Consider the following 288358-nt stretch of genomic DNA (forward strand, 5'->3'; position numbering starts at 1 on the left):
CCTTACTTATATCCATCTTATTCATTAAAGGCCAGTTAAAATTTCAATAAATTCAGCTCTCAGAAGAACTTTCATTGGAGTCCTCCAACAAAACAAAAACAAAAAACAAAACTGTAAGAAGCCTTACTTAGATGTGTGGAGATATTCCCAAAATGCATTTTGTCTGAGAATTGTAAAAATCCTTATTGAACTAGAAACAATTACCTAATACTCAAAAATTCTTTGGGATGGCACAAAAGACTTTGAGAAAACTTGATCTATGTAGTAGGTCTTTGTTGGATATTCAGTAAAATCGAGTAAGAAATAGAAAAATTAAGAAAGTGGTAATTTATAGAAGAAGGGAAAGATGAATTTGTGAAATGACCTAACTAAAAAAAATGATTGTATGATATAAACAACTGACACATATTGAAACTCTTAGTACAATAAAAGAAAACAAGACAAGTTGATGCCACACAAACATTAGATGTCTTGCTGAATTTTTAGAAGGGTCTACTAAGAAGGGATTCTGAAAATAAATGATAACAAATGGAAGAATTTCAAAGCACCAATCAATATCAAACCTGCATTTTCACAGAGGAAGTTGTTTTTCTCCCATGGAAATTGTCACCTAGTCTATCTGTGGATTGCCAAATGCACTCTGGTCTGGAAATCGCAACTCTCTCCCCCTTCCCCCAATTTCTAAAGATATGTGACTGAGTTTCTTAGAGCAGATTGTAACATAGAATTTTCAAATATTTCAATTGTTTCTGTGTAATACAGAAAAATCTCAATGGATGTTCCTGTACAGTACAACAGTTTTGTTTAATATTTTATTCCTGATAAGAACAGAAAAACAGATTCCATGAAAAAAAATGGCCATTGCAATTTTAAATGAAAGATGAGAACTGATAAAAACAAATTTATAGCCAAAAAGGGCAGCTAAATGGCTAGTAAATAGAGCACTCAGAATGGGATCAGGAGTTTCATCTCCATGATTTCAAATCCAACTTAAGGCAATTACTAGCTCTGTTACCATGGTCAAGATTCTAAACTTGTTGTATTGGTTTCCTACTGTATAAAATGAATTGGGGAAGGAAATGCCATTCTATAGCTTTGCAAAGAACACTTCTAAGAGGCTCACAAAGAGTTATGACTAAAAATGAATAATCATCCAATATGTGACATTCACCACCATTTCTATGCATCTCATTTCTCGTCTTTCAACCCTTTTTTCCCCCAGAAATCTCAAAGATAAAGCAAATTAAACCTAGTAGCAAGAAAATTGGAGATAACAGGCCATTCCAATAATCCACTGAGCCCTCAAAGAAATGTCTTAAGAAGCCTTATCTGAATGAATGGAGCAATACCTAATATGAGCCCCATGGAACAATCTTGGCTGAGAATTGTCAGAATTCTTTTTGAAGCATGAACAATAATCTAATAATCAATGATTCTAAGGTCTGTAGACATAAAGGGTAGCTACTTGACTAGTAAATAGAGTTAGCTAGTTGACTGGTAAATACAGCTTGGAATTAGGAAAACTTATCTCCATGATTTCAAGTCTGACCTCAGGCAAATACTAAAACAGGTGCCTGTTTGACCCTGGGCAAGTTCCTGAACCCCCCACCCTTTTTTTTTTTGTCAGTTTACTTTTCTGGAAAATGAGTTCTAAAAGGAAATGGCAAACCACTCCAGTACTATTGTCAGAAAACCCCCAAATAGATAACAAAGAGTTGGTCATTTCTGAAAGGAATGAACAATAGTAGACATAAAGTACACTACCACTTCTGTACATCTTATTATTTATTACATCTTATTACTTATTTTGTCAATCTTTCCAGATAAAAGATAAAGAGGATTACACTTAGCAGAAAGAGAATTAGAGACAACAGTAATCCATATAAATGAATTGCTCCTATTGCTTCTAAATGTGAGAATGAGTACTTGCAATCATCTTATTGGTCAAGGAAGGCCAGTTAAAATCTCAATAAATTCACCTCTCAACTGAACTGGAGCCCCTTATGATTCCCAAAGAAATGTTCTAGAAGTCTTGCCTGCAACAATGAAGATATACCTAAAATGCACAAGATCAAGCATTTGTACTTAAGAATTATCAGAACTTTCGTGGGAGCATGAACAATGATCTTTTTTTTTTTTTTTAATAGGCTGAGGTTAAGTGACTTGCCCAGGGTCACAGAGCTAGGAAGTGTTAAGTGTCTGAGACCACATTTGAACTCGGGACCTCCTGAATTCAAGGCTGGTGCTCTATCCATTGCGCCACCTAGCTGCCCCACATGAACAATGATCTAATAATAGTTCTCAGGTCTATAGAAATGAAAGGAAGCGAAATAACTGTTAAGTCTCAATTTCCTTGGCATTAAAATAGGGGATAATAGTTTCTACTTTGCAGAATTATTGTGAAAATCAAATATGTGAAGCACCCATCATACAGAAAATATTATCTTTAAAAAGCCAGGCAACTTTATATTTGATACTGGAGGGAATAGGGAGCCACTGAAGTTTACTGAATTTTGATATCCAAGTGGAAGATAGACTGGTGAGTGACTTGAGGCAAGGAAACAAACTATCAGGCAAGTGCAGTAGTACAGATATGAGTTGATGAGAACCTGCATCCAATTGATAGAATTCTCAGAGGAGAGAAGAAAGTATAAATGAGAGATGTTGTAAAAGTAAATTTGGTAGAACTTGACAACAGATGGGGAGAAAGAGAGAGAGAGACAGAGAGACAGAGACAGAGAGAGAGAGAGAGAGAGAGAGAGAGAGAGAGAGACAGACAGACAGACAGACAGACAGAGACAGACAGACAGAGACAGACAGACAGAGACAGAGACAGAGAGACAAAGAGAGAAACAGAGACAGAGAGACAGAGAGAGAGACAGAGACAGAGACAGAGAGAGTTGGAAGTTAACTCCTCAGTTGCGAAATTGGGTGATAGATAATGGCAGTATCCTTTATAGTCATAGGGAGCTCAATTTATGAAAGAATTTATTTAGGAAATAGCAGAACACATCCTTTGATTTCTTTTGAATCCAAAAATGAAATGGTAAGAAAATATTGTAATGAATCACTAGCAGGTGAAGATGATCTAGAAGAATAGGGACATAGTATACCATCAAGATTGTCTCATATTCCTTTGACTTGCTACGTATGGCAAGATAAGGCAAACTGTTACAAATGGAGTTGCATCCTTATTGCAAGTGACGTTAGAGGAATAAAAAAGGAAAATAAAATGTATCTCCCACAATATAAGTATGGCTATTGTTTCCATCTTAGTAACATCTCTCATGTACAGAGGAGATTCCCTTATACCTTCAGAATTAAGTATAAAATCCAATTTTACTTTTAAACACTTTCATAACCTAGGCCCTTCCTACTTTTTATAACTTATTTCCCCTTCCCACCACTCAAACTCTTGATTCAATGGAACTGGTTTCCTTACTTTTCCTTGAGCAAGACACTTCCTGATACCAATATTTTCATTGGCAGTTCCCCAAGCCTGGAGTTCAAGTTTAAGTTCAAAAGTGGGAAGGGAACAAGTTATGAAAGGTTTTAAAATCCAAACAGGAAGACAGCTAATTGGCACAGTGAAAAGTGCTGGAAGTGGAATCAAGAGAAACCTAAGTTCAAATTCAGCCTCAGATTCTTATTAACTCTGACAAGTTACTTGACAAGAAGCTTTACCCTTTATCTATTTTTAGTCCCTTAATTTATCTCATACATATCTTGTTTGTGGCAGGTAGGTGACAAAGCTGATAGAGTGTCTGGCCTAAAATTAGGAAGACTAATCCTCATGAGTTCAAATCTTTCCTCAGACACTTACTAGCTGTGTGACTGTAGACAAGTGACTTAACCTTGTTTGCCTCAGTTCCTCTTGCAATAAAAAGTAGCTGGAGAAGAAAATGGCAGACCATTCCAGTGTTTTTGCTTAGACCCAAATGGGGTCACAAAGAGTCAAATATGACTGAACAACAACAAATATCTTATTTACACATTGTTGTTTGCATATTTTCTCCCCTATTAGATTCTTAGCTCCTTAAAACAATGGACTAGTTTGGTTTTTTTGTCTTTCTTAGTACAGTGCTGACATACAATAGGTGCTTAATAAATGCTTGTTGACTTGATTTGATTCAGTGAGCAGGCTGATAATTGGAAGAGACTGAAGGAAGAAAAAAGGATGGTTTTTTTCAGAATAAGAGTTGTGGCAACTAGGATTCTGCAAAGAGGTGCCATGAAAGATGAGACTGGTCATCTTGCCTAAGAAATAAATGAACTAAATGACAATGTTGTGAAACTAGAACTGACTTGAGGAGAAACTAAAGTTTGGAGACAGAATAAAAACTCTACCTTCCTATCCTCCACCTTTAAAAAGTAGGAAGCCCCAGGTCAAGATCATAAATTTTGGACTATCTAGAAGGGGGATAAGACTACCCATCTCCCATAGCCTTGCTCCAATAAAAAAATGAAATTTACACCACAGCAAATAATGATCAGGCAGCTAGAGTGGCCTAGTGCCAGATTCTGAATCAGGAAGACCTGAGTGCAAATCTAACCTCAACATTTACTAGCTATTAGACTAGGCAAGTATTACACTAGACAAAGCATTTACAATATAATACTAGGCAAGTCATTTAACTTTGTTTGCTTCAATTTTCTCATTTGTAAAAATAAGCCAGAGATGGAAACAGCACACCACTCCAAGTATCTTTGCCAAGAAAACTCCAAATGGAAGAGATGATCATGACTGAAACAAGTGAACAACAAAAACACAATATTAATAACGATCAAGAAATCCAGTGAAAAACTACAATAAATTAATTCTTTCTCCCCAGAACCACATACACACAAATTATCCAGAAGCTCTCAGGCAATATGAAAAGAATTAATCAATAAAACCAACACAGATAGGCGTAAAAAGCCCCAAAGAGTTTAGAAGCCCAGGGATGCTCAGAAAATATAAAGACAGTAATGAAAACCCTGAGGAGAACCAACATCAGAGTAACAGTTACAACTTAAACCAAAACAATGCAGTCCCAAGGGTTCCAAGGTTCCTCGAATGCCAAATAGTGTACTGAAAATTCAGTGTTCTAAATCCTATACATTCAGTGAGGCCTAAGCCCAGAAGGAATCCAGGAATACAGGCTGATCATCCCACCAGTGTCCAATATGGGGTAGAGCCTACCCTAGCACAAAGCCCTAATTCAGGAACTAAAAGTGGAAAAGATAAGCAAATCCCCCCAAATTGAAATAGGACACCGAAACCAATGATTTTACAAGAAAGCAAGAAATATTAGAATAAAATCATTAGAAAAAAAGTCAAAAAATATGTGATATAGAAAATAGATCAATAGGAGATCGTTCTAGAATCACTTGACTTCCTGAAAATGTATAAATATGTATGTATATATGACACACTCATATATACCAACAGGTATACACACACAAATATTGACACTATAATTCAAGAAATCTCAAATGAAATAGCTCAGAATTATTAGATTTTGTTTAATTATTTTTCAATTATGTCTGAAGATTTGTGAACCTTTGGGGGGTTTTCTTGGCAACAATACTGGAATGGTGTGCCTTCACCCCCCCCCCCCAGATCATTTTACAGATGAGGGGAAAAGTTGTGACTTGCCCAGGGTCACACAACTAGTAATGTCTGAGGCTGCATTTGAACTTAGACTTCCTGATTATAGGCCTGGCACTCTATCCATTACACCACTTACTTGCCCCCTGAACTAGTAGAACCAAAAAAGAAAGTAAAGATTAAAAAAAAAGCTTCCTGAGAGGATCACTGAAAGGAAAAATTCCATAACCAAAATTTAAAGTCCTTGTATCAAAGAAAAATTATAAGTATCCAGAAAAAAGTCATATAAGCAACTACAACTCATTGTCAGATTCACAAAAGACCTATCAGTATCACCTATAAATGAGAGGAAATGTCAGAATACAACATTTTAAAAGATAAAAAATATAAAATTATAATAAAATATAATGTACTCTGCAAAGTTGAATATAAGTTTATAGGATGTCAGGGAAGGATGTATCTTTTTTTAATTAAAGGTTTTTATTTTCAAAACATATGCATAGATAATTTTCAACATTAACCTCTGTAACACCTTGTGTTCCAAATTTTTCCCTCCCTTACCCTCATCCCCTCCCCTAGATAGCAAGTAATCCAATATATGTTAAATATGTGCAATTCTTCTATACATATTTCCATAATTTCACAAGAAAAATAAGATCAAAGAGGAAAACAATGAGAAAAAATAAAATGCAAGCAAACAACAAAAAAGTAAAAATTCTATGTTGTGATCCACACTTAGTTCCCACAATCTTCTCTTTGGGTGCAGATGGCTCTCTTCATCACAAGACCACTGGAATTAGCCTGTATCACCTTGCTGTTGAAAAGAGTCATATCCATCAGAATTGATCATCATATAATCTTGCTATTGCTTTGTACAATGTTTTCCTGGTTCTACTTGCTTCGCTCAGCATAAGTTCTTTGATCTTATTTTTCTTGTGAGATTATGGAAATATGTATAGAAAAATTGCACATATTTAACATATATTGGATTACTTGCTATCTAGGGGAGGGGATGAGGGTAAGGGAGGGAAAAATTTGGAACACAAGGTGTTACAGAGGTGAATGTTGAAAATTATCTATGCATATGTTTTGAAAATAAAAACCTTTAATTAAAAAAAGATACATCCTAGAAGTAAGTGCAAGGGATAATGTTGTAAAAAATTACCCATGCATATGTACTGTCAAAAAAATGTTATAATTATAAAATAAAATTAAAATTAAAAAAAATTTAAAAAAAAAGATACATCCTTCCCTGACATCCTATAAACTTATATTCAACTTTGCAGAGTACATTATATTTTATTATAATTTTATATTTTTTATCTTTTAAAATGTTGTATTCTGACATTTCCTCAGGTACCTCAGTAAGTCTCTTCAGGCCTCTCTGAAATCACCCTGCTGATCGTTTTTTATAGAACAATCATATTTCATAACATTCATATACTATAAATTATTCAATCATTCCCCAACTGAAGGGCATCCACTCAGTTTCCAGTTCCTTGCCACTACAAAAAAAGGCTGCTACAAACATTTTTGCATACCTGAGTCCTTTTTCCTTTTTTATGATCTCTTTGGGATACAGACCCAATAGTGATACAGCTGGATCAAAGGGTATGTACAATTTGATAGCCCTTTGGTCCTGGTTCCATATTGCTCTCCAAAATGGTTGGATCAGTTCACAACTCCACAAACAATGTATTAATGTTCCAGTTTTCCCACATCCCCTCCAATATTCATCATTATCTTATCATCTTAGCCAATCTGAGAGGTGTGTAGTGGTACCTCAAAGTTGTGGAAGGATGTATCTTAAAATAGATAGATGACTTTCAAACATTTCTGATGAAAAGGCCACAGTTGAGTAAGAACTTGGCAATGCAAATACAAGAATCCAGAGAAATTCAGACAAATAAATATATCCAGACAATTGGGAAAATTTATATGATTGTATTCTTCCAAAAATCTAATGAGGAAAAGAAATAACTATATCTTCAGTCATATAATGTCTTGTAAACCAGGGCTTCTTAAACTTTTTCCCCTAGAAACTCCTTTTTACCTGAAAAATTTTTACTCAACTTTGGATATATAAGCATATAAAATAGATTTTCAAATTAAACATTTACTTATGATAAATCCTAAAGAAATTTATTTTGAAAACAATTCTTTGGTATATAAATGTATACATATAAAATTTGCCATTTTAAAAGATGAAAGCAAGTTTGCAATATGCTAATAAGATAGATGTGGTTAGTTATTTTTACAAAAAGAATTAAATCTCAGTGGAATATTTGATACTATAGGACATAGAGCATCTTGAATGTTTTTCAGAGTTGATTGATATTTTGATTTTATAATTATCAGTAGTAAGAATTGCACTTTACATTAAAAATACAGTACAAATTGGCAGAAATATGTTTAGAGACATTTCAGAAATTTTGGGAAATTCTGTCCTAAACTCAAGCCAAAACTCATTTAATGATTTTTTTTTTGGTAAACTCAAGTTTTAAAGTTTTGTTGCTTGATAACTCAACAAATTCTTCTTGAACATAGATTTTTAGAGCCAAAATCTGAAGGGATTTATTTCTGAAATTGTATCTTCAGGCACTTCAGATGATCAGTTATAACTCTTACAATTAAATCTTTGGGAAGGTTATTTTTAATTATAAAATCACCTGAAGCTGTAAGCATCTCTTAAGAAACATTTTCTATCCTATTCTTCCATATTAAATTTTTTAATAAATCTTTCAATTTTATCTTTTAAAATGAATGTTAAAAAATTTTCATGTTTAAATCATTGAATTTTTCAAAAATATTGGGCAAATAACACAGTTTTTAAAACCATAAGTCATTATGAAAAAATTAACAATCAGATTTCTTCTCAGTCAAAAATATAATAATTTCATCTTTCAATTCCAACAATCTGCTTAAATTTCACCCTTTGCATATAACAATTAGCTTTTATAATCAGAGTCCATATCTTTGCAAAGGTTTGAAAACAACTGATTGTTGAAGAGAAGGCTTTTAAGGAAGTTAATGATTTTGATAGTACTGAGAAGTACATCTAATTCTGGAGATTTTTTTTTTTTATCTACAAGTGTCTCCTGATGGATCATGCAGTGAGTGAAAGTGAAATATTCGTTGCCACCAGCTTTAATTTTTGCTACAAATCCAACATTATAGCCCAACATCATCTATACAGACTCCATTCAATTTTTCCACTGTAAACTTCATTTGTGAAAAACTCATTGATTTTAAGATATATATCTTCCCCTCCTTTGTGCCCTTACAAAAGGTGACAAAGCAATAATTCTTTATATATGCTTTCTTCATAAACATGTCTTACATAAAGTAACAATTGTGTTATGTTAGAAATATCAGTTGTTTCATCTGACTGAATTGCAAACTTTGGGCTTGTCCTTAAGCCCAGTAATTAAGTTGCTAAAATTGGTCATTACTAATTTCAGAAGTTCTTTTAGAAACAGTATCATTTGATAAAGGAGTTTTATGAATTTCATCCCTATACTTTTTCTCATAAACTATTTCTGACATTTTAATAGCAGCAAGGAACACAAGATTTTCTATCATATAAGATTAGTTTTTGCAATTAAATAAGAAATTTCACAAGATACAAATACATACTTTTATTTACAATAACAAATTTCTCAAAACATTATTTTTCTTTATTTGAAGATTTTAAAAATTGTTCAAAATATTATTTTGCTTTATTGTAGTGTGTTGCATGCTTGGTATTAAGATGTCATTTTAATTTGGCAGGCTAAAGTTAAACAGTTTTTCCCCACACCAGCATCAGTATTAGAAATAAATCTATATTGCAGAAATTATTTGACATATTTTCTTTTTCTTGTCAATTTATGCTGCCTTTCCTTTGCCCTACTCTATATCAACAACAACCTGATAGCAAAGAATTTGCTGCATTGTCATTTGGTATTTTTTAACTTCTTCTGAACAATGGGGAATGGCTGGATAAATTGAGTATTTGAATAGAATCTATTATTGTATCATAAGAAATATTATACAAGAGATGATCTTTAGAGAATTTGGGGCAGTGACCTGATGATTATGAAGTGAACAGAAGCAAGAGAATAATTCACACAAGGATAGCAAAGCTTTTAAGAGCAACACTTTGAAAGATTTAAGTACCCTGATCATTGTAATGACAAGAATCTCCAGAGAACCTATGGAGAACCTGTGATAAAATAATGTATCTAACCCATCACAGGGAAATGATGAACAAAAGATACAGAAAGAAGCATACATACTTGGATGTGGTCATTCTATGGATCTGATTTACTTGACAATGTTTACTTGCTACAAGGATTTTGTTTTTCTTTCAATCTTTCAGCTTCAGTGAACTTCATGAGGGCACCTGAAAAAAGAAGGGATAGCAGGTCCTACAATTTCAGTTATAAATTGCTTGTGAAGAGAACTGTACGGTTCTGCACACATATATTGTATTTAGGAAATACTTTAACATGTTTAACATGTATGTGACTACCTGCCATCTAGGGGAGGGGGTGGAGGGAGGGATGGGAAAAGTTGTAACAGAAGTGAGTACAAGGAACAATGGTGTAAAAATTACCTATGATTTTGTTCTGTCAATAAAAAGCCATAATAAATAAATAAATAAATAAATAAATAAATAAATAAATTGCTTGTGAGTTGGTCTGGCCATATGTATCTTATGAATATGTAACCCTATGAATACTGACATTATACTTTATACTTTTATATACTTATTATGCTTTAAATCTATGACTACCTACCCTTTCCCCAAGAAATCTCAAAAAAAAAAAAAAAAGGGATTATACATCTTTGAAATTAATGTTGCCTTTCCTTTTGCCCTACTCTATATCATCAATTATGCTAAGACTGGCATTGTTCAGTTCCTTCAACAAGTATATCCAAATGAATGTACATGTATAATCAAAAAAAATGTTGTTTAAACATGTAACTGGGGGAAATTTTTTTAAACCCACCAGTATATCTACTTAATGGATAAGAATCTTGTATTTAGAGTGCCAATAATCAAACTAAGGCTTATTGATAATTTTAAATGATACAATTCTTATTACACCCTATCACCTTTTCTATTATTCTACTACTATCTCTGTAGATTCCACCACCAGAAAGAGTCTTCACAGGTAAATATTCCCTTAACACTCCAAAGGGTTCAAAGCCTGTCAGTTACCCTCAATCTAGAGTAGCACATCTGTCAAGAAAGTTTTATTGGGATGTGGCTTTTGTGCATGCTACAGTTTCTTGGAGATACAAATGAGAGTTGGGTGACAGAATGAGAACAATATGTTACAATGGCCATGAAGGCTGAAGCAGGCTCTGTGGAGCACTTAGAGCTTGATTAGACATCGATAACACCAAAGTCATCTATTTCATCCTGGACCATCATGAGTCATCTTTATTTTTGGCCTGCCAGTGGGAGACTGAGACTGAGAACTCTGTTTAACTATGACTCACTTAAATCTCTCTCTCTCTCTCTCTCTCTCTCTCTCTCTCTCTCTCTCTCTCTCTCTCTCTCTCTCTCTCTCTCTCTCTCTATATATATATATATATATATATATATATATATATATATATATATATATATATATATATATATATGAAGACAACACTCATCATCCACTATTTTATTCTAGCATTGTGATGTCATCAGTCCTCTTTGAAAAGGAAGGACAAATAGCAATCTCTGCCAAAGCGAAAGAGTACCCTCCTCAAGACTGAGAGCAATTTTTTCATAGTTTTCCATGGCCAAAGAATTCATCATCAAGTATCTAGCCCACTGGTAATGAACCTCTCCCACTTAACCAGACTATTTCTTGGAAGAACTCCTGACCAAGTCTCCTAGAGAGAATTTCTGAACCAAGATATTTGGAAGAAAAGGATTCACTTATTCAAAGCAGCTAAAATAGTAGCAAGGGATAGAGGTACAAAGGGGAGGGACAACCTGGACTTTTCCCTCCAGTACTACTGGAATAACTACAGTTATTCAGACTGCACTTGTAATGGAAGAAAGGATGACTCTGGAACAGTTCCAAGTATATTTCTCTTCCAGAGGAGACTCAACATCAACATTGGGGAGCCTGAGTTGTATGTTGGTGATAGCTATCAAAGGGAGATGGACATTTCCATAATTATTTGAGCTCCTCTCTTATATTTTACCAATGAAATAGACTATCTTGTACTTTATACACACACACACACACACACACACACACACACACACACACATATATATATATGAATGTTATCATATACACATACATAGATGTGTATGTATGTATGTATATTTAACTCACAGAAACTGTGGGTCCACCCACAATAGTAGAGCTATATTCTGATATACCTAGAAGAGATACTGGATGAGTAAAAATAAGCCAGACTCTGAGGTTCCTAAAGAAACTGTGTGAGAGGGGCAGCTAGGTTGAGCAGTGGATAGAACACCAGCCCTGAAGTCAGGAGTTCATTCAGACACTTAACACTTCCTGGCTGTGTGACCCTGGGCAAATCACTTAACCCCAATTGCCTCCACAAAAGAGAGAGAGAGAGAGAGAGAGAGAGAGAGAGAGAGAGAGAGAGAGAGAGAGAGAGAGAGAGAGAGAGAGAGAAGAGAAGAAGAAGAAGAAGAAGAAGAAGAAGAAGAAGAAGAAGAAGAAGAAGAAGAAGAAGAAGAAGAAGAAGAAGAAGAAGAAGAAGAAGAAGAAGAAGAAGAAGAAGAAGAAGAAGAAGAAGAAGAAGAAGAAGAAGAAGAAGAAGAAGAAGAAGAAGAAGAAGAAGAAGAAGAAGAAGAAGAAGAAGAAGAAGGAAGGGGAGGGGAGGGGAGGGGAGGGGAGGGGAGGGGAGGGAGAGAGACATGCAATAGAACTATCATCGTTTCTTAACTTAGTCTGAGATTTCCTGAGCTTTTTTGGATGCCATGTCACATTGGTATCTCATGCTAAGCCTGCAGTCCACTAAGATCTCACAATCTTTTTCAGATGAAATGCTCAATAGTCTTTCTTTACTTTTGAGGCTGAAAAAATAGATTGCATATTTATCCCTATTAAATTTCATTCCATTGAATTTGGCTCAATGTGCTACCGTATCATCCAAGATGATAGCTAACTTTCTCTAGTTTAAGTAATCTACAAATTTGATGAGTATGTGACCTATGACTTTATCCAGCTCATTGATAAAAAATTTTAACCGCACCAGACCAAGAATAAAGCCCTGGGGCATCCACTAAAGAATGCCTTTCAAACTGATTTCGATCTATTAAGAGGTATTCTTGGATATAATTATTTGGCCAATTCTAAATGGACCTAATCAGTCCATCATCAGGTTCACATATTTTCATCTTTGCCAAAAATTATTATGAGAAAATATAATATTGAATAAAAATGGAATAGTGTATATTCTACCTACATAACATATCTCAGATATTCTCCCTTCTCTCTACTCACTCAGCCACTGCTTTAATTCAGGCCTTAGATCTTTGCAATGCTTTCTATACAGTATATCTATCCTACCACAAGCCTCTCTCCTTTTCTAACCATCTATCACAAATCAACCAAAATTATTCAGATCTGATTATATCACCTTTTATTAAAAAATGCTAATAGTTCCTTATTATATCTAGCATCAAATATAGACACTTGTTTAGCATGTGAAACTTTTTACCATATGGCCACTTTTTGCTTTCTTCTTATGCATTTGCTTTCTTCTTATGCATTTCCCTCCTTTGAATGCTCTGCAATCTAGCACTATGGGACTATTTATGGTTCTTTACTTAAGATGCTCCATCTCCTGCTCCACTTTTCTACTGGCAATTTGCAACACTCTATATCTAATCTCTGCCTTCTGAAATTTTTGGTTTCTTTCATAACTCAATTCAAGTGGCATGAGACTTCTTTTGATCCCTCTAGTTGATAGATCACCTCCTCCAAGGTTTTCTTATATTTGATTTATATATGTCTCGTATAGACCCATCTATATATCTACATTTCTTCATTAAAATATAAGCCTTGAGAGCAAAAGTATTTTACTCCTTTTTAAAATCTGTGTGACTGGCACACATTAAGTGCTTAATATGTTTTTGGTTGATTAATTGATATTTATCCAGATATAGGGATTAAAAAGTTATGACCCAATCTTATGACGGGAACACCATCTAACTTTTTTTTTTAATTGAGTGGAGTAGTTGCTGATGAAAGAACCATTAATTTGTTCTTATTATGGAAACAATCTCACCACTGTATCCTAGCAATCTGGAGCCTATATGACTTGAACCAGAAGAGATGAGCCCTGAATAGTGATAGGGAAAAATTCCCTCTAGAGACTATGAGCCCAATAGCTACCAGAGTTTCTTCTGAGTCCACCAGTGACCAGTGATCATCTGAACAACTGGTCCACTAGAGTCTATGAGTCCTGCAGGGAGTATATGCTCAGCTGTCACCACAGTACCAGAAGAGATACCACACCCAGTGAGGAGCAAGCATCATAAGAGCATTTAAATGATATTTTGAAAAAACAGTACTGGTCTTGCAATGTCTGAAATCTTAGTTGCCCTTTCATATATGTACCCTGGCCACAGGTTTTCCCCCACAGATATTTCCCTTTTGGGATAGTTAGGTGGTACATTGAATAGAATGAACCTGGAGTCAAAAAGAATCCTCTTCCCAAGTTCAAATCTAGTCTATGTGCTACTAACTGTGTGACCCTAAACAAATGAATTAACCCTGTTTGCCTCAATTTCTTCATCTGTAAAATGAGCTGGAGAAGGAAATGGCAAGCTACTCCATTATATTTGCCAAGAAAATTCCACATGGGCTTTCAAAGAGTGGGGCTTCACTGAAAAATAACTGAACTACAAAACTTTTGTCATGTGGTTCATTTGCTCCCTGAAAAAAATGTGCATTTGTGGGAGTTTGTCCTAGGCTTATGGAGAAAATTTTCTACTACTATTTTATTTAATACTTTTACCTTAATGTCTTCCAGATGACTAGACAGAGTAAACATATTGGTAAGGGATTGTGAACCGTACATCTAAGTTAATGTGGTCCGACAGAATTCCTTGAACCCTTCTCAGGTGTAATTATTTTAAGGATTCCAAATGTGAAGTAGTGCTACAAGCATTACAGATATTTATTTATGTAGTGTAAAATCTTATCTTTTAAAAAATTCTCCATTTATTCTAAGTTCTTAGTCTTCATTTTTTACTTTAGGATCGGGTTGGCTAAGACTTCTCAATTTCAAAAATAAACTTTATTTTAACAAATTATATAGTTTTTTGTTTCTCAAATTTTCATTATTTCATTTGAGTTTGAGGTCTATGTGCTAATTTTCTAGTTTTTAAAATTATATATTCAGTTCATTAGTCCTCTATTTTTCACCTTGGGTGTACACTATTCCCTCTTGCTATTCCACCAAGTTGTATTTGTGTGTTGGATCCCCAGAAGGTGGCTGCTTCTTGTAGACTTTAAAGTACTTTGTGCATCTGAACTCCTTTAAAATGTATTTATTTTTGTTAGATTTTTTCCTATTTACAAGTAAAAAAAAAGTTTAGAAATCATTTTTTTCAAATTTTGAGTTCCAAATTCTTTTTATCCTTCTCCCATCTCTCCCATTTTTGGGAAAGCAAGTTATGCTTCTCCAATCATTTGCACTGGGGGAAGGGGGAAGAGATTGATGAGTGTTTTGTAATTGCATTCATATACTCCTTTGGATTTGTCTTGGTAGACTCCCACATTTATATTGTCTGTAGTTATTTTTTTTTTATTTTGCTGAAGCAAATGGGGTTAAGTGACTTGCCCAGGGTTTCACAGCTAGGAAGTATTAAGTATCTGAGACCCAATTTAAACTCAGGTCCTCCTGACTTCAAGACTGGTGCACCACCTAGTTGCCCCATCTATAGTTATTTTAAATGGAATTTCTCTATCTCTTGCTCTACTGGATTTTGTTGGTAGTATATAGAAATGCTCATGTTTTTGTGGGTTTATTTTGCATGCTATAATTTTTTTGAAGTTGTTCAATTTTTAAGTTGATTTTCCAGGGTCCTATAAGTATACCATCATATCATCTGGAAGATTATTTCCTCATTGCTTGTTTTTATTCCCTCAATTTTTTTTTCTTGCCCAATTCCTCTACCATATCTAGTATAATATTGGATAATAGTAATGATAATGGACATCCTTGCTTTACTCCTATTCTTACAAAAAAAAAAAAAAAAAAAAGGATTCTAGCTTATTACTGTTACATACAATGCTTGCTTTTGGTTTTAGATAGATACTATTAATCATTTTATGAAAGGTTGCATTGATTATCACTTTTAGTATTTCTAAAGGAATGGGTGTTTTATTTGGTCAAAAGTGTTTTCTGTATTGATTGATATAATGATATGATTTTATTATTGATGTGGTTAATTGTGCTTTTAGTTTTCCTAATGTTGAACCAGCCCTGCTTTCCTGGTGTAAATCTGACCTGGTCATTAAAATATGATCTTTATGATATACTGCTATACTCCCTTGTAGTATTTTATTTAAAAATTTTATGTCAATGTCCTTTAAGGACATTAGTCTATACTTTCTTTTGTTTTTCTTTCCCTTGCTTACATATCAAAACCATATTTGCGTCATAAAATAAATTTGATAGGACTTCTTCACCTATTTTTTTTCAAATAGCTTATATAGTTTTGGGATTGATTGTTCCTTAAATGTTTTATAGAATATACTTATGAATCCTCCTGGTCCTAAAATTTTTTTCTTAGATTGGCAATTTACATTTTTGTAAATATTCACCTATTTCACTTGCATTGTTAGATTTATTGGCAAGTAATTGGGCAAAACAATTTCTAATACTTTCTTTAATTTCATCTTCATTAGTAGTGTTTACCCTTTTTATTTTTGATACTGATGATTTGGTTTCCTTCCTTTATTAATCAAGTTAACTAATGATTTATTTGTCTTTTCATAAAATGAGCTGCTAATTTTATTGGTTCAATTTTTTAATCTTTCAATTTTATTAATATGTCTTTTGATTTTCAGGAGTTACATCTCAGTGTTTAATTTGAAATTTGAAATTTATTTTTCTAGTTTTAAAAGTTGCACACCCAATTTATTTATGATTTGTTCTTTCTTTTATTGATGCATATATTTGGAATTGTAAATTTTCTTCAAAGTAGTCCTTTAGCTACATTCCACAAATTTTGGCATATTGTCTCATTGCTGTCATTCATTTTAATAAAATTGATCATTTCTATGACATGGTTTTTGACCCAGTATTTCTTTCGGATTTAGTTTCCAATTAGTTTTTAATCTATGCTTCCATATGCCTTTACTAAAAGTAATTTTTGTTGCATTATGATCTGAAAAGAGAGAATTTCATATTTCAGCTTTTCTACATTTGGTTGTGAGATTTTTATGCCCTACTATATGGCCAAATTTTACAAAGATGACATATACAACTAAGAAAAAATATACTTTTTTTTCCTATTCTCATTCAGTTTTCTCCAGAGTTCTATCGTATCTAATTTTTCTAAGACTCTATGCATCTCCTTGACTTCTTTCTCACTTATTTTATGTTTAGATTTATCTAGCTCTGATAGAGGAAAGTTGAGATTCCCTCATTAGAATAATTTTACTGTCTATTCTTTCCTATAATTTATTTAACTTTTCTTCAAAGCATTTGGATTGTGTCATTTGGTGAATATATGTTTAGTATTGATGTTACTTTGATGTCTTTGATTCCTTTTAACAAGATAGTTTCCCTGATTCAGCCTGTTAATTAGTTCTATTTTTGCTTTTGCTTTATCTGAGATCATGATTGTTTCTTTGTTGTTCAATCATTCTAGTCATGTCTGACTTTTTATGACTCCTCATGACTTCTAACCTTGTCTTTTTCACGTCAGCTAAAGCATAATAGATTCTGCTCTAGTCCCCCCCCCTTTTTTTTTAAACTCTTTGTCTCTCTGTTTCAAGTGTATTTCTTGTAAACATATTGTTGGGTTCCAGTTTCTGGTCTATTATGCTATCTGCTTCCATTTTACAGGTAAGTTCACCCTATTCATGTTTACTTTACCAACTTTGCATTTTCCTCCATCCTATTTTCTTGTTGGTCTTTTTATCCTGCTCCTTCTCTAAAGTCTGCTTGTTTCTGATCTCTGCCTTCTTTTATCTGTTCTCTCTTTTATCACTTCCTGTTATCTTTTATCCCCCCTTCTCTTCCTTCCTTTTTGGATAAGTTAGATTTATGTTACCAATTGTTTATACACACACACACACACACACACACACACACACACACACACATATATTTACATATACATATTTTCCCATTTTGAACAAATTTAGGTGTGAATGAGGTTCAAGCATCCCTATTTCCCCTTCCCCCTTCCACTATAAAAATTTCCTAGTAAATCTCTTTTACATGAGATAATTTCCCCCATTCTTCACCTCTCTTTCCCTTTCTTCCTAGACATTCTTGTCTATCCATTAAGAAAAAAAATTGTCCTAATACAATCATCTCACTCTCTTTTTTGTAAAACCTAACTGTCCTAATAATAAAAAGGATCTTAAAATACATGTATTATTTTCCCATCTAGAAAGGTTAACAGTTAACCTTGTAAACAATAACTTTTATAGTTTCTCTTTCATGTTTACTTGTTAATGTTTGAGTGTTGTACTTGAAAATCAAATTTTCTATTTATTTCTAGGCTTTTCTTTATTTCAATAAATATCATTTTTTCCCTTGAAGAATTAAACTTAATTTTGCTAGGTGGATTATAATAGTAGCTCTTTTGCCTTCCAGAATATCCTACTACAAGGCCTACATTACATACATGTGAGAGCTGTTAAATCTTGTGTAATACTGATTGGCTCCATGGTCTATCTAAAACATTTTCTCTTTGATAGGGGAACTTTGGAATTTTAAGATTTCTGGGAGTTTTCATTCTGGGATTTCTTTCAGTAGATTTTTTCCAGTTTCTATTTTACCCTCTGGTTTAAGGTTATTTAGGGCAACTTCCCTTCATAATTTCTTGAAATATGGTATATAGGTTCTTTTTTTTTTTTTGATCATGGCTTTCATGTAGTCATTTGATTTAATTCTTAATATATCTCTCAATTTTTTTTAGGTTGTCACATTTTCTTCTACTTTTCATTCTTTTGTTATTGTTTCTTAGTGTCTTATGCAGTCATTAGTTTCCAGTTGTCCAGTTCTAATTTTTAAGAAATTTTCTTCAGTGAGATTTTGTATCTCTTTTTCCATGTGGCAAAAATTTAAGGTGTCATTTTATTATTTTTTTTGTGCTTCTTTTACTAAGTTGTTAATGTCTTTTCACAATTTTCTTCCTTTGCTTTCATTTCTTTATTTAATTTTTCCTCTACCATTTTTATTTGACTTTGAAAATAATTTTTTGGCTCTTTGATTTTATTAACAAAAATTTTTGTTGGGTTTATTGTCCAATTCACATTTTCTTTGAGGCTTTGCTTGTAGATGTTTTTGCTTTATTGGCTTCTTCTCAATTTGTGTCTTGATCTTCCTTATCACCATAGTGATTTTTTATAGCCAGGTTCTTTATTATTTATTCATTTTTTCCACACTGTTTCTTGATTTGGAACTTTATGCTAATTTTGGCTCCATTTCTGGCATGGGAGTGGGGTATGGGAGGAACTCTGAAACTTCAGGTTTTTTCACACTGCTGTATTCAGAGCTTGTTGGGGGTGGGGGAGAAGAAAGAGGGAGTGTATGAAAGTTTTTGGTGCTTCCCAAGAAGTGTGAACTGAATTGTGGCTGTTACTCAGAAAGGGCCTTTGATCCCTTAGGATTGCAAGACACTGTTCCTCTGATTTCTGAACCCATAGAGGGGAAAAAAAAAAAAGGGAAAGAATGAGAGTGCTCTCTTAGTTCTCCTATTAATGTCCTTGTCAGGCTCCTTTGGTTAATCATCACCTGAACTCTTGTGTTCTAGATAGTATATGCCCCAAGGTTCTTTATTGATTCCTCTTTACTTTATTCTGATGATCTATCTCATCATTCAAACATGGGTTTAATTATAATTTACATGTAAAATGACTTTTATTTATGTTTCTAGTAGTGGAGCAACTAGGTGGTACAGTGGAAAGAACACTGGAGTGGGAAAGACCTTAATTTAGATCTTCCTTTATATACTTAGTTGCACGACCCTGAGAATAAAAAGGGGGAGGAGATGCAGCAATTGAGGACATAGCACCTACTTTGGTGTAAATATCAATTGAATTAACATCTATAAAGAACACTGCAAATCTTATATTGCTGTAAAAATGCTAGTATTTTATTGGGCAGTGCAGTGAATAGAGCACTGAGGAATAGGTTAGGTTCACAGGACAAGATAGTGAATTAATATAGCAATCTAGTGTCTGACAAACCCAAAGATCCCAACTTTTAGGATAAGAATTCATTATTTGACAAAAACTGCTAGGAAGGGGCAGCTAGGTGGCGCAGGGGATAGAGCACCAGCCTTAAATTCAGGAGGACCTGAGTTCAAATCTGATCTTAGACACTTAACACTTCCTAGCTGTGTGACCCTGGGCAAGTCACTTAACCCCAGCCTAAAAAAACAAAAAACAAACAAACCAACAAAAAAAAAAAAACTGCTGGGAAAACTGGAAATTAGTATGGCAGAAACTAGGCATGGGCCCACACTTAACACCACATACTAAGATAAGATCAAAATGGGTCCATGGTTTAGGCATAAAGAACGAGATTATAAATAGATTAGAGGAACATAGGATAGTTTACCTCTCAGACTTGTGGAGGAGGAAGGAATTTGTGAGCAAAGGAAAACTAGAGATCATTATTGATCACAAAATAGAAAATTTTGATTACATTAAATTAGAAAGCTTTTGTACAAACAAAACTAATGCAAACAAGATTAGAAGGGAAATAACAAATTGGGAAAACATTTTTTACAGTTAAAGGTTCTGATAAAGGCCTCATCTCCAAAATATACAGAGAATTGACTAATTTATAAGAAATCAAGCCATTCTCTAATTGATAAATGGTCAAAGGATATGAACAGACAATTTTCAGATGATGAAATTGAAACTATTTCTACTCATATGAAAGAGTGTTCCAAATCACTACTGATCAGAGAAATGCAAATTAAGACAACTCTGAGATATCATTACACACCTGTCAGATTGGCTAAGATGACAGGAACAAATAATGATGAATGTTGGAGGGGCTGTGGGAAAACTGGGACACTGATGCATTGTTGGTGGGGTTGTGAAAGAATCCAACCATTCTGGAGAACAATCTGGAATTATGCCCCAAAAGTTATCAAACTGTGCATACCCTTTGATCCAACAGTGCTATTACTGGGCTTATATCCCAAGGAAATACTAAAGAAGGGAAAGGGACCTGTATGTCCCAAAATGTTTGTGGCAGTCCTTTTTGTAGTGGCTAGAAACTGGAAAATGAATGGATGCCCCTCAATTGGGGAATGGTTGGGTAAATTATGGTATATGAATGTTACACAATATTATTGTTCTGTAAGAAATAACCAGCAGGATGAATACAGAAAGGCTTGGAGAGACTTACATGAACTGATGCTGAGTGAAATGAGCAGAACTAGGAGAACATTGTACACTACAACAACAATACTGTATGAGGATGTATTCTGATGGAAGTGGATATCTTCAACATAGAGAAGATCTAATCCAGTTCCAATTGATCAAAGATGGACAGAATCAACTACACCCAGACAAGGAACACTAGGAAATGAGTGTAAACTGTTTGCATTTTTTGTTTTTCTTCCCAGGTTACTTTTACTTTCCAAATCCAATTCTTCCTTTACAACAGCAACAACAACAAAAAAAAAATTCGGCTCTACACACATATATTGTATCTAGGATATATTATAACATATTTAATATGTATGGGAATACCTGCCATCTAGAGAAAGGGGTGGAGGGAAGGAGGGGAAAATTCAAAACAGAAGGGAGTGCAAGGGATAATGTTGTTAAAAAAAAAAATGACCTATGCATATGTACTGTCAAAAAAATGTTATAATTATAAAATTAATTTTTAAAAAAGTTGAAATAAAAAGAAAAAAAATAGCGCACTGAGTCTGGAATTAAGAAGATTCAAATTCAAAGCTGACTTGACACTAGCTATATCTCCCTAGAAGAATAATGCCTGATTTCAACTCAGAATCACCCATAAGACACACACAAAATGCTCCAAGTTTGGAACTGTCACTTCTCAAGATTAAAGAGGAGCTGAAGGATGCCAAGAATTGGAGGTCTGGAAATTATTCTTAAATTTACCTGGGCAAGCATAACCCACTTTTTTCTAAATTAGTATTGGGGGGAGGGAGAAATGTCATTCCTCATCTCTGACAAAAACAGCTATTTTTGCTTAAACTACATGAAGGCAATCCTATTACTTATGGCTCCCTTTCCCTTCAATCCCATTCCTTGTCATCCCTTTTCCCTAGTTTTAGAATTTTATGTAACTTATTAAATCCATTTCTTCCTTTTATCTAGTTATCTAATACTTCCTTTCCTCATTAGTTATATAGCTAAGTAAAATCTCCTTCAACATTTCCATTTTTCTAAAATAAATTTCCTTCCCTCATTTTCTACTCTAGACTTATCCTTTGATTCATTGCCCTTATATTCTTTTCAGTTTCTGTATTATTCATAAAACTAAAACTTCTAAGGCACTTATTTTGAGTTCCCTCTTCTAAATGTTATTGCCTTACAGATTTTGTCCTCCACCTCACACTTCTCCTCTCTCCTCATTGTGCTTATTCCTTCCTAGAAGTAACAATTCCTATAGAGGGTAGAAAGTAGTACTGCCCTAGGATAGGAATTTTTTGTATCCCCGAGTGTCTAGTTCATTAATACCTCTTGACCCCAAGTTAATTTTCCACTATGTATCATGAGTTATCTCTGGGTCCATGCTTTCCCACCACTCAGCTATCCAGACTGAGAGTCCCAATTCCCATTTTCCTGAATCATGAAGCATGTACACGGAGGCACACTGTTTCAGATCACTTTTAAGCACCAAATCGTTGTGCTTAGTTAGCAATGCCAAATATTTATTGATTATGCCCATTGTAAAGTCCCCAACTCCTACTCTAGAATAGTCCTCATGGGAGTATTTTTCAGTGTGATCCCCTCTCTCTATTCATATACTGAATTGAGAATTTCCTTCTCCCCATTTGTTTCAATCCTGTTTATCATTTACTCATTCTCTTGTAGGCCACTTTCTTCCTAAGACTATGGGAAGCTCTTTTCTCACTGGTAATCACCAATTTCATTAGGATACATCTTTTATCTTCTTTTCCCCCCTTTTATGTCCCTTTCTATTCTGCAGTTTAATCTCACAAAAATCATTATCTTGATTATAGGCAATTTGTTGTGAAGTTTAGTCCATGGTGTTTCAGACCCCTTCTTCCACTATCACTTCTATTTCATTTTGCTCCTTATGTATTGTCAGAAAAAAAAATTTATCTTTATAGTCATTCTGTTGGTGTTTTTAACATTGCACATGTCTTTGTAGTTTTTTCTTCTTTTCCCTGTAGGCAATTTATTTTGTTAATTGGTCTTTCTTGGTTGCTGTATATACCTTTCTTATATTTTGTTGTCTGGAGTGCTGGCAAAATAGTTCACATAGATCTGGTTTTCTCTGTAGAAATTCTTTAAATCACTCTTTTAATTTGATATCTAACCTTTCTCCATTGATGATTAGGCTCAGATATGTAGGGTATGTATATCACTTTGAGTTATATCTAAAATTTCTTTACTTTTTGTAACAAATTCTATTTCTTTCTGGTGGATGTAGAATAGTGTTGTGCTAGTCATATTTTCTTTCCTTGCTAGTTGAAGGTTTTTTTTCGTGGTCCTTTTCACAATATGCATTGTTGTGTCTTCGTAATTTGCAGCATTGGCGGTTGCTTTTTTGTTGTTGTCCTGTAATACAAGGACTCAGTTAACATTGGGTTTTCTGTGTTTAGAGGTATTTCTTACATTATGATATTCAGGTTTTTTGATTTGTGTTCATCTGGAAATTGCTAATTCTTAAGTTGTCTCTATGTATGTTGACTGAGATAACTATGTTTTGCTTATATAGAAATATTTCTTTTAATGTTAATGCTTCTTGCTTTTCCCATGTTGTCTTTCACTTCTGTATATTTGCAATTCCTAATCAATTCTTCTCTCTTTTGTATCTTTAAATTTACCACTGTGAATTTATTTCTCTATTATGTTTTTTTTTTTGTTTTGTTTTTTCTCTACAAGCCATAAAATCTTTTCTTACAGTTCTAATGTCTCTTTTGAACTACTTAAGAACATCCTGCTCTCTTGGAAATCAACAGAGTTCTCTCTCCCATAAGATATTGATTCATTTTCTTTTGCAGTACTTATTGGTCTAGTGTCAATGATCTGGAAACTATTTCCCTTTACATTAATAAGTTCTTTCTTTCTGGTTTATGTCAAGTTTTTTTAACTGAGCTTTCTTCCTCCTGAGACCTTTGAAAATTCCAGTCTGGTTTTCCCCTTATATTCTTTTCTTGCTCACTTTCCAAGTCCTTCTTTGATAGCAAATCTCAATGCTGTCCAACAAAAACTATCTCGGTTTCCTCCCTTTAAAGGTAATTCACTTTTCACCACATTCAATGTTCTGCACCAAAGATTTTGTGAGAGAATAGAACTGGGCTTAGTTGGATGCCAGTCCCCTTTCCTTCAGATCTAGTGGAGCCTTTGCACTACCAATCCTGACCCAATATCCTCTGTTTCTTATTTCTTATTTTTCTGGTTGAATCAATGCTATATATAGCATGCTTCCATCACAGAGCAGAGTAAGTTTCCACTTCCCTGTACCTTCATCTCCTTTGCATATAATGGGTTGGGACAGAGTTGAGATCTATTGCTCATTGCTTCAGAATAATGGGATATAGCCAAAGTTTTACTGTCAAAAACTGTGGTAGCAGCAAGACAAATGCCAAGTAGATCCCAATGCAAAAACCTTTAAAATCTGTTGTGCAGTTCTGTTAGAGCATAAGAGTTGGTAGAGAAAAGGGTGTTGAGTGTGTAAAAGGTTAGGGAATAGCACTTTCTGATGTTTGACATAATAGGTTATCATTTTATTAGGGCTCCAGTGTTATAGGCTATGGAGACAGCTTTAATTATTTTATCTCTAGCATATAATTCTTACTTAGGAGAGGTTTAAGGGGTTTTGAGTATTAACGTAAATGTCTCCACCAGCGACTCTAAAATTTTTGGCTCTGTGAAAATGTGTAAATTACTGATGTTTGCTATATTATTATGCTTTTTCACATTAATTTTCTTGAACAAGTGACACTCCTGCATCATTTGTATTTTGAAAATTCAGTTGGTATTGATCATCACCTAAGGAGATTTAAATTTATAAATGACATTTAACACATGGAAATCAGACAATAGTTTGGGATATTGGTTTTCAGAATCTATTATGAGCTTTTCCCCCTTCAACTGTCTTTTCTATAAATACATTATTGTCCCAAACTACATAAAGCTGTATAAGTAGCAAAAATTTAAAAATGAAGATCACAAAAAGGACATATACATATGATACATTTTTACCCTGTATACAGTATTATCTCCTTTTTGAATTGCCCAACAGTAAAATTATAGTAGACCAACAACAGTATGAGGAAAAAAAACCCACAAAAGTTTTTTAAAAGATTTAGATTAATGGCGTAGCTTTTCCAAAAATAAATATTTTCATTTACAATTATACAACATTTTTTTTTTAGCAGTCTTGGTGATAAAAAAAAATCATTTTAATTCCCTGGCACTTAGGCAAGCAACATTTGATTGTCACAACTTACAATTTTGAGATGCTAAAAATAGTATACGGATCAGTGACATTTCTCCATTGCAACAATTGATCCTAGTTCAGTTTTTACAATTTAGTGCATTTCAATACCACATTCATAATTAACCTACCAATTAAACAAATCCTTCTGCAAGACAAAGTTAATAAAGAAATTAATAAGTCAAACATATTTTTAAAACCAAAATCTGAGTGATTTAGACCCTTACATGATTGAAGAACTGAACCCTGATTTGTAAGGTATCTGATTAATCTTGTTCCTATTCCTCATTGATTTTCATTTTTGAGGTCTCAATTCCAAAGTGTTCAATATTTTGTTCCTGCTACCTGAGCAGTTGGTAAGACTCATATCCCTTTTCTTTCCAAATTGTGCAGAGAAAAAAAAAAGTGATCTAAATTCTTTCATCTTCTTTCCAATAACTGAAAGTTTATAGTAGTGAAATTTTTTTTAAAAAATAAAAAGTATATTCTTACAAATGTATAGTTATAGAGAAGTACTTAACATAGGATTTTAGGAACAAAAATGGCATTTTTTTTACCCCTTTGAGTCATTATGACAGTTTTAATAGATGAAATTATGATTTATGTCTCATATATAATCTGCCTATAATTAAAGTCATAGGGCTGAGAACTTCAACATTATATCCTTTTCTAGGTCTGAAATGTCACAAGCTAAGGGATGATTTCTACATCATTTTATTGAAGATGAAGCATGCAATACATCCAAATATTTGCCACTATGATAAAGGTGAGAGAAGGGAATGGAAAATGCTAACACCTGTTCCTAAAATCCTTCAAAACAAGATCTAATTCACATGGCAATATTTGTACCTAACTTCACACATTCTTATTAATACTAATTGGGTGCATATCACAGAAAACCTTCCCCTGAAAATGTTTTAGTTATTTTTGGAAATCCAGAAAATGGATTTATATAGCAAGCTGGGCAGTTTGTATGAAACCTAGCTGAGTTGAAGAGAATAAACTTTTACTGGTTTCAACTGGAAACACAAGAATATATATTTTTTAATTATTAGCTTATCAATCCTTCAATATAATTGGCAAGAATATGACCTAAGTATAGACTTGTAATATCTCTTGCACTTTGGTATTGTTATATAACTTTTCATATATTTTTGCCATATCTTCCAACTAGATTACAAGCATTTTAAAGGAAAAGTCCATGCTTTTCTTTCTCTCTACTCAAATACCTTGTACAGTGCCTAGCACAAAGCAGGGAAGATCTTATTAAATACATAACTGATAGTCATTTAATTTTTCACACTAGCACTGTTGGCTTTATTTGTTTTGAGGCTTTCTCGAGGTTATCTTTCAGGAAAAGAGAGGCTTAAAAAGATAGCATTCTCAATCTTCTAAAAGTTCTTTCCTATGGAAACATTCTTTTTCCTGTAACAGTTAAGCTTATATTCCCACAAAATCTCTTCATTCACATATAATGCCTCCAGTTCTTGCTAATTATATATGCAGCCAACAACAAAACAAATTGTACAGAGAATTAAAACAAAATTTACATTTGCTTGTAGTATCAACAACAAAAATATATTGTTTCACTGGGTAACTTGGAAAGCCTCTGAAATTCATCTGGGGTAAATCCAAATGGAACAGTCTTCAAATGCTACCACAAACAGAGTACACAATAATGTTATGACACCATTGTGTAAATATAATTTCCATACACTTCAGAATGATATAGTGAGAAAGACATTGGGTTAAGACTTTGGCAAACTAGGATTTGAATTTGGTTTTGTGACTCACTTGTTATGTGGCTGTGGGTGGGTATTTCACCTTCCTGGACCTTAGTTTCCTTACCTGTTGAATATGGATTTGGACAAAATTATGTCTATGACAATAGCATTGTATAACTGTGACCTTGTGAAGGTTAAAAAAATAAAGGTAGGGAGAGAGAACTGCAGCAAAGGCCATAGGAAACCGTTGCAATGAGCTAGAGAAAAATAAAGGACAAACAGGCCTGTGTTCTCTGAACTAGAACATATGTAAGCCACAGTGGCTAAACAATGTATAAACATCAAGAATTACATTGCTTAGAAGTGACTGTTAAGTAAACTCAAGGATAACAGTCTGAATTTCAGAACACTGCTTTTTAGCCAGGGCAGTAGGTATCTAGTTTAGCTATAGATGATAATATAAGTAAATTACTGATACTTAGAAAAGCATTTGTGCTCTGACCATCAGAGAGGATGCCTGGACCTGGAGTGGAAGCTCAGAGGTTTTTCAGATTAAAGTCCTGATTCTTACCTGAAACACTGAGCACAAAATTATGGAAGATCTAGAGAAAGCCTCTTGTAGAATAGGGGTTCTTAACCTTTTTTGTGTCATGGATCTCTTCTCAGAATATTTTTAGTGTACAAAATAAAATGAAATACATAAGATTACAAAGGAAACTAATTCTATTAAAATAGTTATCAAGATTTAAAAAAATATTCATCAATCCTAGGTTAAGAACTTTTGTTCTAGATACAGAAGTACAAACTAAATCTTCATATAAACACCACCATTAACAACTGAAGCATTAGGAGGAGAAATACAAAGAAATCATGAAAAGCAAAGAAGCAAGTTATTGAAGCTGCCCCATTATCCTAACAATGATTAAGTATGTTTTAAAATTATACAAAATAAACTCTGAAAACCCATGGATGAAAAGTAAAGACTAAAAAAAAAAATAGTTCGTGATACTGTTTATTATTGCTTTTAAAGGGCTTGGTAGTCCAAGGTACAAGCCATGTTTTATTAAATAAGAAGAAAATAGTGTAAGATATAAAAATCTATGCCCATTGTTTCAATTCAAGATCCTAATCTTCATTATTCATTTACCAAATCAATATCAATTAACACAGTATTTTAATTTAAAAGGGAAAAGAAAACATCTATCTGGGAAATAAGAAATACCAGTCAAATAGAAAAAATACCATGTTTCTTTCTCTGCATGGTTATCTTTTTTTTTTTAAACTTTCCAGGTATGACTATTTAGAAGGGTAGAATTAGCAAATAATATAAAGATCTTAAGTACATTCACACAGAAACAGTGTATCATGAAAAGAAAATCTAAAAAATTGAAAGTAGTCTCAATTTATTCACAGTACTATATTGCCAGTTTAATTGAGAAAGTAAAAAGAGAATAAGATAGAGGAGCAGAGAAGAAAAAGAGTTAATTTTTTACCCTTCACCTCAACAATAAATTTGTTCAAAAAACCCCACAGTTTGTGAATAAGATTAAAATATAGTTGGTAAGCAACCTTTACTTTACCTGCCTCCTTCCATTGAAGTTACCAAGAAAATATAAATAGGTTTAATATCTTCTTCATAAAGAAAATATATGACCTCACTAACATCTTCCTAACACACAGCATTGGCCAATACATAATTGCTTTATCAATTTGTTTTAATTTCCCCCATCCCTCTACCTTCTGCTTTCCCATAAAATTCAATCCATTTTGAATTCTGGTTTGAAAATATCAAAAGAAACACCCATTTTTTTCCTTAGAAGGTGATAGAGAATATTAATAATATCTAAGGTGGAACTAGAAAGGTGACTAAAAAATATAAGGAAAAAAAAAGATAAATAAAAGTAGTACTGGTAACTTAGTGCTTAATTGAGGAGGAATGGATTGGCTGGAATAATAAAATACATTTATTCTGAAATAATCTCTTCCCTTGCCACCCCCATCAGATTTCATATTTTAGGGCTGGATGGTAAAATAAATAACTCCAATGAGAAAAAGTTTACCTAAGGAAATAAAATCTTTGCCTAATGACACAAATTAAAGTAAATACTTTGGAGAAATAATATAAGTTGAGATTATACAGGAAAAAAAATTAAATATTTCATATTTATCCTTCAACACCAATTAGGACATTAAGAATTCTAATTTTTTTGCAATTGAGAAAAAGGTTTAACTTGGGTTAAGACACGATTGCTTCAATTCTACAAAGCAACTTGCATCTATCATTCACAGTATATTAATGAGTAACCTACCTAAATACAATGAGGGGCTGTCTCATGAAACATAACATGTCATAATAGTTTGAGGCATGAGTAAAGGAAAAGAATAAACAAAAAAGCCAAATTCTTTGTCTTCTGTTCTTAGCAATAAATCAAAATTCATCAATATTTTCATTTGTTTCATATGTTAAGAGTAAAAACCTTGAAAAACCCCAACAGTCTTCAGTATCTCCATTTACCTATGACAGTATTCAATAGTAATATAATTACTTAAAGGGTATACTACAGATTTGATATAAAGAATGAAGAATGACTCTATTGCACATAATAAAAAAATCTCTGTAGATGTGTTATTCTTTAGATTGTACAATAGAGAGGAAAAGTAATTAAGCTGCTTTATGATGCTTGTTAATTGATAAAGGAAATCCATGCAATGTAACTACTCCTAGGTAGAGGAAAATGGAATTCTAGTAGTAACAGACAGATAAATGAAAAAAGGGCTGCAAAACTACTGAGTAAATAATTCTCTTTTTAGAGATGTAGTTACCAGGGTACCTTGCTTCAAAAACACCCTATCTATGGCATAAGCATTTAGAAAATGCATTTCTGCATTTAGAAAATGGGGCAAATAGCTCTAGAAAATAAAGGCATTAAACTAAGACAAGTGGAAAGAAAGAAAAACTCTACTCAGTTTCAATCCATTAATATGTGCTTATCACTAGGAGAGATATGTCTTCATAGGTGCCTTCCACAGGACAGAAGCTACCAGATACTGCCTGAAAATCAGAGCAGAAGATGCCAGGTACTTTCTATTCCCATAATCCTTTATTCAAAACTTCACTGAAGGGATAGCTGTTGATTCATTTAAAGAGGTACTTTTTTCCCTCTGGGGAAAAGCTTATTGAGGATCAAAGGAAGAAGAGAGAGCAGGAAAACTTGTTGGAATGCCATGTCACCATGCCCTCCCCAATCCCCCGGTTTCCTTTTCTTTTTCTTGATTTAAATAACTACATTAGCTTTAAGAGAAAGCAACCAACAAGCTTTCTCCTTTATAAGCAAAGCTTTTTAAAAAACACATATTTGTGAGATTAGTCATTTGGAGAATTCAAATCCCCCTGACAATCACCCTTTCCCAACAACAAAGCAAAATATTACCAGTTTTTTAAGCCCACTTTTTCTTCCAAAGTTTGAATTACACTGAGATCCTTACATTGTGAACACAGGTAGAAAGTTGATGATCTTCTTCTGTCAATCTTTTCAATTTCTTTACTCTTGGCTCAAATTTTATTTATTAATATTAGTCACCAGTTAATAAGAAAAAAGATAGTTTCTAAGTGGGTTTTTTTTTCTGTTGTTTTGTTTTTAATTAAGTTAATTTGATACCACACCATCTGGTTACACATGTTCAATCTGTAGCGATTAATTATTCCTTTTTCTTGAATTCTTGGTTTCCATAGCTAGAACCTTTTTCTATTTCAGTTACTCCTATCAGTCTACGGACTCCAAAGGAAGCTAAAAAAAAAAAAAAAGTAAAGAAACAAATTAGATTATTTTGTCCCATATTATCAAATTCTCACGTATGTTAATAAGATGACAAACTCATTCATTAGTGACTAGAAAACAATTCCTGGACTTAGGCCTATAATTTTCACCTGTTAATAGAATGGGCATAATAATACTTGTTAAAAGAATGGGCAAAATAGAAAGATCATGGACCAGAAATATATGGTCCAGTAGAACTGCCAGACAAATTAATTAATAGTTTTCATTGCTAACCAAATTTAGTAAAGAGTCCCCAGATATTTCCCTCAGTGCCTCCTTTTTTAGCTTCCTGTTCCTGTTTTTAGATGAAAGTAAACTGCATGGAGCTAGAAAAAGAGCTGAGAGAACCAGAGAGAAACCAAACAAGTTATTTTATTTATCAACTTGGTTTATGATATGGGAAAGACATTAAGATTGATTATCCCAGGTATGCATATCTTTCATAAGGGAACAAAGAAAAATTTAGTATGGTGCTGCTTGATTTCTAGATTATTACTCCAACCCTATTAAGTAACTGGGTTAAAATAGAAAAACAACAAATCCAGAAACTTCCAAATTTTTAAAAATTTTCAAAGGATTTATATTTGAATACACACACACACACACACACCCCTCATCTTTTACTTTTTCAATGTTCAAGCACTACCATAGAATGTCTACTTCCAATAAGAGATTTATGACAAGCTCTGAATAACAACCTGAAGTCATTTCCAACTAATTATCTTCTGACCCATATTTTTCCTTCTCATTTTTTATTACCTGCTCCAATAAATCCTAGGAATGTAAGTATCAGAAGGGGTGATCCACTTGCAAAAACATCAAATGCAAAACTGAAGAGAGGAGATAGAAGGATAGTTGCCCATCCAAGGAAATTCAGGAGAGTCCATGGTCTTCTGATGGGTTTAATCTGCTCCCCTGGAAACATACCTTTCTGTTTGTATAGTTCTTGTAAAGCATCCTACAAGTTAAGAAATAAATAGGATTCTTTTAAAAAACAATCCTTGTAAATCTGACTGCAAACTATAGAGAAAGAAAAATGATTCATTCAAAGTGAAATTCTGATTTTAATAAAATAAGCATTTAAAAAACGCCTATAACACAAATTCTAGCTTGAAACACTAGTTTGAAGTGTTTTATACTAAGTGTTTTATACTAAGTATAAAAATACTTAGTTACCAGGAGAAGAAATTTTGATTCCTATAGGTAGATAAATAACAGCTGCTATTTTTATATTATTTGACTATTATAAATATTCACATATTTTTATTATATATGAGGTAGTTGAATTTTTTTTAAAATCCAGATAAAATGTTTGAGAAGAAAAGTATATAAAAGATGGTATCCTGGAATGACATATCCAACATGACAAAGTAATGAGAATGAAAAATGCTCGTTGTGAATATTTTCCCTATGGCAATTATGTTGTAAATCTTCACAATAGAGTGATAACTCAATCATGTATAAAAATCCTATGAACAACCTTCCTCCCAACCCCCCCAAACACAAACCACACTTTCAACAACATATCCTCATTTCTGTCTACCTTGGATGAAAGCAGTAAGCTTCCTTTTCTATCCTTTCTTTCTGACTTCCACACTATTTTTAAACAAAGTTTTATGTATGAATAGTAGTAGCCACCAACATTTATCACATGCTTTAAGGCTTTTAAGGCAAAATGCTTTATAAATATTATGTCATTTGTTCCCCACCATAACCCTGGGAGGAGGTGGGTGCTATTATTATCTCTATTTTGCTGATGAGGAAACTGAGGCACATAGAGTTAAGTGTTTGCTCAGGGTCACACAGCTAGTATCTAAGGTCAAATTTGAACTTTGGTCTTTGAAAACCTCACCTCTGGGATTTTCAGTGCAGTGCTGCTCTGACTCAAATGCCCAACTGATTCTGAAATATTTTAAGCCCCCTTTCTTCCAATAAATAAAAAATTACTCATCTGTATATGACATTAATACATGTCAATTTGGGGCATCCTCAAGTACCCTAACTTTCATTCCCATCTCACAGTACCACTATACTTTCCTCCTTTCCTCCATTAACCAAAACCCAATCCGATTTTCTTCATTCCCAACTCTGAAAGCAAGCATTAAATTACAAGTCAGAAGAACCTGGATTCTAGTCCCACCTCTGAAAACACTTACCTGTATGACCTTGGGCAAAATATTTACCATCTTTTGGCCTCAATTTCTTCATTTGTAAAATAAGGAGAGAAATTAAATCATTCTAATGACTTTATAATTCTAAGACCTATGACTAAATCTGCCTAAACTCTCTAAAATATATGTATATCTGAAAAAGGTTTAAAGTCTTAAGCCTGTCACCAGGAGCTCAGCTGAACCTTTGCCAGTATATTAGATCCTGCTGTATCCTCTGTAGGCATATTTTTTGAGAATCTAGGGTCACCTCTAGTAAGGCACTACAGAAGGGCTTTTATGGAGACTGGAATGTAAAGTGGGATGCTTTATAATTAAGAGTAAACAATAAAAAGAACAGCCCATGTGTTCCACTGATTTTTACAAACTAGGATAAGATTTATAGGAGAATATGGATAAGAGTTATAGAGGATAAAAGAGTGGAGACATTTGCAACATGGAAGATGTATTCAAATCAATTAACTTTCAAAGTATCACTAGTATCAGAGTCCTAAGTTAAAAGGATGAAGTTGTAACAGAGGATGAGAGAAGAGAGAGAGAAATGAATTATTTTCTAGTTTTTAAAATAAAAGAGGGCTTTCCAAATTCCCTCAAATGACACTGTTACTTCAGAAGAGCTAATCTTGATGCCATAGTAAAGCAGGATTGAAGACTTGAGTCCCAGTTTGAAGACTAGAACTATATCCATGATAAATCAGAAAGAATAATTTGATTATGAGACAGTATTCCTATATCTCCTAGGAAAAGACCAACATTTCAATTGTTTACCTTTTAAAATCAATCTCTTCCTAGACATTCTCTTTAAAAGACTTTTACTCTTGGAAAAAAAAAAATTCTTTACCTTCTCCTGATAAAGTTTATGAAGCCATTTTGCTGCTTCCTTTTCATCTTGTGGGATATCTTCCAGAGGAAATCTCCTGGTTTGTTAGAAAGTTAAAAACAAAGTGAATCTTCCCCACCTATAATTCCTTAGAACTTATGTGTGTACTATATAGAACAGAAAGTATGGAAACTAAATTGGGATTTAAATATGTGTATATGTCTGTCATAGGCTAAAGCTATTTGATAAGAGGAAATAATTAATAGCAAATTCATTAAATTCTGTCTATAGCTTCATTATAAGGAATAATTAACTTTTTTGGCATAAGTATACGCGTCTATCTATTTAAAGATCAAGAGAAAATGATTCAGTAATTGATTCAGTGGTACAATGAATAAAGTGCTGGGCCTGGAGTCAGGAGGACCTGAATTTAAATATGGTCTGAGATACTTATTAGCTGTGTAACCCTGCACATGTAACTTGAACCCTTTTTGCCTCCGTTTTTCTCATCTGTAAAATGAGTTGGAAAATGAAATGGCAAATCACTCAAGTACCTTTGCCAAAAATACTTCAAAATGGAGTCATGAAGAGTTGCATATGACTGAATAACAGCAGAAAACAGATTAATTAATAAAAATTTTAAAATCTAAGATGTTCTATGATATATCTTGTTAGGTTCTTACTAAGTGCTGAGATAATGAGATATTAGTTTCTTACTAAGTGCTAAGTCGGTACTTGACAATTTTCTAGTTCTGGCCTTTTCTGGTAGTTTGACTTGTGAATTCCTGCAGAGAGCCACGTCAAGCCTGGTCTAAAGCAGAGACTGACTTTTTTCCTCCCGAGCTGCCCTCTTTATCCTCCCAGAGAATGGGCATGGGATAATGCAAGGACTTCTGGGAAGAACCACTTCAACCAATGAGCTTGCTCCTCCCAAGCACGCAAGCTCTTCCCCAGGAATTCACAAGTCAAACTCCCAGGAAAGGCCGGAACTAGAAAATTGTCAAGTTCCCACTTAGCACTTAGTAAGAAACTAATATCTCACATCTCATTAGCACTTAGAAAGAACCTAACAATATCTAAATAAATTTAGCATAGTTACCAGTTTCCAAGAAAAAAAATGGAAAATTAGGGTTAATTTTCAATTAGCCCTAACAAAGAGGTGACTATGGGTTGTCTCTATGTTAATCATCGAGATGAGAGGCCAGGTTTATTTTATATAAAGTTCACAAGATCCCAGTAATAATGGAATTTGAGGAACATTCTGGACATTTTTCTTGGCCAAATCTCTAGTTTTGTCATCCAGAAAGATGTTCCTTCACCATGTTGATGGTGAAGATAAAAAACTGAGAAATTTGGCCCAGAAGAGATAACCCAAAGTACTAGTTTAAAATAGAAGCAGTATATAGGCATCACACCTAGCAGGCTCTTGGATACCATTCTGAAAGTGTTTTGTGAGCCTTAAAAACACAAAAGGAATGGGAGGTGTTATTCCACTCCTTCTTTTTGCTTATTCACCTTGTAAATACAAACTGACTGTGGTGGAGGCTATCAAGAAGAAGACAATGAATACTGAAGAAACTAAAGAGTTTAAAAATTGTTGATTGCTGGGAAGGAAGTTTTCCATTGTCGCAGGGAATTTTCTTGAGTGTTTTTGTGGGTTCCTTACCATTCCTTTCTATCTTTTTGTATTGAAAATAAAACCTTTTTCTATTTCTGTTCTTTTGGCCTTAGGGCTTGTAGAAGTTCTCAGCTGGTTAAGGAGGGCAAAATTAAGCAAATACTGATATATTTATCCCAGGTGGGAGTATAAGCCAAAATCTTAGGAGAGACACTTCCTAGTCAGGCTTGATCTTCAGAATATATTTAGGGAATTATAGTTCATAGTATCATACATTTAAGAGATGGAATAGAGCTTAATTCATCTAGTCCATCTCTTTCACTTTATAGATGACACAATTAAGGCCCAGGTTAAGCAAGTTTACTAAGGTCACAAACGTTTTAACAGAGCTAGAATTTGAACCAATGTACCCAACTTCAAATCAAGCCAAAATTTCCAAATTAATTTCTTGAAAGAGACCTGGGTTTCAAATCAGAAGACCTGGTTTAAATTCTGGCTCTGGGCAGAGAACTAGAATTCTTAGACCCTCAGTTTCTTCATTTATAAGATGCGGGGCTTAATTCAATCAATAAGCAATTATTAAGCACCTATCTTATGCCAGGCTTTGCACTAAGCATACAAAGGCAAAATATATACAAAAGGGATACTGAGACAAAAACAGAATAGTCCCTCAAAAGAATGTACAATTTATCTAAGAGAAATATATAATATGCCTGTACTAAAAAAAAAAGTATACATAAAAGATGATATTTTGAAAGCTAGCCACTAGCATCAGGAAAGTCTTCATGTACAAAGTGGTGTTCATGGTGAACCTTGGAGGAAACTAAGAATCCTGAGGTATGGAGGTCAGGAGGCAGTGTGTTTTCCAGGATTTGGGGAGTCAGTGCCGAGACACTGAGATGGAAGATGGAATGCCATGAGGAATAATTTATTTGGACTGCAGAGTAAATGGAAAGGAGAAATGGTTGATATGTAACATCCATTCTATCTATGATGAAAACAAGACATTTTACTTTTGCATTGCCCTACTTGTCCTTTTCCCACCTTAAACTGCCTCCTTCCTTTTCATGCCACTTCCCTTTGAGGAGAAACTACAGGTATCTCCTTCTTCCTTTGTCCAGTGGTTATAAAAGTGCAAACTTCTGAATGGACTGTGAATTCTATGGGAACTGTGAGCACATGCATTTCTCTTGCAATAAACCTAGTGTGCCGTGAGCTGCGATTGGCCATTGACGCTTTTCAGCAGCTTTATTAAAATTGAACAGCTCCAGCAGATGGCGGCAGCAGAGAAGCAGAGAAGCAGCACACCAAGTGGCAGAGCCATTGGCCTGGAAGTGCTTCCTCCTCCTGCACCCAGCTGAGAATCCTCAGAAAATTGCACCTTTTCCTGTACATGTGAGGGTCTGTGGCAGAAAATGATTCTGTAATTTAAATTTCCCTTGTTATTTACTAATACATTATGCCCTAATTATTCTGCAAAATTCTGCAAAAAATAAAGCCTAAACTCAACAATAATGTGCTAATGACCTATTAGTACTGGAGATTTGGTGTCAGAAGATTGAAAACATTGGTTTAAATGATAGTGAATAAATGTTTTACTCTCATTTGAGACACAAAATGAGTGTGTCTCATTTTTCTATACCGTCTAATATTATAGCCAAAAAAATGGACTGGGTACAAAAATATATGATTCTGTGACCAGAGTCTACTTTTCTCAAACACAATGAAAACTTGAAAAAACCTAAGAATTTCCAAAATTGTATCTATAAAAGTTTTTTTTTTTTTAATAAGCAAATAATTAAAGAAAAAAAGATTTTCCATGCTTGTTAGTTTGAATTTCATCTCTACCTATTACAAAGTCTAAAGAGCAGTCAGGTCTGACATTGACCAGGTAATTTTTATAAGCCAAATTAGATGGCCAATGACCAAAATAAATACTTTTAATACTTAATACCTGGTAATGATTCTATATAGTTTGAATCGAAGTCTTAGAACAAGGTAGTAATTTTATCAATGTAATTCCTATAGGAAAGTCCATTACAAATTTAAGGAGAGAGAAAAAAAAATCCATAATTTTTTATTTTATTTTCATGGGATCATTTCTATAAACTATAGATTTTATCTAGAAGAATGCAGATTTTATCAGTACTATCCTTCCAATGCCTAAAATGAATTTGAGTGGTACAAAAATGCTGGATAGGAAGTGAAAAATTAAAGGATTTGACCAGTAATCAGTATAAAAATTTAGCACTTCTTCCACAGGTAAGCATAGCTTTAATTCCACAATTAGGTACACATTATGTTATCCCATAAATGAAATACTATTCAGCATCACTAAAGTGAACACATACATATTCTATTTTTGTAGAAGCTAAGTACTCAACCAGAGAATTGTCTACTACATCTAGTAGACAAAACTTGAATTAATAATAAGAAATTGAGTTAAATAGCATTTTGCTGCAGATGGAGGCTATTTTGTAGGTAAAAAGAGATGTCAGTATTTCTCAGTTGAAAAAAATCATAAGTCTATAGATGTTTAGGTTAGCAACAAGTGATGAGAAATACAGACAATTCATTTTTTTAGATAAGGCTATTTTGGTACTTGTATGACCTGTGATTTTAAGTTAAAAATAAATAAAAGATTTAACTATCAATTTGAGGATTTTAGATAAAGGCTAAAAAGACCTTTCAAAGGACTTTGGAATCTTACTCTGAAGTCTTGACTATTTGAGTTTGCAAGAGATATATATATTAAAAAATATTGGCAGCATGGAAACTCCATCAATGAATGAAAAATCTTCATCTAAATTAAGAATCTCTCCTTTTTCTTAAAAATGTGTTATGAAAAGGGATAGATGAGTCACTATGCTGAATTTCAAACTCTGTGACCTGACACAACCACCACTAACAAGATTATCTTAAAAGGAAAAAAAAAAAAAGTGATTCTTTCTTATTTAGCAGCTATTGAAGATTATTTAAGGAAATGAAATTCCAAAAATCACTACCAGACTATTGCGTAATGCTTAATTAAGAATTCCAAGGAAATCCTATAGCATTATAAAATCTATTCTGTCTGGTATAATGCTTCAGTTCCATAGATTAAAAATCCTTATGGTGATATATTTGACACATGATAGCCTACAACAGAGATTAATTTTAGGAATATTAAGGAAAAAGGGAGCAAGATCCCAGATTGAAATATAAAGAGAGCACTGGTGGGTACATGGTGATATAATTAAATAGGCTAATTCACTAAGGTCAGAGAATTTTTCTTTCTATAGTATAATCTTTGTTTTATGTTTTTTGCCTTCCCAGTGTATAAATATATGAAGTAAATGTTAAAAAGTTTTGGTTGGTGTGAGGCAGAAGGGGAAGTAAACTGAGGTGAGATAGGAGATTAGGGATCTACACAGGTTTCAGGAAAGAGAACTGATTTAATTCTGTGGTAAGGATTAGAGGATCAAATGGCAAACACATATGAAGTGGGAATTAGAAAATATGGGGCATTTGGGCAGCACAAAGTACAAGAGATAACAAAGAAAGGCCAGTAAACACACACCAGATTTCCAGTTTGGTCTCTAAAGAGAATGCTGGAGAGATATTAAATACCTCAGTATTTTTCTAAGTGGCTCTTCTTCATCTCCTACTTTTTTTGCATCCAGCCATTGACAAAGTAGGCTGGTATAAATCCTGACAGCTAGGATAAAGGAGTAGAACTTCTAAGAAAATGGAGAAGGGAATGGAAAGACAGGTGTGGTGGGAGGGAAGAAGAAAGGCTTACTAATCAGCCTGCAAAGCCTGAGAAACTCATGCCCATATTTTGCTCACCTCACACACATATCTGCTTCATACTTCTTTCCATAAAGGATCCCTAGTAATGATGGATTCTTGTTTCCTCTGAAATTAAGTGTTACATCATAGACTGCTGCAACTGTAGTTAGAAAGAAGCATCGAGTAAAAAAATTGTAAGACAGCTAGAACACTGGCTTTCACCTTTAAATGAATCTTAAATAATTCTACAGAAAAAGTCAAAAGTAAAACAAACAAATCCAAACATTTAATTAATACCCATTGTGGGGGTTATTTTCTTTTTAACTGACTAACACTTTTTTTCACACAAATTATTTCATGTTAACCCTGACGCCTGACAGGCAGCAAAGCAAAATGAATAGAGAACAAGCACTAGAGTGGGAAAGCCGTGGTTCTATTCCTGCCTATGTATGAGAGGCTGGGCAGGTCACCTGACCTTTCAGTGCTCTTGATAGGTGATTTTAAGACTCTAAGCTGCAGAGAAGGTGCACACCTGCTTTGATAGAGAAAGTTTTTCATTGAAAGCTGCCTCTACTAATGTAGTAACTATGTCTAATGCCAATCCCAAAACCTGGCAAGGAAATGGCACTGTTGCTTAATGATCATATAAAAATGGCAAGCCTGAAAACCGTGTATAACCTAAAGAAATCAACCAACAGGAATTTGTCCTTACCTGTTCCCCTGAGACACTGGACTGCAGTGGTAAAGCCTTTGGTTCTGGGCAACAAATGATATTTAAGTTTGGGTAATCCTTTAGACTCAGCCACTTCCATACTAATTCGATGCTTTGTCTCTGTAAATCGAGTTCCTTCACAATACAAGAGAAACTGAGACAGAATACAAAAAATAAATTCAGTAAACATAATTCAAAAAATAACATTTCCTAAACACAGTCTTCCTAATTTGATATTTAAAAATGATTAGAAACTAATTTAAATTATTGGGAAACTTAAAAATGTATCTAAAATTATTAGAAATTTATCATTTTAAAAGATGGTAAAGGCAAGGGGACTCATCTAAACTCTCCCCCAAGCCCTTTCAAATTCCTTTAAATAATGACTCTAAACAAATTTTAGAACATCAGAATCCACAAAAAGATGAAGTGGAATAATTTTCCAATCAAAGACAACATGGAGGTCAGCAGTAAATATCTAGTGCACCAGGATAGGAATCCAGCATAGTCTCAGTGCAGTCTGAGCTAGGAAACCAGAAGCAGATCTTGGGGCTTCTGAATCAACAGCAGCACTAGCAGTTTCCAGACCTCTCAGCTAGAGACATCAAAGATGATTTGGAAGATCAGCAGAAAACATTTGTCTCTCTGGAGTAAAAAGCCTTGGGAAACGAGCAAACCAGGTCAGCAGCAGAGGTGGTAGTGGCAGCAGCAATTGCCAGAAGTCTCAATTCACAGTTGGTATTTGGGTGAAACTGGTCAGAAAGAGGAAGGACTTTATAGTCCTTTAGCACAATAGAACTTATGGAGCGGAGGATCCTGTTAGGATTCTTACAAGGTGCTAAGTCACTGGAATGGATAAGAGACAATAATTATCTAATTTAGCATGGTTGATCTGATCCTACAAGGAGATGTTATGTATGGGCCAGAACTTGAGAAAAGTTAATATACTTGGTTCACACCTTTAAAGGAGTTCAAATCTTTAAAGGAGTTTACACATTTACGATCATTGGTCCACACATGAGAGTCACACCTATAAGAGAGCATACTTTTAAGGAGTACCCACAAGCCCATTCTCTTGGAGGATGTAAGAAGCCAGGATTCAGGGGGGAAGGTCAGAGTCTGGATCAAGTCTAACGGAGAACTTCAAGGAAGCTCAAAGAGATTCAGAGAGTGAGGATTTCAGTGGGGAGATTCGCAAGTTCAGGAGATTCACAAGTCTAAAGGAAAAGCCTGCTCATGGACTTCTGGGAGATTCAGAACTAGGATGGACTTCCGGGAGATTCACAAGGCAGAAGCCCACAATCCCACTCTTGGAGGCAGAGTCTGATTCATTCCCACATCCACCTTCGTGCTGGCTGGAGACATTTGGACAAGAGCTCTCAGGAGCCAACAAGAGAGATAGGCCTCTACAGAAAACTAGCTGAGCCCCAAGTGAAGGAGACAAAACTTGAAGGAGAAAACAAAGGATCTGGACTTTAGCCCCTGGCTGCATTTTGGGATTATTGAACTGAACTAAAACCAATGCTGCTTCCAGAAGCTCCTCAAGAAATCTCCAAGAAAATGGTTGACAATTTAGAGAAAAAGAATATCAGAGGATCCTCCTCACAGTTCCAGGGCAGAAAAAAAGTTTTTGTGGTCACAGAAACACACTTTTCTCTTTGGATCATAACACCTTGGAAGAATTAAGAAGTTACACATCCTTAGAAAAACCTTTAAAAACAGCTGCATAACACCCCTAAATCTTGGGACATTATATATCCTCAACCCTAGAAACAGAGCTCTACTAACAAAGTTACAAGTCAAGTAAGAGTCTAGGAAAATAAGTAAACAACAGAAAAAGATTCTGACCATAGAAAATTATTATCATGACAAAATAGACCAAAACTCACTCTCTCTCTTTTTTCTTTTTTTCTCCCTCCCTCCCTCCCTCTCCCTCTCCCTCCCTCCCTCCCTCCCTCCCTCCTCTCTCTCTCTCTCTCTCTCTCTCTCTCTCTCTCTCTCTCTCACACACACACACACACACACACACACACACACACACACACACACACACACACAGAAGAAGATAGCAAAGTCAAAGCTTCTATATCCAAAGCCTCCAGGAAAATTAAGATTTGGTCATGGAAGAGCTCAAAAAAGGATTCTTGAAAATCAAGTTAGAGAGGTAGAGGGAAACTTGGGAAGAGAAATGAGAGTGATGTAAAAAGGCAATAACAAAAGGCTACTGAGGGAAAGAATGCCTTAAAAAAGCAAAATTGGTCACATGGAAAAGGATATACAAAAGCTCACTGAGGGAAATAATTCCTTAATAATTACAAGTAGGCAAATGGAAGCTAATGACTTTGTGAGAAATCAAAAACCAAAAGAATGGAAAAATGGAAAACAATGTGAAAAGTGGAAAAACAATTCACCTAGAAAATATCTTCAGGAGGGATAATTTTAAAATTATTGGTCTACCTGAAAGCCATGAATAAAAAAAGAGCCTACACATCATCTTGCAAGAAATTATCAAGGAAAACTGTCCTGATATTCTAGAAAGAGGATAAAAATAGAAATTGATCACTTTTTAAAAGAGAACCCAAAATGAAAACTCCCAAGAATATTACAGCCAAATTTAAGTTGTCCCAAGTCAAGGAGAAAAATTGTAAGCATCCAGAAAGAAACAATTCAAGTACAGTGAAGCCACAGTCAGGATTTAGCAACTTCTACATTAAAAGACTTTAAGGAATATATAATACTCCAGAAGGCGAATGAGTTAAGATTACAATCAAGAATCAACTATGCAGCAAAACTGAGAATAATCCTTCAGGGGAAAAGATGGAAATTTAAGAGAATTTTCATGCATTTCTGATGAAAAGACTAGAGCTGAATAGAAATTTTGATTTTCAAATGCAGGAAAAGGAGATAATCAGGAAAAGATGATCAGGGAAAAAAAATCAGAATATAAAGGACTTAATAAGGTTTATCTGTTTTCATTCCTACATGGGAAGATGGCATTTATAACTCATAAGAACTTTCTCTTTAGAAGGAGCATACATAGGAGACAGGTGAGAGTTGAATATGAAAAGACAATATCTAAACATAAATAAACAACTAAATAAAATTATGGGTGAGAGAGGAAAGTCCTGGAAGAAAGGGAAAGAGAAAGTAGAATGGTTTAAATCATCCGCCATAAAAGAAGCAAAAAAAAGCATTTACAATGGAGGGGAAAAGGAATGGAGCGGTATCGATGGGGCAACTCTGAAACTGTCCTCTTTGAAATTGCCCTTTTTGACTTTGGGGATGAGCCCTGAAGCTCTCCTGAGAGGGCAGTTAAGTTGGTTTCATTAAGATTGGACCAGGACCACTCCCTACTTATCTCAAATTTAAGTGGTCTCATTTAGCTGGAGATCTGGACCTGATATCTCTATTGAGCTGAAAATTGGCTCAGGACCACTCTCAGTAAGTGGTCTCATTCAATAGGAAATTTAGGCCTGGGGCCAGTAACAACATTGAAGGAATTTCATTCAATTGAAACTTCTGCCTCTCAGATTTCCTATTAAAGGGCAATTTGTGGCTCATTTCTTTGCAGAGGCCTAAAAGCAGGAATCATGCCATGCCAAGGGACCTCTCTTTGGCATAGCTGCCTGCCAGGACCCTTGCCCGCTGTGAAGACATTCTCTTCTCAGTATTAACCCCTCTTTATCTCTCTGCCAGGATTTCTCTGCTAGGACCTTGCCACAGAAGTCAGTCTCCTAGCAAAAGCTGACTTCTCTGTGTCAATAAACTTCCTTTTGCCAGTGTAATATTTTGAGTTTGTGAATTCTTTCACCTTGGACATAACTCTCTGCACTGCTACTAACCTCATCAGTATGAGTGAATCTTATTTTCATTAGAACTGGCTCAAAGAGGAAATAACATATTCTTTCAATATGTGTATAGAAATCAATCTTACCTTTCAAGAAAATATGAGGGGAAGGATATATGAGAAGGAGAAGAATATGATAGAAGAGAGGGTATACAAAGAAGTGGTCAGAAGCAAAACACTTTTGAAGAGGAACAAAGTGAAAAAGGAGAGAGAATAAAGAGGCGGGAAATACAGTTAGCAACAATGATTGTGCAAAGAATTTTTAAGCAAGTTTCTCTGGTGAAGGCCTATTTTCTTAAATATATAGGAAACTGAGGCATTCAAGAAGAGGCACATTTCCTCTCTAAGGAAAAGGAAAGTTCTCACCTCTTTCTATCCTTTCACATGCCTAGGGCTAGCTCTATACCAAATTCAGGGCACAAGCTAAGCAGGAAAAACCTGGGTATCCTAATAGTTGGACAGCATTGTCCAAAGTTATACAAGACCTTTTATTATGAAGGGTCTTTAGAATGTCATTGTCTAGTTTTTACTCTTTAAACTCTGAAACATTATAGTTTTCAAAACCTTTAAATAAAATTAAAGGCAAACAACCATTTCTTTAGTTTCTTCAGTGAGCTTTACTTGCTTACCACAGACATACAATTACCTTTTAAGATATATATGAAAAGGTATATATTTTACTTTTTCATTTATGATAGGAATTTTGTGTTTGTTACAGAATATTGAGTAACAAATAATGAAAGTATATTTTTTCATAAATTTGCTTTTAAATGATATTTATAGATGATTTACACAACATAAAAGCTAAGATACTAAACTTATTACAAATTATTAAGATTCTATTTTCTTTTTTAAAAAAAATTTAAAATTAATTTTACAGTACATATACTTGAGTAATTTTTTTTTAAACAACATTATCCCTTGTATTCATTTTTCCAAATTTTCCCCTTCATCCTTCCACTCCCTCCCTTAGATGACAGGCAATTCCATACATATTAAATGTGTTACAGTATAACCTAGATACAATATATGTGTGTAAATCCAATTTTCTTGTTGCACGGTAAGAATTGGATTCCGAAGGTATAAGTAACCTGGATAGAAAGACAGTAGTACAAACAGTTTACATTCAATTCCCAGTATTCTTTCTCTGGGTGTAGTTGTTTCACTGATCGACTGGAAGTGGAAGATTCTATTTTCTAACTAAAAAATTTCCTTCTGCAAGAACTTACCCACATGTATTCAGGATAATCAGACAAACGTTTTAATCCTTCAATAACAGTATCCCTGTCTTCTTCCCATTTTCTCTTGCAGAATACAATCTCGAGAAAATACCATGTCCAGCCAATAAGGGGCACATAAAGCAGTTCTTTCTTAGCCAGGACTTTAGAGCTCTAGAGAGAGAAAAGCAGACAAATGTACATCCATAATTTACTTTTTCACTTATAGTAGGACTTTTAGGTTTCTTATACAAATAACAATAAATTTTATAGTATAATGAAATGAAGTTATATTCTTTTATAAATTTTTCTTTTAAATGACATTTGTAGATTATTTTTACTTCATAAAAAAGCTAAGAAAACTTTTAACAAATTATTTTAAGACTGTTTTCTAACTAAAAAAAATTGCCCCCTACAAGCATTTACCTACCTGTTCTCAGGATAGTCAGATAAACATTTTAATCCTTTAATTAGTTAAAAAAAAAAAAATGTTCCATGTTTAACTAGGGAGAGATTCAGGTAAGAGAATAGAATATTTGATCTGGAATAGAAGACTTTTGTTCCCATGCTAGTTTCTCCAAAAATTTGCTTATATAAAACAAAAAAAAATATATTTTTTTATGCCTCAGTTTCTTCATCTGCAAAATGAGGATAACACTATATTGGCCTGAATAGGGATCCTTTTAGACCAAGAATTCTTAACCTGGATTCCGCAAACTTGTTTTTTAAAATATTTTTATAACTTAATTTCAATATAATTGAATTTGTAATTCTATGTCTTTAAATTTATAGTTTTGAAAACATATTTCTGAGGAGTCTATTAGGTTCAGCAGACTACAAAAGGGTCCATAGCACACACACACAAAAGCAAAGAATACTAGTTACAGTAGATGTTTCATCATGCTATAGACCATGATTGACCATTTAGTAGCTAATGGTAACCCTGGCAAAGCAATAAGCTGCCAGCATGACCTCTGTACAGCTTGGCAGAATTCTTATGAGAAATAAGAGTTGTGACCAGACACTATTATACATTGCAATCAGTCTGCTTTCAAATTTTTCAAAGATATCACCAAATCCATTAGTTCCTGAGTCCTTAACCTTTTAGAGCAAACTCAAAACTTCGGAGAATTTTTTTTTTTAATTTGCTTCTTCATAACAAAGAATTTGGAGAACTCTTAATTAAAATTTAAACTTGAAAATAATCTAATAATATAAGATGCTAATATTTCAGATGTGTCATATTGATGTGAAGTGGAAAAATGAATAAGGATTACAGAAGAAGCCTAAATTCTATTGCAATAAATTAGAAACATTCTTTTGCCAGTATATCTTTTGTCCAGATATCTACCCTTCCTTCAACTCATATGCCCATCTAATGATAACTGGGCACCTCTATTTTATTAAGATAAGGATCATTAATGTAATGTGTAATGTACTTCAACTTCCCTTCCTATGCAATCAAAAATGTTATCAATCTTTAGCCATTTTCTTTCCCTTCTCTTCCATCTTGGAAAATAGCTGATTCTTCTGTTTGCCAAGGCTAATTTCTTCACCTATATCTTTAATTGCATAGCTAACTACTCTGCTCCAAGATGCTGCTCCATCAGCGTACCTGAGGAACTACACAGAGGAACTTAGATTTAGTGCAAATAGGTAGTTTAAAGTAATTGACATGTGGGAACACCCATATGATTCAGACATTTTGTTCAAAAATGTATTTAATGAGAACTTACTTGTTCTAGACCCTGTTAAGTTCTAAGGGTACAAAGTAAGACAAAAACAGTCACTCCTCTCAAGAAACTCACATTCTAATGGAAAGCACAACATGCAAATTACTAAATATATACAAAACATGCCTAGGTGATGCAATTCATACAGTGCCGGATGTGAAGCCAGGGAAGACTCATCTTTGTGCACTTCAAATCTGGCCTCAGACACAAGCTATGTAACCCTGGGAGGGTTTCCCCATTTATAAAATGAACTGAAGAAAATGTTAAACCATACTAATATCTGCCATGAAAATCCTAAGTAGGGTCGCAAAGAGTTGGACAAACTGAAAATGATTGAACAACAAATACATTATATACAGAATAGATGCAAGATAATTTCAGAGGGTAAGGAACTAGTAGTAATTGGAGGAATTAGGAAAGGCCTCCCAAAGAAGATGGGCTTTTAAGCTTATTTTTAAAGGAAGCCAGAGAAACTAAGAGATCAAGGTGAGAAAGTGTTCCAGTTATGGAGGATAGTCCATGGAGTTGGAAAATGAATTGTCATCTAAAATTAACAGTAAAAAAGGCAATGAAGTTGGATTATAGCATATGTGGAGGCTAGTAAAGTTTAACAAGAATAGAAAAGTTAAATTGCTGCTTGTATAAATTCCTATAATATATACATATAAAAAAACAACAACAAAGAATAGAAAAGTTAGAACAGAGTCAGGTTATAAAGAACTTTATAATTTAACATGGAGGTAATCAAAAACCATGTGAGAAGGAGAGTGACATGGTCAATTTAAATCACTGACAGAGACAATTGGAGTGGAAAGCAACCTCAAGAAGGGAAATCAATCAGAAGAATATTTATAGCCTATATGAGAAGTGAGAAGTGTTGGGCTAAGGCAGTAGCTAGTAACAAATAATAACAAACTTTGCCAAACCTTAAAGGCAGAAAGTGTTGCCATGTTTTGTCTTTGTATCCCTAAGGACTAGCATGTTGTTAACTTTTGTTTTCAAAGAGGACCAAAATGACATCACTATGTTAGAATCTAGTTACAATGTATCCAACTGTGGCTGAGCTCAGAATGCTCTGCCACAGACCGAACACAAAAAGTCCATAGAAACATTTGGGGTGGTTTCTCTAATTCTGCATATTTCATGTTTCCTTTGGGCTAATTCAATTCTTCTTTGCTCAAAGAGCATGACACTTTCTCTGATGAGGGCACTCCATGCTAGGTAGTCTTTGCCAGTGTCTTCCATGTCATACAACAGATTCTAGAGTTTTTAAAGAGATACATGGAAAGGGTCCTTATATTGCTTTTTTTTTTGACAATTTGCCTTTTGGGAATTCTCCATAATACTTTTTTTGACAAGGATATGTCTGGCTTTTGAACAATGTGGCCAGCCTAATGGAGTTGTGCTCTCTAGCTTAGAGTTGGAATGTTTGAAGTTTAGTTTGAAAAAAGACCTCAATGTCTGGTATCTTATCCTGCGAGGTAATCTTCAGAATCTTCCTAAAACAATTCAAATGAAAGTGATTCAGTTTCCTGGCGTGGTGTTGGTAGACTGTCCAGGTTTCTTAGGCATACAAGAATGAGGTAGACCTTCAGTCTAATAACTCTCTTCTCCCACACTTTTCTTCAGTCTTCCAAACATTGAGCTAGCACTGACAGTGTGAAAATAATAATAATAAGATTGTCATCAACATGGACATTCCTGGAAAGTATATTACCAAAGTAAGTGAACTTATCCCCAACATTCAAAACTTCACCACTTATTGTAATTGATGGTTACACACATGGATGGTGTGGCGTAGGCTGGATGGAAGACCTGAGTTTTCTTGGAGTTAATTGTTAAGCCAAAATTAGCATAAGCAGAAAAGAATTGATCCATACTTTGTTCTATCTCTGCTTCAGAGGCTGCATTAAGTACACAATGACCTATAAACAAAAAGTCATGCACCAACACTCCCTCTACTTTGGTTTTGGCTTGAAGCCTTTTCAAACTGAAGAATTTACAATTGAATTTACAACTAAGTGCGGTAGCTGACTTTGATTCCATGTTTGTCCTCATCAAAATCATTTGACAATATGGCTGAAAACACCATGCTTAAAAAAGCATGGGAGCAAGCACACAGCCTTGTTTTACACCATTGGAGACTGAGAAAGCTCAAGAGCACTGTCCAGAACCTGGGCAATCATGAAACTGACATACTACATTTATGAATTTTTCTTGGGCAACCGAACTTTGACAATTTTCCACAAGTCCTCATGACAGACAGTATCAAAGGCCTTGCTTGGTCAGATCTACAAATGTATATAGACCTCTGTTCTGCTGCTGGAATTTTTCCAGTAAACACCATATTGATTATTCCTCAGCACCTTCTGAAATCACACTGGCTTTATAAATGACCTTTTTCTAAGTGAACGATAAGGATTATGGCAATAATTTTTCCAGCAATGACTAAGAGAGAGAGAGAGACATGCCTATGATTGTCACAAGACAATCCATTATTCTCTTTACCTTTATAAAAATGGACAAAGAAGCATCCTTGAGCTCTTGGGATATAACTTCTTACCATATAAGCTGGGAAATTTCAGTCAGCTTTTATATGAGCAATGTAAATCTCAGCTGGAATAGAATCTACATGTGGTATTATACTGCATGAAAGCAGCCTAATGGCATTCAAAAGTCTCTTCTTCAGTTGGAACTTTCATCTAGGGACTGACTAATTTCAAATTGAGATAAATGGTCAATAGCTTCAGCATTGATTGATAACTGTCTGTTGAGAACACTAGGGAAGTACTCAGCCTATCTCACTAGAACCTATGTCCTTATCACTTATCAGTGTGGCGCCATCAGCACTGAGGAATTGAGATGTATGGTCTTTGGCCCATAAATAGCCTTCAGTGCCTCATAGAACATCCAGTACTTTAGATTTTTACTATCAGCATAGAACTGAATTTCATCTGTCTTTTTACTGAGCCAAGAATCCCGCATCAGTTTAAGTTTCAATTGTACTTTACTTTTTATGGAATTGAATGCTACCTTCTTAGAGATGATTGAACTATCCTGCTGGTACAGCCTATGGAATCCTCATTTTTCATTTAGCAGCTTTTGAATCTTCCCATCATTTTCATCAAACCAGTCTTGATATTAGTGAGTATTCTGACCCAGATTGAGCTAATGCAGTGCTGTATACCAAATCTCTGGAAACTCCTTTTCTGCTCCATTGTTGCAAATTATTTGTTGGCTCAACTTACTCTCCTAGTTGGCAACAAAAGTTCCCTCTCAGAGAAGCACTTTAATCTGTTGACATTAATTCTTCTATTAGTCTTTTTGTCTTGGGGCTACCACTTGTGTTGAATGTGAATATTCAGACAGGAGAGAATAGGTCTATGATCAGTCCAGCACTTTGCACCACACATTGCCTTGGTCACTCTTACATTCTGCCTGTCTCTTCTCCTTACAATCACATAGTCTTTTAAATGCGATGCATTCCGAGTTTTATTGAATTTAGGTAAACAGAATACAGTATTGGTGATGAGAAGGTCATGAAATGCACAAATCTTCAATAGTAAATTATCCTTACTGTTGCTATTTCCAACTCCATTGCTCCCAAGGATTCCTGACATGTCAGATAGTCTGAGTCTACTCTAGCATTAAAGTCACCTAGAATTATAAGCTTGTCCTTTTTGGGAACATTGATGATAAGGATCTCTATGTCTTCATAAGAACTGAGCAGAGTACTTTGCATACAATAGGCTTTTAATAAATACTTGTTAAATTGAATTGAATTGTTTTCCTTTATGTACTAGGCTCCTTTTAGATGAATCTTGGGGGAAGATTCCTTTTCATCTGTATTAAATGGGATTCATCTGTATTGAATTGGATGAAGTACTTCTTAGTATTGAGATTAGGCCTGAGTTACATGATCCCTATACCCAGTTTCAGAAAGTCACATGATCCCAATTCCCAGGCCTTGAACCCTGGGTTACAGGAAGTGATGTAACCTGTGGGAGGTAGACAATACTGATGGCCATTGGTCAAGGATAGTTACTTCCTTTTAGTCTATCCAATGGAAAGGCTTGGATCTTTTCCTATTTAACCAGGTGTTTTACTTCAAGCTGGTCGGGATCAGGAGTAGATGGCTCCCAGGTATGTCTGGGCCTCTCCCTGCAGGGATAAAATAAATGCTTTCTCTTTGTACCTGAAGATGTCTCTGGTTAGTTAATTTGGGAAAGGGTAATTAAAAATTACCTTTTTCTCTACTCTATAGATCTTGGTTTATTTCTGGAACTGCTTCAATTGTCAGTTGTGTCTGATTCTTTGTGATCCCATTTGGGGTTTCACAGCAGAGATATTAGCTGGCATTTTTTTCTGTCCTCTTATTTGCCATTTCCTTCTCCAGCTCATTTTAGAGATGAGGAAACTGAGGCAAACAGAATTAAGTGACTTGCTTAATTAAGGTCAAACAGCTAGTAAGTATCTGAGGCTGAATCTGAATTAGGTCTTACTGACTGCAAGCCCACTGCTCTATCCATTGGACCACTAGGTTCCCATTTGAAGAATTATACATTTTAATTATGCTGATCTCTACGACAATTATTCATTGTTTTGTATTTTCAAATTTCTTCCTCTAATCTATCTCCTTTTCTTCTAACTTATACATCTGTTCTCTCCATTCTAACATAACTCTTTCCTTTGATTCCACTACCCTTTCAAGCTACCTTGAATATCTTTGTTTCAGAATCAAAGATGTTCTTATTTTTAATTTTTTTTTAAATTTTCAATAGTATTTTATTTTCCAAATGCATGTAAAGATATTTTTCAACATTCGTTTTTGTAAGATTGTGTTCCAGATGTTTCTTCTTTCATCTCTTGCCTACCCCCATTGCTGCAAGACAGCAAGCAATCTAATATAGATTAAATGTGTGCAATTCTTTCAAACATATTTTCATATTTGTCATGTTGTACAGGAAAAATCAGAACAAAAGAAAAAAATTATGAGAAACAAACAAAGGTGAAAATACTAAGCTACTATCCACATTCAGTCTCTATAGTTCTCTTTCTGGATGCAGATGGCATTTTCCATACTAAGTAAGTCTATTGAAAACACCTTGAATCACCACTTTTTTGAGAAGAGCCAAATCCATCACAATTGATTGTCACATAATCTTGTTACTATGTAGCACTTCCCGTAGCATCAGTTCATGTAAATCTTTCCAGGCTTTCTTGAAATCAGCCTGCTCATCATTTCTTTATTCTTTATTCACTATTTCTGAACAATAATATTCCGTTATTCATATATCATAACTTATTCAGCCATCTGTAACGTGCTCTCCTGGCAGTTACAATTACTAGTCTGTCCTAGACCCACCAGAGTACCTTTGACCATTGTCCTTTGCAGTGTGAACTCTACCCGGCTCGCCTCCTCTGAGGCCTTCAAAGGTCTCTGGCCACGACCTCTTGAATCTATAGCTTAATAACTGGTAGCGCACTCAAGAACAGCCACGTGTAATCTTAAAAGCCTTTATTATACCTACTCACATAATGCCTTAACTGATGCCCTGACTTGTTGGTTCCCGAGTGAACACCTGGTCAGAAGACCCATGTGTTCACTACTAAAACCCTTACCTCTTTTGGCTATCCATCTTGGCTTGGCCACCCAGGCTGGGAAGCCAGGGTGAAGAAGGCCAGATTAAAGAGGACCGCCTGCTGCCTGCAGTGGGCTTACATAGGGCCTGTGAGGTCACACACACAGCCAATCAGCGAGAGAGTCACCCATGACGAAGCTATCTCAATATGGCCAGGATCCCGCCCAAGGGCAGTCCTAATATCCACAGAAATTACTTCCGGGCCTCAATCTCCCGATGCGCTGTGGCACCCATTTAAAGGGCCCTTACAGCCATCCCCAGCTGAAAGATATCCACTTGGTTTCCAGAACCAAAAATGTTCTGATGCAATTTGTGCTTGCTGTGTGCTGAATAAACATACTTCCTCATCAATTGCAATTTGGATTTCTGGTACTTTTGGTGTGCCAAACCTCCATTTTCATCCTCCTTACCCACTCTGCAACATATGATATTATCTTTCTCTGTACTCTCTAGTCATCTCACTCTTTTTTATTTGACTCTCCTTCCTTGGTCTTCCCCTAAATCCTACTTGTCTGGCTTATTAGCTGACATTTTTTTCTGTTCTCTGTCTTATTTCCTTTTTCAACATTCTATCATCTCTTTACAAATCAACCCACAGAGGAAACTAAGTGGCACAGTGGGTAGGGAACTGGTTCTGGAGTAAGATGGACCTGAATTCAAAACTTCTCATTCTTCAGAGTTAGGAATCATTTGAATTTGTCACATTCAGTTCTATATTAAATTGATGTGTAGAAGTCTTTCCTTACTAGAAGATTAGCTCCCTGAAAACAAATACTGATCTTATCTCACCACTAAGCACAGTGATTTGCACAATGAGCACTTAATAAATGCTGACTTAAAAGCAGATCTTTGCTATAATGGTTTTTTTTTATTTCAATAAGTAGTTCAGTGATTTTAGATATTATCTGTCACTCAGAAGGGATAGAATCTCAGTCCCATACAAAGATGATTATCCCTTGATCTTACATATTCACATATATACCATTCTCTGTTCAAATTCTGGAAACCTCCTATCTTTTATTGGCTTTTCACTTCTCTGTCTATCTCCTTTACAGAAGCCTACTCTTTGTCTGCATTGTACCACAAGTTCCAAAGCCCTGACCTTTTAATTCTCTCCCAGGCCATCTCCCCTACACTAGCCACTCTCTCCTCCTCTCCCCATCTTGATTTGATGAACTAATTTAACTATACTGTTCTCTTCTCTTGAATACCTGTTAGGTTCTTACTGAGAGAGAGATATGAGATAATAGATTCTTACTAAGTGCTAAGGCGGTACTTAACAATTCTCTAGTTCCGGCCTTTACTGGGAGTTTTACCCCTTTGAACTTCTGGGGAGGAGCTTGCATGCTTAGGAGGAGCAAGTTCATTGGTTGAAGTATTTTTTCCCAGAAGCCCCTGAGTTATTCCACGCCCATTCTCTGGGATGATAAAAGAAGCAACCTTGAGCAAGGGTGGGGAGTCACTACTCTAGGTCAGAATTGGCGGCCACAGCAGATCTCCTCCCAGAGAGCAATCAGCAATCTCAGGAGACAACAGAACTTTACAAATACCTAGTACTCTTATCATGTAGTTAGTTGATTACATCCAGTCAAACCTCAACCTTGAAGGTTTATCACCTTTGTGCCTACATATGCTACTGAACAAAGGCTGAGAAAAATCATACAAACATTCTATTTTGGTACAGAACATCAAATGGGCCTTCACTATTGTCCCTCCCTTGTCAACTCACTATTCCATTCTCCACAGCTGTTCTTCCAAATCTTTCCATCTCTCCTTAAGCCTCTTCTGTCTTCCCCTAACCTTCCCTGCCACCACCATTTACATTCTCACTCCCCACCACTGAGACCTTTGCCTCATACTTTATAGAAAAAAGAGGTCATTCACCATCAAATCTGTCTTCTCCCTTTTTCTTCATTGCTTGTAAGATGACTTTCTTCTCCTTTTCTGTGATGAAATGGTCTTATTCCCTAATGCAGCTAACCTCATTCCCTCCTTCAACAGACTGCCTCCAGTCATACCTGTTCTTTCACTTATTTTCAGTCTCTCTCTTCTGGCTACTTCCTATTACTATAAACAAGTCTACATCTCCCCTATTTTGAAAAAGTCCTCATTTGATCCTTCCATCCTTTCTAACTATGTCCCCATTTTCTTCTGCCTTTTGCAGCTAAACGCCTCAAAAAGCCATCTACAATAAATGCCTCCATTAACCCCTGACAATCTGGCTTCTGGACTTATCATTCCACTGAAACTGTTCTTTGCAAAGTTACCAATAATATCTTAGTGGCCAACTGCAATAACTTCTCAATTTTCCTTGATCGCTCTTAAACCACTGACACTTATTGATCATTCTCTTTTCTTCAATATTCTCTTCTTTCTAGATTTTTGGGACACCACTCATTCTCAGTGTTGCTGAGCTTTCCTCCAAATCATGTCATCTTATCTGTAGGGGTCCTTCAAAACTGTATTGTGGACTCAAGATTATCTGCAAGTTCCTCAGGATTATATAGCCTAGAAATCATCCTAGACACCCCACTGTCTCTTACTCCCACATATCTGGGCTGTAGCCAAGACTTAGTGACTTCTTTCACTTTTGCTAAAGCTCTCAAATATGCTCCCTTTTCTCCACCATTCTAGTGCAGGCCCTTATCACCTCACACCAATGTCTTCTGTTAGTCTGCCTGCCTAAAGTCTCTCCCTACTTTACTCTCCACAAAATCCATTCAGCCATCAAAGTTATTTTCCTAAGCAAAAATCTGATCACATCAATTACCCCCACCTAATAAACCCTAATGGCTTCTATTACCTCCAGGAGAAAATAAAAAATGTTTTGTTTAACATTCAAAGTTCTTTATAACAAAGCATCCCCACACCTGCACACACATGCACGTACACACACACACACACACACACACACACACACACACACACACTCTCTGTACCTGCCCAGCCTTCTTATATCTTAGTCTCCACCATGAATTCTTCTAGCCAGTGACATTGGCCTCCTACCTAATTCCCAAACAAGACACTATCTCAGCTCTAGCCATTCTCTCAATGCCTAGAATGCTTTTTCTCCTTTACATTGACTACTGACTTCCCTGGCTTCTTTAAAGTCTCCTACCTTTGTAGGAAACTTTTTCTAACTCCTCTTAATTCTACTGTAGTCCCTCTGTTAATTATTTCCTGCTTATCCTATATCTGGCATACTTTGTATATATTAATTTGCACATTCTCTTCCCATTAGATTATAAACTCCTTGATCATTTTACACAGTAACAAGACTATACAATGATCAATTTTGATGGACACAGCTCTCTTTAACAATGAGCTGATTCAAACAAGTTCCAATTGTTCAGAAATGAAGAGAGTCATCTACATCCAGAGAGAGGACTGTGGGAACTGAATGTTAAACACAACATAACATTCTCACTCTCTCTGTTGTTATTTGCTTGCATTTTGCTTTCTTTCTCAGGTTTTTTTTCCCTTCTTGATTTGATTTTTTTTTTTGTGCAGCAAGAGAACTGTATAAATATGAATACATATATTGGATTTAACATATTTAACATGTATTGGCCTACCTGCCATCTAGGGGATGGGGTGAGGAGAAGGAGGGGAAAATTTGGAATAGAATGTTTTGCAAGGGTCAATGCTGGAAAAATTACCCATGCATATGTTTTATAAATAAAAAACTTTAATTTAAAAAAAAAGGATTATAAATTCCTTGAAAGCAGGAATTGTCTTTTCCCTCTTTTTGTACTCCCAATACTTAGCATAGTATCAGAAAATTAGTGTAATCAATACTATATTAAATTCAATAATATATGTCTGCTTTCTATCTCCTGGGAATACGAGGAAAAAGTCTTAAACCTAAAGTATGCTTAGAATAATGATATATTCAATTCAATGTAGAGACAGTTATATACATGAACAGAGTAGTGGATTTAAAATTTTAAAGATGTGAGCTCGAATTCTGCCTGTAACTTATTCAAGATATTTACTAGTTGGGCAATTCACAAACCTTAAAGTGCTATAAATGCTAGCTGTTATTATCAATCACATGCTTGCTTTGGAAATAAACATTAAAGGAGAAAACTTTTAAAATTATGACAACTTCTCAGAAGCAGACATTTAAACTATTTATTGCTCATTTTCATTAAACTATTTTTTAACATTTTTCCGGGTTCAATTTTCAAACTACTTACCCCCAACACACCAAATCGTTCACACATGGTCCAGCCACATAGGAAGTCAATTTCAAAGTTGTGATTAAGGATGATGACCACATGCTCTTTTCCAAACTTGGCCACTGTTTCCTGATCTGTGAATAAAGTACATTCTGTGCCTGACCACCATTCCAGAAGCATAACTAACTCTAGAAAACATAAAGGAAAGAAGGATCATTAATATAATCATAGTTGAACCACACAGAGTCTTTGCACTTTACCTCTTTACACTATCAAGAGAGCAGATATCTCTTTGGAGCAAGGCTTTTTAACTTTTTTTCTTTTAAGATAAATCCCATCCCCACCCCACTTTTGTAGTTTAATGAAACCCTTTTCAGAATGTTTTTAAATGCAGAAAATAAAATACATAAAATTACAAAGGAAACCAATTATATTGAAAGACAGTTATCAAAACAAAAAAAGTTCATAGACCCAATTTAAGAAGACCCATTTTACCTATCATGTTCTAGAATTCTAGGCTTTTCAATTTTCTTATCAAAAGACTTATAAAACATAATAAAAGTAATAACAAAAATCACATATGATATTTATAAAGCTTCTGACAAGACACATGTACTTCTATTTAAAAAAATAAAAATTAAATGACAACACATGAGATCAATGAACTGTTTCTTTATATTTTAAATAGTATATGTCTAAAACCAAGAGCCAGCATTATATGTAATGTGAATTAACTAGAGACATAGATCAGGGATTGCCACCACAATGATTTAATATCATGTTAAAAGTGTGATGACATTATGACCAGCAATTCAAGATACAGCATAATCAAAGAGGACATATTCTAGAGAGAAAATTAATTGAAACAACTAATAATTTAAGCAAAGTCACAAGACATGAAATAAATACATATAAATCATTAGCATTTCTATATTATTATCAACAAGAGAAATTCTATTTACAATATCCACAGAATACATATAATACTTGAGAGTTTACCTAACAAGACACAAAATATCTTACAGATAAACAGACCAAAACATCTGGAGAAATATTGGTTACTCATGGGTAGAATGATCACATTGTAATAAAAATGACAATACTATCTAAATTAATTCATTATTCAGTCAAATAAATAAACATTTATTAAGAGTCTATTGGGGCAGGTAGGTGGCACAGTGGCTAGAGCACCAGCCCTGAAGTCGGGAGGACCTGAGTCTGGTCTCAGACACTTAACACTTTCCTGGCTGTGTGACCTTGGGCAAGTCACTTAACTATTGCCTTAGCCCAAAACAAAACAAAACCAAAAAAAACCCTATTGTGTGACAGACACCATTAAGAAAGGCAAAAAAACAAAAAAGCTCCAAAGGAACTCATAGTCCACCATAGGAAAAGAACAAGCAAACAACTATATGTAAAATATAAACATGATAAAGCAGAGCTCATTATCTCAGAGGGAAAGTACTAAGATTAAGGAAGACTAGGGTATAAGGGACTGATAGCCAGTCAAACTGCCCACAGTTGGGAGATGAAGTATCAACAAGGAAGCCAGTCTCACTACATCACAGAGCTGTTGGGGGAGAAGGGGAAGGACTAAGTTGTAAGAAGTTTAGTTAAGATTATGAAGAGCTTTTAAAAGCCAAATAGAAAATTTTATATTTGATATTGGAAATAACAGAGAGCCACTCGAATTTATTCAATTAAAGAGTAACACATCAGACCATTGCTTTAGGAAAGTAATTTTATAGTTGAATGAAGGAAGGAGTGGAATGGGGAGAGACTTGAGAAAGGGAAACCACCTGGGATTCATACAAAGAAAGAAAAAATAAGCATTTATATTAACAAATTTGTAGAATAAAAAGTGGAACTGTTAGATAAACATTGATTAAGTATGTAGAGTTGTTTTTTTTTAGCACTGCAAAAAGGCAATGATTATGATCAAAGGAAAGGAAGGTCCTTATTGTGAAACAGGCTGAACAAAAATAAAAGATACAACAGTTGATAGTACATATTTTCCTGTCAGTTTTTAGGGAACACTAGATTTAGGGATCATATGAAAAAAGGTGATATTCCAATCACTGTGTAGAAATAGCATCAGAAATCTGACTCTCACTTTGTCTCTGTCCTGAAGTGAAAAATAAAGTTATGTCACAGGAAGCCTTACCTAATCCCTGTTAATTCTAGTGATTTCTGTCTTTTAGTTATTTCCTATTTATCTTGGTTAGCTTCTTTTGCATAGATTTATTTGCATGTCTCCCTCATTAGACTATAAGTTCTTTGAAGAGATGAATTAATATGTCTCTTTTTATAACTCTAGCACTTAGTACAGAGCCTTGGTACATGGTAGGCATTTAATAAATGTTTACTGATTTGATCAATTAAAATGTCCCTAGTTCCTCCATGCTCCCCAGAATAGTAGCTATAATTGGGAGAGGTGAGCAATAACCATTTAATGCCACTAACCAAAAGGCAGTAAAAGATATATACAATTAGGAAAAAAAATGTGTATTAAAATTGAAAGAAAACAAGACTGATGGTACACTGATATTCTTAAGAATTTAAAAGAACAAAGGGAAGGTTTTCTGAGTAGAGATCTTCTATGACAATTCATGTAAAAACAAAGAACACTACAAGATAAGAAGGCACAAATAATAATACTGTCACAACAGTATTACCAACACAATAAATTCACAAATTTAGTGAATCTCAATACACCACAGAATCAAATACAAAAGGCCATAGAAGAGAAAAAGTGATGATCTACATTGCAAAACATTTTCCATCTCTGATATATGCACTACTGGAAACTTTACTGGCCTGAGCTAACATTATTGTCATACATTATATTATTCTCAAGGTAAATTGCAATCATAATGATTTTATGTCTAAGCTAAAGGAGTGTTTAGGTCATAATTTATCGTATATTGGATTACTTTCTGTCTAGCAGAGGTGAGTGGGGGAAGAGAGGGAGAAAAATCTGAAATACAAAGTTTTGTGGGCATGAATGTTGAAAACTTTCTTTGCATGCATTTTGAAAATAAAAAACATTTTGAAAAAACAAACAAACAAACAAGATTAAGTTATGAGTTCCCAGGAACTTTCTGCCAGCAAAGGCTGGAGGAGTACAAGCCTTAGTCAAGAAAGAACTCTATTCTATCTCCAGTTATAAGAAAACTTTAGGAGTTGGCTAAAAGAGAGACAAAAGGGTTGCTGTTGATTACAGTCCAAGGGCAGACAGATAGTGAGAACTCTGCTGGGAACTAAGATCTAACCAGGGCAAATGCTGTTAAATACTTCAGCAACTAATCTATCTCAGTATTCATATAAAGTGCAATACAATGTACAAATTACACAAAATGAATCTGTGATGAAATAATATATATTAGAATGTTCTTTTTCCCCTCATGGATATTTTTCCCAACAAAGTTATTCCCTGGCCTTGATTATCCCAGGGAGTTAAGACAAACTTGCCTCCCTTAATTCAGCTACCTCATAGCTTTTGGCTATAATGTAGGCATAAAAAGGCCCAGCCATGAGGAAACTTGACAATGTCCCAAGATCTTACACCAAATCCTGCCCTGCTGATCAGATGCTTTCCATGTGGAGGCCAGGGAAGTTGTATCTAAGTTAAGTTTTACAATTTAAGTTTTAAGTTTAAGTATTACAGTATAACTAAATGAACCTCCTTTTGTTAGCTTTTAAATGACTGACAAGAATCTCATTTTGTTCCAATACCAAATTGAAAATAATAGAATACTGGCCTGAGTCAGCTATGCTTATTACAAGAGTGGTCATAAGGTATTTGTATGTATGGCAACATGTCACTGTTGGACAGATATAGAACATTCTCATTTAATTTTGACATATGACATATTTGATAGGGTAATATTTGAAGCAAACATATTATTCATCACCTTCAAAACTGAAAACATATATATATATATATATATATATATATAAAAACATGTGGGCCAGGTATATTTGTATATCATCTGATGCTGGTAACTAAGTAATGGAAATGAGCATATATACTGTATTGGCTTAAAGGCATTTCAAAAATAGAGATGAGATACTAGTATAGGATGCTTGGGTGTCATTTAATTAGAGGTCTTTTTGAGGAATGTCCATCTCAGAAAATGAAGTTTATTCTTTTGTCTCTCGGTGTATGTTAACTGTTCTATTCAAATCATAGCAGCTTGTTTTTATAATACAGGGTTGCATGCTTGCTGCATGGCCATGTGTGTTTACTCCCTAGTCAATCCATAAACCAACAGAGAATATCTGCTCTCAAAGTAGCTGAACAAAACAGGAGAGTTACAGAAGCAATCTGGCCTTATAATAATAGAGATTCCAGAAATGTGGAAACATAAGGAAAAATCACAGACCTAGAAAATTAAAGAAGGATAATTAAAATTAGTTGGAGCTGTAGAAACAATAAGGAAAGGAGAAACCGATTCTTGTAGAAAACAGAAGTATGGGCAGCAAAGTAGTACATTAAAGATGAGGTAACATCTACAATGATAGTTCTTAATTTCTTTTAGTTCTTAACAGGACCTTGAACATACAGACATGGAAGAAATCTCTAGAAATATTCAAAGTTAGGAAATTTTTGAGAGATTTTCTTTGAAGTTATTTGATAAAAAGATAAATATTAGATTATGTAGGAATATGCTCCTCATAGGAGCAAGCTATATAGATCTGAAAGACCCTAGAAATGAACAGAGCTACAGCTAAGATTAGAGTAACAGCATCACTGTCAACTAGATATTGTGAACCTTAAAAAACTATGTACCTTTTTTTCCTTCACATCCCTTCAACAAAAATACCATAAAACTTCTTCTTCTCTCTTATACATCTCCTATCACTCATATGACTTCTCCATCTTTTCCCTCATCCCAATCTCACATGAAGTAGCCATATTCCTTATCAAGGTAAACTCCTCTTATTTGCATAAGTGATCTCATTCCTTCCTATGTCCTTTAATAGACTCTTTTGGCATCCCCACTCTATCACTTTATTTTCTTTTTTTTTTTAAGTTTCTTTTTTATTTTAATGGTATATTCTTTTGTAATTACAAACAAAGATGGTTTTCAACATTTATTTTTATAAGATTCTTAAGATCTTGAGTTCCAATTTTTCCCCTTCCTCCCTCACCTTCCCTTCCCCAAGCAAATTCATATAGGTTATATAGGTACAATCAGTTTTAAACATACTCCCATATGAATACTATTGGAAAAAGAAAATCAAAAGGGAAAAACCACCACAAAAAAAAAAAAACAAACATAAACAAAAGGTAAAAATACTATGTTTCAATCCACTTTCAATCTCCGTAGCTCTGTCTCTAGATGTGGATAACATTTTCCATCCAAAGTCTTTTGGAATTATCTTGGATCACTGTATTGCTGAGAAGGGCTAAATTTATCATAGATGATCATCACAAAATCTTGCTATTACTATGTATGATGTTTTTCTGGTTCTGCTCACTTTTATCAGCATCAGTTTCAGGCTTTTCTGAAATCAGCCTGCTCAACATTTCTTATAAAACAATAATATTCTTACATTCATATATCATAATTTATTCAGCCATTACCCAATTGATAGGTTTCCATTCAATTTCTAATTCCTTGCTACCACAAAAAGAATTGCTACAAACATTTCGGCACATGTGGGTCCCCATTCCCTCTTTTATGATCTCTTTGGAATACAATCCAGTAGTGATGGCACTGCTAGTCTAGCACTTATTTTCAATTTCTGTTTATTGATTCATTCTCTATTTTTCCATGAACATGCCCATGTTTTCCCTATTCTGAAAAAAATCTTCACTTGATCCTTCCATCCCCAATAACTATTGTCCTATATCTCTTCTGTCATTTATGGCTAAACTCAAAAAAAAAAAAAAAAGCTGTTTACAGTAAGAACATTAATTCATTCTCCTCTCTCTTTTTAATCCCTAAAAACCAGCTTTCAATCTTATCTTTCCACCAAAATCTCCAAGAATATGTGTTGAGAAGTAAGGTATTTTCTAATATCTTCCTAGAGCTAGGTTATAAAGGGTTTTGAATGCCAATACTTTTTGATCCAGTGCTGTTCCATTAACCATACTCTGGCTTTGGGAATTTTCTTTGGTCATCCCCTACACCTGGAGTTCTCTCCCTGCTCATCTCCACCTGCTGCTCTCTCCCTACTCAGGCCACCACCCTCCACCCCACGTTTTCTTTAAATTCCAACTAAAAATTCCATCTTCTACAGGAAGCCTTTTACTCCCTCTTAACTTTACTATCATCCATCTGTAAATAATTTCCTACTTATCCTATAAGATTGTGTGTGCCCATGCGTGTGCATGTGTGCGCCTATGTATTTGTTTACTATATCCTTCATTAGACAGTTAATTCTTTGAGGGAAAGGACTATCTTTTGTTTGGTTTTGTATCCTCAATGCTTAACACAGTGTTAAGCACATAGTAGGTGTTTAATAAATATGGAACAGTTTACTTATTGTTATAATCTATTAATCTGATTTTTCAACATTCTCTTTCTCCCTATCATCTAAATGTTGAATAACATATATTGTTTTAAATTAAAAAGAATTGAAATTTTTTTATTAATTTTGAAACACCTCATGCCACAATTGGCTAGGAGGCAATAAGAAGAATAAAAAATCCTGTCCTAATCATTTATTCCTTTCAGTTTTTTCAATCCACTCCCATTACTTCTTATCCCAAGCTATATTTCTTAATTCCACAAGCTTTCAATCTTTCATAATTCAGTTACAAAAATTATCTCCCTTGTCCAGATGTCTTTCTTAACTAGAAAAGAAATGGTGATTCTCAAATTAAACTCCAGTAACTCCCTCTTTAATCATCACTCCCCCAAAATACAATAAAACATATAATACTACATTTTACAAACTAGATCAGCAGGAAATCCTTTGAAATCCTCATGTACAGTTTTTTGTTCAGTCATGTCTGACTCTTCATGATACTCTTTGGAGTTTTATTAGCAAAGATACTGAAGTAGTTTGCCATTCCAGCTCATTTTACAGAAGTGAAGCAAACAGGATTAAGTAACTTGCCCAGGATAACACAGCCAATAAGTGTTTGTGACCAGATCTGAATTTTAAAAAGAGTCTTCCTTATCCCAGGTCCAGTATTCTATCCACTGAATCAACTCGCTGCCATAGGATGGGTATATAGAGCTTATATGATAATGATAATGATTACAGCCTTAATACTGTATATTAAGTCATACAAAATCTAAGCTATCTATTCACTATAGTCACAAAAGGCACACTACCATAAATGGCTAGAACAATTTTATAAGGAGATTAGCTTTCTTCTGAAAATCTTATACCTATATTCTGTGGGTGAGGAGTTCAGAAAGAGATAATGCTACAACCAGAACTATCATTTCATTTAATAAAAACCATAGTTATCCACATAAGATTGATAGGATCCACAAATTAAATGATTTCCAAGACCAATCCAGAAGTCATATTGTAAGAGTTTTACCACCTATTAATAAAAGATTCTGTACATTCAAACAAGGAATATATTGCTGTGCAATAAACATTTAAGCTCCTACTATATGCAGTATGTTGCACAAAATCCAGATTTTTTTTGAATTTTAATTTTCAGTTCCAATTCTCTCCTTCCATAGCCCTTCCCACACCCATTAAGAAGGCAAAAATGATACCCATTATGATATATAAAGTTATGAAAAACATATTTCCATATCAGCTATGTTGAAAAAAAAAAGCAAGAAAGATAAAGTTTAAAATATGCTTTAATTTGCACTGAAAATTTTTAAGTTCTCTAGAAGTGAGTAGAATTTTTCATCATTAGTTATTTATAATTGCCTTGGCTCACTGTACAGTATTGATCAGAGTAGTTAAGTCTTTCATAGTTCATTATTGTAACAATGTGTTATTATAGTGTCCAATGTTCTCCTGATTCTGCTTCTTTCATGTTGCAACAGTTCACATAAATATTCCTAGATTTTTCTGAAACATTTCTTATAGCAAAATAGTATTTCATCACAATCATACATCATAATTTGTTCAACCATTTCCCAGTTGATGGGCATTCTCTAAATTTCCAACTCAATGACACCAGAAAAAGAACTGCTATAAATATTTTGGTATGCATTTTTTTTCCTCCTTTAATCTCTTTAGGAAACAAACATAGAATTAGTAGTGCTTGGTCAAAGAGTATGCACATTTTTATAGTCCTCTGAGCATAGTTCCAAATTGTTCTCTAATTTGTTTGGACCAGTTTACAATTCTACCAATATGTTCACATATGATTGTTGAGCCACTATGAGTGACTTTTAAAAGATCATGGAAAATATGAGATAACACAAAATTTAATACCTCAATTTTCAAAAGAAGGAAGACAACAAAATCTAAAAAACAAGACCAATAGAATTGACTCCAATTTCTGGAAAAATTATAGAAACAGATCATTAAAGAGATGACTAGTGAACATCTAAAAATAAGTGGATAGTCAGTATGGCATCATCAAGAATAAATCCACTCTTATTACCTTTTTTGAAAGGATTGCTAAATTGATCTTCTACTGAGCTGCCAAAGTGATCTTCCTAACACATTCAGGATCAAATATAAAGTCCTCTGGCATTCAAAGACCTTTATATGCTATTCCATGCTCTCTCCTTCCAATCTTCTTATATCTCACATCTTTTCATATATTTTTTGATCCAGTGATTATGACTACCTAGCTATTTCATGAATAAGATACTCCGTGATCTCTTGGTTGTGGATATTTTCACTATGCCTGCTGCCTGCAAAATTCTCCATCTTTATCTCTGCCTATTGACTCCCCTGGCCTATTTCAAGTCTTGGTTTAAGTTCCCCTTTGCAAGAAGCCTTTCTCAGTCCATCCGCCTTACTCTCAGCATTTCCTTCTGAAATAATTTTGAATTTATCTTATATTTGTCCTGTTTGTAAGCAGCTGTTTACATGTTGTCTTCTCCATTACTTTAATTTAAATAAATTAGATTGATAAAAGGTATATTTTGCTTTTTTTCTGTATGCCCAGTGCAGTGCCCAGCACATAGCAGATGCTTTAATAAATGTTTATTGACTATCTTAAGATTCGTTGATATCACATTATTAGAAGTTAAAAAAAAAAAAAAGGAAAAGACTCATATATGTACAAAAATATTTATGGTAAAACATTTTTATTGTTATTTCAGAAATGAACCAAAAACAAAGTAATTATCCACTAACTAGGGAAAGGCTAAACAATTTATGTTACAGGAATACAAGGAAATATTGTGATATAAAAAGGACCCAATTTAGAGAAAATTTTTAGGCTTTATATGAAGTACGTAAGATTGAAGTGAACAGAACCAGAACAACTTAATTTCTACAATGACTAACTACAACATTATTAAGATAAACAACCTTGAAATGACCAGAACTTTGATTAGCACAATGGCTCCAGAAAACTAATGATAAAGCATACTTTCCACATTTTGGTGGAAAGGTAAAGGTATAGAATGAAATATACATTTCCAGTTAGTTTTCATGATACCATGGGTTTTCTCAGCAAAGAAAGATACTAGGGTGGTTTCCTCCTCCACATCATTTTACAGATAAGGAAACTGAGGCAAAAAAAAAAAAAAAGGTTAAGCAGGATCACAAAACCAGTAAGTTTCCAGTTATGCATATTATAATGCAAATTTGTTTTGCTTGGCTATATTTTTATCATAAAGGAGGACTTTTGTTTGGGAAAAGGCAACAAACATTTATTAAAGGCTTATTACATTATTACCAGGCATTCTGCTAAGCATTTTATAAATATTACTTCATTTGATCTCATAATGACACTAAGTAACTTTCCAGGTATTTCACAGAATCAATAAATATCTGAGTTTGAACTTGAATCTTCCTGATTTCAGACCCAGCATTCTATCCATTGCACTCTCTAGCTGCTTCTGGGGAAGTTGAGGCAGAATAGGTTGTAATAATACTGAAGCAAAAAAAAATGAAGCAAGGTAAATTTCAATGAAATGTTTAAAAATTCATACACAACTCAGAAAGCAGTTCAAGGGGGACATAAATAAGCAGGTTCATGTTGGTAATATCACATTAAATTTCAAGCTGTAGCTAGTATATGCATGATTTCATGTACGATATTTTCTGACCTTCTTTGTATAAATATTCATGGTTTTGATAATTTTCTTATTCATAATGAAATGTTTATTAATTTCTGAATAAAGTTATAAACATTATTCTCATCAAATCTGGAGGTGGCATAGAGTTTAAAGGGAGATAGCTAATATACTGAACAATAAAAACCCCCAGATTTTGCTGATTTTATTAGGATTAAATTTTATAGTAATAAATGTATAGTGTTACAATTGGGATTCCAAAAATCAAATTCACAAGTATAAAATGGAGAAGGTATAGCTAGACGGTTTGCCTGACATATATCTATAGATTTTAGTGGATTGCGAGCCCAACATGAATGAGCCTGTAACAGTGTGACATGGAAGTCAAAAAAGTTAATGAAATCTTGGACTGCAATGAGAGGCAGAGTTTCCAGTAATAAGAAAGTGATCATATCTCACTGTACTTTGCCCTAGTCAGAGACTTCATCTGAAGTCTATTCTTTTGTGTTCCCTTCTAGGAACAACATTTTACAAAACACACTAAATAAGCTAGATAGTGTCCAGAGAAGGCTAGCTATGATGGTGATAGCATCATTAAGATGACAGACTTAGGGATGAAGGGGACCTCAGAAGGAAGCAACTTCAAAGGTCATCTAGTCCAACCCTTTTGTTTTCACAGATGAGGAAACTGAGGTCCAGAGAGGTTAAATGATTGAAAATATCTCATGGTAAATTTATATGAAAAACAGAATTTGAATCCAAAGCCAGTTTTTCACTATCTATAAGTTGTTAACATAGGATAGGTAAACTTAAAAATATTTTTAATAACTACGTCAATATAACTGGTTTCCTTTGTAATCCCATGTATTTTATTTTACATATTCAAAAACATTCTGAGAAGGGATCCAGAGGCTTCACCAGACTACCAATGAGATCCAGTTCACAAAAAAGATTAAGAATTTTTCCACTACACCATATTTTTCAAGGATGTGCCACATAAGATATAGCTAAGGAACTGACTTAAGGAGTAGTTCAATCTGAAGAAGAAAAGACTGTAGAGATGCAGGAAAAAGGATGATTAAAACTACTGGAAAGATTTTTATGTGTAAGAGGAATTAGGTTTGTTCTTTTGGGTTCCAAAGAACAAAAATTAGAAGCAATAGATGAAAGTTGCAAAGAGGCAAATTTAGGCTTGATGTAAAGAAAAATTTGCTCTCTAAAACTGGAATGGATTGTCTTGAGATAATATAATCTTCCTCCTCTCTGGAGGTCTTCAGGCAAACAATAGGATATATATACACTTGTCAGATCTTTTAGCCACAGGTCTGAAGTTTTTTTTTCCAGTTTCTTAATTCTTTATGACTTAATTCATTAATTCTTAATGACTTAAATACAGATGGCAGAGACTGTGATGGGGATTCAGTCACAGATGTTTAAATAAAATAATATATAGCAGTGGGGCCCAATTAAAAGTTGATAGTTTAAAATTGCTAGTAGACTTAGAACAATTTCCTGACTTTGAATGACAGAAGTCAGAAATTCAGACAAGGCAGCCTAAATGAAACTGCACTTATAACAAACTTGGGAACTAGAAAGAGCAGAAGAGTATATGGGAGAATGGATGAAGGAGAGATCAGTGAAGTAGGTAATTATAATTCCAAAATGTTACAGAGGATGACAGGATGATGCTAATACAGGGGTGATAGGCAGAGAGAACAAAGGAACCAGACAGTCAGAATGATCGTGAACAGTTTGAACAATATGAAGGAGGTTGTATAAGAGGTGAAAGGATAAGAAATTGTGGTCAAGAGGATTCTGATGTTCAGGATCTTGGGAAAAAAAAAGGAGAGTTTTTGCGTGAAAGTAAATAAAGATCTAGTGTGTGACCATGCTTACAAGATGCTAAAGCAGAATGAGATGGTGATGTAAAATTATAGATTAAGAAATTGAGAGGGCAAGATTGCTAGTGTGGCTGCTGAAGAGATTATGGAAGGGGACTAGACATGGATGTCATTGAGAAAAGAGAGAAAGTGTTCTGGTTGCAAGTCTATGGTGGATAGAAAGACAAATAGGATGTTATAAACCAAATTTTAAAGGAATAAAGTGACCTCTTGAGCTGCAGAATGCATTTTACCAATTTACAATACTCAGTAACTAAACTCTACAAATCCATTGGACATTTCTACTGGCTACAGTTTTATAGCTTCTGCTTTATAAAAATACATTCAACATTATAAATTTTGTTCACGTGATCTCAGCATGCTGAGGGCCATAAGATGGTTTATTTGCAGTTGTAATCGACCAGTTATATTAGTTCTAAAATGTCTAGCTCTTCCACAATTCACCAGAAAAAAAAAAAATACTCACGGCTCCATAGTGAGTAGGAAAGGCGACAATTTACTTTTCTGTAAAATTGCTTGTTGATAGGCCAGAGGAGAAGGGTAAACAGCTGGATGAAGTTAATGATTAGCCCGCTTACAACAAAGACAAACCCAATGAGCAGGTGTACAACAAACTGAGTCTTCAAAAATGCAAGTAGGCCCATGGTAATCACTTAGTAGTGGGTGCAAGGTCCTTCACTTAGCACAGATGTCCTGAAAAGAAGAGAAAAATGTTTAAGTGTTGTTCTCCAGGGAAAATACAATGATGACAACAATGATAGATAACTACTAAGGACTACTAATGTTAGTAGCTCACATTTATACAGAATGATTACTAACATTTTAAAGAACATTTTAGTTCATTCACAAAGCACTTTCCTCACAGCAGCCTATTTTACATTTGAGGAAACAAGTTCAAAGAAGTTAAACAAAAATGAAATAAGCTATGAAGAGCAAAGAAATTAAGCAATTATACACATGATTATGACTTATAAATCACAGCTGGACTAGAACCCAGGTCTTCTTATACTATTAGGACTCTTTCAGTTGAAAGGCTAATGTGTAAACAATGAAAAAATTCAAATGGTTCCCATTTACTGCCTCAACTTACAATGATTCTGGATCAGCAGGTTCCTTTAAAAATTTATTATAGACTCAATCAATTAATTATCTTTTACAACTACTTCTGAGACTGAACATATAGCTTAGTGGGTAGAGTTGATCTTTGAGCCAGGAAGATGGTTCATATCCTGCCTCTGCTACATACTGAATGAGTGATGTTGAGCAAGTCATTTGGAGGGTATTAAAACACTAATACTTTAAGCTGAAGAGAAGGTGTTGACTTATATTGGTAGAGGAAATTAGGACACCAATTAAATCTAGGCCTTATGCCTACTCCCTGCAGCTTCCTGCATTTAAAGACTTTTAATGATTAAAGATTTCTGTCAGTTATTTCTTCTCCGAAGTTTGGCTTCTGAGCTCATCACTCAAATGAAACTGCTGTCTCCAAAGTTACTAACAATCTCTTAATTACTTCTATCCTCATCTTCCTTTTCTTCTCTGTAGCTTCAGATATTATTACCTTCTCCTCTTGAGTGCTCCCTTCTCTCTAGATTTATATGACAATGCTCCCTCCAGATTTTTCTCCTTCCTATCTGACTACTCATTTTCAGGTTTTTGTGATGGTCTTCATTTGGGCCATATTCACTGTTCATGAGTGCTCCCAAGCCTCAGTCCTAGGGTTCTCTATGTTATTTTATTTAATGAGCTTATAAGCTTCTACGATTCAATTATCATCTCTAAGCAGATACTCAGAATGATATGTCCAGCTCTAACCATTTTCAACTCCAGGCTCACATCTCCAAACTATCTATTGGAGATCTTTGTCCCACAGACATCTTAAACTCAACTTATCCAAAACTGAACTCATTATCTTTACCCCTAAACTCTCCCTTCTTCTTAGCTTCCCTATTACTATGGAATATATTAATCAATCAAGAATAAGGCTAGAACATATAGTTCTCAGTATCATCTTCACAGAGTTGACAGTTGGATTCATAAAAGTAGGTGAGCTTACCAAGCAAAATAGTATAGAGGGAAAATAGAAGAGGACTTAGGACAGAGTTAACTGGTGCTTATAGTTAATGGGTGCTACCTGAATGAAGATCCATTAAAAGAAACGGAAGAGTGATCAGAGAGGTAGAAAGAGTATCAAAAGAGAACAGTGTCCTGAAAAACTTAAGAGAGAGAAAATAATATGACAGTAACTTGTTAGGATTCTTACAAGGTGATAAGTCACTGGAATGGATAGAGACAATAATTATCTAATTTAGCATGGTTCAGTATGATTAATCTGATCTTACAAGGAGATGTTATGGGCCAGAACTTGAAACAAGATACTAAGCAGAACTGAGGAAACAAACAATGGTTAAATCTAATTTAGCATTGATTTAATCCTACAACAAATAATGATTTCCTAGTGATGAAATGATTGGTGTGAAGCATATAATCAAGAAACTCTCAGGGCCAGGGAGGACTTCACGAGATTCAGAGTCAAGATTCATTCCAACTTCTATCTTTGTGCTGGCTGGAGACATTGGGAGGACGAGAGGTTGAAACTGGTTGGAGAGATTCAGAGGGAGCTCTTGGAACCAAGGAGAGAAATAGACCTCTATTAAAGCTAACCAGGCCCAGGAAAAGATTCAGGATTTTGAAGGACACAATAAAGGATTTGGACTTTAACTCCTGGCTGCATTTGGGATTATTGAACTGAACTGAAACTAAGGCAGCCTCCAGAAGCTCCCCAAGAAATCTGCTCACAGAGAACAATTATATAATTTAGAGAAGAGAACATTACAGTAACTGACCATGTCAAAAGCTATAGTAGTCAAAAAGGAAGAAGGTTGAGGGAAAAGCCATTAAAATTGGCAATAAAGAAACTGTTCAAAACTTTGGAGAGAATAGTTTCAAATGAAGGAAGGTGGAAATCAGACTGTAGAGAATAAAGAAGAGAAGGAAAGGAAAGGATGTAGATTGTAGATAAACTTCTCATGTTGTTTAGTCACAAAAGGAAAAAAGAAATATGGAATGATAGCTAGTGGAGCTTGATAAATTAGGTCAGGTTTTTTTTTGTTTGAGAATGTGGGAGAAATGGGCATAGTTGTAGGTAATAAGGAAGCAGCCAGTAAAAAGACAATGAGAAGGTAAATAAGAAACTAGGGCAATCTGCTGGAGAAGATCAGATGGAAAGAGATCACTTATGCATATACAAATATATGGAATTCCCTTTCTAGCAAGGGAAAGGACCATCTCTTCAAGTAATTCAAAGGAAAAGGAGATTGCTGAGTGACTGTGCTGGATGAGAATCAGGAACTGACAATGAAAGATGAAAGTCATACCTGCATTTGGTCCTGGCTTAAGAAAAGGTTTGTCCAGTGGTGAAGAGAATGTCTGAAATGCATCAGGTTCTGGCCCTAACATTTCCCACATTCTGGAATCCATCCAAACTAACCTTCTCTCTGTTCCTCACATATAACATTCCATCTGTTTTTGCACTAGTCATCCTAAATACTTAAATAAAAAAAAATAATAAAAAATAAAAAAAATCACTCCCCCTTCACCTCCAACTCATATAACCCCTCCCTTCCTTCAAAAGGCATTTCAAGAACCATTTTCTACAAAATCCTTTCCAGGTCTCTCCTTCCCAAACCACTTTGTATTTATATTCCTTGTATTTATTGGGTATATACTCTTATCTTTCCCACTAGAATGTAAGCTCCTATTGAGTTCAGAATCTATATTCTCACTAAAAGATGATAAGCACTTAATAACTTAATAAATGCTTGTTGATTGATGATTCTAACCACTATTCACTGGAAATTCTTTAGATTAGCTATGTATTTCTAAAAATATGGCACCCAAAATGCAACATATGACTTCCTTTGTTCTGGATAACATGCTTCTCAAAGAAGTCTAAGAATTAACTTTGCTGGCTATCACATTGACTACTGAATTCACAAGTTTAATATCCTTTTCAAATGAAATGCTAACTTTAATTAATTGATTGATTGATTTTTTTACCCTAACCTACAGGATTTCACAATTCTCTCTATTGAATTTTCCCCCCCACTGGTTAGGTTCTTTTAGTAAAACAATGAACAGATATAGCATGTATGTAACTAGTAGAATCCCTTGAATATATGTAATTAACATACTTTTTATAGCTTTTTATTTACAAGATATATGCATGGGTAATTTTTCAGCATTGACAATTGCAAAACCTTTTGTTCAATTTTTCCCCTTCTTTCCCCCACCCCCTCCCCAAATGGCAGGTAGACCAATACATGTTAAATATGTTAAAGTATATATAATTAACATACTTTAATAACAGTTTAAAATGTTTTTATTTTTGTAGCCTTTATCCCTTCCTTAAGGAAGCTAAAAACATTAAACCTAACAAATGGTTTCTTACAGTTGACAAGATAATATCCCATTAATAGCCTTATAATTAAGTTTCCACACATATACCCTGCTTTTAGCTGACAGATTTGTACTTGATCCAGTGATATCACAAATCTCAAAAGGTGCTTCTCTGGAATAGATCTTTGAGCCTAATTTTCTCAAAGTGGTTCTGGATCAGCTGTAGCAAACTGGAAGGTATCATCCATCTCTTTCCTTACTTTATCATCAATTTCTTTTAATTCTTCAGGACTGGCAAAGTTGTTGTTCACTGTGTTATCCTTGAGAAGCATAAGAGTGTCACTCTTACTCCTTAATTCCTAAATTTCTTCCCTACTATTGAAAGCTGAACCCAGGGAGCTACATACTATATCTATAATAATGATATAGTCTATTATTCCATCAGCCTGAGCCCTTTCCTGATCAGCAGTAGGCAGCTGCAAATTCTGCTGATAGACACACAGAACATCCATATCATATCATGTATGCTTATTTTTTTTAAGTAGTCATTGCTGGCTGTAGATATGTTCCCATTCCATATTGATTATTTTCACAAATAAAAATACAAAGCTGGCATATTGTAAGCTTCAAGTATCATTCCTTTATTAGTGGCACAATCTCTGTACAAAGTTAAGCAGACCTTATCTGTTTCCATGTAATTGCAAGCCAGGACAATACCAGTGCCTAGAGCTACCTGAGTTCCAACAAAGCCACTGCCACCATTAGAAGTTCTTGGTGTGTATATGCTCCTTTTCTTTTAGCATAATAATCTCTTTGTTCTGAAAACTTTGCCAGAAATTCTCTAATGGGAGGTCCACAAGTAAAAGCAAAACCAGGAGTCAATAGGCTGTTGCACATGATCTGAAGAATTTATATCAACCTTACAGTCCTACACAAGCTTCCTGATCATCATACAAGTGGCAGAAACCATGGTTGATTTTTTGTTCTATAGGACTTGAGGTTTTCCTTTCTAGTGACAACTGCTGTGTCAAAAGAGGCCTTTTTCAAGTCAATAAAATTCACATGTTAATAATATCAAAGGAAGCATCATTTGCAGTTACATTCTTACAATGGGTTTCTAGTGGCATTCACTGTAACAGTGGACACCATAGGAAGTATCTACTTCAGGGAATAGCAGCCCAAATGGAGATTCTGGAAGACATAGTATCCTAACTCTCCTTTGGAAGCCTGAAGCTAATGTGTTTTTCCTCAGGAGGGAGAATGGAAAGAGAGAGAATCCTTTCCTTTGAGATGGACAGAATTTAATATTATGCATTGACTACGTCAAGAATTTTTAGATTCTCATTCTGTCATCCATTAGCTCCTATCACCCATAAATTTGTGAAGATTGTGAACCATTAAGATGCTACAATAACCAATAACCAAAGTCTGAGATTTTGTATGTGTGTGCTTGCATCTGGCCATAAAGGAGAATGAATAAAATAAGGGAGAATGGCTGAAAAAAACAAAGGAACAATAATTTCCATTATTTTTTAGTAATTAATTCATGATTCATACATTGATGTAACTACACATTAATGTAAACCAGACACTGACTCAATTCTGAGAGGGTCTGAAGCACAACCTAAGTTCTAAGGGCTGCACAAAATCTGACCTTAGGAAGGTGGGACTATGACAGCATCAACAGCCAGGGGCAATCAGCAAAATTTTATGATTCTATTTTTATTTTTTGGTTTCATCACTCACAGACCATAATTTTCAATAATTGGACCATAATGTTAAAAATTTCATCATTACATAATTAAATGCTCAGATCTTATATCTTTTTAAAAATAAATTTTAATTGATGTTATGTTTTTCACATCATCATGGTTATATCTTTCCCATATTACTTCCAGGTAGCCATTCCACAATATGATTTTTTTGGCATGTAGTTCTTTTCATTTCTATCATTGTAATCACTTTGCATATTGTTTTCTTGGTTCTGCTTACTTCACTATGTATCAGTTCGTGTATATCTTTCCATGTTTCTGGGGATTTATCACACTCATCATTTCATACAATAATATTTCATTACATTTATATATCAAATTTGCTTAGCCATTCTCTAATTGATGGGCCTCTACTTATTTTCCAATTCTTTGAAATTTGTCTTATAACAGCACTTGATGTCCTGTTATAAATATTTTGGTGTATGTAGAGACTTTCTTTCTAGTAGTGGCTTCATTAGTGTATATAGGCTCATTACATTACAGAATCTCTGGGTCAAATATGGACATTTTAGTCACTTTATATGCATAATTCCAAATTACTTTCCAAAATGGTCCTAGCTCCATCAACAATGTACTGTTGTGCCTATCATTCCACAACTCCTCCATTAATTAATGACCTTTCTTTTGCCATCTGTGCAAATTTGTAGAATGTGAGGTGAAACTTTAAGGTTTTTTTGATTTTCATTTCTATTATTATTATTAATGATTTGGAGCATTATTTCATGAGGTTGTGAATTTTTTGCAATTCTTGTTTTGAAAAGTGTTTCTTCATATCCTTTGACTACTAATCTATTGGAGAGCAGTAGTTAGTCATACATACACATTTTATTTATTGTTGTTGTTGTCTTTTATTTGTTGTTATCTTGAATATGAAACCTTCAGAAAAGTTCATTACAAAGATCCCCCCATTCTTCCATCTCCTTCTTATCCTAGATGTATTAATTTTGTCATGAAACCAGTTGTCTATTTTATCTTTTGTAATTACCTCATATTTTTTAAAATTTCATTATGACTATGAGTGGTATATAATCTCGTTCTCTCCTAATTTGTTTTTATATAATTATCTGGAAAATTAAGTCCATGTATCCATTTAGAATGTATTGTGGGATATAGTGTAAGGTATTGGGCTAAGTAATTTTTCTAATACTTTAGACTTATTCTAAAAGCAGGACACTTGTTGATCTAATTAAATTCTATATAGAACACAAAACTAAACATTTCCAAACTTCTTGAGATAACACATTGTATTATAAATAGCTATAACCACTATTATCTTCTTTAGGAAGAAAAAATAATTTCTCCTTGGCTATTGGCTATGCTCTTTTCTAAACAAATGAATCAAAATGTGCCAATTTCATAAGAAAGCAAAATTTAATTTTTTTGTCAGTTATTAAGATGAAAAAATGAATGGGAAAGAAGCTAAGTCATCTAAAGCTATACTAAAAATACTAAAAAAATCATGTAAACTTTAAAAGAGAAAAAAAGATGGAATAAATACCAGTGTATGAATTCTATTTTTTAAAAGATTTTTCAAAAAAAGAAGATGAAGAAACCTGAAAGACATTGTTTTAGCCAACAAATGAGCCACTGACCTCTTATACAAGATGCTGAGAAAGGTAACTTTTTACTTATCTTTGTTCTTCACTGTACATATCGCATTTGTTGCGGAACTTGCTTCTACTTAACCTTTCGCAACTCTTCCTGAACCATATGTTCAATGAGCCATAGTGGGAAGCATCTTGGAGCAAAGGCTAAAGAGACCTTGGATTCTACATCTGACCTTGCCACTAACAAGCTGAGTGACCCTGAACAGATAGGTGGTGAAAGTGGATAGAAAGGGGGGAAAGGAAAGGTAGAATGGGATAAATTATTTCACACAAAAGAGGTGCAGTAAAGTTTTTACAGTGGATTGGAAGATAAAGAATGTGGAGGAAGCACTTGATTCTCATTCTCATAGGAATTGGCTCAAAGAGGGAATAATATACACACTTAATTGAGTACAAAAATCTATCTTACCCTTTAAGAAAGTAAGATGGGAAAGGGACAAGAGGAAAAGATAACTGAAAGAGAGGAAAGAAGATGGGGAATAGTAGTCAGAAACAAAATACTTTCGAGGATGTAGATAAGGTGAAAGGAGAGAAAGTAAGATAAACAAGGGAGAAAATAGAATGGAGGAAAATACACAGTAATAACAACTGTGGAAAAAATTTACAACAAGTTCTTTGATAAAGGCCTCATTTCTTAAATATAGAGAACTGAGTCCAATTTATCAAAATAAAAACCATTGCCCAATTGATAAATGGTCAAAGGATATAAATAGGAAGCTTTGAGACCAAGTGATCTAAGCAATGTATATAATCATATGAAAAAAATATTCTAAGTCACGATTGGAGTGACTTAGAATTAATTAATTAAAATTAAAATTAAAATAACTCTGAGATATGATCTCGCACCTATAAGATTGGTGAATGACAGAAAATGAAAATGACAAATGTTGGAAGGCATGTGGCCTTCCAACTGTGACACTAATGCACTGTGGTGAAATTGTGAACTGACTCAACTATTATGGAGAGCATTTTAGAACTATGCTCAAAGTTCTATAAAATCATGTATATCTTTTGACCCAATAATACCACACTGCTAGATCTGTACCCAAACAAGATACAAAATAACTAATAAAGAAATATATTTTTGCATGACTTATAAGCAAGAGAGTCTTTATCATATTATCTTCTCAATGTGGGGAGAAGACAGAAGAAAGAAAAAAATTTGGAACACAAGATTTTTTAAAAAAAGTTTAAAAATTGTTTTTACATATAATGGGGAGAAATAAAATATTAATCTTTAAAAGGGGATAGAAGTACAGAATGAAGTTTATGATGTAAAATGAATTTGTTATCTATAATAGATATTCTTTAAATGTATGTTGAGTGAATATTTGAGGATCAACTCAGATGCCACCTCCTCCATGAAGCATTCATTCTTTCATCTTCTCTTCCTTTTCAAATAAAGTTTTGTTTATTTATCTGTATACAAGTGATATGACAGGTAAATGGCACAATGAAAAAGAGCTCCAGGCTTGAAGTCAGGAAGACTTGAGTTCAAAACAAACCTGCCTCAGATACTTTTTTTTTTAATAGTTTTTATTTACTAAATATATGCATGGATAATTTTACAACATTGACAATTGCCAAACTTTTTGTTCTGATTTTTTCCCTCTTCCCCCCCCAAATGGCAGGTTGACCAATACATGTTAAATATGTTAAAGTATAAATTAAATACAATACATGTATACATGTCCAAACAGTTGTTTTGCTGTACAAAAAGAATCAGACTTTGAAATAGTGTACAATTAGCCTGTGAAGGAAATAAAAAATGCAGATGGATTAAAAATAGGGGTATTGGGAATTATATGTAGTGGTTCATAGTCATCTCCCAGAGTTCTTTCACTGGATATAGCTGGTTCAGTTCATTACTGCTCTGTTGGAACTGATTTGGTTCATCTCATTGTTGAAAATGGCCACATCCATCAGAATTGATCATCATATAATATTGCTGTTGAAGTATACAATGATCTCCTGGTCCTGCTCATTTCACTCAGCATAAGTTCATGTAAGTCTCTCCAGGCCTTTCTGAAATCATCCTGTTGGTCATTTCTTACAGAACAATAATATTCCATAATGGTCATATGACAAAATTTATTCAGCCATTCTCCAATTGATGGGCATCCACTCAGTTTCCAGTTTCTGGCCACTACAAAGAGGGCTGTCACAAACATTCTTGCACATACAGGTCCCTTTCCCTTCTTTAAGATCTCTTTGGGATATAAGCTCAGTAGTAACACTGCTGGATCAAAGGGTATGCACAGTTTGGTAACTCTTTGAGCATAGTTCCAAATTGCTCTCCAGAACGGCTGGATGTATTCACAATTCCACCAACAATGAATCAGTGTCCCTGTTTTCCCACATCCCCTCCAACATTGTGTGTTATCTTTCCCTTTCATTCTAGCCAATCTGACAGGTGTGTAGTGGTATCTCAGAGTTGTCTTAATTTGCATTTCTCCGATTAATAATGATTTTGAGCATCTTTTCATATGGCTAGAAATAGTTTCAATTTCTTCATCTGAGAATTGTCTGTTCATATCCTTTGACCATTTATCAATTAGAGAATGGCTTGATTTCTTATAAATTAGAGTCAATTCTCTATATATTTTGGAAATGAGGCCTTTATTAGAACCTTTGACTGTAAAAATGTTTTCCCAGTTTATTGTTTCCCTTCTAATCTTATCTGCATTAGTTTTGTTTGTACAAAAACTTTTCAATTTGATACAATCAAAGTTTTCTACTTTGTGATCAATAATGATCTCTAGTTCTTCTTTGGGTAAATTCATTCCTCTTCCACAGGTCTGAGAGTAAACTATCCTATGTTCCTCTAATTTATTTATAATCTTATTCTTTATGAACCCATTTTGACCTCTCCTTGGTGTACGGTGTTAAGTGTGGGTCAATGCCTAGTTTCTGCCATATTAATTTCCAATTTTCCCAGCAATTTTTGTCAAACATTGAGTTCTTATCCCAAAAGCTGGGGTCCTTGGGTTTGTCAAACACTAGATTTTCAAGTTATTGATTATTTTGTCCTTTGGGCTTAACCTATTCCACTGATCAATTAGTTGTATTTCTTAGCCAATACCAAATGGTTTTGGTAACCGCTGCTTTATAATATCATTTTAGATCTGGTACAGCTACTGCCTCAGATACTTAATAGCTGTGTGATCTTGGAGAACTCACATAATCCTGTTTGCCTCAGTTGGAGAAGAAAATGGCAAACCACTCTACTATCTTTGTCAAGAAAAGTCAAAATAAAATCACAAAGAGTCAGATACAACACAAAACACTGACAGGATAGAACAATAACAACAAAGGTTTGTTTTTGTTCTTGTATTCTCTCTACCTTACTGACTATAGGTGTTAAGATACTTTTTCTTTAACTGAATAGCTCATGGTATCAAATTAATGTTTTGTATTTAAGAGTTTAACTAATGCAAGTTGATCTTTTCACATCTTCCAATAAGAAATTAAAATACAACATAGAGAAGCTATTTTTCCTCCTATGATTATAATATTAACTTCACCAAAATCCAATGTTAAAAAATAAACAGAAGGAGCTCATAGAAGTTGTCTACACACACACACACACACACACACACACACACACACACACACACACACACACACACACAGTAGAACAATAGTGTTGCTAAGTGTCATTGCTAAGAATGAAACCAGAAAACTAGGTCAGAGGAAGGAACCGATACTATGTAAAATGAACTGAGACCAACGTCAAGCACCACTCTGCTAACGAACTGGCTTATTTGTTCAGGGAACAAACACCATTTAAATTCTTTTTTTTTTTAAGTGGTTCATCTAGTTAATTCTATTATCTTTAAGAATTAATTTATCATTTTACTATAACAATCAAATGATCAAAGGGATAATTTACAAAATTCAATGAAACAATAAAAGTTATTTTGAGAAACAAAAGATCTAAAATATCAAGGAAAATAATATAAAAAAAAGGTAAAAATGGAGGAAAAGCACCTCTAGAACACAGATTATATAGCAGTGGCCATCAAAAATATATTACTAAATGTGGTATTAGTTTGGTTTTTTATAGAGTAGATCAATAGAGCAGACTACATAAGGGAGAGTAATAAATAATGAAACTCAAAACCCAGTATTTGATAATCTGGAAAATATAAAATTATTTTGGAAAGAATTCTCTATTTTAAAAATTCTAGAAAAATTAGATTAGGCTTAGATATCAACACCTTACATCATATTCCACAATACATTTTTTAAAAGATACATGACCTTTATAGTAAAGATTACTCTAAAAAAAATTAGAAGGAAGCAAATCATATAACATGATGTTCACATTTTTTTAAAACAAACAATGGATAGAGGAAACATTAAAAGACAAAGAAAGTTATCTTATTTATATAAAACTGATATTTCCCTGCACAAACAAAAGTAATGAGTGAAGATTAAGAAGGGAAAAAATTTATCAAGATACATATAAACTAACACAAACACACACACCCCAGAACCAGTCATTTCTCAATAGAGAAAGGGTATGATTGAGCAGTTCTTAAATAAACTATTACAACTATATCACTATTAATGACAGAACTGCACATAAAAACAACCTCAGGTTTTATCTCACCCTCAGAAAATTGGCAAAGATAACAAAGAAGTTAATATTCAACATTGGAGGGTTTTTGAAAAGATGGACACAATATCATGCTGTTAGTAGAAATGTGAATAAGTATAATCATTTGGAAAGCAATTTGTTACTATGCAAATAAAGTGACTAAAGGGCATGCCCATATCAGATTCCTAGAGATTCCATTACTAGGCTTATATGCCAAAGAGATCATTCATAAAAAGAAATCTCCCATATAGATAAAAAATATAGCAGCACTTTTTGTAACAGTAAAGAATTAGAAGTAAATTATTATCTTGTTTTCTTTGAGTTTGGGGAGAGGTAACTGAGCAAGTCACTAAATCCTGATTGCTTTATTTTCTTTTATTGGAACTATTATTAAATTAGTCTAACTTGAAAGAAAAATTTCAATTGAAAAATAAGGATAGCAAGAGAACATTGTACCCCAGCAAGAACAAGATTATGTGATGATTCTCATGGTTGTGGCTCTTTTCGACAATGAGGTGATTCAGGCCAGTTCCAATAGACTTGTAATGAAGAGTGCCATGTGCATCCAGAAAGAGAACTGTGGCAACTGAATGTGGATCACAACATAGCATTTTCACCTTTCATATTGTTGTTGGGTTTTTTTTCCTTTTCTCTTTTCCTTTTTGAACTGATTTTTCTTTTGCAACATAATTATGGAAATATGTATAAAAGAACTGCACATGTTTAACATATATTGGATTACTTGCTATCTAACAGAAGGGGTGGGGACAGGGAGGAAAAAAAATTTAGAACACAAGGTTTTGCAAAGGTGAATGTTGAAATCTATGCATATATTTTGAAAACAAAAAGCTAAAGAAAAGAAGTTCTAAAGCAAGAGCTCTTTTAAAAAAATAAAAGAAAAAAAAAGGTTAGAAGCCACATTGCAAATGTTTTGGAAGTGAGAAGCAGAAGCACTGGTTGTAGATAGATATTTCAAGGAGTTGAGCTGAAAAGGGGAAAAGAGATAAAAGAAAGTAACTAGCGAACAAAGTAAGATCCAGGGAGCATTTTTGAACTACGGGGGAAACTCAGGCATATTTGGAAGTGGTAGGGAAGAATCCATTGATGGGAAGTGCTTGAAGATTAGAGAGTAGGAATGATGGTTTTGTTCATATGATTTTCTGATTTTTTTTTCAAAGAAAGGTTCAATGATAGTAGGTAGAAGGGAAAGTTGAGGAGGTATCTGTGTGAGAAGTGGTGGTAGTAAGAAAATGACTATGATTGTTTTTTTATGTCACTGCCTCAAATTTAATTTAAGAGATGAAAAAGAGAGATAGGTGCAGAAGGGAAAAAAAGTAAAATGAGATAAATTATTTCACATGAAGAGGTATGACACACTTGTTACATTGGAGGAGAAAATGGAAGAGTGGTCAGTGAGCATTGTACTTGAACCTTTTTCTCATCAGAATTGGCTCAAAGAGGAGATAATATATATAATCAGTTCAATATAGAAATCTGTCCTACTCTTTAGAGAAATAAAAGGAAAGGATATTAAGTAAGGAGAGAAGAGACTGACAAGAATGCAGAATAAATAGAGGGAGGTGGTGGACAGAAGCAAAATACAAGTCAGGATGGGAAGGAAAGAGAGGACAAATAGGATGGAGGAAAATACAGTTAATAATTATAACTATGAATGTGAAGAACTCTCCCACAAAGCAAAAATGACTAGCATGATGCATCAAAAACCAGAATTCTACAATATGCTGTTTACAAGAAAAACACTTGAAGCAAAGAAGGTAAAAGACTGAAGCAGAATCTATTATGCTTTAGCTGAAGTTTAAAAGCAAAAAAAAAAGCATCACACTACTAATCTCAGACAAAGTAAAAGTAAAAATAGATGGAATCAAAAGAGATTAATAAGGAAACTATACCTTGTTAAAAGGTACCATAGACAATAAAGTAATATCAATATTAATCATATATGCACCAAGTGGTATAACATTCAAATGCTATTTTAAAGTTTTTTTATTCTAATTTATTTTTATTATTTTTTTTTAGCATCCAAATTTTAAAAGAAGTTAAGTTAGTTACATGAAGGAACAGGTAGCAAAACTATACTTGTGGGAAACCTCCACTGTCTGGTCTCAGAACTTCATAAATCCAACCAAAAAGTGAATAGGAAAGAAACTAAGGAGGTAAGTAGCAAAAGTTAGCTATGAAAGACCTTTGGAGAAAATTGAATGGAAACAGAAAAGAATATACCTCATTTTTAAAAATAGCACATGGTACCTACACAAAAATTGACCATGTAGTTGGGCATAAAACCCCCAAAATCAAATGCTGAAAGCAGAAATACTAAATATATCCCTTTTGGATTACAGTGAAATAAAAATTACATTAACAAAGAACAGTGGAAAGAGAGTTTAAAAATTAATTGGAAACTACAATTTCATTAATAGAATGACAATTGTGAGACCACATTACCAAAATTTATGGGACACAGTAGTATTTTGGGAAATTTTTATTTCTTTAAATTCTTACATCAACAAAAGAAAGAAAGGAAAAATCAATAACCTGGGAATATAACTAAAATAAACTAGAAAAAAGAACAAATTAAAAATCCCCACCTTAGCACCACACTTGAATTCTGAAAGCTAAAAGTAAGATTAATCAAACTGAAAGTGAATAAAAACACTGAGTTAACAAATAAAACTAGGATCTAGTTTTATGGGGGAAAAAAAAATCAATGACAGATAACATTTTTAATGATTAAAAAAGAAGAAAACCAAATATTCAATAACAAAAAAAAAAAGGGTAAAATCACCACCAAGAAATTAAAACAATCTTTAGGAAATATTTTGCCCATTATGTGCCAATAAATCTGACAATCTGAGAAAAATCAATGAATATTTACAAAAATATAAATAGCCAGATTACCAGATTTTCAAAAAGAATGTCTAAATAACTCCATTTTAGAAAAAGAAATTTAACACATTAAAGTCCTTAGGAAAAAATTATTAGGGTCATATTTGTTCACAAATGAATTCTACCAAACATTTAAAGAACAATTAATTCGAATGTTATATAAACTATTTGGAAAAATATTTGGAATCCTACCAAATTCCTTTTATGAAACAAATATGGTGCTGATACCAAAGCCAGGAAGAGCTAAAACAGAGAAAGAAAACTATAGACCAATTTCCTTAACAAATATAAATGTAAAAATTTTGAATAAAATACTAGTAAGACAGTTATAGCAATATATCACAAGGAGCAGATACTTTGACAAGGTATGATTTATACCAAGAATGCAGGGTTAGTTCAATATTAGAAAAATTATCAATATAAACTGATCATATCAATAATAAAACAAACAGAAATCATATGATCTAAATAGGTGCTAAAAAAAAAGTTTGACAAAATACAGCACCCATTCCTATTAAAAACACTAGAGACCATAGAAATAAAGGGAGCATTCCTTAAAATAATAAGCAGTTTATCTAAAATGATTAGCAAGCATTAACTGTAATGGAGATAAGCTAGAAACCTTCCTACAAAAATATCAATTATCACCACTAATATAGCACTAGAAATGTGGCTATAGCAATAAGAGAAGAAAAAGAAATCAAAGCAATTAGAATAGGCAATGAGGAAACAAAACCTTTACACTTTACAGATGGCATAATAGTATACTTTAGAGGATCTTAGGGAATCAACTAAAAAAAGCTACTTAAAATAATTAACTTTAGCAAAGTTGCAAGAGACAAGATAAACCTATATAAATAATCAGCATTTCTTTATATGACTAAAAAAGCCCAGCAGCAAAAGATAGAAAGAGAAATTCCATTTAAAATAATTGCAGACAATATAAAATATTTGGGAATCTAGCTGCCAAAACAAACCCAGGAGTTATATGAATACAGTGACAAAACACTTCACACAATAAAGTTAAATCTAAATAATTGGGAAAACATCCACTGCTCATGGATAAGATGAACCAATATGATAAAAATGACAATTTTGCCTAAATTAATTAACTTACTCAGTTAACATATTAATCAAACTACCAAAAATTCTCCTGAAAGAGCAAAAGTTAAATAATATCAAGGGACATCAACTGTTGCTGAGTGAAATGAGCAGAACCAGAAGATCACTGTACACTTCAACAACAATGCTGTATGAGGATGTATTCTGATGGAAGGGGAAGTCTTCAACATAAAGAAGAGCCAACTCACTTCCATTTGATCAATGATGGACAGAGGTAGCTACACCCAGAGAAGAAACACTGGGAAATGAATGTAAATTGTTAGCACTACTGTCTATCTACCCAGGTTACATGTACCTTCGGAATCTAATGCTTATTGTACAACAAGAAAATGGTATTTACACACATGTATTGTATCTAGGTTATATTGTAACACAAGTAAAATGTATGGGATAGCCTGTCATCGGGGGGAGGGAGTAGAGGAAGGGGGGGGGGATAATTTGGAAAAAGGAATATAAGGGATAATATTATAAAAAAATAAATAATAAAAAATTTTTTAAAAATCTAACCAAAAAAAAAAAAAAAAACACAGCAAGCTGCAGCAATCTAGGTGCTCAGAAAAAATGCATTCCAGCATAGCTATGCTTAATAAGATTTTACTTTCATGAATACTAAATTCATATGCACAATTAAAATGCATGGGACAACAGATACCCACATAAATAACTGACAAATGTGAAAGTGATTATCATTTTTGGTTGCTTGGGGTTCAGGGAATCATTTCAACTCCTAATTGTACCCCAGTCTGCTAAATTGTTTCCTCCAAGCTTGACTAGTTTGAATTCCTTCATATTCTACTGTCTATCATTCCATAAAAGAGAAATGCATATCTGGTGTCCATTCTATCCACATACAATCTTTGCCCTATGCTCTTGCATCACTCAATATGAAACAGATAGTATTTTGCAGAAAAAGTTTTGAAGTCATGAAAAGAATATCAACTTTGGAGTCAAAAGTTGAGGATTCAATGAATGCTGTATTTGTTATTATGTGATACTGGATTTATAATGTTATTTTTTTTGGACCTCAGGACACGATTCTGTAAAATAAAGGTGCTTGGAGTAAAAAAAAAAAAAAGAATATCAAGGGAAGCAATTTTTTTTAAAAAGTAAAAAGGAAGGTGGCCTAGCAATACTCTCAAAGTATATTATAGAGCAGTAATCATAAAAACTATATGGCATTGGTTAGGAAATAAGAGTGGTGGATGAGTGAGATATATTTGGCACACAATCTACAGCAGTAAATGGCCATAGTAACCTATTGTTTGATAAACCCAAAGACCCTGGCCTTTGGGATTAAGAACTCTGTATTTGACAAAAACTGCTGGAAAAACTGGAAAACAATAAAGCATAATCTACGTATAGACCAATATCTCATTCCATGTATCAACATAAGGTCAAAATGGATGATACCATAACAGATTTGAAGAGCAAGAAATAATCTGCCCGATCTGTAGAGAAAGGAAGAATTCCTGACCAAATAAGAAAAGTATCTGCATGTGCACAAATATTTATAACAGCCCTTTTCCTGGTGGCAAAATATTAGAAACTGAGGGAATATCCACAATTGAGGGAATGCTGAATAAATTGTGGTATATGAATGTACTGGAATACTATTGTGCAATAAAAATGATAAGGAGGCAGATTTCAGAAAAATCTGAAAAACTTTATACTAACTGACGCAAAGTGAAATGAGAAGAACCAGAAAAATATTGTACACAGTAACAGCAACATTGTGTGACCAGCAATGAATAATTTAGCTCTTCTCAACAAAATACAGTAAACAGAGACAACTACAAAGGATTCATGATGAAAAATGCAAATAATTTTTTATTTGAATTGGTCTCTGAATGTAGATCAAAGCATACTTTTTTCAATTTATTTTTTCTTTTTTTTTTCATCTATTTTTTTCTTTCACAAATGTGACTAATATGGAAATGTACATGATTTCATATATATCAGCTATATCAAATTGCTTACCATTTTAGGAAGAGAAGAGGAGAGAGGGAAAAAAAATTGGAATTCCATCTTGTAAAAATGAATGATAAAAATTCTCTACATATAATTGTAAAAAATATTTTAAATAAATAGAATAAATAAATTTAAATAAATAAAACAGCTCAATAAGCTTTATTTTATTATTATTATAGCTTCTTATTTATAAAACATATGCATGGGTAATTTTTCAACATTGACCCTTGCAAAACCTTCTTTTCCAATTTTTCCCCTCCTTTCCCCCTACCCCCTTCCCTAGATGGCAAGTAATCCAATACATGTTAAAGTATATGTTAAATACAAATATGTATCTCCAATTGATAAATGGTCAAAGGATATGAACAAACAATTCTCAGATGAAGAAATTGAAACTATTTCTAGCCATATGAAAAGATGCTCAAAATCATTATTAATCGGAGAAATGCAAATTAAGACAACTCTGAGATACCACTACACACCTGTCAGATTGACTAGAATGACAGGGAAAGATAATGCACAACGTTGAAGGGGATGTGGGAAAACAGGGACACTGATTCATTGTTGGTGGAATTGTGAATACATCCAGCCGTTCTGGAGAGCAATTTGGAACTATGCTCAAAAAGTTACCAAACTGTGCATACCCTTTGATCCAGCAGTGTTACTACTGAGCTTATATCCCAAAGAGATCTTAAAGAAGGGAAAGGGACCTGTATGTGCAAGAATGTTTGTGACAGTCCTCTTTGTAGTGGCCAGAAACTCTGGAAACTGAGTGGATGCCCATCAACTGGAGAATGGCTGAATAAATTGTGGTATATGAATATTATGGAATATTATTGTTCTGTAAGAAATGACCAACAAGATGATTTCAGAAAGGCCTGGAGAGACTTACATGAACTTATGCTGAGTGAAATGAGCAGGACCAGGAGATCATTATATACTTCAACAATACTATATGATGATCAATTCTGATGGACGTGGACATCTTCAACAATGAGATGAACCAAATCAGTTCCAATAGAGCAGTAATGAACTGAACCAGTTATGCCCAGCGAAAGAACTCTGGGAGATGACTATGAACCACTATATAGAATTCCCAATACCCCTATTTTTGTCCACCTGCATTTTTGATTTCCTTCACAGGCTAATGGTACACTATTTCAAAGTCTTTTTGTACAGCAAAATAACTGTTTGGACATTATACATATATTGTATTTAATTTAGACCTCAACATATATAACATGTATTGGTCAACCTGCCATCTGGGAGAGGGGGGAGGGAAAAGGAGGGGAAAAATTGGAACAAAAGGCTTGGCAATTGTCAGTGTTGTAAAATTACCCATGAATATATCTTGTAAATAAAAAACTATAATAATAAAAATAAAAATAAAAAATAAACTGAAAAAAAGGCTTAACCATTAAAAAAAAAAAAAAAAAATATATATACATTATCTTGCTGCACAAGAAAGATTGGATCTAGAAAGAAAGAAAGAAAAAAACCTGAGAAGGAAAACAAAAATGCAAGCAAACAATAACAGAAAGAGTAGAAATGCTATGTTGTAGTCCAGACTCATTTCCTATAGTTTTTTCTCTGGGTGTAGATGACTCTCTTCATTACTAAAAAATTGGAATTGGTTTGAATCATCTCATTGTTGAAGAGAGCCACATCCATCAGAATTGATCATCATACAGTCTTGTTGCTGTGTACAATGATCTCCTGGTTCTGCTCATTTCACTCGGCATCAATTCATGTAAGTCTCTCCAGGCATCTCTGAAATCATTGGTCATTTCTTACATGTTGTTCTTACAGAACAATATTCATATACCACAATTTATTCAGATATTCTTCAATTGATGGGCATCCACTCAGTTTCCAGTTTCTAAACACTACAAAAAGGGCTGTCACAAACATTTTTGCACATGTAGGTTCCTTTCCCTTTAAGATCTCTTTGGAATATAAACCCAGTAGTAAACTGCTGGATCAAAGGGTATATACAGTTTGATAACTTTTGCTCAATAAGCTTTAAATAAAAAATCGATAACTACTACAATTGTTAAAAGGGAGTTAAGTTGCCTTAGAAAGTTGTGAATTTCCTGTAACTAGAGGTCTTTAAGCAAAGATGGGATGATCATTTTAGGGAGTCATAAAAGGAATTCCTTTTTAGATACAGGCTAGACTAAACCTGTAATGTCCCTTCCAACTTTAAGAATTTATACATAAAGTGACACACAGCAGGAATAATGCTAGATTTGGAAACAAAAGATCTGGGTTCAAATTCTTATTCATTTTTATTACATGATCTTAATCTATAATAGTCTATAAAATAAGTGAACTTGATGAGATGAGCTCCAAATCTCTGATCCTAGAATTTTAATTCTAGTTGTTTCTTCACTCAAGGGTTCTAAACCTGGTATAAATGAGCTTTCAAAAATACATATTTTGGTAGCTATACTTTAATATAATTCGTTTCCTTTGTGTAGCTACATAGATATTTTACTTTATGTATTTTAAAACATTATTCTGAGAAGTCCCCAGGTTTCACTAGACCGTCAAAGAAATACAACACAAAAACATATTAAGAATTCCTGCTTCACATCAAATCTGTGAGGAAATACATAATTATTATATTTTATATAAAACTTTATATATAAAGAAACTGAGGCTCAAAAAGATGAAGCAATTTTTTCAAAGTCAAAGCCAGAGCTTGAACACATTATCTTCTTCAAGACCAATGCTCCTTTCACTAAACTTCTATATCAGTATATCACCTCAGGGGGAAAAAAAACGATAAAGTAACAGTGGCATATGAAAGAAAAGGTATATAAAAATGAGGGGGGAAAGAACTTTAAATGTCAGCCACAGAGCTTGAATTTTATTTTACTTTACAAAGATTGAATCATTAAACATGGGCTTCATATGAATGTAATAAATAGAAATAAAGGAGAAATGGAAGAAGAAAAAGGCAAAGGGAAAAAAGATTCATAAAAACAATAACATCAGGAAACCAACAGCTTCCACAGGAGACATTCAATAACAACAAAACTTCTAGGAAAACTGATGAACATAAGCACATAAAGATCATACTAAATCAAACTTACCAATAAAGGTAATAGACTAAAGCCATCACAAACAAAGTAGCACAGACTGCAGAAAATAAACAAGAAGAATAGCTGAGCAACATCTTTATAATCCAGAGGGAAGTGGGAAATCTGGCGGTAAGACAATATTGCTGTTTTAAAGAAGTAAAAACAGAGGACTGAGAAATGAAAGAGAGGGAAGTTATTTGTTGGAAGGACACAAGGGTCAAGTCTCCTTGAGAAGGGATTATGACAAAGGATCTAGTGGGGGTAAAATATAGAAGTGCAACTGTTGCTAAAATTCACCAAACTGCTTGAATAGTGGATATGTTAACTATTCTTCAACCAGAACCAGCTTCAAATTATAAAAATACCAGTACATGTTTAAGAGTCTCTTAATGGATTTATGTTAAGAAGTTTATAATAAATTAGGAAATATCTTCCCCCACAGACATTGCTTTATACTAACATCTTCATTCTAATCCAGTAAGAAGCTTATAGTAAGGTAGCAAGTTGCAAACAACCAGGCTCACATACTAGGCAGAATATGTATGCTATGTTATTATGCATTGTTATGTTCATAGAATTTTGTTTCCTTTCATATTCTAATGCAATGGAATCTTGGGACTTTAAAATACAGTATTCTAAAAATGCTTCTTTCCCATCTTTTAGAAATAAAATTTTAACTTGAAATAATTAAGTATTTATTTACCTAACTCTGATTCAATCTAATTCAACAAATAAAAGTACCTACTACAATGCAAAGCATTGGGATTAGAAGCCATAGGCAACAAAGATGAAAAAATGAAAGACACTGTCCTATTGGGAGCTACAAGATTGTAGATGATTTGAAGTTTCTGCATCTGAGCTGTTATTTAGTCTTGGCTTTCCTTATTGGTAGAGAGAATGGTGAGGCTATATGCTTGCTTGACTGAGGGAATCAGGAAGAAGTTTAGAGAGGAGAAGCTTTTTTTCATTTCTCCTCAGGATAAGTAAGGTTCTAGATTTTCTTTAAGGACAGCTGGTAAAGGAAAAGGAAAAAAGGCTTTAAGAAGCCACTGTTAGGGAGAGGAACAAACACCTCAAAGCTCTCTAGTCAACCTCATCTTTCACATAGGCTTGAAATGTTTAGACAGCATTCTCTCCATCAATAAAGAGTCATTTCAAAGAAACAGTTCACAAAATAATTCACGCCTGAAATATAAGGTTACATACAAATAAGTATAATATGAGATAGAAAATGACAGGAAGAAAGGAAATACTCAAAGTGTTATGGAAAAATTTGAAGAGGCATGAAGGATCAGATTCATGAAGGAGGGGTGATGAGGGAAGCCTTTAAAAAAAAAAAAAGCAATTTCTAATGAACCATCAAAGAAGATCTAAAATTATCAATGACTATTTCTCAATTAAAACAACATAATGTTCACTGTGGTAACATTCCAAATTAACCAACTCAGTCATGCAACAACAATACATGGTATTTGCAAAGACACAGAAATTTGAAGTTAGAGGGTAAAAATAATGGATAAATCTGGTTTTTCTAAATCATAATGTATAGGACATTGCTCTCTAAACTTTTTATTCATACAGCCCTATCTATAAGACATTTTTGAGCATCTTCCAAAAATACATGTTTAAATGATACATTTTTTAATGTTAAATTTATAGGGAAGGGGGCAAGAGTTTGGGAAAGAGTGAGAAAGGACATGGTTGTTCTGAGTTGGGTCTAACTTAAGCTAGACCTCTGATGGTTTAGACAGGTTCAATATTGGAATAAAATGGGACATTTATAGGTCATTTAATAATTTTTAAAAGAGCCATAGGGGCAGCTAGGTGGCGCAGTGAATAGAGCACCAGCTCCGAAGTCAGGAGGACCTGAGTTCAATTGTGACCTCAGACACTTAACACTTCCTAGCTTTGTGACCCTGGGCAAGTCACTTAATCCCAATTGTCTGGGGGTGGGGGGAGGTGGGGAGGGTGTAAGGAAGAGCCACAACAGGAGAAGGAAAGTGAATAAAGAGAGGTACAAACTTGACTTGATTCAACTGAGCAAAACTTCCTTGCCTAAACTGTTTTTTCAGACCCATCAGTTAAGAATCAGACAGTGCACTTAGAGCTCCTCATGGTTCCTTTGAACCTGGGTAACCAGGTAATGATGTCTACACCTGAACCTGAACCATCCAAGTATCTAGGATATCCTGAATATCTTTTTTGTTTTATTATTATTATATAATGTGTGTGAGTATGTATGATACAAGATGGAGGAAGGGGGAAAAGAGGGCCCAAGGCATTAGAAAATGGTAAGTACAGGAGCTATGCTAGGTAAGCAGGACACAAAGACAAAAATGGAACAATCTCTGCTCTTTAGAGACAGCCAAGGAAAACCAAATAAATATCTCCAAACCAATTATCCAGTTGAATATCAACAAATATAGAAATTATAAATAGCCTCTATTGTCTTTGTCTGTCTTTGACATAGGTTTTTATTTTGAAAGGATTAAATTATATAATAATTCAGGAAGCTATGTTTAAAATAAATATGTTTAATACAAATAAATACAGCTTCCTAAATTACTAATAGTGGTGTGGAATTTTTCCTTTCAATTTGTCCATTTTAAAATACTTACAACAAAAGAATGAAAGCTTGATTCTTAAGGTTATCTTATACTTGCCTTCACTACACCTTTTACCATTAATTTTCAGAGTTTTCCCACTAGAAAATTGTGCTGCATATAAGAGGCTCCTTGATGTCTGCCAAAATCATTGTACTAAGGCTTGAACTCATTAAAATAAAAAATTTATTTCAATTATGCTTTCAAAAAGTTAAATTTCCAAAAATTGAAAAGAAGTACTCATATTACAATGTGCAAAGTTTCCTAAAAAAAAGATTGTCAGGATACAAAAACAAGTTAAATCAATGAGATCCACATAAAAAAGGGAAAAGGATGTGCAAAAATATTTATAGCAACTCTTTTTTGTGGTGGCAAGGAACTGGAAATTGAGGGGATGTCCATCAATTGGAGAATGTTTGAATAAGTTATGGTATATAAATGTAATGGAATATTAACTATTGTGCTATAAGAAATGATGAGCAGGCTAATTTTAGAAAAACTTGGAAAGACTGACATGAATTGATGAGGAGAGAAGTGCATAGAACCAGGAGAATAGAGTTACATAGACTGTTTATGTGATAATGTGACCAACAGCATGATTATGTGATCAACTTTAATAGATTTGGCTTTTCTCAGCAATCCAGTGATCTAAGACAATTCTAATATACTTGAGAGAGAAAATGCTATCTACATCCAGAGAAATAACTATGAGACTAATGCAGATGAAAAATATTTTCACTTTGTTGTTATTTTTTTCTTTTTCATGTTTTTTCACCTTTGTTCTGATTTTTCCTTCACATTGTGACTTATATAGAAATATATTTTAAAATGATTGTACATGTATAACCTATATTTTTTTAAAATTGCTTACTATGCTAGGGAGGGAGAGGAAAAAAAGAGGGGAAGAAAAGGAAGGAGAAAGAAAAATGTGAAACTCCAAAACTTAAAAATAAATGTTGAAATCTATATGTAATTGGAAAAAAAGTACTATTGAGTTTAAAAAAATTAAAAGGGAAAAATAACTTAGACTCGGTATCATTCAAAGGTCTAAATCTCAGATAGAAAGGTTAAAATAATTCATTTTTATCCAAGACAGTCAAAAGTACATTGCTTCACTAATAATTAATGTGCAACAAGAAAATGGTATTTACACACATATATTGTATCTAGGTTATATTGTAACACATGTAAAATGTATGGGATTACCTGCCATGGCGGGGGGGGGGGGGGGAGGGAGTGGAGGGAGGGAGGGGATAATTTGGGAAAATGAATAAAATAAAAAAATAAAAATTAAAAAAAAAAATACATTGCTTCAATCTAAAAGGATATGTTCATTATTCCAGCTAAGATGCCTGCCTGAACCTCAGGCAGACTGCATTCCAACACACTTACTCCAGCAAAACCTAGCTTGTACCAAACCAAATATTGATTGAGAAATCCAATGACAATTGCTCATGACTTGAACCTCAAAACTGCAGAAGAGCCAGTAAGAAAACGGTAATAGGAAAGAAGTACACTAGCAATGTTGGCCAAATGTTCTGTGTCCAAATACAGCAATAACTAGAGGGATTTCTTCACTCTTTCCCCTACAAGGGAAGCCCCAGAGTGATCAGAAAGCAATGGAGATGGGGATTTGGGCAGCCCTGGGACACAGGGAGCAATAGTATAACTGGAAATGAGAAGCCCAGCTACAAAATCTGGGAAAATTCAGGTCCAAGGCTGTAAAATACCTAATGCCAGAAAATGCTTTGAATACCCTGAATTTCAAAAATGAAAGGGCACCTAATCCTGGGAGGTGGAAGTCAGTACAGGATCCCAGGGGATGCAGGATGAGACCAAGCAGAACCAATAATTCTGCGCAAAAGTTGAGCAAGAGTCGGTCAGTCCCAATTCAGAAACTATACTTGAAGAGATGAATGAGTCAAAGAAAACATACTACACAATAGAAAAAAAAATTTCAAATATAACCCCCCTCAAAAATAAAGAGAGTAGCTCAGCAAAAATTTCAAGGGAAAAAAGAATTTTCCATAAGGATTACATGAATACCTAGAAGAAATGGAACAAGAGACAAAAATGAATAAAACTGTTAATAAGAACGGAAAAAGAAAATAGATGGTCTTTTAAAAGAAAAAGTGATAAACTATTGCCAAGAAATAGATTCCTGAAAACCAAAGTAAACCAAAAAAGAATATGATCACTAGACAAACAAAATAATTAAAGTATATTAAGCAATCAATCAACAAGCTTTCAACTGCTATTTGTAAGTATTTGTATATTCTACTAGGTCAGTAGTACTTACTTTTTTGCTTTCAGAATCTTTTTATGCATTTAATTACTGAGAATCCTTTAAATAGCTTTTATTTTGTAGGTTACACCTATTGACATTTTCCACATTAGAAATTAAAACATCTTAGAATTATTATTAAAATAGAGACTCTTAGGGACCCCCCAAGGCTGCCCAGACCACACTCTGGGAAAAGTAGGAAAACAAACAAGAAAATATTTAGATAATTCTAGAAAGGATTGAACACTAACAACAAGAAAGATAAGGAAAAGCTTCTTACAGAAAGTGTTATCAATTTTATTTGGAGGTCAAAGAAATGATATTAAATGATTACCAGTAAGTTATTGTCTATTAAGATTAATACTATGTAATCACAGGAAATCTAGTTTACAAAAATCAATTTATAAAACCAATGTTAAATCATTCTTTAAAATAATTATTAAAAGAATTACTATATCTAGGAATAATGTTGCCAACTGAAATCTTTTCTAAGATTTTTCATTATGGAATATTTTAGCCAATAAACAACATTTAAAAGTTCCTTATTTCACTTTGTTAATAAAATACATCCTCAAGCCCTTGATGTTATTCTCCATTCATAATATACACACACTCATACCATAAATGGTCATAAGGAGTATAGATATTCCTTTTAAATCTTTGTCTATCTAGCCTCCAACTTTATCACTCAACTGTAACTGCTCTCTTCAAAATTGTGAATGATCATTTCAAAACTCTATGCAATCTGGCTTCTGACCTCATCATTTGACTGAAATAGTTCTTTCCAAGTTGCCAGTAATTTCTTAAATTGCTATATAATGACCTTTTAAAAAATAAATCCTCATCTATCTTGATTTTTCTGCATTTAATATTAGTGACCACCATCTATTCTAAATAGTCTCTCTTCTTTGAGTTTTCATAGCATTGGTGTCTGTAGGCATTTCTCTGACTTGGTCAGATCTGCTTTGACCTAATCTTTCTGAGGCTTCCCAGTGGGTAGAGTTCTGAAATTAGAATCAGAAAGACTCAAATTCAGCTTCAGATACTTATTAACTGTAACTTCAGTTAATCTCAATCTATTTCAATTTCCTCATCTATAAAATGGGAATAATAATTGTACTTACCTCTCAGAGATATTGTGAGAATCAAATGAGAAAATTTTGCAAATTTCAAAGGAGGATAAATGCTAGTTATTATTATTATTGTTTTTCTTTTATCTCATGATCTCTAAATGTAAGTATTCTCCAAGGCATTATTCTGTGCCTCTCTCTCTCTCTGAATATGTATGTATATATATATATATATATATATATATATATATGTACACACACACACACACATATATAAATACTTTCATTTGAAGATTTTTCAGCTTTCAGGGGTTATATTTCCTTCATAAAAGATCATACTACAGGTGCCTGCTAAACTTCTCTATGAATTTAGTCCACCAGTCAATGATGTACTTCTTGTTATAGTTAAAACTGTCTATGAATTTAGCTGCCAGTCAATAATATACTCCTTTTTAGTTAGTCCCCTTTTTAACTGCTAAAATCCTTATTCCTATTAAAAAAAACAACAACAACAACAACAAAAACCTTCTGAATTTGGTCCACTCTTAACAGTATAGTAAAATCTTCTTGATTTGGATCTCTATGACTACAAATTGAGACAAATTGTAACACCGGCCAGTAACACCAATATGCTTTTGGGGTATCACTCTGTATCCCATCATTTGGTGGCCAGACTCCATCATTTTGATGGCCTGGTTCAGTGAGCGTCTGAAAGCACCCCAGAATTTCAACAGTTCAACATTTGATTGTGTACCAATAACTACTTATCTAACCAATTAAATATATCATAAATAAGTACATAAGTACATGCAAGGCATTCTAAGAGGTAATATATCAGGACACAGAAGCTTTCAAATTACAGGAACTTCTAAAGGTCAGCCAATTTCTGAAAAAGGAATTTGTGGCTGATAATACTGGCTAATTTTAAAACCTCTTGTATCTTATTCTAACTTGTTAAAAGCACTCACCTAGAAAGACAGACATGTGACAGTTGTTTTATAGCCAGTTCTACTAAAGGCAGGAGACTAATAAACTCACTTTCCACATAGTCCTGTGAGTTCAATGTTCCTCACAAGTTCACACAAATACAAATATCTTTGGTTAGGTTACAGATACATTTCTTACTTTATTTTCTTTGATTGGAAACATTTTTTCTTTTTCTTCCCCTTCCCCTAATAAACAGGGAAAGGCACACTCAGAACACTTCTCTAACACTTCAAGGCAAGGCATCTAGAAATCTCTTTACAAAGTTCATTCTGACACAGATTAATAATTGGGAATGTGAGCTGTTAACTTCCTGGTAGTTCTTGCTACTTCATTGTAAGTTCAGATCACAGTACATAAACACAAACATCAATTAAAATTTATCAAAAAGCAAACAAAAATGGAACTGAGCTTATGAATTAATATCATGCTCTCAGAAGCCAGCAGTATATTGTTCTGAGAATGACTTGGTAAATATGGGACATTAGGTCATGAATGTGGGTTCTCTAAAACTTGACGAACTCAGTTAGTCTCAGTTTTTTTCTTAGATGTGAGGAAGCAAATATTAGCTGCTTATTCCTGACTATGCCTGGAGTCTTGGATTTCCTCAAAGCTTATTGGAGAAGCTATATACACTGTCTCCATTGCAGTGTCTCAGTATGGGTAAGGGTCTAGGACCCCTTCTCACCCAGATGCAGTCAGACCTGGGAGTAGGAGAGCTTACAGATATGCTCCTGTCCTAAACCTATCCCCAATATCTTCAGATCTCCCTGTCTATTGCATTGTATTAAAGTCCCAAACATGGCATCCTTATGCCAGCCATGTCAAAGGATTTCTGCCCACTGGAACCACTCTGGCTCTGGTGTTTTTCTCTCTTTATCTAACACCTTTTAACTTTACTTCCAAACCCCATAATAAACCTCTTTTATCAATCTAAAAAAAAAGTGAATTGGACAAATAATTCACTGTGACTTTTTCTAGATTTCCCAATCAGGATTCCAGCTAATGCATTTTCTAGATTTCATTTGGAGAAATTTTGTGTGTATGTGTACTGAAGCTCAGCTGTAATGCTTTCTAACACTCTACCATTTTGGTTCCATTTCCCCCTTCTATCCTTTTCCATGCATTTAAAAAATATGTTTCAACGACTCTCCTTTTTTGGGGGGGAAAAGAGAATCATAATTATTGCTAATGCTTTTTTCTTCTATATTCTGTTGGTTTCAATGAATCAAGAGAAAGAAAAAACTCATGTAACAAATTAATCTACATGTCATAGTTCCAAAAAATATACATCTTTTGTACCCTGTATTCATTACCTCTCTGTCAGAAGAAGGGTAACATGCTTATGTATACATTGTTTTATTTCACTCTGCATTATTTCATGCTACACGATATCCTCCAGTATCATCTGTTTTGTCATTTTTCATGATGAAATAATATTCCATGATAATATAATTTGTTTAGTTCTTCCCCAATTGTCTAAGAGATAATCTAAGGCACTCCTTTAGATTCTAGTTCTTTTTGTTTTCTCTCCTCCATCCTGACCACCCTATTCCCACTTTTAATCATTCAGAATAAGGAAGTTTGTTTTCCTTTTAACCTGGTATTACTCTCCTTAAAGATAGTTCAAACACTGATGAAATCAACTAATATTATCATGAAGGTTTAAGTAACTCAGGCTGGGTTCTTTCAAAGTCAAAATACAGGACCATATAATTAGATATATATGTTTATTTATATATATTTTAGGTATATTAAATATATATTAGATATATATATTTAGAGCTAGAAGGGACCTCAGAGTCCATGAAATCAAATCCTCTCATATGACAAATGATAAAATTGAAGTGCACAGAATAACTGATTTGTCCAATGACACAAAACTATCTAATACAAATACATAAAAATATAGTAATCCTATTTAGAATGACAGAGAAAATAGGAAGGACAAGTTAATATTAATATTCTGGTTAAGAAGTAATTATCGGGGTAGCTAGGTGGTACAGTGGATAGAGCACCAGACCTCAAGTCAAGAAGACCTGAGTTCAAATCTGGCCTCGGACACTTAACACTTCCTAGTTGTGGGACCCTGAACAAGTCACTTAACCCCAATTTCCTCAGCCCCCCCAAAAAAAGAATTATCAGATGTATTATATATATATATATATGTATATATAAAATGCATGCATACACATTCATACAAGCCATATTGAAAGAATTCACTTTCAAATAATAACATCATAACATACTTATCACTAAGTACTGCTGAACATAATTTTCTTTGATAACTCACCTTAGTGCTAGACATTCTTTAATGTCTGTCAACAATATAAACATCAATAATCATTTTAAATACTATAGATGTAGAAGATATAGTAACAAAATCAAATCTGTGCTGCCCATTTTAGATACCCCAGAAGTTGTTTGTTTCTCTAGTAACAGCTTGATAAGTTATTTGTCTCTATCTCATATGAGTAAAGTATATGCAGAAAAATCAAATTATTTAAGTTTTCATCCAGTTTGCATTTTAACTAAATGAGTTAACTGTGCCAGTACAGTATTTTAAAAATTAACCCAAACTTCTATCTCTTTTTTTAAAAAATCAAATATTTATTGAGCACCTATTATATGAAAGATCTGGGGGAAGGAATTCAAGGAGGAAAATAATCTTAAAACATAGGAAATTCCCATTACTTACCAAGGCACAAAATTTAGTATGGTCAACAGTAACACTTCTTACGTTTTCCAACCTTAGAGGCCTGAAAGTAAAAATAAAAATAAAAAGTACAAATGTATTTTGAATGACTGTGACAGTATGCATATATTAATAAAATAAGTCTTGGACATGACTAATTTTGAAGGTGTTTTTTTTAAATGCTAATGTATCGAGTAAACTGAAAAGTATAAATTAATATGGGTTTTTCATAAAATATAATTCCAATTATATAGTAGATATATCACAAACACAACTGTGATCAATGTTTATCTAGTGCTATCTAGGACTTTCAAAAGTACTTGCTGCTATTACAGAAAGTTATCTTACAAAGGGAAAGAAAAGCTGACTATAGAAAAGGTAGGTATGTCATCAGTGTGGAGGAACTTAGGCTCCAGTTTCCACATAACTAAAAAATATATAGTTGAATAGCAGTCAAATATTTATAGAGTCAAGCACACATTTTTGTGTATGCATATCAAAGATCAGGTTTAATTCCTTCCTTAAAATATCTTTCAAAAATGTTTCATGATTAACATCCTCACTATAGTGAAAATATAAAAATCAACAGTTTTCCCCAACATTCCTTTGCTTATTCAATGAAAGCTTCCTCAAAGAAATTACAATCTCTGGACTGGATCCTGAAGCTTGGCTTAAACAAAATAAAAGACTGTTCTCAAACATGAAGACAGCAAATGCATTCAGGAAAACAAGTTAAAGGAACCTGGCACAGCATAGGCAACAAGTCTGTGGTGGTGCAAATAATATTTTGCCTATAAAATACTTTCTTGGGGAAATAAATTATTTCTGTGAATTGTAAGTATGCAAATGAGACAGAAAGTATACCAGAGGATGTTTTGTTTCTCTTATATAGAAATAATGGGGAAAGCTTCAAGTTAGAATACCTATCTTTTAAGAATTTTATGACCTGTGAACTTCAGCTTAAATGTGTATCAAAAATAGTTCCCATAATATGTAATTCTATATAATATTATCCAAAAAAATCTCAAGCAAAATTTTCTTTATTTCCCAAAAAAATATTTCATGGTAATGATCCTTGTCCTACTTTTCGCTACTTTGAATACTTTCTAGAAGAAATTATTACTGCTTACTCTCTTCCTTCATTCACTGATCCTCTTGGAAAGAGGTTATTATAATTCATCTTTTGTTTAAAAGATAAAATTCTCATTTAAATTATTATTTTTCACTTTACTAATATCTATTTCTCAGAGTGATTCATCAAAAAGAATATACACTGAAGCATACCTAAGCTGTGATCCAGTCTAGTTTGAGAAGAGTTTGGAATTTCTGATGGAGAAATTCTTACCAATGCAGATCACTAACTGCTTAACAATTTAACAGATGGTTCCACTGAGATATTAATAATTGCTAACAGTCATAAGGCCACTCACTATTTGTTCTAAGCCTTCTTGACTCTGAAGCCACCCCTCTTTACACTGTGCAGTTTACTTCTAGAAAACTTTACTTTATGATAAGAATATTTACCATTTTAAAATATCTACAAAGTAAATACAATGTAATTTAGGGACATATTAATCATTTTGGAGGGGGAAATTTAAAAAGCCTCTTTTAAAGTGGCATTTAAGCAGAAACTTCAAAAAAGCTAGAAATTTTAAAAGACAGTATATCTCAGATAAAAAGCATAGTCTGTAGTTTGACTAAATATTCTAGTAGGTGGGCATAACTGTCTGGAAATTTTGTGATGGTTGTTGTTATTCAGTTGTTTCTATCAAGTCTGACTCTTCATGATCCCATTTGGGGTTTTAACGGCAGAGATACTGGAGTGGTTTGCAGTTTTTTTCTTCAACTCATTTTATAGATAAGGAACTGAGGCAAACAACGTTAAGTAAATTGCCCCAAGTCACACAACTAGTACAGATTTGAGGGCAAATTTGAATTTAAGAGATGTCTTCCTAACTCCAGCCCACAACTGCCACTTTGGAACTAGAATCAAAAGCCAGAGTCAGAATGCAATGGACCTAATGCTAATTATATCTTCAATATAAAATATCTTCAATATAAAATGGACCTAATGCTAATTATATCTTCAATAAAGGCATCAATGAGTCACTGTTGCACAGAGGAGCAACATGGAAAGATCTATTATTTAAGAATAATATTCTGGCAACTATGTTGAAGATGGACTGAACAGGAGAGACTTGAGTCAGAAAGACCAATTAGGAGACTATTATAATAGTGACAAGAGATGATGAGGTTTTAAGTTAGAGTTATGGCATGTGAGTATAGAGCAGGGGGCAGAAGTGAGAAATGTTAAAGAATAGACTTGGAAAATGAATTGGATATGTATGTGACACTTAGGTTGCAATCCTAGGTGATTAGATAATGGCACCCAATTAATAGAAAAGGGGAAGTTATTCAAAGAGACAGATTTGGAAATGAAAGGAAGAAATGAAAGGGTAAGATTTAGAATAAGAGTAAGTTCTGTTTTGGTCTGGGTAAGTTTGAGATGATTATGAGATGCCTAGCAAGTAACATCTGATAGGAAGCTGGTAATATGGGGCTGGAACTCAGGAGAGAAACTAGGGTTGAATACTAGCTTTAAGTGTCACCTCCACATGTACAGATAGATTGTATCTTCCTTTCTAGACCTCTCTGGGATTTATAAAATTTATAAATTTTCTTCATAACATTTTGAGGAATACAATCAATTTTTGTCATTCAAACACTACAAGAGGGGAAAGAGGAAATTTAGCTAAAGCTTCTTGGGGGGGAAATGTATTTCAAACTCAGTTTTAAAGTATTGGAAAAGAAGAGTGAGAAAAATATTGGGAAGATGAGGAGAAAATAGTCTGAATAAAGATGAGCAAGGGACCAAGTCATGCTTGCATGCTGCAAGCTAGAATTCACTATGGAGGAATAATTAGGTTGAATTTGGGACTGAAAGAGGATGAAATTATCAGCAAATTAATGAATATTAGGTCATATTTTTAAAGTCACTCTACCTCTTTTTACCTTGGTTTCCTCATCTGCTAAAATGAGGATGATAATACCTGCAAAATTATATTTCCTTATCTACCATTCTTAAGTGTTTGTATTTGGACAAAACACCAAAATGTTTTTTGGGTCTCAATTTTCCTAGTGAGAAATAGAATAGTTTGAGGGTAAGTTTATATGAGATTATGAACTTTAATTTCAGCAGTTTAAAATAAAGTACTTTCATAAATCAAGTCTCATATAGCATTTTTCTAGGAAGTTGCTAAATTTCCCCTTTCCCCTCTAATGGTGTTTGGTAATCCTAATTATAATAATAAAAATAATTAATAGTAGTTTTTTATATTATAAGTTCCAAGATAATGGGGTCTTATCTTTTATTTCTCTTATATATAGAACACCAAATATATATTAATTACACACAAGGGACACTTCTCACTTCATTAAATTCAGATGACTAACAATAGCAAAAACCATGCACTAATCTACTAGCTAAATATTTCTAATTAGCATGAATTCTTCCTCTTACAAATCAATCTCATGGTAATCTTACAATCTCCTCATAGTAAAATTACACTGACTCATTTTCCCCTAATTTTATGAGGTTTCAAAACCAATCTTGAAAACATGTTTATCCATCACCCCTTCTAGTACCAAAGAAAATTCAATTTTTAATGGGAAGGTGGAGATAAATGAAAACACTGAAAAAAATATTAGCTACAATACATAAAAATCAAATGTTGTAAGGGTGAGAAAGAAAAGAAATAGAGATGAAGAGTAAGTTAAAAGGGGGTGGAGAGAAGGGATCTCAGAATAATGAGCTCTTTCCCCTACTTTTTTTTTTGGAGCGGAATGGAGGGGGCGATACTAGATCTATGATTTCATCAGTGAGGTAAATTATATCACTGCTTTGCAACCTAAAATCTGGGCCAAAGAATTAAGAATCTTGACTAGTATTATAAAGTCCATGTGTATATATGGAAAAGTCAGAATTTAAATGGACATCAGTTATCTTGACTCTGAAAAGGGTTCTTTGTACATAGTACTGATGAGAATTAGGTAAGGGGTAACCCCTTTTGGTTCGGAGCAAGGATACATAGTTAAATGCAGTCTAGTGATGGCACAGAGTCCCCTACAAAGGAATTTGCAGGCCTGAAAGCCTAAACTGATTTTAAAAAAAAAGGGGGGGTATCATAGGGGTTTGGAAGTAAGGGTAAAGGTATAAAGACGTCAGGGCCAGAGCTGGCTCCAGCGGACAGGAACCGGAAGAATACCATGTTTGGGGCTACTGCAAAGAATGGGCTCCAGGATTCCCTTTTTTATAAAAGTTATAGTTGTGGGGGTTGGGGAAACCTGAACATATTAGAGTGAGGACTGGGACACCCAAAGTTAGCTCAGATCCGGGTGAGGGTGGGAAAACCCAGATATCATTGGAATTCAAAAGGGTGCTTTTGACTAGGATTTATGAATCAAAGGTGCTAGCTTCTTTAGCCATGGTGGGGTTGGGAATCAGAAAGGAATCTTAAAGGGACCTCAACTCACATCTGTACCAATAGCTGTTTTAAATAACTTATTAGCTCTAAATTACAAAACTTTAACTAGATTAAATTATAATTATTATACACAGTTTTTATGTTCACAGAAGTTAACTCTCTGCAAAGTACCAAAAAAAAAAAAAAAAATTTTTTTTAATCTAGTTCAAACAAAAGAACATCTTAGAAACCAATAACAATTAACAAGTATTTCTTGAGAGTCTACAGAAACTGTTCCAACTGTTAAGGGGACAGCAAAAGGTAAAAGGAAGACAATTAGTTTCCTTTAAAGAATTAGCTGGATTAATGTTTTTCAAAAATGATAATTCATAAGACTGTATAAATACTATGTTTCAAGAACATATCTATTACACAAAGTGACCTCTCTATGTTATTTGACTCCTTTAAAACTCCCTTTGCTATCACAGTTTAATGCTTCTCTTTTTCCTCCTAATAGGATTCTTTCTTCTCATTCCCTAATAATAGTTAAGAGCCTTCTAGTTCTCTCTCTCTCAAAAACCTGATTATTTCCCAGAGTTTGAACAATCATTTCTATGCCTTTTTAACTCAAGCCCCAAATTCATTTCAAGATTCTATTTTCTGTCCAAAAATTTTAAAATTTCTTAAAATATCCTGTTCCTAAATCAATCACAAGAATTTGTGATTTAAGAACCTGTTCTGTGCCTCACATTGTGCTAGGTATTAGGAATAAAGACAAAACATGAGAAAAATCCTTGTTTTTAAGGAATTTACATAATTTCAAAGAGGCAACTTGTGACATATAAACATACATAGAATAAGTATAAGCTAGATAAGAAATGGCAGTTATAGCAGTTTAGAGGAAATAAAGATACAAATCAGTCCAGGATTGAACTTTATACCTCCACCAGTTATCCTCCTAGCCATAAAACCATCTCTACTTGCTGCCATTCATCTACTTCTCCCCAACTAAACCAGTTCTTAACTCCTAACCTGAAATCTTAATCTCCATCCCCAAGTGTTCCTGAACCCATCTTCCCTTTCAAGGGAAGTTATTCTACTTTTCTTTGGAACTCCCAACCTAAGGCCCTGTGTGCTTAAATGTGTATAAACTAATACTTAGCCCACCATTTCTACTGGCTGATCCTAAATATCAGATGATGCTTCAGCTTTATAGCCCATCCAGGCAGCCATCCTGGTCATCTTACCTTTTACCTTCCTACTCCCTCTTCCCCCAACTTTCCACTTTCAATAACATCCTTTTCCTGCAGACCTATGTCTTCTATGTGCTAACAACTTCTATTAGGATGTAAATTCCTAGAAAGCTTTGTCTCTTTTTAAATCTTTGTATTCCCATAATTTAGCATAGTGTCTGGAGATATTAAAAGTTTAATAAATGCTTTTCTTTCATTCATTCAGTGAAAGGTTCTAAGAGGTAGAAATGAAAAGCAGTATCACAAAAACCCAGAAGAAGAAAGTATCCAAGGAGAATGATCAACAGTATCAAACACAGTTAAGTCAAAACTGAGAATTCAACATCAGATTGGCAATTAAAAGATTGTTGACAATTTTAGTGAAAATGTTTAAGTTGAGGCACATGATAGAGGGAAATGATATATTTACTATCCTTTTTTGTTTTTTTAACTTTATAAGCTCAAAACCTCGGAATCACTTGAATTTTTCCTTATATTTGCATGCAGTGGAAAGAACAACGAATTAAGAATCAGAAAACTTGGTTTTTAGTCTTGGCTCCATCATATACTATACATGTGACTTGAAAGAAGGTATTTATCCTTGCTTACCTCACAGAGTTGTTGGGATCAAAAGATAATATCAACTATACCAGGCTATACAAAAGCTGTTTTGTTTTTTTTAAATCAATAGTTCATCTTTGTATACAAGACAATGTAAGTACATAGAGGTACTTTGAAAGTAATTTTATCAAATGAGATTATATTTAGCATAATAACTATGAGGCATATAGTAGGCATGGTTGTAAAAATTCACATTGACTACTTCTTTTGACTCTGCTGAAGTTGTAGAAAAGTATATTAGTAACTTCTTCAAAAGAGGCATTAATTACTCTGATAATTATCATGAAGACTACAGTTACACTAGGGCTTCCCTCAGAGTTCATGGCCTAGGAATATCTTCTAAAAGATCAGATTACTTTCTTGAAAATGGAAAAGTCATTTGGATAATATCTGTGCTAGGCCAACTTCATTCAGAATTCTTCTTTAGTGAAGCTTGAGATTATCAGTTCATAAAACAAAAATAATGGTATCCCAACTAAATTCATAAAAGTCAAGCTAAGCTTACAGAAAGGTCAGAAATGCAAAAGAAAATTTAAAAATTCTATAGAAAAATAACATATTAAACAAAACAAAATAAACATATGAAACTTTAATTAAGAAGGAGATTTTGACTTAAAGGATTTTTAAAATCAGGTATTACTATGTAAGAAATTGATGACAAGGGGGAGCATGGAAACTCTTTCTCTTTCTCTCTCTCTGACTTTGAGGGGGACTGCTAATCTTCCCTGAGAGACCTGCCCCAGGGATTCAAGATAAAGTGGTTTCATTCTGTTATCTGGGTGGGACTGGTTGAGTCCTGGACTACTCCTACTTAGCCCAAGCTGAAAATTTCTATCTAACTCTATTTAGTTAGAGATTAGCCCAGAGACACTCATTCAATTTCAAGATTTTCTATTCTGATTCCAGCTTAAACTGCTCCTAGCCCCCCACCAAGAGCTGCCCCCATCTTCTAGCCAAGTTTTCAATTATAAAAGGGGGTAGCTGAGCTCAAAGTTTGGGCAGTAGAGGATCTCAAAGCAGGAATCATGACAGGCCAAGAGACTTCCCTTGTTATAGCTACCTTCGAGGGACCCTCTGCCCACTGAAAGACATCATTACTCCCTCTTTATCTCTTTCTCAACTATATTTCCCTTACAATACCTTATTCACCTCTCTGCTTAAAAACTGTATATCCCTCTGTCAGACCTTGCCATCAAGGAATTCAATCTTTCTATTCATGCATAGCAAAAGCTGACTTCCCAATGCCAATAATAAACTTTTTTTTTTTTTTTTGCCAGTCTAGCTTTTTGAGTTCATAAATTCCTTTATGAAGGATCTCTGGCCAACCAAAGGGGTTCCCACAACTCCCTGCCCTGAGCCAAACCTCATCATTTGGGGATACAACCCCGAACCTCATCATGATGGCAAAGGAAATGTTTTAAAATTGACTATATTTACTCAAATCTGAGACAACTAGACAGAAAAAATAGGAAATGCAATAACTTTGTTCTATTTGGTGATTTAAAAACTAGTGAATAAAAGACCTTTATCTGGAAAGCCTAGTGAATCAATGAATTACAAAGATTTTTTTCTACTCTTTCAGTTATTGAAGCAAATATAATAAGATCTGGAAAATACTAGAAATTGCCTTTTTCTCTAAACTATAGTTTATGCAACTTTAATTTTGCAGCAATTATTGCAGTCAGTTAAAACATTAAGACAGCAACCTCATGAATTCTGCTTTAAGAGTATGCTGAGGTAAACAAAGTGTAACTATTGATTAGATGTTTCAATTAACTGTCTCCTTTCTCAGTCATCTCCTTATTTACAATCTAGGCCTGAAGCATACTGTAAACCAAAGCTAATAGGCAAAGTCCTTAAGATTCTAATTCCAACTGTCACTGACTCACTGTAATACCTGAAAGGAGTCACTGGGCCCTTCATGGCTTCAGATTAAAATCCAGTTAACTAAAACAATGAAATATTAACAGAGGAATTGAGTAACTAGCACAATGCTTTGAAATGCAGACATATAATTACATCATAATCAAAATCACCCTCAATGCCAAACCTCTTGAGTATTCCCAGTTTACCTCTATAAGTTGGAAAGTTATACTCACTTGAAAGATGGTAGAGAGGAAAGCCTCAGATAATTTTAGAGACAACAAAGTATTATAAATTAAAGCCATTAAAAGATGTCTAACTTACCCAAGTTCTATATCTCTGCATTTTAAGAAGTGAAATGTAAATGAAGAAATCCATCGCTTAAAATGAATTTGTTACAGATAAAAGAACCAGTTGATTTGCAAAAACTATCGTTTAACAAATAAGGTTTGAGTCACTCCATCCTTTACCATATTTCCTCATAACATGTGTGTTTATGCATCTCATTAGCTATAAACTAGAAATATGATCTGGTCTAGATAGAAAGAGGAAGACAGAGAGAAAAGAGAGAAAGAGGAGAGGGGGAAAGAGAAGGGGAGGAAGAGAGGAAAAGGAAGAGGAAGGGAGGGAGGAAGGAAGGGAGGGGGAAGAGAGGAAGGAGAGGAAAAGAAAGAAGAAAAATTTTATTAAGAACTTACTATGAGCTACACAATGTGCTAAGTACTAGGGATATAAATAAAATAATACTGTCCCTATCCATAAGGAGCTTACATTCTAAAAATAAAACATAGAGAAGGGATGATATAACTATATAAAAATTTAGGAGCTACCTACATGGTAGAGATGCAATTAAAAATTAATTAAAACAATAATTTTAATAGTTAGCTAGATGGCACCAAAGTGCACAGAACACTAGTCCTGGAGTCCAGAAGAACTAAATTCAAGTCCAATCTCAGACACTGCTGTGTGGTCTTGGAAATCTCTTAACCTCTTTTTGCCTCAGTATCCTCATTTATAAAAGGGATGATAACAGCACCTACTTCTCAGAGTTTTGTGAGGATCAAATTAAATGATATTTGTAAAATCCTAGAACAATACCATGCACTGAGTAAGTACCATAATAGATGTGAATTCCTTTATATCCCCACTGCCCTTAAACCAGAATAAAAAAGTATAAAATAATTGGGGAAGGGAAAGAAGGAAACAAGCATTTATGTATATTAATAACAAAATCCAGCAGAGACAAAAAAGAAAATCTATCTTAACTAAAGAATACAGGCACAATTCATTTTATTGAGCTTAATTTTATTGTGCATCACAGATACTGCCTTTTTCACAAATTAAATTGGTAACCCTATGCTAGCAAGTCGATGGGCACCATTTTTCCAAGAGCAAGTGGTTACATTGTGTCTCTGTGTCACTTTTTGGTAATTCTCACAATATTTCAAATTATTATTATTATTATTATTATTATTATTATTATTATTATATCTATTACACTGATCTGTGAACAGTGTTCTTTGATGTTACTATTATAATTATTTTGGAATGTGATAGACAACACCCATATAAGATGGCAAATTTATCTGATAAATTTGTGTATTCTCATGCCCCACCAATTGGTATTCCCCAGTCTCCCCTCCTCATTCTCTACTCCCTGAGACACAATTATATTGACATTAGGCCATTTAATAATGCTACAATGGCTTTTAAGTATTCAAACAAAAAGAAAAGTCACCTGATGCAGCAAATATTGTTAACTAATTTTAAGGAATAGCCACAATCATCGTCTTCAATAACCACCTTTCTGATGAACAGCAGCCATCAATATTGACTTAAGATTCTCCAACATCAAAAAAAATTTCAATTCACTGAAGGCTCAGAAGATGGTTAGCTTTTTTAGCAATAAAGTATCTTTTAATTAAGGTATATATAATTTTTTTAAAGACATAGTACTATATTACACGCTTAATAGACTACTCTATAATATAAACATAATATGCACCAAAAAACTTATGTGACTTTACTGCTGTGGTCTTGAGCTGAACTCACAATATCTCCAAGGTATACCAACATATAAGTTATCTGTATTTCTACCTACCAATATGGCCTCAGAACAAAAGACATAAAGGATAACTTTAGTAACTAGAAAAATATTAATTCTTCCTGATTGGACTATGCCAACATAATTTTAATGGTGCTTATATATATTTTATATATAATATATATAGTACTATGTTAATCAAACTACCAAAAGGGTTAATTTATAAAGCTAGACAAAATAACAATATAATTCATCTGAAGGAACAAAAAGGTCAAGAATTTCCAGGGAAATATGAATAAAGGCAAGAATGAAGGAGAATTAGAAGCTTCAGATATCAGGCTATATGACATAGTAATAATCATCAAAACTGTTAAAATTTTGTTAAAAAATTTTAATTGTAAATTGTAATTGTAATTTAATTGTAATTGTAATTGTTAAAAATTAGAAAAGTTAATGGAACAGATTAGATTTTTTTTAAAAAGCCAGAAATAATCTAACATAATAGCACTGTGATTAATAAATCCAAGGAAACAATTTTTTGAACTCCTTATTTGACAAAAAAATGCTGGAAAAAATTGGAAAGCAATCTGACAAAAGTAGATTTAGATCAACATCTAACATCATATCCCACAATAAACTCCAAATAGATACATGACCTAAATGTAAAAAATAATATCATAAAAAATTAGAAGAGAAAAAATTCATGATAAGTCAACATTTATATAGAACTTACAGTCTAAGGTGCTTTACAATTATTATCTGATCCTCACTATAACTCCATAAGGTAGATGCTAACTATCCCCATTTTTAGTTGAGGAAACTGAAGCAAACAGATTAAGAGACTTACTCAGGCTCACACAGTTAGAAAGTGCTTGAAGCTAAATTTGAATTCAGGCCTTCCTACCTTCAGGGCCTCGGTTTTCACTGTAGTGCCTAGCTGCCTTTAAGTATCTTTCACAAGACTGGCTAGGAAGAGGAGTCCTACGTAAACAAGGGATAAGAGTAATCATTAAAAAAAAAAAAAAAAAAAAAAAAAAAAAAAAGCAGTTTCAATTACATAAAATTTCAAAACGTTTGAACACAAGAAATATAATTAGAAGGAAGATAATTGGGAGAGGGGAAGACTTTGCAGCAAATTTCTTTAATAAAGGTCTCATATCCAAAATTTAGAAAAAATAAAAATGATGAGGTCTAGATAAGGGGTAACTAAATGAAATTAGGTTTAATTGAGGTCTAGTGGCAGGTTCGGGATACAGGAAGTCAAATGGAGCTCCCCTGCAACCCCTTTGGATTTGATGCAAGGATACAGAGTTAAATGAGTTCTAGTGGCAGCACAGAGTCCTCTGTAAAGGAATTTACAGGCCCGAAAACCTAGATTGATAAAAAAAAGACTTATTGTAGGGTTTAGAAGCAAGACTAAAGTCTGGTTAGTAAAAGGTATTAGATAGAGAAAGAAATACATCAGAGGTCTGGTGGACAGAGAATCTGTGATGCAAAGCATGTTGCTAGCATGTTTTGACCCTCTGCCCAGAGATGATTCCAGCTTGGCTCTTTTATTTGGTTACAGGGGCCCGTGGGTGGAGTTCCAGGTTGCTTCCTCAGCAAGGGCCAGAACCCACCAGATAGGGGTTGGGAAACCTGAGCAGATCATTAGAATGGGGGCTGGGACAGCCCAAGTTAGCTCAGATCCCATGGGGGCTGGGAGCCGGATCTCTCCCTTTGGAATTCAGAAGGGTGCTTTTGACCAGGTCTTGTAAATTAAAGGTCAGCCATGGGGTTGGAGATCATAAAGGAATCTTAAAAGGGCTACTGCCCACATCAAAAATATATAAGAATAAAAGTTATTCCAGGTTAATAAATGGTCAAACAATATAAATAAACAATTCTCAAAGAAAAGCAAACTATTAACAACCATATGAAAAAATATTTCAAATCACTGGAGAATTGTAAATTAAAACTATCCTGTGGTTTTACTTTGAAAGTAGCAAAATGGCAAAAGAGGAAAATAGCAATTTCCAAAAAAAGCTGTGGAAGAAGGGAAATGCTAATATACAACAGAGGTAAGAACTGATTCAACCATTCTGGAAAACAACTTGGAAATATACTTCAGAAGTCACTAAAACGAAAATACCCTTTGACCCAGTGATACTATCATTAGGCATAAATCCCAAAACAATCAAGGACAGTGGGAAAGGTTGAAAATATTTATAGCAACTCTTTTTATAGGAGCAAAGAATTAAAAACAAAATAGGTGCCCATCAAGTATGAAATGGATGAACAATGCATGATATATAAGTGTGTTGGAATTTTGCTGTATATTAAGAAACTAAAATTAAGATAAATTAAGAAAAGCATGGAAAGACTTATACAAATTAAGGATGAAATTAGTAGAATCAGAAGAACAATTCACACAAAGATAAAAATATGAAGAAAACTATGAAAGATTTAGAATTCTAAACAAAACATTAAACAATATTAACCTTAAAAGAATGAAGATGAAATATACTTTCCAACTCTTGAGAAAAAGGTAGCATATTAAAGATGCAAACTGAAATACATATTTTCAGATAGGGTCAATGTGTTGATTTGGTTTGCCAGACTTTACATATCTGTTACAAGGGAAGGTTTCTACTGCATGAATGGGAGATAATAGGTTAGTACTTACTGAAAGAAATGCAGAAAAACTTTTTTAATGCAAAGAAGAAAACAAAAATGTTTAGAAAGGAGCAAAACTAAATTAGCCAATTTTATTACTACCTTGTTACATTAAATATATGTGTGTGTATAAAAATGTATATACCAATATATATTTGTATTCTTCTTTAAAAAAATAAACTGTACCTAAATTCATTTCCTATGCAAGCTTCTTTCTTTTTCATATAATGAAATGTAGAGATAAAGGAGAAAACTGTTTATTTCAAAATAAAATATAGGTTTGTAAATATTTCTATATAAAATACATTTTTGCAGGTAGATATTATGGTAAATTATAGTAAGTTTACAAAAATTATGTTTTAAATTATTTTAAAATTATTGCATCAACTGGCACAATTGACAAGCTTAGTCCATCTAGTCTTACTAACTTCACAATAAAAAAAAAAATTACATAAAGGAAAGAAAAAAGATTGCAGGGTCAAGGTCATAATATTAACTAAGCTTATTCATTTTACTAGAGTTTGTTCAATGCATGTAACTCCACTACCACCTCTCTTGCAGATGACTTCCCCAAATCATGAATTCAAATACTGACATATCTTCTGAGGTCCAAGTTCCCACCTTTAAACACCAATTAGATATTCACATCCAAATGTTCCAACTAATACCTTAAACTTATTATATTCAAAAATGATCTTTTTGTATTTTCCTTGAAAGCTATTCCTCACTTTTCTTCACCATTGCAACATTGTTCACATGATTTTCCATGTTCAAAACCTCTACCACCCCCTCAAATCTCTCAAAGTCATTGTTCTCTCTATTATTACTATACTAGTAGTACAGACCCTAATTACCATTAGGTAATCATTGGATTATTGGAATAATCTTTTACAAATTCTTTCTTCTACTACTTTCATCCTTATAATTTATTTCTTCATATGGTTTCTAAGATACAGTTTTTCAAAATGTATAAATCAGATCATGTCATTCCTCTGCTCAAAAATCTTCAGCAGTTCATAGCAACCTACCATATCAAACTTAAACTCTTCTGCCTGATATTTAAGACCCTTCACAATCTGGCACCACCCTACTTTTTCCAAAATTCTGCCAGCCTAGCACAGCACCTGGCAAAGAAGTAGAAATAAATATTTGCTGACTGATTGACAGTACTGCCTTTGATGAAATATACTCTACATTCTAGCCAAACTAAACTTCTACCCTTATTCTCACCGGTAAATGTGCCCTTCAGTTTCCATCTCTATGCCTTTTGTTTATTTTCTTCCTTATCCCAGGAATATTCTCTTTTTCTTATTTGCATTCCCTTCTCATGCTTTTAATTTAAATTTAAATGCCTTCTCCTAAACAAAGCCTTCCTTGATCTCCTTTTTAGTAATAGACCAACATATGCTGGCTTAAACTCAGGTAGCATTTATTTTCCAACTCTCTAATGTATTTATCATATTACTGATGGGGGTGAACCCTGAAACTATGTCCCCTTACATCTGTAAAGGAAGAGAGATTCAGGGACTCGGGTGCTCCCCTGGGAAAAACATCCCTTTCCCAGACAGGCCCTTCCCAAGTTAAGTGGCTTCATTCAATTGAAGATCTTGGTCAAATCACCCTCCATTGAAACTGAGATCTTTTGGGTATGGCCCAGATCCCCTTCAAGGAATGCCAGACTCTGGAAAGAAGCCTTCAAACTTCCAGGTAAGTGATTTTATTTAGCTGGAGATCTCTTGTCTGATGGTCCTCTATTGATTAGCCCAGATACCTCCCAGCCCCAGGCCAACATTTGCCCATAACCAGGAGTCTGTTACACACCTTTGCCAAATTCCTAATGAGGAGTATTGCCCCCTAAGAGAGCTTCTTCTTTTTTTTTTTTTAATTTTATTTATTTATAATTTTTTTCACAGTATATATGCATGAGTAATTTTTTTTTACAATATTATCCCTCGTATTCATTTTTCCAAATTATCCCCTCCCTCCCTCTACTCCCTCCCCTTGATGACAGGCAATCCCATACATTTTACATGTGTTACAATATAATCTAGATACAATATATGTGTGTAAATACCATTTTCTTGTTGCACATTAAGTATTAGATTCCTAAGATATAAGTAACCTGGGTTGATAGACAGTAGTGCTAACAATTTACATTCACTTCCCAGTGTTCCTTCTCTGGGTGTAGTTGTTTCTGTCCATCATTGATCAACTGGAAGTGAGTTGGATCTTTTGTATGTTGAAGATATCCACTTCCATCAGAATACATCTTCATACAACATTGAAGTGTACAGAGATCTTCTGGTTCTATTCATTTCACTCAGCATCAATTGATGTAAGTCTCTCCAAGCCTCTCTGTATTCCTCCTGCTGGTCATTTCTTACAGAGCAATAATATTCCATAACCTTCATGTACCATAATTTACCCAACCATTCTCCAATTGATGGACATCCATTCATCTTCCAGTTTCTAGCCACTATGAATAGAGCTGCCACAAACATTTTGGCACATACAGGTCCCTTTCCCCTCTTTAGTATTTCTTTGGGATATAAACCCAATAGTAGCAATGCTGGATCAAAGGGTATGCAACAGTTTGATAACTTTTTGGACATAGTTCCAAATTGCAGAGAGCTTCTTCTTAGTGAACAATAAACTTCCCTTTTGCCATTAAGATTTTTTGGGTTTGCAAATTCTTTCACATTGGACCTGCACTGAATCCCTACCTTAATTCTCACACCTCTTAGCACCACATCATTATTCTTTAGGGGATGGTATGGTATCACTGATAGAGAGCTATCCTCAGGCTTCATTTTTCCAGTCTCTATCCTATGTGACTCTTAAGTGTCTCTTTTAGTACCTTAGAGCTAACTTTTTATGACTATAAATTTTTAGACCAAATATCCAGATTTTCCATATCATAAGTTCTCTTTAGAAATTATATCTCAGTCTGGTTTCCTCCCTGCCACAAAACTGCAATATACATAAAATCTATTTATTTGTGTGTGTAACATATACCATCAACCATAATCTCCATGAAGACAAGGACCACTTTACCTAAATATTATCTCCTCCAGAGTCTAGAATGATGTCCCACACAGAATAATGTTTGTTTAATAAAAGCACTACCAACTCTGCTAAGTTTGGTTTATATAGAGAAATTCATTTTTTTCCCTATGTAAAAATGAAGCCTTTCATATGTTAGCTAAAATTACTTTTGCACACTCTACTGAATCATAATCATTTTTCAAAAACCTGATAATCATAACTATAAAACAAAAGTTAGCAAGTCACAGATAATACTCAAAATTTTGATTCCACTTGTAAAGAGGGGAATCTTAAATTACTTTACAACTGCATTTAGAATATGGAAAACACCTCTCCTGTTGACAGGCCTGTACTCTTAGACTGTTTGACCATACTGAGCTGAATAAAAGGAAATAAAATGATGATGTCTTGTCATAAGAATTAAAATTTTAAATTTAATATTACAGAAAATAAGATATAATGAATAGAGGACCATCAGACAAGAGATCTCCAGCTAAATAAAATCACTTACCTGGAAGTTTGAAGGCTTCTTTCCAGAGTCTGGCATTCCTTGAAGGGGATCTGGGCCATACCCAAAAGATCTCAGTTTCAATGGAGGGTGATTTGACCAAGATCTTCAATTGAATGAAGCCACTTAACTGACTCCAAAAGTGCCAAATCTGGTAAAGATAACCTAATTAAAACAACTCTAGATAGAACACTAAACCGGTAGTCAGAAATACCTGAATTCAAAACTGGCCTCAAGTATTTACTAGCATGTGACTCTGGACAAGTCATTTAAAATGAGCTAGAGATAAACAAATTAGGAGAACAAGGGATAATTTACTTATCAGATCTTTGGAGAAGGAAGAAATTTATGACCAAAGAAGAACTAGAGAATGTTATGAAAGGCAAATTGGACAGCTTTGATTACATTTAAAAGTTCTTGCACAAACAAAAACAAGATTTTAAAAGGGAAGTACAAAGCTGGGAAAAAATCTTTACAACCAGTATCTCTGATAAAGGTCTCACTTCTAAAATAAAGAATAGTGTCAAATGTATAAGAATACAAGTCATTTCTCAATTGATAAATGGTCAAAGGATATGGAGCAGACAATTTTCAGATGATGAAATTAAATACATCTATAGTTATATGAAAAAATGCTCCAAATCACTATTGATTAGAGAAATGCAAATTAAGACAACTCTGACATACCATCACACACCTCTTAGATTGGCCAAGATGACAAGAAAAGATAATGATAAATGTTGTAGAGGATGTGGGAAAACTGAGACACTAACGCATTGTTGGTGGAGTTCTAAAATGATCTAACTATTCTGGAGAAAATTTGGAACTATGCCCACCCTTTGATCCAGAAGTGCCATTACCAGGTAATCCAAGGAAATCTTAAAGAAGTGAAAAAGACCCACATGTGGAAAACTGTTTGGAGCAGATCTTTTTGTGGTGGCAAAGAATTGGAAAATGAGTAGAGCCCATCAACTGGAGGATGGCTGAACAAGTTGTGTTTATGAAGGTAATGGAATATTTTTATATTCCATTATATATAGCTGATTTTAGAAAGGCCTAAAATGATTTTAATGAACTGATGCTGAGCAAAACAAGTAGAACTAGGAATATATTATATGCAATATCAGCAAGAATGTGTGATGATCAACTATGAAATGGTTGGTTCTTCTCAGTGGTTCGGTGATCCAAAGCAATCTCAATAAACTTTGGACAGAAAATGTCATCTGCATCCAGAAAAAAAAAACTAAGGAAACTGAATGTAAATCACCACATGTTATATTCACTTTTTTCTGTTTTTTTTTTTTTAATTTCTCCCATGGTTTTTCCCTTTTGCTCTGATTTGTCTCTCCCAACATGATTCATAAAGCAATGTATATTAAAAATAATTTTTAAAAAATAAAAACTAAAATGACTTAGAGAAGGAAACAGCAATATCTTTGCCAAGAAAATTTCAAATGGAATCACAAGAGTTGGATACAACTGAAATAACTATAATAGCAACTCCCATTCCAATAATCCCGTATTCAAAGAAAATATGGGAGAGTAGGGGTGGGGGAAAAAAATAGTTCTGTTTTATTATCCAAGTTCCCAACTTCCATCAATATAAATTTTTCAAGGTTTATTCTTATTGTTTTTTTTTCTTTTTTCTTTAAGAAACAAAATACAATGAGTACTCAGCACTCTTTTTTGATAAATGAAGTCAATTAAATTAATTGAAAAGCAATTATTAAGCACTTATTATGTCAGGCACTATGCCAAATACTGGGGCGGGGAGGGGGGGGGGGGAAGCAAACTAGTCCCTGAACACAAGAAGCTTACAAATTTTCATTACTAGATCTTGTTTTTATATCACATCTTTCCCAATAAAACCATAACAGGATCAGTATCTATAAGCATTCCTCCTCTCACTCCTTCTAAGTAGATTTGGCTAATGCTCAACCATGTCAGGCTTCCTGGTTAAAGGATATAAAAAAAGGCCTGCCCACTTGCCTACCTTGAAATGACTGATATCTAGGTTTGGGAAGTCTTTGTAACACCTTGCCCTATGACAGCAAACCATTTCTATATGGAAATTCTGGGAGCAGAGGGAAATGGCAGCACCTCATCTACCAACCTAAGTGCTAATATCTTTGTAAGAGATTTCTATGCAGTAGCTAAATAAATATCCTTTTGTAAATTAATGAATGACAGTACCATAGATGAATCACAATTTGTTTAACCATTCCCTAATGGGTGGCCACTTTAACATTGTCTACATTTTAATAAGAGTCACTGGTTAGGAAAGTACTCTGCCTAGGAAATCACAGGGATGGTAAATGTAGTAATGTGTTAGGTAGTATTGATTTTTTCAGAACAAGAGGTAGGAAAAGGGGAAGGAAAGGGATCACATGTACACAAAGAGGCAAGGAATAAAGATGGCCAGAATTTAACATGGAAGATCTATGGGTATCCAGGTAAGCTGAAATCCAACCAATGAGAAGCACAGGGTCTCAGGGCAAGAGATGAAGAGTCTGGTAAGAGTTAAGTACTGAAGAAAGAAGAAAGGAAACAGTTATCAAGTGCTTATTCTATGCTAAGTACTTTGCAAATATTATCTCATTTCATCTTCACAACAAACCTGAGAGGAATGTGTTATTTGATCCTGATGTTAAGTTGGGAATACTGAGGCAAAATGTTAGGAATGGAGGATGCCAGTGCTAAAGCCAGAATATGAAACTTGTTTCCTCTCTTTTCTATCTTTAGCTTTACTCTAGGATAATAGTTTCTGGAAGGCATGGAGTTTTTATTTACAGGTCTGCCCTATTGCCCAGGTCATACATAGACTTTTTAAAATAATGAAAGATATTATAAATGACTCCAAGTAAGAGCACACATTGTTTTCTTGAAATATAGTGCTAGTTTTCTGGGAGAAAACAAAAACTACACAGAAAAAAACACCCTACACATTTCCTGACCTCCCCTGGTTTATTTTTCTTTTCTTTTATTATTCCCTAAGAGATAGTTAGAAATAGCTCAAAATTTGGACTTATAAAAGGTAAAGAATCTAAAAGCATTAAAGATAATTTCTATAGGGAGCATTATGCATTAACATTTTGGATTTTTTTTTATTTCTCTAACAATCCCACTACCTAGTAATGATTCATACAAAACAGTCCTTTAATAATGCTAGATGAGTAAGTAATAAAAATAATAAGAGCTAGCAATTATATTGTATCTACCATGTTCCAGGCACTCTATTAAGCACTTTATAAATACTATCTCAGTTGGTCCTAACAATGCTAGAAGACAGTGCTATTTTTATCCTCATTTTACAGTTGAAGATACTGAAGCAAGTACATAGTTAAAAATTTTACTATGGTCATAAAGCTAGTAAGTTTCTGTAACCAGATATGAGCTCAGCTCTTCTTGACTGCAACCCCAGCATTCTATCTACTGTGCCACTTAGACAAGTATGTTATCATAAATAGCTTACCTGCTAAATGTCAAAATGAAGTGAATAAATTTTGTAAGTAAATTAATTATGGGATAAAAGTAAAATCTGAGACCTGAGTTATTCTGGTTCCTTATGCTTAATGCCTCTTTGTGTACATGTGATTCCTTTCCTTCCCCTTTTCCTACCTCTTGTTTTGAGAAAATCAATACTACCTAATACATTACTACATTTCAGCTTAGAAATTACATGAAGTCCTATGTTTAGAATTCTTAACTGTTCTTCCTGTACTCTCTGTAACATGCTTTAAGAAGCAGTGACAATATTTATTGCATTAAGCTGTTCATTCTAAAAATTTTCACAACATACAAAGAAATGTAATTTTTAAAAAGCTATTTTCTTGCTTATTTTAAAAACAAATTAGCATTCCAGAGTAGCAAACCTAAAAATTATAGACAAAACTGGTGATCAATTTTAAAATTACTATGATTTTCTAAGAAATCAAAACACCTTCTAGGAATTAATTACTGCATCCAATTCAAATATTGTATAAAGAAATTTTGCTTCTCAGGTACACATTGATTACTTTAAACTTTTGTTTCTACCTCATAATCCAATAAGCAGGGAGTTATATAATTTTTTAATTTTTGCATTTTCAAATACTACTTCACAGTGAAAGGGCATCAAATAATTAATAATCTTCTGTTTGGTTTGTTTTTTTTTTAATCTCCTCTATTTCTTGTTTGGTTCTTAATTTTCTCTTTACACAAGTATCAGACTCTCTGCCCTCAGGGAAAAAGGAGTCCAACTGTACAGTAAACAAATCAATAATAATCAACTCACATCAAGAATGTATTTTGCTATGAGCCATCCTAGCCAAACTTGACCAATTAACTAGCCCATAAAAATGACCATGAAGGGAAGACACTGACATTTCAGTGGGTGCCATTAGAATTGTGATTAATATTAATTTCCCCAGAATGATATTTATAGCTATTTTGTAAATAATCAATATCTAAGATCATTAGGAAAAAGTATACAAAAATATTTTCAAGTAAGTTTTCAGTTTTATATGGGAATAGGCCTAAAAAATGGAGGCACAATCACTTTTTTCTTCCTAACCTCTAATCTAACCTTTTTGTATTTTTCAAATATCTTATTTGAAAAATACTAATATATCAACAGACATCAGAATTCAGATTTCCTACTCTAAGAGAGAGAAGAGTATGGTCATTCCAGCCTTTGTACCTTTAATAATGTTTTTCTTACCTAATCCCTACCCCAGTCATTACCATCACCTATCCACCTCCTAATCATCCTTCAAGAGTGGCTTGAATTCTATTTTGAATGCATGTAATCATGAGCATCATGAATGCCCAACTAATCCAACCCATAGTAATTTCCTCCCCTAACTCATAGTATACCGTCTATATTCTTTTGGCAAATAATCTGCCTTGTAGATACTGTCTTATAGCATCTACTATTACTTAACTTTTAAAGTTTGGTTCCTTTGTATATTTTCTCTTTAAGGGAAAAGGCTGATATATTTCATTTTATCCTTCACAGCCACCATAATAGAGGGCTTTGCATACAGTATTACTCAAAACATTTGCCAAGTGAATATTTTCTCTGATTTAAAATTTTTCTTTGGACTGAAGAAATGGATTAGATTAAATGTTCTCTTTCAACTCTAAAATCCTGTAATTCTGTGATACTATTTGTTCTGGGTCAAGTCTGACTTAAGTTAGTCCAATAACTGGAGATTTAGATTAGAACAAATAGAGATAGATAACTAACAGCCTAAAATTTAACAAGAAATTTACTAAACAATGCTATAGAAAGAATTCTCAGCAAGGATAGGGCAATAATTCAAGTAAATGCAGCTCCCCATGTCTCAATATGGAAAAGCATCTTCTTGGAGGCTGTACTTGGTCACAAAGGTAAATTGATTCCCATGATATTGAGATGTCTATGAAGTGTGAGAGTGACCTAAGCCTCATGAATGATCTTTTTGTGTCCTAGATAACCAGGAAGGCACATCAGTAGTTCAAGTCATAGCCTCTTAGATTAATTAAGTCTCAGAAATATCTTCCCTTCCATTTTATTCATAACTATTAATTATTTGGTTAAGATAAGCAGTTCTGTCAAAAAAAAGAACCATGGACTCAGCAGAAATGTAGACTGGATGTCTTCCAGTATATGGTGATCCTGAACCTTATTTTTAAAAATCTCCAGAGAGGAAAACAAAAACACTGCACAAAGGAGTAGCCCACTAAGCCAACAGTATTTTTATTTTAAAGCCAGTCACAATTTATAAATAAACTGTCATCAAGATTTTAGAAAATTAAAAGATCAGCATTCTCTTTTTAACAATCTTGAAGAATGCTATACTTATTAGGAATGTATCTTCAACAAATGATGTACATATAGTTTGAGAACCATATTTATATCCTTACAAAGTCAATAGTACAAGATGCAACCACTACTACAGAGTAGAAGGAAGCACTATAACCCAGTTTCCCCCTACAACTACAGCACAAAGATTTAGAAAATAAATCCAAGTCCTGATAGGAAAATCCTAAGGGGAGGAGGGGAGAGAAATCAGTTATTTTTCCAGCTCAAATAACCATGGGGAAATTGAGAAAACTTCTGAGAGTGAGTTCTAGCCAAGAGCATACCATGGGTTTGAAGCATTTCCATGCAGAAAATGGATAAGGACCAGCAGCTGTGCACTTGGACAAGCGGTAGATCAAGCACATAATGTCCTGACCTTGTACAAGGAGTAAAAACTAATGCCAACTGGCAGGTCTATTGCTCAAACTCTGGGTCACAGAACCAGTGCAGCCTTAAGAGAGGACTTGAGCTCATGAGTGCCAGTCCAAAGCAAAAGTGGTCATTAGTCTGAGTCTCCATATTAAGCAAGAAGCAAATACAAATGTAATCAGCACCTATATGACTCTAATCCTGGGAACAGAACAAAAGTCAGATCCAGACCCTATCCCACTCTAAACATGCAGCAAAATAGCCAAAGGAGGGAGCCCAGAACAAAGAGGAGCCTGTACTTCAGTTAGTCTGAACCTGCAGAGCTTTCCAATTGGTTGACAGTGTCTGAGTCCAGCAGCAGTACAGAAAAATTCCAATCAAGAAAAACCTATAACTGTGTTACCAGACCAAAACTCAGGTTAGGAAATTGCAGTGCTCAGATCAGGAAATCAGTGCTCAGACTTCCCCTTGAATCATATAACCTGGACTCATTAAAAGCTTGTAATCAACCAGAATGTACTGTCCTTAAGATCCTTGAATAAGATTACTCAATACCAAAAGAAAGCAGCAAAAAAAGCCAAGGAAATACAAAATAAGAACAAGCACAGTATAAGGAATGCCCTTCAGAAATGTGCAAAGCCTAGGTCTAAAACATATTCCAAAACAAAGAAGTAAAGCTAAAAGGAGCAAACAAAAAGAGAATTCCACAAAAAAGAGGTATCATATTTATAGGGACAACTAATACATAAACCCAGAAAAAAGAGAATAACTTTCCAAAATAGCTACAAGAAAAACTTCAAAGAAAAACACAACTTGCGCACAAAGTCAGCAAGATTTCTTGAAGAAAATGAAGAAAAAAAAAAATTTAAGAGTTTAAAAAGTATTTTATAAATTAAATGAGAATGTTGGAGGAGAGATTTCCCAAGTGAAAATTTTCATAATAAATACTAAGGGGAAAAATGGAAAAGAAATTAAAGAACTAGAGGAAAGAACAAGTAGGGAACAAGTAGGAAAATGAGAGTTATAAAATAAATTTTTGGAAAGAAAATTAACAGCTTGGCAAAAGATATAATCAAGAAAAAAAAACTTTGAAAATTAGAGTGGACCAAATAAAAGTAAATCCCTCCAAGGAAAAACTAGATATATTAAAAACAAAGTCAAAAGAGTGAAAAGAAAAAGAAGGCAATGTAAGATATCATAAAACAGAAACAACTTATCTGGGAAACAGATGAAGAAAAGATAATCTAAGAATCAATAAACTACTAGAAAGCCATGACCACAAAAAAAAAAAAAAAAAAAAAAAGCACTGGACTTTATATTTTTAAAAATAATAAAAATAAAACTGCCAAGAGTTTCTTAGAATTAAAGTTAAAAGTAAAAATTGGGGGGAGGGGAGAATCTACCAGTCATCTCCTAAAAGATGAAAACTCTAAACACTATAACCAAAACCTAGAAATTTCAGATTAAAAAAAGGAAAAAAACTGCAAACTGACAAAAAAAAAAAAAAAAAAAAAAGAATTCTTGTATCAAGAAGCCATAATTAGGATCAAGATTTAGCAGACATCACCCTAAAAGCAAAAATCTTGGAATAAAATACTGCAGAAGGCAAAATATATAATCTTACAACCAAAAATCACTTATCCAGGTCAATTCAGTATAATTCTATGGGGGTTGGGATAGGGGAAGACTGGGAGAAAAGGAAAGATATTAGAGCTGAGGAGAAAGTCTGAAATACAAACTCAGGCATCAAAACAAGTAAATAGTAGTGAGCAATCATAATGGACTAAACAAAGATAAACTGTTTACATCCTAATATGAAGAGATGATATATTTGTCCTTGAACAATTCTATCATCAAAAGGAGTTATAAAGAAAGTATAATAAGATAGAAGGCCTGGGAGTTTTATTGTTCTGATGATTTTTTTTTAAATGAAAAGGTACAGGGAAAAGAATATCTAGAGAGAGAAGTACAAGGAAAGGAGGAGGAAATTATGTCATAAAATAAGACTATACAAGTAAAAGACCATACAAACAAGTAGGAATGGATGAGCAGGAGTCATACTTGACCCTCAATTGAACCAAAGAAAAGTAGAATGTATTGTAGAAATACATTTCATTTAAAACTAAAATAGAAGGGGAAATGGTAAGAGGGGAAAAGGAGGGTAGATTAAGGAAGAAATTAAGCAAAATAAACTCTAATCACAAAAAGGAGATCATGAAGAGGGATTTAAATTAATAAGAAATAAGGGGTAAAAAAAAAAAATCTATGATTGGACTCCAGGTGAGGGAAAGAGAAAAGACACAGGAAGAATAGAAGTAAATTGTATCAAATAGGTCATGGATGCTGATCTTTCTCCTCACCTTTTTCTTTTTTATAAAGACCTGTCAGTAAACAAAGAAATAAATATATAAGAGAATAAAAATGAAGGAAATACACAATTAATGATCATAAATGTGAAAGGGATGAACTCATTCATAAAACAGAAATGACATCAAAATCAATTATGAAGTAAAATCCAACAATACATTGTTACAAGAAGCACATTTGAAACAGAAGGATATCTACAAAATAAAAATAAAGGGGGTAAAGTATTAGCTAAAGTAAAAAATGCAGAAGTATGAATCTTGATTCTTGAATCTTTTTTTTTTTAAAGGCAATAACAAAAACAAACAAGGAAACTACATTTTGTTGAAAGGTACAAGAGAAAATGAATTAATATCAAATGACAGAGTATCTAAATACTTAAAGAAAAAGTTAAATGGGTAACAAATACAGACAGTAAAACTAACACTGAATGATCCACCTATGCCATTTTCAAACCCAGATGAGTATATAACCAAAAATAAGAAGCTAAGCATCTGAAGAAAATTTCACTAGATAATGTACCACCAGAGGCAGCTAGGTGGCACAGTGAATAAAGCACCAGTTCTGAAGTCAGAAGGACTTGAGTTCAAATATGGTCTCAGACACTTTCTGAAGTCAGAAGGACTTGAGTTCAAATATGGTCTCAGACACTTAATACTGTAGCTGTGTGACTCTGGGTAAATCTCTTAATTCCAAATGCCTCAGCCAAAAAAAAAGAAAAAAAAAAGAGGAGGAGGAGGAGGAAGAGGAAGAAGAGGAGGAAGAGGAGGAGGAGGAAGAGAAAAAGAAAGGAAGGAAGGAAGGAAGGAAGGAAGGAAGGAAGGAAGGAAGGAAGGAAGGAAGGAAGGAAGGAAGGAAGGAAGGAAGGAAGGAAGGAAGGAAGGAAGGAAGGAAGGAAGGAAGGAAGGAAGGAAGGAAGGAAGGAAGGAAGGAAGGAAGGAAGGAAGGAAGGAAGGAAGGAAGGAAGGAAGGAAGGAAGGAAGGAAGGAAGGAAGGAAGGAAGGAAGGAAGGAAGGAAGGAAGGAAGGAAGGAAGGAAGGAAGGAAAGGAAGGGAAGGAAGGAAGGAAGGAAGGAAGGAAGGAAGGAAGGAAGGAAGGAAGGAAGGAAGGAAGGAAAGGAAGGAAGGAAGGAAGGAAGGAAGGAAGGAAGGAAGGAAGGAAGGAAGGAAGGAAGGAAGGAAGGAAGGAAGGAAGGAAGGAAGGAAGGAAGGAAGGAAGGAAAGGAAGGAAGGAAGGAAGGAAGGAAGGAAGAAAATGTATCACCAGCCCAAAGAGCAATTTAGAACTATGCCCAAAGGTACATAAAACTGTGCATGCCCTTTGATCCAGAAATACCAATACTGAGTCTGTAACCATAGAAATGAATAAAAATGGAAAAGAACAAACATAACAAAAAATATTTATAGAAACTCTTTTTGTCATCAATTGGGGAAAAGCTGAACAAGTTGTGGTATATGAATATAATGGAATACTATTGTGCTTTAAGAAATGATGAGCAGGCTGATTTGAGAAAAACCTGGAAAAATTTACATAAACTGTCGCTGAATAAAGTGAACAGAACCAAAATTACATTGTATACAGTAATAGCAGCATTGTGCAGTGATCAAATATGACACTTAGCTCATCTCAGCAATACAATGATCTAACTCATGATGAAAAATGCTAACCATCTGCCTGAATGCATATAGAAGCATACTACTTTCACTTTTTTGGGTTTTTTTCTCATGACTTTTCCCTTTTGTTCTGATTCTTCTTTTGTAATATGACTAATGTGGAAATATGTTTATTAGGACTAAATATGTATAATTTATATCAGATTGTTGACTTGGGGAGGAGGGAAAAGGAAAGAGGATCAAAAAAATCTGGAACTAAAAATTTTATTATAAAAGTGAATATGAAAACTATCTTTATACATAATTGGAAAAAATAATATTAGAGGCTAAAAAAAAAAAGAAAGAAAGAAAACATACTAGACTAACTTCAGGAAATATAATGAATCATTTTTCCATCCTAGGTCAGCTCATAGAGATTTGTTACACTAGAGACAAAGTATATCCAATCACAACTGTGATGATCATTCAAACACAGGAAATCAAAGAATACTGCAGCTGTATATACCAAGGCAAGAAAAGATCCCTGATGCATACTATAAAGGAGCCCAACTTTGTGCAAAAATGTAGGAAAAGGTGGCAGTTCTGTGCAAAGTGGCAGCTCTGTCACTAACTAGTGAATGCTATGTCAGAAACAGGGCAGATTAAGAAAGAGACCTGCACCCAAGTGTGGTGAATAAGGAGAAGACACTCTAGGCAGCATACTAAAGAAGAATCAAATAGACAGAAGCAGCTTCAGGAATACAGGAACAGAGGGAGTTTCAGTTCCAGCCTCTAGTCCAGTCCGAAATCTCTAACAGGATAACTAGGGCAGAAGTCCCATCCCTCCACCCCCCCCCAAAAAAAAAAAATCTGAAATTCTGTCATTCTGAACCAGAAAAGTTTTGCAATTATCTGGGTTTGATAGCCTAAGATAAAATCTGAAGTTAGGAAGTAGACTGAAACAAGGCAAAAACAAAAAGAATTTTACCATAAAAAGTTTTTTATGATGACAGTGATGCTTAAGATAACATGTAAATGAGAATGACTCCAAAACATCCAGAAGCAAAGCCTCAAAGAAAAACACAGCCAACACAACTTGAACTAGAAGCAAAAGGTTCTTTTTAAAAAGTTTTTAATAAGTGAATTTATTTATTATTTAATTAATAACATCTAATTTATTTAATAATATTTGATATTATTTAATAATGAACTAGAGCACTAGTGGAAAAATATTGGAATAGAAATGTGAGTTATAGAAAAAGGAATTGGAAATAAGACTAATAGCCTATAACAAGAAAAAAAAAAAAAAAACCCTAGGAATCTAAGAAACACATTCCCTGAAAATCAAAATGGACCAAAAAGAAGATAATAATCCCACAAAAAAATAAGAAATATAAAAATAAACTCAAAAGATTGAAAATAATAATAGAAAATATAAATTATCTCATAACAAAAACAATTCACCTAGAAGATATATCAAGAAAATATCTTTCAAGAATCATTGGAAGACCTAACCAAAAAGAACATAGGCATCATATCTAAAGAAATGATAAAATTATCCAGATCTCTTAGACTGAAAGGACAAAGAGAAAAGAGAAAAATCTGTCAGTCACAACTTGAAATATACCCCAAAAGAAAACCTACCAAAAATATTATAACACAAATCCAGAGTTTCCAAATCAAAGAAAAAAAAAAACTGTACACAGTATATGCAAAAAGAATTAAAGTACAATCAGTTCTCCTATCTTGTTTGAAAAAGGCAAATCTGTTCCAATAGGTTGATATATTAGGGAATCATTTGAGCTTAATGGATATTTTGTATTTACTTATATACAGATTTATCTGAGAGAAACAATAAACAGAAAATTATACTATTTCACAATAACTAACAAGCTGCAACCACTTCCAGAAACAAACCCCAGTTCTTTTTTCAAGGTAAAGTGCCATATTTATTGTTCATCTTCTATTGTATTAGGAATTATGTGCAAGAGAGCTGATTCATAACCAAATATTTCATTTCTACCTTACACCTTGATCCCAATCCCTATCCCTTGCATCCTAATTTTGTCCCCCATTATGGAAAGAGTCCTAGAACCAGAACCTCAGAAAGTTCTAAGTTCAAACACTACTTCAGACACTTGCAATCTATATGATCTTAGGAATGACACTTCTGTTTGCCTCCATTTCTTCAAATTGGTAAAATGAGAATCATAATAGCACTTATCTCTCTTAGGATTGTTGTGAGGATGAAATGAGATATTTATAAAAAGTATTTAGTATAGTCTCTAGTTCATAATAGTTATTATATAAATGTTTATTAATTGCCTCTCTCTCCCTTTCTCTCACCCACAGATAACATCTAAAAGAAGAGAATTCCAGCCCAAGGTCAATGAGAAACAGGGGTAGAAATGGACTCCTACTGAGCAGCTTGCCTGAGGCTGAAGACAACACCACTATTGTTGCTATATCTGTGTTTTTTATAACATAAAATGTACTACCATTTTTATTAGATCCCTATCTTTTTTTATGTCAATGACAATGTTTTTTAGTATTGTGTCCCTAGCCCTATTTTTGTCATAAAATGGTTTTATGTACTGATTTTGCATAACTTGGTGATTCTGGAACATATATATTATATAATAGTACAACTGACTGTACCAAACAGTCACACTCAAGATCACAAAAGATTTGACAACTATCACTAAAAAAGAGCAGAGATACCAAATTCCAGAAGGCAAAATGTTTATAACCACAAATTATTTACTAAAAATTCTTGGAGGGAAGAATAAAAGAAGGATGGATCTTTAATAAAACCAAGAATTCCTAATGAAAAGGCCTACGCTAAGTAGAAATTATGAAATATAAATACAGAAAATAGAGAAGGGCAAAAAAGGTTAACATGAGTGAGTAATGATAATGCTACATGTAATCACTCAAAATTCTATAATCATCCAGAGTGATGGAGACAGACTAATGATGGAGAGTATCTGGGAAGGCTTTTTTTCAATAAAAATTGAAAGAGAAAAGTAGAGTATGCTAGGGAAAATAAAGGTTGATGAAGGAAGAAGAAAATTATCTCACATATTAGAGTATATAAGTAAAAAACAAGAAAGAATGGATACAGGAAGCAGTCTCACTTGACTCACTCTCAAATGAATTAGGAGAGAATACATACACACACACACAAAGATACAAAAATATATTTCACTCAATAGAGTCACAGGAGGGAAGGAATGAAGATAGAAGAAAGACAGAATACTAGAAATATTAATCATAAGCAAAATAAACAGAGGGTCAATGGCAAAGAAAGATTTAAAAGAAAAAGAAAAAAAGAGAGAGCTTGTGATTGACTCTAAGTGAAAGAAAAAAAGGGAGGAAGAGAAACAGAATCAGATTGTATCAAACACAGAACACACGTATGGGGCATACTCCATGCTCAAACCTTCCTTTTCTTTATAAAAAGGGGCCAGGAAATAGAAGAATATAAAAGGAGAGGATGGAAGGAAATAAATAATGATCCTAACTGTATATTCATACAGAAAAGTAAAATTATTAGAAAAGCAGATAACTAAGAAAAAAAAAAAAGCTTTGTGTGTTTTTCTGATAAAGGTCTTATTTCTAAGATATAAAGGGAACTGAGTCAAATTTATAATAAGAATTATTGTCCAATTGAGTAATGGTCAAAAGACAAGAATGGGCAGTTTTTAGAGTAAGAAAGCCAAATTATCAAAAGCCATATAAAAATGATCTAAAAAACTAAAAATTAGAAAAATGAAAATTAAAATAAATAGGTTCTATTTTATACCCATCAGATTTGCTATGTTAACTAAAAAAAAGGAAAAAAAAAGAAAAAGGAAAATAACAAATGCTGGAGGGGCAGTGAGAAAACAGATGTTAGTAGAACTATGAGTTCATCCAGCAATTCCAGAAAGCAAATTGGAATTATGTCACAAAAGTAATTAAACTGCATATATCTTTTTCCTCAGTGGTACTAGTACTAAGTCTATATCCCAAAGATATTAAAGAAAAAAGGCAAGGACTCACATGCAAAAAAATATTCATAATACCTCTTTTGTGTGGCAAAGAATTGAAAGTTGAGGAGGATGTCTATCAACTAGGGAAAGACTAAACAAGTTATAGTACATTAATGCAATGAAATACTATTGTGTTATTAAAAACAATAAAGGGTATGATTTCAGAGAAATCTAGGAAGATTTGTATAAACTGATAAAAAGTGAAGTGAGCAGAATGAGGAGAACAATTTATACAATCAAAATAATGCTATAAAGACACAGTCAACTTTGAAAGGCTTAGAAACATTGATCAATATAAATTCTACCAACAATTCTAAAAGACTCATGATGGTACATGCTTCTCAACTTTGGATAAAGAAGTAACATATGGGGGGGGGGGGAAGAAGTAACATATAAAAGAGCAGATTAAATCACATTTGTATCTATATACATATATGTATGTAAAGAGAAAGACACACAGACACAGGAATGGAAGGAAGGGAAACATGCTTAATGTGTAGATTTGTTTTATTTGATTATATCTGTTTGTAACAAAAGATTTTGCTTTTCTGTTTTTTTTCAGTGGGGGTGAGGGAAAGTGAAAGGGAGAGAAGGAACAGTTTGGTTAATATTTAAAGTTTTAATTTAAAATAGTATTTTTTAAAATGAGCATCCTAATGGATTGTTGATGGAGTTGTGAACTGATCCAACTGGAGAGCAATTTGGAACAATGCCCAAAGGTATATAAAACTGTGCATATCTTTTGATCTAGCAATCTCACTATTAGATCTGTATCCTAAAGAGATCATAAAAGAGGGAAAAGGATATATATGTGCAAAAAATGTTTGTAGGAATTCTTTTGTGATGATAAGAAATTGGAAACTGAGTGGATATCTAATAGTTGGGAAAGTTGTGGTATATAAAGGTAAAGAAATATTGTTCTATAACAAACGATGAACAGACTGATTTCAGAAAAGTTTAGAAAGATTTTTATGAACTAATGCTGAGTGAAGTGAACAAAACCAGGAAAACATTGTACACAGTAACAGTAAGATTGTGTAACGATCAACAATGACAGGGTTAGCTCTTCTCAGTAATAACAGTGATCAAAGATAAATCCAATAAACTTGTAAAGGAAAATGCAATCAATATCCAGGGAAAGAATTATGAAGACTGAATGTGGACCAAAGCATGCTATTTTCAACTTTTTTTGTTTTGTTTTGTTTTTCTTTCTTGTGGTTTTTCCCTTTTATTCTTATTTTTCTTTCACAATACGACTCATATTGAAATATGTTTAAAATAACTGTACATATAAAACCTATATCAGACTTCTTGTTGTCTTGGGAAAGGAGGAACTAAGGAACGGAGGGAGAAAAAAAAATCTTACAAAAATGAATGTTCAAAACCATCTTTACACAAAATAGGAAAAATAATATACTATTAAAATAAAATAAATGAGTATCCATATTTCTAAGTTATGCATAACAACTTTATAAAAATTTAACTTTTTAAACATTAAAACCTCATAAACAAATGCAGAAAAGCAGAAATTTTGAAAATGTCTTTTATAAAACAGTACTATAAAAACCATTCGATTAAAGGCCTAAACTAATGAAAATTAACTAGAATCTCATTTGCTTCATTCTAGGGACAGGAAAAAATAATCATAAGACACATATTATAATAACTGATGACTTTTATTAAAGATAATGACAAGGAATAATGAGACAACATACCAAAATTTGGGAGATTCAGCCAATTAAGTCCTTTAGATTCAGTGTAGATCTCTAAACACCTTTATCAATAAAAGAGAAAAAGAACAGATCAATGAATTAGGCATATAATTTTTTAAAAACTAGTAATCCAAAAGAATGCTAAAAATAATAATAATAAATAATAATAATAATAAACCTAAATGTCAAAGAATAACAAAATTGAAAGCCAAAAAGTCCATTAAAAAAACTAAGAATTAGTTTTTTAATCTAGATAAACCACTAATTTGTTTGTTTGTTTTTTGCTAAGGCAATTGGAGTTAAGTGACTTGTCAAAGGCCACACATCTAGGAAGTGTTAAATGTCTGAGGCCAGATTTGAACTCAAAACCTCCTGACTTCAGGACTGGTGCTCTAACCATTGTACCACCTAACTGCCCCCCACTAGTTTGTTTTTTAAAGAAGAAAATCAAATTACCAAAAATTTCAAAATACCAAATCATCAAAAGTAAAAAAGTGAATTCACAACTGACGAGATAAATTAAAAACTATTTTGCCAAACTATCCCAATAAAACCAAGATCTTAAATAAAATGAATGAATGTTTTTTTAAAAATATAAAAGTCCTAGATCTAGAAAACAAGAAATAAAAGATTTCCACTAAGTTCAGAAAATGAAATTGAATAAGCCATAAATGAGTTTCCTCCTCAAAAAAGCCTGGATGGCTTTACAAAAAAATTCTACAAAATGCTTAAAGAATAATTAGTTCCAACATTAAATAAATTATTTGCGGAAAAAATACTAAATGAAAGGATCATGCCAAATCCCTTCTATGATCCAAAAATGTTATTGAGACTTAAACCAGAAAGTCAAAACATAGAAAACTAATTTTTAAATAAAATTTTCATAATACGGGAACTACACAACATAAAAATATATACTATGATGAGAAAGGATTTATACCAGGAATGCAATCCTGGTTTAAGTGGGAAATAATTGGCCATATGACAAAAACAATCATCATTTTACTTTGTTAATTAATGCAGAAAAGGTTTTTGACAAGATACAGCACCTATTCTTATTCTGGAAAAAACAGCAACAAATGAGAAAACATAGTAATAAACAGAGCTTCCCTTAACATGATAAGTAGTATCTATCTGAAATCAAGAACCAGCACTATATGTAATGGAAATAAAACAAATGACAATTAGTTATAACAAGGTAAATCAAGGATATCCATCATCACCATTACTATTTAATACAGTGCTAGAAATGCTGAAACTGAGGAAATAAACAAAAGCAAAAAAAGAAAACAAATGTATCCCTTTTGCCGATGACATGAGGGTTTTCTTAAAGCTCCCTGAAGAATTAACTAAAAAACTACTTATAACAACTAATAAGTTTCAAGTTATAAAATATACTCATATAAATCATCAGCATTTATGTATATTACCTATTAAAACCAACAGGAATATATAAAATTCTATTTAAAGTAACTATAGAATTTATAAAATAATTGGCAATCTACCTGTTAAGACATACACAGGAACTATATGAATACAATACAAAACGCTTTTTACACAAATAAAGGCAGATCTAAGCAATTGGAAAAATATAAATTGTTCATGGGTAGCCTGAATTAATATAACAAAAATAATAACAGGACCATAATTTATTCAGAAACAAAGCAATCAAACTACCAATAGATTACTTTGTAGAGCTAGAAAAAAATAATACTGACAACATTCATCTGGAGGAACCAAAGGTTAGGAATTTCAAGGGAATTAATAGGGGGTAAGGGGAAGGTAGGATAGAAGGGGGCTAAACAGTGCCAGACCTCAACTACAGAGCAGTAATGAAAAAAAATTGACACTGATTAAGAAATAGAAAGGTCAATCAGCAGACCAAATTAGGTACACAATATACAATACCAGACACCAAAGTCACTGAAAATTCCTTACAAGTGTCCATCTCCTTTGAACAAAAGGAATTGAATATTAACAAGAAAAAAATTGCTCTTTAAAATGTCCCAAATTATTTTCTACAATATTAAAGAAACACTAGAAGTCAAATTCTCTAAATTCTTTGGAAATTATTTTGTGTTTCCCAAAATAAATTCTACAATTTTTTCTGAGCATAAAAATACTTCACAAGATTTCCTCAAAGATAGGCCTATAAAATTGCCTTTCTGGCTGTCTGTCTAATTTTCACAGAGAGAAATAAAATCAAATATTCTTCCTTACTTTTCCTTGCTCACCTGGAAGACTCAAACATCAAATAGCTACACAACTCTCTAAATCAGTTATCAGGTGAAACAATAATTTAGCTTTGAAAAATTCATCTAGCCAGCAAGTATGCTCTCATAAAATGAACTTCCATAACTGAATAATCTGGTTCTGATCACTTCCTTTGCTCCTCTTCAACTCTCTCAACTTCCAACTACCTCTAATTGCCATCTTAAAAGATTTTTCCCCCAAGGATACAGAATCTTTAAAAATTAGTAATGTACTTTTTATTATAAGAGTACTTTATAGGGGGGATAGGTTGGAAGTGATAGAACTGCTAAAAATAGTATCAAAATTGAATAAGTGGACCAAAATAATATGTAGCCTTCACCCAACATAAATGGAATGGAAACTTTCAAACACAACAAACATGATCTAAAAGTAGCAAAATGTGGGGAATATCACTAAATGTAACCTAAAGCCACAAAAGTATTATTAGTAACCTATCAGATGTATCATTCTCACAATTCCTCTCCTTAACTTCCAACTTTTATCACCACACTCACAGATTATTTCACTTTTAAATATCAAAACTGATTTTTTAAAAGTTTTTCCTTAAACTGTGCCTAAATATGCCTCTACACACATTTTTCCTACATCTACCTAGACCAGATTTAGTCTAATCCACAAAACAGCTATCACAGCCCTACTCAATTTTCTCTTCCCTAGACTAAATATCACTAGTTCCTTCAATTAAGCTTAGTATAGGAAATCCTCAAGATCCCTTAATATCCTGGCTGCTCTATTCTGGATGACATTCCTTAAATATTACTCACAGAATTAAACATATCCTGAATAACCGAGAAGAAGAGCAAAGAACAAAGAATATTGGCACTGTTACTCTCTTTCTGGACACTCTAGCTCTTAATACTGCCGATTATACTGGATAAAAGTTTGTCAATTATTTTTTAGTAGTAGGAGAAAGGGGAGGCATTTGAATTTGCTAAACTTTATCAGAGAAAATAACAAAAACCTAATGTTTGATAATATCTTTAAAGATCAAATAGTAATACATTTGATACCACTTCTCTACTCCCACTAACAAAAATGTTGCATGTAAGATACTAACAGATTTGCCCTATTTCAGTTCTTATTATCAAAATATGATAGCCATCTCCAGAGAGAGAACTGAAAAACTCTGAGTATGGACTGAAGCATACTTTACTTTCTTTATATTGCTTATTCTTAATTGGGTTAGTTTATTGTTGTTGGCTTGGTTTTTGTTTTGTTTTGTTTGAGGGGCGGTGGTTCCTACCTGGCTAATATGGAAATATGGTCTACATGACTTCACATGCATAACTGATATTTTGCTTACCTTTTCAATATGAAGGGTAAAAAATGGAATGCCAACTTGTACACAATCAGAATATATGATTACACAATATACACAGACTACACTGAAATCCCCAAGTAGATTATTAGCATGGCACTATTCTCTAATGGAAAGACTACTGAATTTAGAACCAGAACTCTCCCTGGTCTTAGATCCATTTTTATTAGCTGTGTGACCATGGACAAGTATAAATTTCATCTTTTTCATAGTGAAATTCAATGAGTCTACAAAATGATATGGCAGCCAAATAAATCAAATAGAATTTGGGGAGAGGGAGGTAATTAGTACATTTCATTGATAAAATACATTCCCAGTAAAGAAACCCCCTATACCCATGTATATTTGTTCATTCCTCTCTCTCTCTCTACACACACACACACACACACACATATAATTAGAGTTGGCTGGAGAAAACAGATTATATGAATAATCTGTGACCAAAGTCAGACAAATATGAATCAGAGGTAGGACCTGAACTCAAAAGTCTTTCTGACTGAGGTTACCTGACTAAATTAATAAAAGCATAATGTCCAAAAATAATGAATGAAAGAATGAAGCACTCACCAAGTACCCATTAGAAGCTAAGCACAGAATACACATAGAAAAGCTAAACAATCCCTGTTCTGAAGGAGTTCCCATACTAATGGGACAATAACACATATGAAAAATTTCATGGTCCTCAGGGTACAGCAACAAAACAGGAGGTAATGCTTCTTATTTAATGTTAATTTCTGGCATTAAATTATCTGACAGTATCAAATATGTCTTTGGTGATAATGTCACTAGTATCTTTAGTGGTAAGACCTTTCCCTTCTGGGTCTCCAGTAGCTGTCACCAAAGCACTTGTAGGAGCTGTTGCCAGGCTGCATTTCCACAGGGGTTATTTCTCCACAGGAGAGTGGCTAAAGGTACTATGCTGCAAACAATGCTACTCCCAAGGCTCTTAGCTTCAGGGTCCTGGACTATATCTTCCTCAAGGTCTGAGGGGAAATGATGATTAAAATGAAAGTTTATATCACATGGCCCATACTACCTACTGCATCTCCACACAGAGTTCCCTGGTGCTTTAGCCAAGCTGGCTGTTTTGTGACCGTTGGTCAACAGTTAAGGAGTATGGCTATCTCTTCACAGGAGTTGCCTCCCTGAACAATAGCCATGAGGGCTGGGCTCAAAAAACCACAACTGGTAGAATAGAGGGTGCTGCCACTTCCAGAGATCCTGAAACCATCTGTCTATTCATGGCAACTATTCAGCAGCTATTGCTGGTAGGGGTAAAGTATGAAGAAGCAATAATCCCACCATACCTTGTCTCAATCTGGCTACATCTAAACTACTGGATTCAGTTCTGGGTCACATTAAGAAGGATACTGCTAACTACTTTGTTAGGGCATTCCCAAGAGGAGAGTGATACAGGGAGGGAAAGGTCTGGCAACAAGGACTATTTGGATGAACTGAGAATGTTTAGCCTAGTGAAGAGAATAAAGGGAACATGACATCTATGTTCAATTCTGTGAAAGGCTGTGATGTGAAAGATATTAGAATAATTCTGCTTGATCTAAATTGGGCAGAACTAGAACTAGCAGGTAGAAGTTAGAGAGAAATGTCTAGATATAAGGAAAAACTTCCTAACAATCAGAGGTGTCCAAAAAAAAGAGTTGATTCAATATGTAATGAGTTCCCTATAAGAGTATCTGGATTGTAGGATCCAAAGCTGAGAGGAATTCCTTAAAGGTCATCTAATCCAAGCAGCTAATTTTACACTTAAGGAAACTGAGACCTGGAGAGTAAAGTTCCACATGTTCTTAAGTGGCAATGCAGGTATTTGAAGCCAGTCCTTCCCATGTAAGATCAACTAATCTTTTTATTAAGTACCTACTATGTTCAAGGCCCTGTGCTAGGACCAAAAAAAAAAAAAAAAAAAAAAAAAAAGTCCATGCTCTCAAGTTTATATTCTTTAGGGGGAAACAGCCTAAACACATCTTCAAAAATACAAAATATTACAAAGTAAATAAAAGGCAATTGTGGAGGGGCAGGCACTCATAGTTGAGTTAGGGAAAGGATCTGGAAAAGCTTCATATAGATGTTTTAAAGAAAGTTGAGATTTTACAAGGCAGGAGTGAAGAGAGACTATATTTCAACTATGAGAGACAGCTTTTCACTATGGAGATAGAAGACAAACTGTTTTATCTGCAAGATAGTCAGTAAACCAGTTTAGATATGTGTGTGTGAAGGAGAATAATGCTTAATAATTTTGGAAAGGCGACCTAGAAAAAATAACAACAAAATTCACATGGAAGAATAAAAGGTTGAGAATTGCAAGGGAACTAATGAAAAAAAGTCAGAGGAAGGTGGTCTAAGTGTACCTGATCTAAAGCTATATTATATAGCAGCAGTCACCAAAACCATTTGGTATTGGCTAAGAAATAGACCAGTAGATCAGTGGAACAGATTAGATACAAAGGACAAAAAAGGGTACATTTATAGCAATCTAATCTTTGACAAACCCAAAGATACCAACATTAGGGATAAAAATTCATTATTTGGAAAAAACTGTTGGGAAAACTGGAAATTAGTATGGCAGAAATTAGATATGGATCCACACTTAACACCATATGCCAAGATAAGATCAAAATGGGTCCATGATTTAGGCATAAAGAATGAGATCATAAATAGATTAGAGGAACAGAGGATAGTCTACCTCTCAGACCTGTGGAGGAGGAAGGAATTTATGACCAGAAGAGAACTAGAGATCATTATTGATCACAAAATAGAAGATTTTGATTACATCAAACTAAAAAGTTTCTGTACAAACAGTACTAATGCAAACAAGATTAGAAGGGAAGTAACAAATTGGGAAAATATTTTTAAAGTTAAAGGTTCTGACAAAGGTCTCATTTCCAAAATATATAGAGAACTGACCCTAATTTATAAGAAATCAAACCATTCTCCAATTGATAAATGGTCAAAGGATATGAACAGACAATTCTCAGATGATGAAATTGAAACTATTTCCACTCATATGAAAGAGTGTTCCAAATCACTACTGATCAGAGAAATGCAAATTAAGACAACTCTGAGATATCATTACACACCTGTCAGATTGGCTAAGATGACAGGAATAAATAAAGATGAATGTTGGAGGGGATGTGGGAAAACTGGGACACTGATACATTGTTGGTGGAGTTGTGAAAGAATCCAGCCATTCTGGAGAGCAATTTGGAACTATGCCCAAAAAGTTATCAAACTGTGCATACCCTTTGACCCAGCATTGCTGCTATTGGGCTTATATCCCAAAGAAATACTAAAGAGCGGAAAGGGACCTGTATGTGCCAAAATGTTTGTGGCAGCTCTTTTTGTTGTAGCTAGAAACTGGAAGTTGAATGGATGTCCATCAATTGGAGAATGGTTGGGTAAACTATGGTATATGAAGGTTATGGAATATTATTGCTCTGTAAGAAATGACCAGCAGGAGGAATACAGAGAGGCTTGGAGAGACTTACATCAACTGATGCTGAGTGAAATGAACAGAACCAGAAGATCGCTGTACACTTCAATGCTGTATGAAGAGGTATTCTGATGGAAGTGGATATCTTCAACATAAAGAAGATCCAACTCACTTCCAGTTGATCAATGATGGACAGAAATAACTACACCCAGAGAAGGAACACTGGGAAGTGAATGTAAATTGTTAGCACTACTGTCTATCTACCCAGGTTACTTATACCTTCGGAATCTAATACTTAACGTGCAACAAGAAAATGGTACTTACACACATATATTGTATCTAGGTTATATTGTAACACATGTAAAATGTATGGGATTACCTGTCGTCGGGGGGAAGGAGTGGAGGGAGGGGGGGATAATTTGGAAAAAATGAATACAAGGGATAATATTATAAAAAAAAAAGATAATTGTATAAATGTTTACATATATTGAATATTGTATAGCATATATTGGATTGCTTACTATCTAGGAGAGAAGGTGGGGGGAGGAGGGGAAAATTTGGAACAAGGCTATGCAACTGTCAATGTTAAAAAAAAAATGCATGCATATTTTTTGAAAATAAAAAGTTTAAAAAAAAAAACATTCTTCCATATTGTTAAGCCTGGGAAACATTTCTAGTTTTCAGAAATCAATATTGGAAATGGAATAAATTTTATTTCAAAATAATAATAATAATAATAATAATAATTTTGGAAAGGCAATCAAATTCTGAATGGATTTAACTGACAAAAAAAGGAGCTTTTATTTGAACCTAAAAGCAATAAAGAGCCACTAGAGCTTCTTAAGCACAAAAAAGGCATGCTCAAACTTGTGCTTTAGGAATATCATTTTGGCAGCATAATGGAGTTTTAATTGGAAAAGTGAGAACCTAGAGGTGGAGAGACCAATTAGGAGGACAGCCCAGGTAAGAACCAAGAAAGATCTAAATTAAAGTGGTTGCCATGTGAGAGGAGGGATAATGATGATTATGATAGGGGTTGCAGAAATAGAATCAATAAGGTTTAGCAACATATTGGATATGTGAAAATTGGGTAAGAGTTTAGTTTCCACAGAATTATGAAACTTATATTAGAAAAATGCAGCAAAATGGAAAAAAAATTAAAACCCAAGAAATAGAATCTAAAGATTAGTAGAGCAAGGGGAAACAAAAGTTAGAGTATAGAACAAGGGAAACAAAAATTAGAGTAAAAAATGCTATAAGATGTAAGGTATGGGGACTCAAGACTCACATGTAGAGGGAAGATGTAATCAAAGATGAGGACTTAACTCATGAGAAAGGAAGATGTAATTAGGGGTGGAGACTCCCAAGGAGGAATTAGATGCTTCAGTTAGTCTGTAATCTCTGTAGTACCCAGCCACTGGGGAAAACAGGAAAGAATTGCACTTTGAAACAGAAAATAAAAAGCTATGCTTTTACTCTTCAAGGGCATGACTACTAGCTTGGATACCTACCATTGCAAGAATATAAAATAAAATCTTTTCCTAGATTCATCAGCCAGTCAATGGAATTCTTAGTAAAGCATTTTGTTTCTTACAAAGTGGGAAAGTGAAGAAATAAGGATAATTCCAAGGTTACTAACCTGTGTGACTAGAAAGATGGTGGCACCCTTAAAATGTTCTGAAGTGGCTGGGAGAGAAATAATGAATTCTATTTTGGTCATGTTGAGTTTTGATGTCTATGCAACATCTACTTCAAAGTATACAGTAAGCAGCTAGTGATATAGAACTAGATTAAGTTATGAAAATCAAGAAAATTTAACTAATGGTATTAGGGGTGGATCTGACTCATGTTTCATATTAGAACAAAATAAAAGGAACTCAGACTATTCAACACTTAATAAAAGGAAGTTTTCTTAGCTATCTCATGTAAAGTATATTTAACAAAGACTTCAGCACTTAACTTAGACAGATATAGTCTCTCCTACATCTCCATATGAAAACACAATGGGTCAGTAGGGCAGGGTGTGTTAACTCAAATAGTCTGAAGACACCCCCATATGGATGGTGACCAAAAAGCCTTTTCAATAAGGTCAAATACTAACAGAAAGCTGCTCTGGTAAGAGTTTGGCCACATTCTATGGAAAAACTAACCTAACCCATGCTTCTGAGGAAGAGTGAAACCCTGATAATTGTCTTATTACACATAGGAACTGATGAAGTCATTAAGAGAGAAGAGGGCCTTGAGATACACCCATAGTTAAAGGGAATGACATGGAAAAAGAGCCATCAAAAGAGTAGCCTGACTGGCAAGAAGAGAATCAATTGTCATGAAAACCCAGAAGAAATATCAAGAAAGAGAAGGGTCAATAATGTCAAATACTATGTAAATTGATCAAGAAGAATTATAGCTAATAAAACTTACGCACTATTTCCATCAGATCATGTTGTCTAAAGGTCTTTAAGTAGAGGCTAGGTCATGGCTTTTTAGGGATGTCAAGGGAAGATTCCTATTTAAGTACGAGTTGGACTCTTTCCTTCTGTATGTTTTCGCAGAATCAAAGAATATCTGACTTAGAAGTGATCTTAATGTCTAAAACAATCTTTGGGGTCTTCTCCAACTCATTCTTTTATATGTGTATAGGGAAGCAAAATAGAAGGTAAAGTATAAGACAAGAGAAGTCCAAGTTCAAAATAAACTAGAAAAATTTTAAGAAAAAAAAAAAAAACACTTTCAAACAGAAGTTTAAAGAAAGGCTTCATAAAAAAAAAAAAAAAAAAAAAACTGAATTTAAGATTTGAAGAACAAGGAGTCTATGAAACCCAGAAACAAAGATAGAATAGATTACAGAATCAGATTCAGACCACAGCCCACTTGAGTACATGGAAATGGAAAATGACATGACAGGTTTATAGAGGAGCTGACAAACTAGTTAGGCTGGAAAATAATGCCCATGAACAGGAGTAATATGAAATCAGATTAGAAAAGCAGATTAGAACTGATTTTAAATACCAGTAGTCTTTTTTAATAGCCAACCACTGGTGGCGTTATATGGCTACAAAACATGGAACATGTTTTCTTTTTTTTAAGACACTTTAAGTTTTATTGGTTATTTTGTTTTTACATTAAATATATTTACAGAGTATTCCCACTTCATGACAGTCCTCTTGCAGCAAAGTAAAACAATTAAAGAAAATACTGTATCTTCATCTGAAGGTGTATGAAACATTTAACATTTATAGCACGTCTTTATTGTTTTAAATTAATAGAAATCTAATTTTCTTCCCTGCATATATCCCCCCCACCCCCACATTGGGAAAAGAATAAGAAAAAGAAAAAAATTTCCTTAACAAGTTCATAGCCAAGTATAAACAAATTCCCCCAGTGGCTGTATACAAAAATACACATGCCTTATTCTGTACCTTAAAACCATCACTTCTCTGTAACATTGGTCCTTTTAAATCAAGATCATTGCATTTATCATAATCCATACAGATTTCAAGTGTGATTATTATGCAAATTGTTCTCTCAATTCTACTAGCTTCATTCTTTATCAATTTATAAAAGTACTGAAAATTGTTCATTTTTGTAACATTTATGTTATTGTATAAATTGTTTTGGTCCTTACATCATTTTGCATCAATATGTATATGTCTTTGAATGTCTTTTGTTTTTACAGCACAATAGTATTTCATTCATATTCATAACACAATTTCTTCATATATTCTTCAATTGTTAGGGATTTTGCTAGTTTCCAGTTTTGTTTTGGTGTGGGTTTTTTTGATACTACCAAAGGAGCTGCTATAAATATTTTTGACTACACGGGCCTTTTCCTTTTTAGTTTATCTCTTTTGAATATATGGATAGCAATAATTTATCTGGATCTGTTTAGCAAATTTTTGTACAATTCATTGTATAATTCAAAATTGTTTTCCAAAACAATTGTATTCCTTCACAGGTTCAACAATGCATCAACTTACCCATTTTTCCACAGCTCTTCCAACATTTGTCATTTTTCCATTTTTTCTTTGCCACTCTAAAGAGAAGTGTTTAGATTTTCCTAATTATTTGTGAGTCGGAGCATTTTAATATGACTTTAGGTAGCCTGAATTTCTTCTCCTGTTTGTATGCTTAAAACCATTTATCAATCGAGTCTCTTTTTCTTATAAATTTGAAACAGTTCCTTCTGTATCTTGAAATTGAGAACTTTATTAAAGAAACTAGATGCAAAGGTTTTTTTTCCCAGTTGTTTCCTTATTAAAATTCACCTTATCAAATTTGTGCAAACAAAATTTATCCATATTATCCATATTATCATCTATAATCATCTCTATTCACTGGTCATGAACTTTTCTTCTATCCATAAATTTGACCTTGTGTTTATTTTCGAAGGTAGACTACATTCTGTAGTAACTTGATGTGGAATTCCCCTACTTCTTTTGAGATTTTAATGGTAGTATACAGAAATGATGATGTTTGTGTATTTATCCAAAGAAATGAAAATGAGTATAATATAAAGGGCAATAACATGGTGCTTAGTAGGTATAACCAGGCTGTGACATATAACAAATGAAAAACTTCAAAGAATAAAAGAAGTAAAGGATATCATCAGGAATAGAAATAATCAAAAAAGAAAATAGTTTATATATCTAGCAAGGGCAAGAGATAACAGGTGGATAGCTGAATCACTCTTCCTCTCAATGGGAGGAGGGAGGGAAGATCCCTAATCAGCATCAGATTGGCTTTCTGTGGGGAATTTATGAGAGGGACATGGACAAAATGCATGGTAATCTGCATCATTAGTGGGAATATCCAAAATTGATGAAATCACACAGATTCACTTATCTGAATAAATATCAAGAAAAGGTATTTATGTTTTAACCTATAAGCAGCATGGAGCCAATGAATGTTTCTGAACAGGGGAGTAACATGATCAGACTTATGAATTAAGAATATTGGTATCTGATCTTCTGATGATGAGAGCCATCTTCACCCAGGGAGGTCTGTAGGAACTGAGTGTAGATCACAAGATAGCATTTGCACTTCTTTTGTTGTTGCTTGCTTGAATTTTATTTTCTTTCTCTGATCTGATTTTTCTTGTGTAGCAAGATAATTGTATAAATATGTATTCCTATATTAGGTTTACATATTTTTTTACTATGTTTAATACATATAGTATTGCTTGCCGTCTATGGAAGGGGGTAGAGGAAGGGGGGGCGGGGAATTAGAACACAAGGTTTTGCAAGGGTCAGTGTGAAAAATTATCCTTGCATGTGTTTTGAAAATAAAAATCTTAAATAAAAAAGACTATATTGATATCTATGTAGAGGATTAGTTAGAAAAGAAAGAGATAATGGCAAGAAGACCAATCAGAATATTAGTTACAAAATTTTAGATCAATTAAATGAAGACCTACAGGAAGACCTACAGGAAAATAGAGGAAGGATACCAGGTAGCATTAAAACTGAGCCTTGAAGGAAACTAAGAAAGAAAAGGAAGGAGAAATATTGTGGAAGCAGAACCAAGCAGAATTGGTAGGATTTAGCAATTAACAAAATATAATGATTAAAGGAGATGAAAAGTTCAAAGATGACTCCAAGGTTTCAAGCCTGAGTAACCAGAAGGATGTATTACCATCAACAGAAAGAGGGAAGATAGGAAAAAGGACCAGTTTAGGGAGAAAGAAGATCAATTCCATCTTGAACATACTATATATTCAAATAGCAATATCCCATTAGGCAGCTGAAGATGTAGAACTTGAATTAGATATGGGAATAATAGATTTGAAAATTATCTACATAGAGGTAATAATCAAACCCATGCAAACAATTTAGATTGATAATTGAGAAAATATAGGGAGAGACCATTACCTATTCTTTGTCACATTTAATTAATTGTCAAAATGCCTGGATCATATTATTGAAAAATGCTCCAACTAAAGACTTCTTTCAGAGTTCAATTTAATGACTATCTCTGGCAAGTTATATGCCATGACTTCACTTTTAACTAAACACAGCAAAGACTTTAGATGCACTCAAGTATTTAAGGCTGCAATTTTTGCGATAACAAGGAATTGGAAACAAAGTAGATGCTCATCAATTAAGGAAAGGTTAAACAAATTGTAGTTCATGAATGAACTCAATATTACTGTGCTTAAGAAATGGTGTGTGATGAATACATAGAAGCAAAGAAAGGTTTATATGACACAAAGAGTGAAATAAGCAGAATCAAGAAAACAACATAAATGTTAACTGCAACTATATAAATGGAAAATACTATACACCAAAAAAATCAAAAGTGAATGTAACAAAATTATAAACATCAAGCAGAATTTGAATGAAAAGATATGAGAAAATACCATCAATGCAAACCTAGATTATGGTGAAGGAGTTGGTGGTGAGGGAGAAAAGTTCCCTCTCTTAAAAAAAAAATAAAAATAAAAATAAATTAAAAAAATAAAAAGATATTTCAAATTAGACAAGCATAGAATTTTTTTGTTGTTTTTGTTTTTGCTGTTCAATAGTTTCAATTATGTCCAATTCTTTGTAACCCCATTTGGGTTTGTTTTTTTTTTGTTTTTGTTTTTGTTTTTTTGGCAAAAATACTAGAGTGGTTTGCCATTTCCTTATTTTACAAATGAAGAAACTAAAATAAACAGGATGAAGTGACTTGGACAGGATTGCACAGCTAGGAAGTATCTGAGGCCATAGTTGAACTCGGGTCTTTCTGTCTCTATATCCAGCACTCTATCTACTATGTCATTTAGCTGTTCCACATGGAATATTTTACCTGTCAATTTATAGATAAGGGTAATTCGGAATTTATAAAATTTATAATCAAACAAGAGATAGAACATTTCTAGATATAAAAGGGATAATTTTGATTATGTCAAACAAACAAAACCAATGCAACCAAAATTAGAAGAATAGGAAACTAGGATACAATTTTTACAGCAAGTTTCTCTGATAAAGGCCTCAAATATATAAAGAACTGAGTCCAATTTCTAAAAAAAAGTAATTCTGTAATTGATAGTAAAAGGATATGAACAGGTGGTTTTCAGAAGAAATCAAAATTACTTATAGTGAAAGAGAAAAGTACTCTCACTCTTGATTAAAGAAATGAAAATTAAAACAACTCTTGAGGTACCACTTCATATCTATCAGATTGACTAATATGACAAAAAATAAAAAAGACAAATATTAAAGGGGATGTGGAAAAATAGGGATACTATACTGCTGATGGAGTTGTTAACTGATCTAACCATTCTAGAGAGCAATTTGTAATTATGCTCAAAAAGCAATAGCACTTCATAATGCTTGATCCAGCAATACCACTAGAGATCAAAGAGATCAAAGAAATAGGAAAAGGACACAAAGAAGCACACAAATATTTAAAGCAGCTGTTTTTTCAAGGAATAAAGAATTGAAAATTAAGGAGATGCTCATCAATTGTGGAATGGCTGAACAATTTATGGTATATAATTATGATAAAATACTATTGTGCTATAAGAAATGATGAACAGGATGATTTCAGAAAAATCTGAGAAGTTACATGAATTGATGCAAAGTGAAATGGACAGAATCTAGAGAATATTGTACACAATAACAGCAATACTGTACAATGATTAAATGTGAATGACAGTCATTCTCAATACAAAGATCCAAGGTAATGTAAGGATTTGTGATGAAAAATGCTATCCAGCTCCAAAGAAAGAACTGGCAGAGTCTGGATGCCATTTGAACCATTTTCTTCTTCAAGTTTTGTCATTTTTTTAAAGTGTGTTTTCTTTTGCAATATGGCAAAAAAAAAAAAAAAAAAAAAAAAAAAGTGCACATATACCAAGGAGGGAGGAGGGAAGGGAAAAGGGAGAAAATTTGGAACTAAAATTTTTTTTAATTAATGTTAAAAAGTTTTGTTTACTTGCAATTGAATCATGCATGGAAATGCATGATTATATGAGAAACAAGACATCAATAAAAAACTCATTTTAAAAAACACAGTTTAGGAATATGTGTGATTTAAATCAGCAAGGCAAATTAAAATGGAGCCCCTAAAGATGTATTTAATGATTAAGTTACTTGTGACAATACACTTACATAAAAGACACATTATACATTGTTATGTCTTTGGGTTTTTTATTCACTTTTTTCTAATAATATTTGTTTGTTTTTAATATAAATTTGGACAAATCTTAATTTTAATAAAACTTTGTTTCACACACACACACACACACACACACACACACACACACACACACACACACACACACATATATATATAATGGGTCCAAGGTTGAAAAGAAATCAAGCTATGGGAGGGTTAAATTTTAAATAAGAACCAAAAACATCACTCAGCATTAATACTATACAGATGTTCATCTATATTACTCCTATGTAAAACCTTGCTACTATAATCTATCAATCTCCCAGTCACCACAAATGTCCCTACATGTTTAACATATATTGGATTATTTGCCATCTAGGGGAGGGGGTAAGGAAAAGGGAAGGAGAAAAAAATTTGGAATACAAGGTTTTGTAAGGGTGAATGTTGAAAACTATCTATGCACATGTTTTGAAAATTAAAAACTTAAAAAAAAAACCACTAGACAGTATAAGAATAAATGGAACTTTCCTTTAAAAAAATAATTTAACTAAAAGTGATCCTAACTTTATCCAAGAAATGTATTCCAAAAAGCTGAATATAAATTGAATTCTATTTGGCTGACATATTATAGGTGCTTAGTAATAATTACTAATATCAAATAGTACTTTTAAGATTTGCAAAGCATTAACATTATCTCATTAGAGTCTTACTGCTTTATATAAAGTATATTTACATTTATTTCTGATTGATCTTCAATTAGCAATAGCTTTTAACACTTTAGCATGAAGCCCCTTCTAAAAGATTATTAAACAAGCATTTTAATATACATTTAAAGCCCTGCCAGGTAAAGCCATGTGTATAACAATAATATCAATGCCCTCTTATGTAGTGGAACTGCCTTCTTAGCAACTCAGGAATGATATCAGGAGATTGATTTAAAGCCCACAATTACCTGGGAAGTACTGGAATCTACTGCCATATATGAATGCATATTTTCTACACAATATCACCAAAACCTATAACATGCAATCCCTTAAGAGGATACTAAGGGAACTGCCCCAACATGACCTTCTACCTCTAGAGTTCTTTAACTAAACTTTAGGAAGTGGATTTAAGGATCTCCTCACTCAGAAACATATTGCCATGTGAATCTGCACCTCCCTACTTCTCCAAACATGTACAACATGCAACAATATATCAGCACTCTGAAACTGTTAAACAAATAGGTTCTAGATTTTGTTTTACCACAACTTAAGCCCCAGATATAAAGCATCTTGCTCCAACTTCTTTCTTAAAACAAAACTAATCCAAAAAAGTCAAGATGCACATGCATCTTCTACGTATGCTTCAGTCTTTGTAATTTTCAGAATAAAGCGAAGAAACTAGCCCCTAATGTGAGCTTAGTAAGACTCCAAGGTATGTGCTAACAAAAACACTAAAATCTTTGCTGCTTCAACCCTTTCTTTCCCAGTACTTGAGAGAATAGTCTCATCAGAGGACCCTGGAGAATGACAGCCCTCGTTAATTGGTACTTAGCCAAACTGGGAAATTTCCACCAACTCCTCCTTTGAATCCTAATGATTCAGAATTGCTATCTGCTGAGAAGAAATACCTCTTTGCCCTACTAATACTCCCCCACCTCATCCTCACAACTTTCTTTGCTCTCCCCTTCTCAATGTGCCCTGTGGAACAACCTACTCTATCATTATCAAATTTCTTTATCCTAGATCTTTTCACACTCTTATTCTTGTACTCAAATGAAGCAGAATTCCTCCAAAAGACAATGTGTCTCTGGCCATACTTTACAACCATAACTGCTACTTCTCTCATGCTCCTGTTTGCTTTGATACTAAACTTACTCTTTTGCTACTTCTTCAAATCATCTATTTACCTCTATTACAATGTAATCTCTTCTTTGAAGTTCAATTTATTCATCTATATTACTCCTATGTAAAACCTTGCTACTATAATCTATCAATCTCCCAGTCACCACAAATTTGTATATATAAATATGTATACATATCTATATACATACATATCTGTACACACACACACACACACACACACACACACACACACACACCCTACATCCTGAATCTCTTCTCAACTCTAAACCTAAATCACCAACTGCCCGGTGGTATCTCTTAACTAGATTTTCTATTAGAATTTCAAACAGAATTTATTCTGTTCTTCCCTAAATCTACTCCTTCCCTTTTTCTGTTGAAAATATTAATATCTAATCCCATCTCATCACCTAGGTTTGGATATATTATGGAGGGTTTTTTTTTGGTGTGTCTTCCCCTTTCCTTTTCACTCTACTTCCAAATTTCTCAAATCCATACTGTTCTCTTTCTACTCTGATAGCCACTACTCTGATTCAAGTCCTAATCACCTCTAACGCTAGACCTTTACAATTCCCTTCTAATTAATCTCTCTCCCTCCAATCTATCATCCATACACACACCAAATTCATAATCCTAGACACAAATCTGACCCCATGTCACTCTCTTGCTCAAAAGTCTTATATGGCTCCTCAGCAAAACACTTAAAATTTTGATTCCTATCTACCTTTCCAAACCCATTTCATACTAGTTTTCTTCACAAATTTTAGGTTCCAGGCAAACTGTCTACTATCTGTTTTATGAATTCTACATTCCATTCCCTGCCTGGAATTCCATTCCTTCCTCAACTTTCTCTCTTAAAATCCCTAGTTTACTTCTTCTAGTCAAAGCCTTTCTGATTGTTAGTGCTCTCTCACCCTCCTCAATTTAACTTTTACTTATTTGTGTACATGAAATATATCCCCATCCAATTTTTGTCATTATATCCCCAGAATTTAATCCAGTATCTTTCAAAATAGTAAGCATTTTATAACTATTTAGTTGAATTTGTTGTTATTGTTTGGTCATTTTCAGTCATGTCCAACTCTTGGGGGGCTTTCTTGGCAAAGATGCTGGAACAGTTTGCCATTTCTTTCTCCAATTCATTTTATAGATGAGGGAACTGAGACAAAACAGGATTAAGTGACTTGTACTGGATCACTATGTATGAAGCCAGATTTGAACTCTGGTCTTAATGATTCCAGACCCACCAACCAGCTGTCCTATTTAATTGAACTGGATACTCATATTTTCATATTTGGTTTTCTGAAAGTAGAGCAACAAATTGCAAGTATAATGTGAATAAAGATTGGAAACAGGTACAAATAACACTAGACTTGCAGTCAAAAGGCTTAGGTTTTGAGTTCCAGCTTCTCCTACTAGCCATGTAATTATGAATAAATCACAACTTCTATGGGCACACACTTCAATCGATCAACAAGTATTTGTTGCATATCTACCTTTTGCCAAACATAGTACAAGGCAACCCATCTTCTTAAAAAGGGACATCTAGCACCATTTATGTAATAATACTGTTGTAAACTGACAATGAAAAGTGCTATATAATTATTCATTACAAAAGAATTTCTCATGAAATATGAATTTTCCAGATCCACTTAATCTCACTAGAAGTGTAGTCTAAAACATGAATGAACTAATAGGAATATCACCAAAAGAAAATTATTTCCCCTAACTAGTTAGGGAAAGAGAGAAGATAGCAATACTCATTTCAATATTCTCTTGCTTATTATATCAACTTATTATTAACTGACACAAAATAGTGCAAGACATCTGAAGACTGAGCCTCTGTCCAACCTAAACTTGAACTTTTCTAATAATCATCACTACAGTAAAAAATTAAAGTAACATTGTGATTAATAGTGTATATCTTCTACTGCACTCATCAGGGGAGAATAGATGTTTTTGTCCTTGATCTTATAAAATATCTTAAATGTAAATTTTCAATTATATATATTTATAAAGAAAAGTAAGCTGTGCAAAAAAGTCACAGATTCATAAACAATCCTCTTTTGTTTTGCATGTGGAAGTATTCATTTTAATTGGGCTTTAAATTCAATTTTAAAACATTTTTTTTAATTAAGTAGGATTAAAGGGACAAATGGATCTACTTTCTTGTACTGAAGGATACTTGTATTTACTTAGGTTCAATGATGGCAACAGAGATGTACCTCTTCCCTGAGACTGCTAAACTTTGAAAATATTTTGAAAATTTGCTTGGTCAATAATAGATCATAAGTCAACTTTAATTTAGCTGATGTACAGACTATCTTTGATAATTCTTCAGTATAAACCCATACAAGTTGACATAATCAAACTGATTTCCTCCCCTGTTAGGATTACAAGGTGAGAACTCAGGTTGTCTGGACAATTGTCTGGACAACCTACAGACGACAGGACCTTCACACTCCCCCTATTCTAAAGTCCCAAAACAAAATTACATTTCGAAGATAAGCTTCTCAGAGTCTATGTCACTTTCAATTTAAAGCTAATAAAGTGAAAATATCCCATGATTAACTGAAAGATGACACAGGATTTGAATATGAAAAGACTTTATTTAGAATGGACCTAATTGCCTAAAATTCAGCAAAAGATGATAAATTTAGAATGCCAAAAGTGAAATGCTAAATTTAGCCTGAAGTCTTAGGGTGATATTATAAAAGAAACTGCAGTCAACTCAAATGAATTCAGTTAGCCGCCCATAAAATCCCATGAAACTTCCATGATCTCATTTGAAAAAAAAGTTCAATCCAGACTTACTTTAAAGATTACTTCTCAAATGGGATGACTGAAAAATTAAAGAAGCCATATCATAATCTTTTTTTATAGAGGGTAAATGTAATCAGTAGCGTTCAACTCTTCGTTCCACAAACATGTATTCAACAATAGCCACCTGTAACAATAAAATATTAGTGCTCAAGTGGCCAGAGTTACATAAGTTTAAAAGATAGAAATAAAGGAGTATGACACTTTTAAAATCAAGTAGCATCTCATCTCTTCTATTCAAAATTATGATTTGTCAAAGACCCTAATCCTTAAGGGAAAAAAGGAATGGATAAGTAGACTAAACAATTACAACCTCAGGACAGACTCTATTCATTCAGATTGTAGCCATTTAATGTCTCTGTTACTCATTTTCCCCAGGTATAAAAGGGAGTCAATATTATTTGCCTCCTCTTACTTTGAATTAGGGCTTTAAACTTCTTGTAAAAAAAGTTATAGAATTATTAATGTTAACTAATATGGTTCTTCGGGTAAAAAATAGGATGGTGCAAAATACATGTCATTCCATTTTTTAAAAAAATAGTTTACTATAACATTGGAGATGATGATATCTAGTTTTTTGGTGGTAAGGTTGGGTTTTATAACATGTTATCCAGTTCTATAGTATTTTCTGACCAACACCTTTAAGTTTTCTCCCTTTGTCACAGTCTTAAAAGAAAGGCAAAATGTTAGACTGAGCACAGCACTGAAAGTCCCAACAACTGGCCCTAAAAATTTCACCCCACTAATTCCTGGAATTGTTGACTGTCTCCCATAGTTCAATTTCCCATCTTATAAAACGAAAGCAATACAAATCAGGAAAAGTTAGGCTCAAGTGCTCCTCTCGGTCACCTATTAGGCAATTCACCAAAACTATCTTGGTTGTTTCCTTACAGATCTGGAAATGCATACACACCCTTACAAAAATGGTGAGAAGATTTTACTAGCTCTCAAAAATATAAAACTCCTTCTCTTGCAGACACTCCTAGAATTATCAATCAATGAGATGAAAGTGTTCTTTACTTCTGGTCTTTAATTAGTTCCTCAGATACAGTTGATAAATGAGTAAGGGGCAGTATTTCATAGTGGGAGATGCAGCTTTGAAGCCAAACAACCTGGGTTCAAGTCCCATCTCTGACATATACTGGCTGTATATCCACAGGCATATCATTTAATATCTCAATACTCTAGAACAGAGGTGCTAAATACTTCTCAGAACCAGATTAAAATGCAAGTGGGAAATAAATAAATAAAATAGATACAATCAAACAGAGATTACTATGAGTATTGTGGCTTTTTACATCAAACACAGGAATCCCTAGATTTGGTTTAATACCCTCTCTTTGTATGTGAGTTTGACAACCCTCTTTTAGGTAATACTTTTTAAAGACTATAAACTTCAGAGAAGATGCCAATCAGCATTGTAGAAAGAGTTTTCCCCTGGGGATTTCCTTGTAACCAACTAAGTCACAGACCCAATCTATGAATGAATGATAAAATACCAGGTTGTAAAAATCCTTTAAAAATAATTTGGCTCAAAGTATATGTAAAGGAGTTTGTACTATCTAATCTGTATCCCCAAGGATCAGAGTGCAGCAAGAAACATCATCAGTGCCTATCATATATATGATCACTTTTTACTAATGAAGAACAGGAATACAAATGTACTTGATAGGTGAGATGTGGTAGAGGATGATCTTTGGATTCTTACTAGTGGAAGAACATTTTTCAAATTATCAAAGAAAGCTTTAGACCCACTCTTTTACAGAGAAAGGATAAGGAAGGAGAGGGAAAAGTAATTTTTTAAAAAATCCTAATGGTCAATTCTTTTCAAAAAACTCATCTTTAAATTAGGTAAAAAGTCTTTAAAGTACTCTTAAACCAGTCTGTTTAACTGTCATATAAAACAAATAAGGAAGATGAAGATAAAGAGATTTAACCGAAATGCAACTGGATCATAATGTTATTTCCCACAATTTTCCATCTCATTTACTAGGCCCAACACTTAAGATATTCTATTTGAAACTTATTCCACTTTTAATACCTGTGTAACTGTTGAAATTATTCTCTCAAGTCTATACGCATGTTTTCCTCTTACAAGATCATCAACATATTTTCCAATAAAGAGAAGCAAACTCTTTAAACAAAGATATATACAACGGTTTTCAAGTTATGCAGAAAAAATAACACCAAGAGAAAAATTTACAAAAACCACTTTTTCTAAAGTCATTACTCTCTTCCACTGGTATCTGCCTGTGCAATGTCAGAAGATGAAAGCTCCGGACACGTGTTTTACAGGAGGTTACAAAAAGGAGAACCAAAGACATTTTTGGAGGGAGCATACCTCCTACCCTCACCAAAGATAAAAAAGTTAATTTCCGTGTTTTTCCATTATAGTTACAAAAAGCCAAAATAAACCTCTTTTTAAACACTTTGGGAACAACTATCTTAATATACTCTAAGTTGTCTTTAAAATATTTTTCCTCATAAAAGCAATTTAAAAATTCATTTTAGCTTCTTTTTTTTTTTTTTTTAACATCACCTTCATTTCCTAAATGTATTCCTCCTCTTACTCCCCTACCTACCCCACCATTTCTGGTAACAAAGACCAAAAAGAAAAAAAAATCAATTAAGCAAAACTACGAACATCAGCCCAATCTGACAGTATAAACCAATGTTCCACATCCATAGTTCCCCACCTCTTTGAAGAAGGACCTTCTCCTCTCTTTATTTGGGGACCAGAACAAGCAATATTATTTGTGAAGTGACCTGGGGTTGATAATCTGACTGAAATTTAGATTTGATCTTTCGACAGGGCACTGAACCCTAAAACAAACAACATTTTCGTCTAAGACATAAAAACACATCAACTCTAACCTAAGACAAATTAACATACACCAACCAAAAAATACACCAACATAAATTCATCTCCTATAAAGCAATTTATATCAAGTCTGAGCTTTCAGCAGATGGATAATAGACAGCACCAGCCAAGCTCTGGGGGCCCAATGTGCACACCACGGAATGGCCAGCCCGGGGCAATCAGGGTCACAAATGGGCTGCGCCGGACTCGAGAAAAACTAAGGATGACGCAGCCCCTCTTTGCCTGGGAGGAGAAGCGGACCTCGGGCAGCCTCATACTCAGTCAGCACCTTCACCTGCCAGACTCCATCCCCGAAGGTTCCCCCAATCAAGCTCCTTTATCAGGGAAGGGCCACGCGGGCGCTCCCATTGGTGAGAGCCGCACCACCTCCCGGACCTCGGCCCTCAGCCATTGGACAGCTTGGAGCTCATTTAGAAGGTGCCCCGGGCCCCCGCACCAAGAGGCCGGCGATCCTGCGGACGCACAGGACAGGGCTGGAGAAGTACAGGAGCACGGGCGCTGGCCGCGGGAAGAAGAGTTCCCAAGGCCCGGGATTAGCGTCTTTCCAACCACCCAGGGCGGCCCCGGCCACCGGAGGGGACGTGGCCTGACGGAGCAAGGCAGTGAGGCATCTAGCAAAGCCGACACCCCGCCTGTGGTCTCCTCCTCCCTACACCGGACACGCACATACGCGCATTCACACGCGCGCGCAACCCTCTTACACCGGTGGACAGGGGATGCAGTACAGTCCATCGCACCAGGAGAGGGAGGAGGCGAGCGCCCCTGAGTCCACACACACGCGCGCACACACGCACACGCGCGTACGCACATGCAACGCCTCAGAGCAGAATGTGTGGTAGGGTTGAGATGGATGACACTGACATTCCAAATGCAAAGAAGGGGGGAAGAACCCGGGGAGATTCGGGGGTACCGATGCCAGCGCCGAGAAAGAGGCAGGAGGCGATGACTAGACCGACCTCCAGGTGGCTGGTGCAGCAGCACGCCCCACGCTAGGCCCTCTCACCCGACCCCCACTTCCTTCCCGCAACCCAAGCTCCGGCCCCGGGCAACCCACCTGCAGCGGCCGCCGACGATCCGCCCCAGGCGTCTGGTCCCGCGCCTCGACTCCTCCTCCGCGACGCGTCAGCTCCAGCTCCCCGGCAGTCGCCGCCGCCGCCGCCTGAGCGGCTGCCCGGCTTCCCCCCCGCGACGGGGAGGGGGTGGGAGCGCGGGAGGCTGTGGCTGCTAAGGCCGCCTGCGATCGGGGCCGAGGCGGCGGCGGCGGCGGCAGCAGCTCCAGCTGGGGCTTGGGCCGCACGTCTAGGAGTCCCGGCAGCCGCTAGTTCCCAAGGGTGGCCTCGGCCCCCACGGTTCCCAGCTCTTTTTATATAGTGCGGCACTTTCAGCAGCTGCTCTCTCCCACCCCTTTCCCCCCTCCCCCCTCCCCTCCCCCCTCCCCTGCCACCCTCCTCCTCCTCCTCCTTCTCCTCCTCCTCCTCCTCCTCCTCCTCCTCCTCCTCCTCCTCGGGGGCTGCCTCTGAAGCGGCAGCTACTTCCTGTGTGCAGCAGTCCTACAGTTCCTCCCGGGCCGCTGGGGGCAGGAGAGCTCGATGGGAGGAGCAGCGGGGGGTCTCGGGCTAAAGCCGGGCCTGGGTTAGGGCTGGGGCCGGGACTGGGGGCCGGGACTAGGGCCGGGACTGGGTGGCTGCGGCTCCGCAGGCTGAAGGCGAGCTGGGCTGGCGGCCTCCGATGTCACAGGGAGGAGCCTGCTTGTCGTGCCCCCGCCCCACGCCGCCTCCCGGGGCCTCGGAGAGTGGGGACGCGTGGTGGCCTCCTCCCAGACTCTCAGTCCTACTGAAGGTGGTGTAGGGGGAAAGAAGGATTTGGGACAGGAAAGGGGGACTCAAAAGACAGCTCCACTTCAACACCTAGAAGTATGTCCTGATTCCACTAAAATAGAAGGGGAAGCATCTTTTCCATTCTGTTAATGGTGCAGGAAGAGGGGAAAGTCCACTGCACTGCTCCAATTAACCTATTGAATAGATCTAAGTCCTGCCCATCCCCACCCCCGAGTCCAGTCTAAAACTCTCAGGAGTTTGCAAATTGGTTCCACCTCAGGCACTTCAGAAAGGTAAAAGAACAGACACCACCATTAATTTGACAAAATACCCTTCCCTTCTTCCCCTTTCTTTACTGGGGTCATTCCAACTAACAGAAAAAACAAGAAGAGTATTAAAAGTTTGCAGAAGTGCTCTTTATCCCGAGGAACATTCTCTTCTTTACCCCAAGATATGGGGTTTGGAGACTAATGATTAGTGTGGTTATTTGTTTACACTGTTTGTTTTAGTAGCTTAGTTGGCAACATTTTAATTATTTTTTCTTCTTTCAAGTAAACTACCTTATAAACTTAGTAAACCTCTTGGAGCATACATAGGAGATCCTGGCTGAAATAAAAATGATATAGCTTCATTACCACTTAACAAATCCACTAAAATGTTGAAGTAGTATTTATGTAATTCTCTATATTTTCAAGCTCTTAACAATCATTGAAAGTTTGACACAGCAATCCTACAGAGGGGTCATCACCATTTTACAGAAGATTAAAAAAAAAAAAAAGGCAAAGTACAAAGTCAGGAGTGAGATTTCTAGGTCTATAATGTTTATTTCTATAGCCTTGTCTACTCAGATCATGAGGCCGGGCTCTTTTGCAATTGGCATATATCTCTCTGAAAAAGATCTCCAAAGGATATACAACAAAGAAAATGGATATGAAATTAAAAAGAAGGCTGTTTCTTCAGTAAAGAAGGAGATGACTCATTCTTAGCCTAATTAAGGAGTGGTTGAAGAAATGGGAAGGGAGGCCCCCATTTTGTTTTAGGATATAATCACAGTTTTTCAATATGTTTCTTTTACAAGTCATGCCAGTTTCTTTGACATAAATTATGTTTGTGTGTGTGTGCTTTTTTATCGATAGCTTGTATTAACTGTTCCAATTATGAATATGGAATATAAGCAGTATGGATTTTTTGTCCATGAATAATGAGGCCTAGCAGTTTGCCTTAGAGCATAGGGTAGGAGTTCATCTTTTTTTAAGTTGCTTCTCTTCCACCCTCCTTTTTTAGCAGACCTAGATTACTTACTGATATGACTGCTGATATAACTCTAGACTGCCTGAGATAGGAGAAGGGCATAAATGATGACTTAAAAATTTCAATTAACCCTGTTTATTTTCTCTCTTTGGGCCCTTTTGGGTTAATCTGATTATTTTAGTGAAGGATGGGTTACAACACCTTTTATATAGTCCTCTGCATTGGCTGGCACCTTAGGGAAATGTCAGATGCCTTGTGGTGCAGAAACAGAGTAAATTTTGTCTACACTGGTGCTTTTATTAGTTAATTTTTATCTACAGTGGTACTTGCCTTATGTGTGAAAAGGATTCCTGGAGACATTTTGAATAAAAGGCCAAAACTGTGTAGAAAAATAATGGACAAATACCACAAGGCTACCCTGACCTCTTCCACCTAAGAGCCAAACAGATTAAATTTTACACACACACTCCAGTACCCTTAAGGGATTTTGAGGGGTCCATTGGCTCTCTGCAAATGGTCCTGGGACCACTGATAGTGTAACCTTAATTGTAGTGGATGGTTCCCTACACCCAGTTCCATTTAATCACTCTCAGATTATTTTTTACACAGAAATATATACTTCAAGTATAATAAATATGCAAACATATTCCCTACAACACTGGAGACAAACTTCCCTTCGTACTACATCAGTCTCTGAGAAGTCTATTAGCTTACATATATTAGCTCTGTTGCTATAGAACATAGCCCCATACCTTATCACTTGGTGATTTCCTCAGCTCCCATGATTTCAATTATCTCTACAAAGATAACTCTCAGTTCTCTTATGTGTCCAGCTCTAACCTCTCTCCAGATCTCCTGTCTTTTATTTCCAACTGTCTTTTGACATCTCAGATAGAATGCCCTGCAGTATCTTAAACTCAATATGTCTCCAGCCTTGATGGAGGGAATCCTGAAACTCTCCTCTGACTTTGGGGGAGAAGCCATGGGTGAACTCTTAAAACTCTCCTGGAACTCTAGAGAAACTCTCCTCTGGAGAGGCCTGCCTCAGGGAATCAAGATAAAGTGGCTACATTCTGTTATCTTGGTGGGACTAGCTGCACCCTCTATTGAGTTGAAAATTAGTCCAGGACCACTCCTACTTAGCTTGAATTTAAGTGGTCTCATTCTACTGGAAATCTAGACCTGGGGACAGTAATTTCATTCAATTGAAACTTCAGTCTCAGATTTCCTATTAAAGGGCAATTTTAAACCCATTTCTTTTCAGAGGCCCAAAGCAGGACCATACCTTGTCAAGGAACTTCTCTCTCTTGGCACAGGACCCTGTCAGGAACCCTGCCTGCTCTGAAGACATTCTCTTCTCAGTGTTAATACCTCTGTTTACTTCCTTTTCAGAATCTCACCACTGAGAAAGTCAGTCTCCTAGCAAAGCTGACTTCCACAATACCAATAAAACTTCCTTTTGCCAGTCAAACTTTTCAGGTTCCTCAATTCTTTCACATTGAAACTGTGCTGACCAGAAAGGGATTCTCACGACCTCAACTCTCTGCACTGCCACTAACCATATCAGTCTAATTCACTGTCTTCTCGCACCATAACCCTCCCTTCTTTCTAACTTCCCTATTACTTTTGAGGAGAACACCATTTTCCCAGTCACCTAGATTGCAATCGAAGTATCATTCCTAACTCCTTTCTCTCACCACTACCTCCAGCCAATTCTATGGCTTCTCCCTTTGTAACATATCTCATAAAGATCCTCTTCTCTTCTTGACACTGCAGCCACCCAGGTTTAGACTCTCGAGTACTTCATGCCTAGACTATATCAATAACATATTACTTCTGTCTTTAAATATAGAGTAACTACTCGGCTGAGTGAATAGAGCACTGCCAGTCTTGGAGTAAGGAATACCTGAGTTCAAATATGGCCTGAGACACTTAGTAGCTGTGTGACCCACATCACTATTTACATGCTGTGTCTCCTATTAAACAGTGAGGTCCTAGAGAGCAGCAATTGCTTTTTGCCTTTCTTTGTATCCCCAGCACTTAGCCCAAAGCCTAATAATCTCATTCAATTGGAGATTTGGACCTGATATAACTTAAATGGTCTCATTCAACTGGAAATTTAGGTCTGGGGTCAGTAACAACATTGAAGGAATCTCATTCAATAGAAACCCTAGTCTCAGATCTCTTATAAAAAAGACAATTTTAAACTCCTATCTTTGCAGAATTCTGAAGTAGGAATATTCTTTGTCAAGGGACCTCTCCTCTTGGCACAGCTGCCTACCAGGACTCCTGTCTGCTGTGAAGGGACTTTCTTCTCAGTGATAACTTTTTGTTATTTCTCTGCAGGACCTTATCACTAAGAAGTCTGCTTTCCTACCAAAGCTGGCTTTTCAGTGGCAACAGAATAAATTTCCCTTTTGTCATTTAAACTTTTCAGGTTCTTGAATTGTTGTCATGTTGGACCTGTGTGGACCAGAGGAGGTTCCCACAACTCTGCACTCAGTAGTATCAAACTCAAATAAAAATGGGGGCCACTAATCTACATATAATGATTCCTTGTGGGCAGTATATTGACTTAGCTTTAAAATATAATTATGTTTTATTGTGTTTTTATTTATTTTGTTTTTTTAATATATATATATATATATATATATATATATATATATATACACATATGTATTTTAATAGTAATTTGTTTTTCTAATTATATGTAAAGATAGTTTTCAACATTCCTTTTTGTAAGAGTCTTGAGTTTCAAATTTTTTCTCCCTCCCTCTCTTACCTCCCTCCTCCCCAAGACAGCAAGCAATCTGATATAACATAGACACTCATTTTAAACAAATTTCCATGTTACTCATGTTGTATTATATTAAATATTTCCTAATTATAATTTAATCTGGTTATAAGGCTTTGTCAGGCTATGTATTTGCTAACCTCTACTTTATGACATGGTAATCAATATACTATTTTTCAGTCAGTTTCTAAGTTGTTTTGTGTTTTGTATTTTATTACAAGTCATTAAAAATGTCTTTCTGCATAAAGGTCTTATCTTGATTTCAGTAATCTCCTTGGGGCAAAATCCCTGCAAATGGGATCTCTGAATCAGAGGATATAAACATTTAGCAATTTTTCTTGGGTAATCTAGTTTTTACCCAATCCTGGAGCATTTTTGCTTTCTGTGCTTATGGTGAGAAGATGACTCTTGGCTTTATTTTGATCTTTACCCATATACCTTACTGATACTAAATTTGTCCTACTTTGCTTCTTTGACTAGCCCTCAAGAAGTGTCGTAGAATTCTATCAAGCTCTTCTTATCCGGATGAAACTATTTTGTGCTTATAAATAATTCTCACCTCTAATTTCTCTGGAATCTTAAAGTGGAGATAATCTTGGACAAGTCTGCCATATAGCTCATCCTCTGCATGCTTTTTAAAGTTCTACTAAGCCTCTTTGCCACAAAGATCCTCTCTTTTGAGTATGACATCAGGAAGTTTTTCTCTTTCATACTGTATGGTAGGATCAGTAAAGTGCTTATTATAATATCTTGTTTTCACTGTACTGAGTCTTCTAAACAATCCAGATAACCCCATTCTATCTGATCTCACATTTGTGCTTTTCCAGGGATAGAAGCTATCCCTCTCATGCTCAGCCAATCTTATCACCATTTTTGATTCAGTGGCACTTCATTATTTTAGTTCTTCTGAATCCTTTACAATTCAACCTTCACTATGGTTTCCTCTTGGGGAAGACATGAAAATAACAGCTTTTGGCCTGTTAACCCTACTATACTACAAAAGAAAAGGTCCAATCCCAATTTACAGATACAACTGTGCTTCTGTACTCATTCAAGACATTCTGTTTCTCTGTATGAAATTGTCTTCTCTGCATCAGTGCTCACATTTTGGGGATTTGATGTGACCCAAATACTTAACAGAAACTCTGAAAAATTAGCACTTGTCAATTGCCAACTTTAGACCTTGTGTTCTTCCAGCATCTTACCAAAGACAATGATGGTATCAAGGCACACTAACACTTCCAAGTAATTCGTGTCACCAATTACTTTTCTTCTCTATATGCTATTGAAAAGTGGTTAGTGGCCCTAAAAATGCCTTGGTATATATGTATGGGCTGGAAAAATCCAGCTAGACAGATAAAAGAGTCTTTTGTTATCTTCCTCAAATCAAGGAATCTGGTAATATCCTCTATGCAACTAACTATAAAACTAAAAACCATTGGCTACCTATAAAACAATCTAGGATCTGCTGTACTAATGGCATCACGTACTGGTTCATTTTTGTTCTTTTGTTCAAAATCTGGTAATCTGCATATATCCATATTTTCCTTCTTTCTTAGATAGGACTATGGGAGATGCATAAGGGCAGCTTGATTCTGTGATAATCCATTTATTTCAGATGGTAACTCTAGTCTTCCATCATCAATTGAGGAACTCTAGATTCTCTGAATGATCAAGAATCAGTGATAAGCATCAGCCTCAAACTACCCTGCCATTCTGGTGGTACTGGGGACTTTCTAAAGTAAAATACCCTAAAATAGTCAGTGCTCTTGTTAGGCTTGCTGGCATTTGTCCTCATAAACATCTGTTTGATCTGTAAGGATGGTCAAAATGAATTTATTTATCAAAAGGAAATAAATATTTTCACTTCTTGAGTGGAATGTGGAATGAGTTCAAGGTGCAACACATGAAATCCAGATAACTGATTCCAACTTTCCTTGCCATATACTGCTAGAATTTTGAAAAAATTAAATATTGGCAGATATAGACAAATCAGAACTATGGTATATATTTTCCTGTTGACTCCAACAACTTCCTTAGGAAATCTCAAGCTTACCCTAATACAGGGATGGGGAACTTCCAACCGATGGACATTTACTAAGGCAACTATTCGCAATGATGAGCTAAAAAGTACGTACAACAACCTCACTTCTTGAGTTCTAGAAATTGAAATTTTTGCATAGCCCACAAATGATGTTATAAATATCTAAAAGGCCCTTGGCAAAAAAAAAAAAAAAAAAAAAAAAAAAAAAAAAAAAAAAAAAAGTTCCCCATTCCTGCCTATCCTAGTATGCTAGATATGGATAATTTGGTGTTTTGTTGGTTTTTTTTTTTTTATTTGACCCACTAAATCTAATGCCTGTCATATATTTTAAATGTATTTTTCTCAAATATTTACTCATAAAAATTAGAAAATGGTAAAAATTAAATTTCAGAACAATTAAGTAATTCACTTTTCCACAAGCAGTGAATTAGCATTCCTGTCTTTCAAAGCACTTCTAAAAATGACTTTTCCCATAGCATCTAATTTAGTGGAGATAGGGTTGATATTCAGGATTTGTTTTTCTTTTTAATTCAAATTTCTCTGGTGATTAGTGTATTATAGCATTATCATGTTTTGTATATATATATATATATATATATAGCAATACATATATATAGCAATATCATAGCATTGTCATAAGTACAACATACTTAGCTGTCACCAAGGAAATTAGGATGCATGAAGGAGATACTTGGAGGCTCAGGTATAAATTTCCTAGCTTCCTCTTTTTTAACACCTCCCTTGGGGAGTTTAGTTCTAACTTTGAGGCTTATAGAAGGCTTGCTTTAACAGATAAACTTGCTGTCCCCACCCTTTGGGCATATGTAAGGAAGAGGAGCTATATGAGAAAAAGGAAAGTAGCAGAGGCATTGCACCTTGATGAATGGACACAAGGGCCTGGATCCAACAAAATGTGGACAAATTATGTGAAGTGTTGTAGAGCCTCTTCCTTTTTCCCATACTGCTTGTTCTCTAATGCTATGGTTCTTGCTGTGTTTTACACACACATACACACACACACACACACACACACACACACACACACACACACACCACACACACCACATTGTCAGGGATCTTTGACTACTGTGACAAGTCCATTTAAACATTTAACATCAGTTAGTTTTTACACTGGAATGTTTACTTCAAAAATGTAGCAAGAAAAAAAAATGTACTTGTGTCCCCAAATTACTCAGGAACATAATATCTCCTACATCACCTGGTTATCAAGGGTCATCAATTAGCCCAGTTGCCACATGATATTATATATCACTAAGTTCAAGTCCAAATGTTGTCTGATTGTCAGGTGAGTCCTGATAGGCTGGGATCCCAAAGGTCATTCCTAAAGATTATTCCTTGTACCTTGGATTCCAACTCCTGGATTCCTGTGGCTTGCTTTCCTTACCTTTGAAACTCCCAAGCCTGGAGACTCTAATCCCAGGAGCACAAAAAAGGACAAAAGACCAAGAACCAAGTCCTATTCCTCAGGGCCATATCCTACCCGTAGTTTTATGGGGGAATTAGCTCATAAATAGACATTGTTCAAAGGTGGCATGGATATGATCTAAGGTCTGAATTGCCTCTGCAGAGAATAGAATGAGAACCAAAAGCAATGCCTATATTATCAACAAACTAGCATTTAGGATTGGCAAACAAATTCTGGAACAACTATAGCTGGGCAATTTCTTCTCCTCTCTTCAAGAGAAGTATCAGGTTAGGATTATATGTAATTGACACCTCTCAAATATCTCTGAATGTGATAAATTCATGGAAAAAAACCTACCTACTTGATTACCCACAAGGAAGAAGGGTAACCCTTATTTTATACTCACCTGCTTAAGCCCCTTCCTTCCAAGTGTTACACAAAAGATCATAAAAAATATCAAATAGCAAGTAAGCCAGTTTATCTAGCTGAAACTGAAAACAGAAACCTGAGAAATTTTTCAGATTGGATTGTACCACAAGAAAGAATAAACTCTTCATTTGGAAGCAAATAAAATCTTGGTTTTTAGTCACATTGGGATTCCCCCTCCAGAAAAGACATAGCATTTTAGAATAACATAGATAAGCCTGAATGTATTTTGTCCTGTATCTTGTACCCTACCCCATGACAGCAGCAAGGGAGCAGAGAGCACACCTGTTAAAGGAAGAAATAGGTTGATAGAGCAGTAGCTCTGAAGTCAGGAGAACTTGAGTTCACATTTGACTTAAGACATTAAGACTTACTAGCTATCTGAGTCAGGCAAGTCACTTAACCCTGACTACTTCACGGAGAGGAGAAGGAAGAAGAGGACAAGGAGGAGGAAAAGTGTAGGGGGAAGAAAAGGAGAAGAAAGAAAGAGGAAGAGGAGAAAGAAGAGGAGGAGGAGAAAAAGAAGGGGGGTAAAGGAAGAGGAAGAAGAGAAAGAGGAAGAAGAAAAGGAAGAGGAAGAAGAGAAAGAGGAAGAAGAAAAGGAAGAGGAAGAAGAGAAAGAGGAAGAAGAAAAGGAAGAGGAAGAAGAAGAAGAAAAGGAGGAGGAAGAAGAAGAAGAAAAGGAGGAGGAAGAGAGAATAAAGAAGGTTCTTTTTCAGGGCTGTAACTCTACTATGCAGCAAAGTGTTCTTTGCTAGGTTTATGATGAAAGGTAGGGAAATGGTGTGACATTTTCCCTATACACTCCTGCTGCAGGCCCTACATGGAGGATGAACTTCATTAGTCAAACTTCCACTTTATAAATGGAGAAGCAAAGATTGATTGATTTACCCAGGGTCACATATCTTATGAGATTTTAAATTCAGATCTTCTTGCCTCTCGGTTCAGCTGCATATTTAATATGCCATCTACCTGCCTCATTTGAAAAAAAAAAAAGGGTCAATGAAAGGGACTAGATAAACAAAAACTAGAACACAATAGTCAAGCTATAAAAGCCCATATGAAAAAAAAATCTTTGAATAACTCTAAATAAGGGAGTTGTAATTAAAACAAATTTATGCCAATCAAATTGGAAAAGATGAAATTTTTAAAGAACTGTGGAAAAACAGGCACACTGATATAGCTTGTAAATGTATTCAACCATTTCAAATTGAATTTTTTTAAGTTTCAAAACTATACCACAAATAGAGATATACCCCAAAGAGATCAGTGATAGAAAGGTCCCATATGCATTGCAACACTTTTATAGTGGAAAGAAGCCCCTTGATTGAATGGCTGAACAAATTGTGGTTTTTCATTATTTTACTGGAAGGCATGGACAAAATCTATAATTTCACTGGTCTAAGGACCTCTTTGGAAAAGCAACTCTCTTAATCAACACAGATGGCACCTTCCTTGGAATTTAAGTCTTACAGAGTTATATAGAATACAGAGAAGGGACTTATTCATTGATAGTGCCAGTATGTCAAAGGTAGTACTTGAAATAATTCATTCTGGCTTTGCAATCAGCTTTCTATCCACTAAGTTGTACTGCCCTTCATATATTGGCACCTGAACGTGGGGTATAAGAAGCATAAGAATTACAAGAAAAAACAGAGCTGTTTGTGAGAAGGATCCTTCTAGCGTTCCTTTGGTAATCTGAGGACAAGGAAAGGAAGAAGAGCCCAGGTAAGACTTTTTTTAGTCAGGTAATTAAATGAACCAGCACATCAAAGGGCCAAGCCAGGAGACTGATAAGAGACTTAAATGCCTGTTCTGACTCTAGTCCTCTTCTCTGTTTGAAAGTTTGCCTTCATGATATTTTACAAGATCAACATCTGCTACAACCATCCAGAAGTGATAGTGATACTTGCATTCCTCAGTGTGTGGACCATGCTGTAGGGGGAAAATAACAGCAAAAAATAAAAAAAGGGGAATTGTTAAGGGGCAGGTCAACTCTTCGAGAGCCTCCATAGCTGTGGATCCTAACATCTGAAGGAGTTGAAGGGCAGCCTTTGCTGACACAGGTGTTGCTTTGTGGATTGGGAATGAGATAAATTGGAGGCAGAGGGAAGAGGAGAGAGGTCAGACAATGCAATAGCCTCTCAGTCAAAGAACAGCAACTGCCTCTCAGTCTCTTTGTATCATCCTCTCACAAGAGGAGATCCATTTTGCACATCTGGGTTGGATCTCCAGCAGCCATTGTCAGGTGGCTGCCATGTATTCCAACAATATATAAATATTTATATGAAATGATGCAAAGTAAAGAAAGCTAAAACAAGATTAAAATACACAAATTAAGATGGCACTATAGGGCAATAGAATTTGAGTCAAATAAAATGAGAAATTTGGGTTCCAAATGTCTGATATTAGAATGTATTTTTTTGCTTTTGTAGAGATTTTGTAGAGATGAGATGGATAAGAAGTGTGGAGTATAACAAAATGACAGTTATGGACTATATATATTGAATGACTTTGATAATTGTTGGGAGGGAGGAAGATTTTAAGGGAGGATATTATAAGAAGTGATTACTTAGAAATGATTGTGGTATAAAAAACTAAATGCATCAATTAAAGACATTTTAAAGTCTTTATGAGAATGTCCTATGTACACATTGAGAGAATGTTTGATGAAAATATGAGAAGGAAACAAACAGGATTGCATAAGCTGTTTTGGAAGGGCTGATGCTTTTTGTTTTTTAAATTCAACTTTATTTTTATTTTCCATTTCAATTCTGTCCTTTCAAATTTCTCTTCCCCACACAGAAAACAAAGGGGAAAAAAGTTACAAATATGTATAGTCCAAAAAAATTTCTACCTTGGCCAAATGTCCAAAATATATATGTGTATGTGCATATGTATATACATATAAATATGCATTTTATATATCACTTCTCTGGGTTTTTATTGTCTAGCTGGAAATAGGTAGCATATTCAAAATTGTTTATCTTTTCAACATTGTTACTATTGTAGTAATTGTTTCCCGGGATAACCTCTTCACCTTGCATAGAAGTCTTTCAAGGTCAGTCCTTTCATCATTTCAGAATCTTATTCAGAAGTTACAATGGTAACAGAAAAAATCATAACATAAATTAAAAAAAAAAAAAAAAAACCCAACAACCACAAAATCAAAACTGCTACATTCAGAGCTGCATAGGAAAATATGAATTGGTCCTAGGCCCCAAAAGAATTTGTGGAAATTTTCAAAAAGGATTTTAAAAATCAAATACAAGAGGTAGAGGAAAAATTGGGAAAGGAAAAAAGACAATTATGAAAAAAAAAGAAAACAGCTTAGGAAAGGAAGCAGGAAAAAATACTAAAAAAAAAAAAAAAAATATATATATATATATATATATATATATATATATATATATATATATATATATATATATATATATATATATATACACATATATAAACAGAATAGCCCCCAACCAAAAATTAAACTTGAAATACAAAAATTAAAAGGAAAAATCAATAATTTTGAAAGTAAAAAAACTATTGAATTAATAAATAAAACCAAGAGTTGGTTTTATGAAAAAGCCAATAAAATAGATAAACCTTTGGTGAATGTGATCAGAAAAAAGAAAGAGGAAAATCAAATTGTTAGTCTTACAAATGAAAAGGGGGATCTTTCCACCAATGAAGAGGAAATTAGAGAAATAATAAGGAGTTACTTTGCCTAACTTTATGCCAATAAATTTGATAACTTAAGTGAAATGGATGACTTTCTCCAAAAATATAGGCTTCCTAGATTAACAGAGGAGGAGATAAATTGCTTAAATAGTCCCATTTCAGAAAAAGAAATAGAACAAGCTATTAATCAACTCCCCAGGAAAAAATCCCCAGGACCAGATGGATTTACATGTGAATTCTACCAAACATTTAAAGAACAATTAGCCCCAGTGCTATATAAACTATTTGAAAAAATAGGGGATGAAGGAGTCCTACCAAATTCCTTTTTTGACACAGACATGGTACTGATACCTAAACCAGGTTGATCGAAAACTGAGAAAGAAAATTATAGACCAATTTCCTTAATGAATATTGATGCTAAAATCTTAAATAAGATATTAGCAAAAAGACTTCAGAAAATCATCCCCAGGATAATACACTATGATCAAGTAGGATTTATACCAGGAATGCAGGGTTGGTTTAATATTAGGAAAACTATTAGTATAATTGACCATATTAATAATCAAATTAATAAAAACCATATGATCATCTCAATAGATGCAGAAAAAGCATTTGACAAAATCCAACATCCTTTCCTACTAAAAACTCTTGAGAGTATAGGAATAAATGGACTATTCCTTAGAATAATCAGGAGCATATATTTACGACCGTCAGTCAGCATAATATGCAATAGAAATAAACTGCAACCTTTCCCAGTAAGATCAGGAGTGAAACAAGGTTGCCCACTATCACCATTACTATTCAATATAGTACTAGAAACGCTAGCCTTGGCAATAAGAGTCGAGAAAGAGATTCAAGGAATTAGAGTAGGAAATGAGGAAATCAAACTATCACTCTTTGCAGATGACATGATGGTATACTTAGAGAACCCCAAAGACTCTGCTAAAAAGCTACTAGAAATAATTCAGAATTTTAGCAAAGTGGCAGGATATAAAATAAATCCATATAAACCCTCAGCATTTTTATATATCACCAACAAAATGCAACAGCAAGAGATACAAAGAGAAATTCCATTCCAAACAAATGTTGAGAGTATAAAGTATTTGGGAATCCATCTACCAAAGAATAGTCAGGAATTATATGAGAAAAATTACAAAACACTTGCCACAAAAATAAAGTCAGATTTAAATAATTGGAAAGACATTCAGTGCTCTTGGATAGGCTGAGCGAATATAATAAAGATGACAATACTCCCCAAACTAATCTATTTATTTAGTGCTATACCAATCAGACTCCCAAGTAACTATTTTAATGACCTAGAAAAAATAACAACAAAATTCATATGGAAGAATAAAAGGTCAAGAATTGCAAGGGAACTAATGAAAAAAAAAAATCAGAGGAAGGTGGTCTAAGTGTACCTGATCTAAAGCTATATTATATAGCAGTAGTCATCAAAACCATTTGGTATTGGCTAAGAAATAGACCAGTAGATCAGTGGAACAGATTAGATACAAAGGACAAAAAAGGGTACATCTATAGCAATCTAATCTTTGACAAACCCAAAGATACCAACATTAGGGATAAAAATTCATTATTTGGAAAAAACTGTTGGGAAAACTGGAAATTAGTATGGCAGAAATTAGATATGGATCCACACTTAACACCATATACCAAGATAAGATCAAAATGGGTCCATGATTTAGGCATAAAGAATGAGATAATAAATAGATTAGAGAAACAGAAAATAGTCTACCTCTCAGACCTGTGGAGGAGGAAGGAATTTATGACCAGAGGAGAACTAGAGATTATTATTGATCACAAAATAGAAGATTTTGATTACATCAAACTAAAAAGTTTCTGTACAAACAATACTAATGCAAACAAGATTAGAAGGGAAGTAACAAATTGGGAAAATATTTTTAAAGTTAAAGGTTCTGACAAAGGCTTCATTTCCAAAATATATAGAGAACTGACCCTAATTTATAAGAAATCAAACCATTCTCCAATTGATAAATGGTCAAAGGATATGAACAGACAATTCTCAGATGATGAAATTGAAACTATATCCACTCATATGAAAGAGTGTTCCAAATCACTACTGATCAGAGAAATGCAAATTAAGACCACTCTGAGATACCACTACACACCTGTCAGATTGGCTAAGATGACAGGAACAAATAATGATGAATGTTGGAGGGGATGTGGGAAAACTGGGACACTGATACATTGTTTGTGGAGTTGTGAAAGAATCCAGCCATTCTGGAGAGCAATTTGGAACTATGCCCAAAAAGTTATCAAACTGTGCATATCCTTTGACTCAGCATTGCTGCTATTGGGCTTATATCCCAAAGAAATACTAAAGAGCGGAAAGGTACCTGTATGTGCCAAAATGTTTGTGGCAGCTCTTTTTGTTGTAGCTAGAAACTGGAAGTTGAATGGATGCCCATCAATTGGAGAATGGTTGGGTAAACTATGGTATATGAAGGTTATGGAATATTATTGCTCTGTAAGAAATGACCAGCAGGAGGAATACCGAGAGGCTTGGAGAGACTTACATCAACTGATGTAAGAACCAGAAGATCGCTGTACACTTCAATGTTGTATGAAGATGTATTCTGATGGAAGTGGATATCTTCAACATAAAGAAGATCCAACTCACTTCCAGTTGATCAATGATGGACAGAAATAACTACACCTAGAGAAGGAACACTGGGAAATGAATGTAAATTGTTAGCACTATTGTCTATCTATCCAGGTTACTTATACCTTCGGAATCCAATACTTAATGTGCAACAAGAAAATTGGATTTACACACATATATTATATCTAGGTTATATTGTAACACATGTAAAATGTATGGGATTGCCTGTCATCAGGGGGAGGAAGTGGAGGGAGGGGGGATAATTTGGAAAAATGAATACAAGGGATATTATTATTTTAAAAAATTACTCATGCATATATACTGTGAAAAAAAATTCTAAATTAAAAAAAAAACAGAATAGGACAAATTTCAAAAAAAAAAAAAAAAAAAAAAAAAAAACACCACCTCAAAATTCTACTGAGGAGAACTCCTTAAAAGTAAAATTGGTCAAATGAAAAAAGGAGGTACAAAACGTCATTTAGGAAAATACTTCCTTAATATTTAGAATTGAATAAGTAGAAGGCAATAACTACATGAAAAATCAAGAAACAATAAAACAAATGAAAGAAATAGAAAAAAGAGTGAAATATCTTATTGGAAAAACAACTGACTTGGAAAATACATTCACAAGAGATAATTTTAAAAATTATTGGACTAGGAGCAGCTAGATGACATAGTGGATAGAACACTGGCCTGAAGTCAGGAGGACCTGAGTTCAAATCCAGCTTCAAATATTTACTACTTCTTAGCTGTGTGATCCTGGGCAAGTCACTTAACCCAATTAATTGTCTCAGAAAACAAACAAACAATCAAATTATTGGACTACCTAAAATCCATGATTTAAAAAAAAACAACACCTAGACATCATATTTTAAGATACTATTAAAGAAAACTGCCCTGATATTCTAGAATTAGAAGGTAAAATAGAAATTAAAAGAATCCACTGATCATGTCTTAAAAGAGATGATACCCAAATGAAAACATCCCGGTATATTATAGCCAAATTCTCGATCTCCTAGATCAAGTAAAAATATTATAAGCAGTTACAAAGAAAGAATTCAAACATCGTGGAGCAAGAGTCAGGATCACACAAAATTTAAAAGTCATAATTGCACATATATAATCTACATCTATATCAAATTATCTGCCCTCTCTGGGAGAGAGAAAGAGAAGAAAGGAAGAAGAGAATTTGGAAATACATTTTTAAAAATTAATTGTTTTTACATGTAGCTGGAGGGAAATGCAATATTAAATAAACATTTTTTAAAAGGTGGGGGGAAAACTCATTGAAAAAATGATTTGGTTATAAGAACTAATACCTCAGGGGCAGCTAGGTTGCTCAGTGGATAGAGCACCAGCCCTGAATTCAGGAGGACCTGAGTTCAAATCTGGTCTCAGATACTTCCTAGCTATGTGACCTTGGGCAAGTCACTTAACCCCAGCCTCAAAAAATTTAAGAACTAATATCTCAACACCTGAATGTACCTGATAAATACCTGGAAGAAACAAAGGAAGAGATTATAAATGAGATGAAAGCTATAGATGAAAGACTTAGGAGAATCAGTAGCTTTAGACAGAAGGTTTGAAATCTTACTCAAGAAATTAATTCCCTGAAAATTAGAATATATCCCAAAAGATCAAAGACAATAAGAAATGTAACAAATCCAAAAGATTTTTAAAATAGAAGAAAATGTGAAACAATTGTTTAGGGGATAATGGAGGGGGAGGAACTCACTTGGACAATTTAAGAACCATCACTCTGCCTAAAAATCATTACTGAAAAATCATCCTATAATATGTCAAGTCTTCATCAACAAAAACTGATCAGCTCTATTTTAACCAGAGGACAAAGTAAGATTATAAACAATCCAATAGTTGTTTCATCAATGAGATCCTAAAGTAAAAACTCTAATAATGTCAAAGAAGAAACAAAAGCTTCCAAATCAAAGAAAAAATGCTGTAAGTAGCCAGAAAGAGTTCAAGTACAAGAAACCACAATCAGGATCACATGAAAGTTGGCAAGGCCACCATAAAAGAAAAGAGGTCTTGGAAGATAATATTGCAGAATGCTTAATCCTGCAAAACATAATATAATTTGTGTAGGGAGAAAAGACCTATTGAAAGTGATTTATCCAAAATCACATAGTCAATTCTTCTGGGTTTACCCTCTTTATTTTCTTTGCCACAGACTTTTAGTCATGTGGACCAATGGAGGATTAATTTGCCATTACAAAGCCAAGTGCTGAGTTTGACCATGTTTATCCCCATGGAACCAGAGATTTATGTCAATTTCATTTTCTGATCCAGTTCAGCAGATCAATGTATTCCCTTGATCATGATTGCTATAATATAACAAAATTGTTATTTTGTTTTGTTTTTTTGAGGGAGTTGAAAAGCCATACCTGTAATTTATAGATCTGTATGAAAAATGAATGTTTAAATTATGTTGTACATACTGGAACATGCAATTGAATGGCCTCTAATGGTCAAAATTCATGCCTATAATTTTAAATTGACACGTAGAACACCTGTCAGATTGGCTAAGATGACAGGAACAAATAATGATAAATGTTGGAGGGGATGTGGGAAAACTGGGACATTAATACATTGTTGGTGGAGTTGTGAAAGAATCCAGCCATTCTGGAGAGCAATCTGGAACTATGCCCAAAAAGTTATCAAACTGTGCATACCTTTTGACCCAGCATTGCTGCTATTGGGCTTATATCCCAAAGAAATACTAAAGAGCGGAAAGGGACCTGTATGTGCCAAAATGTTTGTGGCAGCTCTTTTTGTAGTGGCTAGAAACTGGAAGATGAATGTATATCCATCAATTGGACAATGGTTGGGTAAATTATGGTATATGAAGGTTATGGAATATTATTGCTCTGTAAGAAATGACCAGCAGGAGGAATACCGAGAGGCTTGGAGAGACTTACATCAACTGATGCTGAGTGAAATGAACAGAACCAGAAGATCGCTGTACACTTCAATGTTGTGTGAAGATGTATTCTGATGGAAGTGGATATCTTCAACATAAAGAAGATCCAACTCACTTCCAGTTGATCAATGATGGACAGAAATAACTACACCCAGAGAAGGAACACTGGGAAGTGAATGTAAATTGTTAGCACTATTGTCTATCTACCCAGGTTACTTATACCTTCGGAATCCAATACTTAATGTGCAACAAGAAAATTGGATTTACACACATATATTATATCTAGGTTATATTGTAACACATGTAAAATGTATGAGATTGCCTGTCAAATAGGGGAGGGAGTAGAAGGAGGGAGGGGAAAATCTGGAAAAATGAATACAAGGGATAATGTTATAAAAAAAATTACTCATGCATATATACTGTCAAAAAATGTATAATTATAAAATTAATTTTAAAAATTGACACATAGAATATAAATTGGATAGGAAAAAGAGATTTCTGTGTTTTTAATGACCCACAAGTCCACATTTTTTTAAAACCAATATTCTCCTAGTAATGATGTATAGTCTCAAATCACAAAACAGAACAATCCTTAAGGAATTAAAATTTTCAGTAACCCGAGTTCAAAGAAAAGAGCAAGTTGTGGGCTTAAATAGACTATAAGCATATTTATAATAATGCTCAAGAAATGCTGTAAGGGATAATATCACATAATCTCTCTGGATAATATGATCAGAAAAGGTAGACTGTGTAACTCAGGTATTAACTGCTGCTTTGGTACACATGAAATATAAAAAAGACTCAGAAAATCACCAACACTTTGGTTGAATCCTCTGTGGAGATTTTAATGGGAGAAAATAAATAAGGATCAGATAAAATGAGAAGCCATGGATAGAATCTAATGTGTACCATTATCTACATAGATGTTTTCTTGGATGCACTAAAGCAATAAAGTACTATTTTAGAAGGTAGAGTCTTTTGTCTTGACCTAATGGTTCCCAGAGTACAAAAGTTTGAGAACTGTTGCCTTCTATCAATTGTTCCATTCCTACTTCTATGCCTTTTTTGTGCTTCAGGCCTTACTTAGGCTAGTCTGGTAAGTCCAAGCCTTACTTGGGCTGGGAATTAAAATAAGAAGAAATACACTCAGACCAGCTCCCCTCATCTCCATTAAAAAAAAAAAAAAAAAAAAAAAATCTGGTCAGCAGGAAGTGCTGGTTCAGATGGATGTAGTAATTCACACAGTAATGATTATGTCTCAACAATTCAAGACCTATATCTCCAAATCAATCAAGTTTCATAGACAGCTTCCCCAGTTTTTTAAGGAAAAAAATTTTCAAAGGGTCTATAAGGACCCTTGTAGTTATTGCTCCTACATACCCCTCCCCTTGGTGTGAAGGTTCTAAAGTTCTTCTAGAAAAACTTCTACCATTTAAGTGGCTCTAGGGCTGCTACTTGACAACTCTTAACTTCAGAGATTCAAGAAGCCTAACATAAGCAATACTGAAGGAGTTTATTTTTTCCCCTCAATAGTATTTTATTTTTCCAAATACATATGAAGATAGTTTTTAACATTCATTTTATAAGATTTTGTGTTTCAAAAGTTTCTCCTTCTTTCCTTTATTTCCCCTTTCCCCAAGACAGCAAGGAAGCTAATATAGCTTAAATATGTGCCATATGAAGATGTCTAGAGCAAGTTTTTTAAAAAGGCAACTAAAAAAAAAGGAACCAGTTTAATGGTCTCCTGAAAGAACGTAGTTACCAAATTGACTGAATATGAAGGATAATGTAGTCTAGAAATCACAGACTTTGTATCTTCCCTTCTGACGGACCAAATACCAAGAGTTCTATGTAGTAGTTAATGTTTTAGGACAGTTTAGAGTGGATCTTCTTACACAAAGTAGTAACAATGAGAAAAAGAAGCACCCAAGAGCATTTGGACCATAGCACTGATGATGATATTTCTGGCACAGTCATCATTCTCCATTTCAGTTCCAAATTATCTTTAGTAAGGTTGCAAATCTTATCCTCTTGCATGCAGCCTATCTTGCTTCTGGGGTCAATACTATTGCTTTGCCCCGTACCCTGTACTAAACAAGTCTTGGGGACAGCTTCCTCATTTTTTAGGGAACACTAGCATATATGGCAGGGTCCCAAGTAGATATTGTTCTTATCACAGTCTCTTTAATAGAATTCTAAATAATAACAGAAAGATTAAGTCTAGATAATGTGACTGTGTTGCCACAAATCACAGCCAGTATTGAAGGCAGCAAATATCACTGTTACAAAACTGCAGTTCCTTGTCTCCTGATATCACTGATGTTATCAAAAAGCATCATAAGAATAAGGTCCTTTTCCCTTTTCCTTCCCTGAGAATGTATCTTGTAGAAAGGGGATGGAAACAATCATAAAAGGGAGAAATGGAAACAAGATATCATTCCTACTTCATATCTAACAAGTAGCTTCCTTCCATGGAAACCCTCTTCTTCTTTTTTTTAAATTAAAAATTGCAAAAATGATAGCATTATAAATATTGTTTGTCTTTTGACAGAAGCAAAGTGAAATGTGGGTTAACCTCTATTTTTTTCTATCGTGTATTGATTTGTCTACCTTATCTACCAGGAAAGAATGCCTGAAGCAAGTAAAGACCTCAACTTCGCATTCTGTAGCACATTGAAGAAGTTTATTCTAAGCTGTTTTTGTAGCAAATTAATTCATTTGGTTTTAGCACCACAATAATAAGGCCAAAAAGATGACAATGACTTCAACTCTGTATTTTGGTCATAGTTGCATAGCTGTGCTTCCCAGGCTGTTATGCAAATACATGCTTAATACTCATAAGGGAATCAGACAAGAGTATGATCAGTACAAATTTATCATCATTTCTGGAAAAAACTCAAAGTACAGACTGTGCTGGTACTTTTAAATAATAATATTACATGCTAAATAATAATGATATCACTTCATTTTTTCAGGATATTGTTTGAAACCTATTACACTTGATCTCAGGAATTCTGCCATACAATGTGAGGTAATTCTGCATTAACACAATAACAATACTGTCTATTTGATTAATGAGCTGTCCAGCACAGCACTATGAAAACACAGTACTGATAAACAGGAGACCTGAGTTCAAGTTCAGCCCTAGCATTTTCCTAACAAGCTTAGAAATATGACAAATAATTTCACTTCTCTCAGTTTCAGTTTTTTCATTAAAAAAAAAAAAAAATTAGAGTGCTTGGACTTTATAATCCATTGCTGCTCTAATACTTTACAATGGCATTCTCCTTAAATTAAAAAAAACAAACAAACAAATAAAAACCTCAAACATATATCAGAAACTCTTGATTTTTTTTTTCAGATGAGAACTTTTGATTTTTCTCCAACTCTAAAGACAAGGAAATTGACTTTAGGGTACAATACATATGCTTTCTTAGCATTTTAAAGTTTTAATTAATTTCTTTAAAAGCATGAAGGAGAATTGTATTCCACAGTCTAAACAAAATTCCAGAGAAAGAGAATTTGAAATGCAAGTACTCTGACTTGAGATTCAGAATGATGTTTTATTAGGTAAAAGAAAATTAGTACAGGCACACACATCTTTTTTATTATTAAAGTTTTGTGCTTAGGTATAAGATCAAGTAATTATTTTACTGGGAATAAACCAATTCTGAAAAACAGACTCTTGGGGAGGACGAGGCAGTTTTTTAAGCTAACATATTTAATGAAACTGGACTGCATCCATTTTTTTCCATAGGCAACTGCAAACTTTCCTGCTTGTAATCTAGGATAAAGGTCATTGGAGATACTTCTTAGAATCACTTATGAGAACAAGAATTTGGGGACCTTCTGTTTTTCCCTTCAGTTGAGAGAAAGGAAATGTGGACATTTTAATATGGACTTTCATTTTCTAAATTTGTTAGTACCTATTTTTTCTTTAAAAAAAAAAAAAACATGTTTTAAATATGAATGTACTTAGACTATGGAACAAAAATCAAGAAGCTGGATCAGTTCTGCTAGTTGCAATCAATGCTGTTAACTATATTATTGGCAAAAGAGTACTTATTGCTCCCCAGGGAATAAATTGGAGATAGAAATTAGATTAAAACAAGAAGAAATAATCCCAATAATTTCATAATTTTACTGTGTGTGTTTAGTTAACTTAATATGACAGGATATTGGGAAGGTTCTGATTATGTTTTTAATAGCATCATTGCAAAATTTATTTTACTTCAGACTATTAGCAATTCATTGGAAAGAAATATAAACAAATATTTCAAAATCTTTGGCAATAAGGTCCTACAATTCTAATCCTGCCATTAACTAACTATAGTAACTGTAACTACTAACTAACTGTAGATAGATCATATCTACAATTCTAGTCTGCCATTAATTAACTGTATGATCCTATCCCCTTTTTTGGATCTGTTTCCTTATCTGTGAAATGTAGATAATAGCTATACTAATCATCACATTGGGGTAGCATGAGTTTAAAATAAGAACAGTTTTGAAAAGTTCTTTCAAAATTTGTTTTATTTTTTCTTAAGCTAATATGAATGTAACATTTCTTGGATTAATCATTAATTTAAGAAATAGGTTCTCTAGAGGATGAATACCTACTATTAAAGCCACTCTGTTGTTCTACATTCCCAAAACTAAATCTCACAAGTTCCCACTGATGGGTTTACTTTTCTATACTCAGCCAGAAAACACAATTAACTCAAAGTAAAAGCATTTATTAGAATGGTAGAGTAAGAAAATTTACAAATATTCTACCTTTTTTTTTTAAGTGATGACCTTTACATTGAGATTTTTTTCATATTTCCCTGGTCTATTCACAGCTCAGTTAGTCCTTCTGAAGTTGACCTTATTACTCCTACTTTCTATTTCTAATTCTGGATGCATGTCATTATTTAGAATTGTCTAAGGTTGCCTCTTTGGGAGGGATCCTAATATTCTGTCAAAGGAAAGGACTTCTGTATATGGATCAATAGTAAAATGTTTTTAAAAATAAAAAAAAATAGAATATATCCTACCTTTCTCATAACTTATGGCACAACCTTCTGCAAATATACAAACCATTATTGATTGAGCAAGCAAATGCAGAGATTTAATATGAGAGAATCTTCACACAACAGGGAACATGTGTGGATGGGGTAGGTCATACATTTAATGTTATAAGGCCCTCAAGACCTCTCATGATATTTCTCTGTATTATTCCTATCTGGATGATATGTCTTTGGTAGACATGTTGTTTAGCTGATCTCACATGGCTGGCTCTCTACTTGGGCATTTTTTGGTAACACACAGTTTCCACTGATTCCAGCTTATGACTAGGCTAAAATCCTGACTAAATTATTTATAGGATCTTTAAGAAAAAAGAGTCAATTGAAAGTCTTCCCAATGTTGTTTTCTCGTAGACTCTCACAAGAGATCTGCTACCTAATAATTGTCAGGATTTCAGCTCCAAGTGTCAATCTCTTTCCCTATGATGGGATTCAGTAATCATCAGAGATCTAGCCTATCTAACTTTTCTAATGTTCTTCCCAGGTCTTTAACTTCTTTCTTATTTATTTTTGTTAGATTTGCCTAGGTCTAAATGGGATCACCACTTATTACAATTCTGATACGTTTCTCCCTATAAATTGATGAACTTTTCCTTTAAATATATATATATATACATATATATATACACTCTACAATTTGCTGTATAAATATTAACTACTGGTATTATTTTATTGTTTATTAATCCTTTAAGAATTCCTTTAAGCATAACCAATGGTTAATGGAATAATAGGCAGTTTCCCAGGTTATCTCTTTTAACCATGTCTATTTTTACTGTAATGTTGTCTGAGACCATGATTGCCACTCCTAGTTTTTTTTCTGTTCCAGTTCCTCATTCTGACCTCAGACACTTCCTAGCTGTGTGACCCTGGGCGAGTCACTTAACCCCAATTGCCTCACCCAAAATAAATAAATAAATGAATGAAAGAAGAAGAAGAAGAAGAAGAAGAAGAAGAAGAAGAAGAAGAAGAAGAAGAAGAAGGAGGAGGAGGAGGAGGAGGAGGAGGAGGAGGAGGAGGAGGAGGAGGAGGAGGAGGAGGAGGAGGAGGAGGAGGAGGAGGAGGAGGAGGAGGAGGAGGAGGAGGAGGAGGAGGAGGAGGAGGAGGAGGAGGAGGAGGAGGAGGAGGAGGAGGAGGAGGAGGAGAAGGAGGAGGAGGAGGAGGAGAAGGAGGAGGAGGAGGAGGAGGAGAAGGAGAAGGAGAAGGAGGAGGAGAAGGAGAAGGAGAAGGAGGAGGAGGAGGAGAAGGAGAAGGAGAAGGAGAAGGAGAAGGAGAAGGAGAAGGAGAAGGAGAAGAAGGAGAAGAAGGAGAAGAAGGAGAAGAAGGAGAAGAAGGAGAAGAAGGAGAAGAAGAAGAAGAAGAAGAAGAAGAAGAAGAAGAAGAAGAAGAAGAAGAAGAAGAAGAAGAAGAAGAAGAAGAAGAAGAAGAAGAAGAAGAAGAAGAAGAAGAAGAAGAAGAAGAAGAAGAAGAAGAAGAAGAAGAAGAAGAAGAAGAAGAAGAAGAAGAAGAAGAAGAAGAAATGAGTTCATGACTGGAAATTGAGTGGATGCCCATCAATTGGGAATAGCTGAATAAATTATGATATATGAATGTAATGGAATATTGTTATTCTATAAGAAATGATAAGCAAGGTTATTTCAGAAAAACCTGATGTGAATAGGAAAACATTGGACACAGTAACAGCAAAATTGCATAATGATCAAATATTACAGGTTTAGCTCTTCTCAATACAATGATCAAAGATAATTCCAATAGACTTGGAATGGAAATTGCCATCTACATTCAAAGAGAGAGAACTACAGACAGTGAGTGTGAATTGAAACATAGCGTTTTCACCTTTTGTTGTCTTTCTTGTGCTGTTTTCCTTTTGGTATGATTTTTCTTGTACAACATGATAAATATAAAAATGTTTAAAGCATTTTATGTATTTAACATATATCAGATAGTTTGCTGTCTTGGGAATCAAAAATAAGGGAAGGAAGGAGAAAAATTTGGAACACAAAAGTTTTACAAAAATGAATTTTGAAAACTATCTTTCCATGTATTTGAAAAAATAAAATACTATTGAATTTTTTTAAAAGAAATAAATGAGTTCATGTATCATTGTCCATAGGGATTCAACTTAGAGATAGAATTGGAAGGAATGATAGTTGAGGCATTGCCAGTGATATTTATAAGATTATGGAACTCTGTCCTCTGTCATCTTTTCACTTGTGCTCCTAGTTTCTGAACCTAAAATCGATGCCATAAACTGAACCAGTGAGAGGGAGAAGTAGCTTGTCCTCCCTCTGTTCTCCCTCTATCCCCTGCTCCTAGGGATGTTTGTTTCTATTCTATATTGTTTATGTTATCCACAGTTTCAGGAGATGAGTGAACCCCATAGACTGAGGAATTCTAGCCTTGGCAACCTTGGAGTCAGGATCGCTGATGGGGTTGTACAATAGCCAACTGTCTCAGCATAAAAGCTCTGAGAAGCTACGGTGCCTGGGATTTGAGCCCCAAGGGGTTTTGTACTTAGAATTGGGACTGTGATTAATGGGAACTGAACTGAACTATGCCTCTAATCCCCTTCCTCTCCCAAGAGACTGAGGTAGTGCTAGGAGGGAGAAAGATTATGCATCTTGGGGGGGGGGGGGGGAAATATGTTTTTATATTTCTTTTTGTGCCTTTAGAAGTAAAAAAAAATGTATTTGTAAAACTCACACTATTACAAATGTAATGGAATATTATTGTGCTATAAGAAATGATGAAATAGACAAATACAAAGAAAATTGAGAAGACATTCAGGAGGGCAGAACCAGGAGTAAAGTGTGGTAGTTGAAAAGAGACCAATAAATTTTTAATGATTGTAAATTACAAAAAAGGGATAGATTAGAACAAGTTTCAGAACAATTAGAATTGTCCAAAGGTGGAATGATTTGCCTCAAGGAATGGTTGGTTCTCTATTTTAGAGAATATAAGCAAAGACTATAAGTAAAAACTATATAGGCATATTATACTAGATATATTATAGTAAGTTTTCTCCTTTATATATGGTTGGACTAGATGGCCACTGAGATCTTTTCTAATTCTCAAATTTTGTTCCTGTGATTTTTGTAATCAAGAATGCTTGATAGTCTTCTACTGCAAGAAAAAACTCATTTTCTCCCTGTAAGATAATAGATAATTTTTTCTTGGTCAATTGTTGACCATGACATCAGGTAAATGATGCCATGACTTGCAAATGAGCTGGATTTAAGTGAGGGAGGGCTGTACAAGATCACCAATCTCATTTTCTCCTCCAGAGCCAACTAGGTTCAGTGGCAAGTCGTTGAGACAAGTCAATTCTCTGAGAGCCTCCACAGCTGAGAATCATAACATCTGAAGGAGTTGCAAGTCAGCCTTTGCTGACACAGGTATTGCAGACTGAGAATGAGATAAATTGGAGGCAGAGGGGAGAGGAGAAAGGTCTGAGAACAGCCTCTCAGTCTCTTTGTAAGTCCTCTCATAAGAGTAAATCCATTCTGGGTTGGATTTCTAGTAGCCACTGTCAGGTGGCTCCCATGTATTCTAACAGCTTCCAGTGTCTCAACAGCAAGTTATACATCAGGAAGGCTTGAGATGGTCCTAGATGCAGAGGTACTTGGCCTTTCTAAGCTAAGGTCTTTAACAGGTCTCAGTTTGACTGAGGCAATGATAATTCAATGATTAAGGCTAGGTAAGAATTGAAGCCAAAAATCCTCTTTTACAGAACAAAAAAAAAAAAAAAAAAAAAAATTTCATTTGGTCATTGGCTCTGATTGACTCAAAGTGAATGTAAATAATAACTGTTTCTGTTTTGACCAGAAATCCTGAAGGTCTTCCCCTGCCAGGTTGGATTTTCTTTTTCTTTTTCTTCTTTTTTTCCTGATTTATTTTAAAACAAATAGAAAATGGAAAAGGAAAAAAATATTGTCATGCACAGAACATACAAGAAATTTCAAAATATAGAACAATAAATGTCCATTTTAAGAAAGCATATATATATAATTATAAGACATATTGTATTCAGAATTGCCAATTTTATCTGTTTCCTTGTAGATTTTCTTTATGTTTACACACATACATAAATATATGTGTATGTATGCATATATATATATATATATATATATATATATATATATATATATATACACACACACACACACACACACACACACACACACACACACCTCACACCAATACATACACCCATGTACATATATATTCATTATCTTGTGTGGTTTGGAAATAGTCAGGGAACACCATTTAATAAAAAAAGCTGGAGAGATCTCTAGAGTAAAGCAAAATTTATTGTACATTCTCAAGAGAAGGGAGTCCCACCCTTCAAGCAAGAGAGGAAGCTCCTCCTGTGGGCAGGACAGCACCTTTAATTCCTAACACAAAACACCCCCTCCCACCACTGACCCTCATCCTCATTGGCTTACATTCTTACATTCTAAACTCGAGATCTATCCACAAAATTGAACTTGACCAATAAGTACATAGTTGCCCATATTTGACTGAAATAGGGAGGAGATTGTGTCATGGGAGGATAGCAGGAAGGGGACCCGATTATGCCCTTGAATCAATGCTCTAAGTCCTTCAGGCCTACTCAAACTCTGAAGTAGATGAAACCTTACTCGATTTTCTCAACTGTCTTGAAAGATCTCACCTCATCTCATTCAATCTCATTTCCTATCCTTGCCAACTCCTCTACTATTACTTCTACCTGCTAATTTGGCTTGCTATTACTTAACCTCCCTACCCTGCTTCAAGAATCCCTATGATATTCTCTCCCCCAATCCTTCCATTCCTTCTATCCCCTTCCTATTCTCTCCCCCTTTTATTTATAGATTTTGGAGGGTGGTATACCCTTCTTAGTGTGTATGTGTGTGTGTGTGTGTGTGTGTGTACATGTATATATATATATATGTATGTATTGTTCCCTCTTTAATCCATTCCTGATGTGAATAGGATTTCAGAACTACCAGTCCTCCCTCATCTAATTCATGTTGGTTCTTATTTTCACATCTCATTTGTATAACATAATTGCTGTTTTTAACCTTCCCCTATATGGTTTTGCTTTTTATAATAGCATCATGTCTGCTCTACCCCAATCTGTCTTTTGGACTACTCAATTAATAATGACAATCTTAGGCATATGATTTATGTTACCACATGTAAAAACTAAACAGTTTGTCCTTATTGAGTCCCTTGAAATAACACTTTGATGTTGGCTCTTGTATGTTAAATTTTCTATTTAGGACAAGTTTGTTAGTAACAAAATCCTGAAACTGTGACAATCTACTGAATATCCATTTCTTTCATTCAGTTTTGTTGGATATAATAATTTTTGGCCACAACTCCAGTCCTTTTATTGTTAACTCCAGTCTTTTTTATTATAGTTAGTGATAAATCTTGTGACTATAATTATAATTCCAATATATTCGAATTTTTGTTTGTTGTTGCTTGTAAATTTCTTTTCGATGTGGGGGTTTCAAAATTTAGCAGTGAGATCTGTTTTCCTTATAGGATCTCTTTCAGCTGGTAATAGGCAAATTTTGTCTATTTTTACTTTTTTAAAAATAGCTTTTTACTTCAAAAAGAAAAATTAGAATTCTTTTTTTGGTTAGGCAGTTGGATTCAGTGACTGAGTTATCCTGTTAATAAGTATCTGAGGTCAGATTTGAACACAGGTCTTCCTGATTCCAAGACTGATGTTCTATCTACTGCACTATCTAGCTGCCCCCTATTTCTACTTTCCCCTCTTATTCTATCATTTCAAGACAATTTTCCTTGATTATTTTTTGTAGCCCAATTATTACATTTTCTCTTCCAAATCTCTTCTCCAGATTTATTGTTTTTCTCATTTCCCATCTTCTTCTATTTTTTCATTCTTTGTATTTTGTTTTATTATTTCATGGTGTTTTATAATTTCACTGGTTTCTTCTTGACCAATTCTAATTTTCAAAGTTTTTTTTTTCCTTTAAGATTCTGAAAAAAAAAAAAAGATTCTGGATCTCCTTTTCTAGTTGGTTGACTTTCTTTTCACAATCTTCTTGTTTTTCTTGGATTGTAATTTTTTCCTTTCTTTTTTAGTTTTTCCTCAATCTCTCTTATTTGATTTTGAAGACTTTTTTGAGTTTTTTTAATAAATTCCTTTGGGGCAGATAACCATTTAACATTACTCTTTGGGGTAGAAGAGGCTTTTTTTAAATTTTGGTATCCTCTTCTAAAGGTGAACCTTTGGTCTTCCTTATTCATAGTAACTTTGTAGGATTGGGTTCTTTCTCCTTTGTTCTTTCTTTTCTTTCTTTCTTTCTTTTTTTTTTTTTTTTTAATAAGAGCTTGTTAGTGTAATCACCTCTAATCCTGGTGTAGGGTAATGATACCTCTTGTTTCAGTTCTCCCCTATAGCCCGGATCTCCCCCCTCCTGTAAGTGCTAATCCTGATGCCAGTAGCTTTCCTGTCCCAATGCTTCAGTACTCACTCTAGTTATGCTGATTCTTTCTTGTCCAGGGTGGTGTTTCAGTAGCAGTGCTGGGTCTGAAGTTTCTTATTAACAGAGGTTTCCTCAATTTTCCCAGACTCAAGCCCTTGACTACCCACACTCTCTGGGAGGTGAAAATTCCTATGGTCATGACTGACGCTACCTCTGACCCAGTTAGCCTTAAGCTCTCTGTTTACAGTTTCAGCAGAGGTAGCCTGGAGATATTTAAATTTCACATCAGTCAAGCATTGATCCTGGGTCTTTCTTGGGTTTTCTCTGGTTGTCCCAAGAGGATGCCAGTTGTTTTTCACCAAACTAGTTTCCTCCTGAAGTGCAATTTTGTTCAGTTCATGGAGGAAATCTAGAGAGCTTGGAATTTTTTGACCTACTCCATCTTCCCAAAATTCTCTCTGGATTTTTTTTTTTCTTAAAAAAATATTGTTGATTTTAAGCAGGGGTGGGGAACATTTTTTTTCTGCCAAAGGTTATTTGAATATTTATAACATCATTCAAGGGTCATACAAAATTATTAATTTATAAAACTCAAGCAGTGTACCTAGCTTTTAGCTCATGATTGCTTAGGAAAGGACACAGTCCTGAGGTTTTACAATTTTATGCAGAAAAGGGACTGATAATGAGGCTTGAAACTAACTTTAAAATTTTGACCCTTTGGAGTAGCCAGTTGGAAGATTGGATAGAACACACTGGCCCAGGAGCCAGGAGGGCTTGAGTTCAAATTTGTCCTCACAAACTTAACTCCCTAAACTGTATGACCCTAGGCAAGACATTTAACCCCAATTGCCTTGGTAAAAAGCAACAACAAAAAATATGACCATGCTCAGTGATTCTTTTATGAGAGAAGAACAAGTCCCTTTTTAAAGGGACCAAAGCACACATCCACATATAAGCTCCTTTAAAAGAGGGTTTGAGAATCAGACCTAATTAGAAGCAGCTTGTGGAAAAGAACCCCACAGGAAGAAGGGGGGAAAGTATTTCTCTCTCCTTTCCCTACCTGGCCCTGGCTTTTTAGTAGCCTAGTAGGAAATATATTATCCTGCATAGGGAAAGGCAATTGGAAAGAATTAAATGGACGGTTGAAGAAGCAGAAACACTCTCTAATTTTATACAGAAAAAGCATTTCATTCCTTTTTTTATTAAAGGTTTTTATTTTTCAAAACATATGCATAGATAATTCAGCAACATTAGCCCTTGCAAAACTTTGTGTTCCAATTTCCCCCTCTCTTCTCTCACTCCCTCCCCAAGATGGCAAGTAATCCAATATATGTTTAAACATTGTAGAAATATATGTTAAATTCAATATAGGTATGTATATTTATACAATTATTTTGCTGTACAAAAAAATAACCATTTCATTCTTTTTTTTATTATAGCTTTTTATTAACAGAGGTTAATTTTTCATCATTGTCCCTGCAATCACTTTGATGAGAGTTAGGAAAGGGGGAACTCCTTTTGGTTCAGTACAATGTTAGTCTAGTGATGGTGCAGAGTCCCCTGTAAAGGAATTTACAGGGCCGAAAACTTAGATTGATAAAAAAAGGTTTATTGTAGGGGTTTGGAAGTAAGGGTAAAGGTAGAAAGACACCAGGGCCAGAGTTGGTAGCCAGGTGGACAGGAACCCTTACATGGCCAGAAGAATACCATGTTTAGGGCTTCTGCAAGACTCCAGTTTCCTTTTTATGATCTTGAAGGTGGGTGGAGTCCCAGGCTCCTGGCTAGTTTTTGGCCAGGGTTAGCATTGAATAGAATTCAATGGGTTTTTAGATAAGGAAGAAGCTGTTTGTGGGGGTTGGGGAAACCTGAGCAGATAGTGGGGGGCTGGGAAAGCCCAAGTTAGCTCAGATCCGGTAGGGGCCGGGAAAGCCCAATATCATTGGAATTCAAAAAGGGTGCTTTTTGACCAGGATTTGTGAATCAAAGATCCTAGCTTCTTCAGCCATGGGGGGGTTGAGAATCAGAAAGGAATCTTAAGGGACCTCAAACCCCATCAACTTCTGTTCCAACTTTTCTCTTCCTTCCCTCCACCCCCTCCCCTAGATGGCAGGCAGTCTCATGCATGTTAAATATGTTAAAGCATATCTTAAATACAATATATGTGTACATATTTGTACAGTTCTCTTGTTGCACAAGAAAAAAAACTAACCATTTCATTCTTGAAGCAGCTTCAAAGAATTTGACCTCTGGCAGTAAAAAAGAAGGCAAAAATTAAAGAACCCTGCCACTGAGAGTCAAACTGTGGAGAGGAACAGATCCTGGGGAATCCAAATGAAACTCGCCCAGCAACAGTTCTGCACCAATGTCAGGACATCAGGAAGACTCCACAAGGAGAGAAAGGACATCTGTAGTTGCAAAGATGTGAGTTGCCTTGGCCATATCTTCTCTATTGTATTCTCTACTACTATTGTGTTCTATATACTCCAGGTTCTAGAAAGGGATAGTGTTTTATAGTTACTGTGCTTACTATGCCATTTAATGCCTTTGCTTTAAATGAGTTTTGACAATTGACTGGATAATTAAAGGGGAGGAAGTTTGGGGAGTAGTTACTCACAGAATGGCTAGTAGTGATATGGGTTAAAGATTCCTTTCTAATTCCCAGCCCCCTGAATCCCAATGGGAGATATGGGGGCCCAGCCCCTATCGGATCTGAGCTAATTTGGGCTGTCCCAGCCCCCATTCTAATCTGCTCAGGTTTCCCTAACCCCCATATCTAAAAACCCATTGAATTCTATTCAGATTCTAACCCTGGCTGCAGCTCAAGCCAGAAACCAATCTGGGACTCCACCCACCTTCAAGATTACCAAAAGCCCCCATTATGAAAAGGGGAACTCTGGAATCCACTCTTTGCAGGAGCCCCAAACATGACATCCTTACCCTGGCCATGCCAAGGGTTCTTGTCCGCTCGGTGCCAGCCTGGCCCTGGCATCTTTCTACCTTTACCCTTTCTTCCAAACCCCAAATAAACCTCTTTTATTAATCTAGGTTTTCCGGTCTGTAAATTCCTTTACAGGAGACTCTTGTGCTGCTACTAGACCTCATTTAACTCTGTATCCTTGCGCTGAATCCAAAGGGATTGCAGGGGAAGCTCTATTTGACTCCCTGTACCCCGAACCTGCCACTAGACCTCAATTAACCTTAATTTCATCTAGGTCCCCCTTACCTAACCCTCATTAGTAGGATTTAAGACAGCAGCAGCCTCTGAGAGACCCAGAAATGTGAATATACATTGAGAAAGAAGCAGGGAAGAATGCAAAATAAATAGAAGATGATTTTGGAGAGGGAGGCACCAGAAAGTGGGAGAATCAAAAAAAAAAAATGAAGAAATTGACACATAAACTAAATTTTGAAGGAAACAAGGGATTCTAAGAGCTGGAATTTTAGAAAGAAGAGGATCTGAGGCACAGAGAACTGATGCACACACACTTAGATAGAAAGTTGAGTGTTGGGTTAGAAACAGCAAGAAAGCCAAACAGAAGAGTGTTCAGGTATTATAAGGTTGGAACTGCAGGTTGGGCTAGGTGGTGTGTATTGTATTACTAGTGTCATGATGCAGTTTTAGAAGCCAAAAAAATTTTTTTAATTGTAAGATCTAAGGATTTAAGAATCAGGAGATCTAGGTTCTAGTCATACTTTGCCACTTAACAGCTATGTGACCTGAGAGAAGTCATTTAAGTGCACTAAGCTTTTAAGTTCCCTCATTTCTACGAAACAATGCTGTTCCCTTCTTACAGTGCTACTGTGAGGATCAAATAAGATACACTGAATAGGGAAAATCTTTGAAAATTGTGAGGGGGAAATCCTATTCTAAATAACTACAAAATGAATACACAAGCAAGACTTGTGTAGTTTCTTTTTAAAAAAAAATTATTATAGCTTTTTATTTATAAGATATATGCATGGGTAATTTTTCAGCATTGACAACTGCAAAACATTTTGTTTCAACTTTTCCCCTCCTTTCCCCATCCCCTCCCCCAGATGGGGGAGTTAAATACAATATATGTATACATGTCCATAGAGTTATTTTGCTATACAAAAAGAATCGGACTTTGAAATAGTGTACAATTAGCTTATGAAGGAAATAAAAAAATGCAGGCAGACAAAAATAGAGAGTGGGAATTCTATGTAGTGGTTCATAGTTAAACTCCTAGAAGTTCTTTAGCTGGGTGTAGCTGGTTCAGTTCATTACTGCTCTATTGGAACTGATTTGGTTCATCTCATTGTTGAAAACGGCCACATCCATCAGAATTGATCATCATATAGTATTGTTGTTGAAGTATACAATGATCTCCTGGTCCTGCTCACTTCACTCAGCATCAGTTCATGTAAACCTCTCCAGGCCTTTCTGAAATCATCTTTCTGGTCATTTCTTACAGAACAATAATATTCCTTAATATTCATATACCACAATTTACCCAACCATTCTCCAATTGATGAGCATCTACTCAGTTTCCAGTTTCTGGCCACTACAAAGAGGGCTGCCACAAGACTTGTGTAGTTTCAATTACAAAGTGTTCCTTTAAAAAATGAAGAACTGTTATAGCCAGATGGTGCAGTAGAGAGAGCTTTGTCCCTGGAGTCAGGAGGACTTGAGTTCAAATGTGATCTCAGAGACTTAACACTTCCTAGATGTGTGATCCTGGGCAAGTCACTTAAGCCCAATTGCCTTACCAAAAAAAAAAAAAAAAAAAAAAAAAAAAAATTTGCAACAACTTGAATAACTAGAAGAATATTCAGTGCTCTTGGAGGAGCAATGCCAATATAAATGATAATACTACTAAAGTTAATTTACATTTTTAAGGTTACATCAATCAAATTTGGATGATGATCTCAAGAGTTCAGAATCATTGGGATATGTAAGGTAAGATCAGGTGAGAATATGATAATTATTAAATAGAAGGCACTATTCCTTCCACGAGGAGGCTAAAGATCAAGCAGAATACACAAGAAGCTTGAGATGGAAAGCACAGGATCATATGTATGGAAGATTTCTCCTCTTTTCCCTTGAAATACTGGAAGTCAGATACAGCCTAAGATTGAAGTCAAGCTCCCTGCTTTCCCTCCCCCCTTCCCTCAGGGTACACAAGCAGGGGATGATGAAAGACATGGCAGTCAAATGGAAGCTCCCAATTTACTTCTTTTCACAAAGTATAGAGATCAGGCAGGCACAACAACAAGGAGATAGAAGTGGCAGGTCACATTCCCTCCTACCTATTCTTTTCCTCTTTCCATAGGAAACATTTGTAGTAGAAGATAATGTACTGATCACAAACCACATCTACGCATTTTTATAACCCAAACATCTTACACTAAAATGGGGATCTTCAGTTGGCAATAGTGAATGAGGGACTCAATAGTGTGTCAGGGACTCAGGAAAGAGGTTTCTCCGAGAGAGCCAAGGCAGCTGGTGAAAAGGCAGAAAAGTCTGGAAAGTGAAACTAATTAAGCATGAATAAAATGAAGGCTGGGTACTTCCTAAAATGGTGGTCCTGAAGAGGGAGTTAACAATCAGAAAAATAAGATCTTATCCCTTCTTACTTTGACTATTGCAATAATGCAATTTGCAATTGGTCTTTCTGCTTTTACTCTCTTCCCTCAAATCCATAGCTGACAAATTAATATTCTTGAAACACAAATCTATTTTACTTCTCTCCTCAAAAAGCTTCAATAGCTCCTTAGATCCCTAAGAATTAAACAAAAACTTTTCTGTTCAGCATTTTCCCTTGAACAGATTGTCACCAATGTCTGGATGTCTGGAATGCTCTCTTTCCTAACTTTTCCTTGGAATTCCTAGCTGGAATCATGGTTCATTTCAGGTGCCTCTTCCTTCAAGAGATCTTTGCTGATCTCAGTTAATGCTACCCACAAAAGAGTTACTTTTCATATACTTTGTATTATTACTTATGTGTTGTATCCCCATAGTGGAAAAGTAGTTTATTGCCTACAAGCAATGTGTACTATGTTCCAGGGACTGTGCTAAATACTGTGGATATCAATACAAATAAAAAGAAAAAAAAAAAGGTTCCTGCTAAGGAGCTTACTTCCTAAGATGGGAGACAACTATGGAAATAAGCTCCATAATGTTTGTACTAACTTATTAAATATGCTAGAGGGGAACCATACTATATAGTAGCACAACAATTTGCCAGTTGGGAAGACTTCTGATGCTCAAGATTGCTTAACCTATGTGTGATCCTTTGCAAAGTAAAACTTGAGCTGAATTCAGAGACGCTTATAACTGCCAAAACCAGTCTTTATCAATTCAGACAGAAAAGCAAACATCTTCCTTTCTGACTATCTAAAGAGCAGCAATTTATTTGCTTTCTGATTTTTTGAATTTATAGTTAACTTCTCCCTAGACTCCCAGTTCCTGCCTGATTTCCCAATTGATGTTTCTCTGTTAACCTTGACTTAGCATAAATACCTCAAATAGTATAAATCTTACCCTTTCCCATTCCCCTTTGAGCAGATGAAAACATTGTCTCACTCTTCCATCTTGCAAACTTCTTTTTCTCAGGCAACAAATGCAATTATAATCTTTATAAACTGTGATCTGATTCTAGTTCATTTCAAATCTCCCTTTTGGATGTGGTGTTTCTTCTGTTTTAGAAGTTCACAGGGAGTTTTATTTTAACACAAGATATACAAGGGAACAGACAGCTAGAAGTTAACAGGAAGATGAGTAAAAGAGTCTGGAGAGTCATCTAAAAGGAGAATTGAAAGCAGAAACTGCATCATTTTTCTTTTTGTTTCCCCAGCATCTATATCATAGTGCCTTCTTGAACATTGTAGGACTTTAATAAATGCTTATTGAATTGAAGTAAATTTAGTCCAACCTACCAATTTGAATGAAAATGGAGCCCAGAGAAGCCAAGTAACTTTATAAAAATCATGCAAAAAGTACAGAGCCATAATTCAAACCCAGGCCTTTGGATATTAAATGCAGTGAATTTCTTACTTTTCACGCTGTTTGAGGAACAAGCTAAATTGCTTAGGTCTTTAATTATTCACTTAGGCTATTTCTTAATACCCTAGTAGTCTGGGTTCTTTCTGCCCTGAGCAGACCAGGCTTAGGAAGGAGTTGGCTACAAGAGTGGCTCCTCCCAATTTGGCCTTATCTAGCATTGGTCACAAGACAAATAGAACAGAAGCCTGCCTCAGGAACAGGTGTAGAAGATTAAATGTCTACAAGATTGATTTATGATTTTTTTGGCAAAGTAGTTAAAGTGATAATTCCGAAAGTCATTTGGCCATAGACATCTTTAGACTTAAAATACATTGTATTTTAATAATTCATAGTATTGTTATAAGAGGGGAAAATATAAAAACTTTCATGTAAAATTCTTATTTACATTATACTTATCATAAAACAGTTTGAGAAATGCTTGTTTAAAACAGAATATACACTAGTGATATTCTTACACTATGGTTGATTGTTTTTTATCTTGCTATAAGGCAATACTATATTCTCACTCACCTAAAATTAACATTATCAAAGTAAAGGCATAAAGTGGCATTGAATGGGAATGCTAGGACAAGACTGGGAAGGAATGCTATCCAAGAATATTTCTAAAGAAAAGATTAAAGATTAGTTGTGTGTACTTCTAATGTACTAGATACAGTTAGAGAAGGAAGGCTAAGAATAACCCAGAGAGCAGAGACAAATGTCTAGTAACCACTGGTTAACATAATTTTCTGGCTGTGGGAGAGGACACATAAATGACCTACTGCCTTTGAAAGCTCTTTATAGTAGCCTGAAACTCCTGCTTCAGATCAAAGGATAAAATTCATTCCATAATTAGGAAGTCTAATGAATGTGGGTGAGAAGGAAACTAGAGTTCCACTGTTATCACAAGTTGTCTCTCCTGGCCTACAATCTCAGAAACATGAAAAACAGAAATCTCTAATCAAAAAACTCAGGGTCCTTAATCTAGACTTCTATTTACACATCTCAAAGTCAGGATGTTAAAATTTTATTTTTAAAAAATCATTTGTTTGATTTACTAAATGTGTTAACCTGGCTTTATTTGAGCTACAGTTTATAAGACTATGAGTCTAGATAGAGATCTAATTTAACCAAATTGTTATGGTCTAAGGAGGTTAAGGCAAATGTTTGGTGTGGATGTTTGGATAGAATAAGGGTTAGAGGAACCAGAAGAGAAACAGAGTTTTGCTGTCCTTTAAGAAAATCCAATATTTGAAAACCTGGACTTACTAAACACAAAAATTAAGCAATAATTATTTTTACAAAATGACATTTTATTTTTATTTATTATTTATATTTATTTATTTATTTATTATATTTATATATTTATTTATTATATTTATTTATTTTATTTTTAGCAAAATAGACATTTGCTATAGGATTATCATTTAAATCCCCTAGAGCATTTATAATTATTATATTTGCCAATATTTTATTTATGTAATTTTTAAAGAACTCACATACAAATGTTCTTTTAAAAAAAGAAAAACTTTTGGGGGCAACTAGGTGGCATAGTGGAGAGAGTACCAGCACTGAAGTCAGAAGGACCTGAGTTCAAATGTGACCTCAAACACTTAATACTTCCTAGCTATGTGACCCTGAGCAAGTCACTTAACCCCAATTGCCTCAGTAAAAGAAAAACTTAAAAACAAAACAAAAACAGGGTTTGGAGTATGCCCTGGTCATCTAAGATTGAAACATCTACTTGCAGGATGCCAGAGACCTGCATCTTGGACACATACAGGAAGACTGGGATATCCTGCATTAGTTTACCATGAATTTGGGGACAGCTTCTTTTCATTGTATGTGTTAAAAAAAATTATCAATATCTCTTTTTCTAAATATTTTTATTTTTTTCCATTACATTTAAAACAATTTTTAACATTTGTTTTAAAAACTTTGAGTTCCAGATTCTCTCCCCATCCACAGCCCCATTAAGAAAACATGAAGTTATGTAAAACATTTCCATAAAACTCATATTGCAAAATAAAGCATAGATTTCCTGTACACATCTTAAAAAAAAAAAAGCCTGAAGAAAAATTAGGCTAAAAAAAAAGATTCAGATTCAAACACAATCATTTCTTTCTCCGGATATGGATAGAATTTTTCATCATAAGTACTTCAGAGTAGTCTTAGATCATGACTATCCCAGAATATTTTTATTACTTTGTACACAGTCCATTTCACTTGTCTTGAGTTCATGGAGGACTTTGCAGGTTTTTCTGAAAGTATTCTGTTCATCATCTCCAAAAGAAAAACATCCAACATAGTCACATACCACAATTTATTCAACCATTCCCCTACTTATGGGCATTTTTTAGCAGTTTGGTATGGCACTAAACAAGTGGATCAATTTTAACAGAATTTTCATTTTTATTATATTAGCTCAGCCTCAGTTTCCAATTTTTTGCCTTGAGAAGAGAGCTGATATAAATATTTTTGTACATATATGCATGCCCCTTTCCTTATTTTTTAAAAATCTCTTTTGGGATTTATGCCTAGTAGTGATATTATTAGATCAAAGAATAGTCCTTTGGGCATAGTTCATATTTTTTGATCATTTATGAATCAGAACATGGCTCTTATTTTTTGCAAATTTAACTCAGTTCCCTATAACCTAATCAAAGAAACTTGCTTCAAAATTCTTTTTACAATTACTATTGTTAACTATATTCCTCCTCACCCCCATTTTATTCTATTCTCTCTCTTTCCTTTTATCCTGTTGCTCCTCAAAAGTGTTTTGCTATTGACCATTCCCTCAATATGCCCTCTTCTATCACTCTCTCCCCTTCCTGTTTCCCCTTATCTTCCTACTTTCCTACAAAGTAAGGAAGATTTCTATAACCATATTAAGTGTGTGTGTGTGTGTGTTATTTGCTCTTTGAGACAATTGTGATGAGAATAAGGTTCACTCACTTATCCTTTCCTTTCCCTCTTTCTCTCCACTGTAAAAACTTTTTCTTGCTTCTTTTATAACAGATAATTTATACCATTCTACTTCTCCCTTTCCCTTTCTTCCAGTATATTCCTCTCTCATCCCTTGATTTTATTTTTAAATTTATTTTTTTCTTGGTTATACATGTACATTCATTTTTAAAAACACATTTCCTTATCAATCATATTGGGAGAAAAACAGAACAAAAGGGAAAAACCATAAGAGGAAAAAAAAAAAAAAACAGAAGAAAAAGAAGGGGGGAAAAAGTGCACACAGCATGTGTTGATTTATGTAGAGTGTCCATAGTTCTCTCTCTAGGTGCAATGGTGTTTTCCATCCAAATTTATTGGGATTGCCTTGAATCACTGAAACACTGAAAAGAACCAAGTCTTTCTGTATTATGATTTTAAAGAAAAGTTTGGATTCGCTACTATAAATGATGCTCTCAAGCTCAATTAAAAAGTGAAAATAAAAAGTTTTAATCAAACAAGACAAGGTACAGACAATTTAGATTTACACAAACAAACAAATAGAAACAAGAACAATTAACAACATTACAATTATAGCAGATTAAAAAAAAAAAACAATTATAGCAGATAGAGGAGAGAATACATCACCAATTCAAGGGAACCTCAAAAACTCAAATGGCTGGGAACCCCGTTTCAGCCTCAATCAACTTGAATTGTGTAAAGATTTTTCCAGGTGAAGCGTCCTCCCCACGGATGAGACTCAGTGGAGATGTAGGATTTTTAATCTTATATACCCCTCTTAGACAAAGAGGGCTTTCAGCCAAAGAGTCTGGCACGTATACATGTGTAAAAATACGTAACCATTTAGTGTTTTGACTCACTCCATATATTATCTTGACATATATAAAAATACGTGACCATCTGGTGTTTTGACCCATTCCATATTGTCTATACCTTGATGTATTTCCTTATCAATTGTATATGCTCGGGGAGGAAGCCACCCAGCCCTAAGCATAGACATTCCCAGGGATATCTAGTTCCTGGTATCTATTGTCAAGGACATATAGAGTTCATGGAATGGTCAAATTCCCATAATTTAGAAGCTCAGGCCTGTTAGATTTGAGTGAGCTTATAATTCTAATATGAAATTTTAATTTCTTATTCACTTTCATACCTGATCATTGCACAATCTTGCTGTTACTGTATACAATGAATTCTTGATTCTGCCTGTTTTACTCAGTATCAGTCTGTGCAACTTTTTACAGGCTTTTTAAAAAACACTTTGTTCATCATTTTTAATAAAATAATAATATCCCATTACTTTCTTATACTATAACTTAGTTAGCCATTCCCCAAGTGATGGGCATGTAATTATTTCCCAATTCTTTGCTTCCCCAAAGGTAGCTGCTACAAACACTTTTGCACTTGTGAATTCTTTTCCCTCTTTTACAATTTTCTTAAGATACAGATCCATTAGTGGTATTGCTGGATCAATCTTATAAATCTGACATAATTCTTTATATGTTTTAGAAAAAATTCCTTTAGGGGCAACTAATTGGTTTAGTGGATAGAGCACCAGCTCTGAAGTCAAGAGGACCGGAGTTCAAATGTGGCCTCAGACACTTAACACTCCCTGGCTGTGTGACTTTGGGCAAGTCACTTAACCTCAATTGCCTCACCAACAACAAAAAATACAAAGAGACCTTTATTAGAAACATTGACTGTAATTTTTTTTTCTAGCTTTGTATTTTCCTTTTAATCTTGTTTATGTTTTTATGCAAAATCTTTTTAATTTAATGTAATCAAAATTATCCAATTTGCCTTTCATAATGTTCTCTAGCTTGAAAATCTGATAGGTAAACTAGCCCTTAGTCTCCTACTTTGCTTATGGTATTACCTTTTATGCCCAAATCATAAATCCATTTTGACCTTATTTTGGTATGGAGTGTGAGATGTGCTGGGATTCTGATATTATTTTTCCAGTTTTCCCAGAAGCTGGAGTTTTGGAATTTATCAAATACTGGATTACTTTATGTCATATGTATTTAGCCTATTCCACTGATCCACCACTTTAATTCTTCACCAGTACCAAATGTTTTTGATGACTGCTATTTTATAATGGAATTTAGACCTGGTACTACTAGGCCATCATCCTTTGTAATTTTTTTTCATTAATTCCCACGCCCAACAATGTTCAAACTCCACCCTTTGCCTTTGTCTCCCCTGATCTCTGGAGCCACATATAAAAATTCTTGGATGATTCTCTAGGATTCTCTAAGTATACCATCATATCATCTGCAAAGAGTGATAGTTTTATCTACACATTGCCTATTTCAATTCTTTTAATTTCTTTTTCTTTTCTTATTGCAAAAGTCAACATTTCTAGTACAATATTGAATAATGGTGGCAATAATGAGCATCTTTGTTTCACCCCTAAGCTTATTAGGAATGCATCTAGCTTCTCTCCGTTACAAATAATGCTTGCTGATGTTTTATATAAATGCTACTTATCATTTTAAGGAAAACTCTTTATTCCTAAGCTCTCTAGAGTTTTTAATAGGAGTGGATGCTATATTTTGTCAAAAGCATCTATTGAAATTATCATTAATGATTTCTGTTAGTTTTGTTATTGATATTTTATTTTATTAGATATTATCCATTCATATTCAAAGTATACTTGTGCCCTCTGCCTATATATATATTCTTACTCCTTTTAACTGCCATAATGAGAAAGTTGTAATGTGTTATAGGTATCATCCCCCCATGTACAAATATAAACAGATAAGCCTTAAGTCCCTTATGAAATCATTTTCTTATTTACCTCCTTATGCTTCTTCTGAATCCTATATTTAAAAATCAAATTTTCTATTCAGTTCTGGTCTCTTCATTATAAATGCTTGAAAATCTTCTATTTCATTGAATTAACACCTTTTCCCCTAAAGGATTATACTCACTTTTCCTGGGTAGGTGACTCTTAGTTGTAATCCTAGCTTCATTGTTCTCTGGAAAATCATATTCCAAGCCCTCTGGTTATGTAATGTAGAAGTTGTAAATCTTAAGTTATCCTGACTGTGGCTTTATTATACTTGAATTGTTTTTTTCTGGATGCTTGCAGCATTTTCTCCTTGACCTGAGAGTTCTGGAATTTGGCTATAATATACCTGGGAGTTTTCATTTTGGAATCTCTTTCAGGAAAGGATTAGTGGATTCTTTCAATTTCTATTTTATCCTTTGGTTCTAGAATATCAGGACAGTTTTACTTGATTATTTTTTGAAAGATGATGTCTAGCCTACATGTACAAAAATGTTTATAACAGCCCTTTTTATAGCAGCAAAGAACAGGAAACTGAGTGGATGCCCATCAATTGGGGAATGACTGAATAAGTTATGGTATATGAATGTTATAGAATATTATTTTTCTATAAGAAATTATTAGCAGAGTGATTTCAGAAAGGCCTGGAGAGACTTACATGAACTGATGCTGAGTGAAGTGAATAGAAACAAGAGAACATTATACATTGTAAAAACAACAAGGTTATGTGATGATCAATTTTGACGCATGTGCTTCTTTTCAACAATGAGATGATTCAGGCCAATTCCATAGACTTGTGATGGAGAGAACCATCTGCATTCAGAAGAAGTACTGTGAGGACTTGTTAGGATTACAAGGTGATAATTCAGGTTGTCTGGGCAATTCTCTAGCTCAGAATTCACACCTTTGGTTCGGGTCTTTAAGGGGAGTTTACACCTTTAAAGGGAGCAAGTTCATTGGCTGTAGGAGTTCTCACAAGCCCTGTTGAATTTTCACTAGCCCAATCTCTGCGAGGATAAAAGAGGGCAGCATTGAGTCTGGAGAATACTCTGAGTTTAGATGGAGGTCTGGAAGGAGAGTCTAGGCTGGGGAAGAACAAGACTTCCCTGGAGAACTTCAGGGAAGCTCGAGGAGATTCAGAGCCAGGATTCATGAAGAAGAGGATTCAAGATTCTACCTTCACTCTGGCTGGAGGCTCCAGAAGCTTTCCAAGAAACCTGCTCACAGAGGAAAAGATTTTACAGAAAAGAGATTCCCCCCCCCCCCAGAGAAGGATTATAATTTAGAGATGACAGGATCTTTATATTTTGGCGCCCAACGTGGGGCCAGGACTTATTCTGAGCCCTTTGGAGGAGCTAGCCCAGACCTTGACATTTGACATTGACATAGGAGGCCCTGAAATGCTGAGCAAGAAGTACAACGTGCGCTTCCCGCCAGCCAGGATCAAGAAGATCATGCAGACAGACGAGGAGATCGGCAAGGTGGCTGCAGCTGTTCCTATCATCATCTCCTGAGCACTAGAACTTTTTTTGGAATTGCTTCTCAAGAAAGCTTGTCAAGTGACCCAGTCCCAGAATGCCAAGATCATGACCACCTCCCACCTGAAACAGTGTATCGAGTTGGAGCAGCAGTTTGACTTCCTGAAGGACCTGGTGGCTGCCTTGCCAGACATGCAGGGGTTTGGAGAGGACAATCACCTGGATAGCGAGAAGGAAGCCCCAAAGGGCCAGAAAGCTAGAGAATTGCCCAGACAACCTGAGTTATCACCTTGTAATCCTAACAAGGACTGAAGGTAGATCACAGCATAGTATTTTTACCTTTTTTGTCGGTTGTTTGCTTGCTTTCTGTTTTTTTTTTTCTCATTTTTTCTCCTTTTTGATTTGATTTTTCTTGTGCAGCATGATAAATGTGGAAATATGTATAAAAGAATTGTATATGTTTAATATATATTGAATTACTTACTATCTACAGGAGAGGATAAAGAAAGGGAGGAAGAAAAAATTAGAACACAAGGTTTTGCAAGGGTGAATGTTGAAAACTATATGCATATATTTTGATAATAAAAAATCTATTTTTTAAAAAAGAAAGATGATGTCTAGGCTCTTTTTTGATCATGATTTTCAGGTAGAACAATAATTTAAAAATTATCTCTCCTGGATTTATTTTCCAGAATATTTTTGGGTGGGTTTTTTTTTTTGTTGTTGTTGTTGTTTATTTGTTTGTTTTTGCCAATGAGCTATTTCCCATTTTTCTATTTTTTCATTCTTTTGGTTTTGCTTTATTGTATCTTGATTTCTCATAAAGTCATTAGCTTCTTTTTGCTCAATTCTAATTTTTAAGGAATTATTTTCCTCAGTGAGCTTTTGTACATTCTTTCCCATTTGGCCAATTTTTCTTTTTAAGGCATTCTTCTCCTCATTACCTTTTTGTATTTCTTTTTGCACCACTCTCAATTCTCTTCCTAATTTTTCCTCTACCTTTCTTACTTGATTTTCAAAATCCCTGTTGAGCTCTTCCTTGGCCTGAAACCAATTCTTATTTTTCTTAGAGGATTTTGATGTAGGAACTTTGACTTTGTTATCTTCTTTTGAGGTATGTGTTCTGATCTTCCTTGTCACCATAGTAACTTTCTGTGGTCAGAATATTTTTCTGTTTTCTGCTCATTTTCCTAACCTATTCCTTGGTTTCTCTGCCTCCAGAATGGAGAGTACCTGTTCCAAGCTTTAGGAGTTTTGTGCAACTGTTTTCAAAGATCCTTCTAGGAACCTGATCAGAAGCACTATCTTCTGCCCTGGAATTGTTAGGAGTATTTCCACCCTCCCTGTAACTCTTAAGTTACAGCTAGTAAAGAGAACCAAGCTCTTTTGGCAAGTTCAAGGGTGGGAAACAAATGATACAATTAAGTAATGTCATGTAACCCCAAGAAATGAGTTTGAGGTTCTGTTCTATTTAACTTTCCTTTTTTAAGTTTTAGGTACAGAGAATGGTATTTCCAATCTGGAATTTCAATATGGCTCAGAATGAGAATTTTAGAGCCCAGGATTCCAGACTAATTATTGCAACCAACCTGTCTAGGAAACACTGAGAAGCCAGGATCCAAATACTTAAACCAGAACTTGGTGGAATTGATCCTCGAAAAACTTAATTAAAACAGTGAACCTTATCTTCCCCTCCTCTTTCCCAAAGAATGAGGTAGTATAGAGGAATTAAACCTTGAAGTACTAGAGGAATTATTTATATGTTTGCTCTTGTTGTACCTTTAAATATTTCTTTGTTAAAGCTAATTTGAATTTAAGTAGTTAAATGGAACAAGGTTGCTAGCACTGTGCCCCTAAAACTGGAGGAATACTATCAGTGGGAGGTACAGCCAATGATTTGAATGAAAAAAAAAAAAACCTAAAATGCTAAGTTTACTGGAGAATTGGGGAGAAAGAGTGAAATGTAACAAGCCTGGCCTTCAGAGAGGAGGGCCAAAGTAAACCCAGGTTACAAACATAAAGTTTATGTAACCCCTGACCTAGATTCCATTAGCATAGGGCATTCCCCCCATTTTTGGAGATGAATGCCCTCCCCTGGCCTGGGTGAAGTTGCTGAGTTCCAGTCTTTGTCAATGCTCTTTGTGATCTTCTTCAAGCTTTGCAAGAATTTCTGGCTTTCCTTTTCAAAAAGGAAATTAGGAAAGGTCAACAACACTTGAAGTTGCTGAAAGAAGACCTTGGGAGGAAGCCAGCATAAGTGGAGCTGACAATCTCCATCATTTCCCTACCCAGTAGGTTACTACAACAGGGATAGTGAAGAACTTCCTTCAGGTAAGACCTAGAACTCCCTCTTATTTAAGCTGTTACCTTTCTCCCAGTTGGAGAGCTCCTTCATTATGTATTGTCTGGTATCTGTCTTCCAATTTATTCCTTCTCTGATTTTTTTTGCTATGATTATTCATTATGGAACTGGTCTTGGGTGAGAAAGAAGTCAAGCCTTAAATAAAGAGCATGGGGTGCTCCTTTCTCCTAATAATGACATAATGATCAGAAGTTTAACAGAATCTGCCCATCATATATCCTAACCAAAATTTCTTAAACTGTGGGTCCAATCCTATATGAGATTGAATAATTGAGTGTGAAAATCACAAAATATTTAGCAACAGTTAAAAGGATTCTGAACACAACAACCAAAAATTAATTCAAATTTGAATGCATAATGAATCCAAGGTGTTTCTGGTAGTGCTTGCCCATGTGGTATTACACGACTTTGGCTGCAGCCTTGTTTCTGGACACATGACACGTGCCCTTTGCACTGTGAATACAAGAATGTTGCCAGAAAAACCTTTCGCTTAGATTTGAGATGGGTTCATGTAAAAATTTCTTGGGTGAAAAAGGATCATAAGAGGAAGAAGTTTAATGCTCTGTCCTAGACTAAAAAATATATAAAGGATCAGATAAGCAGAATTCTAATCTGTTAATAAAATAAAAATCTAACCCTTCTTTCTGAAGAGAGCAAACCAAATTCCTGCTTTTCCTCCTAACAATAATGAAAGTTCTCCCTTGGAGAAAGAAGGGATGGAGAGAAAACTAGAGATGTCTATTCTCCTTCCCTTTAAGCCATACAGGGACAGGCCTGACCACATGAGGAGCTTTGTACAAGTGAGGCCTTTCTTACCTATAGAAGTCCATTCTTATTTATAATTAAGCATGAGAAGAATTGTTGAGGTTATAAAAATACATCTGAATTAAGTCAATCGAATCATCAGCTCATAGTAAAAAAAAAAAAAAAAAAAAAAATAGAGCTTGGGAAAAGGACCAATGACAAAAAAAATCTAAATTTACAATTCTCTATCTTACTACTGCAGGACATGCTTTTCTGCAGCAGTACCAGGTCTTTTTTAGAAAAGGAAACTTGCACCAAGGTAAAAATTAGATTTCCTAGCATGGTAGCAATTTGGCACAAAGCTTATTGCCATCATATAGTAAAGGCAAGAATAGGAAAGTTTATTTCCATCATATAGTAAAGGCAAGAATAAGAAAACTTATTGCCATCATATAGTAAAGACAATGAAGAAAATGATTACTTTGATCTTTTAGCTTAGCTTTTGTGCTTTTGGTTTACTTATTTTCGTGGCAAAATCCAGAGAGGAGTTTGAGCAAAACCAAGTGCTCAATACAAATAGTCCTTTGTAGTTTATTAGAAGGCAGAGCCTAAATCATTTGAAGGGAATGCAAATTAATAATTAGGAAGATAAGAGTTAAAGAGGACTTGAAAGGTAATTGAAGTCCAAGATAAGTAGGAATATTGTAAGAGAGCTTCTAGCTTTTGACCAGGCCATTGTCAATGACAATTGAAAAACAAGGAAAATGGGATGGGTGCTTCTGGGCTGAAGAAGAGTAAATATCTTTTTTTTTTAGGAAAAGTCTGTGAACTATAGGTCAGTGAACTTGACTTGAATTCTTGGCAACATTCTGGAACATATTATTTAAGGAATTGTTAGTGAACACCTAAAATATTCTAAGCATTTAGTCTCTCAATTTGTTCACTTCCCATGAGCTCTTCCTTCACCTCACCTCAGCCACACACAAAGGTCATATCTTTATCTCAGCCATCATACATAATTATAGATGCCTTTGTGTTCAAGAATTATGAAATCTCCTTATATGGCCATAATCTATTGCTTTTTCTGCTCATCCTAAATCTTTTCTTCCAAAACTCTACTCTTTTTAAGCACTGTGACTTCCATTCCTCTGACTCTTCAATTTTCTCCCAAGTCATCTTGAAAGGATTCTGAAAATCTAAAACTCCTTGAAGGACAAATTCTCCTTGAGTCCTGCCACTGTGGGGACTTGAGCAAGGACAAGCAGCTTCATGATGTTGTCTGGGTTGAGTCCTGAGCTAAAGAATTCCAACCCTATTGAATTAAAGGGACTCATTCAATTCTAATCAAATTCCAGCTCAAGCTGAAACCCAGCTTGTAGATAAAAAGAGACAACTTGGAACAACACCTTGCAGAGGACTTAACATGCCATGCCATGCTATGCCATGGAATAATATTCTCTTCCAGTTCTACCCTCTTTGTTATCCTTACCTATTTCCTTAATGAGAATTTATGCCTCTCTGTCAGGACTTCTCTACTAGAAACTTTACTTCCCAATCTCTATAATAAACCTCTTATATCAATCTAGGTTTTTGGGTTTGTAAATTCCTTTATAAAGAATCTCTGCGCCACCAGAAGGGGGTTTCCCAAAACTCCCTACCTATGCACCAAATACCAAGGCAATCTAGGGGAGCCAAATCTCTTCATTTGGTTCCCTGAACCCTCAACCTGCCACTAGACCTCATCATTTAACTCCCTGACCACCAGGAATCCTAATCTCATTTGGTTCCCTGACAACTCTAAATCTAGACCTCATCATTTGGTTCCCTGACAGAAGGGAACCCCAAAACCAAAACCTCATCAATCTCTCTTGCACTAATGATAGGGTGCATCTAGGAGAAATCTAGCAGTAATCCTGAGGCCCCCAGACCTTAGGAGTGCTGTTGTTCTAACAATCTGTTTGTCAATGATCTTAAAGTCTCCTGGCTTTAGGAATACTATAACATAGTCCTAGAGATTTGGCTGACTGCCAGATAATAATCTGTTAGTGATAACAAGATTTCTGAGATAATTGGTGAAGTGCATACAAGACCACTCCTCAGTCCTACCTCTAAGTCATAAAATTAGCACATCAGTGACATGAAGAATCAGATCTCTTTGTCTTTTCCTATAAATTTATCTTCTTGCTCCTGGTTCTTTGCTAAATCCTTGGTGTTATAATTATATATATATATATATATATATATATATTTAATTTATATATAACTTTGCCCCTTAACTTGGGAGATGGGTTCAAGCCTGAAAATTCTTTTGAGACAACTCACAACACTGGTCTGCTTTTGGAGGGTTTCCTTTTGCACCTTAACATTTGGTGCCTTATACAGAGAAAGTCTGGCTTCTCCTGGCTTCACCCTCTCCTTGTCAAAATATGACTCCCTTCTTTTCTCTCATGATCCTTTAGGTAGGAAATCCCAAGCAAATAGGAAAAGACTTGTCTGGATTGTCTTGAGCTCCAGGCTCAGCAGATTTTCCTTGACTGGGGACACCCAGACTTGGAAATTCTTGCAATTCTCAGCAAACTAACCTTTACATTTTTTTCACCCTCCCTGGGATGCCAAGAGAAGTGCTATAGGATGGCTTATAGCAAGAACTAACCTTTGCCACCTTTTTCATGCCAGAAGAGAAACTTTATGATTCTTGGCAAAGATGGCACAGTCCTCTTCCATATCATTTTTCTCTATGTCTACATCTTTGTGCAGAATATCTGTGTCATGTTTGTTCTGTAAGCTAAATTTTGTTACCTGGAAATAATTTAAAATGCAGCCAGCAAGAAACACAATTTCTAGGCTGTGGTTAGAATGCTGGAAAATATTTCTTAAAATCCTTGACTCCCACCTTAAAGAGGAAAGACTGACTTGTTTCCTGTGGACCCCAGCTCTAACCAAGCTGGGGGCTACAGAAATAAAATTAGCTAATTAAAATTATAGAACTGCTAAAATAATATCTTAGCAGATTCTCAGGTTTTGAGAGCAATCATTAAGGAGTTTGACAATTAATCATTTTAAGATTGCAAAGAAAATTCCTGAAACATTAGGGATAATTCCAGGAATTTACCCCATTCTGAAAGAAGGGAATGAAAAAGAAAAAAAGAAAAAAAAACTAGCCAAATAGCAATTTTTTGTTAATCCTTCTTTGATTCCTGTCTTGTCCCAAGACCCCTTCTGCTCCATTGGGAAAGCAGAAGGTATAAAGAGACCCTCTCTACAACCTTCATCATTTAGCATACTCAAATAAGGAAATCAGTCAAGTAAGTTGTGCACAACCCAGGTAGAGCAAGCAACTGGGGAGGAAGAGAGACTAAAAAAAGAGTAAGATGTTGTGAACCTTAGGAAAGGCTCATTTCCTTTGGTAAGATCCGATGATTCCTCCATACTTTTCTTTTGTCAAGAATTGATGAGCCAGGGGCAGCTAGGTGGTGCAGTGGGTAGAGCACCATTCTTGAATTCAGGAGGACCCGAGTTCAAATCTGGTCTCAGACACTTAACACTTCCTAGCTGTGTGACCCTGGGCAAGTCACTTAACCCCAGCCTCAGAAAAAAAAAAAAAAAAAAAAAAAAAAAAAGAATTGATGAGCCGCCTTGGTGGCTGGGATTGGGATAGGGAGGATTTAGGTGATTAGAATTCATAAAAGGCTCCAATTTCCCTTTGATACTGGGAAAATTCTAAGTGATTTGAGGCCATTAGGATTCTCATATTTTCCTTTGGTAAGAGTAAAGGGGGAAGGGAACTGTTTTCTTTAAGATTATCACTCTTAGAAATTTGTGACCTTTTTAATCAGTTTCTCCCAGGCTCCAAGGAGTTGAGACAGAGCCTTGAAAGACTTGAAAGGGCAGTTTTCTACCATCTTAAATTTGGGACTCCATGTTTAAATTGGAATTCTGATTCTGAAATTCTGTGAGATTGTTTATTCTGGTATAAGTTTTTAAAAATATGCGTGCATTGATATTGAAGTATTGTTACAAGAAATTTAAATCTGTATTTTATTTGATTTTAAGTTAAAACATTTTGGTTCTCTAGTAACTTGCCTAAAGAGGTGACATGTTTATATTTACTATTAGGTGAAATATATTTAAGTTACTATGTTGCTTTCTAAATTGTATATTGGGTAATTTGTAAAAATTGTATGAGTTGTGCTTTAACATTTTGTCAGCCCAGTTGGATAAGTAGTATGAATTTTGTGAAACTTAATCTAAAATTATTTAGATATTACCTATATTCTGAATCTTAAGGTTTGCCTTATTTTCTCTCTCTAAAAAAGAAGTAAAAGCAAGAAAATTTGGCATATAGGGATATGTGTGATTGCAAAACAAACTGAATCTGAAAAGTATGTAATATCTAAAGATAAATACCTTATTATTTAATTTAATTTATATTTAATTAATTAATTTTTTAATTTAATTAATAATAAATAAATTATTAAATAAGAAGGTATTTATCTTTACATAGCTCTCAAGGATCATATATCCTAAATAACTATTGACTATACTTATTTACATTAATAACAATATCAATTGTTATCTCCCTCTGGAGAGAGGAAGCCTAGCTTCAAAATATTCAAGTTAGGATTTAATGAATTACACAGTGGGAATGGGCAGAAGGTTTCCCCTGGACTCTGCTGCTTTAAGAGGGGGTTAGTGGAATAATATTGGAATTAATTGTACCTAAATACGGATTGGTAGAGACTATTGATTTTGGTAAAGGAACATATTTTACTTCTAAGATTTTATAAGAAATAAGAGGAATTGCAAATCAAGTGGCAATTCCATACACTTGGGCATCTGCCCTTATCAGGGAAACTGGAAAGAATGAATCAGATTCTTAAAAAAAAAAAAAAAAAAAAAAAAATCACTAAATTGATGTTAGAAATTAAATTGCTTTGGACCAAATATTTGTCTATTACTTTGTTAAAGAATTAGAACTGGGGACAGTTAGGTGACACAGTGGATAGAACACCAACCTTGAAACTAGGAGGACCTGAGTTCAAAAGTGGCCTTGAACACTTAGCACTCTTTAGCTGTGTGATACTGGGCAAGTCACCTAATACCACTTGCCTCAGCAAAAAAAAAAAGAAATAATAATTAGAACTGTTCCCAGAAGTAGAACTCATATGAGATTGCTTTATTTTATTTGGGAGGAAAAATGGAAAGACCCTCTATTAAAACAATTATATACTGGCAATATCCTCAACCCTTTAGGCCTTTTGGAAGCAAGAATTGCTGACACAAACACCACCTTTGGATTTGCAGTTCTAACAGAGTGGGGTGGGTTTTTGTTTGTTTAAGTCCTGGAAGAAGCAGAGTGGGAAGGATCTTACCAAACATTACAGATGACTGAGACTGCAGTCTGGAGTCTGAGACACCAGGTTTAAAAGACCTATGGAGAAACCTCAAGAATGGATTGTTAAGGACAATTTATAACCTTTTTGTACTTGTTATTTATATTTCCAGAAAAGATTATTGAGGCTCCTCAATTGGAAGTTGAATTGGCATTTTTTAGGCTGAAGAAATTATTAATGGTAATTCTTCTAGGGTTCTTTAATGTGAAATTAGGACAGTATATTCCATGTGAATTTTAATTGGTTGTATTGAGTCATTTTAATACTGTTTCCATTGTTTAGGGAGATTTTGAGAACAATAGTCTATGTCTTTGACCCTTTGAAAATGGTTAATACATGAACATATTTTGATATAGATTGGTTATTGAGCATCTTAAAGTAAAATGATTTGTGCAATGTTGAATTTAAAATCCATCTTCTTAGATATGAAGATAAGCTCTGAACTTTCTAGAATGAATCTTACTGATATCAATATAAGTAAATATAGTCAATACTTATTTATGTGATCTTTGAGAGCTAAATTTACTTGAAGTTTTGTTAATGAGACTTGCTATTTGAGATCAATATCACCTATAATTCCAAGAGATTTTGAGTTTTGAATTCATATATGATTGTCTGATGGATTATCAGATGGATAATCCACCATCTGAAAGGAATATACCACAAACTATTCAAAGGTAAGTGATCCTGAATTGTTACAGATGGGGCAAGAGTTATTCTGGGTAAGAGTTGGGAGGATAATCTTGACTTCTGCTTAAGGTGAGATCCTTCTGACTCAGTTTCCTAATGCTGGTTTTTTTGTTTGTTTTTAATAAGAACCCATCTGATTATTCTTGAATCTGTCTATAAGATGAATTGTTAGTGCTCTTAGGCTGAGACCTGAAGGACCAGTTTTTAATCATAATCATGTCCCTGTTTTATCCTCTTATAGCAATTTTTTATAATCAGGACATGTTCAGTAGAAGCTATGAGTACAATTCAAGTATGTAAAGTCTTGCAGTTTCATATCTGAAAATATGTGGTCATTATATCCTAAATAAGTAGGTAACTATTTGGTCTAGTCATCTACCTGCTGCTAGATGCATATGTCTGTCTGTTTCTTTTAGCATTTCTGTTGTTGCTGATTTTCCTGATAGTCACCTATATTTATGAAGAGTTACCTACTCTAATTACTAGGGACACAAATGGTTGGTGATAGATGATCCCAGATGGGAGTTGAGAGTACAGAACCCAATTTGTATGCTGAATTAGGTTCATTAGACCCTATAATAATCTAAATAATTACCAACCAGATGACAAGAGCACTGCATTTGTTAGCAGACCTGGCCATTCAGACCAGAGTAGCAGTACTACGGCATAGATTGTTATTAGACTACTTGTTGGCTGAAGAAGGTAGTTTGAGGGAAATTAAATATTTGCTATGTGAAAATTGATGATAATGGACAGGTAGTGAAGGAAATTGCCAAAGACATCAGAAAATTGGCCATGTCCCATTCTAGACCTGTTCCTCGCTGATATGATCTATGGCGTGGGGTTTGTCACCAAATGATGGCAGGCGCCAAAAGTAGAGGTTCAGTCGTTCATGTGAGGAATTCACTAATGGCCATTCTCATTGGCAAAGAGTAGATTTGTTTAGGGGAATAAGTTATAGATAAAATAAAGAGATGGTGGCTAAGAAATAGTCTTGGAAGAGCATATGAAAGAAAGATTCCTTAATAGAGCTCACAATTGTCTAGTAGAGGAGGATCATCCCGTGAAATTGGGGCATGCCTTTGGCTGGTAGGCAAAGTTCTGAAAGGGATTTTACACCTTAGAGTTAGTTGGTTGGTTATAAAAAGGAGAAGTGGGGTTGGGAAGCAGTGTTGTTAGGGGAGATACCATATGGCATGGGGGAAGAGGCAGAATGCTGTGGTGTGCTGACCCAAAGAAAGGTAGTAACCATAGCCATAGTATGGTCCATAAGTAAGTTTTAGAGGGAAAACTTAACCTCAGTGACATGACTGAGATTTCCAGAGAGGAAAGACTGAACAACCCGGAAAGGGAGATACAGTTAGAATGGGATGGTACTAAGGAATCAAGTTGAAAACAGGATCTTTGGTTACTGACAAGGATGGACCCCAATGGAGAAAAAGAACAAACCAGGTTCCAAGGGATTAGAGATTGAGAACAAGATAGTTAAGGAAATGTATCAAGGATAGTGTGTGATATCTTCAAAGGTTAATAAATAAAAAGGAGAGACTGAATGAGATAAACTGAATGAAGATCTCTTATAAGGATGTGGCTTCAATATATGCTCTAATTGTGATTTGAGACTTTGCAACAAGTTGAACTATAACTAAAAGCTGCAGATGTTCATTATCTTAGATAAACAAATATTTCCCTCCTTTCTTTCACTCCCACCCCCTACCTTTTCATTAGTATTTAAGACCTAAAAGGTAAAGTGTGTTCTGGGGTTGATAATTAGTCTCTGCGTAAATTAAAACTCTCCAGCCAATGGGAGAAAAAGTCAAGGGGAGGGGACCTTCTAGTTAACAAATCTCTTGTTTTGCAGTTATGCTTTGCACTTCTCTATTGACATCTTGTCTCTTGAGGGTTGCCCTTTCTCAAACAGTAATAAATCCTATTTTTGCTTTTTTACCTTGAGAGTCTCTGATTTTAATTTGGACAAGGGTCACTATCCCACATAAGATTAAGAAAAGAGCATTCTGAAGAACTGTAGGGAAACTCAAATTCTGCCCCACTTGAAGTCACGGGGAAAGTAGCAACAGCCTTGGGACTCCTACACAATCTTGCCCACACACACCTCCTCAACCCAACTTGGGGGAATGGGAATGGAGTAAGGATCAGGCCCCATTGTCAACATTCCCTGAGTCCTGGCACCTGAAATTATCATCAAATGGAGATCCTGGCACTAGTCCCAGCCTTCAGCAGATTCTATCTAGCAATTGCCTGGGAAGAATCTGGCTGCCTCTGGCAGCACCCAGCATGGCATTGTGATATGAGAAAACCAGTCAGCCTCTGCATTTGGTAAACCCACCATTCTCTGTTTCAGTTGCAGAAATGTATTAGCTATGTAATTTATGTCAGATTATTTATCTCTGCCCAGTTTTCTGATTTGTAAAGAAAAGTAATGATGTGAAAAATCATGACTCAAAAGTACTTAGCATAAAACAAATGCTATATTAATGTTAACTGCTTTGTTGGATATAATTGCTTCATATTTGATAACTCTATATGGGTTTTTAGATATGATCAACATGCAATGTCAGTGTTGAGATAAATTATTTCTATGGGTGTATGTAGAGTAATTTGGAAGCAAATGCAACTAAACTAAGACCTCCCCAGGATTAGGAGAATAGTACATAGAAGAAAGAGAGTCTCTCTTCTTTTTGAGATATGATAGTAAAAACAGTTTTAAAGGAATTCTAATCAAAGTCCACTAAAGGAACATATAAATTATAATCTATTTGCACTGACAGTATTTCCGCCCCCCTCCCCCCAGGATGGGGTTAAGTGACTTGCCCAGGGTCACACAGCTAGGAAGTGTTAAGTGTCTGAGACCAGATTAGAATGGGTCTTCCTGAATTCAAGGCTGGTGCTCTATCCACTACGCCACCTAGCTGCCCCCTGCATTGACAGTGTTAACAGAAGATTTAAGAGTTTGAAAACTTTAGAAAAACAGAAAAGCAGTTCACTGCTACTTTAAAAACTCTTGCAACAAATAACCTCCTTTTGAATTGTGGAGAATCAGTCAAGCAAAACAAAAGGAAAAAAAAAAAGAAAAAAATAGAAAAAAAAGTGTAAAATACCTAATTGGGAAAACAACCAACCTGGAAAATAGATCTAGGTGATCAATTCTGATGGACGTTGCTCTCGTCAATAATGAGATGAACCAAATCAGTTCCAATAGGGCAGTAATGAACTGAACCAGCTACACCCAGAAAAAGAACTCTGGGAAATGACTGTGAACCACTACATAGAATTCCCAATCCCTCTATTTTTGTCTGCCTGCATTTTTTATTTCCTTCACAGGTTAATTGTACATATATTTCAAAGTCTAATTCTTCTTGTGCAGCAAAATAACTGTATGGTCATGTATACATATATTGTATTTAACATATACTTTAATATATTTAACATGTATTGGTCTACCTGCCATCTGGGGGAGAGAGTAGGGGGAAGGAGGGGAAAAATTAGAACAAACGGTTTTGCAATTGTCAATGCTGAAAAATTACCCATACATATATATTGTAAATAAAAAGCTATAATTAAAAAAAAGAAAAGAAAAGGAAAAAGAAAATAGAAAATAGATCTAGGAGAGACAATCTAAGGATTATTGGACTCCCTGAAATACATGATGAAAAAAAGAGCCTAGACACTATCTTTCTGGAAATCATCAAAGAGAACTGCCCAGATATCATAGAATTAAAAGGTAAAATGACCATTGAAAAAATTCACCGAACACCTCCTGAGACCCTAAAATTAAAACCCCAAGGAATATCATGGCTAAATTTCAGAACAATCAGACCAAGGAAAAATATTACAAGCAGCCAGAAACAACTCAAATATCAAGGAGCCACTATAAGAATTACTGGGGACCTAGCAGCTTCTACTTTAAAGGACTGAAGGCCCTGGAACTGATATTCTGAAAGGCAAAGGAACTTGGAATGCAGCCAAGAATAAATTGCCTTGCTAAACTGAACATTTCCTTTCAGGGAAGAAGATGGACATTCAATGAAAAGGGTGAATTCCATTTGTTTTTGACGAAAAGACTAGAGCTAAACAAAAAATTTAACCTCCAAATATAGCACTCAAGAGAAGCATAAAAAAGTAAAAAGAAAAAACTCTTTGAGAACTGTATTTCTATTATGCATATACATAGAGAGTACATATATAATCTGATTTTACTGTTATAATATAAAAAAGAAACTAGAAGTGGAAAGGGCATTGTAAAAAAAAGAAAGGGGGAAAGTGGAGGTAAAATTATGGAAATTACATCTCAAGAAGAGGCAAAGAAAACCTATTATAATTGAGGGTAAGAAGGGAAAGTGATGAATATTGTGTGAATCTTACTCTCATCAGATTTCGCTCAAAGAAAGAACATTAGATATATTTGGTTTCATCAAGAAACATCTCTCACCTTATAGAAAAGTGGGAGGGCAAAGGGGAAAAAAAAGAAGGGGTAGGCTAAATAGAAGGGAAAACAGAAATAGTAGGGGAAAGGCATAAGAAAGGGGGAAGATCTCTAAAAAGGGAAGACTGCTTGAGGCAAGTAGTGCTCATAAGTAAAATACTGGGGAGGAGGGAAAGGAGGAAAGGAAAAAGAAAAGTATAATTTGAGGTTAATTTAAATGGCAGGAAATACAGAATTAGTAGTTTTAACTGTAAATGTGAATGAGGTGAACTCTCCCATAAAAGTAAGAAGATAGCAGACTAGATTAAAAGCCAGAATCCTACAATATGTTGTTTATAAGAAACACATTTAAAGCAGAGCAATACATACAGAGTAAAGGAAAAGGCTAGAATAGAATCTATTATGCTTCAAGTGAAGTAAAAAAAAGCAGGGGTAGCCATCCTGACCTCAGATCAAACAAAAGCAAAAATTGATCTAATTATAAGAGATAAGGAAGAAAACTATATCTTGCTAAAAGATACCATAGATAATGAAGCAATATCAATATTAAACATATGCACCAAGTGGTGTAGCATCTAAATTCCTAAAGGAAAAGTTGAGAGTTGCAAGAAGAAATAGACAGCAACACTATAATAGTGGTACATCTCAACCTTGCTCTCTCAGAACTAGATAAATCAAATGACAAAATAAATAAGAAAAAAAATTAAAGAAGTAAATAAAATACTAGAAAAAGTAGATATGATAGATCTTTGGAGAAATTTGAATGGAGATAGAAAGGAGTACACTTTCTTCTTGGCAGTTTATGGAACCTATACAAAAATTGACCATATATTAAGACACAAAGAGCTCAAAATCAAAAGCAGAAAGAGTAAATGTATTTATTTTCAGATCATGACACAATAAAAATTACATTCAATAAAATGCCAGGGGAAAATAGACCAAAAAGAAATTGGAAACTGAATAATCTCATCCTAAAAAATTAATGAGTTAAACAGTACATCATAAACACAATCAATAATTTCATCCACGAGTGACAATAATGAGACAACATATCAAAATTTATGGGATACAGCCAAAGTGGTAATAAGGAGAAATTTTATAATTCAAGATGCTTACTTGCATAAAAGAGAGAAAAAGAAGATCAATAAATTGGGCTTGCAACTAAAAAAACTAGAAAAAGAACAAATTTAAACCTCCCCAAACTTGAAATTCTAAAAATAAAAGAAGAGATAAATAAAATTGAAACTAAAAAAATAAAACTAAGTTGGTTTTATGCAAAAACCCACAAAATAGATAAACATTTACTTAATTTGATTAGAAAAAAAGAGAAAAATCAAATTGTTAGTCTCAAAAATGAAAAGGGAGAACTATCCACCAATGAAGAGGAAATTAGAGCAATTATTAGGAGTTACTTTGCCCAACTTTATGCAAATAAATCTGACAACCTAAGTGAAATAGAGGAATACCTACAAAAATATAGATTGCCCAGATTAACAAGAGGAAATAAATTACTTAAGTAGTCCCATTTTAGAAAAATAAGTAAAACAAGCTATTAATCAACTCCATAAGACAAAATCCCCAGGACCAGATGGATTTACATGTGAATTTTACCAAACATTCAAAGAACAATTAACTCCAATGTGAGATAAACTATTTGAAAAAATAGGGAACGAAGGACTCCTACCAAATTCCTTTTATGACACAGATATGTTACTGATACCTAAACTGTAAAGGGCTAGAACTGAGCAATGCACTTGGATAATGAAGCACGTGAGACTAATTGCCAATTGGACAGTTCCCTATTAGCTTGTTTGAAGGTCGACCCTCCCCAGCTGTTCTGTGCTGACTTGATTGGTGGGACAAAGAGGGGGAAGTGACGTGTGTGGGAGGAGTAGGAGGAGGGAGAGGAATTGAGACGCAGAAGATGACTCAGTCTCTCCTGGTGTTTGGGGGAGGAAGTTGTGTATGAGGTAGCTAGGCCTAACCCTCTGACCTTAACTGTAAAAGATCAAGAATAAAGACGTTTGGTGATCCTGACTCCAGCTGATTTCTGGGAAGATAGAGTTCCAGCACTAAATCATGGTAGGGGGAAAACATAGAAAGAAAATTATAGCCCAATCTCCCTAATGAATATTGATGCAAAAATCTTAAATAAAATATTAGCAAAGAGATTACAGAAAACCATCCCCAGGATAATAAACCATGACCAAGTAGGATTTATACTAGGAATGCAGAGCTGATTTAATATTAGGAAAACTATTAGCATAATTGACTATATCAATAACCAAATTAACAAAAAGCATATGATTATCTCAATAAATACAGAAAAAAACATTTGATAAAAATCCATCATCCATTCCTAATAAAAACACTAGAGAGTATAATAGGAATAAATGGACTTTTCCTTAAAACAATCAGTAGCATCTATTTAAAACCATCAATAAGCATCATATGTAAAGGGGATAAACTAGAATCATTCCCAGTAAGATCAGGGGTGAAACAAAGTTGCCTACTATCACCATTTCTATTCAGTATTGTATTAGAAATGCTAGCTTTGGTAATAAGAGAAGAAAAAGAGATTAAAGGAATTAGAGTAGGTAATGAGGAAACCAAATTATCACTCTTTGCAGATGATATGATGGTATACTTAGAGAACCCCAGAGAATCAACTAAAAAGTTATAAGAATCTATAAATTAAGTAAAGTTGCAGGATACAAAATAAATCCACATAAATCATCAGCATTCTTATACATCACTAATAAAATCCAATAGCAAGAGATACAATGAGAAATTGCATTTAAAATAACTGTTGACAGTATAAATTATTTGGGAATTTATCTGCCATGGGACAGTCAGGAACTATATAAACAAAACTACAAAACAATTTCCACACAAATAAAGTCAAATATAAGCAATTAGAAAAATATTAAGTGCTCGTGGATAGGTCAAGCAAATATAATAGAGATGGCAATAAACAATACTACCTAAACTAACCTATTTATTTAGTCTATACCAAACTCCCAAGAAACTATTTTACAGACCTAGAAAAAATAACAACAAAATTCATCTGGAAGAACAAAAGGTCAAGAATTTCAAAGGAATTAATGAAGAGAAAAGCAAATGAAGGTGGCTAGCTATAGCAGATCTAAAACTATATTATAAAGCAGCAGTTGTTAGGATTCTTACAAGGTGCTAACTCACTGGAATTGATAAGAGACAATAATTATCTAACTTAGCAGGGTTCAGTATGATTGATCTGATCCTACAAAGAGATGATATAGGCCAGAACTTGAAACAAGGTACTAAGTGGAATTGAGGAGACAATGGTTAAATCTAGTTTAGCACTGATTTAATCCTACAACAAATAATGGTTTCCTAGTGATATAATGATTGGTGTATACTCAGTGTGGGACACATAAGGAGGAGGTCTCTGGCCAAGAAAGGACAAGCCCACTAGAAGCTCATTCAGAGGAAGCTGGAAACTGAAGCTGGCAGAGGCAAAGGACTAGCAGCAAGGACTAGAGCTCTTGGAACCAAAGGGAGAGTTAGGCTTCTAAGAAAGTTAACCGGGCCCAGGAAAAGAGACAAAACTTTGAAGGAAATAATAAAGGATTTGGACTTTTAATCCCTGGCTGCATTTGGGGTGATTACACTGAACTGAAACTAAGGCAACCTCCAGAAGCCCCTCCAAGAAATCTGTTCCCAGAGAACATTACACTTTAGAGAAGAATATTAACAAGTGATCATCAAAACCATTTGGTACTGGCTAAGAAACAGAGAAATTGATCAGTGGAATAGTTTAGGTTCACAGAACAAAATAGTCAATGACTGTAACAGTCTAGTATTTGACAAACCCAAAGGCCCCAGTTTTTGAGATAAGAATTCATTATTTGACAAAAACTGCTGGGAAAATTGGAAACTAGTATGGCACAAAGTAGGCATATACCCACACCTAACATTGTATACTAAGATAAGGTCAAAATGGGTTCATGATATAGACATAAAAATGATATTATAAACAAATTAGAAGAACATAGGATAGCTTACCTCTTAGATTTGTGAAGGAGGAAGGAATTTGTGACCAAAGAAGAACTAGAGACCATTATTGATCACAAAATAGATAATCTTGATTATATTAAGTTAAAAACCTTTTGTAAAAACAAAACTAATGCAGACAAGATCAGAAGGGAAGCAATAAACTGGGAAAACATTTTTACATCCAAAAGTTCTGATAAAGGCATCATTTCTTTCTTTTTTTTTTTTTTTAATTATGTTGTACAGTCCCTACCATCCTTTATTTTACATATTAACAGCTTTCATTCAAGGATGCCTAACACTCATATCTCAATTCTCCCAGCCTCTATATGTATTTTTACAAAATCTTACATATACAAATACATTGAAGACACAGTGCATGACTCATCAGGAGTCCTTCCAATCCGTGCTTTAGCAATCCTGTGATAGATGTTTTGAAGCTCCTTTTAAAAAGTTTCTAATGACCTGATAATTGGTTTTAAAGCTTTCCTAAAGGCCTCATTTCTAAAATATTTAGAGAATTGACTCAAATTTATAATAATTCAAGCCATTCTCCAATTGATAAATGGTCAAAGAATATGAACAATGTTCAGATGAATACATTGAAAAAGAAAGATGCTCCAAATCACTATTGATCAGAGAAATGCAAATTAAGACAACTCTGAGATACCACTATGCACATATCAGATTGGCTAAGATGACAGGAAAAGATAATGATTAATATTGGAAGGGATGTGGGAAAACTGGGGACCCTGATACTTTGTTGGGGGAATTGTGAATGGATCCAATCATTCTGGAGAGCAGTTTTGAACTATGCTGAAAAAGTTATCAAACTGTACATACTCTTTGATTTAGCAGGATTTCTACTGTGATTATATCCCAAAAAGATCTTAAAGGAGGAAAAGGGACCCATGTATGCAAAAATGTTTGTGGCAGACCTCTTTGTAGTGGCAAGAAACTGGAAACTGAGTGGATGCCCATCAATTGGAGAATGGCTGAATAAATTATGGTATATGAATGCTATATGTTTTGTAAGAAACAACCAGCAGGATGATTTCAGAGAGGTTTGGATATTAACTGATGCTAAGTGAAATGAGCAAAACCAGGAGATCCTTCTACACAGCAACAACAAGACTATATGACAATCAATTCTGATGGACATTGAGATGATTCAAACCAGTTCCCACTTGTTCAGTAATGAAGAAAGCCATTTACACCTAGAGAGAGAACTGTGGGAACAGAGTGTAGAACACTACATAGAATTCTTATTCTCTCTGCTGTTATTTGTTTACATTTTGTTTTCTTTCTCAGTTTTTTTTCTTTCTTTTTGATCTGATTTTTCTTGTGTAACAAGATAACTGTATAAATGTATATACATATATTGGATTTAATATGTATTTCAACATATTTAACATGTATTGATCTACCTGCCAGCTAGGGGAGGGGATGAGGGGAAGAAGGGGAAAATTTGGAACAAAAGGTTTTGCAAGAGTTAATGTTGGAAAAATTACCCATGCATATGCTTTGTAAATAAAAAACTTTAATAAAAAGTAAAATAAAACAAAATAGTACCTACTAAAAAAAATTAGTCATGATGCGCAACAGCAAGTTCAGTCCTTTCTCTGGGGTCTCTATCAATTCCCTTTAATTTGTAAGCTTGTCAGTTTTTTCTTGAAACCATCAGGGAAGGTCATCAGCCCTGAGAAATGAGTATTTTTAAGATATATAGTTCCCAAACAAGGAATGTGTTTACTAAGAATCTAGAAGCTTGTTTGAAGGTTGGTCCTTACACCAGGATAAGTTTAAACTCCAGAAGAAGAAAAGAAAGACATATTATATATGTGTGTCCTGGTAAACTTTTAAAAATAATGCATCTAGCCTTAAGCTGTGATTAATAGAATTTGCTATTAGAAATAGAATCTCTTGGAATGGTAACTTATATTCTTTTATGTTTGGGATCTGGGTATGATTTTCTCTTGCACCATTAATTCAGTAATTAACTATTACAGAGAAATGCCACAAGTTACTCAGGGATGCCTTCCTGAACGATAATAAGTGGCTGTCTTATCTGGGCAAGAGCTGGTAGGACAACTTTAGCCTCTGCTCGAGGTTGGATCCTTCTGACTCAGTTTCTCAGTTCTATTTCTTTGTTTCCCACCTGATTATTCCTGAGTGTGGATATAAGGTGGAACTGTTACCGCATGATTAGTTGTCAGTGCTATAATCATGTCCCTAATTTTTCCTGTTATAGCAAATTTCTATAATCAGAACAAGTGGCCAGTGGAAGACATGAGCACAATACAGGTATCCTAGGGATGGTTTTTAACTTTAGATCTTAAAGATGTTTTCTCATTGTATAAAGACTCACAATTTCTTTTTGCTTTTGAATGTGCAAATACAGGGATAATCCTTTCCAATCAACATGGACAGTCCTACTTCAGGGCTTCCATGATAGTTCCCTACATATTTGGACAGGCACAGGCTATCTAATATGTAAGCATCTTAATCTGCAGCCCAACATGAGAAGTATCTCTGGCTACTTCCATGAAAACTCTTAACTTTCTGGCCTCCCAGGACTATATAATGTTTTTGTGTCTAAGACCCATGTTGCATATGAATGCTAAGTTTTGGGGCCATAGAGACATAGAGCACCAGCTCTGAAGTCAAGAGGACCTAAGTCAAGTCTGGCCTCAGACACTTAATACTTCCTGGCTGGTGACTTTGGCTAAGTCACTTAACCCCAATTGCCTCAACAAAAAAACAAAAATAGTATTTGGACCATGAATTAACTCACAACTCCCTTCACAGCAGAGGGGAAGCAGACAATCCTATCACTCCCTGAATCTGCTTCAAAAAAACAATTGCAAATGTTCCTGGGCATGACTGGATTTTGTAGACGTCTCAAAGTGGTATCTTTGGGGTGACTCTCCTACCTTAGAGCATTGGCTGCCACAGCCCTTCTAATTGAGGAAGCCTCCAAGCTAGGTCAGACACTGGTGGTTTTAATTCCCCATGAGGTTCAGAGCATTTTGGAATTAAAAGATTATCAGTGGATTGCTAATGAGAAGCTTCCCAAGTATCAGGCTTTTCTGTTAGAACCTTCAGAAATGAGAGTGCCATATTCTCAACCTTATCACCCTGTTCCCTGACAGCATTCACAATTGTGAGGAAGCGTTAGATTCTGTCTACTCCAGTTAATGTAATTTGAGGGACATTCCTCTTACAACCCAGACAGTGAATGATTTACTGATGAGTGTAGTTTTCTTAAAAATAGGGAAAGGAAGGCAAGTTACTTTGTGGTGAGCCTCAAATAGCATCTTTAAGGCTAAATCACTCCTTCCCTGGAATCTCTGCCCAGAAGCCCTCATCAGAGCTTTAGAATTGGGGAAAAGCTCTCCAATCCCTTGTGAAACCTATTTTCACTGGTCAAAAGTGGGGGGGAAAACAATTATGCAAGTCTGACAGCCCTGCCTACTTTCTGCCCAAGTAAATCCTGAAAGGTTCCTCACAATCTCCAGAAGCCTGTCCAGAGGAGGGCTACATACTTGGGGAAAGACTGGCAGATTTTACACATATGCCCCTTGCAGGGGCTTCAAACTATTTTTGGTTTTTGTTGACCTCTTTACTAATTGGCTGAAAGCCTCCCCTTGCAAGCTGAAAAGGCTCACCGTTTTTGCTAAAGGAGATCATACCTCATTTTGACAAGCTCAGATCTTTACAGAGTGAGATTGGCCCAATCTTCACTTTTCAAATAACCCAAACTGTAGCTGAGGCACTTAAGATTAATTATCATCCATTACCTGTCATCTTCTCAAGGCTTAAAACCTTTTAAACATTATGGTGCTTGCACCCTATACCATCTGAGCACTCCTTTCACTGTTACTGTTCCACCCATATGCCATAAGGTTACTGTTCCACCCAATGCCCCTACTCCTTTGAGGAGACAAAAGCAGGGATTTGGGGAAAATGTTCTTTGGTATTTATCCCAGGAAAAGCTGTCTGTATGTGAGAGATTTATGATAACCTCATCTTACCCTCTCCCCCCAAATCTTCCTCTGCATGGGGTTCCTGTCCCTAATAACCTCCATACTAATTCCATTTTTGTTTATTCTTTTTTACTCCTATTTGGCCCTGGCATTTTTTATCTACTTGTGAGTGTTGTTTCTTCCAGACTCCAAGGCATAAATTCCAACTACTTGGTCAAGCTGAATATCACCTGATACTTGATTCTGATACTTAGCACTCCTTGGATGTTGCTGCCACCACCTTCAAGTTCCCCATCTTCAGATTGGATCCCACTAGGCAGGGCAAGCTCTACACTCCTTATCATACTGAAGCAGCTCCAGAAATGAGACCCTCAAACCTTTGTCCCAAATGAATTTGAGTTTCAAACTGGTTGAGAGGGGAATGATGGGGTGCAGCTTCTAGGAGATTAATATAGTCATAATTCTGAGGCTTCCAGACTTTAGGAGTGTTATTGTTCTAATAATCTGTTTGTCAATGATCCTAAAGTCTCCTGGTTTTAGAAATACTATAGTATAATCCTAGAGATTTTGCTAATTGCTAGATGATAATCTGTTGTTCAATGATAACAGTGATAACAAATGGTGAGGTGCATATTTGACCATTCCACAGTTCTATCCCTAAGCCATAAAATTAGCATATCAATGACATGAAGAACCAGATCTTTCTTTTCCTATAAATTTATCTTCTTGCTCCAGGTTCTTTGCTAGATTCTTTTAGAATTTAGCCTGCTTCAATTGGTGTTACAATTATAATAAACTTTGCCCCATGACTTAGAAATGTATTCAAGCCTGCAAGTTCATTTGAGACACCTTGCAAAACTGGTCTAAAATCCCAACATTTTGGGGTCCCTTTTGAACCTCAGCACTAGTTATTCTTTCTTCTCCCTATTTTGACCCTTTGGTAATACTATTCTGTCCTCCTCTCTTGATTACTTATACACTTTATCATATAGTGGATTATGCCCATGCCCAGCCAAACCTCAGCTATGGATCTTTCTCATCATTTGCTGCCTTTACTCGAACATTATTGATTTTCCTAAATTATAGGTCCAATCATGTCATGCACCCTACTCAACAAACTCCAGTGGCTTCCTATTGTCTTCAGGATGAAATACAAGATCCTCTTTTTGGCATTCAAAACCCTTCAAGTGATAGAACATGAAGGAAAAATAAAAATAGAAAAAAATCCAATCACCACTTCAAAGAGATACTTTGTAGAAAACATACAGGAATATTATCGCCAAATTTAGAAAACCCCAGATCAAAGAGAACATTTTGCAAGAAATAAGAAAAAAATAATTCAAATACCCTGGAACTACAATTAGAATTGTACAAGACTTATCAGCAGCCATAATAAAGGATCCCCAGGTCCTGTAATCATATTTACCAACAATCAAAAGAGCTAGGCCTGTGGCCAAAAATAGCATATCTAGCAAAATTATTTATAATTTTGAATGAGAAAAAATGGACATTCAACAAACTTGCAGATTTTCAGGACTTTCTATCAAGCAAACTCAAACTTAACAGAAAATTTAACATATAAGAGCTAACATAAAGATCAATTTTAAAGAATTCAACATGGACAAACTATTTAAACATGGACAAATTGTTTATGTTTTTTTTTAATATAGGAAATGTATGTTATATGTTTAAGATTCATATCAACCATTTCAAAAGAGAGATTAGCAGAGTTAAGATTAAAAATAGTAATCATGTTATACAAGTTATACAAGGTGCAGAATAGTCAACAGAGGCTTAGAATGGGGAGGAGGAGCTAACATAAAGATCAATTTTAAAGAATTCAACATGGACAAACTATTTAAACATGGACAAATTGTTTATGTTTTTTTTAATATAGGAAATGTATGTTATATGTTTAAGATTCATATCAACCATTTCAAAAGAGAGATTAGCAGAATTAAGATTAAAAATAGTAATCATGTTATACAAGTTATACAAGGTACAGAATAGTCAACAGAGGCTTAGAATGGTGAGGAGGAGCTAACATAAAGATCAATTTTAAAGAATTCAACATGGACAAACTATTTAAACATGGACAAATTGTTTATGTTTTTTTAAATATAGGAAATGTATGTTATATGTTTAAGATTCATATCAACCATTTCAAAAGAGAGATTAGCAGAGTTAAGATTAAAAATAGTAATCATGTTATACAAGTTATACAAGGTGCAGAATAGTCAACAGAGGCTTAGAATGGGGAGGAGGACTTGTAGTTCTGAAAACTTACATCGTGAATGAGTTCAATAGGTAACTACATATATACCATGAAGAGTATAGGACCTTCTTAAAACCTATAAAGAAATAAGGGGGAAGAAACGGGTATATGGGGAAGGAAACATGCTCTCCTGGCAGTAACAATTACTAGTCTGTCCTAGGCCCAACAGAGTACCTTTGACCACTGACCTTTGCAGTGTCAACTCTACCTGGCTCACCTCTTCTGAAGCCTTCAAAGGTCTCTGGCCACAATTTCTTGAATAGTAGTTTAATAACCAGTAGTGCACTCAAGACATGTAATCTTAAAAGCCTTTATTATACCTATTCACATAATGCTCTGACTTGTCAGCTCCCTAGTGAACACCTGGTCTGAAGACCCATGTGGTTCACTACCAAACTTCTTACCTCTCTCGGCTATCCATCAGCTTGGCTTGGCTTGGCTACCCCAGGCTAGGGAGCCAGGTTAAAGAGCACCAGGTTAAAGAGAGCGACTGCTGTCTGCAGTGGGCTTATAAAGGGCCTGTGAGGTCACACGCATAGCCAAGCAGCGAGAGAGCCGTCACCCATTACGAAGCTATCTCAATATGGCCAGGATCCCACCCACAGGGAAGTCCCATATCCACAGAGATTACTTCTGGGCCACTCAAATCTCCTATTGCGCTGTGCCCGCCCATTTAAAGGACCCTTACAATTCCCTTCTCTTGTTTTGCGGGAACCGCATCCTTACAGAAAGGGTAAGGAAAGAAGATCAGGGAGGGATCCTTGGGTGGAGAAAGGTTAACTAATTGCAAGGCAAATTATGGAGTAGAATTTAAGTAAAGAGTTAGAAGGGGTAGAAAAGATGTATATATGTGTGATGTGTGTGTGTATGTGCATATATATATATATATATATATAAATACACATAAATATTTCTTTTCTTAACTGTAGCTTGCTTGGGGATAGTAGGGAAGGATGAAAAGGGAAAAAAATAATAAAGTAAATGAGGTGTGCAGCAGAGAACCAAAGAACAAATTTATAAGGAAGTAAAGAAAAAGTGGATATTCATGAATACAATTTCTTCTACTAACATATATATATATATATATATTGCATAGTGATTAGTTGAAGATATTTTAACAAGATATTTCACCTCTCCCTTAATCCTGTTTTGACAATATCTGTGGAAACCTAACTTTTCATATTCTTCTTACACCCCAGAAAATAACCATTAGAGGGCAGGAAGTCAAAAAGTGAGCAATAGGAGAAAATAAGAAGGGGAAGAAAGGTTGAAATTACCAAAAATGTCAGTAAGAAGAAACTTTAAAGACTTTGATTTGAAACTTCAAAGATCATTTTCCTAAATTAGCAGGGACAACATTAATAGACAACATTAATAGTAGAAGGAAATATGGTTTCCAGATCTATTAAATAAGTTCAGATATCTATAAAGGAAAATGATCCAGAACTTAATGGAGGACTCTGAGGAAAGTAGGGAGAACATGTGATACAAGTAGTGTTCCCCTTGAACTTTTTGGAGGGGATGGGAGGGAAACTCTGAGGAGCTCTCCTCTGGAAGAGACCCACCCCAGGGAATCAAGATAAGTTTCATTCTTTATTCTGGCTGGGACTGGCAACAGCCTCTATTGATTAACTACAGCCTCTATTGAATTGAAAATTAGAGCAGGACCAATCCTAGCAGCTTATTCAATTGGAGGTCTTGGTCTGATAATCAATTTAAACTGCCGCTAGCCCCCCAGGTCAGGCCCATAAAACTGAGAATTGTCAAGACACTCCTTGCAAATCTCCTGATTTTATTAGGGGTTTATGCCCTAAGAGAATTGTTTCTTAGTGAAAAATAAAACTTTCCTTTTCCCACAGTCTCTCAGGTTCATGAATTCTTTTCATGTTGGACCTGTTTTTACCTCTGAGCCCATTCTCACACCTCATCACATGAAAATACAACATACTATTCTTAAATTGTTTAAAAGAGAAAAGAGAATTATTAGAGCAGCATTTATGTAAAATTGGGCAAAATTTTGGGCAGAATAGAAAACATTGAATCAGTGATGTCAAGTTGAAGAGGGGACCCCGAAATTCTGAAAATCCTTAAAGGAGAAAATCTCCTTCAACTCTGCCTCAGCTAGGGACCCCACCCCAAGGACAAACAGTTTCATTTTTGTTATCTAGGTGAGATTGGCTTAGTCCTGAAATTCATTGAATTCAATTTAAATGTTAGCCCTACCTGAAACCCAGCAAGGAGCCAATTTGGGACTCTACCGATGGTCCCCTTTAATTTTTCACTATAAAAAAGAGCCAAACTAAAATCTTCTCTTTGCATAGGTTCCAAACATGCCATGCTATGCTATTCTTGGCACACCAAGGGCCTCTGCCCACTGGAATTCTTTTTCCAGTGCCATCCTCTCTTTACCCTCACCTATTTCCGTAACTAGACTTTAACCTTACTTCCAATCCCCATAATAAACCTCTCTTATCAATCTAAGTTTTCAGATCTGTAAATTCCTTTAGAGCGAACTTCTTGCACTGCCAGAAGGGAGTCCCTAAAACTCCCTACCCTTGTGCCAAAACCTACCCTGAACCCCAAACTTGCCACTAGATCTCATTTAACTCCCTGACCACCAGGAACCCTGATTTCATTTGGGTTCCCCAAATCTAAACCTCATCAAAGTCTTACCTAAGAAAGAAAGAAAGAGCAATAGATTGAGAATACAAATATACAGAAAGAGCAAAACATACAAAACCAGGAATACATTGTGCACAATACCAGCAAGAATGTGCAATGATCAACTATGAAAGACTTGGTTCTGCTCTGTGATTGTTCTAAAGCAATCCCAATACACTTTGGACAGAAAATGCCATCTGCATCCAGAAAAAGAACTAAGGAGACTGAATGTAAATCAACACATGCTATGTTCACTTCTTTTTTCTGTTTTTTCTCTCTTCCATAGTTGTTCCCTCTGATTTTTCTCTCCCAATATGATTCAAAAAGCAATGTGTGTTAAAAAAATAAAAAACAAACATACAGAAATTACAGTATAGGAGAAGAGAAGCAAAAAAACAGTGAGACTAAAAAAAATTATGTTCTCTTTCCAAGCAAAATATACTGATCTTGAAGAAAGAATACATAAAGACAACCTATGTATTACAGATCTCCTAAAAGAATACAAGTTAAGAAACCCTGAATAATGAAGAACTCCTGATCATAGAAAAGGAAAACAAACAGAACAAAAACAACAACAAAGATTGTAAACTCTAAAACACTTTTGTGGTTAAATGTAACTAAATGTATTTAGTTTCTAATTCAGAAACTAATTTTTCAATCAGGAAAAAGACCTTTAAATATAAAGAAAAGTTAATTTGAATGACAGAAGACTACTGTAACCATTGTTAACAAAGGAGGGAATAAACTACTTTGTTCTAAAAAACAATGGAGCACAGAATACAGTCCAGGGTGACCTACCCTGCAAATTTGAGTTTAACCATAAATGAAAAAAGATAACCATTCAATATTAGAAATCTGAAACATTCTTAGAAAGAAAACCCAGAGTGAAAGAGATTATTTACTTCTCAAACAATCCAGACAGCAGAAATGCAGCACCAAAAACAGTAACAGGAACAATATAATAGCACAGAGACAGATTAATCTAAGAGGTTTCTTTCTAAAAGTATACAAAGAGACAGGGGTGAAAGTGGAAGTCAGGAGGAGATACCATATAGCAGGGCACAGAGATATTACAAACAAATGTAAAAAGGCAAATGTAAAAGGCAAAAATAACAATATATATCATTTATAGGCCACAATGTAATAAAAAAAAATTAGTTATTGGTTCAAAGACCACAAAAAAAAAAAGACACACACCCAAATGGAAACTTACCAATGAAATACTAAATAATGAATGGTGTCAAAGAACAAATCATAGAAACAACTAGTAGGAGAGCATTCTGGGAAGATGATAGGGTAGGCCAGAAAACTTTAGACTCTCCAAACTTCCTCCACCAAAAAATTGGATCATGGAATAGCAGAAATAAACAAAAGTTGGGATAAAGACAATTTGAAGAAACCCCAAGAAAGACAGTCTCCAGGTGTGGAGATTTGGCCTGAGTGGAGTGCAAACACCTCTAGGCCTCCTCCACAGAATTAAGAAATAATAAGCTCTGGAGACAATCTTTAATCTCCAGGTGAAAGTATATGTGCCTAGTAAGTGCCAAAGCAGAGGGGTGGAGATCCTGTGGACTGTGGGACCTGCAGGAGAGCAGAGTCCCTGGTTTTAGTTCCAGGGCAGAAAGGGCAGTTGAAGTTTGCAGCCACCAGAGTGATTAGAGGGAACAAGAGCATTTATAGGAAAGCATGGCTGGGCCTAGCTATGGTTTACTGGTGGAGAGGAATGTCCAAGTTTGGACCCTGGGATAAAGTTCAGAAAATAACAGCAAAAAGGACTTTGCTTGAGGCCTCATTCCCCATAGCCTAACACTAGTATCATCATCATCATCATTTCCTAAGAATAAAAAAAATTAAAAATTAAAAATGAGTAAGGAACAGAGAAAGAACCCAACCGTAAATAGCTACTATAGGGACTAGTTCTCAAAGAACCAAAATGACATCACTATGTTAGAGTGAAGGTACAGTGTGTCTGACTGTGGGCTTAGAATGCTCTGGCACAAATCAGACACAGATAGTTCCTATGAACATTTGGGATAGATTCTCTAACTTTGTGCATCTCACATTTCTTTGGGGCTAATGCAGTTCTGCTTTTGCTTATACAGCACCTTCTCTGATGAGGTCATGCCATGCTGGGCATTCCTGTTGCAAAAAAAAAAAAAAAAAAAAAAAAAAAAAAAAAAAAAAAACCTGTTACAACACAGATAATGTGAAAATGTTTTACATGACCGCACATGTATGATTTATATCAAATTGCTTGTCTTCTCAAGGCAGAGGGTGGTGGAGAGGGATGAAGAAAATTTGCACCTCAAAAAAAAAGCCTTAAAAAGTATTGTGTATGTGTAATTAAGAAAAAAAAAAAAAAAGGAATTTTTTTTTTTTAAGTATACTTCAATCGGTATTCAGATTCCATAATTTATTCTTCTGGATGTGTTCACATTTTTTATATTAAGGATCCTTTGGAACTATCTCAGATCAATGTGCTGATGGGAATGGTTAAGTCATTCATAGTTGATCATCTTTACAATATGTTGCTACTGTGTTCAATAGTACATTCATGAGGAATGTGTAAAAATCCTCTATTTCACTGAATATCCACTTTTGGTTCTTTTGGGGGATACAGACTTCTGCTCACTTCACTTCATATAAGTCTTCATAAGTTTTCTGAAATCATCCTGCTTGTCATTTCTTGTAGTATAACAGTATTCCATCACAACCAATACTACAACTTGTTTGGCTATTCCCCAACTGATAGACAACTCCTGAGTTTCCAATTCTTTGTTACCACAAAAAAAATGCTGCTGTGAATATTTTTGAATATACAAATCTTTTTCCTTTTTTTTAAAAAACAAAATCTGTTTGGAATACTCATCTAGTGGTATTACTAGGTCAAAAGGTATAAATAGTTTTGAGGCTTTGGAAAATAAAGAATCCAATATTTGATAAAAACTGTTGGAAAAATTTGTAACTAGTATAGACCAAGATCTTACTTATACTATATACCATGATAAGCTCCAAATAGATATATGTTTTATTTATAAAGGGTGACATCATTAACAAATTAGAGAAACAGAAGAAACTGTCCGATCCATGGCTAAAGAATTCATGAGCAGACAAGAAACAGTTCACAGACAGTAAAATAATTTTTTTCATATATATTTTTATCATATATAATTAAAAAGTGAGTACAAAACAAAACCAATTCAGCTAAAATAAGTAGGAAAATTAAGGAAAAAAAATCTTTGCAGCAAATTTCTCTAATAAAGATCTCATTCCTATGATATATATGGAAACAGATTCAAATGTATAAAAGGCATTTTCTAATTGACAAATGGTCAAATGATGTGACTAGATAGTTTTCAGGGGAAGAAATCCATGCTATCAATAGTCACATGAAAAAAAATGCTAAATAACTAATAGAGAAATGTAAATTAAAGTAACTCTGAGGCAAACCTGCAAACCTGATGAAAACAAAAATGACAAATGTTAGACAGGTTATCCAAAACCAGATATTTTGATGCACTGGTGGTAGTAGCATGAACTGGTCCCGCTACTATGCATTTTGAAAATACATAAAAAAAGCTATTCAAGTGAATACATACCCTTTAGCCTAGTGATAATGCTATTAAGTGTGTATCCCCAAAAAGAACCACAAATGTATATTCAATGAAATAGAGGACTTTTACACATTCCTCATAAAAAGACCAGAGATGTCTGAAAGAAAACTTGACATTCAAACAAAAGATTTAAGAGAAATATAAAAAGGTTAATAAGAAAGAGGAATCAAAAGGGATTAAATAAAGTTAAAACTGTTTACATTCCTACAAGGGAAGACACTTGTAATTCCTAAAAACTTTCTCATTATCAGGGTAATTAAAAGGAGTGTGTATAGATAGAGGACACAGGTGTGAGATTAATATGAGAGAATGATATCTAAAAAAATTAAATTAAGAGGTAAAAAAGAGAAGTACACTGAGAGAAGAGGAAAGGGAGAGGTTGATTGGGGTAGATTATCTCACGAAAAAAGAAGTGTGAAAGTTTTTACAATGGAAGGGAAAATGAGGGAGGATGGAGCTTGTGAACCTTACTCTCTTTGGAATTGTCTCAAATTGAGAATAGCATGCATACTCAGTTGGGCATTTTAATTATCCTACAGATAAGTAGAATAAGAGAAAGGGGTGTTGCTAGAAAGGAGGGCAGATTGATGGAGGCAGTAGTAAGAATCAAAATACTTGAAGATGGAAAGAGTGAAAGAAAGATAAAAGGGGGATTAGAATGGAAGGAATCCATATACAATCAGTAATAACTGAAAAAAAAGTTTTACATCCAGTTTCATTGATAAAGGCCTCATTTCTCAAATATATTAGTTGTAAATTTACAAAAATAGGAACCATCCCCCAATTGACAAATGGGTACTAATATGAACAGGCAGTTTTTAGAGGAAGTAATCAAAGCTATATAAAGTCATATGAAAAAATGTTCTACAATAAGAATCAGCAGAAGTTAGTAGGAAAAAAAATACTAAAAATGCTCTAAATCATTATTGACTACAGAAATCTAAATTAAAATAACAGAAATACTACCCCTGAACACAGATTAGATTGGCCAGTAGGTCAGAAAAAGAAAATGACAAATGTTAATGGGAATATAGGAAAATTGAGACATTAGTGCATTATTAGTGGAGTTATGAACTGATTCAACCATTTCTGGCAAGCAATTTGGAACTATTCCCAAAAGGCTACAAAATTATACATAACCTTTGACCCAGCAATACTTCTACTAGATCTGTATCTCAAAAAGATAGCACATTAAAATTTTAAAAAGGAAAATTACCTGTTTACCCAAATATTTACAGATAGATGCTTTTAGTGGTAACAAAGAATTAGAAATTTAAGGGATGTCCATAATTGGGGAATGGCTGAACAAGTTGTGGTATGTGCATATGATGGAATATTATTGTATTATTATTATTATTGTTCTTTTTCAAGATAAAATGAAATGTTTATGGTATATCTGTTGATGCAATAGTAGCTACTCTGTACCAAACTCATCTTCCTCCATGGCTTCCAACTCCAAGGCCTTTAAGTTGCATCCTGACCAACATTGCCAGTGTGCTCTTCAGATAACCATTTAAAATAAATGAAATTATGCTGTTTTGAACAGGTCGCTATCTTTTCTTGAGCTATCTTGTACTGGACTTCATTTTTCCTGTTTTATTTAGGTAAGCAGATGTTATATTACAATAAAACCAAACACACATACACATTGTCTCCCCTGAGGGCAAGAACCATTTTACTGGTCTTTTATTGGATTGGGACAATAGAAAATGACACAGGTTAAAAAAAAAAAAAAAAATGAATCACGATTATGTCTCCTGTCCTCACACTTAAGAGCATAGTCTTATGAGCCCCAAACTATTAAAATATTCATGGCTACTTATCACCACTAATGGATGACCTATCTGTTATTAGAGGTGAAAGTTTTAAGAATAACAATGTCTGTTGGTGGAGTTGTGAACAAATCCAACCATTCTGGAGAGTAATTTGGAACTATGCTCAAAAAATTATCAAACTGCGTTTATTTTTTGATCCAGCCTTGTCACTACTAGGTCTGTATCCCAAAGAGATCTTAAAGTAGGGGAAGGGACCCATATGTGCAAAAATGTTTGTAGCAGCCCTTTTTGTAGTGGCAAGAAAATGGAAACTGAATGGATGCCCATCAGTTGAAGAATAGCTTAAATAAGTTATGGTATATAAATATTATGGAATACTATTGTTCTGTAAAAATTGATCAGCAGGATGATTTCAGAGAGACTTGCAGAGATCTACATGAACTGATGCTAAGTGAGCAAAACCAGACCCCTGTACATGGCAACAAGATTATATGATGATCGATTCTGATTGACGTAGCTCTTTTCATTAATGTGATTCCAGACAATTCCAACAACTTGTGATGGAAAGAGCAACTGCAACTGGAGAGAGGACTATGAAATCAAATGTGGATCACAATATAGTATTTCACTTTTGTTTAGAAAAACTGCATGTGTGTAACCTATGTTGAATTACTTGCTCTCTAAAGGAGAGGAGAGGTGGGGAGAAAAATTTGAACACAAGACTTTGGAAGGGTGAATGCTGAAAATTATACAGAGTGGTTTGCTATATCCTTCTTGCAACTAGTTTTACAGATGAGCAACTGAAACAAAAAGGATTAAGTGATTTGCACAGTTAAGTGTGAAGATAAATTTTCCTGATTCCAAACCCAATTCTCTATCCACTGTATCACCAAGCTGCATGTCTTATATTTTTTCCAACTCTAATGAGAGTATCCTACCATTGCTTTCTCTAATTTGCCCCTCTCCAGTTCTTACACCCACATTTTTCTGGAATGAAAAAACCGTAAGACTAAGAACTTTCCAAGGTTAGGCATATATCTTAATCTTTGAAAGTGACTCACAGAAAGAACTGAACAAGTCTGAATGCAGAGCAAAGTAGTATTTTCACTTTTTTTGTATATTTAATAAGGTAGAAATGTTTAACATAATTGCATGTGTACAATGTATATATCAGATTACTTGCTATCTTGGGGGAAGGGAGAGGATAGAGGGAAAAAATTAGAATTCAAAATTTTATTAAATGTTGAAAACTATCTTTACATGTAATTAGAAAAAAAAAATTACTATTCACATTTTTTAAGTGACTCATAATCGCAATTAGTCCAGGATAGCTAACATATATCATGAGCTAGTCCCAATCTCTAAACAAATGCTTTATGAAATACACACACACACACACACACACACACACACACACACACACACACACACACACACAAAAATATAGAAAGATTAAAAGATTTTTGTTTTCAAAGTCTGGTCCCTTCTAAAGTCATTTTCACTAAAGATCTTTCAATTTATTTCTAACCTTTATGAATTTGTCAAATAAGAAGAAATCATGCTTCTGAACTAGTTCTTATGCCACATTTCTATTTTTATTGCTGAAAAAATGACATTTTTAACATGATACTTTGCTACATCCTGGAATGCATAAACATTTATCTTGTGATGGGAATTATTTCTTCTACCTACTGTTTTTTTAGAAGTCGAAATCCTCAAGGATTAACCAGAAAGCCAGTCCTAACATTTAAAAAAAGCATTAAAGATCTTTCCTTGTATTTCTTTTCACTCTTCTACGTGGAGATCTGAAAAGCATTCTTGGTCCTAGAGACCACAAAATTCTTTTAGTTTTCCTATTTAAAGAACCTGCTGATCTACTGACATTCCTATTTGGCCTTTTCGAAGGGGGAAGAAAATTACAATCTGTTAGATTTTTTGTACTCGTTGCCAATTCCTTCTCAGATAATTTAGCCATATCTTGTTGGGGAGGAACAACACTGTTTCTACTAACGCACTTATGTTTCTTTTTTATCATCCTAGTGGTATCTATATCCTGACACTCTATCTTTAGGTCATTGTTTCTACTTAACTCTTTCAGATGAACCACATCTGAAGAAACTTTTAAGGCTACCTGGGAGGCAATGTAGTTGCTTCCATTAACAACTTTCTTCCTATGCTTTGTGACCAATTTAGAGGTTCCTATGACATTACTTTCTGGCTTTGGGGAAACAAGAGGATATGCTGGCAATCTTTTAACAGCAGGAATTTCGGTACAAGCTGTCTGAAGTGTGGTGTCCAAGTTTTTCTTTTGCTGTTTCTTGGTTTCTATCTTCTTACAAGCATCTTTTTTCCTGTTTTTGCTGACGGCTGGCGTCACCACTTCAAGGATGGTCAATTCTTGTTTTTTTTCATGCTTTTGGGTCTCTGTTTCATCATTCTTATTCTCCTGGAAGCCATCTGATACTTCTCTAATTTTTGGTCCTTGGACCTTTTTTCTTTTAGATGGTCTCTCTGAGCTATCATTTTGAGGATTTAAGCGAATAGCTGTATCAGAGATATCTTTCTCATATGGAAAAGAAGAATCTGTACTCATATGCTTCCTTTTTTTCATCTCTTTTTTCTTTGTAGTTCTTGAATTGTCTTTCTCAAAAGGCACATCTGTCTCTATATTCTGCTTTTCATCTTTTTTCCCTACAAAAATAAGAAGATAAAAATATATTTAGTGGTTCTGTATCATTTCAAATCAACAACTATTTATATGTTGGCTACATATCATTATGTCAAGAGTGTGACTGAATGAAAAAGCATTTATTAGACACTTAGTATGTGCAAAGCACTAACTGAAAATATATCCAGAAAATAGTTCCTGCTCTCCACAATAGTGCAGAGCAGTTGGAAAGTTTCAAGAATCCTAAGAGTGCAGCTATGGGGCAGAAATCAAGCACTTAAAATTCCTTAAGTTACAAAAGTAGATCAAATAACAATGCAAACAATCTTATCAAGCAGAATAGAATTATTGACTCCCATTTTCATCTAAGCCCTGTGAGTAGCCAGTAAGTTAGACAAAAAGGAAGGAAGAAGAATGTCTCCAGTCACCTAGCTCTTGAAGATAATAGCCTGGAGCAAAACCAATAATAAAAGTATTACTACCTGAATTTGGCATCAACATATTAAACCAGGTTCAACTTCAAGAAGAAATTTGTTAGTGATGCAGCAGAAATTGCAGGGGGCACAATAAAAGTATGAGAGAAAAGGAAGACTAAAAAGGAAAGAAAACAGGGTTAAGTAAAGGGTAAAAAAGATTTCTGCATCAACATAGAACTGAATCAACATATGGATTTTATATATATACATATATATATTTTTGTTACTCAGGCAATTGGGGTTAAGTGACTTGCCCAGATTCACACATCCAGGAAGTGTTAAGTGTCTGAGGTCATATTTGAACTCAGGTCCTCCTGACTTTAGGGCTGGTGCTCTATCCAATATTATATAAAATCAAGATTGTAAAAACTTAAGTCACCATAGTTTTGAGGATGCCATTGAGAATAGAGATCTGGCTTAGAATCAGTTAAATGATCTACTCAGCAAGTATTTTATTAAGAGATTACCTATTAAGTAAAAAGTAATGAGGGGTAAAAAGAGATGAGCTTATCAGGAATTAGTGCTAGGTCTTTATAAATGATATTGAGGATCTAGAAAAAGGTGATCTGACATGTAGCATTAAGAAAGGATGTTAGTACTCAGTTGATTTAGAAGGTGTTAACACTAGTGAAAAACAGTAAACATTTATCAGGCTATTATTCTACTAACAAAATAACTTTCTTTTAATTAAGCTTCTCAGGTACCAGGACAGCAAAAATTTTCCACCAAATTTATTGTCTGAATGACAAATGCAATTTTAAGTTTTAATAATAGCTGAAAATTGCATTAAGACTTTTGGGGCACGTACATATATATCACTGCTGACCTTTTTTGTTAGGCTAATGTGAATCTGGTTAATAAGAATTTCTTCTCCATAGAAGAATAATTTAAAAGTCAAGGTCATGGACCTTCAAAATTAAGGACATGCATGAGTGGGTCATCTGTATCCCAAAGAGATAATAAAATAGGAAAAAGGACCCATATGTGCAAAAATATTTAGAGTAGAAATTGACTGGATGTTCAGTTGGGGAATGGCTGAATAAGTTATGATATATGAATGTAATAGAATATTACTGTTCTATAAGAAATAATGAGCAAGTTGATTTCAGAAAAACCTGGAAAGACGTGCATGAACTGATGTAGAGTGAAGTGAATCAAGAGAACACTGTACACAGTAACAGCAAGATTATAGGATGATTAACTATGATGGACTTGGATCTTCTCAGAAATGAGGTGATTCACAGCAATTCCAATAGACTTGAGATGGAAAATGCCATCTGCATCCAGATAGAACTCTAGAGATGGAATGTGAATCAAAATACAGTATTTTCACTTTCTGTTTGTTGTTTGCTTTTTCTTTGTCATATTTTTCCCCCTTTGGTCCAATTTTTCTTGTACAACATGACATATATAGAAATATATTCAAAAGGTTTATAAATGTCTAACCTATATCAGATCTTCTGCTGTCTTGGGGAGGGAGGAAATAAGAGGAGGGAGAAAAATTTGGAACACAAAATCTTGTAAAAATGAATATTACAAACTATATGTGTATTTAGAAAAATAAAATACTATTAAGGGGGAAAAAACTAAACTAGGGACCTGGAAGCTCTGTGGTAATCAACTATCTCAGTATGTCAGACTTAATTACAACTATCTAATGCACATTATCATACCTATAATCAATGAGAAAATTTTACAATAGCAGTTACCTCAACTCTCATCTGCTACTTCCCCGCACCTTAATATTTATTACGATCTTTTTGTAGTTTTCCCCTATAAATGTATTATTTCACTATCTAACAAGTGTTTTAATAACCTTTGGCTATTTGGAGATTCTGGTAAGAAATCCTTCTTTTATATAAGTTGCCAATATCATGAAAATAAAAGTTAAGGTGCAATTCTCCAAGCCCTTTCAACATAATCACAGACTAATAGCCTTGACAGTGAAATCTCAGGTTTCCCTTTGTTTGCTAACCCAGGAACTTAAAACAACTCAGAAGCTTAAGGTTACCTATAACCACAGATAGCTTATCTCCAACCTTTGGAGTTGGCCTCCTACCTTTCTCTCTTTTCAATTTCGATTTTGGCAGAGAAGTCTTCTTTTGTTGAAGCCTATTCTGGTTCAACTTTTTACGCCGAGGAAGGCCATCTTGAGGGAATATGCCTGTTGGACCAAAAGTCAAGTTCAGCAGATTGCTTTCTATTCACCTGAACCATCCCTCCTTAACTTAAAACTTACCTTCTAACATAATTATGTCCTATAATAAAAGGAAGGAACCTCTCTAAAGATACTAAAGTTCAATAACAGAAGACCACTTATATGGTAGTTCACTTGGCTTTTCAAGTACAATTTTAGGTCCCTATTGGAATGTTTGCTGTATATACAAATGTTTACATTCAAATCTTTAAAATTTAAGGCAAGGTATGTCAATTAGAAGTGGGATTACAGTCATAAATTGGTATTTCTGAGGCACTCAAAAAGATTTATACCTAAACCTTTGATTTTTAAAAGCTCAGTTTTGAAAAATAATCTAGAGGGATCTATAGATTCAAATTAAGCTGAGAAAAAAACAATTAGATCTTTTTTTAATATTTACAAAAATAATCAAATATTTAACAAACAATCTTACATATGTAAATCTTACATAAAACACTAAGCCTTGAAAAAGGCAGAACTAATAAAGAAAGAAAATGTTTTGTTCAACATCTCATTGTCTAAAATTTCAACACTTTTGGCACCTTTTTTGTTTAGTTGCATAAAATATGTCTATAGTTTTAAATTTGTGGGTTTCACTATCACCACATATAGATTTGTCTGTATTATATTTTGATTACCTCCTTATTTATTCAATCATTCATCCATTTAATTATTTATTTGCCTTTATTTTTGGTGACTATGAAGTGCTCCAATTCAGTAAACAATTTTAGTTCTTTTATCCATTATGCACTTATAACATATACAGACTGCTTCCAATATAAATGAAGCAATTGTGAATATTTTTGCAGATAGTTTGTTTTCATATTTCTTTGGTGGGTTTTTGAGGAAGGTAAGGGTAAGAGAAGAAAGATGCTAAAAATTACTATCAATAAAATCACTGGGTTTGAAAAATTATGATAGTTTTTGCAACTTAGAGCATTAATGCTATATTGATCACCAAAATATAGTCTATAGTAGCACCAACTGCAGTCTGTAGGGTATTTTACTCATTATACAGTTAAGTCAGTAAGTCACCAAATAAATGATTACTCTGCCCCAGGCACTTGGTTAAGTACAGAAACACAAAGAAAATAGAAACAGTACCTGTCTATGGGTTCCACATAATAACAGGAGAAATAACATGTAATTAAGAAGGTATACACAGACAAGCGAGAGATATAAAGGTAATCTGGAAGTGGACGTAATTAATTGGCAACTGTGGAAATTTTAAAAAGCCTCTTGAAGAAGTGAAGATGATTGAGGTTAACTAAACATTGGAGGGCAAAAGGGCAGAGTATTCCTAAGCCTAGAGTATAACAAGTGTCAAGACTTGTGGAATTGTGAAATGTAGTGTCATTCTAAAGGAATATCAAGTAAATTAGATGTTGTTGGTAGATCTGACTCAAGCTATTAGCCCAGTAGTTCAGATTCAAACCCAAAATGAAGTACTATTTGGTTGTTCAATAGTCAATGAAAGGAGGCTTATTAAGCTATTGCATAAAAAAAGATTAAATTAAAACAAGGCACCCCTGGATTCCATGTGGAAATACTTTCGTCAAGGTACAGTATGATTACTTGTATGGCCTTGGAGCATCCACCAAATATGAAATGTTCTGACTACATGATGGTGGGTCTTTTATGTCCTTAGGTAATTTCAAAGCCATATTAATACAGCCAGAGATTGTCAGGAAGCTGTGTCAAGGGAGGTACCACTTGAACTTTGGCACTTAAACCAATCAAGTTCCAAGGATGGCCTTGTCTCTTTTCAGGAAAAAAAACCCAGCCTAACTAAGTTAAGGAAGGGGAAGAAGGGGAGAAAAATCCTAGTACTAATAATTCTATGAAATCGAGGTAGATAGAGAACAGTAGAGTTTAAGAGAATTGGGAAAAGTAGGAAGGGGCCAGGCAGTGTAGAACTTTATTATTTTTTTTCCAGCACAGAATTTTCAATGCCAAACAAAAAACTTTATATTTGATAATATATTTTTTCACTTGAACTCAACTTTTTCAGTTGAGTGGAGGATGGCATAGAGTGGAGAAAAATTCAAGGGAAAGAGACTATTTAGAAGGTTAATGAAATAGTCCAAGTGAGAAGTGATAAAGACCTAAATTATAGTGCTAACTATATCAGTGGCCAACTCCCTTAACATCTCAACTTCGGTTTCCTCATTTATAAAATAACATCCATCTCTCACAGGGCTGCAAAATTTAAAGCACTACTAAGTGGAAATGAAAGGGATACCCACCACAGTAGCATTGAAAAGAACCTAGGTTTCTTTCCAGGACCAAATTATTGTCTCCAGCTTGTTTTAATTAATATTTTGATTTAGAAACAAATTCTGGACAGATAACCAAGTCTAAAACAATACAAATCCACACAACTACAGGCCATAGAGAAATAAGTGACAAGGAAATTCTAAAATCTAAACAGATAATGAGATGTATAGGCAAACTACAACACTTGTGCTTACCACTCACAAAATCTAAACCCAGTAATTCTTTCAGTATTAATGGATTTCAGACTATATTTCTATCTTGACCTAGAAATTAAAAGGACAAGCCCAAAAATTCTGTCAACATCTTTCCATTTCCAGGTTAACTTCACTTGAAATTATTTTAGCTCTTTCCTAATTCTGACCAACTGACTTAGATATATGTTGTCTTATACAAGAGATAGAATGAAAGAATGTGTGATCCCACAAACTTAAAAAAATTCAATTAATTCTTATTTACAGAAGGTTAGTGTCAATCCAAAGAACAGCACACATGATACTCAGATGCAAGGAATATGCCTTTTTTACATGAAGTGTTACTAGACTCTTTTGCAAAGACAAAAAGTACATATTATTATTTTCCACAAAGAAGCAATTTAAAGAATAACAGCAATTTTTTTTTTAAATAATTCTTCTCAAAGAAGGGATCTATTACTTCTGCATCATTTAATCCTTACCTTCAGCAAGGCTCTGGAACCTGAAAAAGAAAAAAGAAAAAAAAAGTCACTATCTTCAGAATATTGAAACAGCACTACATTCTTACATAAAATAGCATCTCAAACCATTAGCCAGATAGACCTTCCTAGAATTCGCATTATTTCACTATATTGTCTATGGGAAAATAGCAAAAGCTGTAAGTTTTGTTTCAAAACAAGCAATTTAAAAAAATTTACGAGATTGGATCTCCCTATCTTACCTGGCAAGAAATGCAATACTAGCCTGACCCAATCCTGATCAGTATGAAAGCTCTGACCGGCTTTTCAACCTCCTGGGTTCATCCCTCTTGGTCCTCCCCACTCACACCCACACCTTGCTCTCAGAGAGCTCAAGTGGACTTAAGAACAGTGCAGATCCCTAAATTTGCTTCAGTCCTAAGAATTCCCAATCTACTAATTTGCCCCTGCCTCCTCTAGTAATAGAGATTCCAAGCATATGTCAACATAACTAGCTTCATCAAGCATTACACTCTACCCAGCCAAACTGGCCTACATCCAGTACACTATTCCATCTCCTATCTCCATGCCTTTGAATAAATTAGCCAGCATTGCTAAAATTTTCTTCCTCCTCTCCTTATAGAGGATAGCTCCATGCAAGGATCAATTCAATAGTCATAATTTCAAGAAGCCTTTCCTGATTCCCCCAATTGTTAATAACTTCTTCCCTTATTCACTATATTTTTATTTGGCATATAACCTGCATTTTCTTATCTGTAGCTAAGTTTTAAAGCCCAGATCGAATATCTACTTATGTATTTGCACAAATGCTTTCTGACTGAGGAAGGCCAATCTAAGAGTCATCAATATAGTGATAATGGTTGAATGAATTCATGGGAGTTAACAAAAGAGAATATAGAGAAAGTAGTTTAAAGGACACCGACCTGGGATAAACCCACACATAGGGGACAGACATAGAGATGATCCAGGAAAGAAGACCGAGAAGGAGCAGCAGGACAAGAAGAAAATAATGTCAAGAGTACCAAAAGGTGTTGGGAGTAGGAGAAAAGTTCCTAAGTGAAAATACTAGTCAGTGCAGGTTAATTTGTAAAAGAATAGTGCTATAAACAAAACCTCTAAAAACAGTACATGCTGAATAAAAATCCTCTCTATCATCTAGCAAGTTAGTTGATTCAGAGAATGGGTTTCACTACAAAGATAAAGCTTTTCACAAGAAGTGGTAAAAAGAATAGTCCCAAAGTACCCATATAGTCAGGTAGGTTGCAGAGAAGAGCAATTATAATCTATTTCCAAAAAGTACTTACTTTCTGACCAATTTGTAGAGATGCTTCCTATTCAAGGAAGGAGTGCTTTGCCTGCTGGCCATTTCAAACAGTCTATCAGCAATTTCCTCATAGTTAAACTATTTTAAAAAAAAAAATTTAATTTTTTTAATTAAAAAAAATTTAAAACCAAGTCAATTACTTTTTCCTGCCCCCCTCAAGTGTGAAATTACTAATGTGAAAGAAACTATTCATAGCACAATGGGAATTTTACTACAATGCATACCAATATTATCCAGAAATACCACTAATGATACCCCAAAGATTAAAAAAAAAAACCTTTATATATAAAAAATATGTATAGCAAGCTTTTGTATAGCAGCAAAAAACTGGAAATGAAGGATTTTACCTATTTACTACAGAATGGTTAAACAAATAAGACATAAATATAATGTTAAATATAATGGAATATTATTGCATCATAAGAAATGAGAAATAGGCATTTTCAGAGAAATGGGCAAGATCATATTTCACTAATACATTAAGAATGAAGTAAGAAGAATTGGAAGAACACTTAATAATATTATACAGAAAAACAACTACCTTCTGAAAGAAATGTAAGAAACTCAAGATGGAGAAAAAGAAATAAAAATGTTGGCCAATGTGGGAATTTGCTTGCTAGATTATGTACATTTGTTAGCATGGGTTTTCTTTTTTCTTTTTCTTTTAGGTTGTGGCAGGGAAAAGGAAAGATGGAGAAAATTAAAATTAACTTAAAAAATAACAAAAAGTAATTTTTTTTTTTTTTTTTTTTAACCAGTGAGCACTTACTTTTTACGAATTTGTGTGGTCAGGAATGCTAACTTCTCTAGACAACCTTTGACTCACGTGTCCAAATTAACACGATAACTTCACTCATTTCATTTTGAGTAGCAAATGTACTTTCTCCCATTATCTTACTTAGTGGAAGGGCAAGCAATGTCTTCTTCCACAGGAAACAAGGTTTACTAAACCTACCTCAGAGTATTCTCCCTCTTCTTCTACTCATTCATTGAAAATTCTTGCAACTGAGTCACCCTTTATCTAACCACAACAGTTCAATGAGTTTATTTCTAAAAAATAGCAATTCAATTTTTAACTAGAGAAACACTAAAAAGAGATCCAATGTATTTGGCTCAGTCCTAGTTATCTCCACTCTGTTATTTTTTTTAAAACTTATTTTTTAAAAGCTTTTTATTTTCAAAACATATGCACGGATAATTTTTCAACACTGATCCTTGCACAGTCTTTTGTTTCAGATTTTCCCCTTCTTCCCCCCAAACCCTCCCCTAGATGGTAAGCAATCTAATATATATTATATATGTTAAACTATATGTTAAATCCAAGATATGTAAACATATTTATACAATTCTCTTGCTGCACAAGAAAAATCAGACCAAAAAGGAAAGAAAATGAGTAAGAAAACAAAATGGAAAGAATGTTATGTTGTGATCCACATTCAGTTCCTACAGTCCTCTTTGTGTATAGATAGCTCTCTTCAGCATATCATTAGAACTGCCATCAATCATTTCATTGTTGGAAAGAATCACGTCCATCAGAATTGATCATTGTATAATCTTCTTGTAGCTGTGTACAATGATCTCCTGATTCTGCTCATTTCACTTAGCATCAATTCATGTAAGTTGCTCCAGGCTTCTCTGAAATCATCCTGCTGATCATTTCTTATAGAACAATAATATTCCATAACATTCATATACCATAACTTATTCAGCTAATCTCTAACTGATGGGTATCCACTCAGTTCCAGTTTCTAGCCACTACAAAAAGGGCTGCCAAATTAAGACAATTCTGAGATACCATTACACACCTGTCAGATTGGCTAGAATGACAGGGAAAGATAACGCAGAATATTGGAGGGAATGTGGGAAAATTGGGACACCGATATATTGTTGGTGGAATTGTGAATACATCCAGCCATTCTGGAGAATGATTTGGAACTATGCTCAAAGAGTTATCAAACTGTGCATACCCTTTGATCCAGCGCATTATCACTGGGCTTATATCGCCAAGATTTTTAAAAAGGGAAAGAGACCTGTATGTGCAAGAATGTTTGTGGCACAAATCACTATTGATCAGAGAAATGCAAATTAAGACAACTCTGAGGTATCATTACACACCTGTCAGATTGGCTAAGATGACAGCAACAAATAGCGATGAATGTTGGAGGGGCTGTGGGAAAGCTGGGACACTGATGCATTGTTGGTGGAGTTGTGAAAGAATCCAACCATTCTGGAGAGCAATCTGGAATTATGCCCAGAAGGTTATCAAAATGTGCATACCCTTTGACCCAGCCATACTACTGCTGGGCTTATACCCCAAGGAACTACTAGAGAGGGGAAAGGGTCCAAAATGTTTGTGGCAGCCCTTTTCATGGTGGCTAGAAGCTGGAAGATGAATGGATGTCCATCAATTGGAGAATGGTTGGGTAAACTATGGTATATGAATGTTATGGAATATTATTGTTCTATAAGAAATGACCAACAGGAGAAATATAGAGAGGCTTGGAGAGACTTACATCAACTGATGCTGAGTGAAACGAGCAGAACCAGAAGATCATTATACACTTCAACAATGATACTGTACGAGGATGTATGCTGATGGAAGTGGATTTCTTCAACATAGAGAAGAGCTAATCCAATTCCAATTGATAAATGATGGAAAGAACCAGCTACATCCAGAGAAGGAACAATGGGAGGTGAATGTAAACTGTTATTTTTGCCTTCTGAATCCAATTCTTCCTGTGCAACAAAAAATTCGGTTCTAACACATATATTGTATCTAAATTATACTGTAATGGAATATTATTGTTCTGGAGAATGGCTGAATAAATTGTGGTATATGAATATCATGGAATATTATTGTTCTGTAAGAAATGACCAACAGGATGATTTCAGAAAGGCCTAGAGACTTACATGAACTGATGCTGAGTGAAATGAGCAGAACCAGGAAATCGTATATTTCAACAACAATACTATATGATGATCAATTCTGATGGATGTGGCCATATTCAACAATGAGATGAACCAAATCAGTTCCAATAGAGGAGTAATGAACTGAACCAGCTACACCCAGGGAAAGAACTTTGGGAGTTGACTATGAACTACTACTACTGAATTCCCAATCCCTATATTTTTGTCTGCCTACATTTTTGATTTCCTTCACAGGTTAATCGTATACTGTTTCAAAGTCCGATTCTTTTTGTACAGTAAAATAACTGTTTGGACATGTATACATATATTGTATTTAACTTATATTTTAACATTTTTAACATGTATTGGTCAACCTGCCATCTGGGGGAGGGGTGAGGAGGAGGGGAAAAGTTGAAACAAAAGGTATTGCAATTGTCAATGCTGGAAAATTACCTATGCATAAAATTTTTGTAAAAAGTTTAAAAAAAAAAAGGGGGGGGGGGCTACCACAAACATTTTTGCACACGTGGGTCCCTTTCCTTTCTTTAAGATCTCTTTGGCATATAAGCCCAATAGAAACATTGCTGGACCAAAGAGTATGCTGAGTTTGATAACTTTTTGTATCTCCACTCTTTGGAAAAAGAAATAGAATTAAGTGTGCCAATAATTATGATTAGAAAGTTCTATAGAAGCTTATTTTCTGGCAAAAGAATCCTATGTGATTCCCTAATAAAGATCTCCTATGATAGAGTCTTTCAAACATTATTCTCTGCCCCAGCAAAACCAACCAAATACTGTTCTTTGATCCGGGAAGAACTGGAAAGGAGAGGAGGCAGTCATAGATAAATACAATAGACTACTCAAATAGATTAATTTCCATTAAAAAAAACAAAAACAAAACCTATTTCAAGAAACAAAGGGTGTAAGCTATTTTAATCATAAGTTTTCTTCCAAATTCTGAGATAAGATCATTTTGGGGAATCATTTTTATTATGGATCAGACATATAATGCTGGAAAGAACTTGCAAGTCCATCTAGTTCAAATTTTCATTTTCCATGTGGAAAAGATGATCTAAGAAGTCTTGTGTCTTACTCCAAGTCAGATAAGTAAAAATCATAATAGGATGGACTTGAATACAAGACCTCTGATTCAAAAGGGTCTCTTTACATATCAGGACTTTTTGGAATATGTAGGTACCTTTGAGATAGCCCCAAGGCAGGAAAATGGAGAACAGAACAGTAATAGAAGAGTTTAAAAAAGAAAAAAGAAAACAACAACCATTTTCTGATTTTTTAATTCGGCCTGAAGTTGAGCTCTGATAGATTTCATTTCTCAGAAGCCACTAAAAATTACATATACCAGGCCCAGCTTGTCTCCAGCTTGTTCTAATTAATCTGCTTTGATTTAAGAATGAACAAACAAAAACTGAAACCTACAACCCCACTCCTTAGCCACCCACACCCATTCTATAGTGTCCAAAGAAACAAACAGCAGGGAAATATTGAAAACTAAACAGGTAATAAAATATGAAAAGTAAATTCTCATATTGACATTCTATTACTTGCAAAGGTGAAGCAAAGGATTCTATTCTTGGTACCTGCCTGGTAATGAGACCTCCCTGCACAAAAGCTGACCCTCCCAACATGTACCTGAAGGACAAGCCCGATGTGTCCCTTTCCATTACTCTGCTTTTTCACTTTTGGTTTATCTTCGCTTGAGAAGGAATCCTTGCCTTTCTTTCCTGAAAATATAGACATTTGTGTCCTCAACAATGGTTTATTGAGAGGGTATTAACTAAGTACACTGTCTATGAAAACATACAAAGGCATTACATAAATGCCACAGCCAAATGGTAAAGGCTACAAGACTTTCAAAGTAGAGAGATTACTAGCACCTAAAGTGTTGTAAAAGAATGTTTATGGACATACAAAATGGCCTAAAACTTTTTTCAAGTGAAATTCAAATAGCCAGGTAAGGGGAAAATTGGGAATTAGAACAAAGCAAGCAAGAGTAAAGATTAAATACCAGATATTGAAGAGTGATTAAAAACATCACGTTCAGGGAACATCAAGTAGGCCACTGCTTTTAGATCAAAGGCTCCACACAGGGGTTTGATGGACAATACATTTGAGAAGGTAAAGCTTTGTGAATGGGAATGAGAAGGGTCCTTAATTTCAGGTTAAAAATAGTTAGACTTTATCCTTTAAATTTCTGAAAGAGGAAATGAGATGACTAAAAGTGTTTTGGGAAGACAACTTTGAGGTTAGACTAATAGCATGCTATAATTATAGAGCTCTAAAGTTTGCAAAATGCTTTACATGTTATATAATCCTCTCAACAACCATATGAGGTAAGTGCTGTTATACAAATAAAGAAACTGAGACTAAGATTAAGTGACTTAATATAGCTTCACACAATTGCAAAGTGCCTAAGACAGAATTCAAATTCAGATCTTCCTAATTACAAGTCCAATATTTTATCCCCTATCACCTCAATGCCTATCTCTTATTACTGGCCTTACCTCTTCTCCTGATTAATTCCAGAGCTTACTGGACATCTCTACCTGGATGACTCAAATTCATTCAGACTCAGTATATATCCAAATTAAATTTGTCATTATAAGCTGAGCTGTCTAGTTTCAAAATTTTATTATTAACTCTTTCCTCTTTCTCAGATCCAGCATCCAATCAGTTGCCAAGTCCTATTAATTTTGTTGCAACATCTTGCATCTATGCCCTTCTCTCCATTTACACTAACCCTAATTTAATTCAATCCCTTAACATTTCTTAACCTGAATATTATAAGGGCTCCCTGTTCTCTTCTCTCCAGTATATTCTTTTGCACAGCAGCAAAAATAATCCTAAATCAAAAAGACTGATTATGTCACTGCTCTGCCCTAATTAAAAAAAAAAAACAAACTTCAATAAGTTTCTTCAATAGCCTAGAATTTAAGAGCTTTCTACAATCTGTCTAACCTACTTTCTTATTTCACTTTATTTCCCCTTCATAAATCCTGTATTTTAACCCATTCTGATCAACAATTCTCTTGCCTTTTTGTTATATATAAGGGGCACAACATATTGATGACTCAAAAGTCTCACATAAAAATCACTAACAATATACAACAATCAATAATATTGCTAGCTTGATATTATCTAGGCAAGGGGTCCTTAATTCTTCTGTCATAGGACCACTTGGGGAGTGTGCTAAAGCCTCCAGACCTTTCTCAAAATATTCTAAAATGTATAATGTAAAATAAATAGGATGACACGGGAACCACTACAATGAAGTACATAATAAACATTTATTAAGGGCCTCCCTATGCCTGGCACTGTGCTAAAAATACAAGGCTAACTAGGTATGGATTTGTTACAATCTAGTCAAAGCAAAATGTAAACGGTTGAGGCAGGCACGCAAATTTAACTGAAAGCCATCCAAATGTACAGCTGCTGGACAGTTCTTACCAAGACAAGACAAACTAAGACAGAAATTCTTGACAGTTCTAGTAATGCTCAGCCTAAGAAGGCCATTATGAAGGGCTGAAGAAAAAAATACTTAAAAATCACCAAATTGAAAAAAAAATTACAAAAGATGTAAATAATGTTGGAGGGAGTGAGAGTCCTTAGCTATATAAGTTTATATAATGTGCATCGAGTTGTGAATTAGTAAAGGCATTTTAGAAAGCTATTTGCAATTATATTTAAATTAAAAAACACATGATAGAGAAGCATGAAAAGAACTATAAGCTGATAAAGAGTGAAGTTATCTGAATCAAGAAAGCACAATGACAACACCAATTTAAAATGGAAAGAAGCACATTACGAAAACAATTGAAGGTGAATGTTACAAAATTACAAAAAATAAGTGCATCCTTAAAGAATAGGGATATAAGAAACACTACCACCATCACTACCTCCTCATATGTGGGGGGGAGGAACAGATATTGATATTTTCATATTTTGAGGATATATCAATCAGTTTGACTTTTTTCTCTTTTGCTTTTTCTTTGAAAAATTTATTTTAAAATTTAATTATATATTATTTAGAGAGAGGAAGATTGAGAGCCAGAGCATACTCAAATTCATGCTAGTCTTACCTTTCTTTTGCTTCCCAAGTAATCTTATAGATGTCATATCATCTGATTCAGCTTCTAACAGTTCACTGTCTTCTTGGTTTGCATTTAATTCTCTTATTAAATCTTCAATGGCAAAGGGAGCTTGTTCCAAAATTGCATTAAAAATACCTCCAACTATATTATACAGCAAAGTAGAACTAAAAAGGAGAGATATGAATTATAAATGTGAAGCTTAAATATGATCACACCCATGTAAACTTTTGTTTAAATCCTAACTAATCACACAACTCTATGGAGTCTTGGTTATTTTCTATACTAGTGCTTTCCCTCACAAATTACCATTATTCTCCTCTCCCCCCACAATGAACAATTATTTTAGAAAAACAATGTCAAATGGCTCAAAAGCAACTAAAAGAATAGTCAAGACCAACAAAGACAACATGTAAACTTACTCCTTTGTCTTAGATGCAATTTTGCAGAATGGAGTAACAAACTTCAGGTTTTGATCTGCAGTAAGCTATTAAAGAAAGACAATAAAAGATGTTTAAGTGAAGTTTAAAAAGCAGAAGAGATAATATCCTAGCCCCAAGGCTCATATCTAAGTCCTCCTTACCTCTTCTGCTCCTACTTTAGTCAGTTCTTCTAAGTATATGTCAATAAAGTGAGATTTTACTCCACAAGGTGCCTGACTGTCTGGGTGCAAAATTTCTTTCATTAGGATATCCAGAAGTAGTTCAACCTGACTGGGGGAGGCAGAAGAAGGATGGTGAAAAAGACAACTTATTATTAAAATTAAAAAGTTCATTTTCTTTCCTTGCATTCAAATCATAAGTCAGTTAATCAAGAAAAAATTATTAAAATAAAGTCAAAGATAGGTTTTTAAAAACACTACTAAAATGGTAACATTTAATCACAAAAAAAATTTTAAAGATGAAAAAAAGCAAGACTAAAAGACTCACAAATCAAATTTCTTATCTCCATTATATTGTAAAGGATCATATTAATATAATACTTAAATAAACTCACACTTACAGTACTTTAAGGTTTACAAGTCCCTTTCCTCACAATAATTTAAGAATCACAAATTTAAGAAATTAAAATTCCATTCTGCATATGTTCCAAGATTTAATTTAAAATTTAGAAAATGCTAAAATAATACATCCATCTATTTATCAAAGTCATTGCTAGAACTTTCTTCAATTTAGTCTTGAAATACATACAGCAAAAGTATAAATATTAACTATGGCAATGCACAACTTACTAAGTGCAAAAAATAAAATAAAATAAAATAAAAATGTCACCTCTTTTGTGAAGCATTCCCTGATTCCTGAAGCCAAAAGTGTTTAATTTCTCCTCAAATGTTCCCAGAGTACTCTGTCTAGTAAGGCAGCTAAGCCAGTGGATAGAATACCAGGTCTAGAATCAAGAAGATTTTTCTTCCTGAATTCAAATCTGGCCTCAGACACTTATTAGGCTGTGTGATTCAGAGCAAATCACTTAGCCTTATTTGTCTCAGTTTCCTTATCTGTAAAATGAGCTAGAGAAAGAGATGGTAAACCACTCCAGTATCTTTGCCAAAAAAACCCTCCAAAATAGGGTCTCAGAGTTGAATAAAATTAAAACATTATATTACTTGGGATGACCTATATAATATTTGGTATGATTTCATTTTGTGATATGAAAGAATGGTTGTGTAAGTAATTTTACCAATATTAGGCTGTTCAGAAGTCTGAAAATTGACCATCTAGATTGAACTCTTATCCCCACCATTAATTAAGTCAGTTCACTTCTAGATTTTGTGCCATAAACAAGTGCTTCATTATACCCCTTTGTTCTACTTTTAATTCTGTGGTTTTTAAGAAAGGAAGTATGTCACCCAGAAAAGGAACACTGGGAAGTGAATGTAAATTGTTAGCACTACTGTCTATCTACCCAGGTTACTTATACCTTCGGAATCTAATACTTAATGTGCAACAAAAAAATGGTATTTACACACATGTATTGTATCTAGGTTATATTGTAACACATGTAAAATGTATGGGATTGCCTGTCATCGAGGGGAGGGAGTAGACGGAGGGAGGGGATAATGCGGAAAAATGAATACAAGAGATAATGTTATAAAAAAAAAAATTTACTCATGCATATATACTGTCAAAAAAATTTATAAATAAAATTTAAAAAAAAAAGGAAGTATGTAAAACTTGTAGCTCTTAAAGAAGACACTTCAAAGACCATTTGAGATATTACAGTAGCTGTTAGTATATATGTCAAGTTTTTCAATGAATCATTCAAGACCAATATAAAAATGAACTGAACCCAATGAACAAATGAAAATATGGTTGAAAAAGAGAAACACAAAAAAGTGAAAAATTATTTTAAAATAGCATGATTAATTCCTCAAAAAACAAGTAGGTTATAGATTCCTTAACAATGCGAAGTAGATTACTTGAAGTAGGCAATAAATAATTTAACCAATTTGTGTCCCTTTCCTAACCTAATTAAGTCAGGTAGTAAAAAAAATAATAATAATAATAATTCCTGTTTTTAAAATGGAGAAACTGAGATTCCAAAAGATGAAATGACTTACCCTAATTAAATGATAGAGGATTCAAAACTACATCTCTTCTGATGAGTTCATGTGTGCGAATTTATATAATGTAGTTTGTACGAAATAAAGAATATTCTTAGTTCCTTGCTATATAACATTAAAGGAAGGCAAATCATTTAGCATCTTTCCTTACTTGCACCCTACTATTACTCTTTGGCAAGTAGTCAAAAAGTTTTAAATTATTTATTGAGTCTACTGTTAGATACTGTGGGAGATTACAAAAATGCACTCAAAATTTTCTTTACTATCAAATCATTAACAATAAGGCTCAGATATTTATCAAAGTCTCTTTCTAGTTCTATAACTTTAAAAGAAAAACAGATTAACATACAAATAATACTATACTGTCTAACAGTTATAGAGAAGTATGGGTTACTCAATTTCATTCCTTCCCTCTGACAACCTGTGTTACCTCACTGCTCTTTAGCACCACCATGGGGAAAATAACAGAAAAGGAAGCTAATTTCCTTCTGTTGCCATCATATTGCTGTTGTTATTGCTGCATCTCAAAACAGAAGCTGTAGATACCAAAGAGCCTTCCAATCCCAAATTCTAACAATGCCAAGCAAATACGGGGAGTGAGGTGATTATTAACAGGTACTTAGATAAAAGAAAGACCAAGAAAAGAGAAAAAGGGTTAATCACCAAAGTTAAGTTTATGAAAATTTGAATTTTACAAATAAAATCTGAAGTAGGCTCATATGATTATTAGCTAATATTTATATGGTACATAAGGTCTGCATAGTGTTTATGTGTATATATATGTATATATATATACACACACACACATATATATATATATATCATCTGATTCTTACAAAAACCCTGTAAGATAGACATTATTATCGCCATTTTATAGATGAGGAAAATGAGGCTGAGAAAGGTTAGATGACTTGCTCATGGTATTTAGAAGTAGGATTCAAACCAAGATCACTCATGACTGCTCATGCTCTTTCCAGTTTATATGGCTGCCTCTTATGCTCATATTTCACAATGTCCTTATTTAATATTTAAAGGAGATTTTTCTGGATGAACCAATCATTTAATTCATTTTATGAGTCTGAATTGTTAGCTGAACACTAAATACTATCTGCTGCTAATTTCTTAAGTATTTTCTTTTAAAAATTAATTTTTACAGATACATTTTGTTTTTAACAATCAAAATTTCTGCCAATATCCTTTCCCCTCCCACAAAGACATCCTATATTACAGATGTTTTTTTAAGGAAAAAAAAAGGGAAGAACAAAAAAATTATTATATCTAAAAAACATCTGAAAATACATGTAATGTTCTAAACCTATGGACCTCCTACCTCTGCAAAGAAATAGGGTTGGAATATCTCATATTGCTTCTGAGGGCTATATTTATGTTTTCCATTTATACTGTTATGTTACTGCATACATTGTTTTCCTGATTGCAACAAATCATAAATTTATGCTTCTTTGTATTCATCACAGACTTTTTTTTTTTTTTTTTTTTTGCGAAGCAATTGGGGTTAAGTGGCTTGGCCAGGGTCACACAGCCAGGACTTCTTAAGTGTCTAAGGCCAGATCTGAACTCAGGTCCTCCTGACTTCAGGGCTGGTACTCTATCCACTGCACTACATAGCTGCCCCACATTATTTTTTACAATACAGAAATATTCAATTATATTCATTTAACTATATTTATTTAACCATTCCCTAAACTATACAATTTTATGGCACACTATAGAGTCCCAACATCTGGTTCTGAATACAGATCCTCTCTATTACTATGTGATCATGAGGGAGCCATTCATTACACCCATCTGAGATTCAGTTTTCTCATCTAAAGTGGTGGTAATCCTACTTTTACTGCTTATCTCATAAGAAATTGTGAGGACAGTGCTTTTTAAAAACATAAGGCATGAAAGAAAAGTTATAATTCAGATTTGACTGGATGATTTCTTAAAAATATTTCAGATCATTTTGTGATCCACATCTTTAAAAATACATAAACTAATAATCTTTGAATTAGGCAAAGTCTTAAAGGGAAGGCTTTACCCTAGAGTTTCCATTATCTGATAGTATTAATCAATCTAAAATGTGATTTACTGACCTTTCCTCCCATCCACTTCTTTTTAATGCCTCGAAAGACTGGTTCAGAAGCAGGCGCATTAGCTTAATACAAAAGAAGAATTGGTAAAAGAAAAGTAGAAATATGAGCTTAAGCAGAAAAATAAAAAAGCAGGGCAGTCATCACCACATTATTAGGATATCTATCTAATAATTACAATCTTTTCAATGTTAAAAGCTTCAAGGTCATGGTCAGATGGGGAAATTTTCCTTGTAACTGATACCATAACTAAGGTAACAAGTATCAGTTTTCTTCTTGGAGAGAAGCTGGCTCCTCTTAATGCTTGGGGAGGAAACTTCTCATATGCCTTTTTACCTGGCAACTAAATTCAATCAAAATGCTTAGCAACTTTTTTTCCTGACCTGGGCTCATATATGGTAGCAGAATAATTATTAAGCCACTTCCATATTTGTCTTTTACAATGAATTTTATGCATTTATTTTTTTCCATTTTATGCTACGTGGTCAACCACCAGAGGCTCCTAGATTAGAACAGAACACATAGATTTTGGTCACCTCATCTCATCAAGAAGCATTCAGTTTCTTTTTTTTTTTTTTTTTGGAAACTTTTTTATTCATTTTAAATATAAGAAATTCCATTTTAAAATGAGGAAAAAAAGAACATTTCCATGTATACAGAAAACACAAGATAAGATTCAATATAAAGAAATAAATTTACATTTCAAGGAAACCTATATAATAAACACTATACGTTCTTTATAAAGTTACCCAGCTTTTCTTTCTTTCTTTCTTTTTTTTTTTTTTTTGCAAGGCAATTCTGTTAAGGAATTTGCTCAGAGTCCTACAGCTGCTAGATATCAAGTGTCTGAGGCACTATTTGAAATTAGGTCCTCTTGACTCTAGGGCTAGTATTCTATTTACTGTGCCAAGCTACCCTACTTTCTTCTAAGTTCTTTTGTTCTTTGTTATGCACTTTCCTCTCCACCTCCCATAGGAAATATATATGTGTATATAGATATGTATACAATATACACATACACACACTCACACAGATACCTAACAACATACACGCACACACAGAGATATTTATCAATATACTCTTATATACAATATACTCATACACATATTTGTAAGTCCATATTATACATATTTCTACTTGTCATTTCTTTCTTTGAAGGTGAATAGCATACATCTTCATACATCCAAGTTGTTCCATGTTTTTCTAAATTAACCAGCTCATTTCCTACACCACAGCAGAATTTCAATCATATTCCATTTGAGAGAATGACTATGATAGTATTTTGCCCGATTTTTTGCATTCCTTCTATTTTTGGCTACATTGGTTTTATAGAAGAAATTTTTAAAATAATCAAAATATCTATTTTGTACTTCAACAATTCTCTTACCTCATAATATCTGATACTAATTAATTTCCTTCCTTTACATCTTTTTCCCCTGATATCTTTTGAAATTTCTGACCTTTTGTTCTTCCAAATAAACTATATTACTATTTTTTCTAACTCAGTAAAATAAATTTTCTAGTAACTGGAATGTCACTGAATAAATAAGATTTGTTAAGAAATATTCAATTTCAAAGTACAGGTTAATTTCTCCAGAGGCAGAACAACTATAGTCCAATTCTCTTTTCTCTTCTTAACAATCATTATTAAAACTAAATAACTGGGGGCAGCTAGATGGCGAAGTGGATAGAGTATCCATCTAGAAGTCAGGAGGACCCTAATTCAAATATGACCTCAGACACTTCCTAGCTGTATAACCCTAGGCAAGTCACTTAAACCCAAATGCTTCAGCAAAACAAATAAACAAAACAAAACAAAAACTAAAACTAAATAACCATGAGGCAACATATTAGAAAGTTAATCTTCTCCCCATCAAACATAGCCACAGCCCACTTAGAATGGGGAATACATAGAAGCAAATCTCTTACCATATAGAACTTATCCAGGCGCAATCTGTCTATTCCAATCCACTCACGGTTCATGGTTTGCCAAAACGTTTGAACAAACAGGTGCTCTATAGGAGAACAAAGATTTTGAAGCTTTAACATGAATGATTATCAACAATCTGTAAAATAATTGATAAAAAATACTTTGATAATGCCTCGACCAATCATGACTTCAGAAGACTGATAATGATACATGACTGGAGCATAGAATCAAGAAGACTAAGACTGGGACTAAGGCTGGGATTAAGTGGAGAATCACTAGGAAGTAACAATTATATAAAAAAAGAACATTAAAAAAACCAATTTTTATTAAAAAAAAAAAAAAAAAAGGTGAATATAGTCTGCAATCCTGGTTTATTCACTAACTTTTATTATCTTGTGACTTGATGCTATTTTCCTAAATAAGAAATAAATTTATAACAATTAAGGAGTAATATGAGGAAATGGGAAAGAAAACAAGAAATTTTATCAATAATAAAACCTCCCTGTGATACATGGGATTTCAAGACCACTGTTTTTCATATGTGGACCAAAGACAGGGAAGTACAGTATGCTTTTTATTCCCAACCCCCCCCCCAAAGAAAGACAAAAAACAATTTACATACTACTCCCAGGATAATTCCATTGGTTCTCAAAGGATAGTATAAGATCACCAGAAAAGCAGTGACATAACATTTCAGAGGCCTAGGCAAGGTTTAAAAAATTATTCCCTTATGTTACTGTCTACTGGAAATTTTGAACCTTCTTTATAAATGCATGCAACTTTACATATTACAATATACATACATCCTACAAAGAACCTAATATTCTGGCATTATGATCAACTATGAATGACTAAGCTCTTCTCAGGAATACAATGATCTAAAACAATTGCAAAAGAATGATGAAGAAAAATATTCACCACATCCAGAGAATGAACTAATGGAGTCTGAATGCAGATCAAAGCATATTATTTTCACTTTAATTTTTTTATAGTTTTTTTTCTTTTCTGACAATGACTAATATGGAAATGTTTTACATGACTGCACATATATAACCTATATACAATTACTTATTGTTTTAAAGGGGAACAAAGGGATGAAAGAAGGGAAAAAATTTAGAACTCAAAAAGTTTTTAAAGTGAATTGCTAAAAATTATCTTTTCATGTAATGGGAAAAAAAAAACAATTTATATACAAAGCAATAATAAAAACGATCTCTCTTTGGACAAGTCAGTGGTTTTAAACTCAAAACCTTACTTATGTTAGGATACTCAAAGGCTGCATAATGACTTAGGAAAAACCATGTATTAATAATATTTATATTCTACTGTATTTTTATTTTCTTTAATATTCCCAGTTCTGTTTTAACCTGGAGAATTGCTTATTGAATGACCTAAGTAGTCAATTATCTTCATTATACTGAAGTCCTGGTTCTAGTTACCAGTAACTGGTTTTGGACAACCAAACCCTAAGGAGAACTGAAGTAAAATCATTATTCCCTGTAACAATAAAATATTACCTGCTATTACCTCACTAAAAAATAAAAGTCTTTTATATCACTGAGGTTTAAACAGACCCTGATAACAAAGGCATCAGGATTTCAACGTCAATTAGCCATATGACAATCAACCATGATAAAAAGAAGCAATACAAATAGAATTTAATCAGAAAGACTAAAATTCCACTGGCCCCTGAGAAATTCTACAGGTTCTGCCCAAGTCTTTCCAGTAGGAGAGAATCTATGACAAATATGTATTGATCAGCAAAAATTTCAGAAGGCAATTTATTTGGTGATTTATTTTTAATTCTTATCCATAAAAGTATGAACTTAGCATTTAAAATACTTCTTAAAAGAAGACTATAATATACTCACGGGTTTCTGTGTTCTGAAAAACATGAATAAGCTGAGAAATTGTATTTCCAAGTTCTTCCTGTACAGGAAACAAAAAAAATAAAAAAATCCCTGATTACTACCTGAACATAACTTTAGTGAATGAAAAAATTTGCTTACTATGTGACAAGCACTGTGCCTAGAAGCAGTTCCTGTTCTCAAGGAACTCACACTCTTAATTGGAAGAGACAACATATCAAAAAAGAGCTCAACTACAGGGAAGATGGAAAAGCCTAGCAGTTTTAAGGAGTCCTTGGGTTACATGAGTAAGTCAGATGACTACACTGAAAGTGTAGATAGGAAAGAAAGAAGGGAAAAAGGGAATGAGGAACAGAGAGAAAGAAGGAAGGGACAAACATTTTTTAAGAGCCTATAAGTACAAAAAATATTTACAGCAGCTCTTTGTGGTGGAAAAGTACTGGCAACAGTACACACACACACACACACACACACACACACACACACACACACACACACACCGTAGTACTGTAAAAAACAATTAGATGGATGGTTTCAGAAAAAACTGAGAAGATGTAATGATAATCAACCATAAAAGACTTAGCTATGTTGATCAATATAATGATTCTTGACAATTCTAAGGGACTCATGATATTTAAAAAAAAAAAAAAAAAAAATGCTATCCAGTAACAAAGAAAAAGAACTCTGAGTTCAAATCAAAGCATTTTTCTTTACTTTTCTTGGGTTTTTTTTTTTCTTTGCAACATGGCTAATGTGAAAATAGGATTTGTATGTTTTCATAGTCATAAGGGGAAATTATAGGAAGAGTAGATTAAGGAAAGGATTAATCCCAAACACCATGATCTATGATATAAGAGACAAAAATCAGAATTTCTTGTACTCTCAATGTGTAGAGGAAGAAGTGGAGGGAGAACTTAGAATTGAAACTCCCACCAAAAAAATGTTCCCTCCAATGGCTTATGTATCAGCACTGTGTTGAGAACTTTACAAATACTTCATTTGCACATGATATGATATGCTTAGAAAACCTTAGAGAATCTACTTGAAGAAATTTTGTGGGACAGGGAAAAAAACTCACATTAAATCATCATCATTTTTATTAGACTATCAACAAAACCAAGCAGAAAGAGAGAAATTTATTTTAAAATAACTGCAGCTGCATGATAAATGTGGAAATATGTTTCCCATGTTTAACATATATTGGATTACTTGCTATTTAGGGAAGGGAGATAGAGGGAAGAGAGGGAGAAAAAATTGGAACACAAAGTTTTGCAAGGATAAATGTAGAAAACCATCTTTGCATATATTTTGCAAATAAAAAGCTACTATTAAAAAAAATCTAAGGCACAAAAATAAAATAATTGCAGCCAATATAAAAAATTTGAGAGATCACCTGTCAAGACAAATCCAAAGTATATGAACACCATTACAAAAAAAATTTTCAAACTAACGGTTCTAGATAGAACCAAATATTTATTCAGGGTTATACCAATCAAACTAACAAATATAAAGCTAAAGCTAGAAAAAATAGTAACAGAACTGATCTGGAAGAACAAAAGGTCATTATCAAAGGAATCAATGAAAAAAGTTAAAGAAGGCAGCTTAGCAGTTCTAATTTTAAACTATTTCACAGAGTAGTAATTCTGAAAACAGTCTGGTATTGGCTAAGAAGTAAAAAGGTGGCTCAGTGGATTAGATTATATATATGTCAGAGCCATGACAAAAAATGCTATCCACCTCAAAAGCTAATGAGCTCTAAATGTAAACTGAAGCATATTTTTAAAAATTTCTTTTAATTTTATTATTTTTTTTTTTTGGTTTTCTTTTGTAACCGGGCTAAAATGGAAAATGTTTTGCATAACCTCACATGTACAATTGAAATCAAACTTTTTAAGAAAGGGAGGGGCACCAAGGAGGTAAAGAATTTAGAATTCAAAAAAAATTTTAAATGCTTATTAAATTTTTTATATGTAATTGGCAAATATTTAATGGAATTTATAAAAAGAAATTAAAATTGTAGAAGAAAGAGTTGGAAACAGTGGAGATACATAATACCTTGATCAAGCAACAAGCTCTGTAAAAATTAAAATGGTTAAGAAGAGCCAGATGTTACAGTGATAGAGCACTGGCTCTGGAGTCAGGAGAACTTAAGTACAAATCAGATCTCACATACTTATTAGTTATGTGACCCTGAGCAAGTCACTTAACCTTGATTGACTTGATTTCCAAGTATTCCTAATGAAAATATCAGAATCTTGAAGTTCAAACAGGAGCATAGAGAAACATAAAAAAGCAAACATGCATGAACAATAAGGACAAAATGAGTATACATTGAAATATGAGGATATGAAACATGTGTTATCTCTAAAATCTTATTAAACAAAGGAATTAGAGAAAGGGGAACAGAATATACCTGGGATGGTGGGAGAAAAGAGACAGAGGGAAAAAAGGTTAGGGAAAACTATCTCATATAACCACAGTGTACAAAAAAATTAGAAAGAGGGAATGGGATGGGGTGGGAATTTGGGGGGAAAATAAATGATACAAACCCTTTACTCATCTGAATTGATCAAAGGAAAAAAAATAAACTCACATACAGAGAGTTGAATACTAATCCATTTCACTCAACAGGAAAATAAGTGACGAGGAAATTATAAGAAAAGTGGATTAAGGAAGGGATCAATCCTAAACACAACACGATTTATGGTATAATAGACAAAAATTAGAAAACCTAAGTTCAACTCTGAACATTGATGTTTGTTTTTTTTTTTTTTACCAGGCCTGAGGCAACTGAGTTAAGCTTCCTGAAAGTCAGTCTCTTCTAAAAACAGTTGGAAGCAATTCTGTAAGTCTACTTTAAAGAGCCAGTTATTCCAGACATACAGAAAACCAATGATGCTGACAACTACGACTCAATTTTTCTCCATGCATTAGCACAGGAATTGGTCACCCTGGAGGGTCTGCACCAGATCCCTCAATGACTTGGCAAATTCCTTCGAATTTCCCAACTCAACCCAAACTAAAAAAATAACTCACCTGTAGGAGAGGTTTGTCCTGCATCCACATACAGTAAAAAAGCCCTTTCCATATTTTTAACAATTCGTCATGACTGAACCCACCTAAAAAAAAAACAAAACATTTAAATTTCATTGGTTCACCCTTTCATATTAAAAAAAAAAAAAAAATCAAAACTAAGAAACCACTATAACCACTATGTGTATGTGTATGTGTGTGTGTGTGTGTGTGTGAGAGAGAGAGAGAGAGAGAGAGATGTATCACACACACACGATGCACCACAAAAGCAATAATTTAACAGGTCAATACTGTTTTCAAAGTTTCATATCCATCAGAATGACGTAGTGAACAGTTTCAGATAGTCAGGAAGATCTAAATTTGAACCTGACTTTAGCTGCTTATTACCTAGGTTACCGTAAGCAAGTCATTTATCCTCTTAGCCTTCAAACGGTTCTTCCTTTGTAAAAATTACATAATATCACCTATTTCACACAATAAAATGAAACAATACATTTAAAGCTATTTGAAAACCTTAAGCAATATAAATTTTTACTATTATCTTCTATGTGCATAAATGAATAAAATCCCAAGCTGATCCCAAATTAATTGAGTACAATTTTTTCCCTTAGAAAAAATAAACAGCAATATGACTCTATATTAAATATAGCAGAATGACCTTAACATTAATATGCCAGAATAGCCTCTATGCATTTGGGATAATGCAAATTCAACTGAATTAAGTATTTATTACATGCAAAGCACTTTGCTACTTACTGGCATATAAAAACAAAATGTTCCAGCAAAGAGATTATAGTCTTTTGAAGAGGACACAGTATTTACAGATAAGCTATAATATAAAGCAGCACAAAAATTGATGAGGCATTTAACACTAATAGTTGGGGAATATAGGAAAGACTTCACAGAAGAAGTGACATTTAAGCTAAAATGTGGTAGAGACTTTAAAAAATACTTAAGTGATACTCTCTTCTTTATCAGTATCACTAACACCCTCTTCACCCAAAGTCAAAAAGACCAAATTGAGGAGAGAATGCATTCCATACATAGGAAAAAAGGGCAGAGATAGAAAGCTAGAGAAATAAAGCATTTAATAAATGCTTATGATCCATAGCATACTGTGTTAAGCTTGATAAACACACAATCAGATAATCTCTAAGATTAAGGAGCTTCCATTTTAATACAGGCATGTAACACACAAAAGGGAACAAAAATAGGAAGGAAGAGACTAGCAGCATGGTTTGGAGCTGATGATTAAGAAATGAGGTAAAGAGATTTGATTCTGGGCCACCTAACTTTCAGGGTCCAGGGAGCCACATGAAAAAAAATGCTCCAAAAGATGAATGATTAGAGAAAGGCAAATTAAAGCAACACCTATTGGCAGGCAAAAATAACAAACACAAAACAAAACAAAACCCGAAAAGGCTATTGGTGGAAGGGCCTATGGAAAGACGGGCATTACTTATGGACTGGTGGTAAATTGATTAATTCAGCTATTCTGGAAAGTAATTTAGACTTATACTCTCAAAGTCAGAAAGATGTGCGTTTCTTTGACTCAACGATAGCATCACTGTGTCCTAAGGAAATCAAGGACATAGGAAATATGGTTACAACTTTTTTGTTGTAACTGGACACCAACTGAAGAATGCCTAAATAAAATTATAATTTACGAATGAAATGAATTACTGCACAAGGCAGCAGCTCAGAAATAAAGAAGCAGGACCACTCCCTCCCACATCCTATCTCACCGCTAGGTTTGCCTGAGCAAGCATAGCTTGTGGGCCATCTACTTAACCAGTTACCATTTTCTGCTCCTACAGAGGCAGGGAGTGAAGGAAACCACACTCTTCCCCACCCCTTTCCCTTGGATCTGAAACTCCAAGGGAGAAAAAGAAGAAAAGAAAAAAAATCAAGGGAGTTTCAGTCATATTCCCTGATGGACTGAGAGGTATCAAATAGCTATGAAATCAGAAAATGTGGCGGTTTCAAATCCTGCCTCTGGTGCAAACTAATTTTTTTTCTTATTTACAACTTTGGCAAACCTGTGATCTTTTTCTTTAATTTGCTGTATAAAAACTGAGGCCCATGTGACCTCTAAGAAATCTTTCAAAGCTGGAGTTTTGAAACTACGATTAGACTGACAAAGATGTTGGAAAAACCTCCCCTGCAGAAGACCAGAGGAATCGCCCTGTCCTTTCAACAGGCTAATGCCTCACCTCTGTCCAAAGTAAACTAAAATCTCAACAAAATGATTGGTCAAGAGGATGAGAAAAGCGGCTCTCATTAAATTCATTAGGGGATTTCCCCAAGCCTCTTTAATTACAACTGCCTGGGCCAGCTGTATTACCGAGGGGTCTTGGGAAGTTCAAACAACTGTCCATTAAATCCACTTCTTGAATGACAGTTTGGGATTATGTCCTAAACAAAGGTCAGGTGGTGCCTTAATAACATAAGCAGCTCCTTTCCTCTTCTGACACTGGCACCTTCTGGGTGCGGGTCTTCATCATCTCAAATCTGAGCGGCTGCAACAGTCAGTCAGTTGGCCAGTGGAGAAACATTTATTAAGCACTTATTATGCGTAAGCCAGATGCAAAGAAAGATGGTCCTCGAGGAACTAATAGAGAAGACAATCTGAAAACAACACAACGCCGGGAGTAAGAGGGCAGTAAATGCTTACGGGGGGCAGGGGAAGGGAGCAACAAACCCTTACAACCATTCCCAACGGATACTCAAACGATCTGAAAACCCCCAATCTGCTCTGGGACGGTGACATCCGGCGCCGCCTCGAAACCACTCGGGACTCCCCCAGCCCACCTGGGATGGATATTCTCCTCCGGGACGCGATCAGCTCCACGTGGACGCCTTCGGCATTCTCCTCCTATCGGCTCCGGCTCCCTCCCCCGCCCGCTTTCTTTCTCCCATCCCCCCTTTTGTAACACAAACACAGGGCTCCTCCAGCTCCCTCTGCGGCTCCCTCTGCGACACCTCGTACCCCCCAAAGCCCTCCGCCCCTCCCGCAGCGGCCCCGGGCCACGTGCAGCCCCGCTCAGCACTCTGGAGGCCTCACCTGAAGCAGCTCCGGTCTTGGCGCGGATGTACCTCCTGAGCTTCCTGACCGCACGGTCTCGGATAGTTTTTTCGTTGCCGGCCAGCCGCTGGGCTAGCTGGATTTCCGAAGGAAGAGCCGGGGCCGGGGCCATGATGCCGAAAAACACATAGAACACGGGGGAGAAAAAGCACGACGGAAAAGGTCGGCGCAGAAATGACGTCACAGCGGCGCGACGTCACGTGGAAAAGGGAGAGCGCCACCACCTGGACAGCCTCCGAAGCGTCGGGGGTGGGACAGTGTGACCCATCAAGGTCAATTTCTTACTCAGTTTTCAAATAGAGTCTTGCTAATTTCTTATATATGAGCAGTTAAAGAGTTACGTATTTATGTCTCACCACTATTCTCGCTCTCCCCACTGCAGCAGCTTCGTAAATTCCCAAGCAGACTGAATGTTGGGTTAGCACTCAGTTCAGAGATTCTAAAAGAGATTGGACATGGAATATTATTGTTCTGTAAGAAATGACCAACAGGAGGAATACAGAGAGGCTTGGAGAGACTTAAATCAACTGATGCGGAGTGAAACGAGCAGAACTAGGGGATCATTATATACTTCAACAACGATACTGTATGAGGATGTATGCTGATGGAAGTGGATTTCTTCAACATAGAGAAGAGCTAATCCAATTCCAATTGATCAATGATGGACAGAACCAGCTACATCCAGAAAAGGAACACTGGGAAGCGAATGTAAATTGTTAGCATTGGTGTTTTTTGTTTTGTTTTGTTTTGTTTCTCTTCCCAGATTATTTTTACCTTGTGAATACAATCCTTCCTTTGCAACAACAACAACAAAATTCGGTTCTGCACTTATATATTGTACCTAGGATATACTATAAGATATTTAATATGTATGGTAATGCCTGCCATCTAGGGGCGGGTGGAGGGAAGGAGGGGAAAAACTCGGAACAGAAGGGAGTACAAGGGATAATGATGTAAAAAAAAAAATTTTTACCTATGCATATGTACTGTCAAAGAAAATGTTATAATTATAAAAATTAATAAAAAACAAAATTTAAAAAAAGAGAGATTGGACAACTGTTAAGAGATTACAGAAAATTCCCGTTGACACTTAGTACATATAGCACTGATTGGCAGTTTTATTGCCCATACAATTCTGGATTACATTTTCAGAGTGGTAAGGGGTGCTTGTCTGTCACAACGAAACAGGGCCCCTGATTATAGTTCCAAAGCCAAGAAGAGCATTATCTCCCACAATGCTGTGTTCGCTGGCGAATCTTAATTCATGTTGATTAAATTGTATTGGCCAATGAATTCACCCCAAATGCTTCCTTTCAGAAATTGAATCTTGGAGAGACCTTCATGATTACAGATCACAGGATCATAGATTTTGAAATACTAACATAGCTCTTCTTCAAGCCACACTTATCTATTGGGGAGTAACTTTGGTATGTACATTTAAACATATACGTGTGTATGTGCACATATCTTATACAAGGCAGTTAAGTAGCTTAGTGCATATAGTGCTGGCCCTGGAGTTAGAAAGACTCAACTTCCTGAATTAAAAATCTGTCTCAGACACATAATTGCTATGTGACTGAGCAAATCATGCATAAAATAAACCGGAGAAAGAAATGGAAAACCATTTCCAGATACAGCAGTATGTTTGCCAAGAAAAGCCCAATGAGATCACAGAGTTGCATAGAACTGAAATGACTGAATACATATATCTTATACATATATCGTGTTATGTCCTGGTTGGCTTTCTGGAGGTCTTGGGACCAGCCTTGTTCTCAGCAGAATAGTAATGGCCATGAATAGAGTCCAAAGTCTTTATTATCTCCTTCACAGTCTGGGGTCGGGCTAGCTTTCTGGAGGTCCTTTGGTTTCAGTGGGGGAATGCAGGAGGCAGGAGAACCACCAGGAAGGTCTCTATCTTGAAGTCTGAATTCCTTCCAGATCTATTAACTTTTATATACTCTAAGTATAGCATCCTAGGTGTCAATCCTGTAGGATAAGTATCAACTTGTAGAACTATACTAAGTACATGTAAACTAGAGAATCATTATCTTAATTCCACTGAGTTAACACCTTATTGTAAGATTAAATCAATCATACTGAACTAGAGAACTATTAATCACCATGCTAAACTAGATAACCATTGTTTTTAATCAATTTCACTGAGTTAACACCTTGTTTCAAGTATACTTCTCCCGCGTTCTGCCCTTTACAATATACAGGTTTCAAAAGAATTGTAAACTATTGGGGCAGCTAGGTGGCGCAGTGGATAGAGTACCAGTACCAGAGTTTAAATCTGGTCTCAGAGACTTAACACCTCTTAGCTATGTGACCATGGGCAAGTCACTTAACCCTAGTCTCAAAAAAGAAAAAAAAAAAAAAAAAAAAATGCAAACTATTAACATTATCCTATAAAAATACTTTAAATCATTCATTTTGTTTATTAATTTATTTATTAATTTCATTAATTATAAGAGAAACACTGCTCCAATGGGAGCCAATTTAGGAGAGTAATGACAGTATCCCACCTAAATTCTCCCAATATTAGTCTCCAAACCACTTTAAAATAATGCCTCCAATCAAATTTTGGAGCAGCAGAGACAAAAAAAAAAAAAAGTATAGGAATTTTTTTTTCTTTGCTTAAGGCAATTTATGAGCTTAGCCTGAATAGATTTATGACACAGGGGTGGAAATCTATCTGGAGAACATGCATACATTGGCAGCAGCTTGAGGAACACTCAGTTTCAGAGATTCTAAAGAGAGTGGATAACTGTTAAGAAAGAGATTACCGAAAATTCCTGTTGACACTTAGTATATATAGCACTGATTGGCAGCTTTATTGCCCATACAATTCTGGATTACATTTTCAGAGTGCTTGTCTGTTGCAATGAAACAGGGCCCCTGATTATAGTTCCAAGGCCAAGAAGAACACTAGCACTTGTGGATGCATAAAGTAGGGACCCATCTAAGATAAAGATCAGAGCCCAAACCAGGATTTTAAATGATCATACTTCTCCCATCACAACAACTGTAGAAGCACTGAAAACTTACATACTTCCAGAACTAGTTATTTTTTTAATTATAGTTTTTATTTACCAGATATGTGCATGGGTAATTTTATAGCATTGACAATTGCCAAACCTTTTGTTCCAATTTTTCCTCTCCTTCTCCCCACCCCCTCCCCCAGATGGCAGGTTGGCCAATACATGTTACATATATTAAAGTATAAATTAAATACAGTATATGTATACATGTCCAAGCAATTATTTTGCTATACAAAAAGAATCGGACTTTGAAATACTGTACAATTAGCCTGTGAAGAAAATAAAAAATGCAGGTGGACAAAAACAGAGGTTTTGGGAATTCTATGTAGTGGTTCATAGTCATCTCCCAGAGTTCTTTCAATGGGTGTAGTTGGTTCAGTTCATTACTGCTCTACTGGAAGTGATTTGGTTCATCTCATTGTTGAATATGGCCATATCCATCAGAATTGATCATCATACAGTATTGTTGTTGAAGTATACAACAATCTTCTGGTCCTGCTCATTTCACTCAGCATCAGTTCATGTAAGTCTCTCCAGGCCTTTCTGAAATCATCCTGTTGGTCATTTCTTACAGAACAATAATATTCTATAATATTCATAAACCACAATTTATTCAGCCATTCTCCAATTGATGGGCATCCACTCAGTTTCCAGTTTCTGGCCACTACAAAGAGGGCTGCCACAAACATTCTTGCACATACAGGTCTCTTTCCCTTCTTTAAGGTCTCTGGGATATAAGCCCAGTAGTAATACTGCTGGATCAAAGGGTATGTACAGTTTAATAACTTTTTGAGTACAGTTCCAAATTGCTCTCCAGAATGGCTGGATGTATTCACAATTCCACCAACAATGTATCAGTGTCCCTGTTTTCCCATATCCCCTCCAACATTGTGCATTATCTTTCCCTGTCATTCTAGACAATCTGACAAGTGTGTAGTGGTATCTCAGAGTTGTCTTAATTTGCATTTCTCTGATTAATAATGACTTAGAGCATCTTTTCATATGGCTAGAAATCGTTTCAATTTCTTCATCTGAGAATTGTCTGTAGAACTAGTTCTAAAAATAGTAACACAAAAAAAGCCTGAAGTTTGGGACATTGCTTCCCCATTCCTAGGAAAGAAAAACCCAAAATTAACATAAAATTCAGTCAAGAAATAAACGAAAGAAAAAGAGTAAACAACAAAAAAAGAACTTGACCATGAAAAGCTACTACAGTGGTAAAGAAAACCAAGATACAAACTAAGAAGACAACAATGTGAAAACAGCTATTACCAGAACCTCAAAGAAAAATGCTAATTTAACCAAAGCTCAACAAGAATTCCTGGAAAAATTTAAAAAAAAAAAAAAAAAAAAAGCTAAGAATGATAGAAGAAAAATTGAGAAAATACTGAAAAAAATAATACTTAAAAAAAACCGGAATTAGTCTAAAGACAAAAGACATAACAATTCACTGAAATAAAGAACTTCTTTAAAAGCAGAAGAAATCAAGTGAGAAAGGAGGTACACAAGCTCACTGAAGAAAATAATTCTTTAAATTAAGCAAATGGAGCTTACTCCCATGAGACATCATGAAACAATAAAACAAAGTCAAACAAATGAAAAAAATGAAGAAAATGTGAAATATCTCATTGGATAAAATAACTAATCTGGAAAATAGATACAGAAAAGATAATTTAAGAGTCACTGAACTTCTTGAAAACTGAGAGAGAAAGAGAAAGTATAAATGAAAAGTGCCTTTAGATCCAGAGGGTAAAATAGAAATTGGAAGAATCCAACAATCACCTCCTGAAAGAGATCCCAAAACAAAAACTCCCAGAAATATTATAGTAAAATTCTAGAGCTCTCAGCTCAAGAAGGAAATATTGCAGACAACCAGAAACTATTCAGGTATCCTGGGGCCACAAATAGTCTCACACAAAATTTAGCAGCTTAGGAAATATCCCAGAAGGCAAAGAAGCTAGAATTATAATTAAGAATAATTTCCCTCACAGAATTAAATATAATCCTCAGGAGGGAAAATTAACATTTAATGAATTAGAGAACTTTCAAGAATTCCTGATGAAAAAACTAGAGCTAAATAAAAAATTTGACATTCAAACACAAGACTCAAGAGAAGCATAAAAAGGTAAACATGAGAGAGTAATTAGAAGGGACCTGGTAAAGTTGAAATGTTTCTATATGAGAAGGTGGTACATATGACTCCTAAGAACTTTGATCATTATTAAGGGAAATACAATAGATAGAATTATGACTCTATTATGTTGGGACAATTTCAAAAAAAATATGAAAGAGTGAAAAATAAGTGTACTAGAAGGGAAAAGGGAGAAATATTTTGGGGAAGTTTTTCTCACATAAAAGACGCATGTGTAGGGGGCAGCTAGGTGGTGCGATAGAGCACCAGCCCTGAAGTCAGGAGGACCTGAGGTCAAATTTGCCCTCAGACTAGGACACTGATGCATTGTTGGTGGAGTTGTGAAAGAATCCAACCATTCTGGAGAGCAATCTGGAATTATGCCCAAAAAGTTATCAAAATGTGCATACCCTTTGACCCAGCCATACTACTACTGGGCTTATATCCCAAGGAAATACTAAAGAAGGGAAAGGGACCTGTATGTGCCAAAATGTTTGTGGCAGCCCTTTTCATAGTGGCTAGAAGCTGGAAGATGAATGGATGTCCATCAATTGGAGAATGGTTGGGTAAATTATGGTATATGAATGTTATGGAATATTATTGTTCTGTAAGAAATGGCCAACAGGAGGAATACAGAGAGGCTTGGAGAGACTTACAACTGATGCTAAGTGAAACGAGCAGAACCAGAAGATCATTATACACTTCAACAATGATACTGTACGAGGATGTATGCTGATGGAAGTGGATATCTTCAACATAGAGAAGAGCTAATCCAATTCCAATTGATTAATGAAGGACAGAATCAGCTACATCCAGAAAAGGAACACTGGGAAATGAGTGTAAACTGTTATTTTTACCCTCTGAATCCAATTCTTCCTGTGCAACAAGAAATTCGGTTCTACACACATATATTATATCTAGAATATATTGTAATATATTTAACATGTATAAGACTGCCTGCCATCTGGGGGAGGGGGTTGGGGGAGGAAGGGAAAAAATCTGAACAGAAGTAAGTGCAAGGGATAATGTTGTAAAAAAATTACCCATGCATATATACTGTCAAAAAAAAGTTATAATTATAAAATAAAATAAAAATTAAATTAAAAAAAAATTTGCCCTCAGACACTTAACACTTCCTAGCTGTGTGACCCTAGGCTTAGAGCCTTGATTCAAACAAGATGTAAGGGAAGAAGAAACTTGTAATAGAGAAAGAATACACAACAGGCATTGTTATCAGAATAATAACAAAGACAAACATATAACATACATCATCATCAATTCAGGAAACATCATTTCCTGACTCTTCAGGCTGGGGGAACCCTAAAATCACACAGTTGGTCAGAGTGAAACCCAAAGAGGGAAAAATCCTAGGAAAGTTGTCCCCTCCTTGGGTGAAACTCTGAATTGTCTACCCCACTATGGGGTTTATACAAACTGAGAACAAAGTAGGCACTATGCCAAGATTATTATGTCATATATGACCTTCTGGACTGAACAGCTTCCCAGATATGAGGGCTTCCACCAGGGGGAGTATTTCACTCATTTCTTTAAACTGACTAATTTCACTCAGGGAACTGGGCAGGTTTCTGGGGTAAAATATACCAAGGCTCAAAGGAAGGTCTTAAATCAAGCACAAGGAAAAGTGTTCTCCAATGTCTTATCAAATAATTGCAAGCATATTCTTCTGTTCTCAGTACAAGGTTATACAAAGGGCTTACAATCAGAAAATAATCCAAGGACATGACCAAGACTTACAAAGGGAATAACACATATTAGTTTGGTATAGAAACTATACTCTGTAGAGAACTCCCAGGAAGCTAGAAACTTCAGTAACTGAGATGTTCTCCCTCCTCCTAAGATTAATCAAGGGTACATTTAAGATTGAAATAGGAAAATATAAGGTCCTGGCAAAATTACTGGGGCATTGTGAACTTTACAGAAGACTGAGTCCCTAGAAACTAACAACATGCTTCAGAGAGTTAGATCATAGAAAACAGAAACCAAGATTGGTTATAGAACCATGCCTTTAATAGTAACATATGATTTTAAGATATATATCTTAAAACACACATAGTAATAACAAAGACAAACAAAGACATGATTTCTCTCAATAAACAGCTCTATTACATTATCAGCAACCCCGTCTCCTTATTTTCAACCACCACTAGCCCATTTGTGTTGTGCTGGCTACAATACCACCTTGTGGGGAAATAGAAAGGGAAAGAAGGAAAGGAAAAAGGGAAGGCTAATAGAAGGGAGGATAGAAGTAGAAGAGGAAAAGGATAAGAAAGGGAGGAGGGACTGAAAAAAGGGAGGGCAGATTGAGGGAGGTGGTAGTCTGAAGCAAAGCAGTGGTCAGGAGAAAAAAGAAAAGTATAATCTGGGGAAAATAGGATGGCAGGAAATACAGAGTTAGTAATCTTATCTGTGAATGTGAATGAACTTTCCCATAAAACAGAAACAGATTGTGCAAGAAATAGACAGCAAAACTATACCAGTAGGGGAATCTCAACCTCCCTTAATCAGAACTAGATAAATCTAAACACAAAATAAACAAGAAAGAAGTTTAGAGAATAGAATGTTAGAAAAATTGGAAATGTTAGAAAAATTAGAAATAATAGAAAATTGAATGGGGATAGAAAGTAATATATCTTTTCCTTAGGATATATGGTGCCTATACAAAATTTGACTATGTATTAGGGCATAAAAAAACTCACAATCAAATGCATAGAGGCACAAACAGTAAATAAATTCCTTTTAGATCATAATGCAATAAAATTACATGTAACAAAGGGCCATAGAAAATAGACAAAAATTCATTGGAAATTGAATAACTTAATCCTAGAGAATAAATGGGTCCAACACCAAGTAGTAGAAACAATAATTTCATCCAAGAGAATGAAAATAATAAGACAACATACTCAAACTTATGGAATGTAACCAAAGCAGTTCTTAGGGGAAAGATATATATATGCTTATATAAATAAATTAAAGAAAAACAAGATCAATGAACTGGGCATGCAAATAAAAAAGCTAGAAAAACAAATTAAAAACCCCCAGTTAAATACCAATCAGAAATTCTAAAATTCAAAGGAGATTGATAAAATTGAAAGTAAGAAAATTATTGAATCGATAAATAAAACTAAGAGTTGGTTTTATGGGGGAAAAATACAACAAAATAAATCAAACCTTGGTTAGAAAAAGAAAAGAAAAAAACAAATTACCAATATTAAAAATGAAAAAGTGTGAACTTTCCACCAAGGAAGAGGAATTTAAAGCAATAACTAGGAACTATTTTGCCCAATTATTTGCCAATAAATCTGACAATCTAAGTGAAATGGATACATACTTACAAAATTATAGATTGACCAGATTAACAGATTAAAAAAAAATACTTAAATAGTCCCATTTTAGGGAAAAAATGAACAAGCCATTAACAAACTCCTTAAGAAAATATCTCCAGGGTCAGATGGACTTACAAATGAATCTATCAAACTTTTAAAGAATAATTAATTCCAATACTATATAAATTATTTGAAAAAAATAGGGGAAGGAGTCCTACCAAATTCCTTTTATGACACAGACATAGTGCTGATACTTAAACCAGAAAGGGTCAAAACAGAGAAAGAAAATAGAGCCCAATCTCCCTAATGAATATTGATGCAAAAATCTTAAATAAAATATTAGCAAAGAGATTACAGCAATTTATCACCAGGAATTTACCCTTTGACCAAAGGGGATTTCTTTCAGAAATGTAGGGATAGTTAAACATTGGGGAAACTATCAGCATAATTGATCACATCAATACCAAATTAATAGAAATAATACGATTATCTCAATAGATGCAGAAAAAAGTATTTGACAAAATATAACACCTATTCCCATTAAAAACACTACAGAATACAGGAATAAATAGAGTTTTCCTTAAAATGATAAGTAGCATCTATCTAAAACCCATCAGCAAGCATTATATGTAATGGAGATAAGATAGAAGCATTCCCAGTAAGATCCAGGGTGAAACAAGGTTGCCCATTATCACCACTATTATTCAATATCAATATAAAAAGAAAAAAAAATTGAAGGAATTAAAGTAGGTAATGAGGAAACAAAATTATCACTCTGCAATCCATTAAAAAAAAACAGTAGAAACAATGAACAACTTTAGCAAAATTACATGATATAAAAATAAACTCACATCAATCATCAGCATTTCTGTATGCTACCAATAAATCTCAGCAGTAAGAGATAGAAAGAGAAATCCTAATTAAAATAACTGTAGAATGTATAAAATAATTTAGGAGTCTACCTGCTAAGACAAACGCAAGAACTATATGAACACAATTACATAGCACTTCTTAACCAAATAAAATCAGATCTAAACTGGAAAAATATCAGTTGTTTATGGTAAGCAGAGCTAATATAACAAAAATGATAATTCTGCCTAAATTGGTCTACTTATTCAGTGCCATACGATTCAGTGCCAAAATGTTACTTTATAGAACTAGGAAAAATAATAACAAAATTCATCTGGAAGAACAAAAGACTGAAAATATCAAGGAAATCAATGAAAAAAAATTCAAAGGATAATGGCTTAGTAGTACGAAACTTAAAACTATATTATAAAGCAGCAGTCATCAAAACCATTTGGTACTGGCTAAGAGAGAGTGGTGGATCAATTGAATAGATTAGATACACACTATACAATAATCAAGACCTATAACAATCTAGTATTTGATAAAACCCCAAATTCAAGCTCTTTGAATAAAAATTCACTATTTGACAAAAATTGCTGGGGAAAGTGGATATTGGATAGTAATATATCAGAAACACGACATAGACCTACATCACATAGCCCATACCAAAATAAGGTCCCAATGGGTACATGATTTGGGCATAAAGAATAATACCATAAACAAATTAGGAGAACAAGAGATAATTTGCCTATCAGATCTTTGGAGAAGGGAAGAATTTATGACCAAAAAAGAACTAAAGAACATTATGAAAGGCAAAATGGACAGCTTTGATTACATTAAATTAAAAAGTACACAAATAAACCCAACAGAAACAAGATTAAAAGGGAAGTGCAAAACTGGGAAAAAATCTTTACAGCCAATATTTCTTCTTTTTTTTTTTGTACCCAACTTTTCCTTATAAGGAATTATTTTATTACTTACTTTCAGTAGTCTTATAAGTACTTTTGGGAGTAATGAATGTTCATTCACATAGCAGTTAAATTTTTATAGACTACGTTTTTGGAAACTGTTGGAAATCTTCAAGTTTTGGATCTTTGGGAATTATAAGGATGTTTGCTTTTTTCTAATGTTACTGATACTGATTGAATTTTTTTTATAATTTCTTTTTTTTATTATAACTTTTTATTGGCATATGCATGGGTAATTTTTTACAACACTATCTCTTGCACTCACTTCTGTTCTGACTTTTTCCTTCCCTCCCTCCACCCCCTCCCCTAGATGGCAGGCAGTCTTATGCATATTAAATATGTTATAGTATATCCTAGATACAATATATGTTTGCAGAACTGTACAGTTCTCATTGCACAAGAAGAATTAGATTCAGAAAGTAAAAATTACCTGGGAAGAAAAACAAAAATGCAAGTAATCCACATTCATTTCCCAGTGTTCCTTCTCTGGGTGTAGCTGATTCTGTCCATCATTGATCAATTGGAACTGAATTAGATCTTCTCTTTGTTGAAGATATCCATTTCCATCAGAATACATTCTCATACAGTATTGTTGTTGAAGTGTATAATGATCTCCTAGTTCTACTCATTTCACTCAGCATCAGTTCATGTAAGTCCTTCCAAGCCTCTCTATATTCATCCTGTACAGCCAATGTTTCTGATAAAGGTCTCATTTCTAAAATATATAAAGAACTATGTCAAATTTATAAAAATATATGTCATTGCCCAAATGATAAATGGTCAAAGATATGAACAGACAATTTTCAGATGGTTCTCCATGGATCAGCAATTCAAAGCCAATTGACTTTGGACAGAAAATGCCATCTGCATCCAGAAAAAGAACTGAGGAAATTGAATGTAAATCAACACATGAATGTTCACTTCTTTTTTCTGTTGTTGTTTTTTTCTTTAATCTCTCCCATGGTTTTTACCTTTTGCTTTGATTTTTCTCTCCCAACATAATTCATAAAACAATGTGTATTAAAAATAAATAAAGCAAAAAAAAAAAAAAAATCCATTAGTGTACTTCTTTTCCCATGGCCCTTTCAACAATTGTCATTTGCCTTATTATTTTTGCCATCAAACTTCAGAATTATTTAAATTTAAATCTAAACATTAATTTTTTGGAGCTTTTTTTTTTTCATGTGGCACCTTGGGCCTTGAAATTTAGAGTTAGGGCCTTTTTACCTCAGTTCCTATCCATCAGTTCCAAACTATCTCTTCTAACTTTTGTTTCTTTTTGTGTGTTATATGTTGTTATGCCACAGTTCTCAGTTTCCATAATAATCCTGACCCAGTCCTGACTCAGTTTCCCTGCTTCTCAAAGCTTGGTCCGGCAAAACCTCCCTTCCCTCTTTATCAGAATATTTGATAAGGTTAAAAGATCTATGCCTCTCCCCATCCCAAGCTATTGGAATGTCAGGTACCATCTTATCAAGATGACTCTCCCCATATCCAGGGATTATGTCATCTCATCACCAGAGGGTCACTCCACCCTGTCAGAGTCCCATTCCCACTCTCAGGACTCTGACTCCACTTCTTGCATCAGTCTACCCACTGAGTGTGAGCCATGTGTATACCATGGATCCATTTGGCCCCGGTAAATCTCTCCTATTTAATAAATTATTAAATACTCTCTAATCTCTATTCTGCTTCAATTCCTCTGGTATTACAATGCCTACATTAAAATGTAAGCTACTTAAAGTCAAAGATTGGCTGATTAGTTGTGTTTTTATCCCCAGATTTAACATAGTATACTGCATATCATAAGTACTTAACAAATACTTATCTCTCCATCTTTAGTTCTCTGTTACTATACATTTTTTTCCCTATATATGAAGTGCACTCTCTTCTCAATTCTGTCTTACTGATTTGGGGTGAGGAGGGAGGTTAGTGATAATGATACAGAAGAGAGTACATATTTTTTAAGATTCTACCACATTTTAGCTTAGACACTATTTCTTCTTCCCAATAGATAATATTCAATTCCTCATCAATTTTTCCTAGTGTTGGTATTTCTATTTTATTTTTCCTCAATTATATGTAAAGAGATTTTTAATATTTATTTGTAAAATTCTGAGTTCCAAATTCTCTTGCTTCCTACCTCCCCATCCCACTCACAAGGAAGTCAAGCAAGTCAATATATATGAGTAATCATGAAAAACATTTCTATATTAGTCATGTTGTGAAAGAATACATAAAACAAGCCCCACCCCATATCAAACTAAAAAAACCAAAAACTTAAAAAATAAAAAAGTATTCAGACACTAACAGTTTTTTCTCTAGGGATGGATACTATTTTTCATCCAAGTCTTTCAGAATTGTCCTGGATCATTATCTTGCTGAGAATAGCTGTTACTTTTCCTTTTTTGTTTTTTATCTTTTTTGATACAGACCTGGTAATGACATTGTTAATTTTGCTAAATCAAAAAGTAGGCATGGTTTTGTATCCCTTTGGACATAGTTCCAAATTGCTCTAAATACTATTTGAATCAATTCATAGTTCCACTAATACCGCTCTTCCAGAACCTAGATTTTTTACCTTAGTTCCTAACCACCAGCTCCAAATTGTATCGCTTGTCTCTTACTTCCCACTTTTGTTTCCTTTTGTGTTCCCTCATTTTCCCCCACATCCCTTCCAACATTTGTTATTTTCTTTTTCTGTTCTATTAGTCAACCCAAGGGAGTATCTCATAATTGTTTTAATTTGCATTTCTCCAATCAATAGTGATTTAGAGCATTTTTCATATGCTTATAATTTTAATTATTTCATCTGAAAGCAGTTCATATATTTTGATCATTTATCAATTAGGAAATGCCTTTTATTTTTAGAAATTTTATTCTATGTTCTATATATTTGGGAAATGAAGCCTTTATCAGAGAAACTTGCTTCAAACTTTTTTTTCAGTTTTGATTGTTAAATGTATTTCCTTCTATTCTATTCCCCCCATACTGTTGTTTATTCTATTTTCTCTCCTTTTGAGGGAATATAGCTTCTAGGGAAAAGTAGGGAGGTTCCCCCTGACCTTGGGGTGCTGCTTTTCTAATTATCTGTCAGTGATTTTAAAGTCTTCTGACTTTGGAATCTGTGATGCTGAGTTTCCCCCCACCCCAACCTTGGAGTGTTATTGTTCCAGCAATCTGTCTGTTAATGACTGTAAAATCCTTTGGTCTAGGAATATAATATTTTTTCCCTTAAATTTTAGGGAAGATATACTAGGGATCCTGAGACTCTCTGACCTAAGAATGCTATTGTTCTAACAATTTGTCCATCAACGATTTCAAAATCTTCTGGCCTTAAAATAGTCGTACAAACATTACTGACTGTTAGATAATCTGTTGGTCAGTGATAACCAAGTTCCTGAGATAATAGTGAATAGACCACCCCTCAAATGTACCTGTAAGTCAAGTAGCAAATAAGTTCTAGAGGACCGCAGATATTGCCGAACTTTGAAAAAAGTATACTTGAAGCAAAGATACAGGGTGACTGATGAGATGATGGTTCTAATTCTTTAGTGTAGAAAGAAGCTGCTAAATCTTATGTTATCTTGACTGACTCCATAAGATTTGAACTGTTTCTTTTTAGCTATTCACAATATTTTCTCCTTGACCTTGGAGCTCTGAACTTTGGCTATCCTGTTCTTGGGAACTTTCATTTTGGGATCTTGTTCAGGATTCTTTCAATTTCTATTTTACCATCTGGTTCTAAAATAGTTTCCCTTGATAATTTTTTGAAAAATGATGCCTAGGCTCTTTTCTTGATCATGGCCTTCAGGTAATTCAATAATTTAAAGTTATTTCTCCTTAATCTATTTTGCAGGTCAGTTATTTTTTCCAATGAGATAATTTATATCGTTATACTTTTTCATTCTTTTGGTTTTGTTTTTATTGTTTCTTGATTTCTCACAAAATTATTAGCTTCCATTTGTTCAGTTCTAATTTTTAAAGAATTATTTTCTTTAGGAAACCATTTTATCTCCTTTTCTATTTGGCCAATTCTCCTTTTTAAGGAGTTTTTTTTCTTCAATGAATTTTTGTATCTTTTTCCATTGGGCCAATTCTTCTCCTCATATCATTTGGCCTAGTCTGGTTTTTAGTGATATTTTCTTCAGTATTTGTGTGTGTGTTCTTTACCAAGCTATTAACACTTTTTTTCATGATTTTCTTGCATCACTTATTTCTCATTCCAATTTTTCTTTTACCTTACTTGATTTCCAAGAGGCTTTTTGAGCTCTTTGAGCTCTTTTTTTTTTTTTGTTGAAGTCTTTAAGATTTTGGAACTTTGATTTTTTTTTATTTTTTTGTTATCTTTTTCTGAATGTGTTTTGATCTTTCTTGTCAGCAGAGTACCTTTCTATAGTCAGAAGTTTTTTCTGTTTGCTCATCTTTCCAGTTTATTATTTGACTTTTAACTCTTTGCTAAAGTGGGATTCTGCTCCCAAGAGGGAGGTCTAATTGTCCCAAGCTTTAGGGATTTTTTTGCATTTGTGTTCAGAAATACTTCTAAGGACCTATAAATTTTCAGTTCTTCCAAGATAGTATAATCAAAGTAAGATGCATTTACGACTTTCCTGAACTGTTTTTTGGTCTGTAAGTGAGCACAAACACTTTCTTCTATCCTGGAATTGTGAGAAGTGTCCTATGCCCATTAAAGCTGAAAACTTAGTGTTCCTCTTTGCCCTGATACTGCCAACCTGGACTGCAATTCAGATCTAAGTATGGGAAAAACAACAGAATCCTGACCCCCAGTGCCAGCATAGAGACCCTTGTAATGTCCTTTTCATTATTTTTTGACCCCCCCTTACTGTTTATGAGCTGAGAACTTTGGAAGCAACTGCTTCCAAAGGCCTGCTTATGGTTTGCTGGGGCCTGGTCAGAGCTGGAATAGCTTTCATTCAACTGTTCTCCATTCTCACCCAGATGTGACAGATTTTCCTGCCAACCTTATAATTTGCTTGGAAAATGATTTCACCCATCCTTGTATGTTCTGCTGCTGCAGGAATTGTTTCATAGCCTTATGTAAAAATGTTTGAAAGGGTTTAGGGGAAAGGTCAATTAAGTATCTACCTTCTAGTTCCAATTAAATCCAATAAAACTAGTTCCAATCTAGTTCCAAAAATTAAAAATAAAAGTTCCAAAGATTTCCAAATAAAAGTAAATCCAAATAAGCTTTCAAATAAGTCAATTTTATAACCCAAAATTACCCAAATTACAAGAGAAGTTATTTCTAATAGTTTTGAGTTTCACAATATAAGCATGAATTTAAAACATGATATAGATTTATTACCAGTCAGGTGACATCAATTTAGTTGAACATATTTTTCAAATTATCTTATATAGAAAATCACCCTTTGATATTTTATACTAATCACATGTGAAACTTTGTATAGAATTATTCAGTATGGAGAAATTATGTGATAATGATAATAACAACATTTAACATTTATATAGTGCTTACCATAAACTAGCCATTGTGCTAAACATACCATTATTATACAATTTGATCCTCTCTAGAACCCTGAAAAGTGAGCACTATTATTATTCCCTTACAGATTAGTAAACTGAGGGAAAGAGATATGAGGTACCTTACTTAAGGTTACACAGCTAATAAATTTGTTAATGTCAAATAGCAAATGTAGTTTTTATTAAGTTCTGGTTTATCACAATCATACTGATAAACAAATGCATTTAGACCACATTCTGATTTAGTTTCAGGACAGATCTTAACCAAATCAAATCTGGATTTTATAACATCTAATTTTTGTTGTTGTTATTTAGTTGTTTCAATCAACTCCTTTTGGGATTTTCTTGGTAAAGATACTGAAGTGATTTTTCATTTTCCTCTTGAGTTCATTTTACAGATGATGAAATTGAGGCAAACACTCAGTTTAAGCGACCAGATTTGAACTCAGGTTTTCCTGAGTCTAGGCTTAATGCTCTAACCACTGTCTTACCTAGCTGTCATAACCTTTAATAGTAACACTTAAAATTTCAAAATTTCCTGTAACACTTAGTTTGTTAGGAGACTATTAAGAGACAACCTGTTTTCTAGAGCTAAGGCCTAACAAGCAAGCCATGCCCTAAACTTGGAATAACAACAATTCTTAGCTCCTCACCTTTTAGAACTGATGGTCCCTGAGCCAAGCACCAAAAGGCCCAGACATGAATCCTTGCTGCAAATGAACTTTTTGTCATTAGCCAACCTTACCTCACTTGTGCTTCTGTTGCTGTAGTGCCTGAGTATTGTTGCTATTTTGTTTGACTCATTGTCTAGGCACAAGTATCTATACCAAAGTTCAGTTACACACTAGATTTGGAGCTCTGGCATGTGTCCTTGCTTGAAAGCCATTTTTCTCACTTTTTTAAACTTTTTTTTTGGCCAGGCAATTGGAGTTGACTTGCCCAGGCTTACACAACTATTAAGTGTTAAGTGACTGAGGCTGGATTTGAAGCCAGGTCCTCCTGACTTCAGAGCTAGTACTCTAGCCATTGTGCCACAGAGCTGCCCTTTTCCCTTATTTTTAAATTAAACTTGTTTAATTCCTATCTCTAGTTGGCTGTTTGGTTCCAGGCACCAAAAGGTTATAAGCCAGTTGAATAATTGATGTCAAAATTGAGAGCCAATTATTTTCAACTAATTCATTTTCAAAAACACTAGGTGACATTCCCAAGTCCCTAAAACTTTTTCTCTATTTCCTTTTAAATCACTCAAAGAGCCAGATCAATTTCTTTTGTGTTCATAACCTAGTCCCCACTCAATATTTGTCACTGAGGCTTTTCAGTTTTAATCCAGGGCAAGAGATAAAGAGAGGATCCATTGGATCTGGACTAGACCCAGGAGTTACTTAAGCAAAGGTTAGAGGTAATCACAAGACAAAAGCTTATCTTTTAGGCAAGTTTCTCTTAAATATAGGTAGAGGGTGAAGTTATAAAGGTACAAAAAATATCTAATTTAGAAGGTGACAAGATGTTAAAATCTAGTCAGCTTGACTAAATCTTTAAAGTAGAATTAAAATCAATTTTCAGTTTTACATTTTTAAGATCTTTCAGCAAACCGGCTACCTTCATTGGAAGAATTGTAGCTTCTTAGTGTTTTTTAATGTCTCCAGAATTAAACGATATTTCAGAAGTTATCTGACCAATGTCCAGGAAATCTTGGTTCTGCCCACCTGTGGTTCATAAGGCAAACTTGGGAAAGCAGGCAAAAATAGTTGAACTTTTATGGACTGTAGTAAACAATTTCAATATAAGGACAAAGAAATGATGATTGACAAACCATGGTGAAGGCAGCTAAGTGGTGAATTGATTAGAGAAGTATGCCTACAGTCAGGAAAATTTAAATTCAAAGTTGACCCCAGATACTTCCTGGCTGTGTGACCCTGGATAAGTCACTTAATCCTTATTTGCCTCAGTTCCTCATCTATAAAATGGGGACACACTGAAGAAGGAAATGGTAAATCACTATAGTATCTTTGCCAAGAAAACTCCATGGACAAGCTCACTGAGTCACTAAGAGTCAGTTGGACATGACTGAACAACAACCCTATATGAAGAAATAAGTTTTATGCCACCTCAGCTTTTCTCATGATCTAAGTGATAAGAAATGACTATCTTTTCCTGTCAAGAAGAAGCCCAATCTTGTTCATGTAGAATGATATAAAGTTAGTCTATTGTTAATTCATCCATCCTATCTCCAATCTAGTTGGCATCTTTAAAGATATTCATAACCACCTTGATGGGAACTTAACTTTCCCAGTGTCTTATTACCATAAGTTAAGACAGTCATAATACAATTGCATACATTATTGAAGTTAGCTTTCCCACACTATTTTGATTGGTACATCTTTACACCTGCCAGGTGCATAGTATGCTGCTCTCTGGCCCTACCTCTTGAGTTCCTGCCAAATTCTTTTCAGGATTAAGCCTACTATGAGGTTATTCTTTCTGAACTCTCTCTTCTCTCTCCCCTCCTCCCCTCAACATAGAACCTACCCTTTAATGGCATCTCTCTTATTCTAGCTAACTCTGATTAGTCTAATTTACCAGTCATTGGTTTACTCCCAACTCACAAATGTTTCATTTCTCCTGGTTAATTGCAAATTCCCCTAGGGAACTTGTCTTTTACCTTGTTAACTATATTCTCTCCCAACTCATATTTGTCACCCCTGATATCTATTTTATATCTTATTTTGTTTATTAAACTCTTCTAAACAAACCTTCCTTTTGGCAAATAGAATGGCCATTGTGAATTTGCCTCATGTTTATTTCAAACTAGGTATTGCTACCTCAATCTTATCTCTTGCACAAGAGTATTTGCAGATTGACATTTTCTGTATGGTGAATGTGTATATATCTAAGGATCAAGCAAGGTTTAAACTTGAAATGCCTTTAGCTAATTTTGCAAACTAGGATACAGCAAGACATAAATGAGTTATTCAACAAGTTTTAATAAGCCACCTCTAATGATGTTCCACATGGGACAATTTAGGATTGATCAATGGGCTTGAAATCAGAAAGACTCATCTTGCTGAGTTCAAAACTGACTAACCTCAGATACTTACTAGCAGTTTGACCCTGGAACTTAACCACGTGTGATTTAGTTTCTCATCTGAAAAATCTGGAGAAGAAAATGGAAAAGCATTCTAGTTTTTCTGACCAAAAATAAATAAATAAATAAATAAAATAGGTACAGCTTTTAGGAGAAATACAGTAGTAATCCAAAAGTGCCCTGATTTTATAAAGCCGTTGTTCTAACAATCGGTCTGTCAACCATTTTAAAGTCTTCTGGTCTTAGAATATAATAATAGAGTTATATATTTATTTCCTTAGATTTTAGGGGAATATAGCAGTAATCCTAAGGTCCCTTGACTTTTAATAATCTTTAAATAATTCTAAAGTCTTCTGGCCTTAGCATAGTCCTACAAACACTGCTGATTGTCAGCTGGCTGGTCAGTGAATACCACGTTCCTGAGACAATAAAGAATAGACCACCCCCCAAATCTAACTGTAAATTACAAAATTAACAAATAAGTAACATGAAGCTCTGGTCTAACTTTTCCTATAAATTTGACTTCTTGCCCCGGTTTTGCTAATTTTTTTTTGGCATTTAGCCCGCTTCGACTGGCATTTCAGTTACAATATACTTTGCCCCTTAACTTGAAGATGGGTTCAAGCCTGCAAAGTCTTAGATACCTCGCAACACTGGTCTGCGACCCCAACCTTTTGGGGTCTCCTTCGGATGCTCAACAGGGTCAAGGTGAGTTGGGCACTACAAAAAATGTAAGAGTCACAATCTGATTTTCACTTAAGTAAAATCACTTTGGAACAAGAAAAGCAATCAATGGTGAGGATTGAAGGCAGGAAGACCAATGAAAAGGCTAATTAGAATAATTTAGGTGGGAGGTGATAAGGCCTAGAATTAAACCGGTAGCTGAGTGACAACAAAGGTCCGGAACAAATGCTACGAAGACCCAAAGGTATCCCTCCCAAGTAAAAGCACTCTCACTGCCTCCCCGAGATAGGAAGCGCTTCGTAAATCTCCATTAGGCTACACAGAAATGTACGCCCTCTAATAAAACTAGCTTCCAGGAACTTTCCGAAAAGTCCTCCCAAAGACTTAAAACGAGTCCAAACGAGAACAAGAGGAATCACTGGTTCCGCAACTCTTTCTCGTGACTGCAAAGCAGCGGGCGAAACCAAGAGTTTAAGTTTGGAGGGGAAGGAGTACCGGAGGCTGAAGATGGAGCCTCCACTTCGGAGGAAACACAGCACACGGACAAATGGATTCCTGCCCTAGTTCATGTTACTTTTTTCCTGTCTCTAAGAGGTTCTCTTGGAGCTTCTCGGTTTTTTTCTGTAGCCCTCATAGCCTTTACTCTGTCACCCTTTTGGAGGCAATGGACCCCTCGGATCACGTGGGAGGTAGGGCTCGTGACTGGGGCCCCTCCCAGGTGTTCTCTCTGGGTCTGTCCCTTCTTCCCTCATTCTGCTTCTGCCGCTGGATTTGCAAAGATGCTGTGCGGAGGACCTTCGGCCACGAAACCAGCCACAGATGAAACGCAGAGGATTGCCGATGAGGTGAGAGCTGCGGGAGAGGCTGGGGAGGCTTTCTGGGCTTCGTTGCCGCCGCAGCCCCGCACTGCCGTCCCATCCATAAAAAGAGCTTCTTTGGGAGGGGAAGACCCTGCCTGAGTCTCTTCTCTCCCTAAGTCTGAGACCCTTCTCGTGGATAGGGATCAGAAAGAGCTCAACTCAGCATTTATTAAGCACCTACTGTGTGCGAGACTGGAGATAACAAAACGAAAAAAGTTTTTTTCTGTAGCAACAATCTTATTCGCGAACCACACCTAGGACTCAGATTTGGAGATAATTAGGAAATTATCCCGGAATTAGTGTCTCAAAAATCCCACAAGTCTTAGGGCAGTTTAAACTTGAATCACTTAAGGGTAAATGCTTCCAGCTCACAAAAAGCATCTTTTGAAAGCTTAATAATTGAAATTAATTTTGTATATTTTTGTGAATTTTTAAGATGTTTTTAAATTTTAACAAGGCAGGGCATCTGGTCACGCATTGTGTATGCGACATTTACTGGAAACATTTAGATGGGTCAATGGATCATCTGATCCATCGCTACTAAGCTTTTTCTTTTTTGTTGTAATCAAAACTTTTTGATGGAGGGGGAGGAGAGAAAGGAGGGACTTTTTCCAAGATTGAAATGTGAAATGCAGTCTCTTAATGAAAATTAATGTTAATGAGCAGCAACTGTTTAAAGGTTTTACAAACTTCAAAAATCTAGAGTGAGATATATGTATATATGTATATATACATACACACGTATATTATGTATACATATATCACAAGGCATAGGATTTTAGGGTCATGTTGAATTTTGATAACAACTAAAATTTTAAAAAATTAACCTTTCAATATTTTTAAGTTTGTAGCTACAGTTAGAAAGAAGGAAGTAATCGTTATAAAGTTAGGGTTTTTAACTATCACGAAGTGAGAGGCTTGACTCATCTTGACTCACCTATTTGGTTCTTATGGGAAGTATTAGTAATAGACGATCTTAAGATGATGAGATTGCATGGAATAATCATAAACACTTACTCAAAGTCTTATTTTTTTCCTTTTCACCAGTAGAGAGAACAGGAGAAAACATTGGTATCCATATTCTTTTCTTTTTAAAAATATAGTTTATTGATTTCTTTGGTCTTTGGATCACAAACATTTCCCACCACAACTCTCTTCTGTCAAAGAAAACAAACAAAAGCATAGTGACTACCTAACTAACTGTATGCAAAAAAAATGTTCTAATGGTTCTTATCACTGTCACAAGGAAAAAGCTTTCTTTTCTTTTCTTTCTTCCCTTCCTTTCTTTTTTTCCATTAATTTGAGTTAAGCTATGAAAAGGTTTTTTTTTTCATTTAATTGTGATAGTTATCATGTATATAGTTCTTTTGACCTGTTTATTGCACTCTACATCAGTTCATGTTAAATCTTGTGTATTTCTGAGTTGTTTTGTTTGTCATTTCTTATTCTATAATTTACATACCATCATTTTTTTTTTTTTTTTTGCTATACTCCAGGTACACTTAGTTTCTAGTACTTGCAAAAAAGTAAAAATAAAAAAAAAAATGCTGCTATGAATATTTTGGTGTTTATTGGGACCTCGTTCCTATCTTTAGCTTCCCTGGAATATATGCTGAGTCCAAGAGAAGTTTTGTTCCTTTGATGGCCACAGCTGAACACAGCAGATTAGAAAGGAGTTAGGAATCAAACAAGTTTAATTTCAAAATCAGGGAAATGGCTTGCTAGTTAGAAGACAGATTAGAACATTTTGCCCCCTTAAGGGGACCTAGTTAGAGTGGTTGAGCCTTGATTTATATACTTGTGGCTAGACCAAGAGTCACTATAGCCAAACAATAGTGGTGAGGCAAAACAGCAGCAATAAAGCAAATTCTTCTATTGACAAAAAGTCAATTCATAGCAGGGCTTTATATCTGGACCTATTGGTACTTAGCTGAGCTCAGAGACCATCAGTTCCAGAAAGTGAGTGCAATTGTTGTTATCACAAGCTTAGGGAACAGCTTGCTTGCTGGGCCTTAGCTGTGGAAAACAGTAATAATATCTTGACATCTTGCATAACAAATTAGTGCCCAAAACACAGACCACTTCTCATCTATCAATGTGCTTCTCTAACCATGACCATTAGATATTGCCATCTTTTCTAATTTGCATGGTATAAAATAAAATAATAAAAAGTTGTTTTTGTTTGCAATTCTTTTACATTTAGAACAAACATGCTGTAAAACTTGAGACAGGAGGAGCCATTAAAGGATGCATGATATTCTTAAAACTTTTGTTAACTGTTTCCTAATAATTAGCACTTATTATTGCCCACTTTGATACCTTTAGATGTAGGATGAACTTCAAAGTCTTATTTTGAACATATTTTATTCATATGTTTTGACTATTTATGAATTGAGGAATGGCTTTTAGTGTAATACATTTTTAGCCATTTTCTGTTTCTTTTGAATATCAGACTTTTATTGGTGTTGTGTGAAGCTTTTAAAATTGGATTTATCTAAAGTGTAAGTGACTATACCACCTACACTTAAAGGTTAATATGATTACTGTAATTGACTCCAACTCTCATCATCAAAATAATTACTATATACCATGAATTCAAGTTTTGTTTTTCCTTGTGTTCTAATTATTCAGACACATTTTTTTGGTTTGTCCTTTATTCCTCAGGTAAAGACACAGCTTGAAGCGAAAGAAAATAGGAAGTTTCCAGTCTTTAAGGCGATGGAATTTAAAAGTCAAGTGGTTGCTGGAACAAACTACTTTATTAAGGTATCATACAGAAGTACAGTGGTCCTCTAACCTGACATTGTATTATTTTAGGTGCCTTCATGATTTGGAGATAATCTAGTTTAGGTGCCTTTTTAGTTAATTGTGGAGAATTCTAGTAAATTTTGAGGAGCAGGCAAAGGTGATGATGTTTCCTGTTTCATTAACTAGATTAAATACTCCATAAATTCCAGATACCACAATAGTTAGAAAGTAACAAAAGTACTGATAGGAGCGGTTAGAGATGACTGGAACATAGACTAATCCTAAACCACTCAAAAAATTTCAGGGATGGAGAAGAGTGTTTTGAGGCAGGATATGAAGATCAATCCTTGCCTTTGAGGCCAAGAAATAAAAGGGAGAGTGGTAGGAAAGATCTCTTCCCTTCAAATTCCTTTCCTTTCCCTTCCCCTGTCCCCCCAAAAAGATCAGAATAGTCTTTGAGCTTTATGATTACAATTTGGATAATTTCTGATCCTGCAATATCAGTACAGTAACTAACCGTAAGCTAATATCAGGTACTATACATGTACTATTGTGCATATCCTTTGGTTTGTTTACCTGTATCTATGTTCAGCCATTTCTGTTGTGCCAAACTCTTAGTGATTCCATTTGGGGTTCTCTTGGCAAAGATACTGGAGTCATTTGCCATCTTCTTTGATTTGTCTTATACAAGACACACAAAGAAAGTCTTTGCTTGATATTCAGTTTAAATAGAATAAAATATATTTTGTCTATAACTGTTTATTTTTATTTCTGTTTATTTTTTGTTTCTTAGGTTCATGTTGGTGAAGAGGAATTCATACATATGCGAGTGTTTCAAAGTCTTCCTCATGAAAACAAGCCATTGCTTCTATCCAGTTATCAAACCAAGAAAACCAAGGATGATGAACTGGCCTATTTTTAATGCACCATTTTGAATAGTTGATCTTTGTTCTTTCATATGGTTATATTATATAAATCATATGAGCAGAAATAAAAATTTGGTATATAACAAAATAGCTTTCTGTTTTCTAACTCTGATATATGACCACAAATCATTTCAGTGTTCATTAGGGATTTTCAGGTACACTGAACTTACATAGCAATACCAGCTAGGCCTTCTCTGGGCCTTCAGTAAACCTACTTTTTCAAACTGTTCAAAGACTCAAGTGTCTCATTTTTGTCTTAGTATCAGCTCTTGCAGTTTTGTAAAAGATTGATAACATTGCTTAGAAGAACATGCTTGGAGACCTAATTTTTACCTTTTGGCTGGGGTGATCATGAGGGTCATAGATGTAGAGATAATCTGGTTTATGCCTTCATTTTTTTTTTTAAACCCTTTTTTTCAAATATGAGAATCTGATACCTGGTGAAATTAATTTGTATAATTTCATACAGATAATAAGTAGCAGTATTAGAACTCAATTAGCTCTGAATCCAGTGCTTTTCCCATTAAGTAGATATGTGCTGATATTTTAATCCAGCAGGTAGGCACCCTGAAGGGGATGTGCATATCTCTTGGCATTAATTATATCTATACCTAATAGGTTTCTTTGACTTGCCCATATTGAAGTTTTCATCTGTAACAGAGTAAGGCTTTTGAGGGCTATTATTTGTGAACAATCTCTACCCTCTCTTTCCTGCTTGCTGAAATGGTATGATAAGACTTTTCTTATTTCCCTCTACCCCACAACATGGCCCAGTCTTTCACCTATTTCCCCCCTTACCATCTTCTGCTATAGATTAAGTTTCTTTCTGGACCTAGCTTTGCTAACACAATTTCTTGGCCATCTAAGAGTACAGAGTCTATGTCCCTTGAACTTGGTAGATTTCCATACATGTGACCATGTCCTTCACTCTATTCTGTCTTGGGAAGTCTTGACCAGACTTATTTCTATGTGTTCATGACAAAAGAACGAAGCCCCAATGATTGTTATATATCCCTGCTGTGTTAGGACAAAGTAAACCTCCTTTTTCAAACTGTTTGAAGACGCAAGTGCCTCATTTTTGTCTCAGTATCAAACCTTAAACTAAGAGTACTGGCATAAGAGCCACATACAACATGGGCTAGTGGTTTTTGATATCTCATTTGATTTATTACACTATTGTCAGGCACTATAATTTGATGCTCTTTGTAAGTATAAATGTCATGTACTAATACAAAATGTTATGGAATTGCTTATTACCTATAGAGTACCTGTGATACCATCCCTGACAAGTTGTCATATTGTCTGTATTTGAAACTCATTTAAGGGTTTGTAAAATTGTTTATTTTTTCCTTACCAAGGAAACATTTACTTTCTGATTTCCATCCATCGAGGAAATGTTATCTTCCTGAGGGAAGGATTGTCTTACCTCAATATTGGTATATCCCCTGATATTTGACATAAGA

General features: G+C 34.5%; 3 protein-coding genes across 11 annotated transcripts; 1 reads left to right on the top strand and 2 right to left on the bottom strand.

Annotated features, from left to right (window-relative positions):
- Positions 1-28160: 28160 nt before the first annotated feature.
- AGPAT3 (1-acylglycerol-3-phosphate O-acyltransferase 3) lies at positions 28161-156233 on the bottom strand. 6 transcript variants are annotated; one of them, XM_074300524.1, is made up of 12 exons: positions 155882-156013; positions 132146-132204; positions 110944-111020; positions 99820-99880; positions 69187-69413; positions 56708-56877; positions 45146-45307; positions 40070-40223; positions 39415-39517; positions 33990-34065; positions 31740-31938; positions 28161-30950 (listed from the first exon to the last, which is right to left on the bottom strand). In XM_074300524.1, exons 5-12 carry the CDS (start codon positions 69362-69364, stop codon positions 30862-30864), a joined length of 1131 nt encoding a protein of 376 aa, XP_074156625.1. In that variant the 5' UTR covers positions 69365-69413; positions 99820-99880; positions 110944-111020; positions 132146-132204; positions 155882-156013; the 3' UTR covers positions 28161-30861. The 6 variants fall into 6 exon arrangements, with proteins under 6 accessions (XP_074156625.1, XP_074156624.1, XP_074156622.1 ...); XM_074300523.1 differs by lacking the exon at positions 155882-156013 and adding an exon at positions 155264-155470; XM_074300521.1 differs by lacking the exon at positions 110944-111020 and having other exon boundaries at positions 155882-156233.
- Positions 156234-233136: 76903 nt separating this feature from the next.
- Positions 233137-262940, bottom strand: RRP1 (ribosomal RNA processing 1). 4 transcript variants are annotated; one of them, XM_074300528.1, is made up of 13 exons: positions 262737-262940; positions 259676-259758; positions 256643-256700; positions 254771-254856; positions 252845-252906; positions 248772-248901; positions 248611-248675; positions 248180-248355; positions 245733-245824; positions 241156-241253; positions 239855-239874; positions 236767-236871; positions 233137-234254 (listed from the first exon to the last, which is right to left on the bottom strand). In XM_074300528.1, the coding sequence occupies exons 1-13, from the start codon at positions 262867-262869 to the stop codon at positions 233323-233325; spliced, it is 2040 nt and encodes a 679-aa protein (XP_074156629.1). In that variant the 5' UTR covers positions 262870-262940; the 3' UTR covers positions 233137-233322. The 4 variants fall into 4 exon arrangements, with proteins under 4 accessions (XP_074156629.1, XP_074156631.1, XP_074156632.1 ...); XM_074300530.1 differs by lacking the exon at positions 262737-262940 and adding an exon at positions 262484-262690; XM_074300531.1 differs by lacking the exon at positions 262737-262940 and adding an exon at positions 262484-262690 and having other exon boundaries at positions 248772-248897; positions 252841-252906.
- A 20110-nt stretch (positions 262941-283050) lies between these two features.
- Positions 283051-286983, top strand: CSTB (cystatin B). The gene is made up of 3 exons (XM_074300532.1): positions 283051-283206; positions 285886-285987; positions 286763-286983. Exons 1-3 carry the CDS (start codon positions 283141-283143, stop codon positions 286889-286891), a joined length of 297 nt encoding a protein of 98 aa, XP_074156633.1. The 5' UTR covers positions 283051-283140; the 3' UTR covers positions 286892-286983.
- The last annotated feature ends 1375 nt before the right edge of the window (positions 286984-288358 follow it).

Source organism: Sminthopsis crassicaudata, chromosome 3 (assembly GCF_048593235.1).
Source record: "Sminthopsis crassicaudata isolate SCR6 chromosome 3, ASM4859323v1, whole genome shotgun sequence".
Lineage (NCBI taxonomy): Eukaryota > Metazoa > Chordata > Mammalia > Dasyuromorphia > Dasyuridae > Sminthopsis > Sminthopsis crassicaudata.

Bases quoted from the DNA above. Each gene is read 5' to 3' on its own strand.
- AGPAT3 (XM_074300521.1), bottom strand. From the start codon at position 69,364: ATGGGCCTACTTGCATTTTTGAAGACTCAGTTTGTTGTACACCTGCTC. The intron at 45,308-56,707 runs GTAAGTAGTTTG...TTCTCTCTCTAG, and splicing joins AACGATTTGGTGTGTTGGGG to AGCTCTAAAGTCCTGGCTAA. The intron at 39,518-40,069 runs GTAAGGACAAAT...TTCTAACTACAG, and splicing joins CCAGTGTCTCAGGGGAACAG to TTGCAGCAGTCTATGATGTA.
- RRP1 (XM_074300528.1), bottom strand. From the start codon at position 262,869: ATGGCCCCGGCCCCGGCTCTTCCTTCGGAAATCCAGCTAGCCCAGCGG. The intron at 256,701-259,675 runs GTGAGTTATTTT...TTTCCTGTACAG, and splicing joins AGGACAAACCTCTCCTACAG to GAAGAACTTGGAAATACAAT. The intron at 254,857-256,642 runs GTGAGTATATTA...GTTCTCCTATAG, and splicing joins TTTTCAGAACACAGAAACCC to AGCACCTGTTTGTTCAAACG.
- CSTB (XM_074300532.1), top strand. From the start codon at position 283,141: ATGCTGTGCGGAGGACCTTCGGCCACGAAACCAGCCACAGATGAAACG. The intron at 283,207-285,885 runs GTGAGAGCTGCG...TTTATTCCTCAG, and splicing joins CGCAGAGGATTGCCGATGAG to GTAAAGACACAGCTTGAAGC. The intron at 285,988-286,762 runs GTATCATACAGA...TTTGTTTCTTAG, and splicing joins GAACAAACTACTTTATTAAG to GTTCATGTTGGTGAAGAGGA.